This window comes from Somniosus microcephalus, chromosome 11 (assembly GCF_052327205.1).
Source record: "Somniosus microcephalus isolate GS21.2 chromosome 11, FLI_Smic_1.0, whole genome shotgun sequence".
Classification (NCBI taxonomy): Eukaryota; Metazoa; Chordata; class Chondrichthyes; order Squaliformes; family Somniosidae; genus Somniosus; species Somniosus microcephalus.
In genome coordinates this window covers 6115125-6403482 of record NC_140997.1, presented here as the reverse complement: position 1 = coordinate 6403482, position 288358 = coordinate 6115125, and the positions used below count along the sequence as shown (strand labels likewise).

General features: G+C 50.9%; 1 protein-coding gene across 1 annotated transcript; it reads right to left on the bottom strand.

Annotated features, from left to right (window-relative positions):
• Positions 1-57294: 57294 nt before the first annotated feature.
• LOC147110268 (heparan sulfate glucosamine 3-O-sulfotransferase 2-like) lies at positions 57295-225417 on the bottom strand. The gene is made up of 2 exons (XM_086000061.1): positions 224033-225417; positions 57295-58294 (listed from the first exon to the last, which is right to left on the bottom strand). Exons 1-2 carry the CDS (start codon positions 224569-224571, stop codon positions 57676-57678), a joined length of 1158 nt encoding a protein of 385 aa, XP_085856187.1. The 5' UTR covers positions 224572-225417; the 3' UTR covers positions 57295-57675.
• Between the last annotated feature and the right edge of the window lie 62941 nt (positions 225418-288358).

The following is a 288358-nucleotide window of genomic DNA, read 5'->3' as shown; positions in this document are numbered from 1 at the left end:
TACCTGCCCTGGGAGTGTTAGATGGAACAGTGTAGAGGGAGCTTTACTCTGTATCTAACCCATGCTGTATTTGCCCTGGGAGTGTTTGATGGGGCAGTGTAGAAGGAGCTTTACTCTGTATCTAACCCATGCTGTACCTGCCCTGGGAGTGTTTGATGGGACAGTGTAGAGGGAGCTTTACTCTGTATCTAACCCCGTGCTGTACCTGCCCTGGGAGTGTTTGATGGGACAGTGTAGAGGGAGCTTTACTCTGTATCTAACCTGTGCTGTACCTGCCCTGGGAGTGTTTGATGGGACAGTGTAGAGGGAGCTTTTCTCTGTATCTAACCCGTGCTGTACCTGCCCTGGGAGTGTTTGATGGGACAGTGTAGAGGGAGCTTTACTCTGTATCTAACCCATGCTGTACATGCCCTGGGAGTGTTTGATGGGAGAGTGTAGAGGGAGCTTTAATCTGTATCTAACCCGTGCTGTACCTGCCCTGGGAGTGTTTGGTGGGACAGTGTCGAGGGAGCTTTTCTCTATATGTAACCCGCGCTGTACCTGCCCTGGGACTGTTTGATGGGGACAGTGTAGAGCGATCTTCACTCTTCATCTAACCCGTGCTGTCCCTGCCCTGTGAGTATTTGATGGGATAGTGTAGAGGGAGCCTTACTCTGTATCTAACCCATGCTGTACCTGCCCTGGGAGTGTTTGATGGGATAGTGTAGAGGGAGCCTTACTCTGTATCTAACCCATGCTGTACCTGCCCTGGGAGTGTTAGATGGGACAGTGCAGAGGGAGCTTTACTCTGTATCTACCCATGCTGTACCTGCCCCGGGAGTGTTTGATGGGGAAAGTGTAGAGGGAGCTTAACTCTGTATCTAACCCGTGCTGTACCTGCCCTGAGAGTGTTTGATGGGACAGTGTAGAGGGAGCTTTACTCTGTATCTAACCCGTGCTGTACCTGCCCTGGGAGTGTTTGATGGGACAGTGTAGAGGGAGCTTTACTCTGTATCTAACCCCGTGCTGTACCTGCCCTGGGAGTGTTTGATGGGACAGTGTAGAGGGAGCTTTACTCTGTATCTAACCTGTGCTGTACCTGCCCTGGGAGTGTTTGATGGGACAGTGTAGAGGGAGCTTTTCTTTGTATCTAACCCGTGCTGTACCTGCCCTGGGAGTGTTTGATGGGACAGTGTAGAGGGAGCTTTACTCTGTATCTAACCCGTGCAGTACCTGCCCTGGGAGTGTTTGGTGGGACAGTGTAGAGGGAGCTTTACTCTGTATCTACCCGTGCTGTACCTGCCCCGGGAGTGTTTGATGGGGACAGTGTTGAGGGAGCTTAACTCGTTCTCTAACCCGTGCTGTAATTGCCCTGGGAGTGTTTGATGGGACAGTGTAGAGGGAGCTTTACTCTGTATCTAACCCCGTGCTGTACGTGCCCTGGGAGTGTTTGATGGGACAGTGTAGAGGGAGCTTTACTCTGTAGCTGACCCGTGCTGTACCTGCACTGGGAGTGTTTGATGGGACAGTGTAGAGGGAGCTTTACTCTGTATCTAACCCGTGCTGTACCTGCCCTGGGAGTGTTTGATGGGACAGTGTAGAGGGAGCTTTACTCTGTATCTAACCCGTGCTGTACCTGCACTGGGAGTGTTTGATGGGACAGTGTAGAGGGAGCTTTACTCTGTATCTAACCTGTGCTGTACCTGCCCTGGGAGTGTTTGATGAGACAGTGTAGAGGGAGATTGCCTCTGTATTTAACTCGTGCTGTACCTGCCCTGGGAGTGCTTGATGGGGCAGTGTAAACGGAGCCTTACTCTATATCTAACCCATGCTGTACCTGCCCTGGGAGTGTTAGATGGAACAGTGTAGAGGGAGCTTTACTCTGTATCTAACCCATGCTGTATTTGCCCTGGGAGTGTTTGATGGGACAGTGTAGAGGGAGCTTTACTCTGTATCTAACCCATGCTGTACCTGCCCTGGGAGTGTTTGATGGGGCAGAGTAGAGGGAGCTTTACTCTGTATCTAACCCGTGCTGTACCTGCCCTGGCAGTGTTTGATGGGACTGTGTAGAGGGAACTTTACTCTGTATCTAACCCGTGCTGTACCTGCCCTTGGAGTATTTGACGGGACAGTGTAGAGGGAGCCTTTATCTGTATCTAACCCTTGATGTACCTGCCCTGGGAGTGTTTGATTGGACAGTGTAGAGGGAGCTTTACTCTGTATCTAACCAGTGATGTACCTGCCCTGGGAGTGTTTGATGGGACAGTGCTGAGGAAGCTTTACTCTATATCTAACCCATGCTGTACCTGCCCTGGGAGTGTTTGATGGGACAGTGTAGAGTGAGTTTTACTCTGTATCTAACCCGTGCTGTACCTGCCCTGGGAGTGTTTAATGGGACAGTGTAGAAGGAGCTTTACTCTCTTTCTAATCTATGCTGTACCTGCCGTGGGAGTGTTAGATGGGACAGTGTAGAGGGAGCTTTACTTTGTATCTAACCCGTGCTGTACCTGCCCTGGGAGTGTTTGATGGGGCAGTGTAGAGGGAGCTTTACTCTGTATCTAACCCGTGCTATACCTGCCCTGGGAGTGTTTGATGGGGCAGTGTAGAGGGAGCTTTACTCTGTATCTAACCCCGTGCTGTACCTGCCCTGGGAGTGTTTGATGTGACAGTGTAGAGGGAGATTTACTCTGTAACTAACCCGTGCTGTACCTGCCCTGTGTGTGTTTGATGGGACAGTGTAAAGGGAGATTTACTCTGTATCTAACCTATGCTGTACCTGTGCTGGGAGTGTTTGATAGGGACAGTGTAGAGGGAACTTTACTCTGTATCTAACCCGTGCTGTACCTGCACTGGGAGTGTTTGATGGGACAGTGCAGAGGGAGCTTTACTCTGTATCTAACCCGTGCTGTACCTGCACTGGGAGTGTTTGATGGGACAGTGTAGAGGGAGCTTTACTCTGTATCTAACCCATGCTGTACCTGCCGTGGGAGTGTTTGATGGGACAGTGTAGAGGGAACTTTACTCTGTATCTAACCCGTGCTGTACCTGCTGTGGGAGTGTTTGTTGGGACAGTGTAGAGGGAGCTTTACTCTGTATCTAACCCCGTGCTGTACCTGCCCTGGGAGTGTTTGATGGGACAGTGTAGAGGGAGCTTTACTCTGTATCTAACACGTGCTGTACCTGCCCTGGGAGTGTTTGATGGGGCAGTGTAGAGGGAGCTTTACTCTATATCTAACCCATGCTATACCTGCCCTGGGAGTGTTTGATGGGGCAGTGTGGAGGGAGCTTTACCCTGTATCTAACCCGTGCCATACCTGAATAACAACAGAGAATGTTGGAAAAACTCAGCAGGTCAGGCAACATCCGTGGAGAGAAAATTAAGTTGACGTTTCGGGTTGAAACCCTTCTTCAAAACTGGAAAGAAAATAAAAAGATCGAAGGCAAAGCTGCGATCGAACAAAAGAAGAAAAGAGACAATAAAAGTTCTTAGAAGCCAGATGGGCCCATGGAGACAAAAGGCAGCTGAGATTAGGTGTGAAGTGTACTGGCAGGATAAGGACAGCTGCCAGGTGAGAGAGAGAAACAAAAGGACCCAAAACAAAGGGGTGGAAAAAATTAAAAGGAAAAAAGTAATAGGGGCCGAGGTTATGATCTGAAATTGTTGAACTCGATATTGAGTCCGGAAGGCTGCAAAGTGCCTAATCGGAAGATGAGGTGCTGTTCCTCGAGTTTACGTTCAGCTTCCGTGGAACTATACAAGAGGCCAAGGACGGTGAGGTCCGAGTGGGAATGGAGCGGTGAATTAAAATGACAGGCGACCGGAAGCTCGGGGTCACCCTTACGGACTGAACGGAGGTGTTCCGCAAAGCGGTCGCCCAATCTGGGTTTGGTCTCCTCAATGTAGAGGATACCGCATCGTGAACAGCGAATACAGTATACTAGATTGCAAGAAGTACAAGTGAATCGCTGTTTCACCTGGAAGGGGTGTTTGGGGCCCTGGACAGTGGGAAGGGGGGAGGTATAGGGGCAGGTGTTACATCTCCTACGCTTGCACGGGAAGGTGCCAGGCGAAGGGGAAGGGCTGTTTGGGGTGATAGAGGAGTGGACTAGGGTGTCTCGGAGGGAGCGGTCCCTATGGAATGCTGAAAGGGGAGGTGAGGGGAAGATGTGTTTGGTGGTGGGATCACTTTGGAGGTAGCGGAAATGGCGGAGGATGATCCATTGAATGTGGAGGCTGGTGGGGTGAAAGGTGAGGACAAGGGGAACCCTATCGTGGTTCCGGGAGGGAGGGGCAGGGGTGAGGGCAGAAGTGCGGGAGATAGAACGGACACGGTTGAGGGCCGTGTCGACCACGGTATAGGGGAATCCTCGGTTGCGGAAAAAGGACTGTGCTATACCTGTCCTGGGAGTGTTTTATGGGACAGTGTAGAGGGAGATTTACTCTGTATCTAACCCGTGCTGTACCTGCCCTGGGTGTCTTTGACGGGACAGTGTAGAGGGAGCTTTACTCTGTATCTAACCCATGCTGCACCTGCCCTGGGAGTGTTTGCTGGGACAGTGTAGAGGAGCTTTACTCTGTATCTATCCCGCGCTGTACCTGCACCTGCGAGTGTTTGATGGGACATTTTCGAGGGAGCTTTACTCTGTATCTAACCCGTGTTGTACCTGCCCTGGGGGTGTTTGATGGGACAGTTTAGAGTGAGTTTTACTCTGTATCTAACCCGTGCTGTACCTGCCCTGGGAGTGTATGATGGGACAGTGTAGAGGGAGCTTTACTCTGTGTCTAACCCGTGCTGTACCTGCCCTGGGAGTGTTTGATGGGACAGTGTAGAGTGAGTTTTACTCTGTATCTAACCTGTGCTGTACCTTCTCTGGGAGTGTTTGATGGGACAGTGAGAGGGAGCTTTACTCTGTATCTAACCTGAGATGTACAGGTGATATTGGATGCTCTGATTTCGATTGCTTTGACTGGCAGCAACGATTATTAGAAGGAATTGCGAAATGTGGAAACACTGACTGGGAAATGGATGAATGGCCGTGTTCTCGAGCAGGATCGGATCCTGTGAGTGACTCAGTGGAAAGACTAAGTAAGAAGCAGTAGGTTATCAAGTGAATTAAGCGGATGTCAGATTGTGAAGTGAAATGAACGGCATTTGTTAAAATATTGGCACTACGTTTCCAGGAATGGTAAGTAAATGAAATGCTGGGACATCGCCGTGTGTTCCATCTGTCGCAGTCTGAGATCAGACAGGCACTGCCATCACTGGGACGGACCGTGATCCTGATTAGTCACTGAGTGAGCTGCTGGCGGAGGTTGTCCAGAACCGTTACCAGAATTACCTTGTCTAGGGTCGTGACTGGACTTGGTGCAGGTTTGTTGCTGGCTCCAGGCAGCCTCTCCCTCGCTTATTGGCTCCCGTTTGCCGCGGGAGTAAATTGAACAGATCCCCCGTCCCACCAGATTCCCCGCCCCACCTGATCCCGCGCCACACCAGATCCTGCGCCCCACCAGATCCACTGTCCCACCAGATCCCCACCCACTAGATCCCCGCCCCACCAGATCCCCGCCCCACCAGATCCCCTGCCCCACCAGATCACCCACCACACCAGATCCCCCTCCCCACCAGATCACCCACCCCACCAGATCCCCCGTGCCACCAGATCCTCTGTCCCACCAGATCCCCCGCCCCACCAGTTCCCCGCCCCACCAGATCCCTGCCCCACCAGATCCCTGCCCCACCAGATCCCCGCCCCACCAGATCCCCTGCCCCACCAGATCACCTGCCACACCAGATCCCCCACCCCACCAGATCCCCACCCCACCAGATCCCCCACGCCACCAGATCCTCTGTCCCACCAGATCCCCGCCCCACCAGATCCCCCACCCCACCAGATCCCCTGCCCCTGTGTACTGCCACCTTGATCATTTGGGGTGAGTCCTGACAGAGCAAATAGGGAGGGAGAGAGAGAGGGAGGGAGAGGGAGCAAGGTAGGGAGTGGGAGGGAGAGGGAGAGAAGTAGGGAGAGAAAGAGGGAGTGAGGGGGGAGGGAGAGGGAGCGAGCGAGAGAGGTAGCGAGGGAGAGGGAGAGAGAGAGGGAGGGTGAGGGAGAGGGGGATGGAGTGAGGGAGAGAGGGAGCAAGGGAGAGAGAGGGAGGGAGGGAGAGAGGGAGGGAGGGGGAGAGGGAGAGGGTGTGAGAGAGCGAGAGGGAGGGAGAGAGTGAGAGGGAGGGAGTGGGAGGCAGAGAGGGAGAGAGGGGGTGAGGGAGAGGGTGGGAGAGAGAATGAGAGAGGGAGAGGGTGGGAGAGAGAGAGAGGGAGGGAGAGGGAGAGGGTGGGAGAGAGAGAGAGGGAGGGAGAGGGAGGGAGGGAGGGAGGGAGGGGGAGAGGGAGAGGGTGTGAGAGAGAGAGAGGGAGGGAGAGGGAGGGAGAGGGTGGGAGAGAGAGAGAGAGGGAGGGAGGGAGAGGGAGTGGGAGAGGGAGAGGGAGGGAGAGGGAGAGAGAGGGTGGGAGAGAGAGAGAGAGAGGGAGAGGGAGGGAGAGAGAGAGAGGGAGGGAGGGAGAGGGAGAGGGAGAGGGAGAGGGTGGGAGAGAGAGAGGGAGAGAGGGAGCGGGAGAGGGAGGGAGAGAGAGAGAGAGGGAGGGAGGGAGAGGGAGAGGGAGGGAGGGAGAGGGAGAGGGAGAGGGAGAGGGAGGGAGAGGGAGAGGGAGGGAGAGGGTGGGAGAGAGAGAGGGATAGAGGGAGCGGGAGAGGGAGAAGGAGGGAGGGAGAGGGAGCGGGAGAGAGCGAGGGAGGGAGGGAGAGGGAGAGGGAGGGAGGGAGAGGGAGCAGTCGAGCAGCAGCTGGAGTAGCAAGGCCCACTTCCCCAGCAGCAGCACCTCACGTGTGGCAATTCTCTGGCCATGGTAAACATTGTGAGGTGGTGAAGGTGCAGCAGGGAGTGGGGACGTCTCCGAGGATTCTGTTGTCTCTGGGCACTAGGAGGGTTCACTGGTAACCTCCTTCTAAATCCAGCTCTGAAGGAGTTGGCTGGTGGGAGCTGGAAATGCAGGTGTTTCCCTCCCGGCTGTTTTCAGAGATTTGTAACTGGAAACAAGATGTCATCCCCAGATATCTCTCTCCCTTTAGAAAAAGATGCCACAGCAACAGAGAGGGAGAGTAATCCCGGCAGAATGCTACATTGTCACTTGTGTACAGATTACCCGTACTGTGTGATGGGGCGATGGAAGAACAGCTTCCATGCTCTGTTCAGGCTCTCTCCATCAGGGATGCCTGATATTTTTTAATACGTTCTCGGGATGTGGGCATTGCTGACAAAGCTGGTATTTATGGCCAATCCCTAACACAGCCGAAGGGCCATTTCAGAGGGCAATTGAGCCACACTGTCGGAGTGGGGCTGGAATGTGCGATTGGAATGATACATAGCCAGTGCTCCACTAACTCGCTCTATTCTTGGGCTTAGCCCAAGGATTTTGTACAATGGGAGTGAATGGGAAGGGGTTTGATCCATTGGGATTCTGTAGAATGGGAGTGAATGGGAAGGGGTTTGCTCCATTGGGATTCTGTACAATGGGAATTAATGGGAAGGGGTTTGGTCTATTGGGATTCTGTAGAATGGGAAGGGGTTTGGGTCCATTGGGATTCTGTAAAATGGGAGAGAATGGGAAGGGGTTTGTGTCCATGGGATTGTGTACAATGGGAGTGAATGGGAAGGGGTTTGTTTCCATTGGGATTCCGTACGATGGGAGTGAATGGGAAGGGGTTTGTGTCCATTGGGATTCTGTACAATGGGAGTGAATGGGAAGGGGTTTGGGTCCATTGGGATTCTGTACACTGGGAGTGAATGGGGAGGGGTGTGGTCCATTGGGATAGTGTACAATGGGAGGGAATGGGAAGGGGTTTGGGTCCATTGGGATTCTGTACACTGGGAGTGAATGGGAAGGGATTTGGGTCCATTGGGATTGCGTACAATGGGAGTGAATGGGAAGGGGTTTGGTCCATTTGGATTGTGTACAATGGGAGTGAATGGGAAGGGGTTTGGTCCATTGGGATTCTGTACGATGGGAGTGAATCGGAAGGGGTTTTTGTCCATTGGGATTCTGTACAATTGGAGTGAATGGGAAGGGGTTTGGGTCCATTGGGTTTGGTCCATTGGGATTCTGTACAGTGGGAGTGACTGGGAAGGGGTTTGGTCCATTTGGATTGTGTACAATGGGAAGGGGTTTGGTCCATTGGGATTCTGTACGATGGGAGTGAATCGGAAGGGGTTTTTGTCCATTGGGATTCTGTACAATGGGAGTGAATGGGAAGGGGTTTGTGTCCATGGGGTTCTGTACAATGGGAGTGAATGGGAAATGGTTTGTGTCCATTTGGGTTCTGTACAATGGAAGTGAATGGGAAGGGGTTTGTGTCCATTGGGATTCTGTGCAATGGGAGTGAATGGGAAGGGGTTTGCCTCCATTGGGATTCTGTACATTGGGAGTAAATGGGAAGTGGCTTGGCTCCATTGGGATTCTGTAGAATGGAAGTGAATGGGAAAGGGTTTGATTCCATGGGATTGTGTACAATGGGAGTAAATGGGAAGGGGTTTGAGTCATTGGGATTCTGTACAATGGGAGTGAATGGGAAGGGGTTAGTGTTCATGGGGATTCTGTACAATGGGAGTGAATGGGTAGGGATTTGGCTCCATTGGGATTCTGTGCAATGGGAGTGAATGGGAAGGGGTTTGGCTCCATTGGGATTCTGTGCAATGGGAGTAAATGGGAAGGGGTTTATGTCCATGGGGAATCTGTACAATGGGAGTGAATGGCAAGGTGTTTGTGTCCATGGGATTGTGTACAATGGGAGTGAATGGGAAGGGGTTTGGGTCCATTGGGATTCTGTACAATGGGAGTGAATGGGAAGGGGTTTGGTCCATTGGGATTCTGTACAATGGGAGTGAATGGGAAGGGGTTTGGTCCATTGGGATTCTGTACGATGGGAGTGAATCGGAAGGGGTTTGTGTCCATTGGGATTCTGTACAATTGGAGTGAATGGGAAGGGGTTTGGGTCCATGGGGTTGTGTACAATGGGAGTGAATGGGAAGTGGTTTATGTCCATTTGGGTTCTGTACAATGGAAGTGAATGGGAAGGGGTTTGTGTCCATTGGGATTCTGTGCAATGGGAGTGAATGGGAAGGGGTTTGCCTCAATTGGGATTCTGTAGAATGGGAGTGAATGGGAAGTGGCTTGGCTCCATTCGCATTCTGTAGAATGGAAGTGAATGGGAAGGGGTTTGTGTCCATGGGATTGTGTACAATGGGAGTAAATGGGAAGGGATTTGTGTCCATTGGGATTCTGTACGATGGGAGTGAATGGGAAGGGGTTTGTGTCCATTGGGATTCTGTACAATGGGAGTGAATGGGAAGGGGTTTGTGTCAATTCGGATTCTGTACAATGGCAGTGAATGGGAAGGGGTTTGGGTCCATTGGGATTCTGTACAATGGGAGTGAATGGGAAGGGTTTTGTGTCCATGGGATTGTGTACAATGGGAGTGAATGGGAAGCGGTTTGTGTCCATTGGGATTCCGTACGATGGGAGTGAATGGGAAGGGGTTTGTGTCCATTGGGATTCTGTACAATGGGAGTGAATGGGAAGGGGTTTGGGTCCATTGGGATTCTGTACACTGGGAGTGAATGGGGAGGGGTGTGGTCCATTGGGATAGTGTACAATGGGAGGGAATGGGAAGGGGTTTGGGTCCATTGGGATTCTGTACACTGGGAGTGAATGGGAAGGGATTTGGGTCCATTGGGATTGCGTACAATGGGAGTGAATGGGAAGGGGTTTGGTCCATTTGGATTGTGTACAATGGGAGTGAATGGGAAGGGGTTTGGTCCATTGGGATTCTGTACGATGGGAGTGAATCGGAAGGGGTTTTTGTCCATTGGGATTCTGTACAATTGGAGTGAATGGGAAGGGGTTTGGGTCCATTGGGTTTGGTCCATTGGGATTCTGTACAGTGGGAGTGACTGGGAAGGGGTTTGGTCCATTTGGATTGTGTACAATGGGAAGGGGTTTGGTCCATTGGGATTCTGTACGATGGGAGTGAATCGGAAGGGGTTTTTGTCCATTGGGATTCTGTACAATGGGAGTGAATGGGAAGGGGTTTGTGTCCATGGGGTTCTGTACAATGGGAGTGAATGGGAAATGGTTTGTGTCCATTTGGGTTCTGTACAATGGAAGTGAATGGGAAGGGGTTTGTGTCCATTGGGATTCTGTGCAATGGGAGTGAATGGGAAGGGGTTTGCCTCCATTGGGATTCTGTACATTGGGAGTAAATGGGAAGTGGCTTGGCTCCATTGGGATTCTGTAGAATGGAAGTGAATGGGAAAGGGTTTGATTCCATGGGATTGTGTACAATGGGAGTAAATGGGAAGGGGTTTGAGTCATTGGGATTCTGTACAATGGGAGTGAATGGGAAGGGGTTAGTGTTCATGGGGATTCTGTACAATGGGAGTGAATGGGTAGGGATTTGGCTCCATTGGGATTCTGTGCAATGGGAGTGAATGGGAAGGGGTTTGGCTCCATTGGGATTCTGTGCAATGGGAGTAAATGGGAAGGGGTTTATGTCCATGGGGAATCTGTACAATGGGAGTGAATGGCAAGGTGTTTGTGTCCATGGGATTGTGTACAATGGGAGTGAATGGGAAGGGGTTTGGGTCCATTGGGATTCTGTACAATGGGAGTGAATGGGAAGGGGTTTGGTCCATTGGGATTCTGTACAATGGGAGTGAATGGGAAGGGGTTTGGTCCATTGGGATTCTGTACGATGGGAGTGAATCGGAAGGGGTTTGTGTCCATTGGGATTCTGTACAATTGGAGTGAATGGGAAGGGGTTTGGGTCCATGGGGTTGTGTACAATGGGAGTGAATGGGAAGTGGTTTATGTCCATTTGGGTTCTGTACAATGGAAGTGAATGGGAAGGGGTTTGTGTCCATTGGGATTCTGTGCAATGGGAGTGAATGGGAAGGGGTTTGCCTCAATTGGGATTCTGTAGAATGGGAGTGAATGGGAAGTGGCTTGGCTCCATTCGCATTCTGTAGAATGGAAGTGAATGGGAAGGGGTTTGTGTCCATGGGATTGTGTACAATGGGAGTAAATGGGAAGGGATTTGTGTCCATTGGGATTCTGTACGATGGGAGTGAATGGGAAGGGGTTTGTGTCCATTGGGATTCTGTACAATGGGAGTGAATGGGAAGGGGTTTGTGTCAATTCGGATTCTGTACAATGGCAGTGAATGGGAAGGGGTTTGGGTCCATTGGGATTCTGTACAATGGGAGTGAATGGGAAGGGTTTTGTGTCCATGGGATTGTGTACAATGGGAGTGAATGGGAAGCGGTTTGTGTCCATTGGGGTTCTGTACGATGGGAGTGAATGGGAAGGGGTTTTTGTCCATTGGGATTCTGTACAATGGAAGTGAATTGGAAGGGGTTTGCGTCCATTGGGATTCTGTACAATGGGAGTGAATGGGAAGGGATTTGGCTCCATTGGGATTCTGTGCAATGGGAGTGAATGGGAAGGGGTTTGTGTCCATGGGATTGTGTACAATGGGAGTGAATGGGAAGGGGTTTGTGTCCATTGGGGTTCTGTACGATGGGAGTGAATGGGGAGGGGTTTGTGTCCATTGGGATTCTGTACAATGGGAGCGATTGGGAAGCGGTTTGTGTCCATTGGGATTCTGTACAATATGAGTGAATGGGAAGGGGTTAGTGTCCATGGGGATTCTGTACAATGGGAGTGAATGGGAAGTGGTTTGCTCCATTGGGATTCTGTGCAATGGCAGTGAATGGGAATGTGTTGGCACCATTGGGAATCTGTGCAATGGGAGTGAATGGGAAGGGATTTGGCTCCATTGGGATTCTGTGCAATGGGAGTGAATGGGAAGGGGTTTGGCTCCATTGGGATTCTGTGCAATGGGTGTAAATGGGAAGGGGTTTATGTCCATGGGGATTCTGTACAATGGGAGTGAATGGGAAGGGGTTTGTGTCCATGGGATTGTGTACAATGGGAGTGAATGGGAAGGGGTTTGTGTCCATTGGGGTTCTGTACGATGGGAGTGAATGGGAAGGGGTTTGTGTCCATTGGGATTCTGTAAATTTGGAGTGAATGGGAAGGGGTTTGTGTCCATTGGGATTCTGTACAATGGGAGTGAATGGGAAGGGGTTTGTGTCTATGGGAATTCTGTACAATGGGAGTGAGTGGGATGGGGTTTGGTCCATTGGGATTCTGTACAATGGGAGTGAATGGGAAGGGGTTTGTGTCCGTGGGGATTCTGTACAATGGGAGTGAATGGGAAGGGGTATGGTCCATTGGGATTCTGTACAATGGCAGTGAATGGGAATGTGTTTGCACCATTGGGAATCTGTGCAATGGGAGTGAATGGTAAGGGGTTTGGGTCCATTGGGATTCTGTACAATGGGAGTGAATGGGAAGATGTTTGTGTCCTTGGGAATTCTGTACAATGGGAGTGAGTGGGATGGGGTTTGGTCCATTGGGATTCTGTACAATGGGAGTGAATGGGAAGGGGTTTGTGTCCGTGGGGATTCTGTACAATGGGAGTGAATGGGAAGGGGTTTGGTCCATTGGGATTCTGTACAATGGCAGTGAATGGGAATGTGTTTGCACCATTGGGAATCTGTGCAATGGGAGTGAATGGGAAGGGGTTTGGGTCCATTGGGATTCTGTACAATGGGAGTGAATGTGAAGGGGTTTGGCTCCATTGGGATTCTGTGCAATGGGAGTGAATGGGAAGGGGTTAGGCTCTATTGGGGTTCTGTGCAATGGGAGTGAATGGGAAGGGGTTTGTGTCCATGGGGATTCTGTAAAATGGGAGTGAATGGGAAGGGGTTTGGTCCATTGGGATTCTATGCTATGGCAGTGAATGGGAAGGGGTTTGGTCCATTGGGAATCTGTACAATGGGAGTGAATGGGAAGGGGTTTGTGTCCATTGGGATTCTGTACCGTGGGAGTGAATGGGAAGGGGTTTGTGTCCATTGGGATTTTGTACAATGGGAATGAATGGGAAGGGGTTTGGTCCATTGGGATTCTGTACAATGGGAGTGAATGGGAAGGGGTTTGGCTCCATTGGGAATCTGTACAATGGGAGTGAATGGGAAGGCGTTTGTGTCCATGGGGTTGTGTACAATGGGAGTGAATGGGAAGTGGTTTGTGTCCATTTGGGTTCTGTACAATGGAAGTGAATGGGAAGGGGTTTGTGTCCATTGGGATTCTGTACAATGGGAGTGAATGGGAAGGGGTTTGTGTCCATTTGGATTCTGTACAATGGGAGAGAATGGGAAGGGGTTTGGGTCCATTGGGATTCTGTACAATGGGAGTGAATGGGAAGGGTTTTGTGTCCATGGGATTGTGTACAATGGGAGTAAATGGGAAGGGGTTTGTGTCCATTGGGGTTCTGTACGATGGGAGTGAATGGGAAGGGGTTTGTGTCCATTGGGATTCTGTACAATGGGAGTGAATGGGAAGGGGTTTGTGTCCATTGGGATTCTGTACAATGGGAGTGAATGTGAAGGGGTTTGTGTCCATCGGGATTCTGTACAATGGGAGTGAATGTGAAGGGGTTTGGCTTCATTGGGATTCTGTACAATGGGAGTTAATGGGAAGGGATTTGGCTCCATTGGGATTCTGTGCAATGGGAGTGAATGGGAAGGGGTTTGGCTCCATTGGGATTCTGTGCAATGGGAGTAAATGGGAAGGGTTTTATGTCCATGGGGATTCTGCACAATGGGAGTGAATGGGAAGGGTTTTGTGTCCATGGGATTGTGTACAATGAGAGTGAATGGGAAGGGGTTTGGGTCCATTGGGATTCTGTACAATGGGAGTGAATGGGAAGGGATTTATGTCCTTGGGGATTCTGTACAATGGGAGTGAATGGGGAGGGATTTGGGTCCATTGGGATTCTGTACAATGGGAGTGAATGGGAAGGGGTTTGGCTCCATTGGGATTCTGTGCAATGGGAGTAAATGGGAAGGGTTTTATATCCATGGGGATTCTGTACAATGGGAGTGAATGGGAAGGGTTTTGTGTCCATGGGGATTCTGTACAAGGGAGTGAATGGTAAGGGGTTTGTGTCCATGGGATTGTGTACAATGGGAGTGAATGGGAAGGGGTTTGGGTCCATTGGGATTCTGTACAATGGGAGTGAATGGGAAGGGATTTATGTCCTTGGGGATTCTGTACAATGGGAGTGAATGGGGAGGGGTTTGGGTCCATTGGGACTCTGTACAATGGGAGTGAATGGGAAGGGGTTTATGTCCTTGGGGATTCTGTATAATGGGAGTGAATGGGGAGGGGTTTGGGCCATTGGGAGTCTGTACAATGGGAGTGAATGGGAAGGTGTTTGCTCCATTGGGAATCTGTGCAATGGGAGTAAAATGGAAGGGGTTTGGCTCCATTGGGATTCTGTGCAATGGGAGTGAATGGGAAGGGGATTGTGTCCATGGGGATTCTGTACAATGGGAGTGAATGGGAAGGGGTTTGGTCCATTGGGATTCTGTACAATGGGAGTGAATGGGAAGGGTTTGTGTCCATTGGGATTCTGTACCATGGGAGTGAATGGGAAGGGGTTTGGGTCCATTGCGATTCTGTAGAATGGGAGTGAATGGGAAGTGTTTTGGTCCATTGGGATTCTGTACCGTGGGAGTGAATGGGAAGGGGTTTGTGTCCATTGGGATTTGTACAATGGGAATGAATGGGAAGGGCTTTGTGTCCATTGGGATTATGCATCATGGGAGTGAATGGGAAGAGATTTGGGTCCATTGGGAATCTGTACAATGGGAGTGAATGGGAAGGGGTTTGGATCCATTGGGATTCTGTACGATGGGAGTGAATGTGAAGGGGTTTGTGTCCATTGGGATTCTATGGAATGGGAGTGAATGGGAAGGGGTTTGTGTCCATTGGGATTCTGTACAGTGGGAGTAAATGGGAAGGGGTTTGGTCCATTGGGATTCTCTACAATGGGAGTGAATGGGAAGGGATTTGGGTCCATTGGGATCCTGTACAATGGGAGTGAATGGGAAGTGGTTTGTGTCCATGGGATTGTGTACAATGCGTGTGAATGGGAAGGGGTTTGTGTCCATTGGGGTTCTGTACAATGGGAGTGAATGGGAAGGGGTTTGTGTCCATTGGTATTCTGTACAATGGGAGTGAATGGGAAGGGGTTTGGCTCCATTGGGATTCTGTACAATGGGAGTGAATGGGAAGGGATTTGGCTCCATTGGGATTCTGTAGAATGGAAGTGAATGGGAAGAGGTTTGTGTCCATGGGTTTGTGAAAATTGGGAGTAAATGCGAAGGGGTTGTGACCATTGGGGTTCTGTACGATGGGAGTGAATGGGAAGGGGTTTGTGTCCATTGGGATTCTGTCCAATGGGAGTGAATGGGAAGGGGTTTGTTTCCATTGGGATTCTGTACAATGGGAGTGAATGGGAAGGGGTTCGGATCCATTGGGATTCTGTACAATGGGAGTGAATGGGAAGGGGTTTGTGTCCATGGGATTGAGTAAAATGGGAGTGAATGGGAAGTGGCTTGGCTCCATTGGGATTCTGTAGAATGGTAGTGAATGGGAAGGGGTTTGTGTCCATGGGATTGTGTACAATGGGACTAATTGGGAAGGGGTTTGTGTCCATTGGGGTTCTGAACGATGGGAGTGAATGGGAAGGGGTTTGTGTCCATTGGGATTCTGTACAATGGGAGTGAATGGGAAGGGGTTTGTGTCCATTTGGATTCTGTACAATGGGAGTGAATGGGAAGGGGTTTGGGTCCATTGGGATTCTGTACAATGGGAGTGAATGGGAAGGGTTTTGTGTCCATGGGATTGTGTACAATGGGAGTGAATGGGAAGGGGTTTGTGTCCATTGGGGTTCTGTACGATGGGAGTGAATGGGAAGGGATTTGTGTCCATTGGGATTCTGTACAATGGGAGTGAATGGGAAGGGGTTTGTGTCCATTGCGATTCTGTACAATGGGAGTGAATGTGAAGGGGTTAGTGTCCATGGGGATTCTGTACAATGGGAGTGAATGGGAAGTGGTTTGCTCCATTGGGATTCTGTGCAATGGGAGTGAATGTGAAGGGGTTTGGCTCCATTGGGATTCTGTACAATGGGAGTTAATGGGAAGCGATTTGGCTCCATTGGGATTCTGTGCAATGGGAGTGAATGGGAAGGGGTTTGGCTCCATTGGGATTCTGTGCAATGGGAGTAAATGGGAAGGGTTTTATGTCCATGGGGATTCTGTACAATGGGAGTGAATGGGAAGGGTTTTGTGTCCATGGGGATTCTGTACAATGGGAGTGAATGGCAAGGGGTTTGTGTCCATGGGATTGTGTACAATGGGAGTGAATGGGAAGGGGTTTGGGTCCATTGGGATTCTGTACAATGGGAGTGAATCGGAAGGGATTTATGTCCTTGGGGATTCTGTACAATGGGAGTGAATGGGGAGGGGTTTGGGCCATTGGGAGTCTGTACAATGGGAGTGAATGGGAAGGTGTTTGCTCCATTGGGAATCTGTGCAATGGGAGTAAAATGGAAGGGGTTTGGCTCCATTGGGATTCTGTGCAATGAGAGTGAATGGGAAGGGGTTTGTGTCCATGGGGATTCTGTACAGTGGGAGTGAATGGGAAGGGGTTTAGTCCATTGGGATTCTGTACAATGGGAGTGAATGGGAAGTGTTTGTGTCCATTGGGATTCTGTACCATGGGAGTGAATGGGAAGGGGTTTGGGTCCATTGGGATTCTGTAGAATGGGAGTGAATGGGAAATGTTTTGTCCATTGGGATTCTGTACCGTGGGAGTGAATGGGAAGGGGTTTGTGTCCATTGGGATTTGTACAATGGGAATGAATGGGAAGGGCTTTGTGTCCATTGGGATTATGCATCATGGGAGTGAATGGGAAGAGATTTGGGTACATTGGGAATCTGTACAATGGGAGCGAATGGGAAGGGGTTTGGATCCTTTGGGATTCTGTCCGATGGGAGGGAAGGGGTTTGTGTCCATTGGGATTCTATGGAATGGGAGTGAATGGGAAGGGGTTTGTGTCCATTGGGATTCTGTACAGTGGGAGTAAATGGGAAAGGGTTTGGTCCATTTATATTCTCTACAATGGGAGTGAATGGGAAGGGGTTTGTGTCCATTGGGATTCGGTGCAATGGGAGTGAATGGGAAGGGGTTTGGTCCATTTGGATTGTGTACAATGGGAGTGAATGGGAAGGGGTTTGGTCCATTGTGATTCTGTACGATGGGAGTGAATCGGAAGTAGCTTGTGTCCATTGGGATTCCGTACAATTGGAGCGAATGGGAAGGGGTTTGGGTCCATTGGGATTCTGTACAATGGGAGTGAATGGGAAGTGGTTTGTGTCCATGGGATTGTGTACAATGCGTGTGAATGGGAAGGGGTTTGTGTCCATTGGGGTTCTGTACGATGGGAGTGACTGGGAAGGGGTTTGTGTCCATTGGTATTCTGTACAATGGGAGTGAATGGGAAGGGGTTTGGCTCCATTGGGATTCTGTACAATGGGAGTGAATGGGAAGGGGTTTGGCTCCATTGGGATTCTGTAGAATGGAAGTGAATGGGAAGAGGTTTGTGTCCATGGGTTTGTGAAAATTGGGAGTAAATGCGAAGGGGTTGTGACCATTGGGGTTCTGTACGATGGGAGTGAATGGGAAGGGGTTTGTGTCCATTGGGATTCTGTACAATGGGAGTGAATGGGAAGGGGTTTGTTTCCATTGGGATTCTGTACAATGGGAGTGAATGGGAAGGGGTTTGGATCCATTGGGATTCTGTACAATGGGAGTGAATGGGAAGGGATTTGTGTCCATGGGATTGAGTACAATGGGAGTGAATGGGAAGGGGTTTGTGTCCATTGGGGTTCTGTACGATGGGAGTGAATGGGAAGGGGTTTGTGTCCTTTGGGATTCTGTACAATGGGAGTGAATGGGAAGGGGTTTGTGTCCATTGGGATTCTGTACAATGGGAGTGAATGGGAAGGGGTTTGTGTCCATGGGGATTCTGTACAATGGGAGTGAATGGGAAGGGGTTTGTGTCCATGGGATTGTGTACAATGGGAGTGAATGGGAGGGGGTTGTTTCCATTGGGATTCCGTACGATGGGAGTGAATGGGAAGCGGTTTGGTCCATTGGGATTCTGTACAATGGGAGTGAATGGGAAGGGGTTTGGGTCCATTGGGATTCTGTACACTGGGAGTGAATGGGGAGGGGTTTGGGTCCATTGGGTTTCTGTATACTGGGAGTGAATGGGAAGGGGTTTGGGTCCATTGGGATTCTGTACAATGGGAATGAATGGGAAGGGGTTTGGGTCCATTGAGCTTCTGTACAATGGGAGTGAATGGGAAGGGGTTTGGTCCATTGGGATTCTGTAGAATGGGAAGGGGTTTGGGTCCATTGGGATTCTGTACAATGGGAGTGAATGGGAAGGGGTTTGTGTCCATGGGATTGTGCACAATGGGAGTGAAAGGGAAGGGGGTTGTTTCCTTTGGGATTCCGTACGATGGGAGTGAATGGGAAGGGGTTTGGTCCATTGGGATTCTGTACAATGGGAGTGAATGGGAAGGGGTTTGGGTCCATTGGGATTCTGTACACTGGGAGTGAATGGGGAGGGGTGTGGTCCATTGGGCTAGTGTACAATGGGAGTGAATGGGAAGGGGTTTGGTTCCATTGGGATTCTGTATAATGGGAATGAATGGGAAGGGGTTTGGGTCCATTGAGATTCTGTACAATGGGAGTGAATGGGAAGGGGTTTGGTCCATTGCGATTCTGTACAATGGGAATGAATGGGAAGGGGTTTGTGTCCATTGAGATTCTGTACAATGGGAGTGAATGGGAAGGGGTTGGTGTCCATTGGGATTCTGTACAATGGGAGTGAATGGGAAGGGGTTTGGTACCTTGGTATTCTGTATAATGGAGGTGAATGGGAAGGGATTTGTGTCCATGGGAATTCTGTACAATGGGAGTGAGTGGGATGGGGTTTGGTCCATTGGGATTCTGTACAATGGGAGTGAATGGGAAGGGGTTTGGTCCATTGGGATTCTGTACAATGGCAGTGAATGGGAATGTGTTTGCACCATTGGGAATCTGTGCAATGGGAGTGAATGGGAAGGGGTTTGGGTCCATTTGGATTCTGTGCAATGGGAGTGAATGGGAAGGGGTTTGGCTCCATTGGGATTCTGTGCAATGGGAGTGAATGGGAAGGGGTTTGTGTCTTTGGGTTTCTGTAAAATGGGAGTAAATGGGAAGGGGTTTGGTCCATTGGGAATCTGTACAATGTGAGTGAATGGGAAGGGGTTTGTGTCCATTGGGATTCTGTACAATGGGAGTGAATGGGAAGGGGTTTGGTCCATTAGGATTCTGTACAATGGGAGTGAATGGGAAGGGGTTTGTGTCCATTGGGATTCTGTACCATGGGAGTGAATGTGGAAGGGGTTTGTGTCCATTGGGATTCTGTACAATGGTAGTGAATGGGACGGGGTTTGGTCCATTGGGATTCTGTACCGTGGGAGTGAATGGGAAGTGGTTTGTGTCCATTGGGATTTTGTACAATTGGAATGAATGGGAAGGGGTTTGGTCCATTGGGACTCTGTACAATGGGCGTGAATCGGAAGGGGTTTGGGTCCATTGGGAATCTGTACAATGGGAGTGAATGGGAAGGGGTTTGGTCCATTGGGATTCTGTACAATGGGAGTGAATGGGAAGGGGTTTGTGTCCATTGGGATTCTGTACCATGGGAGTGAATGTGGAATGGGTTTGTGTCCATTGGGATTCTGTACAATGGGAGTGAATGGGAAGGGGTTTGGTCCATTGGGATTCTGTACCGTGGGAGTGAATGGGAAGGGGATTGTGTCCATTGGGATTTTGTACAATGGGAATGAATGGGAAGGGGTCTGGTCCATTGGGATTCTGTACAATGGGAGTGAATGGGAAGGGGTTTGGTCCATTGGGATTCTGTACAGTGGGAGTGAATGGGAAGGGGTTTGGTCCATTTGGATTGTGTACAATGGGAGTGAATGGGAAGGGGTTTGGTCCATTGGGATTCTGTACGATGGGAGTGAATCGGAAGGGATTTGTGTCCATTGGGATTCTGTACAATTGGAGTGAATGGGAGGGGGTTTGGGTCCATTGGGATTCTGTACAATGGGAGTGAATGGGAAGGGGTTTGTGTCCATGGGGTTGCGTACAATGGGAGTGAATGGGAAGTGGTTTGTGTCCATTTGGGTTCTGTACAATGGAAGTGAATGGGAAGGGTTTTGTGTCCATTGTGATTCTGTACAATGGGAGTGAATGGGAAGGGGTTTGGGTCCATTGGGATTCTGTACAATGGGAGTGAATGGGAAGGGGTTTGTGTCCATGGGATTGTGTACAATGGGAGTGAATGGGAAGGGGTTTGTGTCCATTGGGGTTCTGTACGTTGGGAGTGAATGGGAAGGGGTTTGTGTCCATTGGGATTCTGTACAATGGGAGTGATTGGGAAGGGGTTTGTGTCCATTGGAATTCTGTACAATGGGAGTGAATGGGAATGTGGTTGCACCATTGGGAATCTGTGCAATGGGAGTGAATGGGAAGGGGTTTGGGTCCATTCGGATTCTGTACAATGGGAGTGAATGGGAAGGGGTTTGGCTCCATTGGGATTCTGTGCAATGGGAGTGAATGGGAAGGGGTTTGGCTCCATTGGGATTCTGTGCAATGGGAGTGAATGGGAAGGGGTTTGGCTCCATTGGGATTCTGTGCAATGGGAGTGAATGGGAAGGGGTTTGGCTCCATTGGGATTCTGTGCAATGGGAGTGAATGGGAAGGGGTTTGTGTCCATGGGAATTCTGTACAATGGGAGTGAGTGGGATGGGGTTTGGTCCATTGGGATTCTGTACAACAGGAGTGAATGGGAAGGGGTTTGTGTCCAGGGGGATTCTGTACAATGGGAATGAATGGGAAGGGGTTTTGTCCATTGGGATTCTGTACAATGGCAGTGAATGGGAATGTGTTTGCACCATTGAGAATCTGTGCAATGGGAGTGAATGGGAAGGGGTTTGGGTCCATTGGGATTCTGTACAATGGGAGTGAATGGGAAGGGGTTTGGCTCCATTGGGATTCTGTGCAATGGGAGTGAATGGGAAGGGGTTTGGCTCCATTGGGATTCTGTGCAATGGGAGTGAATGGGAAGGGGTTTGTGTCCATGGGGATTCTGTAAAATGGGAATGAATGGGAAGGGGTTTGGTCCATTGGGATTCTATTCTATGGGAGTGAATGGGAAGGGGTTTGGTCCATTGGAAATCTGTACAATGGGAGTGAATGGGAAGGGGTTTGTTTCCATTGGGATTCTGTACAATGGGAGTGAATGGGAAGGGGTTTGGTCCATTGGGTTTCTGTACAATGGGAGTGAATGGGAAGGGGTTTGTGTCCATTCGGATTCTGTACCATGGGAGTGAATGTGGAAGGGGTTTGTGTCCATTGGGATTCTGTACAATGGGAGTGAATGGGAAGGGGTTTGGTCCATTGGGATTCTGTACCGTGGGAGTGAATGGGAAGGGTTTGTGTCCATTGGGATTTTGTACAATGGGAATGAATGGGAAGGGGTTTGGTGCATTGGGATTCTGTACAATGGGAGTGAATGGGAAGGGGTTTGGTTCCATTGGGAATCTGTATAATGGGAGTGAATGGGAAGGGGTTTGGTCCATTGGGATTCTGTACAGTGGGAGTGAATGAGAAGGGGTTTGATCCATTTGGATTGTGTACAATGGGAGTGAATGGGAAGGGGTTTGGTCGATTGGGATTCTATAAGATGGGAGTGAATCGGAAGGGGTTTGTGTCCATTGGGATTCTGTACAATTGGAGTGAATGGGAAGGGCTTTGGGTCCATTGGGATTCTGTACAATGGGAGTGAATTGGAAGGGGTTTGTGTCCATGGGGTTGTGTACAATGGGAGTGAATGGGAAGTGGCTTGTGTCCATTTGGGTTCTGTACAATGGAAGTGAATGGGAAGGGGTTTGTGTCCATTGGGATTCTGTGCAATGGGAGTGAATGGGAAGGGGTTTGCCTCCATTGGGATTCTGTACAATGGGAGTGAATGGGAAGTGGCTTGGCTCCATTGGGATTCTGTAGAATGGAAGTAAATGGGAAGGGGTTTGTATCCATGGGATTGTGTACAATGGGAGTAAATGGGAAGGGGTTTGTGTCCATTGGGGTTCTGTACGATGGGAGTGAATGGGAAGGGGTTTGTGTCCATTGGGATTCTGTACAATGGGAGTGAATGGGAAGGGGTTTTTGTCCATTGGGATTCTGTAGAATGGGAGTGAATGGGAAGGGGTTTGGGTCCATTGGGATTCTGTACAATGGGAGTGAATGGGAAGGGGTATTTGTCCATTGGGATTCTGTACAATGGGAGTGAATGGGAAGGGGTTTGGGTCCATTGGGATTCTGTACAATGGGAGTGAATGCGAAGGGGTTTGTGTCCATGGGATTGTGTACAATGGGAATGAATGGGAAGGGGTTTGTGTCCATTGGGATTCTGTACAATGGGAGTGAATGGGAAGGGGTTTGTGTCGATTGGGATTCTGTACAATGGGAGTGAATGGGAAGGGGTTTGGTCCATTGGGATTCTGTACCGTGGGAGTGAATGGGAAGGGGTTTGTGTCGATTGGGGTTCTGTACAATGGGAGTGAATGGGAAGGGGTTAGTGTCCATGGGGATTCTGTACAATGGGAGTGAATGGGAAGGGGTTTGTGTCGATTGGGATTCTGTACAATGGGATTGAATGGGAAAGGGTTAGTGTCCATGGGGATTCTGTACAATGGGAGTGAATGGGAAGTGGTAGCTGCATTGGGATTCTGTGCAATGGGAGTGAATGGGAAGGGGTTTGGCTCCATTGGGATTCTGTACAATGGGAGTGAATGGGAAGGGATGTGCCTCCATTGGGATTCTGTGCAATGGGAGTGAATGGGAAGGGGTTTGGCTCCATTGGGATTCCATGCAATGGGAGTGAATGGGAAGGGGTTTGGCTCCATTGGGATTCTGTACAATGGGAGTGAATGGGAAGGGGTTTGTGTCCATGGGATTGTGTACAATGGGAGTGAATGGGAAGGGGTTTGTGTCCATTGGGGTACTGTACGATGGGAGTGAATGGGAAGGGGTTTGTATCCATTGGGATTCTGTACAATGGGAGTGAATGGGAAGGGGATTGGGTCCATTGGGATTCGGTACAAAGGGAGTGAATGGGAACGGGTTTGTGTCCATGGGATTGTGTACAATGGGAGTGAATGGGAAGGGGTTTGTGTCCATTGGGGTTCTGTACGATGGGAGTGAAAGGGAAGGGGTTTCTGTCCATTGGGATTCTGTGCAATGGGAGTGAATGGGAAGGGGTTTGGCTCCATTGGGATTTTGTGCAATGGGAGTAAATGGGAAGGGGTTTATCTCCATGGGGATTCTGTACAATGGGAGTGAATGGGAAGGGGTTTGTGTCCATGGGATTGTGTACAATGGGAGTGAATGGGAAGGGGAGTGTGTGCATTGGGGTTCTGTACGATGGGAGTGAATGGGAAGGGGTTTGTGTCCATTGGGATTCTGTAGAATGGAAGTGAATGGGAAGGGGTTTGGGTCCATTGGGATTCTGTACAATGGGAGTGAATGGGAAGGGGTTTGTGTCCATGGGATTGTGTACAATGGAAGTGAATGGGAAGGGGTTTGTGTCCATTGGGGTTCTGTACGATGGGAGTGAATGGGAAGGGGTTTGTGTCCATTGGGATTTTGTACAATGGGAGTGAATGGGAAGGTTTTTGTGTCCATTGGGAATCTGTGCAATGGGAGTGAATGGGAAGTGGTTTGTGTCCATTGGGATTCTGTACAATGGGAGTGAATGGGAAGGGGTTTGGCTCCATTGGGATTCTGTGCAATGGGAGTGAATGGGAAGGGGATTGGCTCCATTTGTATTCTGTGCAATGGGAGTGAATGGGAAGGCGTTTGGCTCCATTGGGATTCTGTGCAATGGGAGTGAATGGGAAGGGGTTTGGCTCCATTGGGATTCTGTGCAATGGGAGTGAATGGGAAGGGGTTTTTGTCCATGGGAATTCTGTACAATGGGAGTGAGTGGAATGGGGTTTGGTCCATTGGGATTCTGTACAATGGGAGTGAATGGGAAGGGGTTTGTGTCCATGGGGGTTCTGTACAATGGGAGTGAATGGAAAGGGGTTTGGTCCATTCGGATTCTGCACAATGGCAGTGAATGGGAATGTGTTTGCACCATTGGGAATCTGTGCAATGGGAGTGAATGGGAAGGGGTTTGGGTCCATTGGGATTCTGTACAATGGGAGTGAATGGGAAGGGGTTTGGCTCCATTGGGATTCTGTGCAATGGGAGTGAATGGGAAGGGGTTTGGCTCCATTGGGATTCTGTGCAATGGGAGTGAATGGGAAGGGGTTTGTGTCCATGGGGATTCTGTAAAATTGGGAGTGAATGGGAAGGGATTTGGTCCATTGGGATTCTCTGCTATGGGAGTGAATGGGAAGGGGTTTGGTCCATTGGGAATCTGTACAATGGGAGTGAATGGGAAGGGGTTTGTGTCCATTGGGATTCTGTACAATGGGAGTGAATGGGAATGTGTTTGGTCCATTAGGATTCTGTACAATGGGAGTGAATGGGACGGGGTTTGTGTCCATTGGGATTCTGTACCATGGGAGTGAATGTGGAAGGGGTTTGTGTCCATTGGGATTCTGTACAATGGGAGTGAATGGGAAGGGGTTTGGTCCATTGGGATTCTGTACCGTGGGAGTGAATGGGAAGGGGTTTGTGTCCCTTGGGATTTTGAACAATGGGAGTGAATGGGAAGGGGTTTGGTACATTGGGATTCTGTACAGTGGGAGTGAATGGGAAGGGGATTGGTCCATTTGGATTGTGTACATTGGGAGTGAATGGGAAGGGGTTTGGTCCATTGGGATTCTGTATGATGGGAGTGAATCGGAAGGGATTTGTGTCCATTGGGATTCTGTACAATTGGAGTGAATGGGAAGGGGTTTGGGTCCATTGGGATTCTGTACAATGGGAGTGAATGGGAAGGGGTTTATGTCCATGGGGTTGTGTACAATGGGAGTGAATGGGAAGGGATGTGCCTCCATTGGGATTCTGTGCAATGGGAGTGAATGGGAAGGGGTTTGGCTCCATTGGGATTCCGTGCATTGCGAGTAAATGGGAAGGGGTTTATGTCCATGGGGATTCTGTACAATGGGAGTGAATGGGAAGGGGTTTGTGTCCATGGGATTGTGTACAATGGGAGTGAATGGGAAGGGGTTTGTGTTCATTGGGGTTCTGTACGATGGGAGTGAATGGGAAGGGGTTTGTATCAATTGGGATTCTGTACAATGGGAGTGAATGGGAAGGGGTTTGGGTCCATTGGGATTCGGTACAAAGGGAGTGAATGGGAACGGGTTTGTGTCCATGGGATTGTGTACAATGGGAGTGAATGGGAAGGGATTTGTGTCCATTGGGGTTCTGTACGATGGGAGTGAAAGGGAAGGAGTTTCTGTCCATTGGGATTCTGTGCAATGGGAGTGAATGGGAAGGGGTTTGGCTCCATTGGGATTTTGTGCAATGGGAGTAAATGGGAAGGGGTTTATCTCCATGGGGATTCTGTACAATGGGAGTGAATGGGAAGGGGTTTGTGTCCATGGGATTGTGTACAATGGGAGTGAATGGGAAGGGGTGTGTGTCCATTGGGGTTCTGTACGATGGGAGTGAATGGGAAGGGGTTTGTGTCCATTGGGATTCTGTACAATGGGAGTGAATGGGAAGGTGTTTGGGTCCATTGGGATTCTGTACAATGGGAGTGAATGGGAAGGGGTTTGTGTCCATGGGATTGTGTACAATGGAAGTGAATGGGAAGGGGTTTGTGTCCATTGGGGTTCTGTACGATGGGAGTGAATGGGAAGGGGTTTGTGTCCATTGGGATTCTGTACAATGGGAGTGAATGGGAAGGTGTTTGTTTCCATTGGAAATCTGTGCAATGGGAGTGAATGGGAAGGGGACTGGCTCCATTGGTATTCTGTGCAATGGGAGTGAATGGGAAGGGGTTTGGCACCATTGGGATTCTGTGCAATGGGAGTGAATGGGAAGGGGTTTGGCTCCATTGGGATTCTTTGCAATGGGAGTGAATGGGAAGGGGTTTGTGTCCATGGGAATTCTGTACAATGGGAGTGAGTGGAATGGGGTTTGGTCCATTGGGATTCTGTACAATGGGAGTGAATGGGAAGGGGTTTGTGTCCATGGGGGTTCTGTACAATGGGAGTGAATGGAAAGGGGTTTGGTCCATTGGGATTCTGCACAATGGCAGTGAATGGGAATGTGTTTGCACCATTGGGAATCTGTGCAATGGGAGTGAATGGGAAGGGGTTTGTATCAATTGGGATTCTGTACAATGGGAGTGAATGGGAAGGGGTTTGGGTCCATTGGGATTCGGTACAAAGGGAGTGAAGGGAACGGGTTTGTGTCCATGGGATTGTGTACAATGGGAGTGAATGGGAAGGGATTTGTGTCCATTGGGGTTCTGTACGATGGGAGTGAAAGGGAAGGGTTTTCTGTCCATTGGGATTCTGTGCAATGGGAGTGAATGGGAAGGGGTTTGGCTCCATTGGGATTTTGTGCAATGGGAGTAAATGGGAAGGGGTTTATCTCCATGGGGATTCTGTACAATGGGAGTGAATGGGAAGGGGTTTGTGTCCATGGGATTGTGTACAATGGGAGTGAATGGGAAGGGGTGTGTGTCCATTGGGGTTCTGTACGATGGGAGTGAATGGGAAGGGGTTTGTGTCCATTGGGATTCTGTACAATGGGAGTGAATGGGAAGGGGTTTGGGTCCATTGGGATTCTGTACAATGGGAGTGAATGGGAAGGGGTTTGTGTCCATGGGATTGTGTACAATGGAAGTGAATGGGAAGGGGTTTGTGTCCATTGGGGTTCTGTACGATGGGAGTGAATGGGAAGGGGTTTGTGTCCATTGGGATTCTGTACAATGGGAGTGAATGGGAAGGTGTTTGTGTCCATTGGGAATCTGTGCAATGGGAGTGAATGGGAAGTGGTTTGTGTCCATTGGGATTCTGTACAATGGGAGTGAATGGGAAGGGGTTTGGCTCCATTGGGATTCTGTGCAATGGTAGTGAATGGGAAGGGGATTGGCTCCATTGGTATTCTGTGCAATGGGAGTGAATGGGAAGGGGTTTGGCTCCATTGGGATTCTGTGCAATGGGAGTGAATGGGAAGGGGTTTGGCTCCATTGGGATTCTTTGCAATGGGAGTGAATGGGAAGGGGTTTGTGTCCATGGGAATTCTGTACAATGGGAGTGAGTGGAATGGGGTTTGGTCCATTGGGATTCTGTACAATGGGAGTGAATGGGAAGGGGTTTGTGTCCATGGGGGTTCTGTACAATGGGAGTGAATGGAAAGGGGTTTGGTCCATTGGGATTCTGCACAATGGCAGTGAATTGGAATGTGTTTGCACCATTGGGAATCTGTGCAATGGGAGTGAATGGGAAGGGGTTTGGGTCCATTGGGATTCTGTACAATGGGAGTGAATGGGAAGGGGTTTGGCTCCATTGGGATTCTGTGCAATGGGAGTGAATGGGAAGGGGTTTGGCTCCATTGGGATTCTGTGCAATGGGAGTGAATGGGAAGGGGTTTGTGTCCATGGGGATTCTTTAAAATTGGGAGTGAATGGGAAGGGATTTGGTCCATTGGGAATCTGTACAATGGGAGTGAATGGGAAGGGGTTTGTGTCCATTGGGATTCTGTACAATGGGAGTGAATGGGAATGTGTTTGGTCCATTAGGATTCTGTACAATGGGAGTGAATGGGACGGGGTTTGTGTCCATTGGGATTCTGTACCATGGGAGTGAATGTGGAAGGGGTTTGTGTCCATTGGGATTCTGTACAATGGGAGTGAATGGGAAGGGGTTTGGTCCATTGGGATTCTGTACCGTGGGTGTGAATGGGAAGGGGTTTGTGTCCCTTGGGATTTTGTACAATGGGAGTGAATGGGAAGGGGTTTGGTACATTGGGATTCTGTACAGTGGGAGTGAATGGGAAGGGGATTGGTCCATTTGGATTGTGTACATTGGGAGTATATGGGAAGGGGTTTGGTCCATTGGGATTCTGTTTGATGGGAGTGAATCGGAAGGGATTTGTGTCCATTGGGATTCTGTACAATTGGAGTGAATGGGAAGGGGTTTGGGTCCATTGGGATTCTGTACAATGGGAGTGAATGGGAAGGGGTTTATGTCCATGGGGTTGTGTACAATGGGAGTGAATGGGAAGTGGTTTGCTTCCATTTGGGTTCTGTACAATGGAAGTGAATGGGAAGGGGTTTGTGTCCATTGGGATTCTGTGCAATGGGAGTGAATGGGAAGGGGTTTGCCTCCATTGGGATTCTGTACAATGGGAGTGAATGGGAAGTGGCTTGGCTCCATTGAGATTCTGTAGAATGGAAGTGAATGGGAAGTGGTTTGTGTCCATGGGATTGTGTACAATGGGAGTAAATGGGACCGGTTTGTGTCAATTGGGGTTCTGTACGATGGGAGTGAATGGGAAGGGGTTTGTGCCCATTGGGATTCTGTACAATGGGAGTGAATGGGAAGGGGTTTGTGTCCATTGTGATTCTTTACAATGGGAGTGAATGGGAAGGGGTTTGGCTCCATTGGGATTCTGTAGAATGGGAGTGAATGGGAAGGGGTTTTTGTCCATGGGATTGTGCAATGGGAGTGAATGGGAAGGGGTTTGTTTCCATTGGAGTTCTGTACGATGGGAGTGAATGGGAAGGGGTTTGTGTCATTGGGATTCTTTACAATGTGAGTGAATGGGAAGGGGTTTGTGTCCATTGGGATTCTGTACAATGGGAGTGAATGGGAAGTGGTTAGTGTCCATGGGGATTCTGTACAATGGGAGTGAATGGGAAGTGGTTTGCTCCATTGGGATTCTGTGCAATGGCAGTGAATGGGAATGTGTTTGCACCATTGGGAATCTGTGCAATGGGAGTGAATGGGAAGGGGTTTGGGTCCATTGGGATTCTGTACAATGGGAGTGAATGGGAAGGGGATTGGCTCCATTGGGATTCTGTGCAATGGGAGTGAATGGGAAGGGGTTTGTTTCCATTGTGATTCTTTACAATGGGAGTGAATGGGAAGGGGTTTGGCTCCATTGGGATTCTGTGCAATGGGAGTGAATGGGAAGGGTTTGGCTCCATTGGGATTCTGTGCAATGGGAGTGAATGGGAAGGGGTTTGTGTCCATGGGAATTCTGTACAATGGGAGTGAGTGGGATGGGGTTTGGTCCATTGGGATTCTGTACAATGCGAGTGAATGGGAAGGGGTTTGTGTCCATGGGGATTCTGTACAATGGGAGTGAATGGGAAGGGGTTTAGTCCATTGGGATTCCGTACAATTGCAGTGAATGGGAATGTGTTTGCACCATTGGGAATCTGTGCAATGGGAGTGAATGGGAAGGGGTTTGGTCCATTGGGATTCTGTACCGTGGGAGCGAATGCGAAGGGGTTTGTGTCCATTGGGATTTTGTACAATGGGAATGAATGGGAAGGGGTTTGGTCCATTGGGATTCTGTACAATGGGAGTGAATGGGAAGGGGTTTGGGTCCATTGGGAATCTGTACAATGGGAGTGAATGGGAAGGGGTTTGGTCCATTCGGATTCTGTACAGTGGGAGTGAATGGGAAGGGGTTTGGTGCATTTGGATTGTATACAATGGGAGTGAATGGGAAGGGGTTTGTTCCATTGGGATTCTGTACGATGGAAGTGAGTCAGAAGGGGTTTGTGTCCATTGGGATTCTGTACAATTGGAGTGAATGGGACGGGGTTTGTGTCCATGGGGTTGTGTACAATGGGAGTGAATGGGAAGGGGTTTGTCTCCATTTGGGTTCTGTACAATGGAAGTGAATGGGAAGGGGTTTGTGTCCATTGGGATTCTGTGCAATGGGAGTGAATGGGAAGGGGCTTGCCTCCATTGGGATTCTGTACAATGGGAATGAATGGGAAGTGGCTTGGCTCCATTGGGATTCTGTAGAATGGAAGTGAATGGGAAGGGGTTTGTGTCCATGGGATTGTGTACATAGGGAGTAAATGGGAAGGGGTTTGTGTCCATTGGGGTTCTGTACGATGGGAGTGAATGGGAAGGGGTTTGTGTCCATTGGGATTCTGTACAATGGGAGTGAATGGGAAGGGGTTTGTGTCCATTCGGATTCTGTACAATGGGAGTGAATGGGAAGGGGTTTGTGTCCATTGGGATTCTGTACAATGGGAGTGAATGGGAAGGGGATTGTGTCCATTGGGGTTCTGTACGATGCGAGTGAATGGGAAGGGGTTTGTGTCCATTGGGATTCTGTACAATGGGAGTGAATGGGAAGGGGTTTGTGTCCATTGGGATTCTGTACAATGGGAGTGAATGGGAAAGGGTTAGTGTCCATGGGGATTCTGTACAATGGGAGTGAATGGGAAGTGGTTTGCTCCATTGGGATTCTGTACAATGGGAGTGAATGGGAAGGGATTTGGCTCCATTGGGATTCTGTGCAATGGGAGTGAATGGGAAGGGGTTTGGCTCCATTTGGATTCTGTGCAATGGGAGTAAATGGGAAGGGGTTTATGTCCATTAGGATTCTGTACAATGGGAGTGAATGGGAAGGGGTTTGTGTCCATGGGATTGTGTAGAATGGGAGTGAATGGGAAGGGGTTTGTGTCCATTAGGGTTCTGTACGATGAGAGTGAATGGGAAGGGGATTGTGTCCATTGGGATTCTGTACAATGGGAGTGAATGGGAAGGGGTTTGTGTCCATTGGGATTCTGTACAATGGGAGTGAATGGGAAGGGGTTAGTGTCCATGGGGATTCTGTACAATGGGAGTGAATGGGAAGTGGTTTGCTCCATTGGGATTCTGTGCAATGGCAGTGAACGGGAATGTGTTTGCACCATTGGGAATATGTGCAATGGGAGTGAATGGGAAGGGTTTGGGTCCATTGGGATTCTGTAGAATGGGAGTGAATGGGAAGGGGTTTGGCTCCATTGGAATTCTGTGCAATGGGAGTGAATGGGATGGGGTTTGGCTCCATTGGGATTCTGTGCAATGGGAGTGACTGGGAAGGGGTTTGGCTCCATTGGGATTCTGTGCAATGGGAGTGAATGGGAAGGGGTTTGTGCCCATGGGAATTCGGTACAATGGGAGTGATTGGGATGGGGTTTGGTCCATTGGGATTCTGTACAATGGGAGTGAAAGGGAAGGGGTTTGTGTCCATGGGGATTCTGTACAATGGGAGTGAATGGGAAGGGGTTTGGTCCATTGGGATTCTGTACAATGGGAGTGATTGGGAAGGGGTTTGTGTCCATTGGGAATCTGTACAATGGGAGTGAATGGGAAAGGGTTTGGTCCATTGGGATTCTGTACAGTGGGAGTGAATGGGAAGGGGTTTGGTCCATTTGGATTGTGTACATTGGGAGTGAATGGGAAGGGGTTTGGTCCATTGGGATTCTGTACGATGGGAGTGAATCAGAAGGGGTTTGTGTCCATTGGGATTCTGTACAATTGGAGTGAATGGGAAGGGGTTTGGGCCCATTGGGATTCTGTACAATGGGAGTGAATGGGAAGGAGTTTGTGTCCATGGGGTTGTGTAGAATGGGAGTGAATGGAAAGTGGTTTGTGTCCATTTGGGATCTGTACAATGGGAGTGAATGGGAAGGGGTTTGTGTCCATGGTGATTCTGTACAATGGGAGTGAATGGGAAGGGGTTTGTGTCCATTGGGGTTCTGTACAATGGGAGTGAATGGGAAGGGGTTTGTGTCCATTGGGATTTTGTACAATGGGAGTGAATGGGAAGGGGTTTGTGTCCATTGGGATTCTGTACAATGGGAGTGAATGGGAAGGGGTTTGTGTCCATGGTGATTCTGTACAATGGGAGTGAATGGGAAGTGGTTAGCTCCATTGGGATTCTGTGCAATGGGAGTGAATGGGAAGGGTTTGGCTCCATTGGGATTCTGTGCAATGGGAGTGAGTGGGAAGGGGTTTGTGTCCATGGGAATTCTGTACAATGGGAGTGAGTGGGATGGGGTTTGGTCCATTGGGATTCTGTACAATGGGAATGTATGTGAAGGGGTTTGTGTCCATGGGGATTCTGTACAATGGGAGTGAATGGGAAGGGGTTTAGTCCATTGGGATTCTGTACAATGGCAGTGAATGGGAATGTGTTTGCACCATTGGGAATCTGTGCAATGGGAGTGAATGGGAAGGGGTTTGGTCCATTGGGATTCTGTACAATGGGAGTGAATGGGAAGTGGCTTGGCTCCATTGCGATTCGTAGAATGGAAGTGAATGGGAAAGGGATTGTGTACAATGGGAGTAAATGGGAAGGGGTTTGTATCCATTGGGGTTCTGTACGATGGGAGTGAATGGGAAGGGGTTTGTGTCCATTGGGATTCTGTACAATGGGAGTGAATGGGAAGGGGTTGTGTCCATTCGGATTCTGTACAATGGGAGTGAATGGGAAGGGGTTCGGGTCCATTGGGATTCTGTACAATGGGAGTGAATGGGAAGGGGTTTGTGTCCATGGGATTGTGTACAATGGGAGTGAATGGGAAGGGGTTTGTGTCCATTGGAGTTCTGTGCAATGGGAGTGAATGGGAAGGGGTTTGTGTCCATTGGGATTTTGTACAATGGGAGTGAATGGGAAGGGGTTTATGTCCATTGGGATTCTGTACAATGGGAGTGAATGGGAAGGGGTTTGTGTCCATGGTGATTCTGTACAATGGGAGTGAATGGGAAGTGGTTTGTGTCCTTGGGAATTCTGTACAATGGGAGTGAGTGGGATGGGGTTTGGTCCATTGGGATTCTGTACAATGGGAATGTATGGGAAGGGGTTTGTGTCCATGGGGATTCTGTATAATGGGAGTGAATGGGAAGGGGTTTAGTCCATTGGGATTCTGTACAATGGCAGTGAATGGGAAGGGGTTTGCTCCATTGGGATTCTGTACAATGGGAGTGAATGGGAAGGGATTTGGCTCCATTGGGATTCTGTGCAATGGGAGTGAATGGGAAGGGGTTTGGCTCCATTTGGATTCTGTGCAATGGGAGTAAATGGGAAGGGGTTTATGTCCATTAGGATTCTGTACAATGGGAGTGAATGGGAAGGGGTTTGTGTCCATGGGATTGTGTAGAATGGGAGTGAATGGGAAGGGGTTTGTGTCCATTAGGGTTCTGTACGATGAGAGTGAATGGGAAGGGGATTGTGTCCATTGGGATTCTGTACAATGGGAGTGAATGGGAAGGGGTTTGTGTCCATTGGGATTCTGTACAATGGGAGTGAATGGGAAGGGGTTAGTGTCCATGGGGATTCTGTACAATGGGAGTGAATAGGAAGTGGTTTGCTCCATTGGGATTCTGTGCAATGGCAGTGAACGGGAATGTGTTTGCACCATTGGGAATATGTGCAATGGGAGTGAATGGGAAGGGTTTGGGTCCATTGGGATTCTGTAGAATGGGAGTGAATGGGAAGGGGTTTGGCTCCATTGGAATTCTGTGCAATGGGAGTGAATGGGATGGGGTTTGGCTCCATTGGGATTCTGTGCAATGGGAGTGACTGGGAAGGGGTTTGGCTCCATTGGGATTCTGTGCAATGGGAGTGAATGGGAAGGGGTTTGTGCCCATGGGAATTCGGTACAATGGGAGTGATTGGGATGGGGTTTGGTCCATTGGGATTCTGTACAATGGGAGTGAAAGGGAAGGGGTTTGTGTCCATGGGGATTCTGTACAATGGGAGTGAATGGGAAGGGGTTTGGTCCATTGGGATTCTGTACAATGGGAGTGATTGGGAAGGGGTTTGTGTCCATTGGGAATCTGTACAATGGGAGTGAATGGGAAAGGGTTTGGTCCATTGGGATTCTGTACAGTGGGAGTGAATGGGAAGGGGTTTGGTCCATTTGGATTGTGTACATTGGGAGTGAATGGGAAGGGGTTTGGTCCATTGGGATTCTGTACGATGGGAGTGAATCAGAAGGGGTTTGTGTCCATTGGGATTCTGTACAATTGGAGTGAATGGGAAGGGGTTTGGGCCCATTGGGATTCTGTACAATGGGAGTGAATGGGAAGGAGTTTGTGTCCATGGGGTTGTGTAGAATGGGAGTGAATGGAAAGTGGTTTGTGTCCATTTGGGATCTGTACAATGGGAGTGAATGGGAAGGGGTTTGTGTCCATGGTGATTCTGTACAATGGGAGTGAATGGGAAGGGGTTTGTGTCCATTGGGGTTCTGTACAATGGGAGTGAATGGGAAGGGGTTTGTGTCCATTGGGATTTTGTACAATGGGAGTGAATGGGAAGGGGTTTGTGTCCATTGGGATTCTGTACAATGGGAGTGAATGGGAAGGGGTTTGTGTCCATGGTGATTCTGTACAATGGGAGTGAATGGGAAGTGGTTAGCTCCATTGGGATTCTGTGCAATGGGAGTGAATGGGAAGGGTTTGGCTCCATTGGGATTCTGTGCAATGGGAGTGAGTGGGAAGGGGTTTGTGTCCATGGGAATTCTGTACAATGGGAGTGAGTGGGATGGGGTTTGGTCCATTGGGATTCTGTACAATGGGAATGTATGTGAAGGGGTTTGTGTCCATGGGGATTCTGTACAATGGGAGTGAATGGGAAGGGGTTTAGTCCATTGGGATTCTGTACAATGGCAGTGAATGGGAATGTGTTTGCACCATTGGGAATCTGTGCAATGGGAGTGAATGGGAAGGGGTTTGGTCCATTGGGATTCTGTACAATGGGAGTGAATGGGAAGTGGCTTGGCTCCATTGCGATTCGTAGAATGGAAGTGAATGGGAAAGGGTTTGTGTCCATGGGATTGTGTACAATGGGAGTAAATGGGAAGGGGTTTGTATCCATTGGGGTTCTGTACGATGGGAGTGAATGGGAAGGGGTTTGTGTCCATTGGGATTCTGTACAATGGGAGTGAATGGGAAGGGGTTGTGTCCATTCGGATTCTGTACAATGGGAGTGAATGGGAAGGGGTTCGGGTCCATTGGGATTCTGTACAATGGGAGTGAATGGGAAGGGGTTTGTGTCCATGGGATTGTGTACAATGGGAGTGAATGGGAAGGGGTTTGTGTCCATTGGAGTTCTGTGCAATGGGAGTGAATGGGAAGGGGTTTGTGTCCATTGGGATTTTGTACAATGGGAGTGAATGGGAAGGGGTTTATGTCCATTGGGATTCTGTACAATGGGAGTGAATGGGAAGGGGTTTGTGTCCATGGTGATTCTGTACAATGGGAGTGAATGGGAAGTGGTTTGTGTCCTTGGGAATTCTGTACAATGGGAGTGAGTGGGATGGGGTTTGGTCCATTGGGATTCTGTACAATGGGAATGTATGGGAAGGGGTTTGTGTCCATGGGGATTCTGTATAATGGGAGTGAATGGGAAGGGGTTTAGTCCATTGGGATTCTGTACAATGGCAGTGAATGGGAAGGGGTTTGGTCCATTGGGATTCTGTACCGTGGGAGTGAATGCGAAGAGGTTTGTGTCCATTGGGATGTTGTACAATGGGAATGGGTTTGGGTCCATTGGGATTCTGTGCAATGGGAGTGAATGGGAAGGGTTTGGCTCCATTGGGATTCTGTGCAATGGGAGTGAATGGGAAGGGGTTTGTGTCCATGGGAATTCTGTACAATGGGAGTGAGTGGGATGGTGTTTGGTCCATTGGGATTCTGTACAATGGGAATGTATGGGAAGGGGTTTGTGTCCATGGGGATTCTGTACAATGGGAGTGAATGGGAAGGGGTTTAGTCCATTGGGATTCTGTACAATGGCAGTGAATGGGAATGCGTTTGCACCATTGGGAATCTGTGCAATGGGAGTGAATGCGAAGGGGTTTGTGTCCATTGGGATTTTGTACAATGGGAATGAATGGGAAGGGGTTTGGTCCATTGGGATTCTGTACAATGGGAGTGAATGGGAAGTGGTTTGGGTCCATTGGGAATCTGTACAATGGGAGTGAATGGGAATGGGTTTGGTCCATTCGGATTCTGTACAGTGGGAGTGAATGGGAAGGGGTTTGGTGCATTTGGATTGTACTCAATGGGAGTGAATGGGAAGGGGTTTGTTCCATTGGGATTCTGTACGATGGAAGTGAGTCAGAAGGGGTTTGTGTCCATTGGGATTCTGTACAATTGGAATGAATGGGAAGGGGTTTGTGTCCATGGGGTTGTGTACAATGGGAGTGAATGGGAAGGGGTTTGTCTCCATTTGGGTTCTGTACAATGGAAGTGAATGGGAAGGGGTTTGTGTCCATTGGGATTCTGTGCAATGGGAGTGAATGGGAAGGGGTTTGCCTCCATTGGGATTCTGTACAATGGGAATGAATGGGAAGTGGCTTGGCTCCATTGGGATTCTGTAGAATGGCAGTGAATGGGAAGGGGTTTGTGTCCATGGGATTGTGTACATAGGGAGTAAATGGGAAGGCGTTTGTGTCCATTGGGGTTCTGTACGATGGGAGTGAATGGGAAGGGGTTTGTGTCCATTGGGATTCTGTACAATGGGAGTGAATGGGAAGGGGTTTGTGTCCATTCGGATTCTGTACAATGGGAGTGAATGGGAAGGGGTTTGGGTCCATTGGGATTCTGTACAATGGGAGTGAATGGGAAGGGGTTTGTGTCCATGGGATTGTGTACAATGGGAGTGAATGGGAAGGGGTTTGTGTCCATTGGGGTTCTGTACGATGCGAGTGAATGGGAAGGGGTTTCTGTCCATTGGGATTCTGTACAATGGGAGTGAATGGGAAGGGGTTTGTGTCCATTGGGATTCTGTACAATGGGAGTGAATGGGAAAGGGTTAGTGTCCATGGGGATTCTGTACAATGGGAGTGAATGGGAAGTGGTTTGCTCCATTGGGATTCTGTACAATGGGAGTGAATGGGAAGGGATTTGGCTCCATTGGGATTCTGTGCAATGGGAGTGAATGGGAAGGGGTTTGGCTCCATTTGGATTCTGTGCAATGGGAGTAAATGGGAAGGGGTTTATGTCCATTAGGATTCTGTACAATGGGAGTGAATGGGAAGGGGTTTGTGTCCATGGGATTGTGTAGAATGGGAGTGAATGGGAAGGGGTTTGTGTCCATTAGGGTTCTGTACGATGGGAGTGAATGGGAAGGGGATTGTGTCCATTGGGATTCTGTACAATGGAAGTGAATGGGAAGGGGTTTGTGTCCATTGGGATTCTGTACAATGGGAGTGAATGGGAAGGGGTTAGTGTCCATGGGGATTCTGTACAATGGGAGTGAATGGGAAGTGGCTTGCTCCATTGGGATTCTGTGCAATGGCAGTGAACGGGAATGTGTTTGCACCATTGGGAATCTGTGCAATGGGAGTGAATGCGAAGGGTTTGGGTCCATTGGGATTCTGTACAATGGGAGTGAATGGGAAGGGGTTTGGCTCCATTGGGATTCTGTGCAATGGGAGTGAATGGGAAGGGGTTTGGCTCCATTGGGATTCTGTGCAATGGGAGTGAATGGGAAGGGGTTTGGCTCCATTGGGATTCTGTGCAATGGGAGTGACTGGGAAGGGGTTTGGCTCCATTGGGATTCTGTGCAATGGGAGTGAATGGGAAGGGGTTTGTGTCCATGGGAATTCTGTACAATGGGAGTGATTGGGATGGGGTTTGGTCCATTGGGATTCTGTACAATGGGAGTGAAAGGGAAGGGGTTTGTGTCCATGGGGATTCTGTACAATGGGAGTGAATGGGAAGGGGTTTGGTCCATTGGGATTCTGTACAACGGGAGTGAATGGGAAGGGGTTTGTGTCCATTGGGAATCTGTACAATGGGAGTGAATGGGAAGGGGTTTGGTCCATTGGGATTCTGTACAGTGGGAGTGAGTGGGAAGGGGTTTGGTCCATTTGGATTGTGTACAATGGGAGTGAATGGGAAGGGGTTTGGTCCATTGGGATTCTGTACGATGGGAGTGAATCAGAAGGGGTTTGTGTCCATTGGGATTCTGTACAATTGGAGTGAATGGGAAGGGGTTTGGGCCCATTGGGATTCTGTACAATGGGAGTGAATGGGAAGTGGTTTGTGTCCATTTGGCATCTGTACAATGGAAGTTAATGGGAAGGGGTTTGTGTCCATTGGGATTCTGTGCAATATGAGTGAATGGGAAGGAGTTTGCCTCCATTGGGATTCTGTACAATGGGAGTGAATGGGAAGTGGCTTGGCTCCATTGCGATTCGTAGAATGGAAGTAAATGGGAAGGGGTTTGTGTCAATTGGGGTTCTGTACGATGGGAGTGAATGGGAAGGGGTTTGTGTCCATTGGGATTCTGTACAATGGGAGTGAATGGGAAGGGGTTGTGTCCATTCGGATTCTGTACAATGGGAGTGAATGGGAAGGGGTTCGGGTCCATTGGGATTCTGTACAATGGGAGTGAATGGGAAGGGGTTTGTGTCGATGGGATTGTGTACAATGGGAGTGAATGGGAAGGGGTTTGTGTCCATTGGGGTTCTGTGCAATGGGAGTGAATGGGAAGGGGTTTGTGTCCATGGTGATTCTGTACAATGGGAGTGAATGGGAAGTGGTTTGGCTCCATTGGGATTCTGTGCAATGGGAGTGAATGTGAAGGGGTTTGGCTCCATTGGGATTCTGTACAATGGGAGTGAATGGGAAGGGATTTGGCTCCATTGGGATTCTGTTCAATGGGAGTGAATGGGAAGGGGTTTGGCTCCATTGGGATTCTGTGCAATGGGAGTAAATGGGAAGGGGTTTATGTCCATGGGGATTCTGTACAATGGGAGTGAATGGGAAGGGTTTTGTGTCCATGGGGATTCTGTACAATGGGAGTGAATGGGAAGGTGTTTGCTCCATTGGGAATCTGTGCAATGGGAGTAAAATTGAAGGGGTTTGGCTCCATTGGGATTCCGTGCATTGGGAGTGAATGGGAAGGGGTTTTTGTCCATGGGGATTCTGTACAATGGGAGTGAATGGGAAGGGGTTTGGTCCATTGGGATTCTGTACAATGGGAGTGAATTGGAAGGGGTTTGTGTCCATTGGGATTCTGTACCATGGGAGTGAATGGGAAGGGTTTTGGGCCCATTGGGATTCTGTAGAATGGGAGTGAATGTGAAGTGTTTTGGTCCATTGGGATTCTGTACCGTGGGAGTGAATGGGAAGGGGTTTGTGTACATTGGGATTTGTACAATGGGAATGAATGGGATGGGGTTTGTGTCCATTGGGATTATGCATCATGGGAGTGAATGGGAAGAGATTTGGGTCCATTGGGAATCTGTACAAAGGGATTGAATGAGAAGGGGTTTGGATCCATTGGGATTCTGTACGATGGGAGTGAATGGGAAGGCGTTTGTGTCCATTGGGATTCTATGGAATGGGAGTGAATGGGAAGGGGTTTGTGTCCATTGGGATTCTGTATAGTGCGAGTAAATGGGAAGGGGTTTGGTCCCTTGCGATTCTCTACAATGGGAGTGAATGGGAAGGGGTTTGTATCCATTGGGATTCTGTATAGTGCGAGTAAATGGGAAGGGGTTTGGTCCATTGCGATTCTCTACAATGGGAGTGAATGGGAAGGGGTTTGGATCCATTGGGATTCCGTGCAATGGGAGTGAATGGGAAGGGGTTTGTGTCCATGGGGATTCTGTACAATGGGAGTGAATGGGATCGGGTTTGTGTCCATGGGGTTTCTGTACAATGGGAGTGAATGGGAAGGGGTTTGGTCCATTGGGATTTTGTACAATGGGAGTGAATGGGAAGGGGTTTGGTCCATTGGGATTCTCTACAATGGGAGTGAATGGGAAGGGGTTTGGTCCATTGGGAATCTGTAGAATGGGACTGAATGGGAAGGGGTTTGGTCCATTGGGATTTTGTACAATGGGAGTGAATGGGAAGGAGTTTGTGTCAATGGGGATTGTGTACAATGGGAGTGAATGGGAAGGGGTTTGGTCCATTGGGATTCCCTACAATGGGAGTGAATGGGAAGGGGTTTGGTCCATTGGGATTCTCTACTATGGGAGTGAATGGGAAGGGGTTTGTCTCCATTGGAATCCTGTGCAATGGGAGTGAATGGGAAGGGGTTTGTGTCCCTTGGGATTCTGTACAATGGGAGTGAATGGGAAGGGGTTTGATCCATTGGGATTCTGTACAATGGGAGTGAATGGGAAGGGGTTTGGTCCATTGGGATTCTGTGCAATGGGAGTGAATGGGAAGGTGTTTGGCTCCATTGGGATTCTGTACAATGGGAGTGAATGGGAAGGGGTTTGATCCATTGGGATTCTGTACAATGGGAGTGAATGGGAAGGGGTTTGGTCCATTGGGATTCTGTGCAATGGGAGTGAATGGGAAGGGGTTTGGCTCCATTCGGATTCCGTGCAATGGGAGTGAATTGGAAGGGGTTTGGCTCCATTGGGATTCTGTGCAATGGGAGTGAATGGGAAGGGGTTTGTGTCCATGGGGATTCTGTACAATGGGAGTGAATGGGAAGTGGTTTGGTCCATTGGGATTCTATACAATGGGAGTGAATGGGAAGGGGTTTGGCTCCATTGGGATTCTGTGCAATGGGAGTGAATGGGAAGGGGTTTGTATCCCTGGGGATTCCGGACAATGGGAGTGAATGGGAAGGGGTTTGTGTGCATGGGGATTCTGTACCATGGGAGTGAATGGGAAGGGGTTTGTGTCCATTGGCATTGTGTACAATGGGAGTGAATGGGAAGGGGTTTGTGTCCATTGGGATTGTGTACAATGGGAGTGAATGGGAAGGGGTTGGGTCCATTGGTATTCTGTGCAATGGGAGTGAATGGGAAGGGGTTTGGCTCCATTGGGATTCTATACAATGGGAGTGAATGGGAAGTGGTTTGGCTCCATTGGGATTCTGTACAATGGGAGTGAATGGGAACGGGTTTGGCTCCATTGGGATTCTGTGCAATGGGAGTGAATGGGAAGGGGTTTGGCTCCATTGGGATTCTGTGCAATGGGAGTGAATGGGAAGGGGTTTGGTCCATTGGGATTCTGTGCAATGGGAGTGAATGGGAAGGTGTTTGGCTCCATTGGGATTCTGTACAATGGGAGTGAATGGGAAGGGGTTTGGTCCATTGGGATTCTGTACGATGGGAGTGAATGGGAAGGGGATTGTGTCCATTGGGATTCTGTACAATGGAAGTGAATGGGAAGGGGTTTGTGTCCATTGGGATTCTGTACAATGGGAGTGAATGGGAAGGGGTTAGTGTCCATGGGGATTCTGTACAATGGGAGTGAATGGGAAGTGGCTTGCTCCATTGGGATTCTGTGCAATGGCAGTGAACGGGAATGTGTTTGCACCATTGGGAATCTGTGCAATGGGAGTGAATGGGAAGGGTTTGGGTCCATTGGGATTCTGTACAATGGGAGTGAATGGGAAGGGGTTTGGCTCCATTGGGATTCTGTGCAATGGGAGTGAATGGGAAGGTGTTTGGCTCCATTGGGATTCTGTGCAATGGGAGTGAATGGGAAGGGGTTTGGCTCCATTGGGATTCTATACAATGGGAGTGAATGGGAAGTGGTTTGGCTCCATTGGGATTCTGTACAATGGGAGTGAATGGGAACGGGTTTGGCTCCATTGGGATTCTGTGCAATGGGAGTGAATGGGAAGGGGTTTGGCTCCATTGGGATTCTGTGCAATGGGAGTGAATGGGAAGGGGTTTGGTCCATTGGGATTCTGTGCAATGGGAGTGAATGGGAAGGTGTTTGGCTCCATTGGGATTCTGTACAATGGGAGTGAATGGGAAGGGGTTTGGTCCATTGGGATTCTGTACAATGGAAGTGAATGGGAAGGGGTTTGGTCCATTGGGATTCTGTGCAATGGGAGTAAATGGGAAGGGGTTTATGTCCATTAGGATTCTGTACAATGGGAGTGAATGGGAAGGGGTTTGTGTCCATGGGATTGTGTAGAATGGGAGTGAATGGGAAGGGGTTTGTGTCCATTAGGGTTCTGTACGATGGGAGTGAATGGGAAGGGGATTGTGTCCATTGGGATTCTGTACAATGGAAGTGAATGGGAAGGGGTTTGTGTCCATTGGGATTCTGTACAATGGGAGTGAATGGGAAGGGGTTAGTGTCCATGGGGATTCTGTACAATGGGAGTGAATGGGAAGTGGCTTGCTCCATTGGGATTCTGTGCAATGGCAGTGAACGGGAATGTGTTTGCACCATTGGGAATCTGTGCAATGGGAGTGAATGGGAAGGGTTTGGGTCCATTGGGATTCTGTACAATGGGAGTGAATGGGAAGGGGTTTGGCTCCATTGGGATTCTGTGCAATGGGAGTGAATGGGAAGGGGTTTGGCTCCATTGGGATTCTGTGCAATGGGAGTGAATGGGAAGGGGTTTGGCTCCATTGGGATTCTGTGCAATGGGAGTGACTGGGAAGGGGTTTGGCTCCATTGGGATTCTGTGCAATGGGAGTGAATGGGAAGGGGTTTGTGTCCATGGGAATACTGTACAATGGGAGTGATTGGGATGGGGTTTGGTCCATTGGGATTCTGTACAATGGGAGTGAAAGGGAAGGGGTTTGTGTCCATGGGGATTCTGTACAATGGGAGTGAATGGGAAGGGGTTTGGTCCATTGGGATTCTGTACAACGGGAGTGAATGGGAAGGGGTTTGTGTCCATTGGGAATCTGTACAATGGGAGTGAATGGGAAGGGGTTAGTGTCCATGGGGATTCTGTACAATGGGAGTGAATGGGAAGTGGCTTGCTCCATTGGGATTCTGTGCAATGGCAGTGAACGGGAATGTGTTTGCACCATTGGGAATCTGTGCAATGGGAGTGAATGGGAAGGGTTTGGGTCCATTGGGATTCTGTACAATGGGAGTGAATGGGAAGGGGTTTGGCTCCATTGGGATTCTGTGCAATGGGAGTGAATGGGAAGGGGTTTGGCTCCATTGGGATTCTGTGCAATGGGAGTGAATGGGAAGGGGTTTGGCTCCATTGGGATTCTGTGCAATGGGAGTGACTGGGAAGGGGTTTGGCTCCATTGGGATTCTGTGCAATGGGAGTGAATGGGAAGGGGTTTGTGTCCATGGGAATTCTGTACAATGGGAGTGATTGGGATGGGGTTTGGTCCATTGGGATTCTGTACAATGGGAGTGAAAGGGAAGGGGTTTGTGTCCATGGGGATTCTGTACAATGGGAGTGAATGGGAAGGGGTTTGGTCCATTGGGATTCTGTACAACGGGAGTGAATGGGAAGGGGTTTGTGTCCATTGGGAATCTGTACAATGGGAGTGAATGGGAAGGGGTTTGGTCCATTGGGATTCTGTACAGTGGGAGTGAATGGGAAGGGGTTTGGTCCATTTGGATTGTGTACAATGGGAGTGAATGGGAAGGGGTTTGGTCCATTGGGATTCTGTACGATGGGAGTGAATCAGAAGGGGTTTGTGTCCATTGGGATTCTGTACAATTGGAGTGAATGGGAAGGGGTTTGGGCCCATTGGGATTCTGTACAATGGGAGTGAATGGGAAGTGGTTTGTATCCATTTGGCATCTGTACAATGGAAGTTAATGGGAAGGGGTTTGTGTCCATTGGGATTCTGTGCAATATGAGTGAATGGGAAGGAGTTTGCCTCCATTGGGATTCTGTACAATGGGAGTGAATGGGAAGTGGCTTGGCTCCATTGCGATTCGTAGAATGGAAGTAAATGGGAAGGGGTTTGTGTCAATTGGGGTTCTGTACGATGGGAGTGAATGGGAAGGGGTTTGTGTCCATTGGGATTCTGTACAATGGGAGTGAATGGGAAGGGGTTGTGTCCATTGGGATTCTGTACAATGGGAGTGAATGGGAAGGGGTTCGGGTCCATTGGGATTCTGTACAATGGGAGTGAATGGGAAGGGGTTTGTGTCGATGGGATTGTGTACAATAGGAGTGAATGGGAAGGGGTTTGTGTCCATTGGGGTTCTGTGCAATGGGAGTGAATGGGAAGGGGTTTGTGTCCATTGGGATTTTGTACAATGGGAGTGAATGGGAAGGGGTTTGTGTCCATTGGGATTCTGTACAATGGGAGTGAATGGGAAGGGGTTTGTGTCCATGGTGATTCTGTACAATGGGAGTGAATGTGAAGGGGTTTGGCTCCATTGGGATTCTGTACAATGGGAGTGAATGGGAAGGGATTTGGCTCCATTGGGATTCTGTTCAATGGGAGTGAATGGGAAGGGGTTTGGCTCCATTGGGATTCTGTGCAATGGGAGTAAATGGGAAGGGGTTTATGTCCATGGGGATTCTGTACAATGGGAGTGAATGGGAAGGGTTTTGTGTCCATGGGGATTCTGTACAATGGGAGTGAATGGGAAGGTGTTTGCTCCATTGGGAATCTGTGCAATGGGAGTAAAATTGAAGGGGTTTGGCTCCATTGGGATTCCGTGCATTGGGAGTGAATGGGAAGGGGTTTTTGTCCATGGGGATTCTGTACAATGGGAGTGAATGGGAAGGGGTTTGGTCCATTGGGATTCTGTACAATGGGAGTGAATTGGAAGGGGTTTGTGTCCATTGGGATTCTGTACCATGGGAGTGAATGGGAAGGGTTTTGGGCCCATTGGGATTCTGTAGAATGGGAGTGAATGTGAAGTGTTTTGGTCCATTGGGATTCTGTACCGTGGGAGTGAATGGGAAGGGGTTTGTGTCCATTGGGATTTGTACAATGGGAATGAATGGGATGGGGTTTGTGTCCATTGGGATTATGCATCTTGGGAGTGAATGGGAAGAGATTTGGGTCCATTGGGAATCTGTACAATGGGAGTGAATGGGAAGGGGTTTGGATCCATTGGGATTCTGTACGATGGGAGTGAATGGGAAGGCGTTTGTGTCCATTGGGATTCTATGGAATGGGAGTGAATGGGAAGGGGTTTGTGTCCATTGGGATTCTGTATAGTGCGAGTAAATGGGAAGGGGTTTGGTCCATTGCGATTCTCTACAATGGGAGTGAATGGGAAGGGGTTTGTGTCCATTGGGATTCGGTGCAATTTGAGTGAATGGGAAGGGGTTTGGTCCATTTGGATTGTGTACAATGGGAGTGAATGGGAAGGGGTTTGGTCTATTGTGATTCTGTACGATGGGAGTGAATCGGAAGGGGTTTGTGTCCATTGGGATTCCGTACAATTGGAGTGAATTGGAAGGGGTTTGGGTCTATTGGGATTCTGTACAATGGGAGAGAATGGGAAGTCGTTTGTGTCCATGGGATTGTGTACAATGGGTGTGAATGGGAAGGGGTTTGTGTCCATTGGGGTTCTGTATGATGGGAGTGAATGGGAAAGGGTTTGTGTCCATTGGTATTCTGTATAATGGGAGTGAATGGGAAGGGGTTTGGCTCCATTGGGATCCTGTACAATGGGAGTGAATGGGAAGGGGTTTGGCTCCATTGGGATTCTGTAGAATGGAAGTGAATGGGAAGAGGTTTGTGTCCATGGGTTTGTGTACAATGGGAGTAAATGCAAAGGGGTTGTGTCCATTGGGGTTCTGTACGATGGGAGTGAATGGGAAGTGGTTTGTGTCCATTGGGATTCTGTACAATGGGAGTGAATGTGAAGGGGTTTGGATCCATTGGGATTCTGTACAATGGGAGTGAATGGGAAGGGGTTTGTGTCCATGGGATTGTGTACAATGGGAGTGAATGGGAAGGGGTTTGTGTCCATTGGGGTTCTGTACGATGGGAGTGAATGGGAAGGGGGTTGTGTCCATGGGGTTTCTGTACAATGGGAGTGAATGGGAAGGGGGTTGTGTCCATGGGGATTCTGTAAAATGGGAGTGAATGGGAAGGGGTTTGGTCCATTGGGATTCTGTGCAATGTGAGTGAATGGGAAGGGGTTTGGCTCCCTTGGGATTCTGTACAATGGGAGTGAATGGGAAGGGGTTTGGCTCCATTGGGATTCTGTACAATGGGAGTGAATGGGAACGGGTTTGGCTCCATTGGGATTCTGTGCAATGGGAGTGTATTGGAAGGGGTTTGGCTCCATTGGGATTCTGTGCAATGGGAGTGAATGGGAAGGGGTTTGTGTCCATGAGGATTCTGTACAATGGGAGTGAATGGGAAGGGGTTTGGTCCATTGGGATTCTGTGCAATGGGAGTGAATGGGAAGGGGTTTGGCTCCATTGGGATTCTGTACAATGGGAGTGAATGGGAAGGGGTTTGATCCATAGGGATTCTGTACAATGGGAGTGAATGGGAAGGGGTTTGGTCCATTGGTATTCTGTGCAATGGGAGTGAATGGGAAGGGGTTTGGCTCCATTGGGATTCTATACAATGGGAGTGAATGGGAAGTGGTTTGGCTCCATTGGGATTCTGTACAATGGGAGTGAATGGGAACGGGTTTGTGTCCATGGGGTTTCTGTACAATGGGAGTGAATGGGAAGGGGTTTGGTCCATTGGGATTTTGTACAATGGGAGTGAATGGGAAGGGGTTTGGTCCATTGGGAATCTGTAGAATGGAACTGAATGGGAAGGGGTTTGGTCCATTGGGATTTTGTACAATGGGAGTGAATGGGAAGGAGTTTGTGTCAATGGGGATTGTGTACAATGGGAGTGAATGGGAAGGGGTTTGGTCCATTGGGATTCCCTACAATGGGAGTGAATGGGAAGGGGTTTGGTCCATTGGGATTCTCTACTATGGGAGTGAATGGGAAGGGGTTTGATCCATTGGGATTCTGTACAATGGGAGTGAATGGGAAGGGGTTTGGTCCATTGGGATTCTGTGCAATGGGAGTGAATGGGAAGGTGTTTGGCTCCATTGGGATTCTGTACAATGGGAGTGAATGGGAAGGGGTTTGATCCATTGGGATTCTGTACAATGGGAGTGAATGGGAAGGGGTTTGGTCCATTGGGATTCTGTGCAATGGGAGTGAATGGGAAGGGGTTTGTGTCCATGGGGATTCTGTACAATGGGAGTGAATGGGAAGTGGTTTGGTCCATTGGGATTCTATACAATGGGAGTGAATGGGAAGGGGTTTGGCTCCATTGGGATTCCGTGCAATGGGAGTGAATGGGAAGGGGTTTGTATCCCTGGGGATTCCGGACAATGGGAGTGAATGGGAAGGGGTTTGTGTGCATGGGGATTCTGTACCATGGGAGTGAATGGGAAGGGGTTTGTGTCCATTGGGATTGTGTACAATGGGAGTGAATGGGAAGGGGTTTGTGTCCATTGGGATTGTGTACAATGGGAGTGAATGGGAAGGGGTTTGGTCCATTGGTATTCTGTGCAATGGGAGTGAATGGGAAGGGGTTTGGCTCCATTGGGATTCTATACAATGGGAGTGAATGGGAAGTGGTTTGGCTCCATTGGGATTCTGTACAATGGGAGTGAATGGGAACGGGTTTGGCTCCATTGGGATTCTGTGCAATGGGAGTGAATGGGAAGGGGTTTGGCTCCATTGGGATTCTGTGCAATGGGAGTGAATGGGAAGGGGTTTGGTCCATTGGGATTCTGTGCAATGGGAGTGAATGGGAAGGTGTTTGGCTCCATTGGGATTCTGTACAATGGGAGTGAATGGGAAGGGGTTTGGTCCATTGGGATTCTGTGCAATGGGAGTGAATGGGAAGGGGTTTGTGTCCATGGGGATTCTGTACAATGGGAGTGAATGGGATCGGGTTTGTGTCCATGGGGTTTCTGTACAATGGGAGTGAATGGGAAGGGGTTTGGTCCATTGGGATTTTGTACAATGGGAGTGAATGGGAAGGGGTTTGGTCCATTGGGATTCTCTACAATGGGAGTGAATGGGAAGGGGTTTGGTCCATTGGGAATCTGTAGAATGGGACTGAATGGGAAGGGGTTTGGTCCATTGGGATTTTGTACAATGGGAGTGAATGGGAAGGAGTTTGTGTCAATGGGGATTGTGTACAATGGGAGTGAATGGGAAGGGGTTTGGTCCATTGGGATTCCCTACAATGGGAGTGAATGGGAAGGGGTTTGGTCCATTGGGATTCTCTACAATGGGAGTGAATGGGAAGGGGTTTGGCTCCATTGGGATCCTGTGCAATGGGAGTGAATGGGAAGGGGTTTGTGTCCCTTGGGATTCTGTACAATGGGAGTGAATGGGAAGGGGTTTGATCCATTGGGATTCTGTACAATGGGAGTGAATGGGAAGGGGTTTGGTCCATTGGGATTCTGTGCAATGGGAGTGAATGGGAAGGTGTTTGGCTCCATTGGGATTCTGTACAATGGGAGTGAATGGGAAGGGGTTTGATCCATTGGGATTCTGTACAATGGGAGTGAATGGGAAGGGGTTTGGTCCATTGGGATTCTGTGCAATGGGAGTGAATGGGAAGGGGTTTGGCTCCATTCGGATTCTGTGCAATGGGAGTGAATTGGAAGGGGTTTGGCTCCATTGGGATTCTGTGCAATGGGAGTGAATGGGAAGGGGTTTGTGTCCATGGGGATTCTGTACAATGGGAGTGAATGGGAAGTGGTTTGGTCCATTGGGATTCTATACAATGGGAGTGAATGGGAAGGGGTTTGGCTCCATTGGGATTCTGTGCAATGGGAGTGAATGGGAAGGGGTTTGTATCCCTGGGGATTCCGGACAATGGGAGTGAATGGGAAGGGGTTTGTGTGCATGGGGATTCTGTACCATGGGAGTGAATGGGAAGGGGTTTGTGTCCATTGGGATTGTGTACAATGGGAGTGAATGGGAAGGGGTTTGTGTCCATTGGGATTGTGTACAATGGGAGTGAATGGGAAGGGGTTTGTGTCTAGGTGGTTTGGTATCTTCAATGCTGTGTGAATGAGTCCCTGACTCTGACCTATTTTCTAAAGTTTCACTCTAACTGCCGCTTTACTAATCCCACCGTGTTGGATGGAAATTTCTGAAAGTGTTTCCACCTCTGGCCATATCATGGATTGTCTCTGTAAAAAATGCAGCGAGTTTTATTCCCATTGGCAACTGTGGCCTTAATCGGCTTCGTACCTGACACACACTCGCTTCAGACTCCCTGCCTTGTGTGCAGTCACCCGGCAGGAGCCTCCCAGCAAATCCACTGACCTTTAGTTGCTGCACGTGGGCAAGAGGCAACCTGTCTCCGGGCTGCAGTTTGTGTTAAGGTGAAGAAAATGAAAAAGGAAGAGATTAATCCTGGCTGAGTTCCATTGTTAATAAATCATTGCTCCGAGGCCGAGTGTGTCGCTGGAGATAGTGTGAGGCAGCCTGAAACTAATAGGATCAGCAGCGAAAGGAAGCAACAACAAGCTGGGTCTTGTGGGGCCTGTATCAGCTCCACTCGATCTGCCTTCCTTTTATTTCCGTATGACTGCATGTCCCTGGTCTCACTTCTCTACATCTGTGATCCCACTTAGACATCTCTGCTGCGAAACTTTCACAAACAGACTTACTTTCCCTTATATAGATTATTCCCTAGATCGAGTGGACAGGAAGGACCTGTTTCCCTTAGCAGAGGGGTCAATAACCAGGGGGCACAGATTTACAGTAATTGGGGGAAGGTTTAGAGGGGAGTTGAGGGGAAATGTTTTCACCCAGAGGGTGGTGGGGGTCTGGAACTCACTGCCTGAAAGGATGGTAGAGGCAGAGACCCTCATCACATTTAAAAAGTACTTGGATATGCACTTGAAGTGCCGAAACCTACAGGGCTACGGACCAAGAGCTGGACAGTGGGATTAGGCTGGAGAGCTCTTTGTCGGCCGGCATGGACACGATGGGCCGAATGGCCTCCTTCCGTACTGTAACTTTCTATGATTCTATGATACACAGTCAGCGAGACCGAAATGGCGCAGGAAACCCACTCGCCAAAGTCCTTCAACAATATTGTCAAAGAGAGGCACAAAGTTTATAAAGAATTATAAAGACTGGGTGCGGGTAGGCTGTGAAATCTCTGACCCTGGGACTGTCGAATCGTGGTTGCGTTTATTTTTCAATGTTTATTCAATGATGGAAACTCTCTGGAAGATCCGCAGGTGAGTTAATGTTCTCTTATCAGGGGATGAAGAAGAAAACAGGAACAACAATATGAAGAGTAAAAAAAAATAAACCAATTAAGTTATGGGGCCAGGGAGCTGCTCAGACATAAACTCCTGCTCTCTCCATAAAACGTGATCAATCGCCACTCTCGGGCGACCTTCTTGGCGTGTCGGTGTCTCGGTAAAGAGGCACAGGTTTTGGGAGATGACTTTACATCAGGAATGAGCAGGCTGCGCCTGTACTCATTGGAGTTTAGAAGAATGAGAGGGGATCTTATTGAAACATGTAATATTCTGAGGGGGCTTGACAAGGTAGATGCAGAGAGGATGTTTCCCCTCGTGGGGGTATCTAGAACTAGGGGGCATAGTTTCAGGATAAGGGGTCGCCCAGTTAAGACGGAGATGAGGAGGAATTTCTTCTCTCAGAGGGTCGTGAATCTTTGGAATTCTCTACCCCGGAGAGCTGTGGAGGCGGAGTCAGTGAATATATTCAAGGCGGAGATTGACAGATTTTTGAACTACAGGGGAGTCAAGGGGTATGGGGAGAGAGCGGGAAAGTGTAATTGAGGTCGATGATCAGCCATGATCTTATTGAATGGCGGAGCAGGCTCGAGGGGCCGTATGGCCGACTCCTGCTCCTATTTCTTATGTTCTTATTCTGCTGATTTTCTTTGATGGATTTTGGGGCCCTTTCCTCACTCCTGTTGTGTTAATCTGACTATATTGGCGACAGTGGAATATAAATGTCCTTTTCTCAGAGTCTACCATTTTCTGTACCATCTGGAACCTTGTAGGAAGAAAGAAATAACTTCTCCATATTCTCTTGGCGATCTTCCGTCCTCTATGAACCTTTTCTCCTTCCGTTCGGAACACATTGAGCAACCTCAGTGTTTTGCAGTTGATTGATCTAAGATCCCCTAAAAAAAAATCACCATATTACCATCCTTTCCATACCTCTTTTCCTTCCAGGACCTAAACTGTGGAACTCCTCCCCATCTCGCCTCCTACAATCTACAATTTTTTAAATATTCAAGCTTAACATCGCTTAATCACAAGAAAGAAAGAAAGACTTGCATTTATATAGCGCCTTTCACAACCTCAGGATGTCCCAAAGTGCTTCACAGCCAACCTAATACTTTTCAAGTGTAGTCACTGTTGTAATGGGGCAGTAATTCTTCCCCAAACGCGTGAGTACGGGCGGGGTACTCACGCGTCTGGCCGGAGGAAATGCCGGTTTTCAGCATGCACAGTGCATGCGCTGAAAACCGGCATTTCCTCTCCTCTAACCCAAGAGTTGAAGAGGCTAGCGCGTGCGCTGTAGGGGGCAGCGCGTGCGTCTTGGATTTCCTCTGTTTTGGGGGATTTGCGCATGTCGAAAGGCCTCCGGTCTTTACGCTTGTAAAAAGCACACGTATTTATTTTTACAGGTAAGTGGTGTTTTAGTGTAATTTAGAATTTTTTTCCCCACAGGTTTATTATTTTAAAGAATCTACAATAAGGTAAGTTTAGTTTTAGACCCTTTTTATTAAAAATTTATTTTTTCAAAAAAAAAAATTATTGTTTAAATTATTTTTTTTAACTTATTTATACTTAATTTAATGATTGGGATGTTTTTTAAATTTTTATTTAAAGTTTAAATAGTGTTTTGGGCCCCCGTAGTTTTCATGAGTTTGACAGTTCTTACTCTCAAACTCATGAATGAACCTTCCCCTCCCCTGATTGGTTGTACAGTGCTCACCTGATCCCAGCCGGCACATCGCACTAACTACGCCGCTGGATCAGGTAAGCACAGCGCGCTGACATCTGAACCGGGCCTGTGACAGGAAATGCAAGCAGGCCCGGGCTTCAGATGTCAGCGCGCAGGGTGAGTGCAGATCGGGGGCTTGCACGCGCGGCAAGCCCCCGACACCAAGTTCTGGGCCATTGTAGGAAACACGGCAACCAATTTGTGCACAGCAAGCTCCCACAAAAATATTGTCCAAGTACACCGGGGAGAACTCCCCTGCTCTTCTTTGAATAGTGCAATAGGATCTTTTGAGAGGGCAGATGGGGCCTCGGTTTAACGTCTCATCTGAAAGTACTCATCCCTCCGTACTACACTGGGAGTGTCAGCCTGGCTTACGGGCTCAAGTTTCTGGAGTGGGACTTGAACCCTCAACCTTCTGACAACTTGATTATCCCCATCTTCCCTTCTACTTTTTTTTCAACCTTAGTTGAGTCTTGCTCCGATAAGCTTTGGCCCTTCATCCAACTTTCTCAATAGAAACAAAAATATTGTGTGAATCCTTTCCATTTCTGACAACTTAATGCTATCTAGAAATGAGTGTGGATAATGCTCAGATGGATGATATGAAGTAGATTTCATTATACTGTTACAATACTCTCTCTCATCAATCAATAAGCTTAAGTAAATCTGTTCCAAGGGTAATAAAATGTCACTATTGACACAGCACTACCAAGAATATAAGGTTACTGACTGCAAGACCTTGTTACGTCAAGTGCCGAGGCTCTTGACCTTCGAAAGTTGGAGACAAACCCATGGCTCAATGTAATTTGAGAGAGTAGCTGTTCTAATTAAATCTCATTGTCTGCATTCATCTCTAGCTAATGCTTCTTGACATTATACAACCCAGACTGTTGGGGGGGGCGGGGGCTGTGGGCAGGGAGGGTGGTGAGTGTATGTCTGCTGTGGCCACACACAATTTTGCTGTTGTCCCATTAGCTTGATGGAGCCAGGGCTGAGTGAAGAAACTACTGTAGTAGGAATCTAGTAGAAAATCAGTGACTGTTTTGGATGGGGATTCAGTCAGTACAGGGCAGCAGTGATACCCGCCCTGCTGTATGCCTCAGAGACATGGACCATGTACAGCAGGCACCTCAAAGCACTGGAGAGGTACTACCAATGCTGCCTCCACAAGATCCTGCAAATCCATTGGCAGGATAGGTGCACCAACGTCAGTGTTCTTGCTCAGGCCAACATCCCCAGCATCGAAGCTCTGACCACGCTCAATCAGCTCCGATGGACGGGCCACATTGTCCGCACGCCCGATATGAGACTCCCAAAACAAGCGCTCTACTCGGAGCTCCGACATGGCAAGAGAGCCCCAGGTGGACAGAGGAAACACTTCAAGGACACCCTCAAAGCCTCCTTGAAAAAGTGTAACATCCCCACCGACACCTGGGAATCCCTGGCCCAAGACCGCACAGAGTGGAGGAGAAGCATCCGGGAAGGCGCCGAACACCTCGAGTCTCTTCGCTGTGAGCAAGCGGAAGCCAAGCGCAGGCAGCGCAAGGAGCGCACGTCAACCCAAGCACCCCACCCACCCGCCCCTTCAACCACCGTCTGCCCCACCTGTGACAGAGACTGTAAGTCCCGCATTGGACTCATCAGTCACCTGCGAGCTCATTTTTAATGTGGAAGCAAGTCATCCTCGGTTCCGAGGGACTGCCTAAGAAGAAGAAGAAGTTGTCTGCTAGCTCAACTAATAATTTTAAATCAGAGATTGATAAGATTTCTGTTAGCCAAGGGTGTTAAGGGATATGGAGCCAAAACGGGCGGGTGGAGTTGAGATACAGATCAGCCATGATCTCATTGAATGGCAGAGCAGGCTCGAGGGGCTAATGGCCTCCACCTGTGCTATGTTCCTATGCTTTTGGTTCACTGTGCCACCTGTGCTGTCTCCTTGGGGCATTAATACTGGTCTTTACATATAAACCCGTGAAAGAGACAATTTATGACAGCTTCCCATAATCCAATTGTTTGGCTCAATCCTACGGCCTGAGTATCTTTCACTCTCTATTTGGGCAACTTACTATGACACTCAGTCATGCTGCTAATTCCTTTGATAAGCAACACAGCTGCTCCTTCTAGAGCATGAAGGCATTATTACTTAGCTATTTTTTCTTGGTATCAAATTGACTGCTGCGTTTCCCGGCATTACCACGGTGGCGAGTTCCTGAAAGCTGTTAAAACAGAAAACAGGGTCACGTTGAGAACACGGCCAAACAGAGGGATTGACATAAATAACCTCTCAGACAAGTTTGAGGCAACTTGTTGGCCTGGCAGGGCCTGTCCGAGGTGAAATAAAATAAAATTCTGACAGGACTGGACAGACTAGATGCAGAAAGGATGTTCCTGATGGCGGGGGAGTCCAGAACCAGGGGTCACAGTCTAAGGATAAGGGGTAAGCCATTTAGGACAGAGATGAGGAGGAATTTCTTCACCCAGAGAGTGGTGAACCTGTGGAATTCTCTACCACAGAAGGCAGTGGAGGCCAATTCATTAAATATATTCAAGAAAGAGTTGGATATATTTCTTAAGGCTAAAGGGATCAAGGGACATGGGGAGAAGGCAGGGACAGGGTACTGAATTTGGATGATCAGCGATGATCTCATTGAATGGTGGAGCAGGCTCGAGGGGCCGAATGGCCTACTCCTGCTCCTATCTTCTATGTTTCGATGTTTCTATGAAACGGAGGGGGAGGTGGAGAGGTTCCATACCTCGCAGAAAGAGTGCACATACACGGGGCAGGTACGGTCGTGTCGTGGTTATGTTGCTGAACTAGTAATCCAGAGAATGTGGGGCTCATTTTGACCTTGTGTAGCAGTTAAAAACAGGCATGGCAGTTTGAGAATTTGAATTGAGTTCAGAAAATCTGGACATAAAAAGCTGGAAGTCAGTAAAAGTGACCCTGAAACCGTCGGATTGTCGTAAAAACCCGACCGGTTCACTGATGCCCTTTAGGGAAGGAAACCTGCCGTCCTTCCCCGGTCTGGGCCTACACGTGACTCCAGACCCACACCCAACGTGGTCGACTTTTAACTGCCCTCTGCAGTGGCCCAGCGAGACACTCAGTTGCATCAAACCCGCTCCCAGCGGTTCAAGAAGGCATAGAAACATAGATAGAAACATAGAAGATAGGAGCAGGAGTCGGCCATTCAGCCCCTCGAGCCTGCTCCGCCATTCAATGAGATCATGGCTGATCATCCAAATTCAGTACCCTGTCCCTGCCTTCTCCCCATATCCCTTGATCCCTTTAGCCTTAAGAAATATATCCAACTCCTTCTTGAATATATTTAATGAACTGGCCTCCACCGCCCTCTGTGGCAGAGAATTCCACAGGTTCACCACTCTCTGGGTGAAGAAATTCCTCCTCATCTCAGTCTTAAATGGCTTACCCCTTATCCTTAGACTATGACTCCTGGTTCTGGACTCCCCGGCCATCGGGAACATCCTTCCTGCATCTAGTCTGTCCAGGCCTGACAGAATTTTATAGGTTTCGATGAGATCCCCTCTCAATCTTCTAAACTCCAGTGAGTATAAGCCCAATCGACACAATCTCTCCTCATACGTCATTCCTGCTATCCCAGGTATCAGCTTGGTGAATCTTCGCTGCACGCCTTCCATGGCAAGAACATCCTTCCTCAGATAAGGCGACCAAAACTGCACACAATACTCAAGGTGCGGTCTCGCCAAGGCCCTGTACAACTGCAGCAAGACATCCTTGTTCCTGTACTCGAACCCTCTTGCTACGAAGGCCAACATACCATTTGCCTTCTTAACTGCCTGCTGCACCTGCATGCTTACCTTCAGCGACTGGTGCACAAGAACACCCAGGTCTCTTTGCACTTCCCCTTCTCCCAATCTATTGCCATTCAAATAATAATCTGCCTTCCTGTTTTTGCCACCAAAGTGGATAACCTCACATTTATCCACATTATAGTGCATTTGCCCTGTTTCTGCCCAATCACCCAACCTGTCCAAATCACACTGGAGTTTCACGACATCCTCCTCACAGCTTACCCTCCCACCCAGCTTTGTGTCATCTGCAAATTTGGAGATATTACATCCAATTCCCTTGTCCAGATCATTAATATATATTGTGAACAACTGGGGTCCTAGGACTGATCCTTGCGGTACCCCACTAGTCACTGCCTGCCACTTGGAAAACGACCCGTTTATTCCAACTCTTTGCTTTCTATCTGCCAACCAGTTCTCTATCCAAGTCAATACATTGCCCCCAATCCCATGTGCCTTAATTTCGCACGCTAATCTCTTATGCGGGACCTTATCGAAAGCCTTCTGAAAGTCCAAATACACCACATCCATTGGTTCTCCCTTATCTATTTTACCAGTTACATCCTCAAAAAATTCCAGTAGATTAGTCAAGCACGATTTACCTTTTGTAAATCCATGTTGACTTTGTCCGATCCTGTCACTGTTTTCCAAGTGCTCTGCTATTACATCTTTTATAATGGACTCTAGCATTTTCCCCACTACCGATGTCAGGCTTACCGGTCTATAATTCCCCGCTTTTTCTCTACCACCTTTTTTGAATAGTGGGGTAACATTAGCTACCCGCCAATCCATGGGTACTGTTCCAGAGTCTATTGAGTTCTGGAAGATGACCAGCAATGCATCTACTATCTCCAGGGCCACTTCCTTAAGTACCCTAGGATGTAGATTGTCAGGCCCTGGGGATTTATCGGCCTTCAATCCCGTCAACTTCCCCAACACCATTTCCCTACAAATACTGATTTCTTTTAGTTCCTCCCTCTCATTAGTCCCTATGCTTCCCGACATCTCTGGGAGGTTATTTGTGTCCTCCTTTGTGAAGGCAGAACCAAAATATGTATTTAATTGGTCTGCCATTTCTTTTTCCTCCATTATAAATTCCCCTGATTCTGACTGTAAGGGACCTACGCTTGACTTCACCAATCTTTTTCTCTTCACATATCTATAAAAGCTTTTACAGTCAGTTTTTATGTTCCCTGCAAGCTCACTTTCATACTCTATTTTCCCCCTCTTAATTAATCCCTTTGTCCTCCTTTGTTGAATCCTAAACTGCTCCCAATCCTCAGATTTGCTGCTTTTTTTGGCCAATTTATATGTCCTCTCTTTGGATCTTATGTTATCCCTAATTTCCCTTGTTAGCCACGGTTGAGTCACCTTTTTTGATTTATTTTTATGCCAAACTGGGATAAACAAATTCTGTAGTTCATCCATGCGATCTTTGAATGTTTGCCATTGCCTATCCACCGTCAACTTACCGCCAAGGCAGGGACAGCAACTGCTGGCCGACATACCAAGAATGAATAAAAAATAATATGCTGAGTGATATCATACAGCAATAGATCCTAACTATGAGTTGGGGCAGTTGCTGATAAACCCAAGCTAAATAAGTGACAACGGAAAGACTCACAGGGATTGGAAAAGAGAGATTAACGGTTGCAGTAAAATAAACCATGAAGGTGAAAATCAATAATGGGAGAGAAGGATTGGCCTCCACACTCAATCACTCCTTCAACGGCGGTACATGCTTCAGAAGGTTTTTTATTGGAATCTTTGTCTTATGTTGTGATGGGACGTGTGTCGATAGGCCTCTGAGAATTCCCATTTGTTTAGACTGCAACATTGGAGGCCAACAATATTGGTACAATACAATATATTTCACTTAAAAAAACCCCACATTGCTTGGGTAGATGTCAATATGTTGCCCCAGTGGGTGGCCTAAACCCTGCTGAATAAAGGAGGGAGATCCTTAATCTCACAGTCTAGCCTGAGGGCCTCATGGTCCGAGCCCTGGCACAGTCTGCCTGGTGTGTGTCATAACTAGGCTAGCCGGTTCAATATGGTAAGTCACCTATTATGGAAGACGGATATATGCTTTTTCCTTTATTTTCTCAACATATAGTTCGGTTAGTGATTAGTCCCACCGAAAGTCCTGTCCCACCATTTGATAAAACTTTACATTATACGGTCTGTAAAATTCCTTTAGTTGCTCGATAACATCTAGGTCTATCTGGACGTGAGTCCTTCCTTTCGATTTGCCCAGACAACGAGGCAAACTGCTGCTCTCCGGTTTCTTCAGGCAAGGAAATCCCTTGGTTTTGTTGAAATAAAAATGTTTGTCCGTGACGATCCTCTTGAGGCCTAAGAAGTCCTGCACTTTGCCCATTTCTCCGGCCGGGTCAATGATGAGCCTCTCCCCGCTGACAAAATGTATCTGGGAGAGGGGAAAGAACTGGAGCCAGTTCTCCAGGTGCAGGGCGTAGATCCCAATGCGGATCGCACTCCAAGAGGCATCGATCAGGCCCAGGGTCCTGTTCTTGAAGGCCAGAATCTCAAAGGTTGGAATCTCCGGTTTCTTGGACAGTGTCTGGGTGTAGTCTGAAATGGCCCTGGTCACAGGGTTCCTGACCACCACAATCAGCTTGGTGTCCTTTGCCATCGAGAAGATTCGCTTTGGTGCCTCTCTGGTAACGAAGTAACTGGGTGTTTTCTCCATGGTGATCTGACCATCCAACGTCTTGGGCATCAAGCTCCTAAAGACAAAAGAAACAAGTATTAATATTCTCGGCGGTAGAAAGACTTGCATTTCTATGGCGCCTTTCATGACGTCCCAAAGTGTTTTACAGCCAATGAAGCACTGTTTGAAATCGAATCAACTTTATTGTCATTGTTAGTGCACAAGTGCAGTACAACGAAATGTAGGCTTGCGGCTCCTGAGAGTGTACATTTAGATTCAGACATTTAAACATTCAACATACATTTGGCTTGTAATACATTAACATAAACATAACCTTAATAAAGTGCATTGGCAGATGTGCAGGCTTTAGAGTTTATTTGTGGAGTTCAGTAGAATGACAGCCCTGGGAAAGAAGCTGTTCCTAAATCTGGTCGTACGGGTGCGAATACATCTGTAGCATCTCCCAGATGGCAGGAGGGCGAACAGACTGTGGCTGGGGTGGGTAGGGTCTTTGATGATGGACCGTGACCTCCGTAAACAACGTTTCACAGAATCACAGAAACCCCACAGTGCAGATAGAGGCCATTTCGGCCCATCGAGCCTGCACCGACACATATTCCACCCGATCCCCGTAACCCCACGTATTTAATCCCCCTAACACTAAGGGTCAATTTATCATAGCCAATCAACCTAACCCGCACATCTTTGGACTGTGGGAGGAAACCGGAGCACCCGGAGGAAACCCACGCAAACACGGGGAGAATGTGCAAACTCCACACAGATAGTCACCCGAGGCCGGATTCGAACCTGGGTCCCTGGCGCTGTGAGGCAACAGTGCTAACCACTATGCCACCGTGCTGGTATATGTGCTCTATGGTCGGTAGCCGGGTGCCGGTAATGCGTTGGGCAGTTTTGACTACCCGCTGCAGGGCTTTCCGGTCATAGTAGCTACAGCTGCCATACCATACTGTGATACAATTCGTCAGGATGCTCTCTATTGTGCAGCGGTAAAAGTTAGAGAGGATCAGGGGTGACAGGTTACATCCCTTCAGCCTCCTTAGGAAATATAGGCGCTGCTGGGCCTTCTTCACCAGAGAGGAGGTATTGAGAGACCAGGAGAGGTCTTCCGTGATGTGGAGTCCAAGGAACTGTTGTAATGTAGGAAACGCAGCAGCCAATTTGCGCACAGCAAGCTCCCACAAACAGCAATGTGATAATGACCAAATAATCTGCTTTAGTGATGTTGGTTGGGTGGTAAGTATTGGCCGGGACACCAGGGATAACTCCCCTGCTCTTCTACAAATAGTGCCATGGGATCTTTTACGTCCACCTGAGAGAGCGGACTAGAGAGGTTAGGTTTAACGTTTCATCCAAAAGGCACCTCCGACAGTGCAGCACTCCCTCTGTACTGCCCTGGAGTGTCAGCCTAGACTTTTGTGCTCAAGTCTCTGGGGTGGGACTTGAACCCACAACTTTCTGACTCAGAGGCGAGGGTGCTACCCACTGAGCCACTGGCTGACACTTAAAAAATAAAGTCTATCAAATTATCTTCCAGTCTGCTTAGAATGCACAAGGATGGGAGGAACATGGCGGCCAGAGGCCGGACCGGAAGCGGGAGAAGCAGGCCCCGGGCCATTGGACCGTGGAGCCGGCGATGGTGAGGTGGAGGCCGCGGCGACCGGAAGATGTGTTCGGCGAGTCGGGCGGAGGCAGCGCATCGAGCAGCAGCAGCAGCCACGACGACTCGCAGTCCGACTGGGAGGAGGTGAGCCGGGAATGGTGGCCAGCGGGTGAGCGGGAGAAGCAGGCCACCACACGTGGAGCCGAGCCGGCAACAGTGAGGAGGAGGCCGCGGTGACGAGGAGGACGGAGCGGCTGAGGGACATCGTGCTCCCACTGCCACTGGATGCCATTGAATTGACTTTCTGAACATGGCGCTGTAAGAATAGCTGACGTGTCCCTATGGGGAGTAAGCATTCCATTGTACTAGTACATATGGCAAATAAAATTCAATTAAATTGAATTGAATTGAACATGGTTAAAAAAAATGCAAGAAGAATTTAAACAAAATTTCTTGTACAATGGGTGGGTAGAGTCCATGATAGGGGAGATTGTACATGGGCTGTGGGAGGAGATTCAATGGGTGGGTAGAGTCCATGATAGGGGAGAGTGTACATGGGGTGTGGGAGGAGATTCAATGGGTGGGTAGAGTCCATGATAGGGGAGAGTGTACATGGGCTGTGGGAGGAGATTCAATGGGTGGGTAGAGTCCATGATAGGGGAGAGTGTACATGGGGTGTGGGAGGAGATTCAATGGGTGGGTAGAGTCCATGATAGGGGAGATTGTACATGGGGTGTGGGAGGAGAGTCAATGGGTGGGTCAAGTCCGTGATAGGGGAGAGTGTACATGGGGTGTGGAGGAGATTCAATGGGTGGGTAGAGTCTGTGATAGGGGAGAGTGTACATGGGGTGTGGAGGAGATTCAATGGGTGGGTAGAGTCTGTGATAGGGGAGAGTGTACATGGGTTGTGGGGGGAGATTCAATGAGTGGGTAGAGTCCATGATAGAGGAGATTGTACATGGGGTGTGGGAGGAGATTCAATGGGTGGGTAGAGTCCGTGATAGGGGAGAGTGTACATGGGGTGTGGGAGGAGATTCAATGGGTGGGTAGAGTCCGTGATAGGGGAGATTGTACATGGGGTGTGGGAGGAGATTCAATGGGAGGGTAGAGTCCGTGATAGGGGAGAGTGTACATGGGGTGTGGGAGGAGATTCAATCGTTTTGACATCCAGAAGGACAAAAGCATGTTTGAGGTTTAAATGATTTATTACACTTCAAATTCAACTTGTCTCTGCAGAACTCTTAAATGTGATATTAACTTCCTCCATAGCTGAGCCGCTGAAGGTATTGAGTTACTGCAAGCTTTCCTTGTTTGTATATTCCAAATCCCAACCACATAGTTAATGGCCCAGAACTTGGTGTCGGGGGCTTGCCGCGCGTGCAAGCCCCCGATGTGCACTTACCCTGCGCGCCGACATCTGAAACCTGGCCCGCAGTGGATTTCCTGTCAGTGGCCCGGTTCTGATGGCGCGCTGCGCTAATCTGACCCAGCGGCGTAGTTAGTGCGATGTGCCGGCTGGGATCAGGTGAGCACTGTTCAGCCAATCAGGGGAGGAGAAACTTCATTCATAAGTTTGAGAGTAAGAACTGTCAAACTCATGAGAAGTACTGCACCCCAAAACACTACTTAAACTTTAAATAAAATTTAAAAAAACATCCCAATCATTAAATTAAGTATAAATAAGTTAAAAAAATAATTTAAACAATAATTTTTTTTTTGAAAAGAATAAATTTTTAATAAAAAGGGTCTAAAACTAAACTTACCTTATTGTAGATTCTTTAAAATAATAAACCTGTGGAAAAAAAATTCTAAATTGCACTAAAACACCACTTACCTGTAAAAATAAATACTTACGTGTGCTTTTTACAAGCATAAAGACCGGAGGCCTTTACACATGCGCAAATCCCCCAAAACAGAGGAAATCCAAGACGCACGCGCTAGCCTCTTCACCTCTTGGGTTAGAGGAGAGGAAATGCTGGTTTTCAGCGCATGCGCTGTGCATGCTGAAAACCGGCATTTCCTCCGGCCAGACGCGTGAGTACCCCTTCCATACTCACGCGTTTGGGGAGGAATTACTGCCCCAATGTCCTTAAACCAAGCACTAGTTGCCTAGTGTGACTAACAGATCACAAAATCTTTTCTCAGCAAACTACTTTCCCCTCATCAACATTTATGGCTCTGGGGAAACTCCTGGGACAAGTTTTCTCTCATCTCTCTGGTGTCAGCCGTGGCTCAGTGGGCGGCACTCTCTAGGTGGGAGGGGCTAGGAGTGAGCAGGTGCTGCTGGGTGCTTGATTGCTGCAGGGAGTTGGAGTGAGTTTTTAAAAAGTTGGTGGTAGTTTTTTTTTCCAGGTTTTCAGGCCTCTTTGGTCCTTAAACAGCAGCCAGAGAGCTGGGCCCCTCAGAGGACTGTGTTCCCAAGATGAATTTAATCAGGGGAGAAAATGTGGGGGGAAGGGAGAAAAAAAGGCCCAAAGATTTGGGCCGGGACCCCAGGTGGTTTGGAAAAGTAAACACGGTGGTGGTTCAGTGCGAGGATAAGGAGGTACGAGCTTGGGATATTATCCAAGTGGTACATGAGGACTGTGGTGAGGGAAGCTGCTTTACCTGCCGACCAAAGCCCAATGTTGGGCTCAAGGTGACGGTCAGTGGCCGAGAGGAGGTGGAAAGACCTTTAATGAGTTTGAAGGTTGGAGATAAGTTCTTGGAGGTAACTCTGCTATATTCGGAAGAGGTGGTGGTCTCATTCTTAAACCTGCCGGTTTATATTGAGAACGATGTGCTAATCAAAAGGTTGGAGTCGTGGGATGTTAAAATTTGCTCCGCAATAAAGAGGAGATACTATCCAGGAACACGGGTAGCAGATGGAACCCGTTATGTAAAGGTGCGGTTCCCAGAGGGGGTGAAGTCATTGCCATATAGCATGAAATTCGAGACAATGGAAGGAGTGCAGTACTTCCTGCACGATAACCAGGTGAAGGTTTGTTATTATTGTCTTGGACACGACCATCTTGTAAGAAACTGCCCAGACTTGTACTGTAATAACTGAGGCGAGTCTGGACACATCGCTCGGAGCTGCAAGGCGGAGAGCTGTGGGCTGTGTCACAAAGGCCCCACTCTCTGTGAGTGTGTGGCAGAAGGAAGCCCCTTGAGTGAGAGGAGATGGGAGAAGGAGAAGGAGCAGGAGGTGTGAGTGGAACGGCTGGAGGAGCGGAGCAGGTGGAGAACGTAGCTAGTGAATGGAAGGAGAAAAGAGCACAGGAAGAGGCAGAAAATTGTGGAGCAGAGAACAGGATGGAAATGGTGGAAAACACACCAAGTACGATGGAAAAGGACAAAGACAGCAGCGGGCAGCACGGATCGAGGGCAGAGTCGAGCCATAATACAGCTCGGCTCTCCCTAAAGAATCTGGTGTCCGCGGAGGGAGAGGAGGCGGGAGCGGGGTGCGGGGTAAGTGTAAATATTCCAAAGAAAGACAGGGAGTTGGACATCTCGGGGAGCAGGAGGGGGCAAGACAAGGAGAGGGTGCAAGAGGCAGGAGCCTTAAAGGGGCAGCAAGACTGGAGCGGCGAGATAAAGACGCCGGACGGGAGTAAAATAGGTGCAGATGCGCCATTGTCCCAGGGAGAGAAGGATCAGGGAGCAAGGGTCAGCGGTGGAGATGAGGCCAAAGGGCGCGGCACTGTTGGAGAAACCATGGTAGCAGGAAGACTCTCTAAGGGAGCTTATCTGACGGGGAGCAGGGACAGGATGTTACAGAAGAGCTCGAGAGTGAGGAGTCAGAGGGGGACGGAGACATGGAAGTGGGGGGTGGGGTGGCATCGTGTGGAAAGGGAAAGGTTAGTGAGGGGCAGAAGGAGGGAGAAGGGGCAGCTCCTCGGCCCAAACCTAATGTAAGGAAGAGGCTGAAACTGCAGGGAAGGTTCAAACAGGAGGTGAAAAAGAGCTGGAGGCTGCAGGAGAAAGCAACAGCTGCCCGAAATGTTGGGAAGGAACACGAGAGGAGGGAAGGGCCGGAGATTAAATGATGGGGAGATTATCAGGCACACTTCCCTTATTCAGAGCCATCATTACTGATCAATTTTTAAAGTACAATAGATTAGTGTATGTTACAGGAGACAAATTAAACTTCAGGTTTTGATGTTAATATGTGGTGGAGGAATGATTTGCATGATACATGGAATGATCACGATGTTGTAAATGTTTTTAATGTTTAATAAATAATAAAAAAGTGGGAGCACTCTTGCCTCGGAGTCAGAAGGTTGTAGGTTCAAGTCCTACTCCAGAGACTTGAGCACAAAATCTAGGCCGACACTCCAGTGCAGTGCTGAGGGAGTGCTGCACTGTCGGAGGTGCCGTCTTTTGTATGAGATGTTAAACCCGAGGCCCCGTCTGCTCTCTCAGGTGGATGTAAAAAATCCCATGGTAGTATTTGATGACGAGCTGGGGAGTTCTCCCCTGGTGTACTGGACAATATTTATCCCTCAACCAACATCACTAAAATAGCTAATCTGGTCATTTATTTCATTGCTGTTTGTGGGAGCTTGCTGTGCACAAATTGGCTGCTGCGTTTCCTACATTAGAACAGCAACTGCACTTCAAGAGTCCTGTGAAGCGCTTTTGGGACGGCCTGAGGTTGTGAAAGGTGCTGTAGAAATGTGAGTCTTTTTCTTTTTACCTGTCTCGCATGAACAAGAGCACACCTAACGTGTGAACCCACTCTCACCTCTAGTCTCCAAGCTCTTTCTTTCTCCCAATCTTTCTTGTCGCTATTTTATCCGAACCTCCATGATCATAGCTCCTCACCGGGAACACCGCCCCACACACTCTTCCCTCACCTTCTCTGGCAGCTCACTTTGTTGGAATCAGTGTACAATCTTCAACTTTGACTCATCCGCTTATCTCAAAACTGACCAGCTCCTCACCTCCCTGTCCTCTCTTCCTCCTCCAATCTGGGCTGGGTTTTTCCAACCTCAGCGGGTCCGTGGCGTGTGGGGACCCCACATCTGTCTAGATCCCGGCCTCCAACATGATTTTACGCTGATTGGGCTTGTTAAGCCCCGCCCTGTGAGGTTCCCGGCCAATTAATAGGAAGCGGGTCTGATGACATCATTTGATGAGGCGCCATCAGCTGGTTTCCTTAAAGGGGCCATGTCCAAAGTGATTTTGACAGTTGTGCTGTCAGTGTTCTACAGCATTGAGGGGCTGCAAACACTGACAAGCACTGCACAGAGGTGCACGGCTGCACCCAGACACTTCCATGACTCATTCCATAAGCATATGGAGGGAGCCACAGCACACAGGGAGATTCTCTTCCCTTCTCATGGGCGGAAGAGACCTCCCCAGGAGATCACCGCAGCCTGGTTACACATTGCACAGGAGGGCACAAGCAGGGATGTGGTCAGGAGGACCAGGCTGCAGTGGCGCAAACGTTTCAATGATCTCAGTAGATCATGAAACGTTCCTGCAAAGCCACACTCAATCTCATCCTGCTGTGCCACTCATCACATCCCCATCACCCGGCCTTCCCTACCCGACTCCTGCACATCCTTACTCACACCAACTTACCTTGCACCTCCACCCATCCCTCTCTATCTACATTATCACATCCCCATCTCACTAGCCACCCCTCACACTCACCCTCATCCTTGTCCAATCATACTAACTAACACACAAGGGTAGGCACTTGGGTATTTTAGCCAATGTTCATGTGAAGTTTCTGTTAATATGCTGTCAAAACATTGAAACCTTTATTTTCAACACTTTGCATTCTTGAACAGATTTGTATGCACCTTTGGAAGTGTCTTAGTGAGTTGCAATGAATGGTGAGATATAATGGTACCCCCCGCAATGGTGATGAGTGTGAAAGGAATGGTTTGGGTATTGTTGGGATGCTTTATGGTGATGGTATGGGGTGGTGCCAACCTGGTGCATCACTGGCAGCCAGGGTGTACAGCGTCAAGTGAAGTAAATCTGGTCATGGTGAGGCCATCCCTGGCCTCCCGGGCAGCAATGTTGCCGGGTGCTGATGCTCTGTCCTGTGCAGCATCAGTTGATTGCGGAGAAGGTTGGTGCTGCTGGTGTGCCTGGTGATGCTGGTGTTGGGGCTGATCGTGTTGGGATTCTGAGGACCAAGGTGAGATTTTTTCAAGGGCACCGATGCTGATGGAATAGATGGCAGCTGAAGTTGAGATGACAGAAGTGATCTGTCAATGGTGAGAGAGGTTGCTCCAAGGAGGTGATACTGGATAGAGAGTTTGCTCCAAACACTTCAAACCTCCATAAAGCTGAAAAGTGTCTTCCAAATCCTGAAGGCTCCAGCCTCTAAGATTGGAAATTGAACAGCTCTGAAATGGTAGCTTTTATACCACTTTTGCACAGCTGTCAACTATTCACAGCAATGCAGTCACTGAGAACCCGACAAAATGCCTGACGTGATCCCCGAGCACCGGGAACCTTGTAAAAGGCATGGAAAAATTGTTAGGACCTGGTAAAATTGGGTTAAATACCTTTTAGCAGTTTCTTAAGTATCTCAATTGCCTGACCCACAAACCACAGGCAGACCCCGCACTTGGGAAACTGACACGGAGGCAGGTTCGGAGCGGGATCCCGACCCGCTGTCAATCTTTCCAAACCCGCCCTCTGAGCGCCGGCAAAATTCAGCCCGCTGAGTGCATTTTACACCCAAGATTGGCCTCGCCTGCCAACCACGTCCTGACTTACTTCACCTTCTCCGCGACTCTTTCCAACTTCTCCTGGAGGCAGTGGGGAAATCTCTAAACCAGGAGCGAGGGTGTGGTGGGGTTGGGGGGGGGGGGGGGAAGGGGAAGGGTGTAGGGAGAATCATGGCCATTGGGGAATGAACCTGCACGGGTTGGTGGGGTCTAAATCCAAGATCATTGCGTTTGTTCTCCAGGAGTGGATCGGGCGGAACGATACCCGATTGAGCTGGCAGAGGCCCATGCCCGATACGCTACACTGGCCACCTGTAATGGGCGTGGAAAACTTATTTTAATATTGAACTGAGGCCCCCACACACATTTCAGTCCTGCACACCTACATTTGTTTGCCCAAGTTACAGCTTTTAATTAAATCAAAAATTCCAGAGCAGGAAAAGGCTATTCAGCCCATCAATCCTGTCCCATCCAGAGCCTATGTATAATTATCCTATCATAAACCCTCAGTACACACACACACAGCTCCTTGCCTGACAGTGCCACTAATAGCTGTGAAATCCTCTCAATAAATCTCGACCCAGCTCCTTCTAAAGATGCCAGTTGACCCTGAATCAAACTCCCTTTCTCTGGGAGGCTGTTCCATGGGTCCACAATCCTGTGTGGGGGCGGGGGGAAAAATAATGTTCAAATCTCCAACTCACAAGGCTGGTCAATCTTGTACATGTGTCTTTAGGTCCAGCACGCACTGTGCAAATTAAATAATTCGCTTACTGCTTCCAGATCTTTATTGTGATAAAAACCTTCAGCTATAAAAAGGAATTTGTAAAGCTGTACAACACTGTATCCTGCGTACATAACACGAAGCGAGGAGCAATACAGCAGGGACAATACATCTGAAAGACTCGCATTTCTCCAGCGCCTCTCACCACCTCAGCATGTCCCAAAGCGCATTACAGCCAATGAAGTACTTTTTGAAGTGGAGTCACTGTTGTGATGTAGGAGACGTGGCAGACAATTTACACACAGCAAGATCCCACAAACAGCAATGTTATAATGACTGGATAATCTGTTGGTTGAGGGATAAATATTGGCCAGGACACCGGGGATAACTCCCCTGCTCTTCTTCAAAATAGAGCCGTGGGATCTTTTATATCCACCTGAGAGAGCAGACGGGGCCTTGGTTTAACGTCTCATCCGAAAGACGGCACCTCCGACAGTGCAGCACTCCCTCAGCACTGCACTGCAGTGTCAGCCTGCTTTAAGTGCTCAAGTCAAGGAGTGGGACTTCGAACCCATAACCTTCTGACTTAAACGTGAGAGTGCCACCCACTGAGCCATAGCTGACACACAATACAGCGGGGTGAGGTACATGTACAGGAGACACTGAGACACACACGGGCCGTACAGTACCAGACGGGAGTGAATCGTTCCCTTTTACCCGCTGTATACTGTACATGTACAGGAGCTGACACTGAGACACACACGGGCCGTACAGTACCAGACAGGAGTGAATCGGTCCATTTTACCCGCTGTGTACTGTACATGTACAGGAGCTGACACGGAGACACACACGGGCCGTACAGTACCAGACGGGAGTGAATCATTCCCTTATACCCGCTGTGTACTGTACATGTACAGGAGACACTGAGACACACACGGGCCGTACAGTACCAGACAGGAGTGAATCGGTCCCTTTTACCCGCTGTATACTGTACATGTACAGGAGCTGACACTGAGACACACACAGGCCGTACAGTACCAGACAGGAGTGATTTGTTCCCTTTTACCCGCTGTGTACTGTACATGTACAGGAGCTGACACAGAGACACACACGGGCCGTACAGTACCAGACGGGAGTGAATCATTCCATTTTACCCGCTGTGTACTGTACATGTACAAGAGACACTGAGACACACACGGGCCGTAAAGTACCAGACGGGAGTGAATCGTTCCCTTTTTCCCGCTGTGTACTGTACATGTACAGGAGACACTGAGACACACACGGGCCGTACAGTACCAGACAGGAGTGAATCGTTCCCTTTTACCCGCTGTGTACTGTACATGTACAGGAGACACTGAGACACACACGGGCCGTACAGTACCAGACGGGAGTGAATCGTTCCCTTTTACCCGCTGTGTGCTGTACATGTACAGGAGACACTGAGACACACACGGGCCGTACAGTACCAGACAGGAGTGAATCGTTCCCTTTTACCCGCTGTGTACTGTACATGTACAGGAGCTGACACTGATATACACACGGGCCGTACAGTACCAGACGGGAGTGAATCATTCCCTTTTACCCACTGTGTACTGTACATGTACAGGAGACACTGAGACACACACGGGCCGTACAGTACCAGACGGGAGTGAATCGTTCCCTTTTACCCGCTGTGTACTGTACATGTACAGGAGACACTGAGACACACACGGGCCGTACAGTACCAGACGGGAGTGAATCGTTCCCTTTTACCCGCTGTGTACTGTACATGTACAGGAGACACTGAGACACACACAAGCTGTACAGTACCAGACGGGGGTGAATCGTTCCCTTTTACCCGCTGTGTGCTGTACATGTACAAGAGACACTGAGACACACACGGGCCGTACAGTACCAGACAGGAGTGAATCGTTCCCTTTTACCCGCTGTGTACTGTACATGTACAGGAGCTGACACTGAGACACACACGGGCAGTACAGTACCAGACGGGAGTGAATCGTTCCCTTTTACCCGCTGTGTGCTGTACATGTACAGGAGACACTGAGACACACACAGGCTGTACAGTACCAGACGGGAGTGAATCGTTCCCTTTTACCCGCTGTGTGCTGTACATGTACAGGAGCTGACACTGAGACACACACGGGCCGTACAGTACCAGATGGGAGTGAATCGTTCCCTTTTACCCGCTGTGTACTGTACATGTACAGGAGACACTGAGACACACACGGGCCGTACAGTACCAGACAGGAGTGAATCGTTCCCTTTTACCCGCTGTGTGTGCTGTACATGTACAGGAGACACTGAGACACACACGCGCCGTACAGTACCAGACGGGAGTGAATCATTCCCTTTTACCCGCTGTGTACTGTACATGTACAGGAGACACTGAGACACACACGCGCCGTACAGTACCAGACGGGAGTGAATCGTTCCCTTTTTCCCGCTGTGTGCTGTACATGTACAGGAGACACTGAGACACACACGGGCCGTACAGTACCAGACAGGAGTGAATCATTCCCTTTTACCCGCTGTGTACTGTACATGTACAGGAGCTGACACTGAGACACACACGGGCCGTACAGTACCAGACGGGAGTGAATTGTTCCCTTTTACCCGCTGTGTGCTGTACATGTACAGGAGCTGACACTGAGACACACACGGGCCGTACAGTACCAGACAGGAGTGAATCCTTCCCTTTTACCCGCTGTGTACTGTACATGTACAGGAGACACTGAGACACACACGGGCCGTACCATACCAGACGGGAGTGAATTGTTCCCTTTTACCCGCTGTGTGCTGTACATGTACAGGAGCTGACACTGAGACACACACGGGCCGTACAGTACCAGACAGGAGTGAATCCTTCCCTTTTACCCGCTGTGTACTGTACATGTACAGGAGCTGACACTGAGACACACACGGGCCGTACCATACCAGACAGGAGTGAATCGTTCCCTTTTTCCCGCTGTGTACTGTACATGTACAGGAGACACTGAGACACACACGGGCCGTACCATACCAGACAGGAGTGAATCGTTCCCTTTTACCCGCTGTGTGCTGTACATGTACAGGAGCTGACACTGAGACACACACGGGCCGTACAGTACCAGACAGGAGTGAATCATTCCCTTTTACCCGCTGTGTGCTGTACATGTACAGGAGCTGACACTGAGACAGACACGGGCCGTACAGTACCAGACGGGAGTGAATCGTTCCCTTTTACCCGCTGTGTACTGTACATGTACAGGAGACACTGAGACACACACGGGCCGTACAGTACCAGACGGGAGTGAATCGTTCCCTTTTACCCGCTGTGTGCTGTACATGTACAGGAGCTGACACTGAGACACACACGGGCCGTACAGTACTAGACGGGAGTGAATCATTCCCTTTTACCCGCTGTGTGCTGTACATGTACAGGAGCTGACACTGAGACACACACGGGCCGTACCATACCAGACAGGAGTGAATCGTTCCCTTTTACCCGCTGTGTGTGCTGTACATGTACAGGAGGCACAGAGACACACACGCGCCGTACAGTACCAGACAGGAGTGAATCGTTCCCTTTTACCCGCTGTGTGCTGTACATGTACAGGAGACACTGAGACACACACGGGCCGTACAGTACCAGACAGGAGTGAATCGTTCCCTTTTACCCGCTGTGTGCTGTACATGTACAGGAGCTGACACTGAGACACACACGGGCCGTACAGTACCAGACGGGAGTGAATCGTTCCCTTTTACCCGCTGTGTTCTGTACATGTACAGGAGCTGACACTGAGATACACACGGGCCGTACAGTACCAGACGGGAGTGAATCATTCCCTTTTACCCGCTGTGTGCTGTACATGTACAGGGGCCGACACTGAGACACACACGGGCCGTACAGTACCAGACGGGAGTGAATCGTTCCCTTTTACCCGCTGTGTACTGTACATGTACAGGAGCTGACACTGAGACACACACGGGCCGTACAGTACCAGACGGGAGTGAATCGTTCCCTTTTACCCGCTGTGTACTGTACATGTACAGGAGCTGACACTGAGACACACACGGGCCGTACAGTACCAGACGGGAGTGAATCATTCCCTTTTACCCGCTGTGTACTTTACATGTACAGGAGACACTGAGACACACACGGGCCGTACAGTACCAGACGGGAGTGAATCGTTCCCTTTTACCCGCTGTGTGCTGTACATGTACAGGAGACACTGAGACACACACGGGCCGTACAGTACCAGACGGGAGTGAATCGTTCCCTTTTACCCGCTGTGTTCTGTACATGTACAGGAGCTGACACTGAGACACACACGGGCTGTACAGTACCAGATGGGAGTGAATCATTCCCTTTTACCCGCTGTATACTGTACATGTACAGGAGACACTGAGACACACACGGGCCGTACAGTAGCAGACGGGAGTGAATCGTTCCCTTTTACCCGCTGTGTGCTGTACATGTACAGGAGCTGACACTAAGACACACACGGGCCGTACAGTACCAGACGGGAGTGAATCGTTTCCTTTTACCCGCTGTGTACTGTACATGTACAGGAGACACTGAGACACACACGGGCCGTACAGTACCAGACGGGAGTGAATCGTTCCCTTTTACCCGCTGTGTACTGTACATGTACAGGAGACACTGAGACACACACGGGCCGTACAGTACCAGACGGGAGTGAATCGTTCCCTTTTACCCGCTGTGTACTGTACATGTACAGGAGACACTGAGACACACACGGGCCGTACAGTACCAGACGGGAGTGAATCGTTCCCTTTTACCCGCTGTGTGCTGTACATGTACAGGAGCTGACACTGAGACACACACGGGCCGTACAGTACCAGACGGGAGTGAATCATTCCCTTTTACCCGCTGTGTACTGTACATGTACCGGAGCTGACACTGAGACACACACGGGCCGTACAGTACCAGACGGGAGTGAATCATTCCCTTTTACCCGCTGTGTGCTGTACATGTACAGAAGCTGACACTGAGACACACAGGCCATACAGTACCAGACGGGAATGAATCATTCCCTTTTACCCGCTGTGTACTGTACATGTACAGGAGACACTGAGACACACACGGGCCGTACAGTACCAGACGGGAGTGAATCGTTCCCTTTTACCCGCTGTGTGCTGTACATGTACAGGAGCTGACACTGAGACACACACGGGCCGTACAGTACCAGACGGGAGTGAATCATTCCCTTTTACCCGCTGTGTACTGTACATGTACCGGAGCTGACACTGAGACACACACGGGCCGTACAGTACCAGACGGGAGTGAATCATTCCCTTTTACCCGCTGTGTGCTGTACATGTACAGAAGCTGACACTGAGACACACAGGCCATACAGTACCAGACGGGAATGAATCATTCCCTTTTACCCGCTGTGTACTGTACATGTACAGGAGACACTGAGACACACACGGGCCGTACAGTACCAGACAGGAGTGAATCATTCCATTTTACCCGCTGTGTGCTGTACATGTACAGGAGCTGACACTGAGAGACACACGGGCCGTACAGTACCAGACGGGAGTGAATCGTTCCCCTTTACCTGCTGTGTTCTGTACATGTACAGGAGACACTGAGAGACACACGGGCCGTACAGTACCAGACGGGAGTGAATCGTTCCCCTTTACCTGCTGTGTGCTGTACATGTACAGGAGACACTGAGACATGCACGGGCCGTACAGTACCAGACAGGAGTGAATCGTTTCATTTTACCCGCTGTGTACTGTACATGTACAGGAGCTGACACTGAGACACACACAGGCTGTACAGTACCAGACGGGAGTGAATCATTCCCTTTTACCCGCTGTGTACTTTGCATGTACAGGAGCTGACACTGAGACACGCACGGGCTGTACAGTACCAGACGGGAGTGAATCGTTCCCTTTTACCCACTGTGTACTGTACATGTACAGGAGACACTGAGACACACACGGGCCGTACAGTACCAGACGGGAGTGAATCGTTCCCTTTTACCCACTGTGTACTGTACATGTACAGGAGCTGACACTGAGACACACACGGGCCGTACAGTACCAGACTGGAGTGAATCGTTCCCTTTTACCCGCTGTGTGCTGCACATGTACAGGAGCTGACACTGAGACACACACGGGCCATACAGTCCCAGACGGGAGTGAATCGTTCCCTTTTACCCGCTGTGTGTACTGTACATGTAGAGGAGCTGACACTGAGACACACACGGGCCGTACAGTACCAGACGGAAGTGAATTGTTCCCTTTTACCCGCTGTGTGCTGTACATGTACAGGAGACACTGAGACACACACGGGCCGTACAGTACCAGACGGGAGTGAATCATTCCCTTTTACCCGCTGTGTACTGTACATGTACAGGAGACACTGAGACACACACGGGCCGTACAGTACCAGACGGGAGTGAATCATTCCCTTTTACCCGCTGTGTGTACTGTACATGTACAGGAGCTGACACTGAGACACATACGGGCCGTACCATACCAGACAGGAGTGAATCGTTCCCTTTTACCCGCTGTGTACTGTACATGTACAGGAGACACTGAGACACACACGGGCCGTACAGTACCAGACGGGAGTGAATCATTCCCTTTTACCCGCTGTGTGCTGTACATGTACAGAAGCTGACACTGAGACACACAGGCCATACAGTACCAGACGGGAATGAATCATTCCCTTTTACCCGCTGTGTACTGTACATGTACAGGAGACACTGAGACACACACGGGCCGTACAGTACCAGACAGGAGTGAATCATTCCATTTTACCCGCTGTGTGCTGTACATGTACAGGAGCTGACACTGAGAGACACACGGGCCGTACAGTACCAGACGGGAGTGAATCGTTCCCCTTTACCTGCTGTGTTCTGTACATGTACAGGAGACACTGAGAGACACACGGGCCGTACAGTACCAGACGGGAGTGAATCGTTCCCCTTTACCTGCTGTGTGCTGTACATGTACAGGAGACACTGAGACATGCACGGGCCGTACAGTCCCAGATGGGAGTGAATCGTTCCCTTTTACCCGCTGTGTACTGTACATGTACAGGAGACACTGAGACACACACGGGCCGTACAGTACCAGACGGGAGTGAATCATTCCCTTTTACCCGCTGTGTGCTGTACATGTACAGGAGACACTGAGACACACACGGGCCGTACAGTACCAGACGGGAGTGAATCATTCCCTTTTACCCGCTGTATACTGTACATGTACAGGAGACACTGAGACACACACGGGCCGTACAGTACCAGACGGGAGTGAATCGTTCCCTTTTACCCGCTGTGTGTACTGTACATGTACAGGAGACACTGAGACACACACAGGCCGTACAGTACCAGACGGGAGTGAATCGTTCCCTTTTACCCACTGTGTACTGTACATGTACAGGAGACACTGAGACACACACGGGCCGTACAGTACCAGACGGGAGTGAATCATTCCCTTTTACCCGCTGTGTACTGTACATGTACAGGAGACACTGAGACACACACGGGACGTACAGTACCAGACGGGAGTGAATCATTCCCTTTTACCCGCTGTGTGCTGTACATGTACAGGTGCTGACACTGAGACACACACGGGCCGTACAGTACCAGACGGGAGTGAATCGTTCCCTTTTACCCGCTGTGTACTGTACATGTACAGGAGACACTGAGACACACACGGGCCGTACAGTACCAGACGGGAGTGAATCGTTCCCTTTTACCCGCTGTGTACTGTACATGTACAGGAGACACTGAGACACACACAGACCGTACAGTACCAGACGGGAGTGAATCCTTCCCTTTTACCCGCTGTGTACTGTACATGTACAGGAGCTGACACTGAGACACACACGGGCCGTACAGTACCAGACGGGAGCGAATCGTTCTCTTTTACCCGCTGTGTACTGTACATGTACAGGAGACACTGAGACACACACAGGCCGTACAGTATCAGACGGGAGTGAATCGTTCCCTTTTACCCGCTGTGTACTGTACATGTACAGGAGACACTGAGACACACACGGGCCGTACAGTACCAGACGGGAGTGAATCGTTCCCTTTTACCCGCTGTGTACTGTACATGTACAGGTGCTGACACTAAGACACACACGGGCCGTACAGTACCAGACGGGAGTGAATCGATCCATTTTACCCGCTGTGTACTGTACATGTACAGGAGACACTGAGACACACACGGGCCGTACAGTACCAGACGGGAGTGAATCGTTCCCTTTTACCCGCTGTGTACTGTACATGTACAGGAGCTGACACTGAGACACACACGGGCCGTACAGTACCAGACGGGAGTGAATCGTTCCCTTTTACCCGCTGTGTACTGTACATGTACAGGAGACACTGAGACACACACAGACCGTACAGTACCAGACGGGAGTGAATCGTTCCCTTTTACCCGCTGTGTACTGTACATGTACAGGAGACACTGAGACACACACGGGCCGTACAGTACCAGACGGGAGTGAATCGTTCCCTTTTACCCGCTGTGTACTGTACATGTACAGGAGACACTGAGACACACACGGGCCGTACAGTACCAGACGGGAGTGAATCGTTCCCTTTTACCCGCTGTGTGCTGTACATGTACAGGAGACACTGAGACACACACGGGCCGTACAGTACCAGACGGGAGTGAATCATTCCCTTTTACCCGCTGTGTGCTGTACAAGTACAGGAGCTGACACTGAGGCACACACGGGCCGTACAGTACCAGACGGGAGTGAATCGTTCCCTTTTACCCGCTGTGTACTGTACATGTACAGGAGCTGACACTGAGACACACACGGGCCGTACAGTACCAGACGGGAGTGAATCATTCCCTTTTACCCGCTGTATACTGTACATGTACAGGAGACACTGAGACACACACAGGCAGTACAGTAGCAGACGGGGGGTGAATCGTTCCCTTTTACCCGCTGTGTACTGTACATGTACAGGAGACACTGAGACACACACAGGCCGTACAGTAGCAGACGGGGGGTGAATCGTTCCCTTTTACCCGCTGTGTACTGTACATGTACAGGAGACACTGAGACACACACGGGCTGTACAGTACCAGACGGGAGTGAATCGTTCCCTTTTACCCGCTGTGTGCTGTACATGTACAGGAGACACTGAGACACACACGAGCCGTACAGTACCAGACGGGAGTGAATCGTTCCCTTTTACCCGCTGTGTACTGTACATGTACAGGAGACACTGAGACACACACAGGCCGTACAGTACCAGACGGGAGTGAATCATTCCCTTTTACCCGCTGTGTGCTGTACAAGTACAGGAGCTGACACTGAGGCACACACGGGCCGTACAGTACCAGACGGGAGTGAATCGTTCCCTTTTACCCGCTGTGTACTGTACATGTACAGGAGCTGACACTGAGACACACACGGGCCGTACAGTACCAGACGGGAGTGAATCATTCCCTTTTACCCGCTGTATACTGTACATGTACAGGAGACACTGAGACACACACAGGCCGTACAGTAGCAGACGGGGGGTGAATCGTTCCCTTTTACCCGCTGTGTACTGTACATGTACAGGAGACACTGAGACACACACAGGCCGTACAGTAGCAGACGGGGGGTGAATCGTTCCCTTTTACCCGCTGTGTACTGTACATGTACAGGAGACACTGAGACACACACGGGCTGTACAGTACCAGACGGGAGTGAATCGTTCCCTTTTACCCGCTGTGTGCTGTACATGTACAGGAGACACTGAGACACACACGAGCCGTACAGTACCAGACGGGAGTGAATCGTTCCCTTTTACCCGCTGTGTACTGTACATGTACAGGAGACACTGAGACACACACGAGCCGTACAGTACCAGACAGCAGTGAATCGTTCCCTTTTACCCGCTGTGTGCTGTACATGTACAGGAGACACTGAGACACACACGGGCCGTACAGTACCAGACGGGAGTGAATCGTTCCCTTTTACCCGCTGTATACTGTACATGTACAGGAGACACTGAGACACACACAGGCCGTACAGTAGCAGACGGGAGTGAATCGTTCCCTTTTACCCGCTGTGTGCTGTACATGTACAGGAGCTGACACTGAGAGACACACGGGCCGTACAGTACCAGACGGGAGTGAATCGTTCCCCTTTACCTGCTGTGTTCTGTACATGTACAGGAGACACTGAGAGACACACGGGCCGTACAGTACCAGACGGGAGTGAATCGTTCCCCTTTACCTGCTGTGTGCTGTACATGTACAGGAGACACTGAGACATGCACGGGCCGTACAGTACCAGAGAGGAGTGAATCGTTTCATTTTACCCGCTGTGTACTGTACATGTACAGGAGCTGACACTGAGACACACACAGGCTGTACAGTACCAGACGGGAGTGAATCATTCCCTTTTACCCGCTGTGTACTTTGCATGTACAGGAGCTGACACTGAGACACGCACGGGCTGTACAGTACCAGACGGGAGTGAATCGTTCCCTTTTACCCACTGTGTACTGTACATGTACAGGAGACACTGAGACACACACGGGCCGTACAGTACCAGACGGGAGTGAATCGTTCCCTTTTACCCACTGTGTACTGTACATGTACAGGAGCTGACACTGAGACACACACGGGCCGTACAGTACCAGACTGGAGTGAATCGTTCCCTTTTACCCGCTGTGTGCTGCACATGTACAGGAGCTGACACTGAGACACACACGGGCCATACAGTCCCAGACGGGAGTGAATCGTTCCCTTTTACCCGCTGTGTGTACTGTACATGTAGAGGAGCTGACACTGAGACACACACGGGCCGTACAGTACCAGACGGAAGTGAATTGTTCCCTTTTACCCGCTGTGTGCTGTACATGTACAGGAGACACTGAGACATACACGGGCCGTACAGTACCAGACGGGAGTGAATCATTCCCTTTTACCCGCTGTGTACTGTACATGTACAGGAGACACTGAGACACACACGGGCCGTACAGTACCAGACGGGAGTGAATCATTCCCTTTTACCCGCTGTGTGTACTGTACATGTACAGGAGCTGACACTGAGACACATACGGGCCGTACCATACCAGACAGGAGTGAATCGTTCCCTTTTACCCGCTGTGTACTGTACATGTACAGGAGACACTGAGACACACACGGGCCGTACAGTCCCAGATGGGAGTGAATCGTTCCCTTTTACCCGCTGTGTACTGTACATGTACAGGAGCTGACACTGAGGCACACACGGGCCGTACAGTACCAGACGGGAGTGAATCGTTCCCTTTTACCCGCTGTGTACTGTACATGTACAGGAGCTGACACTGAGACACACACGGGCCGTACAGTACCAGACGGGAGTGAATCATTCCCTTTTACCCGCTGTATACTGTACATGTACAGGAGACACTGAGACACACACAGGCCGTACAGTAGCAGACGGGGGGTGAATCGTTCCCTTTTACCCGCTGTGTACTGTACATGTACAGGAGACACTGAGACACACACAGGCCGTACAGTAGCAGACGGGGGGTGAATCGTTCCCTTTTACCCGCTGTGTACTGTACATGTACAGGAGACACTGAGACACACACGGGCTGTACAGTACCAGACGGGAGTGAATCGTTCCCTTTTACCCGCTGTGTGCTGTACATGTACAGGAGACACTGAGACACACACGAGCCGTACAGTACCAGACGGGAGTGAATCGTTCCCTTTTACCCGCTGTGTGCTGTACATGTACAGGAGACACTGAGACACACACGGGCCGTACAGTACCAGACGGGAGTGAATCATTCCCTTTTACCCGCTGTGTGCTGTACAAGTACAGGAGCTGACACTGAGGCACACACGGGCCGTACAGTACCAGACGGGAGTGAATCGTTCCCTTTTACCCGCTGTGTACTGTACATGTACAGGAGCTGACACTGAGACACACACGGGCCGTACAGTACCAGACGGGAGTGAATCATTCCCTTTTACCCGCTGTATACTGTACATGTACAGGAGACACTGAGACACACACAGGCCGTACAGTAGCAGACGGGGGGTGAATCGTTCCCTTTTACCCGCTGTGTACTGTACATGTACAGGAGACACTGAGACACACACAGGCCGTACAGTAGCAGACGGGGGGTGAATCGTTCCCTTTTACCCGCTGTGTACTGTACATGTACAGGAGACACTGAGACACACACGGGCTGTACAGTACCAGACGGGAGTGAATCGTTCCCTTTTACCCGCTGTGTACTGTACATGTACAGGAGACACTGAGACACACACGGGCCGTACAGTACCAGACGGGAGTGAATCGTTCCCTTTTACCCGCTGTGTACTGTACATGTACAGGAGACACTGAGACACACACAGACCGTACAGTACCAGACGGGAGTGAATCCTTCCCTTTTACCCGCTGTGTACTGTACATGTACAGGAGCTGACACTGAGACACACACGGGCCGTACAGTACCAGACGGGAGCGAATCGTTCTCTTTTACCCGCTGTGTACTGTACATGTACAGGAGACACTGAGACACACACAGGCCGTACAGTATCAGACGGGAGTGAATCGTTCCCTTTTACCCGCTGTGTACTGTACATGTACAGGAGACACTGAGACACACACGGGCCGTACAGTACCAGACGGGAGTGAATCGTTCCCTTTTACCCGCTGTGTACTGTACATGTACAGGTGCTGACACTAAGACACACACGGGCCGTACAGTACCAGACGGGAGTGAATCGATCCATTTTACCCGCTGTGTACTGTACATGTACAGGAGACACTGAGACACACACGGGCCGTACAGTACCAGACGGGAGTGAATCGTTCCCTTTTACCCGCTGTGTACTGTACATGTACAGGAGCTGACACTGAGACACACACGGGCCGTACAGTACCAGACGGGAGTGAATCGTTCCCTTTTACCCGCTGTGTACTGTACATGTACAGGAGACACTGAGACACACACAGACCGTACAGTACCAGACGGGAGTGAATCGTTCCCTTTTACCCGCTGTGTACTGTACATGTACAGGAGACACTGAGACACACACGGGCCGTACAGTACCAGACGGGAGTGAATCGTTCCCTTTTACCCGCTGTGTACTGTACATGTACAGGAGACACTGAGACACACACGGGCCGTACAGTACCAGACGGGAGTGAATCGTTCCCTTTTACCCGCTGTGTGCTGTACATGTACAGGAGACACTGAGACACACACGGGCCGTACAGTACCAGACGGGAGTGAATCATTCCCTTTTACCCGCTGTGTGCTGTACAAGTACAGGAGCTGACACTGAGGCACACACGGGCCGTACAGTACCAGACGGGAGTGAATCGTTCCCTTTTACCCGCTGTGTACTGTACATGTACAGGAGCTGACACTGAGACACACACGGGCCGTACAGTACCAGACGGGAGTGAATCATTCCCTTTTACCCGCTGTATACTGTACATGTACAGGAGACACTGAGACACACACAGGCCGTACAGTAGCAGACGGGGGGTGAATCGTTCCCTTTTACCCGCTGTGTACTGTACATGTACAGGAGACACTGAGACACACACAGGCCGTACAGTAGCAGACGGGGGGTGAATCGTTCCCTTTTACCCGCTGTGTACTGTACATGTACAGGAGACACTGAGACACACACGGGCTGTACAGTACCAGACGGGAGTGAATCGTTCCCTTTTACCCGCTGTGTGCTGTACATGTACAGGAGACACTGAGACACACACGAGCCGTACAGTACCAGACGGGAGTGAATCGTTCCCTTTTACCCGCTGTGTACTGTACATGTACAGGAGACACTGAGACACACACAGGCCGTACAGTACCAGACGGGAGTGAATCATTCCCTTTTACCCGCTGTGTGCTGTACAAGTACAGGAGCTGACACTGAGGCACACACGGGCCGTACAGTACCAGACGGGAGTGAATCGTTCCCTTTTACCCGCTGTGTACTGTACATGTACAGGAGCTGACACTGAGACACACACGGGCCGTACAGTACCAGACGGGAGTGAATCATTCCCTTTTACCCGCTGTATACTGTACATGTACAGGAGACACTGAGACACACACAGGCCGTACAGTAGCAGACGGGGGGTGAATCGTTCCCTTTTACCCGCTGTGTACTGTACATGTACAGGAGACACTGAGACACACACAGGCCGTACAGTAGCAGACGGGGGGTGAATCGTTCCCTTTTACCCGCTGTGTGCTGTACATGTACAGGAGACACTGAGACACACACAGGCCGTACAGTAGCAGACGGGAGTGAATCGTTCCCTTTTACCCGCTGTGTGCTGTACATGTACAGGAGCTGACACTGAGACACACACGGGACGTACAGTACTGGACTGGAGTGAATCGTGCCTTTTTACCCGACTATATACCAAGTTGCTGTCTTATTTAACCCTTTATGAAGCAGCGCAGCAATTTGACAAACCTGCTTTGTGTCGGAGTGGTGTGCTGAAACTGGAATGGCCCTGAAGCTGAATAGAGACACTGCACAAACCTGTAAATAGAGATAAGTCTGAGGGAGCTGAAAGACAAATTGCCTTCACCTTGTATCTGTTGAATCCAGCAACATGTTCTGTATGCAAACTGCCACCTGTGCAGGACACCAACAGGAACGCAAAGAGTTCAGTCATACAACAGCCTTTCGTTCTACACGGGGCTCCTGCACATCCATTAAAAAGCATTTTCTGCAGCATCTAATTATCCCTTTACCGGCCAGTTACATATTGATTTGGTTAATAGACATTCATTGTTTTTTTTTGCGGACCATTTCACCCAGACACTCATCGTCCAAACCCAGCTCATGAGGCGGGATTCGGCTCATCTCTTCCGCAAAGCAGTGGGAGGCTGAGAAGTTTGGATAGATGTGATGATGCGGGTAGATAAGGAGGGGAAGCTGAATGGTACTGAATCGGGGCATCTTTCTGTTCGGACACCTTTATACAGACTGTCGGTCTGTCAGACACAAGAGAGGTGTTGGACGCTGGAGACAGTGTAGAGGAGGGTGAAGATGAATCTGATTACATAAGAACATAAGAACATAAGAATTAGGAGCAGGAGTCGGCCAATCGGCCCCTCGAGCCTGCTCCACCATTCAATAAGATCATGGCTGATCTGATCCTAACCTCAAATCTACTATCACTCTACATCCACCCGAACCCATGTGATCTCCCGGGAGAGGCGAAAAACCAGATAAAAAACCCAATGGCCAATTTGGGAGAAAAAATCTGGGAAATTCCTCTCCGACCCATCTAGGCGATTGAAACTCGTCCAGGAGATCACTCTGTCCCTATATTTTCTACAGTACTTACCTTCTGTAAAGGCGATCTCCACCCCAGCCAGGAACAGGAATAAAACCATCTCCTGAAATCTAACACAGAATTAGAACACAGTAGGAGCAGAACCAGGCTACATGGCCCCTGGGCCCGCTCCGCTACCCACAGGGCCATGACCGTTCCGAACCTAGACTCATGTCCAATTTCCTGCCCGCTCCCCGTAACCCCTAATTCCCTTTACTTCTCGGAAACTGTCTATTTCTGTTTTAAATTTATTTAATGATGTGGCTTCCACAGCTTTCTGGGGCAGCAAATTCCACAGACCTACCACCCTCTGAGTGAAGAAGTTTCTCCCCATCTCAGTTTTGAAAGAGCAACCCCTTATTCTAAGATTATGCCCCCTAGTTCTAGTTTCACCCATCATTGGGAACATCCTCACCGCATCCACCCGATCAAGCCCCTTCACAATCTTATATGTTTCAATAAGATCGCCTCTCATTCTTCTGAACTCCAATGAGTAGAGTCCCAATCTACTCAACCTCTCATCATATGTCCACCCCCTCATCCCCGGAATTAACCGAGTGAACCTTCTTTGTACTGACTCGAGCGCAAGTATGTCTTTTCTTAAGTATGGACACCAAAACTGTATGCAGTATTCCAGGTGCGGTCTCACCAATACCTTGTACAACTGCAGCAATACCTCCCTGTTTTTATATTCTATCCCCCTAGCAATAAAAGCCAACATTCCATTGGCCTTTTTGATCACTTGCTGCACCTGCATACTAACTTTTTGAGTTTCGTGCACCAGGACCCCCAGATCCCTTTGTACTACAGTACTTTCCAGTTTCTTGCCATTAAGATAATAACTTGCTCTACGATTTTTCCTGGCAAAGTGCATAACCTCACACTTTCCAGTATTGTATTCCATCTGCCAAATCTCTGCCCACTTACTTAGCCTGTCTATATCCCCTTGCAGGTTTTTTATGTCCTCCTCACTCACTACTTTCCCTCCCATCTTAGTATGTTTTGTATCATCTGCAAACTTTGCCAATGTCAGAGTCAGCGCTACGAGGAGACTGGAGAAACTTGGGTTTTTAAGTCTGGAAAGAAGGTGCCTGGGAAGTGATATTTTTCTTTATTCATTCTCGGGATGTGGGCGTTGCTGGCAAGGCCGGCATTTATTGCTCATTCTTAGTTGCCCTGAGGTGGTGGTGGTGGGCCTTCTTCTTGAACTGCTGCAGTCCATGCGGTGAAGGTGCTCCCACAGTGCTAAGAAGGAGTTTCACCCAGCGACGATGAAGGATCGGCGATATATTCCCAAGTCAGGATGGTGTGTGACTTGGAGGGGAACTTGGAGGTGGTGGTGTTCCCATGCGCCTGCTGCCCTTGTCCTTCTAGGTGGAAGAGGTCGCGGGTTTGGGAGGTGCTGCCGAAGAAGCCTTGGCGAGTTGCTGCAGTGCATCTTGTAGATGGTACACACTGCAGCCACGGTGTGCCGGTGGTGGAGGGAGTGAATGTTTAAACCTTATGGATGTAAGATGGTTAAGGGTATGGTACAGGTAAACCTGGAAAGCTCTTTGAATTAAATTGAGAGAGTAAGATACAGGTTCAAACTCGTAAAAGGTAATCAGGAAGTTCTTCACACAAAGAGTGACCAACAAATAGACTGGACTCCCAAAAAGGAAGCAGCAGCAAAAACAGCTGGGTAACATTTAAGAAACAATTGAATCCAAGAAAGAGGGGATTTTAGGTCTTCCTGGCTGGATGAATTAAGATGAGCCGAAAGGCCTTCCCAACTCTTAATTGCCTTCCGTTCAGCATTGCTCCCAAAGCCCATGTACAATCTCCCCTATCATAGACTCTACCCACCCATTGAATCTCCTCCCACAGCCCATGTACACTCTCCCCTATCATAGACTCTACCCACCCATTGAATCTCCTCCCACACCCCATGTACAATCTCCCCTATCATGGACTCCACCCACCCATTGAATCTCCTCCCACACCCCATGTACAATCTCCCCTATCATGGACTCTACCCACCCATTTAATCTCCTCCCACACCCCATGTACAATCTCCCCTATCACGGACTCTACCCACCCATTGAATCTCCTCCCACACCCCATGTACAATCTCCCCTATCACAGACTCTACCCACCCATTGAATCTCCTCCCACAGCCCATGTACACTCTCCCCTATCATGGACTCCACCCACCCATTGAATCTCCTCCCACACCCCATGTACAATCTCCCCTATCATAGACTCTACCTACCCATTGAATCTCCTCCCACACCCCATGTACACTCTCCCCTATCATGGACTCTACCCACCCATTGAATCTCCTCCCACACCCCATGTACAATCTCCCCTATCACAGACTCTACCCACCCATTGAATCTCCTCCCACACCCCATGTACAATATCCCCTATCACAGACTCTACCCACACAATGAATCTCCTCCCACACTCCATGTACACTCTCCCCTATCACAGACTCTACCCACCCATTGAATCTCCTCCCACACCCCATGTACACTCTCCCCTATCATGGACTCTACCCACCCATTGAATCTCCTCCCACACCCCATGTACACTCTCCCCTATCACAGACTCTACCCACCCATTGAATCTCCTCCCACACCCCATGTACACTCTCCCCTATCACAGACTCTACCCACCCATTGAATCTCCTCCCACACCCCATGTACACTCTCCCCTATCATGGACTCTACCCACCCATTGAATCTCCTCCCACACCCCATGTACAATCTCCCCTATCACAGACTCTACCCACCCATTGAATCTCCTCCCACACCCCATGTACAATCTCCCCTATCATGGACTCTACCCACCCATTGAATCTCCTCCCACACCCCATGTACAATCTCCCCTATCATGGACTCTACCCACCCATTGAATCTCCTCCCACACCCCATGTACAATCCCCCCTATCATGGACTCTACCCACCCATTGAATCTCCTCCCACAGCCCATGTACACTCTCCCCTATCACAGACTCTACCCACCCATTGAATCTCCTCCCACACCCCATGTACACTCTCCCCTATCATGGACTCTACTCACCCATTGAATCTCCTCCCACACCCCATGTACAATCTCCCCTATCATGGACTCTACCCACCCATTGAATCTCCTCCCACACCCCATGTACACTCTCCCCTATCATGGACTCTACCCACCCATTGAATCTCCTCCCACACCCCATGTACACTCTCCCCTATCACAGACTCTACCCACCCATTGAATCTCCTCCCACACCCCATGTACAATCTCCCCTATCACAGACTCTACCCACCCATTGAATCTCCTCCCACAGCCCATGTACACTCTCCCCTATCACAGACTCTACCCACCCATTGAATCTCCTCCCACACCCCATGTACACTCTCCCCTATCATGGACTACTCACCCATTGAATCTCCTCCCACACCCCATGTACACTCTCCCCATCACGGACTCTACCCACCCATTGAATCTCCTCCCACACCCCATGTACAATCTCCCCTATCACAGACTCTACCCACCCATTGAATCTCCTCCCACACCCCATGTACAATCTCTCCATCACAGACTCTACCCACCCATTGAATCTCCTCCCACACCCCATGTACACTCTCCCCTATCACAGACTCTACCCACCCATTGAATCTCCTCCCACACCCCATGTACAATCTCTCCATCACAGACTCTACCCACCCATTGAATCTCCTCCCACACCCCATGTACAATCTCCCCTATCATGGACTCTACCCACCCATTGAATCTCCTCCCACACCCCATGTACAATCTCCCCTATCACAGACTCTACCCACCCATTGAATCTCCTCCCACACCCCATGTACAATCTCCCCTATCACAGACTCTACCCACCCATTGAATCTCCTCCCACACCCCATGTACACTCTCCCCTATCACGGACTCTACCCACCCATTGAATCTCCTCCCACACCCCATGTACAATCTCCCCTATCACAGACTCTACCCACCCATTGAATCTCCTCCCACACCCCATGTACAATCTCCCCTATCATGGACTCTACCCACCCATTGAATCTCCTCCCACACCCCATGTACACTCTCCCCTATCACAGACTCTACCCACCCACTGAATCTCCTCCCACACCCCATGTACACTCTCCCCTATCACAGACTCTACCCACCCATTGAATCTCCTCCCACACCCCATGTACAATCTCCCCTATCACAGACTCTACCCACCCATTGAATCTCCTCCCACACCCCATGTACAATCTCCCCTATCACAGACTCTACCCACCCATTGAATCTCCTCCCACACCCCATGTACACTCTCCCCTATCACAGACTCTACCCACCCATTGAATCTCCTCCCACACCCCATGTACAATCTCCCCTATCACGGACTCTACCCACCCATTGAATCTCCTCCCACACCCCATGTACAATCTCCCCTATCATGGACTCTACCCACCCATTGAATCTCCTCCCACACCCCATGTACACTCTCCCCTATCACAGACTCTACCCACCCATTGAATCTCCTCCCACACCCCATGTACACTCTCCCCTATGACTGACTCTACCCACACATTGAATCTCCTCCCACACCCCATGTACAATCTCCCCTATCACGGACTCTACCCACCCATTGAATCTCCTCCCACACCCCATGTACAATCTCCCCTATCACAGACTCTACCCACCCATTGAATCTCCTCCCACACCCCATGTACAATCTCCCCTATCACAGACTCTACCCACCCATTGAATCTCCTCCCACAGCCCATGTACAATCTCCCCTATCACAGACTCTACCCACCCATTGAATGTCCTCCCACAGCCCATGTACACTCTCCCCTATCACAGACTCTACCCACCCATTGAATCTCCTCCCACACCCCATGTACAATCTCTCCATCACAGACTCTACCCACCCATTGAATCTCCTCCCACACCCCATGTACAATCTCCCCTATCATGGACTCTACCCACCCATTGAATCTCCTCCCACACCCCATGTACAATCTCCCCTATCACAGACTCTACCCACCCATTGAATCTCCTCCCACACCCCATGTACAATCTCCCCTATCACAGACTCTACCCACCCATTGAATCTCCTCCCACACCCCATGTACACTCTCCCCTATCACGGACTCTACCCACCCATTGAATCTCCTCCCACACCCCATGTACAATCTCCCCTATCACAGACTCTACCCACCCATTGAATCTCCTCCCACACCCCATGTACAATCTCCCCTATCATGGACTCTACGCACCCATTGAATCTCCTCCCACACCCCATGTACACTCTCCCCTATCACAGACTCTACCCACCCACTGAATCTCCTCCCACACCCCATGTACACTCTCCCCTATCACAGACTCTACCCACCCATTGAATCTCCTCCCACACCCCATGTACAATCTCCCCTATCACAGACTCTACCCACCCATTGAATCTCCTCCCACACCCCATGTACAATCTCCCCTATCACAGACTCTACCCACCCATTGAATCTCCTCCCACACCCCATGTACACTCTCCCCTATCACAGACTCTACCCACCCATTGAATCTCCTCCCACACCCCATGTACAATCTCCCCTATCACGGACTCTACCCACCCATTGAATCTCCTCCCACACCTCATGTACAATCTCCCCTATCATGGACTCTACCCACCCATTGAATCTCCTCCCACACCCCATGTACACTCTCCCCTATCACAGACTCTACCCACCCATTGAATCTCCTCCCACACCCCATGTACACTCTCCCCTATGACTGACTCTACCCACACATTGAATCTCCTCCCACACCCCATGTACAATCTCCCCTATCACGGACTCTACCCACCCATTGAATCTCCTCCCACACCCCATGTACAATCTCCCCTATCACAGACTCTACCCACCCATTGAATCTCCTCCCACACCCCATGTACAATCTCCCCTATCACAGACTCTACCCACCCATTGAATCTCCTCCCACAGCCCATGTACAATCTCCCCTATCACAGACTCTACCCTCCCATTGAATCTCCTCCCACACCCCATGTACAATCTCCCCTATCACAGACTCTACCCACCCATTGAATCTCCTCCCACACCCCATGTACAATCTCCCCTATCACAGACTCTACCCACCCATTGAATCTCCTCCCACACCCCATGTACAATCTCCCCTATCACAGACTCTACCCACCCATTGAATCTCCTCCCACACCCCATGTACAATCTCCCCTATCACAGACTCTACCCACCCATTGAATCTCCTCCCACACCCCATGTACAATCTCCCCTATCATGGACTCTACCCACCCATTGAATCTCCTCCCACACCCCATGTACACTCTCCCCTATCACAGACTCTACCCACCCATTGAATCTCCTCCCACACCCCATGTACACTCTCCCCTATGACTGACTCTACCCACACATTGAATCTCCTCCCACACCCCATGTACAATCTCCCCTATCACGGACTCTACCCACCCATTGAATCTCCTCCCACACCCCATGTACAATCTCCCCTATCACAGACTCTACCCACCCATTGAATCTCCTCCCACACCCCATGTACAATCTCCCCTATCACAGACTCTACCCACCCATTGAATCTCCTCCCACAGCCCATGTACAATCTCCCCTATCACAGACTCTACCCACCCATTGAATCTCCTCCCACACCCCATGTACAATCTCCCCTATCACAGACTCTACCCTCCCATTGAATCTCCTCCCACACCCCATGTACAATCTCCCCTATCACAGACTCTACCCACCCATTGAATCTCCTCCCACACCCCATGTACAATCTCCCCTATCACAGACTCTACCCACCCATTGAATCTCCTCCCACACCCCATGTACAATCTCCCCTATCACAGACTCTACCCTCCCATTGAATCTCCTCCCACACCCCATGTACAATCTCCCCTATCACAGACTCTACCCACCCACTGAATCTCCTCCCACACCCCATGTACAATCTCCCCTATCACAGACTCTACCCACCCACTGAATCTCCTCCCACACCCCATGTACAATCTCCCCTATCACAGACTCTACCCACTCATTGAATCTCCTCCCACACCCCATGTACAATCTCCCCTATCACAGACTCTACCCACCCATTGAATCTCCTCCCACACCCCATGTACAATCTCCCCTATCACAGACTCTACCCACTCATTGAATCTCCTCCCACACCCCATGTACAATCTCCCCTATCACAGACTCTACCCTCCCATTGAATCTCCTCCCACACCTCATGTACAATCTCCCCTATCATGGACTCTACCCACCCATTGAATCTCCTCCCACACCCCATGTACACTCTCCCCTATCACAGACTCTACCCACCCATTGAATCTCCTCCCACACCCCATGTACAATCTCCCCTATCACAGACTCTACCCACCCATTGAATCTCCTCCCACACCCCATGTACAATCTCCCCTATCACAGACTCTACCCACCCATTGAATCTCCTCCCACACCCCATGTACAATCTCCCCTATCACAGACTCTACCCTCCCATTGAATCTCCTCCCACACCCCATGTACAATCTCCCCTATCACAGACTCTACCCACCCACTGAATCTCCTCCCACACCCCATGTACAATCTCCCCTATCACAGACTCTACCCACCCACTGAATCTCCTCCCACACCCCATGTACAATCTCCCCTATCACAGACTCTACCCACTCATTGAATCTCCTCCCACACCCCATGTACAATCTCCCCTATCACAGACTCTACCCACCCATTGAATCTCCTCCCACACCCCATGTACAATCTCCCCTATCACAGACTCTACCCACTCATTGAATCTCCTCCCACACCCCATGTACAATCTCCCCTATCACAGACTCTACCCACCCACTGAATCTCCTCCCACACCCCATGTACAATCTCCCCTATCACGGACTCTACCCACCCATTGAATCTCCTCCCACACCCCATGTACAATCTCCCCTATCACAGACTCTACCCACCCATTGAATCTCCTCCCACACCCCATGTACAATCTCCCCTATCACAGACTCTACCCACCCATTGAATCTCCTCCCACAGCCCATGTACAATCTCCCCTATCACAGACTCTACCCACCCATTGAATCTCCTCCCACAGCCCATGTACAATCTCCCCTATCACAGACTCTACCCACCCATTGAATCTCTGGAGAGAAACCTCAGTATAGATACTCCCTGATTCCCAAAAATGATCAATATCCATCCATCCTCACATCATATTACTCAATGTGCAGATGATATTTTCTTGACCCGGTCACCATGGAGCTCCACGGAGTATTTTCTCATCTCATTCTGCACCTATCCATAAAACCTCCAATCCCATTCAGATCTTTCCTTCAGGTAACACGTTTAATCACTCGCCTCTCTGCTTGTCCAGCCGGGCGAACTTGACTGGCATTAAATGAGTCATGTAATATGAATTAGTGTTCTTGCTTCACCTTGAAAACCCTCCTACTCTTCGTACTCCCCAACTGCAATGTGACTAATCCTGAAGAACTTCCAAACCAGCATCCAGCTTTCCTTTTCCCCATCATAAAACTCAAGACTCAGCTCTCTGGACTCCTCCCCGCCCCACCCTCCTCCCCGCCCCACCCTCCTCTCCGCCCCACCCTCCTCTCCGCCCCACCCTCCTCCCCGCCCCACCCTCCTCCCCGCCCCAACCTCCTCCCCGCCCCACCCTCCTCTCCCGTAACCCAAAGTCCACCAGCTATGACACAACTACTTCCGTACTGGGGAAATCTACAGCTTACAAACACTCGGAAGCAGAGGTGAGCTAAGAGGAGCTGATGGAACATCTGCCCAGCGCATTGCCCAGACTGACCTCTCGTGTTAGGGAACATCTGCCCAGTGCATTGCCCAGACCGACCTCCCGCGTTAGGGAACATCTGCCCGGCGCATTGCCCAGACCGACCTCCCGCGTTAGGGAACATCTGCCCGGCGCATTGCCCAGACCGACCTCCCGCGTTAGGGAACATCTGCCCGGCGCATTGTCCAGACCGACCTCCCGCGTTAGGGAACATCTGCCCAGCGCATTGCCCAGACCAACCTCCCGCGTTAGGGAACATCTGCCCAGCGCATTGCCCAGACCGACCTCCCACGTTAGGGAACATCTGCCCGGCGCATTGCCCAGACCGACCTCCCGCGTTAGGGAACATCTGCCCGGCGCATTGCCCAGACCGACCTCCCGCGTTAGGGAACATCTGCCCGGCGCATTGCCCAGACCGACCTCCCGCGTTAGGGAACATCTGCCCAGCGCATTGCCCAGACCGACCTCCCGCGTTAGGGAACATCTGCCCGGCGCATTGCCCAGACTGACCTCCCGTGCTAGGGAACATCTGCCCGGTGCATTGCCCAGACTGACCTCCCGCGTTAGGGAACATCTGCCCAGCGCATTGCCCAGACCGACCTCCCGTGTTAGGGAACATCTGCCCAGTGCATTGCCCAGACCGACCTCCCGCATTAGGGAACATCTGCCCAGCGCATTGCCCAGACCGACCTCCCACGTTAGGGAACACCTGCCCAGCGCATTGCCCAGACCGACCTCCTGCGTTAGGGAACATCTGCCCAGCGCATTGCCCAGACCGACCTCCCGCGTTAGGGGACATCTGCCCAGCGCATTGCCCAGACTGACCTCCCACATTAGGAAGTATCTGCCCTTCAGGATCTACAACACAAATAGGGACATTTACAAATCACCAGGCAACTCTTCAAATGGGGAACAGCTTATAGCGTGGAAGAAAAAGAGGGTGTCACAGGGCAGTCTAACCTCCGCCTGCCTCTCCCTGTTATTTCTCTCTCTGTAGATTGATTGCCGTACTTGCTCTTCATTTCCCAGCAGGCGAGATGGGTCAAGCAGGTCAGTGCAGAGCCAGTTAACGTCCTGTCAGCTGGTGCCTGATTCTCATCTTCTCCCATTTTGTGATTGGAGAATATTTACACCCACTGCGCCCGTGAACCACAAGGGCAGGGAATAGTCTTCATCTGAATTGTGTTACTAAATAAATCCAATCAAATCCAAGTACAGATAGTAAAGCATCAGATTCGCTTCCTTCTGTGTTCATTGCATCTAAAATGGACCAAACCCCTTCCCATTCACTCCCATTGTATAGAATCCCCACGAATCAAGCCTCTTCCCATTCACTGGAATCCCAATGGACCCAAACCCCTTCCCATTCACTGGAATCCCAATGGACCAAACCCCTTCCCATTCATTCCTATTGTACAGAATCCCAATGGACCCAAGCCCCTTCCCATTCACTGGAATCCCAATGGACACAAACCCCTTCCCATTCACTGGAATCCCAATGGACCAAATCCTTTCCCATTCAAGATTCAAGATTCAAGATCATTTTATTGCCATATGTAACTAGTACAATGGAATGCTTACTCCCCACTCATTCCCACAATAAAAGCATATAATAAAAAAGCAAAAAATAAAAACAAGTATAAATAAGAACAATAAGCAAATAAGCAGAAAGTATAGCAATAACAGTCCAAGTTGCAGGATATGATGAATAGTGCAAAAAAGCCTCAATTACCACTGGAAATAATAGTAATATAATATGATAAATATATGGTAATATAAGTATAATATATATATTTACATAAACATATAACTATAATATATGGGGCAGTGCGATTAGCAGTTCAGCAGGCGCACTGCGTGTGGATAGAAACTGTTCTTAAACCTACTGGTCCTGGTTCGGATGCTGCAGTACCGACGTCCGGACCGCAGGAGGGAGAACAGTTTGTGCCCAGGGTGATTGGGGTCCTGGATGATGGAGCGGGCCTTGTTCCGGCACCTGGTCAGGAAGATCTCCTCGATGGACGGAAGTGCACACCCGATGATCTTTTCTGCCGTATTCACAACTCTCTGGATGGGTTTCCTGTCCTGTGCAGTGGTGTTACCATACCACACATTGACACCACTCGTCAGGACACTCTCTATGGTGCTGTGGTAAAAGTTCACAAGCCACTGTGTGCTTATGCCGCATTTCCTCAGGCACCGTAGAGGGTAGAGGTGCTGGTGTGCCTTCTTCAGCATAGCCTCAGTATTATGGTTCACTCCCACTGTACAGAATCCCAATGGGCCAAATCCCTTCCCATTCACTCCCATTGTACGGAATCCCAATGGATCCAACCTCTTCCTATTCACTCCCATTGTACACAATCCCAATGGACCAAACCCCTTCCCATTCACTCTCATTGTACAGAATCCCAATGGACCAAACCCCTTCCCATTCATTCCCATTGTACACAATCCCAATGGACCCAAACCCCTTCCCATTCACTCCCATTGTACAGATTTCCAATGGACCAAACCCCTTCCATTCACTCCTGTTGTACAGAATCCCAATGGATCAAACCCCTTCCCATTCACTCCCATTGTACACAATCCAAATGGACCAAACCCCTTCCCATTCACTCCCATTGTACAGATTTCCAATGGACCAAACCCCTTCCATTCACTCCTGTTGTACAGAATCCCAATGGATCAAACCCCTTCCCATTCACTCCCATTGTACACAATCCAAATGGACCAAACCCCTTCCCATTGACTCCCATTGTACAGAATCCCAATGGACCAAACCCCTTCCCATTCACTCCCATTGTACAGAATCCCAATGGACCAAAATCCTTCCCATTCACTCCCATTGTACACAATCCCAATGGACCAAACCCATTCCCATTCACTCCCACGTTACAGAATCCCAATGGACCAAACCCCTTCCCATTCACTCCCATTGTGCAGAATCCCAATGGACCAAACCCCTTCCCATTCAGTCCCATTGTACAGAATCCCAATGGAACCAAACCTCTTCCCATTCATTCCAATTGTACAGAATCCCAATGGACCAAACCCCTTCCCATTCACTGCCATTGTACAGAATCCCAATGGAGCCAAACCCCTTCCCATTCACTCCCATTGTACAGAATCCCAATGGAGCCAAACCCCTTCCCATTCACTCCCATTGTACAGAATCCCAATGGACTAAACCCCTTCCCATTCACTCCCATTGTACAGAATCCCAATGGACCAAAACCCTTCCCATTCACTCCCATTGTACAGAATCCCAATGGACCAAACCCCTTCCGTCCCATTACAGAGGATCCCAATGGACCAAACCCATTCCCATTCACTCTCTGTACAGAATCCCAATGAATCCACCCTCTTCCTATTTACTCCCATTGTACAGGATCCCAATGGACCCAAACCTCTTCCCATTCACTCCTATTGTACTGAATCCCAATGGACCAAACACCTTCCCATTCACTCCCATTGTACAGAATCCCAATGAACCCAAACCCCTTCCCATTCACTCCCATTGTACAGAATCACAATAGACCCAAACCCTTTCCCATTCACTCCCATTGTACAGAATCCCAATGGACCAAACCCCTTCCCATTCATTCCCATTGTACAGAATTTCAAAAGGACCAATCCTCTTCCCATTCAATCCCATTGTATAGAATCCCAATGGACCAAACCCCTTCCCATTCACTGGCTTTGTACAGAATCCCAATGGACCAAACACCTTCCCACTCACTCCCATTGTACAGAATCCCAATGGACCAAACCCCTTCCCATTCACTCCCATTGTACAGAATCCCAATGGACCAAACCCCTTCCCATTCACTCCCATTGTATAGAATCCCAATGGACCAAACCCCTTCCCATTCACTCCCAGTGTACAGAATCCCAATGGGCCAAACCCCTTCCCATTTACTCCCATTGTACACAATCCCAATGGATCAAACCCCTTCCCATTCACTCCCATTGTACAGAATCCCAATGGACCAAACCCCTTCCCATTCACTCCCATTGTACAGAATCCCAATGGGCCAAACCCCTTCCCATTCACTCCCACTGTACACAATCCCAATGGACCAAACCCCTTCCCATTCACACCCATTGTACAGAATCCCAATGGGCCAAACCCCTTCCCATTCACTCTCATTGTACAGAATCCCAATGGACCAAACCCCTTCCCATTCATTCCCATTGTACACAATCCCAATGGACCCAAACCCCTTCCCATTCACTCCCATTGTACAGAATCCCAATGGACCCAAACCCCTTCCCATTCACTCCCATTGTACAGAATCCCAATGGACCAAACCCCTTCCCACTCACTCCCATTGTACAGAATCCCAATGGACCAAACCCCTTCCCATTCACTCCCATTGTACACAATCCAAATGGACCAAACCCCTTCCCATTGACTCCCATTGCACAGAATCCCAATGGACCAAACCCCTTCCCATTCACTCCCATTGTACAGAATCCCAATGGACCAAAATCCTTCCCATTCACTCCCATTGTACACAATCCCAATGGACCAAACCCATTCCCATTCACTCCCATTGTACAGAATCCCAATGGACCAAACCCCTTCCCGTTCACTCCCATTGTACAGAATCCCAATGGACCTAACCCCTTCCCATTCACTCCCATTGTACAGAATCCCAATGGACCAAACCCATTCCCATTCACTCCCACGTTACAGAATCCCAATGGACCTAACCCCTTCCCATTCACTCCCATTGTACAGAATCCCAATGGACCAAACCCCTTCCCATTCACTCCCATTGTACAGAATCCCAATGGACCAAACCCATTCCCATTCACTCCCACGTTACAGAATCCCAATGGACCTAACCCCTTCCCATTCACTCCCATTGTACACAATCCCAATGGACCAAACCCCTTCCCATTCACTCCCATTGTACAGAGTCCCAATGGACCAAACCCCTTCCCATTCACTCCCATTGTACAGAATCCCAATGAACCAAACTCCTTCCCATTCACTCCCATTGTACAGAATTCCAATGGACCAAACCCCTTCCCATTCACTCCCATTGTACAGAATCACAATGGGCCAAACCCCTTCCCATTCACTCCCATTGTACACAATCCCAATGGACCCAAACCCCTTCCCATTCACTCCCATTGTACAGAATCCCAATGAACCAAACCCCTTCCCATTCACTCCCATTGTACAGAATCCCAATGGACCAAACCCCTTCCCATTCACTCCCATTGTACAGAATCCCAATGGACCAAACCCCTTCCCATTCACTCCCATTGTACAGAATTCCAATGGACCCAAACCCCTTCCCATTCACTCCCATTGTACAGAATCACAATGGACCAAACCCCTTCCCATTCACTCCCATTGTACAGAATCCCAATGAACCAAACCCCTTCCCATTCACTCCCATTGTACAGAATCCCAATGAACCAAACCCCTGCCCGTTCACTCCCATTGTACAGAATCCCAATGGACCAAACCCCTTCCCATTCACTCCCATTGTACAGAATCCCAATGGACCAAACCCCTTCCCATTCACTCCCATTGTACACAATCCCAATGGACCAAACCCCTTCCCATTCACTCCCATTGTACAGAATTCCAATGGACCCAAACCCTTTCCCATTCACTCCCATTGTACAGAATCCCAATGGACCAAACCCCTTCCCATTCACTCCCATTGTACAGAATCCCAATGGACCAAACTCCTTCCCATTCACTCCCATTGTACAGAATTCCAATGGACCCAAACCCCTTCCCATTCACTCCCATTGTACAGAATCACAATGGACCAAACCCCTTCCCATTCACTCCCATTGTACAGAATCCCAATGAACCAAACCCCTGCCCGTTCACTCCCATTGTACAGAATCCCAATGGACCAAACCCCTTCCCATTCACTCCCATTGTACAGAATCCCAATGGACCAAACCCCTTCCCACTCACTCCCATAGCATAGAATCCCAATGGAGCCAAACCCCTTCCCATTCACTCCCATTGTACAGAATCCCAATGGACCAAAATCCTTCCCATTCACTCCCATTGTACACAATCCCAATGGACCAAACCCATTCCCATTCACTCCCATTGTACAGAATCCCAATGGACCAAACCCCTTCCCGTTCACTCCCATTGTACAGAATCCCAATGGACCTAACCCCTTCCCATTCACTCCCATTGTACAGAATCCCAATGGACCAAACCCATTCCCATTCACTCCCACGTTACAGAATCCCAATGGACCTAACCCCTTCCCATTCACTCCCATTGTACAGAATCCCAATGGACCAAACCCCTTCCCATTCACTCCCATTGTACAGAATCCCAATGGACCAAACCCATTCCCATTCACTCCCACGTTACAGAATCCCAATGGACCTAACCCCTTCCCATTCACTCCCATTGTACACAATCCCAATGGACCAAACCCCTTCCCATTCACTCCCATTGTACAGAGTCCCAATGGACCAAACCCCTTCCCATTCACTCCCATTGTACAGAATCCCAATGAACCAAACTCCTTCCCATTCACTCCCATTGTACAGAATTCCAATGGACCCAAACCCCTTCCCATTCACTCCCATTGTACAGAATCCCAATGAACCAAACCCCTGCCCGTTCACTCCCATTGTACAGAATCCCAATGGACCAAACTCCTTCCCATTCACTCCCATTGTACAGAATCCCAATGAACCAAACTCCTTCCCATTCACTCCCATTGTACAGAATTCCAATGGACCCAAACCCCTTCCCATTCACTCCCATTGTACAGAATCCCAATGAACCAAACTCCTTCCCATTCACTCCCATTGTACAGAATTCCAATGGACCCAAACCCCTTCCCATTCACTCCCATTGTACAGAATCCCAATGGACCAAACCCCTTCCCACTCACTCCCATTGTACAGAATCACAATGGGCCAAACCCCTTCCCATTCACTCCCATTGTACAGAATCCCAATGGACCAAACCCCTTCCCACTCACTCCCATTGTACAGAATCCCAATGGACCAAACCCCTTCCCATTCACTCCCATTGTACAGAATCACAATGGGCCAAACCCCTTCCCATTCACTCCCATTGTACACAATCCCAATGGACCCAAACCCCTTCCCATTCACTCCCATTGTACAGAATCCCAATGAACCAAACCCCTTCCCATTCACTCCCATTGTACAGAATCCCAATGGACCAAACCCCTTCCCATTCACTCCCATTGTACAGAATCCCAATGGACCAAACCCCTTCCCATTCACTCCCATTGTACAGAATTCCAATGGACCCAAACCCCTTCCCATTCACTCCCATTGTACAGAATCACAATGGACCAAACCCCTTCCCATTCACTCCCATTGTACAGAATCCCAATGAACCAAACCCCTTCCCATTCACTCCCATTGTACAGAATCCCAATGAACCAAACCCCTGCCCGTTCACTCCCATTGTACAGAATCCCAATGGACCAAACCGCTTCCCATTCACTCCCATTGTACAGAATCCCAATGGACCAAACCCCTTCCCATTCACTCCCATTGTACACAATCCCAATGGACCAAACCCCTTCCCATTCACTCCCATTGTACAGAATTCCAATGGACCCAAACCCTTTCCCATTCACTCCCATTGTACAGAATCCCAATGGACCAAACCCCTTCCCATTCACTCCCATTGTACAGAATCCCAATGGACCAAACTCCTTCCCATTCACTCCCATTGTACAGAATTCCAATGGACCCAAACCCCTTCCCATTCACTCCCATTGTACAGAATCACAATGGACCAAACCCCTTCCCATTCACTCCCATTGTACAGAATCCCAATGAACCAAACCCCTGCCCGTTCACTCCCATTGTACAGAATCCCAATGGACCAAACCCCTTCCCATTCACTCCCATTGTACAGAATCCCAATGGACCAAACCCCTTCCCATTCACTCCCATTGTACAGAATCCCAATGGACCAAACTCCTTCCCATTCACTCCCATTGTACAGAATCCCAATGAACCAAACCCCTTCCCATTCACTCCCATATTACTGCTCATTGTTTTATTTATTCTTCTCTTACCTGGGCTACCCTTCCCCTGTGGCTGAGCAGGTGACAATGCCACCCCCCCCACGCTGCGTCGATACTACCTCTGCTGTATGTAGTGCTGGAACCTGTGTGGGCAGGAGCCAGTAATCTGATTCAAGCTCTCTGCCACATGAAGGAGTCAGCCTTATCCACAGGTGACACCAGCACCTCAGGGCCTTGGGCGATCAAACCCATCCACCCACGCTTACTGCACTGTCTAATTAACAGTTCCTTTTATTTGGGAAAAAAACTATTTATTCAGCAAAAGCAGGGAATTTTCAAACATCAAATTGCTCAGTATTTCAGAGATGGTTTCAACATAGAAAGGAAGAAAGACCTTCCATTTCTACAGCGCCTTTCATCACTTCAGGGCACCTCAAAGCGCTTTACAGCCAATGAAGTACTTTTGTAATGTAGAAAACACGGCAGCCAATTCATTCATAACAAGCTCCCGCAAACTGCAATGTGATAATGACCAGATATTCCTTTAACTCCACTCACTTCCTCCAAATCAAAGGTGTTGCTATGGGAACCCGCATGGGTCCTAGCTATGCTTGCCTTTTCGTGGGATATGTGGAACACTCTTTGTTCCAGTCCTACTCAGGTCCCCTCCCTCACCTCTTTTTCCGGTACATTGATGACTGTATCAGTGCCGTTTCCTGCTCTCGCCCTGAACTAGACAATTTCATTCACTTTGCTACCAATTTCCACCCTTCCTTCACCTTCACATGGTCCATCTCCGACTCTTCCCTTCCCTTCACGACTTCCCCGTCTCCATCTCTGGGGATAGGTTATTGACAAACATTCACTACAAACCCACTGACTCCCACAGCTACCTGGACTACACTTCCTTCCACCCCGCCTCCTGTAAGGACTCTATTCCATTCTCCCAGTTTCTCCGTCTCCGCCGCATCTGCTCTGACGATGCCACCTTCCATACCAGTGCTTCCGACATGTCTTCCTTTTTCCTCAACTGAGGATTCCCCTCTACAGTGGTTGACACGGCCCTTGACCGTGTCCGTCCTATCTCCCGCACTTCAGCCCTCACCCCTGCCCCTCCCTCCCAGAAACACGATAGGGTTCCCCTTGTCCTCACCTTTCACCCTACCAGCCTCCACATTCAACGGATCATCCTCCGCCATTTCCACCACCTCCAACGTGATCCCATCACCAAACACATCTTCCCCTCACCTCCCCTTTCAGCATTCCGTAGGGACCGCTCCCTCCGCGACACCCTGGTCCACTCCACTATCACCCCCAACACCCCTTCCCCTTCGCCCGGCACCTTCCCGTGCAAGCGCAGGAGATGCAACATATGCCGTTATACCTCCCCCCTTCCCACTGTCCAGGGCCCCAAACACCCCTTCCAGGTGAAACAGCGATTTACTTGTACTTCTTGAAATGTAGTATACTGTATTCGCTGCTCACAATGTGGTCTCCTCTACACTGGGGAGACCAAATGCAGATTGGGTGACCGCTTTGCAGAACACCTCCGTTCAGTCAGTAAGGGGGACCCCGAGCTTCCGGTCGCCTGTCACTTTAATTCTCCGCTCCACTCCCACTCTGACCTCTCCGTCCTCGGGCTATTGCATTGTTCCAATGAAGCTCAACGTAAGCTCGAGGAACAGCACCTCATCTTTCGATTGGGCACTTTACAGCCTTCTGGACTCAACATCGAGTTCAACAATTTCAGATCGTAACCTCGGCCCCTATCCTATATATATTTTTTATCCACACCTTTTGTTTGTGCCTTTTCTTCTCTCCCACAGGGTAGCTGTCTTCCATTCTGCCAGCGCAATTCACACTTCATCTAGAGCCATCCTTTGTTCCTTAACCTGTCCCATTACCACCTCCTCTCGCCTTGAATATCTCTCAATCTCTCTTACCCTCACCTGCCTTCTATCCTATCACAGACCTTCCCTTTTGTTCTTTCATCCCCTCCCCCATTTCCCAGCCCCTACACTTGCTTAAAAATCTGTTCCATTTCCTGCTTTTTTCCAGTTCTGACGAAAGGTCATCGACCTGAAACGTTAACTCGGTTTCTCTCTTCACAGATGCTGCCTGACCTGCTGAGTGTCTCCAGCATTGTCTGTTTTTATTTCAGATTTCCAGCATCTGCAGTATTTTCTTTCTGTTTTAGTGATGTTGGTTGAGGGATAATTATTGGCCAGAACACCAATTAGAAATAGTGCTGTGGGATCTTTTACATCCACCTGAGAGAGCAGATGGGGCCTTGGTTTAACGTCTCATCTGAAAGACGGCACCTCTGACAGTGCAGCACTCCCTCAGCACTGCACTGGGAGTGTTAGTCTGGATTATGGGCTCAAGTCTCTGGAGTAGAGATTGAACCCACGACTTTCTAACTCAAAGGCCAAAGCAACACCAACTGAGTCACGGCTGCCACTGTCATGGAGAGCAGTTGTTACACAAATCATTGGTGTTATGTTAGTGGCAAGTGACTACAGCTTGTTTCCTGTTTAGAGAAACGGAGCCCCTATGTTGGTGAGAGCAATTAAATATTTCCCTCCAATGTTAACACCTCCCTCCCACCTTAAGGTTTGCAGAGCAACAGAAATGATGACGTATCTGATACAAAGGACATCTCCGAACACAAGATGGCCTTGTCTACAGGGCTATAATAATTAGAGATGGACTCGTTCATGTCTGAGGCGCGAGTGTCCAAGGTTACATTGGTAAACACGACTCATCTCACGGCAGTCCATTCCGAGTAATCAACACCCATCACAGGGCATCTCGTGTCAGGTGGGCAGGCGAGGTTCCAAATGGGGAAACAATAGCTCCTTTTCTTTATTGAAAAACAGAAAACGATATTCCCAGTCACAATATTTTGGAATAAAATACACGTCATCTTGGTTTGGTATTAAAAACTTGAATAAAGCAAGAAACCCATCTGAAAAATAACGATGGCATTAATGAATTGATCGATAATCAATTAAACCCCCATTATTAATCTATCGGGAACACCGGCGCCCATGGCCTCACGCACCAGCGGAGAGAAACAGACTATCGGGTCATTTATCTCATTGCTGTTTGTGGGAGCTTGCTGTGTGCAAATTGGCTGCCGCGTTTCCCACATTACAACAGTGGCTACACTTCAAAATGTACTTCATTGGCTGTAAAGCGCTTTGAGACGTCCGGTGGTTGTGAAAGACACTATATAAATGAAAGTCTTTCTTTCTTGTTCTGGTGTGAAGGTCCAGGAAATTATGGTGCAAGTGATTTACGCCACACCATAATTTCCTGAGAGATTGGTGCTCTTACCCCTGGCCAAAACAGGGAGTTTATGGACTGGACTGGGCTGGTGGATTTGATATTTATCCCTCAACTAATCACTAAAACAGATGATCTGGTCATTTATCACATCGCTGTTTGTGGGAGCTTGCTGTGCGCAAATTGGCCGCTGCGTTTCTTACATTACAACAGTGACCACACTTCAAAAATACTTGATTGGCTGTAAAGCACTTCAGGACGTCCTGAGATGGTGAAAAATGCTCTGGACACCCAGGTCTTTCTTTCCTTAAGAAACAGCAGCAGGAATAAAAACGGGATGGCGGTGGATGGTAATGCGGAGGAGCTCGAATCCGTGCGAGCAGTCCGTGTGATGTCTTGGAATAATTATACCCCACGGGGGAATGGGGCTGACTGGATCGCTCTACAGAGAGCCGGCACGGACTCAATGGGCCGAACGGCCTCCTCCTGTGCCGTTATGACTCTATGACCCAGCTTTCGCGAGACTGAGTCCGCCCCGGGGGAAAATCTATCCCCGCGACACGTGGAGCCCAATCAAATCAAATCAAATCAAATCAACTTTTATTGTCATTGTTAGTGCACAAGTGCAGTACAACGAAATGTAGGCTTGCGGCTCCCGAGAGTGTACATTTAGTTTAAGACATTTAAACATTCAACATACATTCGGCTTGTAATACATTAACATAACCATAATAAAGTGCATTGGCAGATGTGCAGGCTTTAGAGTTTATTTGTGGAGTTCAGTAGGATGACAGCCCTGGGAAAGAAGCTGTTTCTAAATCTGGTCGTTCGGGTGCGAATGCATCTGTAGCGTCTCCCAGATGGCAGGAGGGTGAACAGACTGTGGCTGGGGTGGGTAGGGTCTTTGATGATGGACCGTGACCTCCGTAAACAGCGTTTCTGGTATATGTGCTCTATGGTCGGTAGCCGGGTGCCGGTAATGCGTTGGGCAGTTTTGACTACCCGCTGCAGGGCTTTCCGGTCATAGTAGCTACAGCTGCCATACCATACTGTGATACAGTTCGTCAGGATGCTCTCTATTGTGCAGCGGTAAAAGTTAGAGAGGATCAGGGGTGACAGGTTACATCCCTTCAGCCTCCTTAGGAAATATAGGCGCTGCTGGGCCTTCTTCACCAGAGAGGAGGTATTGAGGGACCAGGAGAGGACTTCCGTGATGTGGACTCCGAGGAACTTAAAGCTGTCCACCCTTTCCACCACAGCCCCATTGATGTGGATGGGGGTGTGACTTCCGCCTTTAGACTTCCTGAAGTCTACCATTAATGAACAACTTTACACTAACCACCCCACACCTATCCCACGGCAGGGCTCATGGCGCCAATCGGCGAGACCAGGGGTGAGGAGGGTGCGCATCATTCAAAGATGAAGATCAGGGAAGCAAAGTAACCTATTTTAAATTCTTTACTCTGCATCCTTGGCCTCAGGTTCACTAATACAGGAGGAGGAAGGAGTGATGCAGCTGTTTGGATCCATTTGTTCAGTAAATTAGACGGCGATTGATGTAAGAAAACTACCAGGCACTTGGTCTAAGCGTTAAACAAAGCTTTAATCAACTGATTTACAACATGGAGGTCTAGTTGTGTCCTTCACTAGTTCCTGTTAAGAATGTCCTGCGCAAGCTGGGCCCGTGCCCGAGTATTTATACTCTCCCTGGACAGTGCCACCCGCAGGCTGCTCAGTATTATTTCATAACTATTTCTTTCATGAATGGCTGATTCATGTCAGCGATATTTAGCCGTTGTTGTTCTCATATCTTCACACTTCTCCCACGGAGAAGAGCGAAGAAGAACGGGGGAGTTCTCCCGGTGTCCTGGGCCATCATTCCTCCCTCAACCAACACCGCCAAACACAGACTAACTGGTCATTCCTCTCGCTGATCCAAATGGCTGCCTCCGTAACAACAGCTAATGCATTTCAGACATGTGAAGCATGATGAGATGCGCCGCCACCTCGACAACACACCAGGGAAGTACAAGGCGTTCTTTAAGCGTCTAATCTCCGCGGGAGGCGCGAACGCCGTCACAGCAGCACTGGGTTACGGGGGATCCCGCTCCAGGCCGCCACCCAGTGGCTCCGGGTAGGTGGTTTATGGGACGGGGGTGACGGATCGAGCTTGGCCACTCTGCCCTTCCCCCCCATGGTCGAATAGCCTGCAGGTAGTGTGGCCAACTAAGCCTTCGAGAACTAGGGGCGGAGCAGGGGTGTGTGTGTGTGTGTGTGTGTGTGTGTGTGTGTGGTGAATTTCTCCAGGGTTCTCTGGCCCTTGTTGGGACTGAAATCTATCGCCGTCCCGTCGCACATCCATTGCCTTCGCACCCCCCATCCCAGTGACAAGTCCCCTGTAACCGATGCTGACTTAACTCAGCATTGCTGAACTTGCACATCATTGCCCCGCATTTGCAATTTAATTCGAAGAATCTCTTTGCTCCCACTCTATCCGCTGCCCTCATTATGTTAAAACCTGCCTCCTTACACTGCTCATTTTTACTAAGAATCTAATCTCAGTGCTGGCAATCTTGGCTTCCTGTAACTGGCCATTTGCTGAGCAAGGGCTCCTCTCTCGTGCATCACTGTTGCTCCGCTGCTATGTTGACCTGAAGTGAACACAATATTCTAAGTGCTGTCTCACTAATGGATCACGCACACCTAATGTGACCATCCTCCTGTCCTTGATACTGTACTGCTGCCAATGCAGCCCCCACCCTGCCAGCAGCCTGGGGCAATCAGGCTCGTGAGCTGGTGCAGCCAATTAGCCGGGGCACTGCTGGTCTATCAGTGGATGGGGTGCAGTGGTGTTCCTGGACCAGCAATCCAGAGATCGTGAGCTCAAATCCCACCGTGGCTGCTTGGGAATTTTAATTCAGCTTTAAAATAAGTCACCATGAAACTATCGGATTATCGTAAAAACCCAACTGGTTCACTGATGTCCCTTTAAGGAAGGAAATCTGCCGTCCTTACCCGGTCTGGCCTATATGTGACTCCAGTCCCACAACCACCGTGGTTGACTCTTAACTGCCCTCTGACGTGGCCGAGCGAGGCACTCAGTCGTATCAGACCCAGGGTAACTAGGGTTTTAAAAAAAATACAAACAGGAAATGCTGGAGATACTCAGCAGGTCCGGCAGCATCTGTGAAGCGAGAAACAGAGTTAACATTTCAGGTCGATGACCCTTCGTCAGAACTGGAATTCAGTTGACCTGAAACATTGACTCTGTTTCTCTCTCCACAGATGCTGCCTGACCTGCTGAGTGTCTCCAGCATCTTCTGTTTGTATTTCAGATTTCCAGCATCCGCAGTATTTTCTTTTTGTATTAGGGTTTTTTAAAATTCGTTCTTGGGATCTGGGCGTCGCTGGCGAGGCCAGCATTTATTGCCCATCCCCAATTGCCCTGGAGAAGGTGGTGGTGAGCCACCTTCTTGAACCGCTGCAGTCCGTGTGGTGAAGGTGCTCCCACAGTGCTGTTAGGGAGGGAGTTCCAGGATTTTGACCCAGCGACGATGAAGGATCAGCGATATATTTCCAACTCAGGATGGTGTGTGACTTGGAGGGGAACTTGGAGGTGGTGGTGTTCCCATGCGCCTGCTGCCCTTGTCCTTCTAGGTGGAAGAGGTCACGGGTTTGGGAGGATGGGCACTAAATGCCAGCCTTGCCATTGACACCCACATCACGAGAATAAATAATAAAGAAAAGTTACTGAACACCATCTCTCGGCCCTCACAGGCTCCTCATCCCAGGAAGCAAAACTTACTTGTCTGAATCAGACTCATTAAGCCAGCAAAATCACTATCCCTGTTTCACACAATTGCACCAAGTTTCCACCGCACTGAGACCCCGATCGCTGCTCTTTCCATTGCGGAGGAATATTCGGAGCAGCGTGTGGGTGGGAGAGTGTTTGTTCCTCTGGTGTAGTTGGAGAGCTGCGGGGTTCTTACTCCGCCGTGAGCCGGGATTCGACTCTTGTACAGGTGCTCAGAAGATTCATTAACCGCCGAGCACAAACCGAGGAAATTGACAAGCTGATGGATATTTCCCGTGCTGAGACCTGACACAGTGTGGGTACTAACCAGCTCATTAGGCTCACAGGCCTAGCTTGAAACTCACATGTCGCAAACGCTTAGTTGAATGTGACAACCGCCTGCTCATCCCACCGTGTGCGGGAGACATTTGAGCGGCAGCCACTGACTGAGTGCCGCACTATCAGAGGTGCCATCTCTCAGGTGAGCCGCCCGCCCGTTGTGGGTGGATGGTAACGAACCCGTGGCTGTATCGGAGGAAGGGCAGGAGGTTCTTGGGTGTCCTGGAGGAGCCGACGTTCCTCCTTCAGCCAGCAGATTGACTAGCCGTCCACCTTATTGAGATTTGTGTTCGAAAAGGCTACATTGTTTGCCTTTGTCACCTCTAGACTCGACTATTCCAACGCACTCCTGGCCGGCCTCCCACATTCCACCCTCCATAAACTTGAGGTCACTCAAAACTCTGCTGCCCGTGTCCTAATTCGCACCAAGTCCCGTTCACCCATCACCCCTGTGCTCGCTGACCTACACTGGCTCCCGGTTAAGCAACACCTCGATTTTAAAATTCTCATCCTTGTTTTCAAATCCCTCCTTGGCCCTCGCCCCTCCCTATCTCTGTAATCTCCTTCAGCCCCACAACCCCACTCCCCGCCCCCGAGATATCTGCGCTCCTCCAATTCTGCCCTCTTGCGCATCCCCGATTTTAATCGCTCCACCAATGGTGGCCGTGCCTTCAGCTGCCTGGGCCCTAAGCTCTGGAATTCCCTCCCTAAACCTCTCCGCCTCTCTACCTGTATTTCCTCCTTTAAGACATTACTTAAAACCTATCGGACCTAATATCTCCTTATGTGGCTCGGTGTGAAATTTTGTTTGATAATCGCTCCTGTGAAGCGCCCTTGGGACATTTTACTACGTTAAAGGCGCTATATAAATACAAGTTGTTGTTGTTATTGGAGCCAGAGCAGAGAAGGTCCACTGAGCTGATCCATATTGTCAGAGGGACTGGGCTCAGAGGAAAGGTTAGAGGATGGGCAAACGCGAAGTCCAAGCCGGGCTCAGGTTCTCTCTCTGGGCTGGAGGTAAAGGATCCCATGTTGGTGAGCAGGAGCGGCCCATTGCGTTATTGTTGGTAGCACCAGTGAGGACCATGTGAGGGTCCTTGGACAGGAGATGGCCAATGGTAGGCTGAGCTATAAGGGGCCTAATGTTTTTTAATCAGCGTTAATTGAAGAAGGTGCTACTTGGCCGAGAGAGGAGGCAGAACCGCTGTTTATAGCCCTGGGATGGGCTGACACTCCGCAGTTACTGGGAACCAATCCCTGCGACTGAAGACATTTATCTTATTCTATGAGCCCTCTTCTCGGCATCAAATTACTGTCAAGGAGTCTCACAGGTTTCTTAATCCTCGAATCAGACCAGTCCGAACTCCCCAATCAGGACACCTCGCTTACCACGTTCCTGCTGAGGACAATGGGTCCGTGATGGAAGTCCCTCTCAGCTCCCGCCTCCCACTCTCCCTGTCTTCCAATCTCTTTGCTCTCCCCCTATTTTACCAATCCGGCCGCTTTAGTCATTGGTTCCCCTGAACTCTCCCGGGGGCCCACGAGGAATCCCCAGGCTTCCCTCCCTCTCCCCGAACCGATGCCCTCCCGACCCCGACTCTGAGCCCCAACCCCGACTCTGACCCCCGACCCCCCACTGGGTGCCGGGGGCCGGACCTTCAGGTCCCCCGCGACGGATTCCGGCCGAAACACCCTGAGCAGCAAAAAGGGCTCAACACCTGGGCATTATTCAGGCAGTGCAGCACCTAAATAAATACAGGCCGGCTTTGGCAATTAATTTAAAAGAAAAGAAAACTTATCTTATGTGGAAACATTTTTTTACACAGCGAGTGGTTAGGATCTGGAATGCGCTGCCTGATAGGGCGGTGGAGGCAGATTCAATAGTAGCTTCAAAAGGGAATTGGATACATACTGGAAGGAGAGAATATGGCAGGGATCTGGGGAGAGAGCGGGGGAGTGGGATTAATTGGATCGCTCTTCGAAAGAGCCGGCGCAGACTCGATGGGCCGAATAGCCTCCTTCACTGCTGAACTATTCTATGATTCTACACAGCACCTTTCACGACCTCAAAGCGCTTTACAGCCAATGAAGTATTTTTGAAGTGTAGTCACTGTTGTAATGTAGGAAATGCGGCAGCCAATTTGCGCACAGCAAGCTCCCACAAACAGCAATGTGATAATGACCAGATCATCTGTTTTAGGTATTGGTTGAGAACCAAATATTGGCCAGGACACCTCTGCTCTTCTAAATAGCGCCATAGGATCTTTTAAACCTGAGAGAGCACACGTGGCCTCGGTTTAACGTCTCATCTGAAACATGGCACCTCCGACAGTGCGGCGCTCCCTCAGTACAGCCCCTCCGACAGTGCGGTGCTCCCTCAGTACAGCCCCTCCGACAGTGCAGCGCTCTCTCAGTACTGGCCCTCCGACTGTGCAGCGCTCCTTCAGTACTGACCCTCTGACAGTGCAGCTTTCCCTCGGTACTGCCCCTCCGCCAGTGCGGCACTTCCTCAGTACTGCCCCTCCGACAGTGCGGCGCTCCCTCAGTACTGCCCCCCCGACAGTGCAGCTCCCTCAGTACTATCCCTCCGACAGTGCAGCTCCCTCAGTACTGCCCCTCCGACAGTGCAGCACTCCCTCAGTACTGCCCCTCCGACAGTTCAGCACTCCCTCAGTACTGCCCCTCCGACTGTGCAGTGCTCCCTCAGTACTGACCCTCCGACAGTGCAGCACTACCTCAGTACTGACCCTCCGACAGTGCAGCACTCCCTCAGTGTAGTGATCAATAACATGTCATTCTGTGGTGGACACTAGGTGGAGCAGTAGAGCTGTGTAGAGCTGTATGTATAAGACTACACTACCCAGCTGTATATATATTAAGACTACATTACCCATGAGGCTAGGCTACCCACAAGGCAGCAGTCAAGATGGAAGCCTCTACAAGATGCTGTACAAATCCACATGTGCTCCATAAAAGTAACTAGCAAAAGCTAGCTGTGTTCATAATAAGAATGTCTATTTATTAATGAACATAACATGGTACCAGGGTGGTGAAGATCTGCTGAAAATTGTGAAAAGCGACATGGAGAATTTGAAGCCACCAGAGCGTTTGAATCTCAAGGGAAATGTCGACTACAACTGGCGGATTTTTAAACAACAATTCGAACTCTACATTGCAGACATCGGATTCGGTACAAAGCCAGACACAAGGAAGATAGCGTTGCTGCTTACGGTTGCAGGCCCACAGGCGATAGAGGTATTTAATACATTTGTATTTAATCCAGCGGAGAACAGAGAAAAATTAGAAGATGTGCTAAAAAAATTTGATGCACATTGCTCTCCCAAAAAGAATGAGATGTATGAAAGATACATCTTCCGTTCTCGGACACAGCAACAAAATGAGACTTTTGATAGCTTTATAACTGATCTGAAACTGAAAGCACAGACATGTAATTTCTCTGAGCTCAAAGCATCCATGATTCGTGACCAGATTGTGTTTGGTATTCATGATAAAAAAGACAGGGAACGTCTGTTGAGAGAAACTGAACTAACATTGGAAAATGCTGTGACAATATGCAAAGCCAGCGAGCTAGCTCAAAAGCATGCGAAGACTTTCAGTGAAATCAATAATGATGCGATTGTAGTAAGTGCTGCTGTCGGTGCTGTGTCTTACAAGGGGAAGAAACGTGGGCAGAACAGAAATGAAAAGCAATCGGAGGATGAAATTTTTAATTGTAAACACTGTGGTTACAAACACCAGTTAAGACAATGCCCAGCGTTTGGAAAAATGTGCACAAAGTGTAATGGAAAGAATCACTTTGCCAAACAATGCTTTTCAAAAGTACAAACTAAGAAAGGGCAACGAGTTAATGTAATTGAGGACACTGATTTAAGTAAGACATTTTTTGTAGGAATGGTGTCATGTGACGATGTCAAAAAAGATACAGAAAATGTGCAGCCCTCAGAAATAGACAATGCTGAACATAAAGTTAATGCAGTAAAAGAGGACAAATGGATGATCCCACTGCAGATAAATGGAGCATTAGTTACATTGAAACTGGACACTGGGGCAAAAGCAAACTTAATCAGTATGAGTGACATTAACAATATGAAAGAAAAGCCCAAAATACAGAAAAAGTCAGTACTACTGAAGGACTATAATGGACAGAAAATAGATAGCTTAGGTGTATGCAGACTCAAAGTGACAGTCAAAGACAAAGTGCATCATCTCATGTTTTCTGTTGTGGCTGAAAGACTTGATTCGATACTAGGTGACAAAGCTTGTGAAGACTTAGAACTGGTCAAGAGAGTCTACCGTATAAACTGTGCCATAAGCAGACCAGATGACTCAGGTGGTGAAGCAGAGAGCCCATCAAGGATGAAAAGGCCAAAGGGTATCCGTGTCTTCAAAAAGCCTAGTTTCTCCAAGAAGAAAGAAAAAGACTTTAAGGTCAAAGAAAAGCACAAAGAGGAAAAACACAAGGAGAAAAAGTCCAAAGATATAACCGCAGCAGATGTTGTTAAGCAGTGGAAAGAGAAAAAGAAAAAGAAGAAGCCTGCACCAGAGCAGGAAGCAGTTCTGGTGGATACTCCTTCTTCCCTCAGGCCAATCTTTGGTGTTCCATTAGCCGAGGCTGCTGAGAGGACTGTGCTGTATGATGGGATCCAGCTGCCAGCAGTTTTTCGAGAGTGCATTGACTACATTGAGAGTTATGGCATGAAGAGTGAAGGAAACACTGAAACCCTCTCCAAGCAAAGATCGCAAGGAGACCTCGATCTATACAAGAGCAGATTGATGACAATGCGCAACTGCATCTTGTCATTCACCGCTGATGCGCTATCAATTACTCATAAAAGACTGAGAGTTAAGAGAGTAACTAAAGGCTTTTATTAACAAAAGAATGAAGGTCTGCCTCGAGTGGTCGACCGGTCCAGAATACAAAGGGGGCTGGGGAGCAGTCACCTTTATACTAGGACTTGTGGGAGGAGTCAGCCGAGGCATGTCCAGGCATGTACACAGTGGAATACAAACAGTGGTTTACCACATTCACCCCTTGTTTAAAATTGAGTCCGGCGGGGTGAAGTGTATTAAAAGTTAGTGTATTGGAGTCTCTCCGGAGGTCTTGTCTGCCGCTGTGATCGGCGTGGCGACGGCAGGGGTAGTGGAGCTTCCGGCGTCGAGTCCCGCGTAGGCTGTGGCACAGGCGTGTCGCCCTTGTAGGTGTCGAGCGGGTCGCGGGGCCCAGGCCTGCCGTCTGCTGGGGCTGGATATCGGATCGTGGGGGGGGGTGGTAGTGAGTAGTGGGTTACTGCGGCCCCCGAGGGTGCAAGGTCTCTTATGGAGACTGTGTCCTCCCGCCCGTCCGGGTATGCAATGTAAGCATACTGGGGGTTGGCGTGGAGGAGGTCGACCCTCTCGACCAGGGGGTCCGTTTTATGGGTCCTCACGTGCCTTCTCAGTAGGACCGGCCCTGGGGACGTCAGCCATGGCGGTAGCGATGTCCCCGATGTGGACTTCCTTGGGAAGACAAACATTTTCTCATGAGGGGTGGCGTTAGTGGCAGTGCAGAGCAGTGACCGAATAGAGTGGAGCGCATCGGGGAGCACATCCTGCCAGCGGGAGGTTGGAAGGCCCCTAGACTTTAAGGCTAGCAGGGCGGCCTTCCAAACTGTCGCATTTTCTCTTTCCACCTGTCCGTTCCCCTGGGGGTTGTAACTGGTGGTCCTGCTTGTGGCAATACCCCTAGTTAGCAGGTACTGACGGAGTTCGTCGCTCATAAACGATGAGCCCCGGTCGCTATGGATATAGCTGGGGAAACCGAACAGGGTGAAGAGGTCGTTCAGACATTTAATGACCGTGGCACTGGTCATGTCCGGGCAGGGGATGGCGAACGGGAAACGGGAGTACTCATCAATAATATTGAGGAAGTACACATTGCGGTTGGAGGAGCGGAGAGGCCCTTTAAAATCAACGCTCAGGCGCTCGAAGGGGCGAGTGGCTTTTATCAGGTGGGCCCTGTCTGGTCTATAAAAGTGCGGTTTGCACTCAGCGCAGACTTGGCAGTTCCTGGTCATGGTCCTGACCTCCTCAATAGAGTAAGGCAGGTTGCGGGCCTTGATGAAGTGGAAGAACCTGGTGACCCCCGGGTGGCAGAGGTCATTGTGGAGGGCCCGCAGTCTATCGATCTGCGCGCTGGCGCAGGTGCCACGCGATAGCGCATCCGGGGGTTCATTGAGCTTCCCGGGCCGGTACAAGATCTCGTAATTGTAGGTGGAAAGTTCGATTCTCCACCTCAAGATCTTGTCATTTTTGATTTTGCCCCTCTGCTTGTTGTTAAACATGAAAGCAACTGAACGTTGGTCAGTGAGCAGGGTAAATCGTTTTCCGGCCAGGTAGTGCCTCCAATGACGCACAGCCTCCACAATCGCCTGGGCCTCCTTCTCAACAGCGGAGTGTCTGGTCTCCAGGCCTTGGAGGGTTCGTGAAAAGAAGGCCACGGGTCTCCCCGCTTGATTGAGGGTAGCGGCCAGGGCAAAGTCGGACGCGTCGCTTTCCACCTGGAAGGGGATGGATTCGTCCACTGCGTGCATGGTGGCTTTGGCAATGTCTTCCTTGATACGGTGGATGGCTAAGCGGGCCTCTGCCGTCAAGGGAAAAGAGGTGAACTTGATCAGCGGATGGGCCTTGTCCGCATAGTAGGGGACCCACTGGGCATAATAGGAGAAAAACCCTAGGCACCTCTTCAGGGCCTTGAGGCAGTGGGGCAGTGGGAGTTCCATAAGGGGACGCATCCGGTCGGGGTCGGGGCCGATGACTCCATGTTCCACAACACAGCCAAGGATGGCGAGGCGGTTTGTGTGGAATATGCACTTCTCCTTGTTATATGTCAGGTTCAGGAGTTGGGCGGTGCGGAGGAATTTTTCGAGGTTTGCGTCATGGTCCTGCAAGTCACGGCCGCAGATGGTCACATTGTCCAGATATGGGAAGGTGGCCTGCAACGCATTTTGATCTACCATCCGGTCCATCTCCCTTTGGAAGACGGAGATCCCGTTGGTGACGCCAAAGGGAACCCTAAGGAAGTGATAGAGGCGGCCGTTTGCCTCAAAGGCAGTATACTGGCGGTCCTCAGGGCGGATAGGGAGCTGGTGGTACGCTGATTTCAGGTCAATGGTCGAGAAGACGCGGTACTGCGCGATCTGGTTGACCATATCAGCTATGCGGGGGAGTGGGTAGGCATCCAGCAGGGTGTAGCGATTTATTGTCTGGCTGTAGTCGATGACCAGGCGCTGCTTCTCGCCGGTCTTAACGACCACAACCTGGGCTCGCCAGGGGCTGGTGCTGCCCTCAATAATCCCTTCCTTCAGGAGCCGCTCCACTTCGGTTTTAATGAAAACCCTGTCCCCGGCACTGTATCGCCTGCTCTTTGTGGCGATGGGCTTACAGTCGGGGGTGAGGTTAGCAAACAGTGGGGGGGGGGTGACTCTGAATGTGGAGAGGTTGCACCTGGTGCGCGGCGGGCAATTTGGGAGCTGCTGGCTGCGGACTGTGAGTGGGGGTAGGGGTCCACCGTACGCCATCGTAACACTTTTAAGGTGGCACTGAAAATCTAACCCCAGCAGGACGGCAGCGCAGAGGTTGGGCAGGACCAGAAGTTTAAAATGATCGTACACGGTCCCGTCTACTACGAGTGTCACTACGCAGTAGCCGCCGATGTCCGCCGACTGGGACTCGGAGGCCATAGAAATCCGCTGGTGCGCAGGCAGGACTGGGAGAGAGCAACGCCGCACCGTGTCGGGGTGGATGAAGCTCTCCGTGCTCCCAGAGTCAAAAAGGCAGATTGTATCGTGGCCATTTACCTTAATGTCCATTGTGGAGCTGGCCAGCTGGTGCGGTCTCGCTTGGTCCAGTGTAACGGATGCCAGCGTAGGGGTCGGTGTGTCGCTGCGGGTATCAGATGAGGCGGTGTTGGGGGCCTGCTGCGTTCCGGCTGTCGTCCAAGATGGCGGCGTCCATGATCCCCATGTGGCTGGAGGCGTCCAAAATGGCTGCTGTACCGGTGGTTCGCACATGGCCGGGGAGGCCCAAGATGGCGGCCCGCATGGCCCACACGCGGCGCTGCTGGGGTTCGGGGTGGCTTTGGCCCTGCAGACGTTAGCGTAGTGTCTCTTCTTCCCACAGCCCGAGCAGATCGCGTTTTTCGCCGGGCAGCGCGCTCTGGGGTGTTTTGCCTGGCCACAGAAGTAGCATTTCTGGCCTTGGGGCACTGCTGTCTGACCTTGGGACACTGCTGCGGTAGTTGGGCCATTGCTGGGGTGTGGCTGGGGTGGCACGGCGCTATGAGGCGGTCCTACCGTGTCCCAGGCTGTCATTCCCCGCGGCGTCCACGGTGCAGAGGAGTAGGCATCCATGCCCCGGTAGGCTGCATCCAGTGATAGTGCGAGTTCAGAGGCCTTGTTGAGGTCGAGGTCACTCTGCTCCAACAGTCGCTGTCGGGTGTAATTGGATCTGTGGCCCGCTACAAAAGCGTCCCGGATAAGTTCCTCTGTGTACACGGCGGCCTTTACATCCTTACAACCACAGGCCCGGCCAAGCACAGACAGTGCCTGAAGGTATTCCACGGTCGATTCCCCAGGTTGTTGTTTACGACTCCCCAGAAGGTGCCTGGCGTACACTTCGTTCACTGGGCGCGTGTACTGGTCCTTGAGGAGCTTGATAGCGTCCGCGTACGAGGTCGCGTCTTGGATGACCGAGTACACTCGGTGGTTCACTTTGGAGGTCAGGACATCCAGTTTGTCCTCGTCCGATTTGATTGCTGCGGAGGCGGTCAGGAATTTTTCGAAACACTTAAGCCAGTGAGTAAACTTGGTGGATGAGTCCGCCTCCTGATGATCTAAGTCCAGGCATGCTGGTGTGAGGATCTTCTCCATTATAAAAATTTGTTAATAAAATTGATGCGCTATCAATTACTCATAAAAGACTGAGAGTTAAGAGAGTAACTAAAGGCTTTTATTAACAAAAGAATGAAGGTCTGCCTCGAGTGGTCGACCGGTCCAGAATACAAAGGGGGCTGGGGAGTAGTCACCTTTATACTAGGACTTGTGGGAGGAGTCAGCCGAGGCATGTCCAGGCATGTACACAGTGGAATACAAACAGTGGTTTACCACAACCGCCAGAACAATCTCATGAAGACACATCAGACTTACCCATGTTGAGAAGATCCACACGTGAAGTAAAAGAGCCTGATAGACTTAATCTTTGAGTACAATGTAAAGCTTTGAAAATGTGTTGACTGTTTTGAAAATGTTTATGTTTATAGAGCACTAACAAAAGTGTTACTGATATTATCTTTATTGTTTTCTTGAAAGTTGATTGATATTGATTTTGTTAAACCTCAAAGAAAGGAGGATGTAGTGATCAATAACATGTCATTCTGTGGTGGACACTAGGTGGAGCAGTAGAGCTGTGTAGAGCTGTATGTATAAGACTACACTACCCAGCTGTATATATATTAAGACTACATTACCCATGAGGCTAGGCTACCCACAAGGCAGCAGTCAAGATGGAAGCCTCTACAAGATGCTGTACAAATCCACATGTGCTCAATAAATGTAACTAGCAAAAGCTAGCTGTGTTCATAATAAGAATGTCTATTTATTAATGAACATAACACTCAGTACTGCCCCTCCGACAGTGCAGCTCCCTCACTACTGCCCCTCCGACAGTGCAGCTCCCTCAGTACTGCACTGGGAGCGCCTGTCCTAGATTATGCTCTCAGGTCTCTGGAGTGAGACTCGAACCCACAAACCTCTGAGCCATGGCTGACAGCTTAATTGGGATTTGTCTAAATGATCTGAATTGCGTTTAAATCTGAGATGAGATATGATGTGAGGCTGGTTCGTGGAGTGACATGGATTTGGTTAATTATCCCTGGGCTGTTCTGAATGTGTTACAGGAGGGAGGAGGTGTTAGTTGGGGCAGATTTACACACAGGCCAAGCATGGCCCTCCCGCCAGTGCAAGTACGTTTAATTTAAGTGTCGGAACACAGGAGCAGGAGTCGACCATTCAGCCCCTCGAGCCTGTTCCGCCATTCTATGAGATCATGGCTGGTCCTTGTTGTGTATGTACCTTTAAGAGAATAACTGGTCTCAGACTGCAGTACCGGCAGTGACCACCCCTGTATAAAAGGCGCTAGTGAGCCTCTGTTGTTTTCAGTTTCACTATTGACTTCCATCAGTAAAGACGTGTTTTGTTCAACTCCTGCTGTCCGTGTCTCAATCATTCACGGACGTAATACTGGCGACGAGCAGATACGAACCTACCTACAGTCTGCACCACCTCCTGGGATCCATTCCTACAGTGAAGTGAGCAGAGGTCGAGGCCAGAAAGAAAAGAAAGTAAGAGGCAGTAGAAACGGGCATCGACCGTGGGCATCCGCCCCTGTGTTAGCGGAGTTGAAGATTGCTGGAGAAGCAGTAAAAATAATGAGGAGGAGGAATTCCTTGAGTGTTTAAGGGATGGTTATCTGGATCAATATGTCGAGGAACCAACTCGGGAACAGGCTATATTGGACTGGGTACTGTGCAATGAGAAGGGACTAATCAGTAATCTTGTTGTACGGGGACCCTTGGGTCAGAGCGATCATAACATGATCGATTTCTCACTCGAAATGGAGAGCGAAGAAATTGACTCAGAGACTAAGGTCCTGAATTTAAACAAGGGGAATTATGATGCCATGAGACGGGAACTGAGTAGGTCTGATTGGACAACGTTCCTGAGAGGACTGGAGGTAGATAAACAATGGCAAACATTTAAAGATAGAATGACAAAATTGCAAAAATTGTTTATACCAATCTGGCATAAAAGGAAATCTAAAAAGGTGACTCAACCGTGGATAACAGGGGAAATTAGAGACAGCATAAAATCCAAAGATAGGGCGTATAAAATAGCCAAAAAAAGCGCCAGAGCGGAAGATTGGGAACAGTTTAAGATAGAGCAAAGGAGGGCAAAGGGCATGATCAAGAGGGGCAAAATAGCTTACGAAAACAAGCTGGCGGAAAATATAAAAACTAACTCCAAAAGCTTTTATAAATATATCAAAAGGAAAAGACTGGTGAAAACCAAAGTTGGTCCATTGCAGTCAGATACGGGGGAATATATAATGGGAAATAAGGAAATGGCAGATCAACTAAATGCATACTTTGGGTCAGTCTTTACGAAGGAAGACACAAAAAACCTCCCTGGGATATCGGGAAAAATAGGGACATTGGCAAAGGAGGAACTGACGCAAATCAATATCTCTAAGGATATGGTGTTAAGGAAGCTAAAGGGATTGAAGGTGGACAAATCCCCAGGGCCTGATAACATGCATCCTAGGGTACTGAAGGAGGTGGCCCTAGAGATAGCGGATGCACTAAGGATGATTTTTCAGAATTCATTAGACTCGGGAACAGTGCCGATGGATTGGAGGGTAGCTAACGTTACCCCACTATTCAAAAAGGGGGGTAGGGAAAAAACAGGTAATTACAGACCTGTAAGCCTTACATCAGTTGTGGGCAAAATGCTGGAGTCCATCATTAAGGATGAAATAGCGGAGCACTTAGCAAATGGGGACAGGATAGGACAGAGTCAACATGGATTTACAAAGGGTAAATCGTGCTTGACTAATCTATTGGAATTTTTTGAGGGAGTAACTGGTAGAATAGATGGGGGAGAGCCAGTAGATGTGGTGTACCTGGACTTCCAAAAGGCCTTCGATAAGGTCCCACATAAAAGATTAGCATGGAAAATTGAGGCTCATGGGATAAAGGGGAAAGTTTTGGCGTGGATAGGGAACTGGCTGTCAGATAGAAAACAGAGAGTTGGAATAAACGGCTCATTTTCTGAATGGCAGGCAGTAACAAGTGGGGTACCACAGGGATCTGTCCTGGGCCCCCAGCTGTTCACAATTTACATTAATGACCTGGATCAGGGAGTCGGATGCAGCATTTCCAAATTTGCAGACGACACTAAACTAGGAGGTGGGGTGGGCTCAGAGGAAGAGACCAGGAAGCTCCAGAGCGATTTGGACAGACTGGGCGATTGGGCGGATAAATGGCAGATGCACTATAATGTGGACAAGTGCGAAGTTATCCACCTTGGGTGCAGGAACGGGAGGGCAAATTATTATTTAAATGGCAATAGATTGGGAGAGGGGGAAGTACAGAGAGACCTGGGTGTTCTTGTACACCAGTCACTGAAGGCGAGCATGCAGGTGCAACAGGCGGTCAAGAAGGCAAACGGTATGCTGGCCTTCATAGCAAAAGGGTTAGAATACAGGAACAGGGATACCTTGCTGCAGCTGTACAGGGCACTGGTGAGACCACACCTCGAGTACTGTGTACAGTTTTGGTCGCCTCATCTGAGGAAGGATGTTCTTGCCATGGAGGGGGTGCAGCGGCGATTCACCAGGCTGATACCAGGAATGGCGGGAATGACCTATGAGGAGAGACTATGTAGTTTAGGGATGTACACACTGGAGTTTAGAAGATTGAGAGGGGACCTCATAGAAGTGTATAAAATTCTGACAGGTCTAGACAGACTGGATGCAGAAGGAATGTTTCCCTTGGCGGGTGAGAACAGAACTAGAGGACATAATTTAAGGATAAGGGCTAAACCATTTAGGACAGAGATGAGGGGGAATTTCTTCACTCAGAGAGTGGTGAACCTGTGGAACTCATTGCCACAGAGGGCAGTGTACGCCAGCTCATTAAATATATTTAAGAGGGAATTAGATATATTTCTACGGGCAAAAGGGGTTAAGGGTTACGGAGAGAAGGCGGGGACGGGATACTGAATTAAAGGATCAGCCATGATCTCATTAAATGGCGGAGCAGGCACGAAGGGCCGAATGGCCTACTCCTGCTCCTATCTTCTATGTATCTATGTATCTATGGAAGCGGGGCCTGGTTCCTGTCGACGGTGCTTCAGCTAATCGGGCTGGTGGCAGGTAGTGCACTGATCCTTCCTGGGCTGCGGCGGTCGCGAACTCGAGCGGGTGGCTTGCAACGGGGCCGAGCAGCGTTGTCGGGAAGAGGAGAGAGAGAGGGTGGAGCACACAGGGCGCGGCCGGTGCTACGAAGCCGGGCTGCGTACAGACCCGAGAAGAGGGAGGCAAGAGTCCCACAGGGTTGTTCCACGATGGGAAAATAATTTAAAAAAAAAGAAATATTAAACGCGCAAGAAACCGCGAGGAGCTGCAGGTTGCAACGGGAACCACGGAAAGCAGCGCTAGCAACAGCGGGGAAGAAGGCAAAGCGCGGGAGGCGCCATCTTAATCAGCGGGGAAGAAGGCAAAGCGCGGGAGGCGCCATTTTGTTAAATCGGGGAAGAAGGCAAATCGCGGGAGGCGCCATTTTAGATTTGCAAGATGCCGAAGACTGGCTGTATCACTGCTTTTGATAATACAATAGAGGACTGGACCACATATGTGGAAAGAGTCGAGGTATATTTCGAGGCAAACGAAATAGCTGAGGAGAAAAAGGCATCGATATTGCTAAACTTAATGGGCGCTAGAACGTACGGCCTATTGCGGGACCTGATTACTCCAGCAAACCGAAGGCGAAGAGTTTTAACGAAATTGTTGCTGTCCTACAGGAACACCTAAACTCTGCACCGCTGTTGATAGCAGAAAGATTTAAATTCCACAGGAGAACTCAGCATAAAGATGAGAGCAATGCTGAGTACCTTACGGAACTACGCAAGCTATCAAAGCACTGCCAGTTCGGAGCAGGACTGGCAGATACGCTACGGGACAAATTTGTCTGTGGACTCCTGAGTGAAGGAACACAGAAGAAGTTACTCTCAGAGAAAGAGCTGACGCTAGATAAGGCTTTCAGCGTGGCAGTATCGTATGAAGCAGCAGCCAGGGGAGCTGCAGAAATTCAACAAAAGCCACAGGAATACGGCACCCACTAAATGACACGGGGATTTGTAAAATGTTATCGCTGTGGCAGAACTAACCATGACCAGAAGGACTGCTGGTCCAAAGACAAAATATGCAGGCAATGCGGAAAGATGGGACACATTGCACGAGTTTGCAGGTCTGGGAAGAAGACCAGCGACAACAAAAAGGCTACTAAGGAACAGTACAAGAAAGTACAAAAGATGACGGACAGTAGTTCCGAAGACCAGATGAGCAATAGTGAATCCGGGAACAGGAGACTAAGCTGTCTCAAACTTCACAATGTAATCGCAAAAGAGGATCACCGAACCATTTGGGTCACCCTCACGATAGCAGGGTCCCAAGTTAAAATGGAATTGGATACAGGATCAGCGCTAACCATCATGAATCGACGAGACTATGAGCGGCTATTCTCACACATACCCTTGAGAGAGACATCCATCGTGAAGATGACAGTGAACACCTTAACAACCTAGAACAGGTGCTCACTAGACTACGGGAACATGGGCTGCGAGCCAACCGCCCCAAATGCGAGTTTTTTAAGAAACAGATATCGTATTGTGGCTACGTGATTGATGAAGAGGGGTTACATAAGTCCCCTGACAAAATTGAAGCGGTTGTTAAGGCCCCAGCGCCTGAAAATGTGTCACAACTGAGGTCATTCCTCGGATTGGTGAATTACTACCATAAGTTTTTGCCGAATTTGTCGACAATTCTGCACCCACTGAACGCCCTGCTACGAACCGGAGTAGCATGGGAATGGAGCAATGATTGTAAGCGGGCCTTTCAGAAGAGTAAGGACTTAATCACTTCAAGGGAAGTATTGGCTCACTACAACCCAGCACTGCCGATCAGACTGGCGTGTGATGCGTCTCCCTACGGCATTGGGGCGGCACTGTCACATAAATTCCTTGATGGTTTAGAGAGGCCGATAGCTTTTGCGTCACGCTCGTTAACTTCTGCCGAGCGTAACTACGCCCAGATTGACAGAGAGGCCCTCAGCCTAGTGTGGGGGGTGAAGAAGTTCAATCACTACCTGCACGGTCAAAAATTTACTCTACTAACCAATCATCAACCTCTTGTCTCCATTTTTAACCCTCAGAAGGGCGTACCGATAATGACAGCACAACGGCTGCAGAGGTGGTCCCTTTTCCTAGGGGCACACCAATATGACATTGAGTACAAAGGAACTAAACAGCATGGGAATGCTGATGGATTGTCACGCCTACCGTTGCCGACGGTGGAAGAAGAAGTCCTTGCAGTGGATCCAATGGAGTTATTCCACTCGACCATAGTCGAATGTCTCCCTGTGACGAATGCAAACATAGAAAAGGAAACACGGAATGACCCGACACTATCACGGGTCTATGATTTAACGGTGAAGGGATGGCCAGCACATGGCGAACCACTGCTGCCAGCATTCTCGCCGAGAAGAGAACAGCTGTCAGTGTGCAGAGGAACCTTGATGTGTGGGTCCAGAGTAGTAATTCCACCTAAGTTGACGGATAGAGTGCTCAATGAGCTTCATGAGGGTCATCTGGGTGGGGTAAAAATGAAGAACTTAGCCAGAGCGTTTGTGTGGTGGCCGGGAATCGATAGAGAAATCGAAGAGATGACCAAGAGCTGTGCAGGATGCCAGAAGGTTCAAAACGCCCCACCACAAGCTCCTCTGCATCCATGGGAGTGGCCCTCATCTCCATGGCAAAGGGTGCACATTGATTTTGCTGGTCCCTTCATGGACTCGATGTTTTTAATTGCGGTGGATGCACATTCAAAGTGGCCAGAGGTAATAAAAATGTCCTCAACCACCATGGAAAAAACTATCACAGTTTTACGAACCATATTCGCCAGGAATGGGCTGCCTGAACAGATTTGCCCTGGCAATGGACCACAGTTTGTGTCTGAAGAGTTCCGGAGGTTCTTAAAGAACAATGGTGTTAAGCATTACACATCTGCCCCATATCATCCAGCCACTAATGGATCGGCCGAGAGGTTTGTCCAAACATTCAAGAAGGCTATCAAGGCAATGTGTAATGAAGATATACCCCTACAACACAAGGTGGACAACTTCTTGTTTGCCTACCGGAATGCGACACATGCGGTTACCAACCAAACTCCAGCCATGATGTTCTTCAATCGAAGACTACGATGCCGCTTGGATTTGGTTAAGCCAAACGTCCGAAGAGATGTGGAGAACAGGTAGTTTCAGAATATGAATGAAAGGCCGACCAGGAGTTTTAAGATAGGTCAACCAGTTTTGGCCTGGGACTACCGCACTGAGAAATGGCAGCCAGGAACGATTTGTACACGGCAAGGACCTCTCATGTATACTGTGGACATTGGAGAGAGCATTGTAAGACGCCATGCTAACCAGATTCTAGAGTCACTGGAAAACATCAACTCCACACCACGATCTGATACACCTGGTAATGAAATCGACGTAACAATTGCAGCTACCGCAGAACCGGTGATATTGGAAGCAGATGAACCAAACAACGACATTGATCCCGACTCAACATTGCCAGAAGAACCTGATACCCCAAAGAGGCGTTATCCAGACAGAATCAGGAAGCCTCCTCAAAGACTGAACTTATAATTGCTTAAACTTAACCAATGTATCTAGCAACCGTAATTGTGATTGTAATTATTTATCATTTAGTTGTTAAATGAATGTTATGTACTGTTTATCTAAAAGGGGAGGAATTGTTGTGTATGTACCTTTAAGAGAATAACTGGTCTCAGACTGCAGTACCGGCAGTGACCACCCCTGTATAAAAGGCGCTAGTGAGCCTCTGTTGTTTTCAGTTTCACTATTGACTCCCATCAGTAAAGACTTGTTTTGTTCAACTCCTGCTGTCCGTGTCTCAATCATTCACGGACGTAATAGTCCTTACCTCAACTCCATTCACCGGCCTTTGCTCCGTATCCCTCGCTACCCTTAACCAACAAAAACCTACCCACCTCAGTCTTGATTTCTCCAATATATTGTAGTATATTGTGATATGATTATTAATGCTGTGTGGAACATTTCTTCCAGCCCGTTTCTTCAAACATTTCACCAGACCGAGACCGGGAGGGGGGTCTTGTGTGCGGGATGGAGAGTGACCCCGAAAGTTCCTGTTGCCTCACCAGTTCTCAATCCCGATCTGGAGGTGAAGGCCAGGGACTTTAAATGGATTCTCTCTGTAGCGATTAAATCCTCCCCATAAGCCCACGTGTCCTTTATATCCACCGTGAGCTACACTGGGAGAATTGGGATGGTGCGCTGATCTCGTCACTAACACCGCCATGCAGAGGAGCTGAGCGGTTAGCGGTTTATTTCGGGATAAAGGAACTGCGTTTTAAACAATGCACAATATAAAATATTGATTTGCTTGCTGACATCTTTCATATTTGTTATCAGCCTGGCTTCTCAGCAGCAATATCGTGACATAATGGGATTGAATGAGGAATAGCAGCTCCTTCCACACACACAGACGCCACGCTGAATTGGCTGTTAATTTTCATTCAATAGGACTCCAGAGACTCCGTGCTCGATGATAGATGAGCTGCTAATGGCGGGCTTTAGAGGGCATACACTAGTCCGCCACCAACTGCAGTGGGAGGGGCTCGGTGTTTCATTCTGTACTCTGCCCTTTAAATTAAACATCCTCCTGCCGATTCACTAACTCGGGGAGACAGGGCCCTGCTCCCGACTCAGCACGGGGTTCTCTACATCCTCTATATCCCACTGTTCCCAGTGTGTTCCCTCGCTATCCCACTGTTCCCAGTGTGTTCCCTCTCTATCCCACTGTTCCCAGTGTGTTCCCTCCATATCCCACTGTTCCCAGTGTGTTCCCTCCTTATCCCACTGTTCCCAGTGTGTTCCCTCCATATCCCACTGTTCCCAGTGTGTCCCCTCCATATCCCACTGTTCCCAGTGTGTCCCCTCTATATCCCACTGTTCCCAGTGTATTCCCTCTGTATCCCACTGTTCCCAGTGCGTTCGCTCCATATCCCACTGTTCCCAATGTATTCCCTCCATATCCCACTGTTCCCAGTGTGTCCCCCTCTATATCCCAGTGTTAATCCTTGCTCTTTCATAAGAACTTAAGAAATAGGAGCAGGAGTCAGCCATTCGGCCCCTCGAGCCTGCTCCACCATTCAATAAGATGATCTTCTACCTCATCTCCACTTTCCTGCACTATCCCCATATCCCTTGATTCCCTTAATATCCAAAAATCTATCGATCTCTGTCTTGAATATACTCAACGACTGAGCCTCCACAGCCCTCTGGGGTAGAGAATTCCAAAGATTCACCACCTCGAGTGAAGAAATTTCTTCTCATCTCAGTCCTAAATGGCCGACCCCTTTATTCTGAGACTGTGACCCCTGGTTCTAGACTCCTCCAGCCAGGGGGAAACATCCTCCCTGCATCTACCCTGTCGAGCCCTGTAAGAATGTTGTATGTTTCAATGAGATCACCTCTCATTCTTCTAAACTCTGGAGAATATAGGCCGAGTCTACTCAATCTCTCCTCATAGGACAATCCCCCCATCCCAGGAACCAGTCTGGTGAACATTCGTTGCACTCCCTCTATGGCAAGTATATCCTTCCTTAGGTAAGGAGACCAAAACTGTACACAATACTCCAGGTGTGGTCTCACCAGGGCCCTATATAATTGCAGTAAGATGTCTTTACTCTTATATTCAAATCCTCTTGTAATAAAGGCCAACATACCATTTGCTTTCCTAATTGCTTGCTGTACCTGCATGTTAACTTTCAGTGATTCGTGTACAAGGACACCCAGGTCCCTCTGAACACCAACATTTCCCAATCTCTCACCATTTAAAAAATACTCTGCTTTTCTGTTTTTCCTACCAAAGTGGATAACTTCACATTTCTCCACATTATATTCCATTTGCCATGTTCTTGCCCACTCACTTAGCCTGTCTATATCCCCTTGAAGCCTCCTTGCATCCTCCTCACAACTTACATTCCCACCCAGCTTTCCTCAAAATGCAGTGAGGTCAATAACCAAGGGGCACAGATTTACAGTAATTGGGGGAAGGTTTAGAGGGGATTTGAGGAGAAATTTCTTCACCCAGAGGGTGGTGGGGGTCTGGAGCTCACTGCCTGAAAGGGTGGCAGAGGCAGAAACCCTCATCACATTTAAAAAGTACTTGGATGTGCACTTGAAGAGCCGTAACCTACAGAGCTACGGACCCAGAGCTGGACAGTGGGATTGGGCTGGAGAGCGCTTTTGCGACCGGCACAGACACGATGGGCTGAATGGTCTCCTTCTGTGCCATGAATTTCTATGATTCTATGATTGAGGCGGTAATGCACATTTAATGTTGGAAATAAAAAGCGGGTCTTGGTAAAAGTGACCATGAGGCTGTCGGGTTATCATAAAAACCCAACTGGTTCACTGATGTCCTTTAGGGAAGGAAACCTGCCGTCCTTCCCCGGTCTGGGCCTACACGTGAGTCCAGTCCCCACACCGACAGCCCTCTGAAGTGGCCGAGCAAGACACTCAGTTATACCACCACCTTCTCGGGGCAGTAAATGCCAGCGACGCCCACATTGTGACAATGAATTGAAAAGGAAGTCAATCCTTCGGATCTATCAGCAGTTCTTCTGGCACCCGAAGCAAGCTCCCGAAATATTCGGATTCTTCATCCAATGTGGCCAATGATAAAGTTGACAATGAGCTGTCTGCACACACACGGTGGAGTTTTATGACAGGCTAAAACAGGGCACAATCCACTAATTGGGAGACAGAGAGTGAATACACTTATCTCCGTATCAGTTACAAGTGCTTGAGATCAATCTTGGGGCGACAGTTTTATAAGCATCTAGTTATTACCATTAGCAGGGAGCCTCGGCGAAAATTGCTGTTAAATTAATGAAACATTCTCTCCCTTGTCATGCTTTCAATACCAGAAGTCCACTAAATCAATGCATCTTCTCACAGCCTGGTGCAGGATTGATAGATATCAGGTGAAGGGGCCTCTGTCAATCAATTACACAAATGAAGGAGGAAATGGGATCGAGACTTTGGCTGATTAGAGCACAATGCAATACTCGAGACAATAACAACAATCTCTATCTAATGATTGCAGCCATTAATCAGCTGATAATTCAGAAGATGCTGTCCAGCTCATTAGCATGCGCAGATTGTCACGTCGCCAGTGTGGGCGTGCCACTGAAAACTACATTAACTACACAAATGTGGGATTTCATTTCAGAACTTTACCGAGGTGTTGATGAAATTAATAATATTTATGATCATTTTTATTGCTTTTCAGATCAACTTTCCAATTAGCAAAAGCTCTTGAGAAGCACTTTCTATCCCCGTATTTCACAGACTAATGATTTCCTTCCCTGTGTTTTAGTTCCAATGAGATTTCCATTTAGGACGAACTGTGTGACGCTCGATAAGATTCACGTTTGTCCGGACAGTTTTGGAAGGAACATTAGGAACAGGAGGAGGCCATTCAGCCCCTCGAGCCTGTCAATCAGATCTGCGACCTCAACTCCATTTGCCCACCTTTGACCCATATTCCTTGATACCCTTACCCAACGAAAATCTATCGCTGTCAGTCTTGAACATTTCAATTGACCCCCCAGCCTCACAGTTGGAGTACTGTGGCCAGTTTTGGGCACTCCATTGAAAGGACATTAAAGCCACAGAGAGGGGACGGTGTAGGTTGACCAGGCTGATGCCAGGGATGGGAAAGTCTAGTGATGAGCAGAGACTTGAGATACTGGGGCTGTTCCCACTGGAGCGGAGAGGGCTCGGGGGGGGAGGTTTAATCAAGGGGGGGGGAAATTCGGTACAGCCCCGTTTGGGGCGCTAGTATTGGCGGTGTGCAACATTTAGCGCCAGGCGCAATTTATCGCCACCTCGAGCGATATTGGGTTGCAGCACCCCTGAAGGTGATTGCGGCGCTAAATCAGGCGCTGCACGACAGTCTTAAGGCGCTAACCCGGCGCAGCGAGGCGCTACCTCACTGTGCTGGCGAAGCTCATGTGATTTCAGTCAGCAATGGAACACAGACACACTGGTACCATTCAATTCTTAAAGGGGAGTTCTGACGAATGGTCATCGACCTGAAACGTTAAACCTGTTTCTCTCTTCACAGATGCTGCTTGACCTGCTGAGCTTCTCCTGCATTTTCTGATTTTTTCTTAAAGGGGAGGGTTGATCTTGCTCTCCATTCACATCCTGCTCATTGCAGCCTTGAATCTCGGCCTGAATCTCAGCCTGGAGAGACCTGTACATCTAATCTGGTGTAAAGAACAATGGAGAGACCCAGGGAAGAGCTCAGAGTGCAGACCCCACAGTCTCTTCTAATTTGATACAAGGAAGGGCAAATCAAAACCAACCTGCAAAACTCCTTCACACAGCGTGGAGTCGCTCCAGAAGTCTGTCTCTCTCTCTCACAATGTGTGGTGCAAAAATGTCACCTTCAAAAAAGGCAGGAGGTGTTCCCCTTTAAATAGCGCTCCCCTAGTCCCTTTCAGACAGCATAACGGTCCCCTCAACCTGTCCTTGTTAGCGCCAGGCGGAACGGAGGGGGGCGCCACTGAATTTCCGGTCCGGGGCGCCAAAAAGGCGTTGCACACTGAAATGCCGTCATGATCTGCCTGCGCCCGTGAGCGGGCGCTAAGATTTAGAGCGGGCGCTAAGATTTAGCACCGGCGCTAAATGTCCACTCAATATGGGAAGAGGCGCAGGGTTCACTGCGCCCGGGCGCTAGTGGGTTAGCGCCCCACTTCTCGGCCTCTTTAGGCACTAATCGCTGGCGCAACCAACCGAATTTCACCCCCAAGGTGTTTAAAATCATGATGTGTTTACATAGAAACATAGAAAAATAGGAGCAGGAGGAGGCCATTCGGCCTTCGAGCCTGCTCCGCCATTCAATATGATCATGGCTGATCCTCTATCTCAAAACCATATTCCCGCTCTCTCCCCATACCCCTTGATGCCTTTTGTGTCTAGAAATCTATCTATCTCCTTCTTAAATATATTCAGTGACTTGGCATCCACAGCCTTCTGTGATAGAGAATTCCACAGGTTCACCACCCTCTGAGTGAAGAAATTTCTCCTCATCTCAGTCCTAAATGTCCTACCCTGTATCCTGAGACTGTGACCCCTTGTTCTAGACCCCCCAGCCAGGGGAAACATCCTCCCTGCATCCAGTCTGTCTAGCCCGGTCAGACTTTTATACGTTTCAATGAGATCCCCTCTCATTCTTCTAAACTCTAGTGAATACAGGCCTAGTCGACCCAATCTCTCCTCATACGACAGTCCTGCCATCCCAGCAATCAGTCTGGTGAACCTTCGCTGCACTCCCTCTATGGCAAGTATATCCTTTCTTAGGTAAGGAGACCAAAACTGCACACAGTACTCTAGGTGTGGTCTCACCAAGGCCCTGTACAACTGTAGTAAGACATCCTTGCTCCTGTACTCAAATCCTCTTGCAATGAAGACCAACATACCATCTGCCTTCCTAACTGCTTGCTGCACCTGCATGTTTGCTTTCAGTGACTGGTGCACAAGGACACCCAGGTCCCTTTGTACATCAACATTTCCCAATGTTGTTTCCATAGAGTGAATCAGGAAAGAACATTCCCTGTGGTTGGGAAGTGAGTGAGGAATCACTCAGAGTAAGGAGAGAGATTAGGAAAAATTTCCTGACACAGATTGTTACAGCGGGAGATGTTTAACACAGGGAGAGAGTAAAGTAAGTTTATAGGGAACGTTGGATAAATATTTCAAACAAAGATTGATACAGGGCTATGGAGAGAGAACAGGGCAATAGGATTAGTTTGGGATTGATACAGGGCTATGGGGAGAAAGCGGGGCAGTGGGATTAGTTTGGGATTGATGCAGGGCTATGGGGAGAAAGCGGGGCAGTGGGATTAGTTTGGGATTGATGCAGGGCTATGGGGAGAAAGCGGGGCAGTGGGATTAGTTTGAGTTTGATACAGGGCTATGGGGAGAGAGCAGGGCAGTGGGATTAGTGTGGGATTGATATAGATCTGTGGGGACAGAGCGGGGCAGCAGGATTAGTTTGGGATTGATACTGGGCTATATGGTGAGCGTGGGGTCGTAGGATTAGTTTGGGATTGATACAGGGTTATGGGGAGAGAGTGGGGCAGTGGGATTAGTTTGAGATTGATACAGGGCTATGGGGAGAGGTGGGGCAGTGGGATTAGTTTGGGATTGATACAGGGCTATGGGGAGAGTGGGGCAGTGGGATTAGTTTGGGATTGATATAGATCTATGGGGAGAGAGCGGAGCAGTGGGATTAGTTTGAGATTGATACAGGGCTATGGGGAGAGGTGGGGCAGTGGGATTAGTTTGGGATTGATACAGGGCTATGGGGAGAGAGCGGGGCAGTGGGATTAGTTTGGGATTGATATAGATCTATGGGGACAGAGCAGGGCAGTGGGATTAGTTTGGGATTGATACAGGGCTATGGGGAGCGTCGGGCTGTGGGATTATTTTGGGATTGATACAGGGCTATGTGGAGAGCGGGGCAGTGGGATTAGTTTGGGATTGATACAGGGCTATCGGGAGAGAGTGGGGCAGTGGGATTAGTTTGGGGATTGATACAGGGCTATGGGAAGAGAGCGGGGCAGTGGGATTAGTTTGGGATTGATACAGGGCTATGGGGAGAGAGCGGGGTAGTGGGATTAGTTTGGGATTGATACACGGCTATGGGGAGAGAGCGGGGCAGTGGGATTACTTTGGGATTGATACAGGGCTATGGGGTGAGAGCGGGGCAGTGGGATTACTTTGGGATTGATACAGGGCTATGGGGAGAGAGCGGGGCAGTGGGATTAGTTTGGGATTGATACAGGGCTATGGGGAGAGAGCGGGGCAGTGGGATTACTTTGGGATTGATACAGGGCTATGGGGAGAGAGTGGGGCAGTGGGATTAGTTTGGGATTGATACAGGGCTATGGGGAGAGAGCGGGGCAGTGGGATTACTTTGGGATTGATACAGGGCTATGGGGCGAGAGCGGGGCAGTGGGATTACTTTGGGATTGATACAGGGCTATGGGGAGAGAGCGGGGCAGTGGGATTAGTTTGGGATTGATACAGGGCTATGGGGAGAGAGCGGGGCAGTGGGATTAGTTTGGGATTGATACAGGGCTATGGGGAGAGAGCGGGGCAGTGGGATTAGTTTGGGATTGATACAGGGCTATGGGGAGAGAGCGGGGCAGTGGGATTAGTTTGGGATTTCTCCAGCAAAGAGCCAGCAGAAACACGATGAGCTGAGTCCCTGCTTCTGTGCGGTGAATCTACGGCTCAGTCTGATTGACGTGGTACTGTAGTTGGAGCTGCCTCAGTGCTCGCTATATTTCCTGTATCGGAGCCTGCCTTTGATAATTGCATGTGTTGTCTGTACTGAACGTGAGCAATCCTGTCCTGAGGGAATTCCTGAAAGCAGCCAGATTCTCTCAATTCAAAGTGGAAATATGCAGCTTGTGGGGCTGAGTCCCACAGGCTGTTACATCAGCCTCACAGATACTGAAACTAAACAAAAATAACTCACTAACAGATTCTTCCCGTGAACGTGAGCAGATTTGTAAGATATGGCTCTCTCTGTCAGCGTGAGTACGAACATAGGAATTGCAAAACCAAAGCAGACTGAGGTCCAATTATTCCTTCGACCACCCTGGCCGTCGCACGATCCAATGGTCATGGAGTTGTTGACCAATCACAGCGATCAATCTCTGTCATTGAGTCTACAACAGACCCAGACATGAGGAGAGGAAACTCCCAGTGGGGGAGAGCTTTGGGAACCAGAGGAAAGTCACCTGTTCCTCCTGAGCTCGCTGCACTCACCACACCTCACATCTCAAATTACTCAGATACTGTGTCCCAAAATATTATTTTCTGATTTGAATGAATCAGCACTAACCGCTCCCACCCTCTCCCCAGGGAATATGTTCCGTAGTTTGACCTCTTGCTCACTGATATAATGGCCTCGATTTTAACCCGGGCTGGGATCATTCTGTGCAGGGCCGAGCGACAAGCTTGCAGGTCAAGGCCCGGAGAGATTTTAACTAACCGGCCTCGTTACGATATCCAGGCTTCATCTCCTGCCTAGACCCGGCAGGAATCAGAGGCTGGCCGGCAGGAGGGAGCGGGAGGGAGCGGGGGGAGGGGTGAGGGAGCAGGGGGAGGGAGCGGGGCAGGGAGCGGGGGGAGGGGGGAGGGAGCAGGGGTGAGGGGGGGAGGGAGCGGGGGGAGGGGGGAGGGAGCGGGGGGAGGGAGCAGGGGGAGGGAGCGGGGGGAGGGGCAGGGGGGGAGCGGGGGGAGGGAGCAGGGGGAGGGAGCGGGGGGAGGGGGAGGGAGCAGGGGGAGGGAGCAGGGGGAGGGTGTAGGTAGCAGGGGGGGGGGAGGGAGCAGGGGGAGGGGGTGGGAGCAGGGGGAGGGGGGAGGGAGCGGGGGGAGGGGGGAGGGAGCAGGGGGAGGGGGGAGGGAGCAGGGGTGAGGGGGGGAGGGAGCGGGGGGAGGGGGGAGGGAGCAGGGGGAGGGGGGAGGGAGCAGGGGGAGGGGGGAGGTAGCAGGGGTGAGGGGGGGAGGGAGCGGGGGGAGGGGGGAGGGAGCAGGGGGAGGGAGGAGGGAGCAGGGGGAGGGGGGAGGGAGCAGGGGGAGGGAGCGGGAGGAGGGGGGAGGAAGCAGGGGGAGGGAGCGGGGGGAGGGGGAGGGAGCAGGGGGGAGGGGGGAGGGGGGAGGGAGCAGGGGGAGGGGGGAGGGAGCGGGGGGAGGGGGGAGAGAGCAGGGGGAGGGAGCGGGAGGAGGGGGGAGCAGGGGGAGGGAGCGGGAGGAGGGGGGAGCAGGGGGAGGGAGCGGGGGGAGGGGGAGGAAGCAGGGGGAGGGAGCAGGGGGAGGGGGGAGGGAGCAGGGGGAGGGGGGAGGGAGCAGGGGTGTGGGGGGGAGGGAGCGGGGGGGAGGGGGGAGGGAGCAGGGGGAGGGAGCAGGGGGAGGGAGCGGGGGGAGGGGGGGAGGGAGCGGGGGGAGGGGGGAGGGAGCAGGGGGAGGGAGCGGGGGGAGGGGGGGAGGGAGCAGGGGGGAGGGGGAGGGAGCAGGGGGGAGGGAGCAGGGGGAGGGGGGAGGGAGCGGGGGGAGGGGGGAGGGAGCAGGGGAGGGGGGAGGGAGCGGGGAGGGTGGAGGGGGGCAGGGAGCAGGGGGGAGGGGGGAGGCAGCAGGGGGAGGGGGGAGGAAGCGGGGGGAGGGAGCAGGGGGGAGGGGGAGGGAGCGGGGGGAGGGGGGAGGGAGCAGGGGGAGGGGGGAGGGAGCGGGGAGAGGGGGGAGGGAGCAGGGGGAGGAGGGAGGGAGCGGGGGGAGGGGGGAGGGAGCGGGGGGAGTGGGGAGGGAGCAGGGGGGAGGGGGGGAGGGAGCAGGGGGAGGGGGGAGGGAGCGGGGGGAGGGGGGAGGGAGCGGGGGGAGGGGGGAGGGAGCAGGGGGAGGGGGGAGGGAGCAGGGGGAGGGGGGAGGGAGCGGGGGGAGGGGGGAGGGAGCAGGGGGGAGTGGGAGTCAAGAATTTAGGGAGCTAGGTAACAGATTAAAGTGCAGGACCTCGAAGGTTTTAATCTCTGGATTACTCCCAGTGCCACGTGCTAGTAAATATAGGAATGGGAGGATAGAGCAGATGAATGCGTGGCTAAAGAGTTGGTGTAGGGGGGAGGGTTTTACTTTCCTGGATCACTGGGCCTGCTTCTGGGAAAGGTGGGACTTGTACAAGTCGGACGGGTTGCACCTGAACCAGAGCGGGACAAATATCCTTGCGGGGAGGTTTGCTAGCACTGTTGGGGGGGGTTTAAACTAACTTGGCAGGGGGATGGGATACAGAGGGGAGCTGAAATAGGGGGTGATGTGCTGCCAATTACAGAGAAAAAAACAAGTCAGCTTGGTAGACAGGGCAAATATATAAGGGCAAGGCTGGATGGCATCTATTTTAATGCAAGGAGTCTTGCAAATAAGGTGGATGAACTGAAGGTGCTGATAAACACATGGGAGTATGATATTGTTGCTATCACCGAGACATGGTTGAGGGAGGGGCAAGACTGGCAGCTCAATATTCCGGGGTACAGAATCTTCAGGCGAGACAGAGGGGGAGGTATAAGAGGAGGGGGTGTCGCAATATTAATTAAGGAGTCAATTACTGCAGTAAGGAGGGATGATATATTAGCAGGGTCCTCTAATGAGGCCATATGGGTGGAGCTTAAAAACAAAAAGGGGGCAAACACTTTGCTGGGTGTGTACTATAGGCCTCCAAACAGTCAGGGGGAGATAGAGGAACAGATATGTAGGCAAATCTCAGAGAAATGTGCAAATAATAGGGTAATAATAATGGGGGATTTCAACTTCCCCAATATTAACTGGGATAGGCAGAGTGTGAAAGGCACAGAGGGTGTAGAATTCTTAAAGTGCATCCAGGAGAGCTTTTTGAGCCAGCATGTAGAAAGTCCTACAAGAGAGGGGGCGGTACTGGACCTAATTCTAGGGAATGTGGCCGGCCAAGTGGAAAAAGTGCTAGTAGGTGAGCACTTTGGTGATAGTGACCATAATATGGTAAGATTTAAGGTGGTCATGGAAAAGGACAGGGATGGGCCGGAAATAAAGGTTCTAAATTGGGGGAAGGCCGATTTTAATAGGATAAGGCAGGATCTGGCCAAAATGGACTGGGATCAGCTACTTGTAGGAAAATCCGCATCGGAGCAATGGGAGGCTTTCAGAAGGGAGATTGAGATCATACAATGGCAACATGTTCCCGTAAAGGTCAAGAGTGGTTCCAAAAACCACAGGGAACCTTGGATGTCAGGGGATATACGTGAATGGATTAGGAAAAAAGGAGGGCTTTTGGTAGATACAAAAGGCTAAAGACGGAGGAAGCCCTAGAGGAGTACAAAAAGTGCAGGGGGATACTTAAAAAAGAAATTAGGAGATCAAGGAGGGGCCATGAAATAACACTAGCGAGCAAAATAAAGGAAAATCCTAAGATGTTTTATAAGTATATTAAGGGTAAGAGGATAACTAGGGAAAAAATAGGGCCCATTAGGGACAAAAGTGGCAATCTGTGTGTGGAGCCGGAAGATGTAGGAGGGGTTCTAAATGAATTTTTTGCATCTGTTTTCACTATGGAGAAGGACGATGTAGACATAGAAATAGGGCGGGGGGACTGTGATATGCTCGAACATATTAACATCGAGAGGGAGGAGGTATTGGCGGTTTTAGCTGGCCTAAAAATGGATAAATCCCCAAGCCCGGATGAAATGTATCCCAGGCTGCTGTGTGAGGCAAAGGATGAGATTGCGGGGGCTCTAACACATATATTCAGGACCTCTCTGGCCACAGGGGATGTGCCAGAGGACTGGAGAACCGCTAATGTAGTACCATTATTCAAGAAGGGTAGTAGGGAAAAACCGGGGAACTACAGGCCAGTGAGCCTAACATCAGTGGTAGGAAAATTATTGGAAAAAATTCTGAGGGACAAAATTTGTCTCCACTTGGAGAGGCAAGGATTAATCAGGGAAGATCATGTCTGACTAATTTGATTGAATTTTTTGAGGGGGTGACTAGGTGTGTGGATGAGGGTAACGCAGTGGATGTGGTATACATGGATTTCAGTAAGGCCTTCGATAAAGTCCCGCACAGGAGACTGGTCAAGAAGGTAAGAGCCCATGGAATCCAGGGTGCCTTGGCACATTGGATACAAAACTGGCTTAGTGGCAGAAGGCAGAGGGTGATGGTCGAAGGTTGTTTTTGTGACTGGAAGCCTGTGGCCAGTGGGGTACCACAGGGATCGGTGCTGGGTCCCTTGCTGTTTGTGGTCTACATTAATGACTTGGATATGAATGTAAAAGGTATGATCAGTAAGTTCGCGGATGATACAAAAATTGGTAGGGTGGTAAATAGCGAGGAGGGTAGCCTCAGTCTGCAGGACGATATAGATGGGTTGGTCAGATGGGCGGAACAGTGGCAAATGGAATTTAACCCGGAAAAGTGCGAGGTGATGCACTTTGGGGGGACTAACAAGGCAAGGGAATACACAATGAATGGAAAGACCCTAGGCAAGACGGAGGGTCAGAGGGCTCTGGGTGTGCAAGTACACAGATCCCTGAAGGCGGCGGAACAGGTGAATAAGGTGGTAAAAAAGGCATATGGGATACTTGCCTTCATTAGCCGAGGCATTGAATATAAGAGCAAGGGGGTTATGATGGAGCTGTATAAAACACTGGTTAGGCCACAGCTGGAATACTGTGTGCAGTTCTGGTCGCCACACTACAGGAAGGATGTGATCGCGTTAGAGAGGGTGCAGAGGAGGTTCACCAGGATGTTACCTGGGCTGGAGCACATCAGCTATGAAGAGAGACTGGGCAGATTGGGTTTGTTTTCCTTGGAGCAGAGGAGGCTGAGGGGGGACATGATTGAGGTGTACAAAATTATGAGGGGCATAGATAGGATGGATGCTGAGGAGCTTTTTCCCTTAGTAGAGGGGTCAATAACTAGGGGGCATAGATTCAAGGTAAAGGGCGGGAGGTTTAGAGGGGATTTGAGAAAGAACTTTTTCACCCAGAGGGTGGTTGGAGTCTGGAACTCACTGCCTGAAAGGGTTGTGGAGGCAGAAACCCTCACAACATTTAAGAAGCATTTGGATGAGCACTTGAAATGCCATAGCATACAAGGCTACGGACCAAATGCTGGAAAATGGGATTAGATTAGACAGGGCGTGATGGCCGGCGGGGACACGATGGGCCGAAGGGCCTCTATCTGTGCTGTATTACTCTATGACTCTATGGGGGAGGGAGCGGGGGGAGGGGGGAGGGAGCAGGGGGAGGGGGGAGGTAGCGGGGGGAGGGGGGAGGTAGCGGGGGGAGGGGGGAGGGAGCAGGGGGAGGGGGAGGGAGCAGGGGGAGGGGGGAGGGAGTAGGGGGAGGGGGGAGGGAGCGGGGGGAGGGGGAGGAGCAGGGGGAGGGGGGGAGCGGGTGGAGGGGGGAGGGAGCGGGGGGAGGGGGGAGGAGCAGGGGGAGGGGGGAGGGAGCAGGGGGAGGGGGGAGGGAGCAGGGGAAGGGGGGAGGGAGCGGGGGGAGGGGGGAGGGAGTGGGGGGAGGGTGAAGGGAGCAGGGGAAGGGGGGAGGGAGCAAGGGGAGGGGGGAGGGAGCGGGGGGAGGGGGGAGGGAGCAGGGGGAGGGGGAGGGAGTGGGGGGAGGGGGGAGGCAGCAAGGGGAGGGGGGAGGGAGTGGGGGGAGGGGGAGGGAGCAGGGGGAGGGGGGAGGGAGCGGGGGGAGGGGGGAGGGAGCAAGGGGAGGGTGAGGGAGCAGGGGGAGGGGGGAGGGAGCAAGGGGAGGGGGAGGGAGCAGGGGGAGGGGGAGGGAGCAGGGGGAGGGAGCAGGGGGAGGGGGAGGGAGCAGGGGGAGGGGGGAGGGATCTGGTGGAGGGGGGAGGGAGTGGGGGGAGGGGGGAGGGAGCAGGGTGAGGGAGCAGGGGGAGGGGGCTGGGGGAGGGAGCAGGGGGAGGGAGCAGGGGGAGGGGGCTGGGGGAGGGGAGGGAGCAGGAGGAGGGGGGAGGGAGCAGGGGGAGGGAGCAGGGGGAGGGGGAGGGGGCAGGGGGAGGGAGCAGGGGGAGGGGGAGGGGGCAGGGGGAGGGAGCAGGGGGAGGGGGGAGGGAGCTGGGGAGGGTGCGGGGGGGGAGGGGGAGGGGGGAGGGAGTGGGGTTATTTGGGGGGGTGGGGTTTTTCGGGGGATGGGGTTTTTCGGGGGGAGGGTTTTTTGGGGGGATGGGGTTTTTTGGGGATGGGTCTTTCGGGTGGTGGGGTTTTTCGGGGGTGGGGTTTTTTGGGGGGTGGGGTTTTTCAGGGGGTGGGGTTTTTCGGGGGTGGGGTTTTTTGGGGGTTGGGGGTTTTCGGGGGGGTGGGTTTTTTCGGGGGGTGGGGTTTTTTCGGGGTGTGGGGTTTTTGGGGGGGAGGTTTTTTTGGGGGGATGGGGTTTTTTGGGGATGGGGTTTTTCGGGGGGGTGGGGTTTTTTGGGGATGGGGTTTTTTGGGGGTGGGGTTTTTCGGGGGTGGGGTTTTTCGGGGGTGGGGTTTTTTGGGGGGTGGGGTTTTTCGGGGGGTGGGGTTTTTCGGGGGGGTTTTGGGGGGTGGGGTTTTTCGGGGGTGGGGTTTTTCGGGGGGTGGGGTTTTTCGAGGGGGTGGGGTTTTTCGGGGGGTGGGGTTTTTCGGGGGGTGGGGTTTTTCGGGGGTGTGGTTTTTCGGGGGGTGTGGTTTTTCGGGGGTGTGGTTTTTCGGGGGGTGGGATTTTTCGGGGGTGGGGTTTTTCGGGGGTGGGGTTTTTCGGGGGTGGGGTTTTTTGGGGGGTGGGGTTTTTCGGGGGTGGGGTTTTTCGGGGGGGGTTTTGGGGGGTGGGGTTTTTCAGGGGGTGGGGTTTTTCGGGGGGTGGGGTTTTTCGGGGGGGTGGGGTTTTTTGGGGGTGGGGTTTTTCGGGGTGGGGTTTTTCGGGGGTGGGGTTTTTCGGGGGGTGGGGTTTTTCAGGGGGTGGGGTTTTTCGGGGGGTGGGGTTTTTCGGGGGTGGGGTTTTTCGGGGGGGTGGGGTTTTTTGGGGGTGGGGTTTTTCGGGGTGGGGTTTTTCGGGGGTGGGGTTTTTCGGGGGTGGGGTTTTTCGGGGGGTGGGGTTTTTTGGGGTGGGGTTTTTCGGGGGGATGGGGTTTTTTGGGGGTGGGGTTTTTCGGGGGTGGGGTTTTTCGGGGGGTGTGGTTTTTCGGGGGGTGGGGTTTTTCGGGGGGTGTGGTTTTTCGGGGGGGTGGGGTTTTTCGGGGGGTGGGGTTTTTCGGGGGGTGGGGTTTTTTGGGGGGTGGGGTTTTTCGGGAGGGTGGGGTTTTTCGGGGGGGTGGGGTTTTTCGGGGGGATGGGGTTTTTCGGGGGTGGGGTTTTTCGGGGGGTGGGGTTTTTCGGGGGGATGGGGTTTTTCGGGGGTGGGGTTTTTCGGGGGGTGGGGTTTTTCGGGGGGATGGGGTTTTTTGGGGGTGGCGTTTTTCGGGGGTGGGGTTTTTCGGGGGGTGGGGTATACGGAGCGAGTTACAGTTTCCGTCCTTGGGTTAAAATGGCAGGTAGGGCCCCAATTATGTAATTGGAGCCTGATCTGCATATTTAAAGGGGTACCCCGCCAGCTTGGTGCGGGTGCCTTCGCTGCCTGAATTTTAAGATTGCAGTTGGTCAGATCGGAGCGAGTAAGGAGTGGGTTAATCCCCCGCTCCATTTTAACTAACCCCCCGGCCAGGTTCCCGCTCAGCATCAGAGTTACAATCGCGGCCAATGTCTCTGCGGATTAGTTTTGATTTCCCCTCCCCTCAAGTGCAGGCTGTGTCTTCTCGTTCTACTGTTCCGGAGAAAATGAAAGAGCTTGTCATGGTTGACATTATCTCGTCCCTTTGGAATCCCAGCACCTCTCAACCTTCTCTTTCACAGTGAGAAGATCCCCATTTTACATAATCATTCCCCAGTGCGCAGATGATGCATCTCAGCACCGTACAAGAATTGTATAATGAAGGAACATGTAACCAGACTCAACAAACTATTGCCTGCTGATTGATCGGAGCCCACGCTCACCATCCAATGTGCACGACCAGTGCGGACCATTACCCATCAACATACATTTTAGTAATTTGGGTGCACCCCCTATGATTTGCCCCCTGTTCATGCCCCTGATATATGTTGCTGTCAGGCGAGTCTTTGCACAATTGCCCCTCGCACCTCACTGATTTTGTCAGCTTTGCTCAGGGGTAGCCCTTCCACCCCTGTGTCTGAAGGTTGTGGGTTCAAGTCCCACTTCAGAGACTTAACAACAACAACAACAACCTGTATTTATATAGCGCCTTTAGCGTAGTAGAATGTCCCAAGGCGCTGCACAGGAGTATTATAAGACAAAAATGTTGGCACCGAGCCTCATAAGGAGAAATTAGAGAAGGTGACCAAAAGCTTGGTCAAAGAGGTAGGTTTTAAGGAGAGTCTTAAAGGAGGAAAGAGAGGTAGCGAGACAGAGAGGTTTAGGGAGGGAATTCGAGAGTTTAGGGCCCAGGCAGCAGAAGGCACGACCACCAATGGTTGAGCGATTATAATCAGCGATCCTCAAGTGGGCAGAATTAGAGGAGCGCAGATATCTCGGGGGGATTGTGGGGCTGGAGGAGATTAAGAGATAGGGAGGGGCGAAGCCATGAAGGGATTTGAAAACAAGGATGAGAATTTTGAAATCGAGGCGTTGCTTAACAGGGAGCCAATATAGGTCAGCGAGCATGGGGGTGATGGGTGAACGGGACTTGGTACGAGTTAGGACACGGGCAGCCGAGTTTTGGATCACCTCAAGTTTACATAGGGTAGAATGTGGGAGGCCAGCCAGGAGTGCGTTGGAATAGTCAAGTCTAGAGGTAACAAAGGCATGGATGAGGGTTTCAGCAGCGGATGAGCTGAGGCAGGGGCGGAGACGGGCGATGTTACGGAGGTGGAAACAAGCAGTCTTTGTTAAGCACAGAATCTAGGCTGACACTCCAGTGCTGCACTGTCGGAGGCGCTGGATGAAATGTTAAACCGAGGCCCCATCTGCTCTCCCAGGTGGATGTAAAAGATCCCACGGCCACTATTGGAAGAAGTTCTCCCCGGTGTCCTGGGCCAATAATTATCCCTCAACCAACATCACTAAAACAGATTATCTGGTCATTATCACATTGCTGTTTGTGGGAGCTTGCTGTGCGCAAATTGGCTGCCGTCTTTCCTACATTACAACAGCGACTGCACTTCAAAAAGTACTTCACTGGCTGTGAAGCACTTTGGGATGTCCTGAGGATGTAAAAGGTGCTACAGAAATACAAGTCTTTCTTCAAGTCTTTTACTGAACTTCCTCATACTCATTATACTGCATCTGCCGTCAGTCTGCCCACTGGCTTAATTAATATTGTTTTGGAATTTGGGGCTCAGTTTACTGTTTCCAAGCTTAGCATCATCTGCAAACTTGGATATTTCCCCCACACCACTTGTCAGTGCTAAAATGTTCTGTTTATCCCCACTATCTTCTACCTCCAAATCCGTTTCCTATCCAAGTCACCAAGTTCCTTGCGCCTCAACTTTAGCTAACAATCTCTTGCGTGGAACTTTATCAAATGCCTTCTGACAATCAGCTGACCTCCATTGATCCTCCTCTAGCCACACACCATAGTGACCTGGTTAGGTTAGTTAGAAACAAGTTATCTTTCACAAAACCATGTTAACTCTCCCAAATTAGCGTATAGAAACATAGAAACATAGAAGATAGGAGCAGGAGTAGGCCATTCGGCCCCTCGAGCCTGCTCCGCCATTCAATGAGATCATGGCTGATCATCCAAACTCAGTACCCGGTCCCTGCCTTCTCCCCATAACCCTTGATCCCTTTAGCCTTAAGAAATATATCCAACTCCTTCTTGAATATATTTAATGAATTGGCCTCCACTGCCTTCTGTGGTAGAGAATTCCACAGGTTCACCACTCTCTGGGTGAAGAAATTCCTCCTCATCTCTGTCTTAAATGGCTTACCCCTTATCCTTAGACTGTGACCCCTGGTTCTGGACTCCCCGGCCATCAGGAACATCCTTCCTGCATCCAGTCTGTCCAGTCCTATCAGAATTTTATAAGTTTCAATGAGATCCCCTCTCATTCTTCTAAACTCCAGCAAGTACAAGCCCAATCGACCCAATCTCTCCTCATACGTCATTCCTGCCATCCCAGGTATCAGTCTGGTGAATCTTCGCTGCACTCCCTCCATGGCAAGAACATCCTTCCTCAGATAAGGTGACCAAAACTGCACACAATACAGGAAACTTTGGTTTATCTGGAGGTTGTATGTCCGGAAACCTCAATCTACCGACAGAAATCAGGAGCCGTTTTGTTAGGTTTCTTTTCTTCTTGTGGCTTTTTATTCCAACAGCCAGGCTCTGGAAAGTCTCTCTGAAGCTGTTGCTAAGCTACAGAGATGCTTCCAAGGTATGGGCCGACTGTTTAGAAGCTGTTGCTAAGCAACAGTGTTTATTGTCAGATACGGAGGTGAAAACCTCCATATGCTTCAACATTAACGCTGGTATGTCCGGCAGTTTTGATAGATCGGCAACAGCTCGGTCCCATCGGTGCCGGATATAACAAAGTCTCCTGTACTGAAGGTGTGGTCTCACCAAGTCCCTGCACAACTGCAGCAAGGCATCCTTGTTCTTGTACTCGAACCTTCTCGCTACAAAGGCCAACATACCATTTTCCTTCTTAACCGCCTGCTGCACCTGCATGCTTACCTTCAGCGACTGGTGCACAAGGACACCCAGGTCTTGTTGCACTTCCCCTTCTCCCAATCTATTGCTGTTCAGATAATAATCTGCCTTCCTGTTTTTGCCACCAAAGTGGATAACCTCGCATTTATCCACATTATACTGCATCTGCCATGCTTCTGCCCAATCACCCAACCTGTCCAAATCATACTGGAGTTTCTCGGCATCCTCCTCACAGCACACACGCCCACCCAGCTTTGTGTTGTCTGCAAAAACGTGGAGATATTACATCTAGTTCCCTCGTCTAGATCATTTATATATATTGTGAATAGCTGGGGTCCTAGGACCGATCCCTGCGGTACCCCACTAGTCACTGCCTGCCACTCGGAAAAAGAGTCGTTTATTCCAACTCTTTGCTTCCTGTCTGCCAACCAGTTCTCTATCCAAGTCAATACCTTGCCCCCAATCCCATGTGCCTTAACTTTACACACTAATCTCTTATGCGGGACCTTATCGAAAGCCTTTTGAAAGTCCAAATACACCACATCCACTGGTTCTCCCTTATCTATTCTACCAGTTACATCCTCAAAAAATTCCAGTAGATTAGTCAAGCATGATTTACCTTTTGTAAATCCATGTTGACTTTGTCCGATCCTGTCACTGTTTTCCAAGTGCTCTGCTATTACATCTTTTATAATGGACTCTAGCATTTTCACTCATAACTCACCGAGTGCTCATTGCTCTGTCCCCAATGATGGATTCGAGCAAGTTGGCCACTATTAAACTCATTGGCCTGTAGTTCATCTCGTCCTTCTTTCCTGAGTAAATATGAACATACGAGTTAGGAGCAGGAGTAGGTACCTCCTTGTTACCTCCCAATCCTCTGGTGCCATCCCTGCAGGCAGCTTTACAAGATTAGAATTAATGCAACATGAGATCTTAAAGACTTAAAGTGCCACATTCATGACCTTCATTCACGTAATGATCTGATAATGTCATTTGTGGAGTTCTGGGAGGTGCACACACTAGCCTTGACTCTCAAACTGGGTTTCCAACCTGGGCCTCATCTTACTTACCAAGCTTTTGGCCATCTATCCTAACTCTCACACCATGGCTTTTGTCTGTTTGTTTCTTTTGTATATCTCACTTTGTAAAGCATCATAGGATGTTTTATTACATTAAAGGTGTCACACAAATATATGTTATTGTTGTGGTAGAGCCCACGAGAGGTCACCTATAGAAATATTAACATGAGGAAGAGGCTATTGTACAGTCTAGTCCTACAAACTCTACACTGGTATTTGCTACTTGTCCTGAACTTCCCCCACCTCCTTCTCCTCCTCTCCCTCTCCTCTACTCCTTCTCACCTTCCTCTTCTCCTCCCCCACCTTCCCATTCCTCCTCTCCTTTCTCTCCCCTCTCCCACCCCTCCTGCTCCCTCTGCCCCCCCTCCTTTCATCTCCCTCACCTCCCCAATCCCCTCCCACTCCTGTCCCTCCCTCCCCTCTTTTACGTCTACCTGAGAGGGCAGACGGAGCCGCGGTTTAACGTCTCATCCGAAAGATGACACCTCCAACAGTGCAGCACTCCCTCAGCACTGCACGGGGCAGGGTGGGAGGGGGAGTGTCAGCCTAGAGTTATGGTTGATTCTCTCTTCAAACAATCATGGATCTAGGCAGCTAATGAATTGAAGTTTGGGTCAATAACTGAAGAGTTAATGGACAATGTGTTGACAAAGCGGATTTGCTTGGCCTAACACTGCCTGCGGGAGTAGGCCACAAGTTTTACACCTGAACGTGAAACCCCCAAACCCGGTCATTGTCATCAGTGGTAGGCCCTGAGTGAAGGAACATGACTCGAGAAGAGGTTGGAGGTTGAGTCATCCTGGGCCAGTCCCGGGCAACTCAAGGCAGTGAGAACCGGCGGAAACCTGAGGAGAAGTCACCAGCACGATAGCAAAATACTGCGGATGCTGGAAATCTGAAATAACAACAGAAAACGCTGGAAAAACTCAGCAGGTCAGGCAACATCCGTGGAGAGAGAAACAGAGTTAACGTTTCAGGTCAAACCCCTTCATCAGGACTGAACAGTTCTGTAGAAGGGTTTAGACCCGAAACGTTGACTCTATTTCTCTCTCCACGATGTTGCCTGGCCTGCTGAGTTTTTCCAGCATTTTCTGTTGTTATATTGAGAAGTCACCAGCTCCTTCCATTGGGGAACAAAGATAATGAATGAGAAGGGGACCTGAAGCAGGAGAAAGGTTTTCATTTTGAAACCTATTATAGAGAGTCTCTGAGGCGGGAGCATCCCTGCAGATCTGGATGGTCTGTTTCCTGAAGTTGCGTTATCCTTTGATCCCTTTCCCTCCCCCTCTCTGCCTCTTCCTCCAACACTACACTGACCAGTACTGCAAGACATTCGGAGATGAGACATCCAGCTGCTTTTCATGAATTCTTCAGTGACTCTTCCAACGCTGTGAATTATTAACCTCACTGAAACCTGCCTTCAGGCAACCTGACGCATGTTGGACTCTTGCAGATTAACGGGGAATGTGCAGCTCATTGCCAATCCCGCCTCTGATGTATGGGAGCAATGATGGTGCAGCTGGGCTCTGGCTCATACTGGGAGCAAGTTGTCAGGAGTTCATTAAGTGAAGCTCCAATATCTCAATAACGCTCCCTACAACCGTCTGTTGAAAGCACAATGCTCAATGTGCAGGCACTGGACAACACTGCCTATTCACATAGAGATTGGAATGTAAAGCGCGATCCCACACTCCAAGCAGGGCTCCGGGTTCAGAACTAGGGGTGCAGACATGGCGCTCCCACTGAACCCCGGCACTTTGAACACACAGGGGGAAAAATTCCGTTGTGTGCGCCTCCCGTTAGCGCCTTAAGAGGGCGCTAATGGGGCGCAAAGTAACTAGCGCCCGGGCACGGCGATGTTTGCGCCGCTCGCTAAATTAACTAGACACTTTGCGGCGGCGCTAAACACTACCGCCACGATCTCCTGCGCCGGCAGATTGTGACGTCAGTCGAGTGCGCAAACCCCTGTTAGCGCCCGGACCGGATATTGAGTGGCGCCCCCTGCCTTACCGCCTGCCGCTAGCAACGACAGGTTGAGGGGAGCGTTATGCTGTCAGGAAGGGACTGGGGGAGCGCTATTTAAAGGCGACCGCTTCCTGCCTTTGTTTGTCAGTGACATTTTTGCACCATGCATCCTGAGAGAGAGGGAGAGACTTCTGGAGAGATTCAGCGCTGTGTGAAGGAGTTTTGAGTACTGAGCAGCACTTTGCAGGTTCAATTTGATTTGCCCTTCCTTGCTTCGCCAGTGCTCTGAGGTAGCGCCTCGCTCCTCGGCCTTTGCGCCTTAAGACAGGTGTGAAGCGCCTGATTTAGCGCTCCAATCACCTCCAGGGGTGATAGAAGCCAAGTTTGCTGTCGGAGGCGATAATTAGCGCCAGGCGCTGAACTTTACGCTCGGCCGATAATGGTGCCCCAAACGGGGCGATACCGAATTTTTCCCCCACACAGCCCACGATTTTGCTGCTCATAACATTCAGGAGTGTAATGTATGTACCTTTAAGGGGGAGAACTACTTTTTACAGCTCCTGTATCCTGTAGTACCGGCAGTGACCACACCTGTATATAAACCCTGAGTAGTGATCTGTACAGTCACTTGCAGTTTGAACCCTCATTCAGTAAACACCTGTTGATCGTTCCCTGCAGTCTTTGTCTGATTATTGAAGGACACAACATTAAGATACACGAATCTAACATTGGCGACGACGCAGATTCGAACCTACCTGCAACTCTGCATCACCTCCCAGGGATTCGCTCCTGGAGAACAGTGAGTCCAGAAGCACGGGCGTCGACCACGGGCAACCGCCCAGTCATCCAGCGGCGATTTGAGCATCGCAGGGGAGGCTGTCGAGAGCCAGGCTTGGCTTTCCAGTCACGGTGGTCCAGCGAAACGGGCTGGCAACAGGTACCGCGCAGACCCTTCCCGGACAGCGGCGGCTAGAGCCGACCGAGTGGCACAGAAAAAGGCCGAGCAGCGTCGACGGGGGAGAGAGAGAGGGCAGAGCGCACAGGGCGCAGCCGGTGTTCAGGACCGAGCGGCGTCAACGGGGAGAGAGACGAGAGAGAGCAGAGCGCAGCCGGTGTTCAAGGACCGAGCAGCGTCAATGGGGGAGAGAGGCGCGCAGGAAAATGCGAGGTGCTGCCATTGCCACGAGGACCGCAGAGAGCGGCATTGGCAGCAGCGCAGGAGAAGCGCACGAAACCCACAGGGCGTCGCCATTTGCCACGAGGACCGCCGAGAGCGGCGTTGGCAGCAGCGCGGGAGACGCCATTTTAAGCCGCAGCGGGGAAGAAAGGAAAGCGCAGGAGACGCCATTTTAAGCCGCAGCAGGAAAGAATGGAAAGCGCGGGAGACGCCATTTTAAGTCAGTCTAACCACACCCAAAAATGCCGAAGAGTGGCAGTATCACAGCGTTCGACAATGAAGTCGAAGATTGGACGACATATGTCGAACGCATAGAAGTATACTGCAAGGCGAATGAAGTGCCAGATGACAAGAAAGCGCTGGTATTGTTGAATTCAATGGGTGCAAAATATATGGCTTACTACGAAACCTAGTAACCCCAGAGAAGCCAGTAGAAAAGGATTTTGAAAACATAGTGTCAATCCTACAGGACCACTTAAACCCCACACCGCTGCTGATAGCAGAAAGATTTAAGTTTCACAAAAGGAACCAGCATAAAGATGAAAGTAATGCTGAGTATTTAACGGAACTGCGCAAGCTATCGAAACACTGCCAGTTTGGAACGGGACTAGCAGATGCTTTAAGGGACAAGTTTGTGTGTGGGCTTCAAAGTGAAGGAACCCAGAAATGGCTTCTATCAGAAAAGGATCTTACGCTGGACAAGGCTTTCAGCATTGCAGTATCACACGAAGCAGCAGCAGGGGGCGCTGCAGAGATACAACGGAGACCGCAAGAATATGGCACAAATGAAATGTCATACGGAACAGTGAAGTGCTATCGCTGCGGCAGAACAACACACAACCATAATGATTGCTGGTTCAAGGACCAAGTGTGCAGACAGTGTGGAAAAGTAGGACACATAGCAAGAGTCTGCAGGTCGGGAAAGAAAACCAGCAGCAAGAAATCTCCACAGGAGAAGTACAAGAAGGTACATAAGGTGACGGAGAGTAGTTCAGACGAACAGAAGAGTGATACAGACTCCGGAAGCAAGGAGCTGGGTTGTCTGAAACTACATAATGTGATCAAAACGGAGGATCACCAAACTATCTGGTCACGCTCAAGATAGCAGGAGTCCAAGTGAAAATGGAATTGGACACAGGATCAGCCCTAACAGTCATAAACCGAAGGGACTACAAGCGGCTATTCTCACATATACACTTGAGAGATACAAAGATTGTCTTGAAGACGTACACGGGGCAAAAAGTCTACCCCAAAGGAAAAATAAGGGTGAACGTTATATATAACGGCAAGGAAACACAAAAAATGGACCTCTATGTATTGCCAGATGGAGGACCACCACTATTAGGACGTGAATGGATCCGGAAGATACAGCTAGATTGGCATTCCATACAAGCACTGACTGTAGATGCCAAAAAGGATGACGACGTCACACCTGGACGACTGTCAAAAATTCTAACTGACACACAAGAAGTGTTCCAGCAGGGACTCGGAACACTAAAAGGCATAACAGCGACGATCAAAATAGAGGAAAATGCAAGGCCAAAGTTTTTTAAGGCCAGCCGTCGAAGCAGAGCTGGAAGGTTTGGAACGTTGAGGAGTACTGTCCAAAGTGGACTGGAGCGAATGGGCTACACCCATCATTCCTGTAATGAAGAGGTCGTTGAGTAATACGTCTGGGGAACCAAAGAAGGTTCGCATCTGTGGGGGCTTTAAGGTGACAGTGAACCCAGCCCTTCACACTGTACAATATCCGCTTCCGCGGATTGAAGATATTTTCGCCTCGCTATCTGGAGGGAAACGCTTCACTAAGATTGATCTGGCCCAGGCGTACCTGCAAAGGGAGGTAGAAGAAGCCTCGAAACAGTACCTCACGATCAACACTCATAAAGGTCTCTACCAATACAACCGGCTGGTGTTCGGGGTAGCATCAGCTCCGGCTATTTGGCAAAGGGCAATGGAACAAGTCCTGCAAGGGATTCCAGGGACCCAGTGTTATTTGGACGACATCCTGGTCACGGGCGAAAATGACAGTGATCACCTCACCAGCCTGGAGCAGGTGCTCACTAGATTGAAGGAATATGGGCTCCGAGCTAATCGCCACAAATGCGAGTTTTTCCAGAAGCAGATCTCGTATTGTGGCCACGTTATTGATAAAGAGGGGTTACATAAGTCCCCTGAAAAGATTGAGGCAGTAGTCAAGGCTCCAGCACTGGAAAATGTGTCACAACTGAGGTCGTTCCTCGGGCTGGTGAACTACTACCATAAGTTCTTGCCGAATTTGTCTACCATACTGTGGTAAACCACTGTTATTGTATATTGTTACCTCTGGGTGGCGCTGTGTACCAAGGCATGCCTCAGCTGACTCCGCCCACATGACCAGGTATAAAGGTGGGGGTTTCGCCGACTCACTTCCTTCTTGGAACCAGCCACCCACGAGAGGCATGCTCTGTTCTCTAGTTAATAAAAGCCTTTTCATCACCTTCCTGATTCATCGTCTTTTATGGAGTAATTGATAAGCGTATCAATTTTATTAACTAGAAGTAAAATGGCGACACCTGAACAGCAACAACAGCAGGCGTTGCTGCGAGCCCTCAGACCGGCATGCCTGGACCTCGACCCTCAAGCAGCGGGTTCATCAACCAATTTCGAACACTGGCTGAGCTGCTTTGAATCCTTCCTAGGAGCCTCCGCCGTGACATCGGAGGAGAACAAACTAAAAGTTTTGACCGCCCAGGTGAGCCCTCAAGTATATACGCTCATCCGGGATGCTACTACGTACACGGCGGCCCTCGAACTACTAAAAGGGCAATACACGCGCCGAGTGAATACGATTTACGCCAGACACCTCTTGGGATCACGCAGGCAGCAACCGGGGGAATCGGTAGAGGCATTTTTACGGGCGTTACAGACACTCTGCAGAGACTGCGACTGTAAGGAGGTAACGGCTGCGGGGCACGCGGAGGGACTTACTTGTGATGCCTTCGTCAGGGGCCTCCAGTCCGACTACTCCCGGCAGAGACTGCTCGAAAGCAAGGAGCTCGACCTGAAGATGGCCGTAGCCCTTGCGCTCTCGCTAGATGCGGCCCACCGAAACCTCGAAGCATACTCACGTAACGGCGCCGCGCCATGGCCATCACGACCGTGGGACATGGGACCGCTGCCCCCGGCACCAACTGCTGCAGCGATGTCCCGAAATCAACTGGGACAGCCGCCCCCGGTAAGAACCGCAGCGATGCCCCGTAACCAGGCCCAAAAATGCTATTTCTGTGGCCAGTTAAAACACCCTAGAGCGCACTGCCCGGCTAAGACCGCTACCTGCTCGGGCTGCGGGAAGAAAGGCCATTACGCCAATGCCTGCAGGGGGAAACCAGCGAACGCCAGCAGCGCCGCGTGCGAACCATGGGGGCAGCCATCTTATCCGCCATTTTGTGCACCTCCGGCCGCATGGCCGCCGCCATTTTATTCGCCGCACTCAACCGCCACTTCGTCTCCGGACTTGACCACCGTCTCGTCGGACGACCATACCGACTCACTAAGCCATACACTGGCCTCCGTTACGCTGGATCAAGCCCTCCCTCATCATCTATCCAGCTCCATGATGGATATCACGGTAAACGGCCGCGCCACCACTTGCCTAATCGACAGCGGGAGCACAGAGAGTTTTATTCACCCAGACACGGTACGTAGCCACTCCCTCACGGTCCTGCCGACGCGCCATCGGATTTCTATGGCGTCCAAGTCCCATTCAATGGACGTCGGCGGCTACTGTGTGGTGACCCTTTCGGTTGGGGGCACAGAATATAAAAATTTTAAACTTCTAGTCCTGCCCCGTCTCTGCGCTGCCGTGCTGCTAGGGTTGGATTTTCAGTGCCACCTTAAAAGTGTCACATTAGCATACGGTGGACCCCTCCCCCCACTCACAGTCTGCAACCAACACCTTTTAAATCACCCGCCGCAAACCACCTGCAGCCTTTCCACACTAAAAGTCCCCCCCCCTCCCTTGTTCGCTAACCTCACCCACGACTGTAAACCCATCGCTACCAAGAGCAGGCGGTACAGCGCCGGGGACAGAGCTTTCATTAGCTCTGAGGTGGAGCGGCTCTTGAAGGAGGGCATTATCGAAGGGAGCACTAGCCCCTGGCGAGCCCAGGTTGTAGTCGTTAAAACCACTGATAAACGCCGCCTGGTCATTGACTACAGCCAAACCATAAACCGGTACACTCAGCTGGACGCATACCCCCTTCCTCGCATATCTGATATGGTCAACCAGATTGCGCAATACAAAGTATTCTCCACCATTGACCTTAAGTCAGCATACCACCAGCTCCCCATCCGCCATGAGGACCGCCAGTATACTGCCTTCGAGGCGAACGGCCGCCTCTACCACTTCCTTAGGGTTCCCTTCGGCGTCACCAACGGGGTTTCGGTCTTCCAAAGGGAGATGGACCGGATGGTTGACGAGAACGCGCTGCAGGCCACCTTTCCCTATCTGGATAACGTCACCATCTGTGGCCACGACCAGCAGGACCATGACGTTAATCTAGAAAAATTCCTCCGTACGGCCCAACGGCTGAACCTAACGTACAATAAAGAGAAATGTATGTTTCGCACCAAACGCCTCGCCATTCTCGGCTGCGTGGTGGAGAACGGAGTCATCGGGCCCGACCCCGACAGAATGCGCCCCCTAATGGAGCTACCCCTCCCCCACTGCCAAAAAGCACTGAAGAGATGCCTGGGGTTTTTCTCCTACTATGCCCAGTGGGTTCCCCACTATGCAGACAAAGCTAGACCCCTCATCAAATCCACCTCCTTCCCCCTGACACCAGAGGCGATATCGCGAAGGCCACAATGCACGCAGTGGATGAGTCGATCCCCTTCCAAGTGGAGAGCGATGCATCCGACTTCGCCCTAGCTGCGACCCTTGACCAGGCGGGCAGACCCGTGGCCTTTTTCTCAAGGACCCTCCAGGGCCCCGAGACCCGACACTCCTCTGTCGAAAAGGAGGCCCAGGCTATTGTGGAAGCGGTGCGTCACTGGAGGCATTACCTGGCCGGAAAACGGTTTACCCTGCTCACTGACCGGCGTTCAGTAGCTTTTATGTTTAATAATAAGCAGAGGGGCAAAATCAAGAACGACAAGATCTTGAGGTGGAGAATCGAACTCTCCACCTACAATTATGATATCTTGTACCGGCCCGGGAAACTAAATGAGCCCCCAGACGCCCTATCACGTGGTACATGCGCCAACGTGCAGGTTGATAGACTGCAGACCCTCCACAATGACCTCTGCCACCCGGGGGTCACCAGGTTCTTCCATTTCATCAAATCCCGTAACCTGCCCTACTCCATCGAGGAGGTCAGGACCATGACCAGGAACTGCCAAATCTGTGCCGAGTGCAAACCGCACTTTTATAGGCCGGACAGAGCAAGCCTGATCAAGGCCACTCGCCCCTTCGAGCGCCTGAGCGTCGATTTTAAAGGGCCCCTCCCCTCCTCTGACCGCAATGTGTACTTCCTCAACATAATTGATGAGTACTCCCGTTTCCCGTTTGCCATCCCTTGCCCAGACATGACCAGTACCACGGTCATCAAATGCCTGAATGACCTCTTCGCCTTGTTCGGGTTCCCTAGCTATATACATAGCGACAGGGGCTCATCTTTCATGAGCGACGAACTTCGGCAGTACCTGCTAGCGAGAGGTATTGCTACGAGCAGAACCACCAGCTACAACCCCCGGGGGAACGGCCAGGTGGAAAGAGAGAACGCGACGGTTTGGAAGGCCGTCCTCTTAGCCTTAAAATCTAAGGGCCTTCCGACCTCTCGCTGGCAGGAGGTCCTCCCTGCGGCGCTCCACTCCATCCGGTCACTGCTTTGTACTGCCGCTAATGCCACCCCTCATGAGCAAATGTTCGTTTTCCCCAGGAAGTCCACATCGGGAACCTCGCTACCGGCATGGCTGACTTCTCCTGGGCCTGTCCTACTGCGGAGGCACGTAAGGACCCATAAAACGGACCCCCTGGTCGAGAGGGTGCACCTCCTACACGCCAACCCCCAGTATGCCTGGGTGACATACCCAGACGGGCGGGAGGACACGGTCTCCATACGAGATCTCGCACCCTCGGGTACCCCTGAACTACCACCGTTATCCCCCACCACCCCTCCCAATCCAACCCCTGTAGACGACATGCCGGAGCCCCAGGACCCTTCGTTGACCACCCAGACACCAGATCCGACGTTGGATGCTGCAACACCGCCGCCGCCACCACGACGATCAGGACGTCAGACAAGGCCTCCTGATAGACTTAACTACACGAACTTGTAGTACCCTTCACCCCGCCGGACTTAATTTTAAACAAGGGGTGAATGTGGTAAACCACTGTTATTGTATATTGTTACCTCTGGGTGGCGCTGTGTACCAAGGCATGCCTCAGCTGACTCCGCCCACATGACCAGGTATAAAGGTGGGGGTTTCGCCGACTCACTTCCTTCTTGGAACCAGCCACCCACGAGAGGCATGCTCTGTTCTCTAGTTAATAAAAGCCTTTTCATCACCTTCCTGATTCATCATCTTTTATGGAGTAATTGATAAGCGTATCACATACTACACCCACTGAACACCCTACTGCAAACGGGGGTACCATGGAAGTGGAGTGACGAATGTAAACGAGCTTTCCAGAAGAGCAAAGCATTGATCACATCAAAAGAGGTGTTGGCTCATTTCAACCCAGCACTACCAATTCTGTTGGCGTGTGATGCATCACCCTATGGCATTGGAGCGGTGCTGTCGCACCAATTCCCGGACGGCTCGGAGAGGCCAGTAGCCTTTGCGTCTCGGTCACTAACCTCAGCCGAGCGTAACTACGCCCAGATTGACAGGGAGGCCCTCAGCCTAGTGTGGGGAGTGAAAAAGTTCAATCACTATCTGCACGGGCAGAAGTTCACCTTGCTGACTGACCACCAACCACTTGTCTCCATCTTTAATCCAAAGAAGGGCGTTCCGGTGATGACTGCGCAACGGCTACAAAGATGGTCCCTTTTTCTAGGGGCGCACCAATATGAAATCGAGTATAAGGGCACGAAACAGCATGGAAACGCTGATGGGCTATCACGCCTGCCACTGCCTACTGCGGAGGAAGCACCAGCAGTGGATCCTGTCGAAATATTTCATTCGACTATAATTGAATGCTTGCCAGTAACTAACGCTGGTATAGAGAAGGAGACCCGAAATGACCCGACACTGTCTCAGGTATATGATTTGACGGTGAAGGGATGGCCAGCACATGGCGACTCACTGTTGCTAGCATTCTCATCCAGAAGAGAACAGCTGTCAGTATGCCAGGGGACCTTGATGTGTGGCTCCCGAGTGGTAATTCCACCCAAGTTAAGGGAGAGAGTGCTCAATGAGCTTCACGAAGGTCACCTGGGAGGGGTGAAAATGAAAAGCCTTGCTAGGGCTTATGTGTGGTGGCCGGGGATCGATCAGCAAATCGAGGACCTGACAAAGAGCTGCTCAGGGTGCCAGAAGGTCCAAAATGCACCACCACATGTCCCTCTACACCCATGGGAGTGGCCCTCATCTCCATGGCAATGGGTGCATATTGATTTTGCTGGTCCATTCATGGACTCAATGTTTTTAATAGCTGTGGATGCGCACTCGAAATGGCCTGAGGTGATCAAAATGTCCTCCACCACCACGGAGAAAACTATTGCAGTCCTACGGACCATATTTGCCAGGAATGGCTTGCCAGAGCAGATTTGCTCCAATAACGGACCACAGTTTGTGTCCGAAGCGTTTCGAAGATTTATGAAAAGGAATGGGGTAAGGAATTACACATCCGCCCCGTATCATCCAGCCGCAAATGGTTTGGCTGAGAGGTTCGTACAAACCTTTAAGAAAGCAGTAAAGGCCATGTGCGATGACGACATTCCACTGCAGCATAAAGTGGACAATTTCTGTTAGCCTACAGAAATGCGACACATACAGTCACCAACCAGGCCCCGGCCATGATGTTCTTTAACCGAAGGTTGAGATCTCGTCTGGATTTGCTCAGACCAAATGTACGAAGAGATGTTGAGAGTAAGCAATTCCAGCACATCAATGAGAAGCCAACAAGGAGCTCCAATGTAGGGCAACCAGTCTTGGCCCGTGACTACCGAACAGAGAAATGGCAACCAGGAACGATATGCACAAGGCAGGGGCCACTAATGTACACAGTGGATGTTGGGGAGAACATTGTGAGACGCCATGCTGACCAGATCCTAGAGTCACAGGAATGAGTCAACCCCATGTCTTGTCCATACGTACCTGGTGAGGAACCCGACGTACAGGTCGCATCTACCTCAGAAACAATAGCATTGGAAGCTGATGAATCAACTGACGACAGGGTGTTAGAATCGCCTCCGCACCAAGAGCGAGACACTCGGGAAAGGCGTTATCCAGAAAGAATCAGGAAGCCTCCCCAAAGACTGAACTTATAAATAGACTATTTTCAGTTAATGTTGCATGTTAAAAGTGTTAATTGTAATTAGTTGATATTTAATTGTTAAATGAGTGTTATGGTACTGTTAATCTAAAAGGGGAGGAATTGTAATGTATGTACCTTTAAGGGGGAGAACTACTTTTTACAGCTCCTGTATCCTGTAGTACCAGCAGTGACCACACCTGTATATAAACCCTGAGTAGTGATCTGTACAGTCAGTTGCAGTTTGAACCCTCATTCAGTAAACACCTGTTGATCGTTCCCTGCAGTCTTTGTCTGATTATTGAAGGACACAACATTAAGATACACGGATATAACAAGGAGAGCAGGGGGAAAAACTCAGAACAGCAACACAGCAAACCAGCGTCACCATCAACGACTTGCAGCTGTACAGTACCTTTAACATGGGGGGACAACGGAATCAGACAACAAATCGACACCGAGTCAGAGAAAGAGAAATGATAATGGGGTGACCAGAAACCTGGCCAAAGAGGGAGGTTTTCAGGGGGAGCTTACAGGAGGAGAGAGAGGTTTAGGGAAATCAATTAAAAAAAATTCCTTCTCAGGATGTGGGTGTGGTCGGCAAGGCCGGCATTTATTGCCGAGGTTTCGGTATAACTGAAACAACAACAGGAAATACTGGAAAAACTCAGCAGGCCAGGCAACAGCCGTGGAGAGAAAAATAGAGTCAACGTTTCGGGTCTAACCCTTGGTCAAGACTGGAAAAGCACAGGAAATGAAACAAATTAAAAGGCCAGGCTGGGAGGGAACAAGGTTGAAGAGCCAAACGGAGATCCCGTCGAAGAGAAGAGCAGAACTTCTTCAAGGTAGGCATTCCTAGAAGAGATGTGGCAGTGAACATAGAAACATAGAAGATAGGAGCAGGAGTAGGCCATTCGGCCCCTGGAGCCTGCTCCGCCATTCAATGAGATCATGGCTGATCATCCAATTTCAGTACCCTGTCCCTGCCTTCTCCCCATATCCCTTGATCCCTTTAGCCTCAAGAAATATATCCAACTCTTTCTTGAATATATTTAATGAACTGGCCTCCACCGCCCTCTGTGGCAGAGAATTTCACAGGTTCACCACTCTCTGGATGAAGAAATTCCTCCTCATTTCAGTCCTAAATGGCTTACCCCTTATCCTTAGATGGTGACCCCTGGTTCTGGACTCCCCAGCCATCAGAAACATCCTTCCTGCATCTAGTCTGTCCAGACCTGACAGGATTTTATAGGTTTCGATGAGATCCCTTCTCAATCATCTAAACTCCAGTGAGTATAAGCCCAATCGACACAATCTCTCCTCATACGTCATTCCTGCCATCCCAGGTATCAGCCTGGTGAATCTTCGCTGCACTCCCTCCATGGCAAGAACATCCTTCCTCAGGTAAGGTGACCAAAACTGCACACAATACTCAAGGTGCGGTCTCACCAAACACTAGTACGATAGCAAAATACTGCGGATGCTGGAAATCTGAAATAACAACAGAAAATGTTTGGTATAACTGAATGGCTGGCTCGGCTACTTCAGAATCAACCAGACTGGGTGTGGGACTGGAGTCACACACAGGCCCAGACCGGGGAAGGGCGGCAGGCTTCCTTCCCTAAAGGACATCAGTGAACCAGATGGTTTTTTTTTTCTAGGACAATCCGACAGCTTCATGGTCACTTTTAACAAGACCAGCTTTTTTATTTCAACTGAATTCCAGATTCTCGAACTGCCCGTGGTGGGATTTGAACACACGGCCCCCGGATTATTCCTCCAGCAACAGAATCATTCGGCCGTGGAAACTTCTTCACAGGGAATCCCAGCTGAATATAAACACATAAACAAACGCGACAAACTCTCTTTTGTACACTCGGTGTGTAAAACTAAGGCTTTTAGTAAATTACAAGCAGGACCGACTCAGAATACAATTTGAGGATAAAAATAATGGAGCCAGCTGATGGAACAGGAGTGGAGATCGCAGAACAGTTCACTGAACCCTAACTGCAGCTACCAGACGATTTGTCATTTCAATTTATAATGGTTAATTAATTTTTCAATTAGTTGGAAATATGAACCATAATTACCAGGAGCTGCGACAAACGTTGCATTATTTATTCGGTGCTAATGAGGAAGCAGCTCATAGAGCCAGGACCGAGCTCAGCACGGGCCAAGAACACACTCGGGTTATACACGGATCACAAGTTAGCCAAATACAGAGTTTGCACAGAAAAAACCTCAGATAAGGACATCAGAAAGGAAGAGATGAAAAAGGACCATTCAGCCATTCCAACCCGCTACTTCCCCCATATAATTCACTCCATGATGGACTCTACCCACCGACTGAATTACCTCCCACACCCCATGTACAATCTCCCCTATCACAGACTCTACCCACCCATTGAATCTCCTCCCACACCCCATGTACACTCTCCCCTATCACAGACTCTACCCACCCATTGAATTTCCTCCCACACCCCATGTACAATCTCCCCTATCACAGACTCTACCCACCCATTGAATCTCCTCCCACAGCCCATGTACAATCTCCCCTATCATGGGCTCTACCCACCCATTGAATCTCCTCCCACAGCCCATGTACAATCTCCCCTATCATGGACTCTACCCACCCATTGAATCTCCTCCCACAGCCCATGTACAATCTCCCCTATCACAGAATCTACCCACCCATTGAATCTCCTCCCACACCCCATGTACAATCTCCCCTATCACAGACTCTACCCACCCATTGAATCTCCTCCCACAGCCCATGTACAATCTCCCCTATCATGGACTCTACCCACCCATTGAATCTCCTCCCACAGCCCATGTACAATCTCCCCTATCATGGACTCTACCCACCCATTGAATCTCCTCCCACAGCCCATGTACAATCTCCCCTATCACAGAATCTACCCACCCATTGAATCTCCTCCCACACCCCATGTACAATCTCCCCTATCACAGACTCTACCCACCCATTGAATCTCCTCCCACACCCCATGTACAATCTCCCCTATCATGGACTCTACCCACCCATTGAATCTCCTCCCACACCCCATGTACAATCTCCCCTATCACAGACTCTACCCACCCATTGAATCTCCTCCCACACCCCATGTACAATCTCCCCTATCACAGACTCTACCCACCCATTGAATCTCCTCCCACACCCCATGTACAATCTACCCTATCACAGACTCTACCCACCCATTGAATCTCCTCCCACACCCCATGTACAATCTCCCCTATCACAGACTGTACCCACCCATTGAACCTCCTCCCACACCCCATGTACAATCTCCCCTATCACAGACTCTACCCACCCATTGAATCTCCTCCCACAGCTCATGTACAATCTCCCCTATCACAGACTCTACCCACCCATTGAATCTCCTCCCACAGCCCATGTACAATCTCCCCTATCATGGACTCTCCCCACCCATTGAATCTCCTCCCACACCCCATGTACAATCTCCCCCTATCATGGACTTTATCCACCCAAGGGCTTGAATGGCTTATGTTTGGAATAATGGATACTTGGGGGTTAGTTATAGACTGGAATCTAATCAAAGGGGTTGTAGAAATGGAAACAGAAAAATGTTTGAAAACATGGGTGGGACACAGTGATGAAAGAGTCTTGTTAAACCTCAACCTCCTTTGGGATGTGCGGAATTGAAGAATTCTGATGTAGATAATTGACATTAAAAATCAACAGCAGGAACACCATGGGGATAAAGTCAGGAAGAAGTTTCTGATTGAATGCATCAACAGGGTTCCTGCTCCTGGTTACTGTCTAGTGAAAGCTAACCAAGTGCAGAATCAGGATTGTTCACGAAGCTCCCCGTACCGGATTACCCCGTCAACATTTGCTGTCTGGTCTCACCATGAACAGTGGGCACCCGGCTGATGCTTTGAGGACTGTCTCTATTTCCGAGGAGTGGGTGACGGAATAAATAAGCAATGAATGAGGATATTCCGCGTGCTGATCGCAATGAAGTATCACAAACCATCCCCTCAAATCGTTACTTCATGTCATCCTGATTTCCGAAATACAATTTAAAAAAAGTTTCAAATCAATAACCATTTGGCAAGTCTTAATTGGAAGACAATTGAACAAATGTGATGGTGATTGAGAATCCATTCTGGGCTCTAACAGATACAGGAAGCCCTTTCGCTGAATGAGTGAGAGGCTGATAAATTAGTCGACAAAATTAGCACGGACACAGGTTGAGTGTTAACTCCTGCTCAGTGTCGCATTATCCTCTCCAATCTAATACTGTAGTTTCCCCTCTTTTAGATCAACCTTACTTCACACAGCAGGGAAGAGAGCAGAGGGGAAACTTGCAATGAGTGTAAAACCGACCTTGCGAATAAACCGCTCCTTATAGAAACCGCACAGCTTTCATTTCCACCAACAACAACCTGCATTTACACAGCGCCTTTAACATAGTGAAATGTCCCAAGGTGCTTCACAGGAGCGATCATCAAACAAAATTTGACACCGAGCCACATAAGGAGATAGCAGGACAGGTGGCCAAAAGGCCTGGTCAAAGAAGTAGGTTTTAAAGAGTGTTTTAAAGGAGGAGAGAGAGGCGGAGAGGTTTAGGGAGGGAATTCCAGAGCTTAGGGGCCCAGGCAACAGAAGGCACGGCCATCAATGGCGGAGCGATTATAATTGGGGATGCGCAAGACGGCAGAATTATTATCAATGATAATAAGGAAATTGCGGACATGTTGTGTCAGTATTTACAGTAGAGGAAGAGGATAGCATGCCAGCAATCCCAAGGAAACTAAATCGGGGACAGGGCCTCAATAAAATTAATGCAAGTAAATTAACAGTAATGAAGAAAACAATGGCACTAAAGAGTGACAAATCCCCAGGACCAGATGGTTTCCATCCCAGGGGTTTAAAGGAAGTGGGTGAGCACATTGCAGATGCCAGAACTATAATCTTCCATTGTCCTCTCGATTCAGGAACCGTTCCTTTAGATTGGAAGATTGTGCATGTCACTCCGCTATTTAAGAATGGCGAGAGAGGGAACCAAGGGAATTATAGACCAGTTACACTAACATCTGTTGTTGGGAAATTGCTAGAGTCTATAATTAAGGATAGGGTGACTGAACACCTCAAAAATTTTCAGCTGATCAGAGAGAGCCAGCATGGATTGTGAAAGGCAGGTCATGCCTGACAAACCTGATTGAATTTTTTGAAGAGGTGACTAAAGTAATGGACAGGGGAATGTCCATGGATGTTATTTATATGGACTTCCAGAAGGCATTTGATAAAATCCCACATAAGAGACTGTTATCTAAGGTAGAAGCCCACGGAATTGAGGGCAAATTATTGACCTGGTTAGGAAATTGGCTGAGCGGCAGGAGGCAGAGAGTCGGGATAATGGGCAGGTATTCCATTGGCAGGAGGTGACTAGTGGTGTCCCGCAGGGATCTGTGTTGGAGCCTCAACTATTCATTGTATTTATTAACGACTTAGATGAGGGCATAGAAAGTCATATATCCAAATTTGCCGATGACACAAAATGGCATTATAGGCAGTGTAGATGGAAGCATAAAATTACAGAGGGATATTGACAGATTAAGTGAATTAATGGGCAAAACTGTGGCAAATGTGAGGTCATCCACTTTGGACCTAAAAAGGATAGAACAGGGTACTTTCTAATGGTGAAAAGCTAGAAACAGTGGAGGCCCAAAGAGACCTGGGGGCTCCGGTACATAGATCATTAAAATATCATGAACAGGTAGAGAAAGGTAAAGGTCAAGGGTGGGACCAACAAGTCCAGGGAACCCTGGATGTCAAGGGATATACAAGAATAGATTAGGAAAAAAAGGGAGGCTTTTGGCAGATACAAAAGACTAAAAACAGTGGAAGCCCTAGAGGAGTATAGAAAGTGCAGGGGGGTACTTAAAAAAGAAATTAGGAGAGCGAAGAGGGGGCATGAAAAAACACTGGCGGGCAAAATAAAGGAAAATCATAAGGTGTTTTATAAGTATATTAAGGGTAAGAGGATAACCAGGTAAAGAGTAGGGCCCATTATGGGCCAAAGTGGCAATCTGTGTGTAGAGCCGGAAGATGTGGGTGAGGTTTTAAATGAATATTTAGCATCTGTGTTTACTATGGAGAAGGACGATGTAGGCATAGAAATCAGGCAGGGGGATTGTGATATATTTGAACAAATTAGCATTGAGAGGGAGGAGGCACTAGCGGTTTTAGTGGGCTTAAAAGTGGATAAATTCCCAGGCCCAGACAGGATGTATCCTAGGCTGCTGTGTGAGGCAAGGGAGGAGATTGCAGGGGCTCTGACACAAATTTTCAGAAGCTCTCTGGCCACAGGGGAGGTGCCAGAGGACAGCCAACATAGTACCATTATTCAAGAAGGGTAGTAGGGATAAACCAGGGAATTACAGGCCAGTGAGCTTAACATCAGTGGTAGGGAAATTATTGGAAAAAATTCTGAGGGACAGAATTAGTCTCCACTTGGAGAGGCAAGGATTAATCAAGGATAGTCAGCATGGTTTTGTCAGGGGGAGATCATGTCTAAGCAATTTGATTGAATTTTTCGAGGGGGTGACTAGGTGTGTGGATGAGGGTAGTGTAGTTGATGTAGTCTACATAGACTTCAGTAAGGCTTTTGACAAAGTCCCGCATGGGAGACTGGTCAAGAAGGTAGGAGCCCATGGGATCCAGGGCAATTTGGCACATTGGATTCAAAATTGGCTTAGTGGCAGGAGGCAGAGGGTGATGGTCGAAGGTTGTTTTTATGACTGGAAGCCTGTGTCCAGTGGTGTACTGCAGGGATCGGTTCTGGGTCCCTTGCTGTTTGTAGTGTACATTAATGATTTGGATATGAATGTAGGAGATATGATCAGTAAGTTCGCAGATGACACGAAAATTGGTGGAGTGGTAAATTGCGAGGAGGGAAGCCTCAGGCTACAGGACAATATAGACGGGTTGGTCAGATGGGCAGAACAGTGGCAAATGGAATTTAACCCTGAAAAGTGTGAGGTGATGCATTTTGGGAGGACTAACAAGGCAAGGGAATACACAATGAATGGTAGGACCCTAGAAAGGACAGAGGATCAGAGGGACCTTGGTGTGCATGTACATAGATCCCTGAAGGCAGCAGGACAGATAGATAAGGTGGTTAAGAAGGCATATGGGATACTTGCCTTCATTAGCCGAGGCATAGAATACAAGAGCAGGGAGGTTATGATGGAGCCGTACAAAACGCTAGTTAGGCCACAGCTGGAATACTGTGTGTAGTTCTGGTCGCCACACTATAGGAGGGATGTGATTGCATTAGAGAGGGTGCAGAGGAGATTCACCAGGATGTTGCCTGGGCTGGAGCGTTTCAGCTATGAAGAGAGACTGGACAGGCTGGGGTTGTTTTCTTTATAGCAGAGAAGGCTGAGGGGGGACCTGATTGAGGTGCACAAAATTATGAGGGGCATAGATAAGGTAGATAGAAAGGAACTTTTCCCCTTAGTAGAGGGATCAATAACCAGGGGGCATAGTTTCAAGGTAAAGGGCAGAATTTTAGAGGGGATTTGAGGAAAAACTTTTTCACCCAGAGGGTGGTTGGAATCTGGAAATCACTGCCTGAAAGGGTGGTAGAGGCAGGAACCCTCACAACATTCAAGAAGCATTTAGATGAGCACTTGAAACGCCATTGCATACAAGGCTACGGACCAAGTGCTGGAAAATGGGATGAGAATAGACAGGGCTTGATGGCCGGTGCAGACACGATGGGCCGAAGGGCCTCTTTCTGTGCTGTATAACTCTATGGGGGAGAAATTGGGTAAGTAGCGCCACTTGTTAGCGCCTAAAGAGGCAGGCAGTGGCTGTAGCGCCACTGGCTGCGCCTCCCGCGATATTGAGTTGGGGCGATAATGGCGGTGTTAGTCTTTTGCGCTGCGCCGCCACCGATGACATCATCGGTGTGCGCAGCGCCCCATTCGCGCCCTGTTCGCGATATTTGGTAGCGAACGGCACAGTTGCGCCGTTCGCTACCCGCGCCCGGTTCACGGGGCCTTGCTGTGCTGGTAGCGGCGCAAGTTAAGGTGGAGGTGCGGGGCGGCCGCCTGCCAGCACCTCCGTCCCCGGCCTCCTAACCCCCCCCCTCACGGCATTGCCGGCTGTTTCCCGAGAGCCCGGCACTTCTCCTTGGTGCCGGACTCGTTTGCCGGCACTTGCGATCGGGGTTCGCGCTGTTGCAGGCCCCTCCCCCTTAACAGTGGGAGGAAGGCCTGCAGTACCGCAGCCTGCCGTGCCGCAGCATGTGGCGCTGCAGCACGTTGCGCTGCGATACTCAGTTTCAGCGCCCTAAGAGGGACGCAGAGCGCCTCGAGCCTCGCCCCGTGTCCCTCGAGGGGCAATGAAACTGAATATCTGACAATCGCTAAAGCCTCGAACGCTGTGCTAAATCCTGCGCTCAGGCGACTTTTGCGCCACTTTGGCGCCCCAACCCAATTAAGGCTAATGAAATGCTGGCCTTCATATCTAGAGGACTAGAATACAAGGGGGTAGAACTTACAAGGCCCTGGTCAAGCCACACCTGGAGCACTGGGAGCAGTTCTGGGCACCGCACCTTAGGGAGGCTATATTGGCCTTGGAGGGAGTGCAGCGTAGGTTTACCAGAATGATACCTGGACTCCAAGGGTTAGGTTACGAGGAGAAATTACATAAATTAGGGTTGTATTCCCTCGAATTTAGAATGTTAAGGGGTAATCTGGTCAAAGTTTTCAAGATGTTAAGTGGAACAGATAGGGTAGAGAGAGAGAAACTATTTCCGCTAGTTGGGGATTCTAGGACTGGGGGTAAAGACAAAAATTAGGAGTGAAATTAGGAAACACTCTACACACATAGGGTGGTAGAAGTTTAGAATTATCTTCCGCGAACGGCAATTGATGCTAGATCAATTGTTAATTTAAAATTGGAAATTGATAGCTTTTTGTTAACCAAAGGTATTAAGGGATATGAACCAAAGGCGGGGGTATGGAGTTAGGTCGCAGATCAGCCATGATCTCGTTGAATGGCGGAACAGGCTCAAGGGGCTGAATGGCCTCCTCCTGGTCCTATGTTCCGATATTCCTATTGGAGGAGCGCAGAGATCTCGATGAGGGTGCAGAGATCTCGATGAGGGCGCAGTACTCCTTTTTATTAATTTTCTCCACTCACCGGGTTAATATGTTGAGGTCAGCCATTTTAATATTGATGGGGCTCCCTCGGGATGATGCACATGTCTGGGAACCACCGTGGTTCCAAGGGGCAGACTCCCTGGACAGCAGCTCATGCTCAGATTCCACCAGTATCGGGGGAGGGGAACGATGGCAGCAACGTCAATGTCGAAGTGAGAAGGCGATTCAATGGGTGGGTAGAGCCCATGATAGGGGAGATTGTACATGGGGTGTGGGAGGAGATTCAATGGGTGGGGAGAGTCCATGATAGGAGAGATTGTACATGGGGTGTGGGAGGAGATTCAATGGGTGGGGAGAGTCCATGATAGGGGGGATTGTACATGGGGTGTGGGAGGAGATTCAATGGGTGGGGAGAGTCCATGATAGGAGAGATTGTACATGGGGTGTGGGAGGAGATTCAATGAGTGGGTAGAGTCTGTGATAGGGGAGTGCACATGGGGTGTGGGAGGAGATTCAATGGGTGGGTAGAGTCCATGATAGGGGAGATTGTACATGGGGTGTGGGAGGAGATTCAATGGGTGGGTAGAACCCATGATAGGGGAGAGTGTACATGGGCTGTGGGAGGAGATTCATTGGGTGGGTAGAGTCCATGATAGGGGAGATTGTACATGGGCTGTGGGAGGAGATTCAATGGGTGGGTAGAGTCCATGATAGGGGAGATTGTACATGGGGTGTGGGAGGAGATTCAATGGGTGGGTAGAGTCTGTGATAGGGGAGAGTGTACATGGGGTGTGGGAGGATATTCAATGGGTGGGTAGAGTCTGTGATAGGGGAGATTGTACATGGGGTGTGGGAGGAGATTCAATGGGTGGGTAGAGCCTGTGATAGGGGAGATTGTACATGGGGTGTGGGAGGAGATTCAATGGGTGGGTAGAGTCTGTGATAGGGGAGAGTGTACATGGGGTGTGGGAGGATATTCAATGGGTGGGTAGAGTCTGTGATAGGGGAGATTGTACATGGGGTGTGGGAGGAGATTCAATGGGTGGGTAGAGTCTGTGATAGGGGAGATTGTACATGGGGTGTGGGAGGAGATTCAATGGGTGGGTAGAGACCATGATAGGGGAGATGTTTTAAGTCCTGCACTTAGGGATCCTGCTCCAGGATCGCTGTTAATAATGCTCCCAGCTCACATTAGGAGCGTGACTGCATGAAAACTGTTCTGTCCCTTGCCCGGTTTTTAGGTGCCTGCTCTCGTCTCAATAAGTTGCCGAGAGGAATGGATGGCGGGAACAAACTGACATCTCATTGCTCACTGGTGCTTGGGTATACAGTAGCAGAGTGACACTCCTCGCCTCTGTAGCCCCCAGCTCCTCCCCTTCTGCTCCCCCACCCCTCTCTCTCTGTAGCCCCCAGCTCCTCCCCTTCTGCTCCCCCACCCCTCTCTCTCTGTAGCCCCCAGCTCCTCCTCCTCCTCCTCTCTCTGCACGGTGAGTTTAGGACCAAATTGCATGCACGAACCTGGCACTCGGCAGTGTGTCGCCCCCCAGCCCCCGCTATACGCCCGTGTCTCGATTGAGAAAGCATGAAGAGAAATGGGAAGAAGGCAATCACTGTACTTGTTTGTAAAATTGTTTTGAGACACCCAAGCAGCTCATTTCTTCACTTCTCATTATTTCCATCACCAATATCTGCATAAATCTGTGCTTCATAAATTCCGCAGATCCAGTCATAAATTCTAATTACACCAGTCGCGACGGGTTGACAGATCATTTGGAGGAATCCATCTCTAAGCATTGGCTCTACTCGCCTCTCTACTGTCCACTTTCTCCGAGATGCTCGTTAATGAGTTGACGGGCCACTGAGTGTTGATGAGAAAATCATCGAATCCTAGAATAGCACAACACAGAAGGAGGCCGTTCGGCCCACCAAGTCTGTGCCGGCTCTTTCGAAGAGCAATCCTGTCAGTCCCACTCCCCCGCTCTCTCCCCATATCACTGCAATGTTTTCTCTCCCTCAAGTATTTCTCCAATTCCCTTTTGAAAGTTATTATTGAATCTGTATCCACCGCCCTATCAGGCAGCGAGTTCCAGATCCTAACCACTCGCTGCGTAAAAAAGTTTTTCCTCATGTTGCCGCTGGCTCTTTTGCCAATCACCTTAAATCTGTGCCCTCTGGTTATCGACCATTCAGCCAACGGAAACAGTTTCTCTCTATTTACTTTATTTGAGCCCCTCATGATTTTAAACACCTCCATCAAATCAAATTAGCCTTCTTTGCTCTAAGGAGAACAACCTCAGCTGGAGAACAACCTCAGCTTCTCCAGTCTATCCAAGCAACTGTAATCCCACATCCCTGGAACCATTCTAGTAAATCTCCTCTGCACCCTCTCCAAAGCCTTCACATCCTTCCTAAAGTGCGGTGCCCAGAATTGGACACAATACTCCAGCTGGGGCTGAACGACTGTTTTATAAAGGTTTTGTCGCCTGGGGCTAGAAATTCGTCTCCTTTGCACCTGCCGTTAGCACCTCCGGGGGCGCTAATGCGGCGCAAAGTGCTTATTGGCTGAGGAAGGCATAGAATAAAGCGCCTCCTGAGAGATTTGGCGGGGTGTTGCTAAGACGCTACCTGATAGCGCCGCCCCCCCGCCGGTAGCGCCCTGAGCCGCTGCACCGCTGGCGAGGACATCATCCCAGTGTGCCACAGCCCCTTACCACCCCGCGGCAGAAATTCGGCTTCCGCCCCGCAATGTCAGCGTCAGCTGCGCCACCATTTTCTTTTTTTGGCCGACATCTTCCGTGGTGGGCCGTGGCGTAGTCCTGGCCGCCATCGCGCAGCCCGGCACCGCGTCTCGGCGCCAGGCTGCTGCCGCGGCACCACCATGCCGCCCTGGTGGCCTAGTGTGGGGCCATCGGAGGCCCTGCAGAGTTTAACTGAAGGGGGGAGGGGCGTTGAAATGCGGCAGCATTCCGCGGAGCCTCCGCTGATCGCGCCCCGACATTGCCTCGGTTACCGCCCCACCAGGATGTGGAGCGCCCGAGATTGCGATCCACTTCCTGTGCGGGGCGGTAAACCGAATTTAGCAGCCGGGGCAGCACTTCCCTAAACGGGGCGTAACCGAATTTCGCACCCTATGCCTCTATTTATAAAACCCAGGATCCCATTTGCTTTATTAACTGCTTTGTTAACCTGTCCTGTGAAGAAATATACTATAATAACCTTTTCAGAAAAATATACTATCTTATGAAAGAATTCTGACCTTGTTGAGATAAGACAGTGGTTAACCCTGAAGGGTACCTTATAAGGAACTCTACCTTATAAATTCTTTAAAACATGACAAACTGGGTTTGGAAATTTAGAAACCTAATTATGAAATAGCTATGAAAGAATTGTGGCTATTGAAACAGGACAAGTTATTGACCCTGAATAAATAACCTTATTAAAACAGAAGAATGGGTGGCTCCGAGTGGCTGACCTTTTGGGAACAGAACAATGGTCAACCCTGGATAGGAGATCTAAATTAAACCTCGTAAAGATGACACATGAAATAAGGGACATCTGCCTTCACACCTATATGGTAAAAACTCCCAACCACTATTGCCGATGTAGCAGTAAGAATTGCAATGGTCAGCAGAAAGATGCATAGTGATAATTAACTTGGATTAGCAGAAACCTTATGGGATACAACTGAAAAAGGGTATAAATATTGAAGTCTCAGGAATATCAGACTCGCTTTAATCGGGCAAAGCGATTCTCGACAGCAGAGGCGGCTCTGTAGTCTCCAACTCTTTGTACCTCGGGGATCGAAGGTAATTTGATATTGATGGATATCCTGTATAGAAAATTTTAAGAACTGTAATACTGTAGCGAAGTTAAGATTTAAAAGTAAGATTCTCTATTAAAAATAAGATCGTATTTTTCTCTTTTAGAACTGTTAACGCTGCGATTGACTGACTCACCAACTATAAATTGCACGTCGGTTCTTTTAATAAATCTCTATATATTTTTAGAATTGTCTCACATGAGCCTTCTGTATCAATAACTCGCGAACCCAATCTCTGTACACTCTTTGGTGGAGAGGTACATTTCTGAAGGACATCTCCGGACCCTCATAATATCCGGGATGTTACAGTCTGGCTAAACTTATTAAAAGTGCTATCTGGAGGACGGTATCATTCTCGGGTTGTTCCTTTCCTTCAGGGAGAGATAGCTCTGACCTTTAGACCCAGTTAAGCGTCTTTAGGATTCGGCTACCTCAAACTTTAGTTGAAAGTGAACATCTGAGAAATACGCCTGATCCTGGATAGCCCCAAAGGGGCTCGGACTAGTAAATATCCTTTCAGTCCTGCCACCTTCAGAGATTTGTGCACAAGCACCCCCAGGTCTCTCTCTTCTTGCACCCCCTTTAAAATTGTACCATTTAGCGTGTAAGAGGAGAGAGACAGTCACCCGTGGCACCTGTACCCCAATCAAGGGGTCAGCACCCTCAGGAGAAGCGAGGGAACATGGAATAGAGGTATAAGTTGGGGGTGGGAGGGGGATGGGAAGGCAGCTGAGGATCCATGGTGCTTGGGCCATTTCCTGACTTCTGGTTGGATGCGGGACAGTTGGAGGCCTGGGATTATTAAATGACACAGGAGCCAATCGCCAGCAAGGGAGAGGTTAAGATGGAAGGAGAAGAGGAGACATCCCACACTCCTGCTCCTTCATTGGTTGCCTCTTCCCTGGTCCCAAATTCCAGGGTCTTCCACCTTCCACAGATCATGCATTTATATAGCACCTTTAACGTAGTAAAATATAATCAGACAAAAATGGAGAGAGAGAGAAAAGTTGATGTTTTATTGGTGCAAATGCACCTTTGGTGACAGAGCAAGCTGGGGGGTGGGGGGTGATGGGGGGCGGGTGGCGGGGGCGGGGGTTTATGTCTGTTACTAAATGTCACACAGAGATTCAACCAGCCAACACTGCAGAGAGAGCGAGACCAGAGACAAGAGTGAAACACAAAATATCGCAAACAAAACCCAGCACAGGACACAGCAGCAAACTAACAGAGAATCATAGAATGGTTACAGCACGGAAGGAGGCCATTCGGCCCGTCGAGCCCGTGCCAGCTCTCTGCAAGAGCACTTCAGCTAGTCCCACTCCCCCGCCCTTTCCCCGTAGCCCTGCAAATTTCTTCCCTTCAGATACTTATCCAACTCTCTTTTGAAAGCCTCGATTGAGTCTGCCTCCACCACCCTTTCAGGCAGTGCATTCCAGATCCTAACCACTCGCTGCGTAAAAAAGTTTTTCCTCATGTCACCTTTGGTTCTTCTGCCAATCACCTTAAATCTGTGTCCTCTGGTTCTCGACCCTTCTGCCAATGGGAACAGTTTCTCTCTATCTACTCTGTCCAGACCCCTCATGATTTTGAACACCTCTATCAAATCTCCTCTCAATCTTCTCTGCTCCAAGGAGAACAACCCCAGCTTCTCCTTGGAGCAGAGTCCCACGTAACTGAAGTCCCTCATCCCTGGAATCATTCTCGTAAATCTTTTCTGCATCCTCTCTAAGGCCTTCACATCCTTCCTAAAGTGCAGCGCCCAGAATTGGACACAATACTCCAGTTGAGGTCAGACCAGTGTTTTATAAAGGCTCATCATAACTTCCTTGCTTTGTACTCTATTCCTCTATTTATGAAGCCCAGGATCCCGTATGCTTTTTAACCGCTTTCTCAACCTGCCCTGCCACCTTCAACGATTTGTGCACGTATACCCCCTGGTCTCTCTCTTCATGCACCCCCTTTAGGATTGTACCCTTTAGTTTATATTCCCTCTCCTCATTCTTCCTACCAAAATGTATCACTTCACACTTTTCTGCATTAAATTTCATCTGCCACATGTCCGCCCATCCCACCAGCCTGTCTCTGTCCTCTTGATGGTTTGTTGCCTCCCTGGTGCCAGGGTCAAGGATGTCACTGAGCAGCTGCAGGGCATTCTGGAGGGGGAGGGTGAACAGGCAATGGTCGTGGTCCACATTGGTACCAACGACATAGGTAAAAAGAGGGATGAGGTCCTGCATCAAGAATTTAGGGAGCTAGGTAACAGATTAAAGAGCAGGACCTCAAAGGTTGTAATCTCTGGATTACTCCCAGTGCCACGTGCTAGTAAGTATAGGAATGGGAGGATAGAGCAGATGAATGCGTGGCTAAAGAGTTGGTGTAGGGGGGAGGGTTTTACTTTCCTGGATCACTGGGCCTGCTTCTGGGAAAGGTGGGACTTGTACAAGTCGGACGGGTTGCACCTGAACCAGAGCGGGACAAATATCCTTGCGGGGAGGTTTGCTAGCACTGTTGGGGGGGGTTTAAACTAACTTGGCAGGGGGATGGGATACAGAGGGGAGCTGAAATAGGGGGTGATGTGCTGCCAATTATAGAGAAAAAAACAAGTCAGCTTGGTAGACAGGGCAAATATATAAGGGCAAGGCTGGATGGCATCTATTTTAATGCAAGGAGTCTTGCGAATAAGGTGGATGAGCTGAAGGTGTTGATAAACACATGGGAGTATGATATTGTTGCTATCACGGAGACATGGTTGAGGGAAGGGCAAGACTGGCAGCTCAATATTCCGGGGTACAGAATCTTCAGGCGAGACAGAGGGGGAGGTATAAGAGGAGGGGGTGTCGCAATATTAATTAAGGAGTCAATTACTGCAGTAAGGAGGGATGATATATTAGCAGGGTCCTCTAATGAGGCCATATGGGTGGAGCTTAAAAACAAAAAGGGGGCAAGCACTTTGCTGGGAGTGTACTATAGGCCTCCAAACAGTCAGGGGGAGATAGAGGAACAGATATGTAGGCAAATCTCAGAGAAATGTGCAAATAATAGGGTAATAATAATGGGGGATTTCAACTTCCCCAATATTAACTGGGATAGTCAGAGTGTGAAAGGCTCAGAGGGTGTAGAATTCTTAAAGTGCATCCAGGAGAGCTTTTTGAGCCAGCATGTAGAAAGTCCTACAAGAGAGGGGGCGGTACTGGACCTAATTCTCGGGAATGTGGCCGGCCAAGTGGAAAAAGTGCTAGTAGGTGAGCACTTTGGTGATAGTGACCATAATATGGTAAGATTTAAGGTGGCCATGGAAAAGGACAGGGATGGGCCGGAAATAAAGGTTCTAAATTGGGGGAAGGCCGATTTTAATAGGATAAGGCAGGATCTGGCCAAAATGGACTGGGATCAGCTACTTGTAGGAAAATCCGCATCGGAGCAATGGGAGGCTTTCAGAAGGGAGATTGAGAACATACAATGGCAACATGTTCCCGTAAAGGTCAAGGGTGGTTCCAAAAACCACAGGGAACCTTGGATGTCAGGGGATATACGGGAATGGATTAGGAAAAAAAGGAGGGCTTTTGGTAGATACAAAAGGCTAAAGACGGAGGAAGCCCTAGAGGAGTACAAAAAGTGCAGGGGGATACTTAAAAAAGAAATTAGGAGATCAAGGAGGGGCCATGAAATAACACTGGCAAGCAAAATAAAGGAAAATCCGAAGATGTTTTATAAGTATATTAAGGGTAAGAGGATAACTAGGGAAAAAATAGGGCCCATTAGGGACAAAAGTGGCAATCTGTGTGTGGAGCCGGAAGATGTAGGAGGGGTTCTGAATGAATTTTTTGCGTCTGTTTTCACTATGGAGAAGGACGATGTAGACATAGAAATAGGGCGGGGGGACTGTGATATGCTCGAACATATTAACATCGAGCGGGGGGAGGTATTGGCGGTTTTAGCTGGCCTAAAAATGGATAAATCCCCAGGCCCGGATGAAATGTATCCCAGGCTGCTGTGTGAGGCAAAGGAGGAGATTGCGGGGGCTCTAACACATATATTCAGGACCTCTCTGGCCACAGGGGATGTGCCAGAGGACTGGAGAACCGCTAATGTAGTACCATTATTCAAGAAGGGTAGTAGGGAAAAACCGGGGAACTACAGGCCAGTGAGCCTAACATCAGTGGTAGGAAAATTATTGGAAAAAATCCTGAGGGACAAAATGTGTCTCCACTTGGAGAGGCAAGGATTAATCAGGGATAGTCAACATGGCTTTGTCAAGGGAAGATCATGTCTGACTAATTTGATTGAATTTTTTGAGGGGGTGACTAGGTGTGTGGATGAGGGTAACGCAGTGGATGTGGTATACATGGATTTCAGTAAGGCCTTCGATAAAGTCCCGCACAGGAGACTGGTCAAGAAGGTAAGAGCCCATGGAATCCAGGGTGCCTTGGCACATTGGATACAAAACTGGCTTAGTGGCAGAAGGCAGAGGGTGATGGTCGAAGGTTGTTTTTGTGACTGGAAGCCTGTGGCCAGTGGGGTACCACAGGGATCGGTGCTGGGTCCCTTGCTGTTTGTGGTCTACATTAATGACTTGGATATGAATGTAAAGGGTATGATCAGTAAGTTCGCGGATGATACAAAAATTGGTAGGGTGGTAAATAGCGAGGAGGGTAGCCTCAGTCTGCAGGACGATATAGATGGGTTGGTCAGATGGGCGGAACAGTGGCAAATGGAATTTAACCCGGAAAAGTGCGAGGTGATGCACTTTGGGGGGACTAACAAGGCAAAGGAATACACAATGAATGGAAAGACCCTAGGCAAGACGGAGGGTCAGAGGGATCTGGGTGTGCAAGTACACAGATCCCTGAAGGCGGCGGAACAGGTGGATAAGGTGGTAAAAAAGGCATATGGGATACTTGCCTTCATTAGCCGAGGCATTGAATATAAGAGCAAGGAGGTAATGATGGAGCTGTATAAAACACTGGTTAGGCCACAGCTGGAATATTGTGTGCAGTTCTGGTCGCCACACTACAGGAAGGATGTGATCGCGTTAGAGAGGGTGCAGAGGAGGTTCACCAGGATGTTACCAGGGCTGGAGCGCTTCAGCTATGAAGAGAGACTGGGCAGGTTGGGTTTGTTTTCCTTGGAGCTGAGGAGGCTGAGGGGGGACATGATTGAGGTGTACAAAATTATGAGGGGCATAGATAGGATGGATGCTGAGGAGCTTTTTCCCTTAGTAGAGGGGTCGATAACTAGGGGGCATAGATTCAAGGTAAAGGGCGGGAGGTTTAGAGGGGATTTGAGAAAGAACTTTTTCACCCAGAGGGTGGTTGGAGTCTGGAACTCACTGCCTGAAAGGGTTGTGGAGGCAGAAACCCTCACAACATTTAAGAAGCGTTTGGATGTGCACTTGAAATGCCATAGCATACAAGGCTACGGGCCAAATGCTGGAATATGGGATTAGATTAGACAGGGCTTGATGGCCGGCGCGGACACGATGGGCCGAAGGGCCTCTATCCGTGCTGTATTACTCTATGACTCTATGACTCTATGACTCTCCTCCTCACTGTTCACTATACTTCCAAGTTTTGTGTCATCTGCAAATTTTGAAATTGTGCCCTGTACACCCAAGTCCAAGTCATTAATATATATTAAGAAAAGCAGTGGTCCTAGAACCGACCCCTGGGGAACACCACTGTGTACCTTCCTCCAGTCCGAAAAACAACCGTTCACCACTACTCTCTGTTTCCTGTCACTTAGCCAATTTCGTATCCATGCTGCCACTGTCACTTTTATTCCATGGGCTTCAACTTTGCTGGCAAGCCTATTATGTGGCATTTTATCAAACGCCTTTTGGAAATCCATGTACACCACATCAACCGCATTGCCCTCATTAACCCTCTCTGTTACCCCATCAAAAAACTTGATCAATTTAATTAAACACGATTTGCCTTTAACAAATCCGTGCTGGCTTTCCTTAATTAATCCACACTTGTCCAAGTGACTGTAAATTTTGTCCCAGATAATCGTTTCTAAAAGCTTCCCCACTATCGAGGTTAAACTGACTGGCCTGTAGTTGCTGGGTTTATCCTTAAGAAAGGAAAATCTACACAGTAAACATGGAAGAGTAACACACAGGGGAAACCATCTGTCCTGTATGTGTGTAGGTATGTGTGAGTGTGTGTGTGTGTGTGTGTATAATTGTGTGTGTTTCTGTGTAACTGTGTAACTACAAACCCAGTGGAACATTGTGCGGACAGCCGACACTGCCTCTGTACGAGGGCAGGAAGAGTCTGTACCTGATGTGCGGTGCCTGACGCTGCGATATGTTCCTGTCCACCTGCGCCCTCTCTTTCCGCGCTGTCGAGCTCTTCATAGCCCAATGTTTTGTTTTGCAATGATTAAGAACTATCTGCTGTGTGAATGGTGACACGGGCCGGTGTGTGTGGGGCTGAGAGTGGATCCAGGTGACAGCCTGGCAGACACTGTGACAGAGCTAATGAGACGTCAGCATTCCATCTGTCCCTCTCACAGACAGCTGGAAACAAGACATCAGCCAGAGTGAGAAGGAAGAAATGAAACACTGAGGAAAGCCTGCTCCTTGAAGTTGGACGAGACAAGGCTCCAGTCAAAGACACGACGTTCACACAAAACTCACTCATTAGTCAGAAGAATGAACGACATCAAATATTCCATCCAATGGGCTGTTGTCACAAAGTCAGCCGTGGTTCAGTGTGGCAGCATTCTCGTCTCTGAGCCAGAAGGTCGTGGGTTCAAGTCCCGCTCCAGAGACTTGAGCATAAAATCCAGACTGACACTGCAGTGCAGTACTGAGGGAGTGCTGCACTGTCGGAGGGTCAGTACTGAGGGAGTGCTGCACTGTCAGAGGGTCAGTACTGAGGGAGAGCTGCATTGTCGGAGGGGCGGTACTGAGGGAGTGCCGCACTGTCGGAGGGGCGGTACTGAGGGAGTGCCGCACTGTCGGAGGGGCAGTACTGAGGGAGCGCCGCACTGTCGGAGGGGTAGTACTGAGGGAGCGCTGCACTGTCGGAGGGGCAGCACTGAGGGAGCGCCGCACAGTCGGAGGGGCAGTCCTGAGGGAGCGCCGCACTGTCAGAGGGGCAGTACTGAGGGAGCGCCGCACTGTCGGAGGGGCAGTACTGAGGGAGTGCCGCACTGTCGGAGGGGCAGTACTGAGGGAGCGCCGCACTGTCGGAGGGGCAGTACTGAGGGAGCGCTGCACTGTCGGAGGGGCAGCACTGAGGGAGCGCCGCACAGTCGGAGGGGCAGTACTGAGGGAGCGCCGCACTGTCAGAGGGGCAGTACTGAGGGAGCGCCGCACTGTCGGAGGGGCAGTACTGAGGGAGTGCCGCACTGTCGGAGGGGCAGTACTGAGGGAGTGCCGCATTGTCGGAGGGGCGGTACTGAGGGAGCGCCGCACTGTCGGAGGGGCGGTACTGAGGGAGTGCCGCACTGTCGGAGGGGCAGTACTGAGGGAGTGCTGCACTGTCGGAGGGGCAGTACTGAGGGAATGCCGCACTGTCGAAGGGGCAGTACTGAGGGAGCACCGCACTGTCGGAGGGGCAGTACTGAGGGAGTGCCGCACTGTCGGAGGGGCAGTACTGAGGGAATGCCGCACTGTCGGAGAGGCAGTACTGAGGGAACGCCGCACTGTCGAAGGGACAGTACTGAGGGAGCGCCGCACTGTCGGAGGGGCAGTACTGAGGGAGCGCCGCACTGTCGGAGGGGCAGTACTGAGGGAGCGCCGCACTGTCGGAGGGGCAGTACTGAGGGAGCGCCGCACTGTCGGAGGGGCAGTACTGAGGGAGCGCCGCACTGTCGGAGGGGCAGTACTGAGGGAGCGCCGCACTGTCGGAGGGGTAGTACTGAGGGAGCGCCGCACTGTCGGAGGGGCAGTACTGAGGGAGTGCTGCACTGCCGGAGGGTCAGTTCTGAGGGAGCACTGCACTGTCGGAGGGGCAGTACTGAGGGAGCGCTGCACTGTCGGAGGGGCAGTACTGAGGGAGTGCTGATCTTTAACAAATCAGCAGGCTGGCAAGACTTTGGTTTAATGCCTCTCCTACAGCACATCACCTTGATCATTGCAGCTCTCTGCACTGGCGTGTCAGAATAAATTCTCTGCTCAACTCCAGAATTATGGTTTGATGCTGTTAACTTCTGACACAGATATAAGAACCCAACCCAGGACTATCCAATGGTACAGTAAAGGCAGGTAGATATTCTGGGGTTTCACTAGACTGCCTTTGAGAATCGAGGTGGCTAGAATCAATGATAGGGTAGGGAGTGAATCGTTCCCTTTTACCCGCTGTGTACTGTACATGTACAGGAGCTGACACTGAGACACACATGGGCCGTACAGTACCTGATGGGAGTGAATCGTTCCCTTTTACCCGCTGTGTACTGTACATGTACAGGAGCCACAGAGACAATCATGGGCCGTACAGTGACAGACGGGAGTGAATCGTTCCCTTTTACCCGCTGTGTACTGTACATGTACAGGAGCTGACACTGAGACACACACGGGCCATACAGTACCAGACGGGAGTGAATCGTTCCCTTTTACCCATTGTGTACTGTACATGTACAGGAGCCGACACTGAGACACACACGGGCTGTACAGTACCAGACGGGAGTGAATCGTTCCCTTTTACCCGCTGTGTACTGTACATGTACAGGAGTCACTGAGACACACACGGGCTGTACAGTACCAGACGTGAGTGAATCGTTCCCTTTTACCTGCTGTGTACTGTACATGTACAGGAGCTGACACTGAGACACACATGGGCCATACAATACCAGACGGGAGTGAATCATTCCCTTTTACCCACTGTGTACTCTACATGTACAGGAGCTGACACTGAGACTCACATGGGCCGTACAGTACCAGACGGAAGTGAATCATTCCCTTTCACCCGCTGTGTACTGTACATGTACAGGAGCTGACACTGAGACACACACGGGCCATACAGTACCAGACGGGAGTGAATCATTCCCTTTTACCTGCTGTGTACTGTAAATGTACAGGAGCTGACACTGAGACCCACACGGGCCGTACAGTACCAGACGGGAGTGAATCGTTCCCTTTTACCCGCTGTGTACTGTACATGTACAGGAGCTGACACTGAGACACACATGAAATATGTCACATAGGAGTGAATCACAGCTCTCAAAACCAGCCACTTGTAATATAATCTGTTGCATTCTCTGAGTCTCATCACCTAACCCGTGTACTTAGCTGAATTGTTCACCCAATTACAGTTGCTGTGCGACATAATTATGGATGGGAACTAATTGATGGCTTTGTTACTTCTGGTCTCTCTCAATCTCTGTCCAATTAACGCTGTGTCTGGTGATTGTGACCCAGCTGCATCCTGAGCCTTGATGTTTCTGCCTTGTTTCGCCAGGTCCCTCTGGGCAACATCTGTCGTCGCTCCTGAACAACAGGAAGGACAAGGAGACAGGGATTGTGGGTGGCACAACCTGGCTCCCAGCATCTACTTCCACAATAAATGGCGCGAGACTGAAGAAAGAGATCAAGACGTGAGTGACTTCAGCACGTGTCTTCGGCTGAGTCCAGACTGGAAGGGAACGGGGCACTGTGTAGGAGGAGTGGCTCTCAGCAGGAGGCGGGGCTATCGACTGGAGGCGAGGCTGGGCAGGTGTTGAGGATCTGGGCAGGTGTTGGGGATCTCGACAGGTGTGGGGGACCTGGGCAGGTGTTGGGGATCTCGACAGGTGTTGGGGATCTGGGCAGTTGTTAGGGATCTGGGCAGGTGTTGAGGATCTGGGCAGGTGTTGAGGATCTGGGCAGGTGTTGAGGATCTGGGCAGGTGTTGGGGATCTGGGCAGGTGTTGAGGATCTGGGCAGGTGTTAGGGATCTGGGCAGGTGTTGAGGATCTGGGCAGGTGTTGAGGATCTGGGCAGGTGTTGAGGATCTGGGCAGGTGTTGGGGATCTGGGCAGGTGTTGAGGATCTGGGCAGGTGTTGGGAATCTGGGCAGGTGTTGGGGATCTTGACAGGTGTTGGGGATCTGGGCAGGTGTTGGGGATCTGGGCAGGTGTTGGGGATCTGGGCAGGTGTTGGGGATCTGGGCAGGTGTTGGGGATCTCGACAGGTGTTGGGGATCTGGGCAGGTGTTGGAGATCTGGGCAGGTGTTGGGGATTTGGGAAGGTGTTGGGGATCTGGGCAGGTGTTGGGGATTTGGGAAGGTGTTGGGGATCTGGGCAGGTGTTGGGGATCTGGGCAGGTGTTGGGGATCTCGACAGGTCATAGAGTCATAGAGTCATAGAATTTTACAGCCCATCGTGTCTGCGCCGCCCATCCATCCCTGTCCAGTCTAATCCCATTTTCCAGCATTTGGTCCATAGCCTTGTATGCAATGGCATTTCAAGTGCTCATCCAAATGCTTCTTGAATGTTGTGAGGGTTCCTGCCTCTACCACCCTTTTAGGCATTGAGTTCCACATTCCAACCACCCTCTGGGTGAAAAGGTTCCTCCTCAAATCCCCTCTAAATCTCCTGCCCCTTACCCTGAATCTATGCCCCCTTGTTATTGACCCCCCTACTAAGGGGAAAAGTTCCTCTTTGTCTACCCTATCTACGCCCCTCATCATTTTGTGCACCTCAATCAGGTCCCCCCTCAGCCTTCTTTGCTCCAAGGAAAACAACCCCAGCCTGCTTAGTCTTTCTTCATAGCTGAGGCGCTCCATCCCAGGTAACATCCTGGTGAATCTTCTCTGCACCCTCTCCAAAGCAATCACATCCTTCCTATAGTGAAGTGACCAGAACTGCACACAGTACTCCAGCTGTGGCCTCACCAGCGTTTTGTACAGCTCCATCATAACCTCCCTGCTCTTATATTCTATGCCTCGGCTAATGAAGGCAAGTATCCCATATGCCTTTTTAACCACCTTATCTACCTGTTCCGCTGCCTTCAGGGATCTATGTACATGTACACCAAGGTCCCTCTGACCCTCTGTACTTCCTAGGGTCCTACCACTCATTGTGTATTCCCTTGCCTTATTTGTCCATCCAAAATGCATCACCTCGCACTTTTCAGGGTTAAATTCCATTTGCCACTTTTCCGCCCATCTGACCAACCCGTTTATATCGTCCTGTAGCCTGAGGCTTTCCTCCTCGCAATTTACCACCCCACCAATTTTCGTGTCATCTGCGAACTTACTGATCATACCTTTTACATTCTCATCCAAATCATTTATGTAGATCACAAACAACAAGGGACCCAGCACCGATCCCTGAGGTACCCCACTGGACACAGGCTTCCAGTCACAAAAGCAACCTTCGACCATCACCCTCTGCCTCCTGCCACTCAGCCAGTTTAGGATCCAACACGCCAAGGCACCCTGGATCCCATGGGCTCTTACCTTCTTGACCAGTCTCCTATGCGGGACTTTGTCAAAAGCTTTACTGAAGTCCATGTAAACCACATCCACAGCATTTCCCTCATCCACCCCCCTAGTCACCCCCTCGAAAAATTCAATCAGATTTGTCAGACATGATTTACCCTTGACAAAGCCATGCTGACTATCCCTGATTAATCCTTGCCTCTCCAAGTGGAGACTAATTTTGTCCCTCAGAATTTTTTCCAATAATTTCCCTACCACAGATGTTAGGCTCACTGGCTTGTAATTCCCTGGTTTATCCCTGCTACCCTTCTTGTATAATGGTACTACATTAGCTGTTCTCCAGTCCTCTGGTACATCCCCTGTGGCCAGAGAGGTTCTGAAAATTTGTGTCAGAGCCCCTGCAATCTCCTCCTTTGCCTCCCACAGCAGCCTGGGATACATCTCATCCGGGCCTGGGGATTTATCCACTTTTTGGCCTGCTAAAACCGCTAGCACCTCCTCCCTCTCGATGCTAATATGTTCAAGTATGTCACAGTCCCCTTGCCCGATTTCTATGTCCGCATCGTCTTTCTCCATAGTGAACACAGATGCAAAAAATTCATTTAAAACCCCGCCTACATCATCTGGCTCTACACACAGATTGCCACTTTGGTCCCTAATGGGCCCTACCCTTTCCCTGGTTATCCTCTTGCCCGTAATATACTTATAAAACATCTTAGGATTTTCCTTTATTTTGCTCGCCAGTGTTATTTCATGGCCCCTCCTCGCCCTCCTAATTTCTTTTTTAAGTATGCCCCTGCACTTTTTATACTCCTCTCGGGCTTCTTCCGTCTTTAGTCTTTTGTAACTGCCAAAAGCCCCCCTTTTATTTCTAATGCATTTTTGTATATCCCTTGTCATCCAAGGTTCCCTTTGCTTGTTGGTCCCACCCTTGACCTTTACAGGAACATGTTGGCGTTGTACTCTCTCTATTTCCCTTCTGAAAGTCTCCCACTGTTTTGATGTGGATTTTCCTATAAGTAGCTGCTCCTAGTCCACTTTGGCCAGATCCTGCCTTATCATATTAAAATCGGCCTTCCCCCAATTTAGAACCCTTATTTCCGGGCCGTCTTTGTCTTTTTCCATGACCACCTTAAATCTCACCGAATTATGGTCACTGTCGCCAAAATGCTCTCCTACTGATACTTCCACCACTTGCCCGGCTACATTCCCCAGAATTAGGTCCAGTACCGCCCCCTCTCTTGTAGGACTTTCTACATGTTGGCTCAAAAAGCTCTCCTGGATGCACTTTAAGAATTCTGCACCCTCTAAGCCTTTCACACTCTGACTATCCCAATTTATATTGGGGAAGTTGAAATCCCCCACTATTATTACCCTATTATTTTCACACTTCTCTGAGATTTGCCTACATATCTGTTCCTCTATCTCCCCCTGACTGTTTGGGGGCCTATAGTACACTCCCAGCAAAGTGCTTGCCCCCTTTTTGTTTTTAAGTTCTACCCATAAGGCCTCATTAGAGGAACCCGCTAATATATCATCCCTCCTTACAGCAGTAATTGACTCCTTAATTAATATTGCAACACCCCCTCCCCTTTTACACCCCCCTCTGTCTCGCCTGAAGATTCTATACCCCGGAATATTGAGCTGCCAGTCCTGACCCTCCCTCAACCATGTCTCCGTGATAGCAACAATATCGTACTCCCATGTGCTCAACAACAACTTCAGTTCATCCACCTTATTTGCAAGACTCCTTGCATTAAAATAAATGCCTTCCAGCCCTGCCATATTCCCTTTTGCCTTCACATATTTGCTCTGCCTTCCCAGCTGACTTGTTTTTTCCTCTGTATTTGGCTGTAAATCACCCCCTACTATAGCTCCACTCTGTACCCCATCCCCCTGCCAAGTTAGTTTAAACCCCCCCCAGCAGTGCTAGCAAACCTCCCCGCAAGGATATTGGTTCCCCTCTGGTTCAGGTGTAAACCGTCCGACTTGTACAAGTCCCACCTTTCCCAGAAGCAGACCCAGTGATCCAGGAAACTAAAGCCCTCCCCCCTGCACCATCCCTTTAGCCACGCATTCATCTGTTCTACCTTCCTATTCCTATACCCACTAGCACGTGGCACCGGGAGTAATCCAGAGATTACAACCTTTGAGGTCCTGCTCTTTAATCCTTCACCTAGCTCCCTAAATTCTTGCTGCAGGACCTCATCCCTCTTTTTACCTATGTCGTTGGTACCAATGTGGACCACGACCTCTGGCTGTTCACCCTCCCCCTCCAGAATGCCCTGCAGCCGCTCAGTGATATCCTTGACCCTGGCACCAGGGAGGCAACAAACCATCCTGGATTCACGTCTACGGCCACAGAAACGCCTATCTGTTCCCCTTACTATAGAATCCCCTACCACTATTGCCCTCCCACTCTTTTCCCCCCTTCCTGGGCAGCAGGAGCGCCCCCAGTGCCAGGAAGTTGGCTGCTGCTGCCTTCCCCTGGTGAGTCATCCCCCTCAACAGTATCCAAAGCGGTATACTTGTTGGAGAGGGGAATGGTCACAGGGGTCTCCTGCACTACCTGCCTGCTTCTATTGCTCCGCCTGGTGGTCACCCATTTCCTGTCTTCCTGTGCAGCCCTTCCCTGCGGTGTGACCAACTCACTAAACGTGCTATCCACGAACCTCTCAGCATCGTGAATGCTCAACAACCCATCCACCCGCAGCTCCAGCGCCTCAATGCGGTCTGCTAGTAGCTGCAGATGGATGCATCTCTGGCACACGTGGTCATCAGGGGCACCGGGGTCCCTGAATTCCCACATAGAGCAAGAGGAGCATATCACGGGGCTGGGCTCACCTGGCATGACCTTCCCTTTACTTAATTTAAATTAATTTACTATCACCAATTAAAAATATCTCTAAGGCGCTTGTATAGTCTACCAACAGTCCCTGCTACACCAGAAAGACCCTGGTAACTATAAACTACAGAGTTAAAGTTTAAAAAAGAGAAATACTCACCAACCAATCACTTACCTGCTCCCTGGTGACGTCACACTCTGATTACTTTTTACCTCTCTCCCCGCTGCTGAGTTGGTCGGGCCTCGCCTCTCTCCGGTTTTTATACCGGGCTCCGACTCACTGCTCCCGCTGGTCCCGACTGGTCTCGGGCCTCGCCTCTCTCCGGTTTTTATACCGGGCTCCGACTCACTGCTCCCGGTGTTGGGGATCTGGGCAGTTGTGGGGGATCTGGGCAGGTGTTGGGGATCTCAACAGGTGTTGGGGATCTGGGCAGGTGTTGGGGATTTGGGAAGGTGTTGGGGATTTGGGCAGGTGTTGGGATCTGGGCAGGTGTTGGGGATTTGGGAAGGTGTTGGGGATCTGGGCAGGTGTTGAGGATCTGGGCAGGTGTTGGGGATCTGGGCAGGTGTTGGGGATCTGGGCAGGTGTTGGGGATTTGGGAAGGTGTTGGGGATTGGGAAGGTGTTGGGGATTGGGAAGGTGTTGGGGATTGGGAAGGTGTTGGGCATTTGGGAAGGTGTTGGGCATTTGGGAAGGTGTTGAGCATTTGGGAAGGTGTTGGGGATTTGGGAAAGTGTTGGGGATTTGGGAAAGTGTTGGGGATTTGGGAAGGTGTTGGGGATTTGGGAAGGTGTTGGGCATTTGGGAAGGTGTTGGGGATTTGGGAAAGTGTTGGGGATTTGGGAAAGTGTTGGGGATTTGGGAAGGTGTTGGGGATTTGGGAAGGTGTTGGGCATTTGGGAAAGTGTTGGGATTTGGGAAGGTGTTGGGGATTTGGGAAGGTGTTGGGCATTTGGGAAAGTGTTGGGGCGCTGGGCAGGGTGAGCTGGACTTTGTCACACCCTGATCACAGGCTAAGACCCACAGAGGGCTCAGTGAGGTCACAATCCTGTCTCAGGAGTGTCTCCGGGTCAATCCTCTGTCTGTGCTGACTGTGCCGGTCTCAGCCAGCGCTCATTGCCCAGCGTGCTGCTGGAGGAGAGCGAGGGGTGACCCCTGGTTAGGGGTGCCACTCCTGATTGCCCTCCAGTAACTCCATCAAAGAATGGCCATTGAGTGAAGTACCAATTGGCATTGATGGGACGGCGCGTCAAAAGGAAGGAAAAGAAAGACTCTCATTTCTATAGCGCCTGTCACAACCTCGGGATGTCCCAATGCGCTTTACAGCCAATGAAGTACTTTTTGAAGTGTAGTCACTGTTGTAATGTGGGAAACGCAACTACCAACTTGCGCACAGCAAGCTCCTACAAACAGCAATATGATAATGACCAGATAATCTGTTTTTAGCGATGTTGATTGAGGGATAAATATTGGCTCCAGGACACCAGGGATAACTCCCCTGCTCTTTTTCAAATAGTGGCCGTGGGATCTTTTACGTCCACCTGAGAGAGCAGATGGGGCCTCGGTTTAACACCTCATCCGAAGACGGCACCTCCGACAGTGCAGCTCTCTCTCAGTACTGCACGAAAGTGTCTGGATTTTGTGCTCAAGTCTCTGGAGTGGGACTTCAACTCATCCTTCTGACTCGAGAGTGCTACCCAGTGAGCCACGGCTGCCACCCGTCAGCGAGGAGTCAAAGCCTCCGGAGAGGAGGGGAGGAACTTCGGAAAATGAAAAAAATCATGAGGGACGTGAATTATTTTTAATTGGTGAAGCGAAGCACAGAGCGATCCCATGTCAGGACAGTGTGGCGCCCGAGATTATCAAATCCTGTCAAAACATATTTTAAGCTCAGCTTCCGAGCTCTTGCTATCGCCCAGTGTGTATTTATTTGAAGACTATCGAAGCACTTGTAAAAAAAAAACTCCTGACATGACAACACTTAGTAAAGATTATAAGACAAGGTAAAAAGTTCCACCTGCACTTTCAGTATAAATATTATCAGGGATCAGGGGAGGGAATTAGTCACAAACAGGCTGCGCACAATCCATTGGACCCTTCTTACAGTGTACGAGGTTGAAACCGGGCATTATATAACCTGTATGCTGCAGGTCGCCCAGGAATTACTGCTAGTGAGATTAGCCGATGAACAATTAACACTTGGGTAGGACCGTCCTCAGTGGAGTTTACTTCCCAGCTTCAGGTTAATGCTCACTGCTCGGAATACTGCCCCCGTTCCCATTACCACTCCCGGTCAGGTTAACGCTCCCGTTCAGTTAATACTCTCATTCTATTAATGCTCCCATTCTGTTATTAACAACAACAACAACTTGTATTTATATAGCACCTTGAACGTAGTAAAACATCCCAAGGTGCTTCACAGGAGCGATTATCAAACAAGATTTGCCACCGAGCCACATAAGGAGATATTAGGGCAGGTGACCAAAAGCTTGGTCAAAGAGGTCGGTTTTAAGGAGCGTCTTAAAGGAGCAGAGAGAGGTAGAGAGGTTTAGGGAGGGAATTCCAGAGCTCAGCGTCTTGGCAGCTGAAGGCACGGCCGCCAAAGGTTGCTCGATTATAATTGGAGATATGCAAGAGGCCAGAATTGGAGGAGCGCAGATATCTGGAGGGGGGGGGGCGGTGGTTGGGTTGTGGAGATTACAGAGATAGGGAGGGGCGAGGGCCTTGGAGGGATTTGAAAACAAGGATGAGAGTTTTAAAGTAGAGGCGTTGCCAAACCGGGAGCCAATGTAGAGAAGCCACACCTACTCTCATTAATACTCTCATTCGGTTAATGCCCCCGTTCAGTTAGTCCCCACGTTAAGACAGTGGAGGGAATCATGTTGTACCAACATGCCTGTCTTGCTGAGGTCGGTCACCAGCGGTAATGTCTCAGCCGGTGTTATTTACACTGCTGGTTTAGGCTGGTGTTTGTAGCTCTCACTGAGCCACTGACGGTTTCCTGGGATGGCAGGAATGACGTATGAGGAGAGATTGGGTCGATTGGGCTTATACTCGCTGGAGTTTAGAAGAATGAGAGGGGATCTCATTGAAACTTATAAAATTCTAACAGGACTAGACAGACTAGATGCAGGAAGGATGTTCCCGATGGTCGGGGAGTCCAGAACCAGGGGTCACAGTCTAAGGATAAGGGGTAAGCCATTTAGGACAGAGATGAGGAGGAATTTCTTCACCCAGAGAGTGGTGAACCTGTGGAATTCTCTACCACACAAGGCAGTTGAGGCCAATTCATTAACTATATTCAAGAAGGAGTTAGATATATTTCTTAAGGCTAAAGGGATCAAGGGATATGGGGAGAAGGCAGGGACAGGGTGTGGTAAACCACTGTTATAGTTATCACTGTATATTGTTCTCACTGTTCTCACTGTCACATCACTACACGAGGTCGCCTCTTGTCGCACTGTTATACCTGGGCTGACCACCTCCGACTCCGCCCATTACCTGCCCAAGTATAAAGGTAGCTGACTGGCTAGTATTCCTCCCTGTTGGATCGGATCACCCACGAGGGTGGGCTCTGTTATTTAGCCAATAAAAACCTTCAGTTACGTTCTTAACTCGTCGCCTCTTATTGGACTAATTGATAGGCATATCAATTTTATTGGCTAAATTTTAAAGATGTCTGATAATGAACAGCAACAGCAAGGAGCTCACCCAGCAGCACAGCAACAGCAGCCTCCAGACAACGGGCCACACCAGCCGGCTTGGCTGCAAGCCTTGAAACCACCATACCTGGATCTAAACCCACAGGCACCAAACTCAGCCAACGACTTCAAACACTGGCTGGACTGCTTCGAATCGTACCTGGAGGAAGCCGTCGTCCCTCAGAGATCCAAACTAAGAGTCCTGAAAGCCCAAGCGAGCCCGAGAGTATATACACTCATCCAGGACATGACTACGTACGACGACGCCATCAACCTACTGAAACAGCAGTACCGGAGCCCGGTAAACTACATGTACACTAGGCATCTCTTAAGATCTCGCCAGCAACAGCCAGGAGAATCGATAGCTGAATTTTCACGAGCGCTGAGACAACTCGGCAGGAACTGTGACTTTAAAGCGGTGACGGCTACTGCGAACATGGAAGACAATGTCCGCGACGCCTTGGTGAGAGGCCTACGTTCCGACTACACACGGCAAAGACTGCTTGAAGCTAAGGACATAGACCTGGACAAGGCCGAAGCCCTCGCCCTCACCCTAGAGGCCACCCAGCAAGACCAGGAAGCGTTTGCCAGGTACTATTCGCGACCCTGGGACTCGGGCCCGACCCCCACCCCACCACCCTTCACAGCGCTGCCCCCGGGACCTACCTCAGCGTCTGCATCACGGATCCGACCGGGCCCGCTAGCCCCGGTACCGGCCCCGACATCAGGCAACCCCGATCGGGCCGCTGGCTGCTTCTTTTGCGGCCAGGAGAAGCATCCGAGGTCGCGCTGCCCAGCCAAAAACTCGACCTGCAAAACCTGCCTCAAGAAAGGCCACTTCTCCAAGGCCTGCAGAAGCAAATCCTCAGAAGCCAGCAGTGCCTCATGCGAACCCTGGGGGCGGCCATCTTTGTGCGGGGCAGCCGAAGCCTGCAGAGCCTCATGGGAAAACCAGGGGCGGCCATCTTTGTGCGGGGCAGCCGAAGCCTGCAGAGCCTCATGGGAAAACCAGGGGCGGCCATCTTTGTGCGGGGCAGCCGAAGCCTGCAGAGCCTCATGGGAACAGCAGGGGCGGCCATCTTTGTGCGGGGCAAACGATTTAAACAGAGCCTCATGTGAACTACGGGGGCCGCCATCTTCGCCGCCATCTTGTCATGACAACGACGCGCTCATCTACACCCTAGCTTCCGTGACCCTGGATCAAGCCCGCCCGCACCACCTGGCCAGCTCAATGATGGACATCAAAGTCAACGGCCACGCCACGACCTGCCTGTTCGACAGCGGAAGCACGGAGAGCTTCATCCACCCAGACACGGTGAGCCACTACTCCCTCCCCGTCCTGCCAACGCGCAGCCGCATCTCGATGGCATCGAGGTCGCACGCCACAGACATCAGCGGCTACTGTGTCGTGACATTGTCGGTTAAAGGGACAGAGTATAAAAATGTTAAACTCCTCGTACTCCCCCAGCTGTGCGCTGCCGTCATACTAGGGCTGGACTTCCAATCCCACCTCCAAAGTGTAACCCTAGCATACGGTGGACCCCTCCCCCCACTCACAGTCGACAACCAGCGAAAGTTAAACCGCCCACCGCGTAACACCTGCAGCCTATCCACCCTCAAGGTACCGCCACCTTCCCTGTTCGCTAACCTCACCCCCGACTGCAAACCTGTCGCTACTAAGAGCAGGCGGTACAGCGCTGGGGACAGAGCCTTCATTAGCTCTGAGGTGCAGCGACTCCTGAAAGAGGGCATTATTGAGGGGAGCAGCAGCCCCTGGCGTGCCCAGGTGGTGGTAGTCAAGACCGGCGACAAAAATCGCCTGGTTATCGACTACAGCCAGACCATAAACAGATACACCCAGCTGGACGCATACCCCCTCCCCCGCATATCGGACATGGTCAATGAGATTGCACAATACCGCGTATTCTCGACCATCGACCTCAAGTCGGCCTACCACCAACTCCCCATCAGCCCGGAGGACAGCCAGTACACCGCCTTCGAGGCGAATGGCCGCCTCTACCAATTCCTTAGGGTTCCCTTTGGTGTCACCAACGGGGTCTCGGTTTTCCAACGGGAGATGGACCGGATGGTTGACCAGAACGGACTACAGGCCACTTTCCCCTATCTCGATAACGTCACCATCTGCGGCCGCAACCGGCAGGACCATGACGTGAATCTGGAGAAATTCCTCCGTACGGCCCAACGGCTGAACCTCACCTACAATAAGGAGAAATGTGTGTTTAACACAGCGCGCCTTGCCATCCTGGGCTGTGTAGTAGAGAACGGAGTCATCGGCCCCGACCCCGAAAGAATGCGCCCCCTCATGGAGCTACCCCTCCCCCACTGTCCAAAAGCACTTAGGAGAACCCTGGGGCTTTTCGCCTACTATGCCCAATGGGTACCCAATTATGCGGACAAAGCCAGACCCCTCCTGAAAACCACATCCTTCCCCCTCACGGAAGAGGCGTGCGCGGCCTTCTCCCTCATTAAGGGAGACATAGCCAAGGCCACAATGCACGCAGTGGATGAGTCAATCCCCTTCCAAGTGGAGAGCGATGCATCCGACTTCGCCCTAGCCGCTACCCTTAACCAGGAGGGTAGGCCGGTAGCCTTCTTCTCAAGGACCCTACAGGGCCCCGAGACCCGACACTCGTCGGTCGAGAAGGAAGCCCAGGCAATTGTGGAGGCAGTACGGCGCTGGAGGCACTACTTGGCAGGCAAACGATTTACCCTCCTCACCGACCAACGCTCGGTTGCCTTCATGTTTAATAACAAGCTGAGGGGCAAGATCAAGAACGACAAAATCTTGAGGTGGAGAATCGAGCTTTCCACCTATGATTATGAGATCTTGTACCGGCCCGGTAAACTGAACGACCCCCCTGATGCTCTTTCACGCATTACATGCGCCAGCGCGCAAAGTGATAGACTTCAGACCCTCCACAATGACCTCTGCCACCCCGGAGTCACCAGACTCTACCATTTCATTAAGGCCCGCAACCTGCCATACTCCATCGAGGAGGTCAGGACCATGACCAGGAACTGCCAGATCTGTGCTGAGTGCAAACCGCACTTCTATAAGCCGGACAGAGCAAGCCTGATCAAGGCCACCCGCCCCTTCGAGCGTCTGAGCATCGACTTCAAGGGGCCCCTACCGTCATCCGACCGTAATGTGTACTTCCTCAACATCGTTGATGAGTACTCCCGTTTCCCCTTTGCCTTCCCCTGCCCAGACATGACCAGTAACACGGTCATTAAATGCCTGAACAAACTCTTCGCCTTGTTCGGGTTCCCGAACTATATACATAGTGACCGGGGCGCCTCCTTCATGAGCGAGGAACTCCGTCAGTTCCTATTGGAGAGGGGTATTGCAGCAAGCAGGACCACCAGCTACAACCCCCGAGGGAACGGCCAGGTGGAAAGAGAGAACGCGACGGTATGGAAGGCCACCCTCTTAGCCTTAAAGTCTAAGGGCCTCCCAACCTCCCGCTGGCAAGAGGTCCTCCCGATTGCGCTGCACTCCATCCGGTCACTACTTTGCACTGCCATTAACACCACCCCCCATGCTCGAATGTTTGTCTTCCCCAGGAAGTCGACTACGGGAACCACCCTACCAACCTGGCTGACCTCTCCGGGACCCGTCTTGCTGCGAAAGCACGTGAGGGCCCATAAAACGGACCCCCTGGTCGAGAAGGTGAACCTCCTGCACGCCAACCCCCAGTATGCCTATGTGGCTTACCCAGACGGACGGGAGGACACTGTCTCCTTACGAGACCTCGCACCCTCACCCCCCCCTCCCAACCCCCCGAGTCCAGCCGAGGTAGACGGCATGCCGGAACCCCACGAGCCTTTGCCGACTACGCAGACACCAGCTTTAACACCGGATAATGTAACACCGCCGCTGCGACGATCGGAGAGGCTAACGAAGCCTCCGGACAGACTGACATACCAGAGCTGGTAATACACTTCACCCCGCCGGACTCTAATCTAAACAAGGGGTGAATGTGGTAAACCACTGTTATAGTTATCACTGTATATTGTTCTCACTGTTCTCACTGTCACATCACTACACGAGGTCGCCTCTTGTCGCACTGTTATACCTGGGCTGACCACCTCCGACTCCGCCCATTACCTGCCCAAGTATAAAGGTAGCTGACTGGCTAGTATTCCTCCCTGTTGGATCGGATCACCCACGAGGGTGGGCTCTGTTATTTAGCCAATAAAAACCTTCAGTTACGTTCTTAACTCGTCGCCTCTTATTGGACTAATTGATAGGCATATCACAGGGTACTGAATTTGGATGATCAGCCATGATCTCATTGAATGGCGGAGCAGGCTCGAGGGGCCGAATGGCCTCCTCCTGCTCCTATCTTCTATGTTTCTATGTTTCTCAAATTGTCCCAACTGCTGATTCACCCTTTAATATCGCGCGTACACAGATCCAGGCAGAGTGAGAGATGCATAGACACCTCACACAGCACCATATACGGTGCACTGCCCCACAGATTCCAGACCTTACACATGACATGCATGTTATCGATTCCATACCTCATACAGCTTCATACACGGTGTGAGCACTGTGCTGTTGAATCACACACTGTGTGGAGAGCTGCCCAGTGCCGAGCTGGGGGACCGAGGTAACACTAAGGCCATCTGCTGTGGGCCTGTCACTGTAGCTCTCAACCTCAAAATGAGAGATTCCGGAGACGCTGCGACAGCCGGAGTTTGTACAGAGAGAATGTCCTCTCTCCCGCGCCACGGTCAAACCTTCACAGAGACCGTCTCACCTGAGGCGACCAGCGTTCACTTGGATTTACCCCAGCTGAATTCAGATAAAGCACAGCACGGGGTTTCTGGGAAACATTGAGATAGGACCAGGATGAGAATCAGCACCAAAGGTTTCCAAATTACAGATACAGCAAGCCAATTTGCCAATCGGTGTCCCGCACTGTCCAGCTAATGTTAATTCACTGATTAGATTAATGTATAAAACAGAAACAGTGCAAAGCTTTTAGATTTTGCACAAAGGCCTGTGAATCTATTGGCACTAGCTGCAATCTGGCAGTGCACTCGATATATTCAGTGCACACAGCTCACAATCCTGATAAGAAAGAATATTTAATCAGCAATTTTTGATATAACTGAGCATTGTGCAGAGTGTGTGGACCATATAGTGCCCAGTCACAGTGTCTGTTAGGGCATACGTCTTGTGAATACTATGCCTGCCTGTTGGAACATACACTCACATACAAATATCTGCAAACAAACATACACAGGCAACTAACATGTGTGTCAGATTGCAAACCAGTGTGAGCTCCGGTGTACAAGTTAGAATTGGCTACACTTCACGACTTGGGATTCAATAATATTGGAGTGAACGGGAAAGGGTTTGGGTCCATTGGGATTCTGTACAATGGGAGTGATTGGGAAGCAGCTTGGGTCCATTGGGATTCTGTAGAATGGGAGTGAATGGGAAGGGGCTTGGGTCCATTGGGATTCTGTACAATGGGAGTGAATGGGAAGGGGCTTGGGTCCATTGGGATTCTGTACAATGGGAATGAATGGGAAGGGGTTTGGGTCCATTGAGATTCTGTACAATGGGAATGAATGGGAAGGGTTTGGTCCATTGTGATTCTGTACAATGGGAGTGAATGGGAAAGGGTTTGGTCCATTGGGATTCTGTACAATGGGAGTGAATGGGAAGGGGTTTGGGTCCATTGGGATTCTGTACAATGGGAGTGAATGGGAAGGGATTTGGTCCATTGGGATGCTGTACAATGGGAGTGAATGGGAAGGGGTTTGGTCCATTGGGATTCTGTACAATGGGAGTGAATGAGAAGGGGTTTGGTCCATTGGGATTCTGTACAATGGGAGTGAATGGGAAGGGGTTTGGGTCCATTGGGATTCTGTACAATGGGAATGAATGGGAAAGGGTTTGGTCCATTGGGATTCTGTACAATGGGAGTGAATGGGAAGGGGTTTGGGTCCATTGGGATTTTGGACAATGGGAGTGAATGGGAATGGGTTTGGTCCATTGGGATTCTGTACAATGGGAATGAATGGGAAGGGGTTTGGGTCCATTGGGATTCTGTACAATGGGAGTGAATGGGAAGGGGTTTGGTCCATTGGGATTCTGTACAATGGGAATGAATGGGAAGGGGTTTGGTCGATTGGGATTCTGTACAATGGGAATGAATGGGAAGTGTACGTTAGTCTTGTGGTTATGGTGCTGGACTAACAGATTTTCTGGGACTTCTACCTGTGGCAATGTCTTAGTGTGACCGGTATTGAATGTTACATGGAAACATCATAGAATCATAGAAAGTTACAGCACGGAAGGAGGCCATTCGGCCCATCGTGTCTGCGCTGGCCAACAAAGAGCTCTCCAGCCTAATCCCACTTCCCAGCTCTTGGTCCGTAGCCCTGCAGGTTACAGCATCCCAGGTGCACATCCAAGTACTTTTTAAATGTGGTTAGGGTTCCTGCCTCTACCACCCTTTCAGGCAGTGAGTTCCCTCTGGGTGAAGAAATTTCCCCTCAAATTCCCTCTTATCTGAGGAAGGATGTTCTTGCCATGGAGGGAGTGCAGCGAAGATTCATCAGACTGATACCTGGGATGACAGGAATGACGTATGAGGAGAGATTGGGTCGATTAGGCTTATATTCGCTAGAGTTTAGAAGAATGAGAGGTGATCTCATTGAAACTTATAAAATTCTAACAGGACTGGACAGACTAGATGCAGGAAGGATGTTCCCGATGGCGGGGGAGTCCAGAACCAGGGGTCACAGTCTAAGGATAAGGGGTAAGCCATTTAGGACAGAGATGAGGAGGAATTTCTTCACCCAGAGAGTGGTGAACCTGTTGAGTTCTCTGCCACACAGGGCAGTTGAGGCCAATTTATTAAATATATTCAAGAAGGAGTTGGATATATTTCTTGAGGCTAAATGGATCAAGGGATATGGGGAGAAAGCAGGGACAGGGTACTGAAATTGGATGATCAGCCATGATCTCATTAAATGGCAGAGCAGGCTCGAGGGGCCGAATGGCCTACTCCTGCTCCTATCTTCTATGTTTCTATGTTTCTAAACCTTCCCCCAATTATTTTAAATCTGTGCCCCCTGGTTTTTGACCCCTCTGCTAAGGGAAATAGGTCCTTCCTATCCACTTTATCTCGGCCCCTCATAATTTTATATACCTCAATAAGGTCTCCCCTCAGCCTCCTCTGTTCCAAGGAAAACAGACCCAGCCTATCCAGTCTTTCCTCATAGCTAAGATTCTCTACTCCCGGCAACATCCTTGTAAATCTCCTCTGTACCCTCTCTAGTGCAATCACATCCTTCCTGTAATGTGGTGCCCAGAACTGCACGCAGTACTCTAGCTGAGGCCTAACTAGTGTTTATACAGTTGAAGCATAACCCCCCTGCTCTTGTATTCTATGCCATGGCTAATAAAGGCAAGCATTCCGTATGCCTTCTTAACCACCTTATCTACTTGGCCTGCTACCATCAGGGATCTGTGGACATGCACTCCAAGGTCCGTTTGTTCCTCTACACTACTCAGTGTCCTACCATTTAATGTGTATTCCCTTTCCTTGTTAGCCCTCCCCAAATGCATTGCCTCACACTTCTCCGGATTGAATTCCATTTGCCACTGTTCTGCCCACCTGACCAATTTATTGATATCTTCCTGCAGTCTAGAGCTTCCTTCTTCAGTATCAACCACACAGCGGATTTTAGTATCATCTGCAAACTTCTTAATCATACCCCTGTTGAGATACCGCGGCAAACGTGGGAGTCGAGACCAGAGCTATTGAAAACACAACTGCTTTATTCCATCCACATGTCAAACAGGAACTAGAAAAGCCCACGCATCCACTTAAATACTTCCCAGACAGGAAGTGCTCCCGGCAGCCTGTCCCTGCGGGAAACAAGTTGCTGGAGGAAAGGGCCCCCGGCTGGGGGCTTCTGCTTAGACTGTCTGTGCCGCCGTGAGCGGATTATGTCCAGTGGTGGCGTGTCGCCACAGAGCTCCCCCCAGAATCCGCTTAGGAGGAGTGGACGAGTCGTGACGGTGGTCGAATGGTTCTGCCGCAGCGGCTCTGAGTGGTCGCCGGTCTGGTTGGTTGGGTCGGGCGGTTCGCCGCCGGCTGTGCTGTCTTGCCGGGGGGACGGCCTCTAGTTGGAGGCTGGGCCACGGGGACCTGTTCCCCTGGTTCTGTGTGTGCTGGTTTGAGCCGGTCGATGGAGACTGTGTCGACCCTGTCGCCGAGTCGCAGCTTGAAGACCTTGTCCCCGGTTTGTAGTACCTCGTACGGTCCGTCGTACGGGGGTCGCAGGGGCCCGCGGTGCGCGTCGTGTCGCACGAAGACGAAGCGTGCCTGCTGTAAATTTGGCGGGACGTGAGGTGCGAGTTCGCCGTGTCGGTTGACCGGAAGTGGGGCGAACTGCTGAGCGGAAGAGAAAGAGTCGAGCCGCTGCTGTTCGGCCGACCAAGGCTTGGTAGGCTCCGGAAGGAATTCGCCTGGGATGCGCAGCAGTTGTCCGTAGACTAACTCCGCTGCCGAGGACTGGAGGTCTTCCTTGACCGCGGTGCGTAGGCCGAGTAGCACCCACGGCAGGCGGTCAGTCCAGGTACTGTCCTGCAGGCCGGCGCGGAGTGAGGCCTTGAGTGACCTGTGGAAGCATTCACAAAGTCCGTTGGCCTGCGGGTGGTACGCTGTGGTGCGGTGGAGCGTCACCCCGAGGTTGCGTGCTGTGGCCGTCCAGAGTTCGGAGGTGAACTGGGCGCCTCTGTCGGAGGTAATGTCGGCCGGTACGCCGAACCTCGCAACCCAGGTGTTAACGAACGCCCTGGCGATGTCGGCTGTGGTGGTGGAGGACAGCGGCACTGCCTCAGGCCAGCGTGTGTAGCGGTCGACCATCGTGAGGAGATAAGTTTGGCCTTGCGATGGCGGCAGGGGACCGACGATGTCGACGTGTACGTGGTCGAAGCGGCGGCTGGGTACCTCGAAGTCTCCCAGGGGTGCTTTGGTGTGCAGCTGTACCTTAGCCCGTTGGCAGGCGAGGCAGGAGGTGGCCCAAGTCCGAACATCTCTGCTGAGGCCGCGCCAGACGAAGCGCTTGGAGAGGAGTTTGACGGATGCGCGGGAACCCGGGTGAGAGAGCCCGTGGAGCGCGTCGAAGACGCGGCGGCGCCAGGTCTCAGGGACGACCGGCCTGGGGTGGCCGAGTGAGACGTCGCAAGTGACTGCCATGGCTTCGGGCCCGTGCGCGACCTTGGCTAGGCGTAGCCCTGGCAGGCTGGTAGCCGCCGAGAGGAGGTCTGGGTCCGTGAGCTGGGCCGCTGCTAGTTGTGCGTAGTCGACCGCGAGGTGATTCGCACAGACGGCGGGACGGGAAAGGCAGTCGGCGACCACGTTGTCTCTACCGGAGACGTGCTGAATGTCCGTAGTAAACTCGGACACGGCCGCGAGCTGGCGTTGCTGCCTAGCGGACCAGGGTTCGGTGTGCTTGGCCATCGCGTATGTGAGTGGCTTGTGGTCCACATACGCGGTGAAGGGGCGGCCTTCCAGGAGGAACCTGAAATGGCGGACCGACAGGTGGAGCGCGAGAAGCTCGCGGTCGAAAGCGGAGTATTTGACCTCCGGGGGGCGCAGTTGGCGGCTGTAGAAGGCAAGTGGCTGCCACGCGCCATTGACCCACTGCTCGAACACGGCCCCGACCGCGTGGTCGGAGGCGTCGGTGGTGAGCGCGACCCGGGCATCGGCCCTCGGGTGCGCGAGCAGAGTGGCGTCGGCGAGCGTGTTTTTGGTGGCGTCGAAGGCGGCTGCCGTGTCCGTGGTCCAGGCTACGTCCATCTTGCCGGATTTTCCTCGGAGGGAGTCGTATAGGGGCTTCATGAGGGCTGCAGCTCTGGGGATGAACCTGTTGTAGAAGTTCACCATCCCGAGGAACTCCTGGAGGCCCTTGATGGTTGTGGGGCGGGGAAATTGCTGGACGGCCTGCACCTTGTTGGGCAGGGGGACGGCCCCAGCAGGGGTGATGTGGTGCCCGAGAAAATCGATCTCGGTTAGGCCGAATTGGCACTTCGCCGGGCTGAGGATGAGCCCGTGTTGGGCTAGGCGCCCGAACAGGACGCGAAGGTGTTCGAGGTGTTCCTGTTTGGAGGAGCTGGCCACGAGAATGTCGTCTAGATAGACGAATAGGAAGTTCAGGTCCCGGAGGACTGAGTCCATAAGGCGCTGGAAAGCCTGTGCTGCATTCTTGAGGCCGAAGGGCATCCTCAGGAACTCGAACAGGCCGAATGGGGTGATAACGGCCGTTTTGGGGATGTCCGCGGGGTGTACGGGGACTTGGTGGTAACCGCGCACCAGGTCGACTTTGGAAAAGACGGTTCGTCCGGCCAGTCGGGCCGAGAAGTCCTGGATGTGTGGCACCGGGTATCGATCGGGGGTGGTGGCGTCGTTGAGGCGGCGGTAGTCTCCGCAAGGGCGCCAGCCTCCGCCGGGCTTGGGGGCGATGTGGAGGGGCGAGGCCCAAGGGCTGCTGGAGCGGCGGATGATGCCGAGTTGTTCCATGGTGGTGAACTCAGCCCGCGCGATTTCCAGCTTGGCCGGGTTGAGTCTGCGGGCGTGGGCTGAAACTGGGGGGCCGGTGGTGGGGATATAGTGTTCCACACCGTGCTTGGCGGCTTTGGCCGAAAAGGTCGGGTTAGTGAGGGCGGGAAACTCAGCTAGGAGTGCCGAGTAGTCGTCCGTGGCTCTGGCGAGGCAGTAGGTCGTCAGGCCGGCCGAACGGGCCGGGGTAAAGGCGCCGGGGATGGGGGCCATAGTGTTGATGTCGACGAGGCGGTGCCTCGGAATGTCGACAAGGAGGCCGTGGGCGCATAGGAAGTCGGCGCCGATGAGTGGGCAGAGGACCTTGGCTGTGAGGAACTCCCAGCGGTAGCGGCGGCCCGCGAGGTCGAGCGTGACCATGCGGGTGCCATATGTGCGGATGTCAGAGCCGTTGGCTGCAGCCAGTGTGATACCCCGTGTGCCGCGTTGGATCTCGAGGGCGGAGGCGGGGGTGATGCTGTGCTGGGCCCCTGTGTCGTACAGAAATCGGCGGTTGGTTCTGTCGTCAGTGACGTACAGTAGGGGCTCCTTCTGCCCCGCGGCCATCGCGGGGGCCGGTGCGGGGGGGGGTTTGAAGGTACACGGTGGCGTGCAGCGTTGAGCCCTAGCGCCAAAACGGGTGTGGTAGTAGCAGTGACCCGGAGTGTTAGGGCGGTCGGGCCTAGCGGCCCGGGAAGACCGCGTGGTCGTTGCCGTGAGGTCGGGCGCGACGTCGCGAGCGGCCTGTGCAGAGAGCAGCCGGTCGGCCTTTTTGGCTATATCATTCAGGTCCGTGGAGTCAGACTCCACAATGAGCGGGCGGATGCTGGCGGGGAGCTGCCGAATGAAAAGCGTGCGAAAAAGGGCGCCGGGATTTTTGTCGTCTGAGAGGGACAGCATGTGGGAAAGCAGGTCTGATGGTGAAGCGTCACCAAGGCCGGGGAGGTCCAGGAGTTGGCAGTGGCGCTGGTAAGAGGACGTTTGAAATTTTTTAAGCAGCGCAGCCTTCAGATGTTCGTACTTGCCATCCGTTGGTGGATTCTGCAGCGCTGCCCAAACCTTGGGGACTGTAGCGTAGGTGAGCGAGGCGACGAGGTAGCCGTACTTCGTGGCGTCGACTGTAATGCCTTTCAGCCGGAATCTGGACTCAGCTTGAACGAACCAGGCTGCGGCGAGGTTCTCCCAAAAGTCTGGTAATTTAACCGTGACTGCGTTTGTATCCGCCATGCTAGCTTAGGATTCGTCCTGAGCGTCGGGGTCACCAGTGTTGAGATACCGCGGCAAACGTGGGAGTCGAGACCAGAGCTATTGAAAACACAACTGCTTTATTCCATCCACATGTCAAACAGGAACTAGAAAAGCCCGCGCATCCATTTAAATACTTCCCAGACAGGAAGTGCTCCCGGCAGCCTGTCCCTGCGGGAAACAAGTTGCTGGAGGAAAGGGCCCCCGGCTGGGGGCTTCTGCTTAGACTGTCTGTGCCGCCGTGAGCGGATTATGTCCAGTGGTGGCGTGTCGCCACACCCCTATATTCAAATCAAGATCGTTGATATATACCACAAAAAGCAAAGGACACAGCCCTGCGGAACCCCACTGGAAACAGCCTTCCAGTCACAAAAACACCATCAACCATTACCCTCTGCTTCCTGTCTCCGAGCCAGTTTTGAATCCAACTTGACACTTTGCCCTGGATCCCATGGGCTTTTAACTTCATGACCAGTCTGCCATGTGGAACCTTATCAAAAGCCTTGCTAAAGTCCATATACACTACATCAAACGCACTACCCTCATCTACCCTTCTTGTTACCTCCTCAAAAAATTCAATCAAGTTTGTCAGACACAACCTTCCCTTAACAAATCTGTGCTGACTATCCTTGATTAATCCGTGTCTTTCTAAATGAAGGTTAATCCTGTCCTTCAGAATTCTTTCCAATAATTTTCCCACCACCGAGGTTAGGCTGACTGGCCTGTAATTACTCGGTCTATCCTTTTTTCCCTTTTTAAACAAGGGTACCACATTAGCAGTCCTCCAGTCCTCCGGCACCACACCTGAAGCCAGAGAGGATTGGAAAATGATGGTCAGGGCCTCTGCTATTTCCTCTTTTGCTTCGCTTAACAGCCTGGGATACATTTCATCCGGGCCTGGGGATTTATCCACTTTTAAAGCTGCTAAACCCCTTAATACTTCCTCTCTCATTATGTTTATTTCATCTAATATTTCACACACCTCCCCCCCGATAGCAATGTCTGCTTCACCCCTCTCCTTTGTGAAAACAGACGCAAAGTATTCATTAAGAACCCTACCGCCGTCTCCCGCCTCCACACACAGATTACCCCCATGATCTCTAATAGGCCCTACCCTTTCTTTAGTTATCCCCTTACTCTTCATATATTTATAAAACACCTTTGGGTTTTCCTTGATTTTACTTGCCAAGAATTTTTCATGCTCTCCCTTTGCTTTCCTAATATCCTTTTTAATTGCACCCCTGCACTTTCTATACTGCTCTAAAGGTTCTGGAGTATTTACCCCTCGGTATCTGTCATACGCCACCCTTTTTTTCTTTCTCCTACGCTGCATGGTTCTAGACATGGTCACAGTCCGCTCCGCATGGAAAGAGAGGGGAACCAATCCAAACAGAGCCAGTCCTGGAGCAGTTATGCCTCTCGCTACATCCGTCTACAGGTCATTATTCCAGGCTTGTTCTGGAGACTCCTGGCAACCCGATAATAGAAATGGTGCTTCTCTGGGACCAGATCTAACTGAAGCACAAAATGATTATGGACTGAACAATTAGAAAGCTATTTTGAATAAGGTTTAATTTTTTCTTCATCTTTCAAAATAACAAAGGTTCAGGCACTGAGGGCAATTTCCAACCACAGCCCATTGCACAACCTCGCTTCTGTTCCTATATTTAACATATGGGAAATATTTTACATTGTGTTTTACATCTAATCTATACAGACTTCACAGGGATAAAAAGCAGGATGTGAAAGATTTATGCTGAGACCAAGAGATTAAATACTCCTTTTTCTTACCTCATCCTCCAAGTGCAACCTGACATGTGCTTGCAATAAGAGAACATGTGGACTCACTGAAAGTAAAATCATTTTTAAGCTAATGAACAGGTATATGTCGGACTTGGCTCCCCTTTTCCCCAAGTTTACCAAATTCCAAGAACTATCTACTGCTTATTAACTAGCATCAGGAAATCATTACAAACCCCGTTCCCAGTCAGTTGTTGTTGCTTTATACCAGGGCATTCGAGTGTCAGCCGTGGCTCAGTGGGCAGCACTCTCTCTCTTGCCTCTGGCTCAGAAGGTTGTGGGTTCAAGTCCCACTCCAGGGACTTGGCCACATAAAGCTAGGCTGACACTCCAGAGACTTGAGCCTATAATCTAAGGCTGACACTCCCAGTGCAGTGCTGAGGGAGTGCCGCACTGTCGGAGGTGTCATCTTTCAGATGAAACGTTAAACCGAGGCCCCGTCTGCTCCCTCAGGTGGACATAAAAGATCCCAGGGCACTACTTCGAAGAAGAGCAGGAAAGTTATCCCCGGTGTCCTGGGGCCAATATTTATCCCTCAACCAACATAACAAAAACAGATTATCTGGTCATTAACACATTGCTGGTTCTGGGAGCTTGCTGTGCACAATTGGCTGCCATGTTTCCTACATTACAACAGTGACTACACTTCAAAAGTACTTCATTGACTGTAAAGCGCTTTGAGACGGCTGGTAGTCGTGATAGGCGCTATAGAAATGCAAGTCTCTCTTTCTATTCGGACAGGTATTGGGTCAATGCTGTGTATGAGCGGCTATTACTGGGCATCACCTTCACTGCACAAGAAACAGCCCTGTAATTATCACTGTTTTACCCTATAACTAATTAATGTTAAAAGTGTGATAAAAATATATAATTACGTGAGAAGTATTCCTCCAGGAATTGGAGACCGAAATGTTCATCCATAACAGTCGCTGGAGGGGGAATAGTTTGACTCACTGAATTAACACAAACCCTTCAAACGATTCATCTCTTGATCTGGCACAGGACTGCCTGGGGTGAGTTTCACTCCCTTTACCTGGGGTTAACGGGGTTGGGGGGGAGATTACAGGGGTGAACGGGGGGTTATGGACTCAAATTGGGGTCAACAGCCTTAAACCCCCATTCACATTGGTGCCATTTTTAAAGGGTCCTTCCCTCGGGTGTCCAAAGCGCCCGCCTGTTTCCGGCGACAGGCCCTTTTTAATGTGGAAATCGGGTTCCTGTGACGTGTAATTTCATGTTCCAATTCTCTGTGCCCTCCCAGCAGAAAGAATTCTTGGTTTGAAAGGCAGAATTAAGGAGACAGCAACGTGCTGGAAAATACACAAAATTCTAACTCTTGGGGGTAGGGAAATGCCCCAGAGTCCTCGGGAAAATGGATCCCACTCCTTCAGTCATTCCGAAATCTCCCACACCTGTAACCTGGGGACCGTCCACTCTGGACTCTCCGTGCAGTGACAGTGATGAAATGTTGGGTATCGCAGGCCCGTGTCCCGCTGCACTCTCCGTGTAACTCCGTGCCTTCATGTATCAAAGGCTCTATATTCCTGTTTTGCTTTTAAACTGTCAGCTTTTTGGGGTTGTGTTAGCAATTTTGGAAAGAGTGCAAAGGCCTAGCAGTGGGAGCAGGGCCTGGGAGTGGGAGCAGGGGCCTGGGAGTGGGAGCAGGGGCCTGGGAGTGGGAGCAGGGGCCTGGGAGTGGGAGCAGGGGCCTGGGAGTGGGAGCAGGGGCCTGGGAGTGGGAGCAGGACCTGGGAGTGGGAGCAGGGCCTGGGAGTGGGAGCAGGGCCTGGGAGTGGGAGCAGGGGCCTGGGAGTGGGAGCAGGGCCTGGGAGTGGGAGCAGGGCCTGGGAGTGGGAGCAAGGCCTGGGAGTGGGAGCAGGGCCTGGGAGTGGGATTAGGGCCTGGGAGTGGGAACAGGGGCCTGGGAGTGGGAGCAGAGCCTGGGAGTGGGAACAGGGGCCTGGGAGTGGGAGCAGGGGCCTGGGAGTGGGAACAGGGGCCTGGGAGTGGGAGCAGGGCCTGGGAGTGGGAACAGGGGCCTGGGAGTGGGAACAGGGGCCTGGGAGTGGGAACAGGGGCCTGGGAGTGGGAACAGGGGCCTGGGAGTGGGAACAGGGGCCTGGGAGTGGGAGCAGGGCCTGGGAGTGGGAACAGGGGCCTGGGAGTGGGAACAGGGGCCTGGGAGTGGGAACAGGGGCCTGGGAGTGGGAACAGGGGCCTGGGAGTGGGATTAGGGCCTGGGAGTGGGAACAGGGGCCTGGGAGTGGGAGCAGAGCCTGGGAGTGGGAACAGGGGCCTGGGAGTGGGAACAGGGGCCTGGGAGTGGGAACAGGGGCCTGGGAGTGGGAGCAGGGCCTGGGAGTGGGAACAGGGGCCTGGGAGTGGGAACAGGGGCCTGGGAGTGGGATTAGGGCCTGGGAGTGGGAACAGGGGCCTGGGAGTGGGAACTGGGGCCTGGGAGTGGGAACAGGGCCTGGGAGTGGGAGCAGGGCCTGGGAGTGGGAACAGGGGCCTGGGAGTGGGAGCAGGGCCTGGGAGTGGGAGCAGGGCCTGGGAGTGGGAGCAGGGCCTGGGAGTGGGAGCAGGGGCCTGGGAGTGGGAGCAGGGCCTGGGAGTGGGAGCAGGGCCTGGGAGTGGGAGCAGGGCCTAGCAGTGGGAGCAGGGCCTGGGAGTGGGAGCAGGGCCTGGGAGTGGGAGCAGGGGCCTGGGAGTGGGAGCAGGGGCCTGGGAGTGGGAGCAGGGCCTGGGAGTGGGAGCAGGGCCTGGGAGTGGGAGCAGGGCCTGGGAGTGGGAGCAGGGCCTGGGAGTAGGAGCAGGGCCTGGGAGTGGGATTAGGGGCCTGGGAGTGGGAACAGGGCCTGGGAGTGGGAACAGGGCCTGGGAGTGGGAGCAGGGCCTGGGAGTGGGAGCAGGGCCTGGGAGTGGGAGCAAGGCCTGGGAGTGGGAGCAAGGCCTGGGAGTGGGAGCAGGGCCTGGGAGTGGGAGCAGGGCCTGGGAGTGGGATTAGGGCCTGGGAGTGGGAGTAGGGCCTGGGAGTGGGAACAGGGGCCTGGGAGTGGGAGCAGGGCCTGGGAGTGGGAGTAGGGGCCTGGGAGTGGGAACAGGGGCCTGGGAGTGGGAGCAGGGCCTGGGAGTGGGATTAGGGCCTGGGAGTGGGAGTAGGGCCTGGGAGTGGGAACAGGGGCCTGGGAGTGGGAACAGGGGCCTGGGAGTGGGAACAGGGGCCTGGGAGTGGGAGCAGGGCCTGGGAGTGGGAACAGGGGCCTGGGAGTGGGATTAGGGCCTGGGAGTGGGAACAGGGGCCTGGGAGTGGGAACAGGGCCTGGGAGTGGGAGCAAGGCCTGGGAGTGGGAACAGGGGCCTGGGAGTGGGAGCAGGGCCTGGGAGTGGGAACAGGGGCCTGGGAGTGGGAACAGGGGCCTGGGAGTGGGAGCAAGGCCTGGGAGTGGGAGCAGGGCCTGGGAGTGGGAGCAAGGCCTGGGAGAGGGAGCAAGGCCTGGGAGTGGGAACAGGGCCTGGGAGTGGGAACAGGGGCCTGGGAGTGGGAACAGGGGCCTGGGAGTGGGATTAGGGCCTGGGAGTGGGAACAGGGGCTTGGGAGTGGGAGCAGAGCCTGGGAGTGGGAGCAGGGCCTGGGAGTGGGAACAGGGGCCTGGGAGTGGGAACAGGGGCCTGGGAGTGGGAACAGGGGCCTGGGAGTGGGAGCAGGGCCTGGGAGTGGGAACAGGGGCCTGGGAGTGGGAACAGGGGCCTGGGAGTGGGAACAGGGGCCTGGGAGTGGGATTAGGGCCTGGGAGTGGGAACAGGGGCCTGGGAGTGGGAACTGGGGCCTGGGAGTGGGAACAGGGGCCTGGGAGTGGGAGCAAGGCCTGGGAGTGGGAGCAAGGCCTGGGAGTGGGAGCAGGGCCTGGGAGTGGGAGCAGGGCCTGGGAGTGGGAGCAGGGGCCTGGGAGTGGGAGCAGGGCCTGGGAGTGGGAGCAGGGGCCTGGGAGTGGGAGCAGGGCCTGGGAGTGGGAACAGGGGCCTGGGAGTGGGAGCAGGGCCTGGGAGTGGGAGCAGGGCCTGGGAATGGGAGCAGGGCCTGGGAGTGGGAGCAGGGGCCTGGGAGTGGGAGCAGGGCCTGGGAGTGGGAGCAGGGCCTGGGAGTGGGAGCAAGGCCTGGGAGTGGGAGCAGGGCCTGGGAGTGGTAGCAGGGCCTGGGAGTGGGAGCAAGGCCTGGGAGTGGGAGCAGGGCCTGGGAGTGGGAACAGGGGCCTGGGAGTGGGAGCAAGGCCTGGAAGTGGGAGCAAGGCCTGGGAGTGGGAGCAGGGCCTGGGAGTGGGAGCAGGGCCTGGGAGTGGGAGCAGGGCCTGGGAGTGGGAGCAGGGCCTGGGAGTGGGAGCAGGGCCTGGGAGTGGGAACAGGGGCCTGGGAGTGGGAGCAAGGCCTGGGAGTGGGAGCAAGGCCTGGGAGTGGGAGCAGGGCCTGGGAGTGGGAGCAAGGCCTGGGAGTGGGAGCAAGGCCTGGGAGTGGGATTAGGGCCTGGGAGTGGGAACAGGGGCCTGGGAGTGGGAACAGGGGCCTGGGAGTGGGATTAGGGCCTGGGAGTGGGAACAGGGGCCTGGGAGTGGGAGCAGGGCCTGGGAGTGGGAACAGGGGCCTGGGAGTGGGAACAGGGGCCTGGGAGTGGGATTAGGGCCTGGGAGTGGGAACAGGGGCCTGGGAGTGGGAACAGGGGCCTGGGAGTGGGAGCAGGGCCTGGGAGTGGGAACAGGGGCCTGGGAGTGGGAGCAGGGCCTGGGAGTGGGAACAGGGGCCTGGGAGTGGGAACAGGGCCTGGGAGTGGGAGCAGGGCCTGGGAGTGGGAGCAAGGCCTGGGAGTGGGAGCAGGGCCTGGGAGTGGGAACAGGGCCTGGGAGTGGGAACAGGGGCCTGGGAGTGGGAGCAGGGCCTGGGAGTGGGAACAGGGGCCTGGGAGAGGGAGCAAGGCCTGGGAGAGGGAGCTGGGCCTGGGAGTGGGAACAGGGGCCTGGGAGTGGGAGCAGGGCCTGGGAGTGGGAGCAGGGCCTGGGAGTGGGAGCAGGGCCTGGGAGTGGGAACAGGGGCCTGGGAGTGGGAGCAGGGCCTGGGAGTGGGAGCAAGGCCTGGGAGTGGGAGCTGGGCCTGGGAGTGGGAACAGGGGCCTGGGAGTGGGAACAGGGGCCTGGGAGTGGGAGCAGGGCCTGGGAGTGGGAGCAGGGCCTGGGAGTGGGAGCAGGGCCTGGGAGTGGGAGCAAGGCCTGGGAGAGGGAGCTGGGAGTGGGAGCAGTGCCTGGGAGTGGGAGCAGGGCCTGGGAGTGGGAGTCGGGGCCTGGGAGTGGGAGCAGGGACTGGGAGTGGGAGCTAGGCCTGGGAGTGGGAACAGGGGCCTGGGAGAGGGAGCTGGGAGTGGGAGAGGGAGCTGGGAGTGGGAGCAGTGCCTGGGAGTGGGAGTCGGGGCCTGGGAGTGGGAGCAGGGACTGGGAGTGGGAGTCGGGGCCTGGGAGTGGGAGCAGGGACTGGGAGTGGGAGTCGGGGCCTGGGAGTGGGAGCAGGGACTGGGAGTGGGAGCAGGGACTGGGAGAGGGAGCAGGGCCTGGGAGTGGGAGCAGGGCCTGGGAGAGGGAGCTGGGAGTGGGAGCAGGGGCCTGGGAGTGGGAGCAGGGCCTGGGAACGGGCCCCTCTGTCATTTCAACCAGGGCGTTGCAGGAAAGGTTTAACAGGCAGTTTAAAGGAAAGGCTGAAGGAAAGTAACCAGTACACAGTCTGGAAACTCTGGGGTTCAATGAGCTGGGAAAGTACTTCAGCGATTAAACGGTCCTAATGGTGCAATGAAGTGCCTGCCAATTAGGAGAACAAACAGGAACAAGCGTTGAGAAAGCTGAGGCAAACTGATCACCTTAGGGTGCCAATTATAGGCTCAGGACAGAGAAGATGATTGAAAGCAGAGACGGAACAAGCTGCACACTGAGTGGGAGGCAGTGCAGCATTGTTTAATCCACGGGTTAAAGAAACCCTGTCAACTGTAAGGAACAAATTTGCAAGTCACTCAGAGCTGCTTCAGAAGTGGAATAAATATCCTGGTCTAATCTATTTATATAACTGACATCTCACAGAGCTTTGTTCAAAAATGTGAAGTATTTTTATCTTGAAGCTCCGCCGTTAGGATACACAGGCCGTGCTTGATGCTCGGTCCGTGCTGAGGCAGCTGGCCTCTGCCGGGTCAGTACAAAGGTGGTCAGGACAGTCACCCTTGGGCAGAGAACAGGAAAACCGTCCGGAATCCCAGCTCCCGCTCGCTGTCCAGTGACTGCTGCTGGAAACTGCGCGCGTGGCCAGCTGGTGCGGACTAGACCGGCTGTGAGGCACTCCTGGCCGAATAGACCTGGTGCCAGGTGAGGAACGTTCACGTGGCTGAGGTAGGGGAGAGCGGCCAACACCCATGGAACTGTTCCCCCAGCGGAAAGGACTGTTATGGGCCGGTTTTATCCTGCACAGATAAGAACATAAGAAATAAGAAGTAGGAGTTGGTCATACAGCCCCTCGAGCCTGCTCTGCCATTTAATAAGATCATGGCTGATCACCGACCTCAACTCCACTTTTCTGCCTGATCTCCATATCCCTCGATTCCCCTAGAGTCCAAAAGTCTATCGATCTCAGCCTTGAATATACTCAATGACTGAGGCTCCACAGCCCTCTGGGGCAGAGAATTCCTAAGATCACGAAGTATTATTACAAAAGGATTGGAGTATAAGAGTAAGGAAGTCTTGCTGCAATTATACAGGGCCCTGGTGAGACCACACCTGGAGTATTGTGGACAGTTTTGGTCTCCTTACCTAAGGAAGGATATACTTGCCATAGAGGGAGTGCAACGAAGGTTCACCAGACTGGTTCCTGGGATGGGGGGATTGTCCTATGAGGAGAGATTGAGTAGACTCGGCCTATATTCTCTAGAGTTTAGAAGAATGAGAGATGATCTCATTGAAACAGACAAAATTCTTACAGGGCTTGACAGGGTAGATGCAGGGAGGATGTTTCCCCTGGCTGGGGAGTCTAGAACCAGGGGTCACAGTCTCAGAATAAGGGGTCGGCCATTTAGGACTGAGATGAGGAGAATGTTCTTCACTGAGGGTGGTGAATTTTTGGAATTCTCTACCCCAGAGGGCTGTGGAGGCTCAGTCGTTGAGTATATTCAAGACAGAGATCGATAGATTTTTGGACTCTAGGGGAATCAAAGGATATGGGGATTGGGCGGGAAAGTGGAGATGAGGTAGAAGATCAGCCATGGTCTTATTGAATGGCGGAGCGGGCTCGAGGGGCCAAATGGCCGACTCCTGCTCCTATTTCTTATGTTTTTATGTTCTTATGTGGTTATAAACATGAATTGCCGTGGTGAGTGTCAGTGCTCTGTGCAGTTGCCCATTGTCTGACGCTGGTTTGTGTAGTCTGTGGGTCGGAGATGTGTTGCGATGATCCACTTCTTTATTTTTCAGACGTGGAATAAATTCAAGTGTCTGAGACGTCAAGTCCTGTGTGTGTGTCCACAGGGTGCTGGTGACAGAGTGTCCGGCACAGCATAACCTACTAAACACCGACCATCCCGACATTCAACCCGCACATCCTCAGCACCCCAGCTACCCGCCTCCTCCACCCCTCACCTCGCCCCGTCTCTTCCATCCCTCGCCCCGCCCCGGCTCCTCCAACCCCGCCCCACCCCGTCTCCTCCATCCCCCACCCATCCCACCTCCTCCACCCCCACCTCGCCTCCTCCATCCCCACCCCACCCGGCTCCTCCAACCCCGCCCCACCCCGTCTCCTCCATCCCCCACCCCACCCCGTCTCCTCCATCCCCCACCCCACCCCGCCTCCTCCATCCCCCACCCCACCCCGTCTCCTCCATCCCCCACCCCGCCTCGCCTCCTCCATCCCCACCCCACCCCGCCTCCTCCATCCCCCACCCCACCCCGTCTCCTCCATCCCCATCCCACCCCACCTCCTCCACCCCCCACCCCACCCCGCCTCCTCCATCCCCCATCCCACCCCACCTCCTCCATCCCCCACCCCACCCCGCCTCCTCCATCCCCACCCCACCTCACCTCCTCCATCCCCCACCCCACCCGTCTCCTCCATCCCCCACCCCACCCCGTCTCCTCCACCCCCATCCCACCCCACCTCCTCCACCCCACCTCGCCTCCTCCATCCCCACCCCACCCCACCTCTCCACCCCCCACCCCACCCCGCCTCCTCCATCCCCCACCCCACCCCGCCTCCTCCATCCCCACCCCACCCCGCCTCCTCCATCCCCCACCCCACCCCGCCTCCTCCATCCCCACCCCGCCTCCTCCATCCCCACCCCACCCCGCCTCCTCCATCCCCACCCCACCCCGCCTCCTCCATCCCCCACCCCACCCCGTCTCCTCCACCCCCACCTCGCCTCCTCCATCCCCCACCCCACCCGTCTCCTCCATCCCTCACCCCACCCCGCCTCCTCCATCCCCCACCCCACCCCGCCTCCTCCACCCCCCACCCCACCTCGCCTCCTCCACCCCTCACCCCACCCCGCCTCCTCCATCCCCCACCCCACCCCGCCTCCTCCACCCCCCACCCCACCTCGCCTCCTCCACCCCCCACCCCACCTCGCCTCCTCCATCCCCACCCCACCCCGCCTCCTCCAACCCCCACCCCACCCCGTCTCCTCCACCCCCACCTCGCCTCCTCCACCCCCACCCCACCTCGCCTCCTCCACCCCCACCCCACCTCGCCTCCTCCACCCACCACCTCGCCTTGCCTCCTCCATCCCCAACCTCGCCTCGCCTCCTCCACCCCCACCTCGCCTCCTCCACCCCCACCCCACCTCGCCTCCTCCACCCCCACCCCACCTCGCCTCCTCCACCCACCACCTCGCCTTGCCTCCTCCATCCCCAACCTCGCCTCGCCTCCTCCACCCCCACCTCGCCTCCTCCATCCCCAACCTCGCCTCGCCTCCTCCATCCCTCACTCTGCCTTGCCTCCTCCACCCCCACCTCGCCTCCTCCATCCCTCGCCCCGCCTCGCCTCCTCCACCCCCACCCCACCTCGCCTCCTCCACCCCCCACCTCACCTCGCCTCCTCCACCCCCACCTCGCCTCCTCCATCCCCCACCCCACCTCGCCTCCTCCACCCCACCCCACCTCGCCTCCTCCACCCCCACCTCGCCTCCTCCATCCCCCACCCCACCTCGCCTCCTCCAGCCCACCCCACCTCGCCTCCTCCACCGTCCACCCCAGCTACCTCGCCTCCTCCATCCCTCACCTCACCTCGCCTCCTCCACCCCCCACCCCACCTCGCCTCCTCCATCCCCACCCCACCTCGCCATCTCTTCCATTACAACAACAACTTGTATTTATATGGCGCCTTTAACACAGTAAAATGTCCCAAGGTGCTTCACAGGAACATTATAAAACAAAATTTGACACCGAGGAGAGATTCGGGTCGGAATCAAAAGCTTGGTCAAAGAGGTAGGTTTTAGGGAGCGTCTTAAAGGAGGAGAGAAAGGCAGAGAGGTTTAGGGAGGGAATTCCAGAGCTTGGTGCCCAGGCAGCTGAAGGCACGGCCGCCAATGGTGGAGCGATTTATAATCAGGGATCCTCAAGAGGGCAGAATTAGAGGAGCGCAGATATCTTGGGGGGTTGTGGGGCTGGAGGAGATTACAGAGATAGGGAGGGGCGAGGCCATGGAGGGATTTGAAAACAAGGATGAAAATTTTAAAATCGAGGTGTTGCTTAACTGGGAGCCAATGTAGGTCAGCGAGCACAGGGGAGATGGACGAACGGGACTTGGTGCGAGTTAGGACACCTCAAGTTTGGATAGGGTAAAACCTATCCTCCTTGAAGCATGAAAGAATGATCAGCAGAACTGATGCCAAACCAATGAAGGACTGTGGAGATGACCTTCACTGGGAGTGACATGTGGTGCCTACTCCGAAAACTTTCCAGGGGAAGGGCCCAGTCCCACAGAGCCCTTCCCCCGGTGCCCTGTGGGACTGGGCCCTTCCCCCGGTGCCCTGTGGGACTGAGCCCTTCCCCCGGTGCCCTGTGGGACTGGGCCCTTCCCCCGGTGCCCTGTGGGACTGGGCCCTTCCCCCGGTGTCCTGTGGGACTGGACCCTTCCCCCGGTGCCCTGTGGGACTGGGCCCTTCCCCCGGTGCCCTGCCCTGTGGGACTGGGCCCTCCCCCCGGTGTCCTGCCCTGTGGGACTGGGCCTTTCCCCCGGTGCCCTGTGGGACTGGGCCCTTCCCCCGGTGCCCTGCCCTGTGGGACTGGGCCCTCCCCCCGGTGTCCTGCCCTGTGGGACTGGGCCTTTCCCCCGGTGCCCTGTGGGTCTGGGCCCTTTCCCCGGTGCCCTGTGGGACTGGGCCCTTTCCCCAGTGCCCTGTGGGACTGGGCCCTTCCACCGGAGTCCTGTGGGGCTGGGCCCTTCCCCCGGTGTCCTGTGGGACTGGGCCCTTCCCCCGGTGCCCTGCCCTGTGGGACTGGGCCCTTCCCCTGGTGCCCTGTGGGACTGGGCCCTTGCACCGGTGTCCTGTGGGACTGGGCCCTTCCCCCGGTGTCCTGTGGGACTGGGCCCTTCCCCCAGTGTCCTGCCCTGTGGGACTGGGCCCTTCCCCCGGTGCCCTGTGGGACTGGGCCCTTCCCCCGGTGCCCTGTGGGACTGGGCCCTTCCCCCGGTGCCCTGTGGGACTGGACCCTTCCCCCGGTGTCCTGTGGGACTGGACCCTTCCCCCGGTGCCCTGTGGGACTGGGCCCTTCCCCCGGTGCCCTGCCCTGTGGGACTGGGCCCTTCCCCTGGTGCCCTGTGGGACTGGGCCCTTCCCCTGGTGCCCTGTGGGACTGGGCCCTTCCCCCGGTGCCCTGTGGGACTGGGCCCTTCCCCCGGTGCCCTGCCCTGTGGGACTGGGCCCTTCCCCTGGTGCCCTGTGGGACTGGGCCCTTCCCCTGGTGCCCTGTGGGACTGGGCCCTTCCCCCGGAGCCCTGTGGGACTGGGCCCTTCCCCCGGTGTCCTGCCCTGTGGGGCTGGGCCCTCCCCCCGGTGTCCTGTGGGACTGGGCCCTTCCCCTGGTGCCCTGTGGGACTGGGCCCTTCCCCCGGTGTCCTGTGGGACTGGGCCCTTCCCCTGGTGCCCTGTGGGACTGGGCCCTTCCCCCGGTGTCCTGTGGGACTGGGCCCTCCCCCCGGTGTCCTGCCCTGTGGGACTGGGCCCTTCCCCCGGTGCCCTGTGGGACTGGGCCCTTCCCCCGGTGCCCTGTGGGACTGGGCCCTTCCCCCGGTGTCCTGTGGGACTGGGCCCTTCCCCTGGTGCCCTGTGGGACTGGGCCCTTCCCCTGGTGCCCTGTGGGACTGGGCCCTTCCCCCGGTGCCCTGTGGGACTGGGCCCTTCCCCCGGTGCCCTGTGGGACTGGGCCCTTCCCCCGGTGCCCTGTGGGACTGGGCCCTTCCCCCGGTGCCCTGTGGGACTGGGCCCTTCCCCCGGTGCCCTGTGGGACTGGGCCCTTCCCCCGGTGCCCTGTGGGACTGGGCCCTTCCCCCGGTGCCCTGTGGGACTGGGCCCTTCCCCCGGTGCCCTGCCCTGTGGGACTGGGCCCTCCCCCCGGTGTCCTGCCCTGTGGGACTGGGCCTTTCCCCCGGTGCCCTGTGGGACTGGGCCCTTCCCCCGGTGCCCTGCCCTGTGGGACTGGGCCCTCCCCCCGGTGTCCTGCCCTGTGGGACTGGGCCTTTCCCCCGGTGCCCTGTGGGTCTGGGCCCTTTCCCCGGTGCCCTGTGGGACTGGGCCCTTTCCCCAGTGCCCTGTGGGACTGGGCCCTTCCACCGGAGTCCTGTGGGGCTGGGCCCTTCCCCCGGTGTCCTGTGGGACTGGGCCCCTCCCCCGGTGCCCTGTGGGACTGGGCCCTTCCCCCGGTGTCCTGTGGGACTGGGCCCTTCCCCCGGTGCCCTGTGGGACTGGACCCTTCCCCCGGTGTCCTGTGGGACTGGACCCTTCCCCCGGTGCCCTGTGGGACTGGGCCCTTCCCCCGGTGCCCTGCCCTGTGGGACTGGGCCCTTCCCCTGGTGCCCTGTGGGACTGGGCCCTTGCACCGGTGTCCTGTGGGACTGGGCCCTTCCCCCGGTGTCCTGTGGGACTGGGCCCTTCCCCCAGCGTCCTGCCCTGTGGGACTGGGCCCTTCCCCCGGTGCCCTGTGGGACTGGGCCCTTCCCCTGGTGCCCTGTGGGACTGGGCCCTTCCCCCGGTGCCCTGTGGGACTGGGCCCTTCCCCCGGTGCCCTGTGGGACTGGACCCTTCCCCCGGTGTCCTGTGGGACTGGACCCTTCCCCCGGTGCCCTGTGGGACTGGGCCCTTCCCCCGGTGCCCTGCCCTGTGGGACTGAGCCCTTCCCCTGGTGCCCTGTGGGACTGGGCCCTTCCCCTGGTGCCCTGTGGGACTGGGCCCTTCCCCCAGTGCCCTGTGGGACTGGGCCCTTCCCCCGGTGCCCTGCCCTGTGGGACTGGGCCCTTCCCCTGGTGCCCTGTGGGACTGGGCCCTTCCCCTGGTGCCCTGTGGGACTGGGCCCTTCCCCCGGAGCCCTGTGGGACTGGGCCCTTCCCCCGGTGTCCTGCCCTGTGGGGCTGGGCCCTCCCCCCGGTGTCCTGTGGGACTGGGCCCTTCCCCTGGTGCCCTGTGGGACTGGGCCCTTCCCCCGGTGTCCTGTGGGACTGGGCCCTTCCCCTGGTGCCCTGTGGGACTGGGCCCTTCCCCCGGTGTCCTGTGGGACTGGGCCCTCCCCCCGGTGTCCTGCCCTGTGGGACTGGGCCCTTCCCCCGGTGCCCTGTGGGACTGGGCCCTTCCCCCGGTGCCCTGTGGGACTGGGCCCTTCCCCCGGTGTCCTGTGGGACTGGGCCCTTCCCCTGGTGCCCTGTGGGACTGGGCCCTTCCCCCGGTGCCCTGTGGGACTGGGCCCTTCCCCCGGTGCCCTGTGGGACTGGGCCCTTCCCCCGGTGCCCTGTGGGACTGGGCCCTTCCCCCGGTGCCCTGTGGGACTGGGCCCTTCCCCCGGTGCCCTGTGGGACTGGGCCCTTCCCCCGGTGCCCTGTGGGACTGGGCCCTTCCCCCGGTGCCCTGTGGGACTGGGCCCTTCCCCCGGTGCCCTGTGGGACTGGGCCCTTCCCCCGGTGCCCTGTGGGACTGGGCCCTTCCCCTGGTGCCCTGTGGGACTGGGCCCTTCCCCTGGTGCCCTGTGGGACTGGGCCCTTCCCCCGGTGTCCTGTGGGACTGGGCCCTTCCCCCGGTGCCCTGTGGGACTGGGCCCTTCCCCCGGTGTCCTGTGGGACTGGGCCCTTCCCCCGGTGCCCTGTGGGACTGGGCCCTTCCCCCGGTGTCCTGTGGGACTGGGCCCTTCCCCCGGTGTCCTGTGGGTCTGGGCCCTTCCCCCGGTGTCCTGTGGGACTGGGCCCTTCCCCCGGAGCCCTGTGGGACTGGGCCCTTCCCCCGGTGTCCTGCCCTGTGGGACTGGGCCCTCCCCCCCGGTGTCCTGCCCTGTGGGACTGGGCCCTTCCCCCGGTGCCCTGTGGGACTTGGCCTTTCCCCTGGTCCCCTGTGAGACCGCGCCCTTCCCCCGGTGTCCTGTGGGACTGGGCCCTTCCCCCGGTGCCCTGTGGGACTGGGCCCTTCCCCCGGTGCCCTGTGGGACTGGACTCTTCCCCTGCAATACACAATAAACAATAAGCACACCACTTGCTTTGAGGAAGTTGTTGCTGATGTATTTCACAGTTGGGTCTCCTTTACCCGCCAACACTTTCTCCTAATCTATATTTAGAGCCAAGGGTGACAATTTGAAATGGCAGTGATTAGGGATTGAATGGAATGGAGATCTTGCCTGAGTATGGAGAGTCTCTCTCTGGTACAGTACAGCTCTCAGCCTCTCCACATGCTCCAGTAATACTGAACACAGCAGTTAGAAGCTACCGTTTTCAGAACTACAGCTCAATGTCAATCGATCCGACTGACTGAATGGACCTATCAATCAAAGCTAATTCACACTGCAAACTAACCCAACATCAGATGCACAGCACCGTTATCAGGAGTAAAGTGGAAAAATCCTCCTTATTCTGGACTGCACACGGGACAGCGTTTGATCCGACAGTGTAGAGGGAGCTTCACTCTGTATCTAACCCGTGCTGCACCTGCCCTGGGAGTGTTTGATGGGACAGTGTAGAGGGAGCTTTACTCTGTATCTAACCCGTGCTGTACCTGCCCTGGGAGTGTTTGATGGGACAGTGTAGAGCGAGCTTTACTCTGTATCTAACCCCGTGCTGTACCTGCCCTGGGAGTGTTTGATGGGACAGTGTAGAGAGAGCTTTACTCTGTATCTAACCCACGCTGTACCTGCCCTGGGAGTGTTTGATGGGACAGTGTAGAGGGAGCTTTACTCTGTATCTAACCCGTGCTGTACCTGCCCTGGGAGTGTTTGATGGGACAGTGTAGAGGGAGCTTTACTCTGTATCTAACCAATGCTGAACCTGCCCTGGGAGTGTTTGATGGGACAGTGTAGACGGAGCTTTACTCTGTATCTAACCCATGCTGTAACTGCCCTGGGAGTGTTTGATGGGACAGTGTAGAGGGGGCTTTACTCTGTATCTAACCCATGCTGTACCTGCCCTGGGAGTGTTTGATGGGACAGTGTAGAGGGAGCTTTACTCTGTATCTAACCCCGTGCTGTACCTGCCCTGGGAGTGTTTGATGGGACAGTGTAGAGGGAGCTTTACTCTGTATCTAACCCGGGCTGTACCTGCCCTGGGAGTGTTTGATGGGACAGTGTAGAGGGAGCTTTACTCTGTATCTAACCCGTGCTGTACCTGCCCTGGGAGTGTTTGATGGGACAGTGTAGAGGGAGCTTTACTCTGTATCTAACCCGTGCTGTACCTGCCCTGGGAGTGTTTGATGGGACAGTGTAGAGGGAGCTTTACTCTGTATCTAACCCGTGCTGTACCTGCCCTGGGAGTGTTTGATGGGACAGTGTAGAGGGAGCTTTACTCTGTATCTAACCCGTGCTGTACCTGCCCTGGGAGTGTTTGAAGGGACAGTGTAGAGGGAGCTTTCATTTTTATCTAACCTGTGCTGTACCTGGCCTGGGAGTGTTCGACGGGAAAGTGTAGAGGGAGCTTTACTCTGTATCTAACCCGTGCTGTACCTGCCCTGGGAGTGTTTGATGAGACAGTGTAGAGCGAGCTTTACTCTGTATCTAACCCGTGCTGTACCTGCCCTGGGAGTGTTTGATGGGACAGTGTAGAGGGAGCTTTACTCTGTATCTAACCCATGCTGTACCTGCCCTGGGAGTGTTTGATGGGACAGTGTAGAGGGAGCTTTACTCTGTATCTAACCCGTGCTGTACCTGGCCTGGGAGTGTTCGACGGGAAAGTGTAGAGGGAGCTTTACTCTGTATCTAACCCGTGCTGTACCTGCCCTGGGAGTGTTTGATGGGACAGTGTAGAGGGAGCTTTACTCTGTATCTAACCCGTGCTGTACCTGCCCTGGGAGTGTTTGATGGGACAGTGTAGAGGGAGCTTTACTCTGTATCTAACCCCATGCTGTACATGCCCTGGGAGTGTTTGATGGGACAGTGTAGAGGGAGCTTTACTCTGTATCTAACCCCGTGCTGTACATGCCCTGGGAGTGTTTGATGGGACAGTGTAGAGGGAGCTTTACTCTGTATCTAACCCGTGCTGTACCTGCCCTGGGAGTGTTTGATGGGACAGTGTAGAGGGAGCTTTACTCTGTATCTAACCCCATGCTGTACATGCCCTGGGAGTGTTTGATGGGACAGTGTAGAGGGAGCTTTACTCTGTATCTAACCCGTGCTGTACATGCCCTGGGAGTGTTTGATGGGACAGTGTAGAGGGAGCTTTACTCTGTATCTAACCCGTGCTGTACCTGCCCTGGGAGTGTTTGACGGGACAGTGTAGAGGGAGCTTTACTCTGTATCTAACCCGTGCTGTACCTGCCCTGGGAGTGTTTGATGGGACAGTGTAGAGGGAGCTTTACTCTGTATCCAACCTGTGCTGTACCTGCCCTGGGAGTGTTTGATGGGACAGTGTAGAGGGAGCTTTACTCTGTATCTAAGCCGTGCTGTACCTGCCCTGGGAGTGTTTGAAGGGACAGTGTAGAGGGAGCTTTACTCTGTATCTAACCCGTGCTGTACCTGCCCTGGGAGTGTTTGATGGGACAGTGTAGAGGGAGCTTTACTCTGTAGCTAAAAATGATGTGTTTTTGCCTGGTGTATGTTCGTGGCTGTCTCTTTAAATGCACTCACAAGCAGTTTAAGTCGGAGCGAGTGCTGCTCAGGTTCCTGCACCTTTCGTACTTTGATACGTTTATCGGGTGCCTGGACTGAGGGACCGAGTAGCCAGGCTGACTTTGAACAAACACAGGTGATGTGATTTGTTTAGTTGAATGAATGACAGCTAATTATTTTCAATCCAACTGTCAATTATGAAAAGGGTTTTAAAGTGGCTTGCTCTGTTCTTTGAGTTAAACTATCAGAAGGTGTCCCAAACAATTGGAAACTTTACAGGAACATATTTGGTGGACTAGCTGACTCCCGTAGTCAGAAATGACTGTAAGAAAGAGAAGGGCTTTGTTGATCGAAGTTATCGCTAAAAGAAAGAGCTTGCATGTCTACAGCGCCTTTTACAATCTCAGGGCATCCCAAAGCGCTTCACAGCCAATGAAGTGGAGTTGCTGTTGTAATGTAGGAAACGCAGCAGCCAATTTGCGCACAGCAAGCTCCCACAAACAATGACCAGATAATCTGTTTTAGTGATGTTGGTTGAGGGATTGTAGATGTTGGACAGGACACTGGTGATAACTTCCCTGGTCTTCACTGAATAGTGCCATGGGATCTTTTACATCCACCTGGGAGAGCAGAGTGGGTCGTGGTTTAAGGACTCATCCAAAAGACGGCACCTATGCCAGTTTAGTACTCCCTCAGTACTGCCCCTCCGACAGTGCGGCGCTCCCTCAGTACTGTCCCTCCGACAGTGCAGCGCTCCCTCAGTACCGCCCCTCCGACAGTGCGGCGCTCCCTCAGTACCACCCCTCCGACAGTGCAGCGCTCCTTCAGTATTGCCCCTCCGACAGTGCAGCACTCCCTCAGTACTGCCCCTCCGACAGTGCGGCACTCCCTCAGTACTGCCCCTCCGACAGTGCGGCGCTCCCTCAGTACTGCCCCTCCGACAGTGCGGCGCTCCCTCAGTACCGCCCCTCCGACAGTGCGGCGCTCCCTCAGTACCGCCCCTCCGACCGTGTGGCGCTGCCTCAGTACTGCCCCTCCGACAGTGCAGCGCTCCCTCAGTACTGCCCCTCCGACAGTGCGGCGATCCCTCAGTACTGCCCCTCCGACAGTGCAGCACTCCTTCAGTACTGTTCCTCCGACAGTGCAGCGCTATTAGTACTGCCCCTCCGACAGTGCAGCGCTCGCTCAGTACTGCCCCTCCGACAGTGCGGTGCTCCCTCAGTACCGCCCCTCCGACAGTGTGGCGCTGCCTCAGCACTGCCCCTCCGACAGTGCAGCGCTACCTCAGTACTGCCCCTGCGACAGTGCGGCGCTCCCTCAGTACTGCCTCTCCGACAGTGCAGCGCTCCCTCAGTACCGCCCCTCCGACAGTGCAGCGCTCCCTCAGTACCGCCCCTCCGACAGTGTGGCGCTGCCTCAGTACTGCCCCTCCGACAGTGCAGCGCTCCCTCAGTACTGCCTCTCCGACAGTGTGGCGATCTCTCAGTACTGCCCCTCCGACAATGCGGCACTCCTTCAGTACTGCCCCTCCGACAGTGCAGCACTCCTTCAGTACTGCCCCTCCGACAGTGCAGCGCTCCCTCAGTACTGCCCCTCCGACAGTGCGGCGCTCCCTCAGTACCGCCCCTCCGACAGTGCGGTGCTCCCTCAGTACCGCCCCTCCGACAGTGTGGCGCTGCCTCAGTACGTCCCTCCGACAGTGAAGCGCTCCCTCAGTACTGCCCCTCTGACAGTGCAGCGCTCCCTCTGTACTGCCCCTCCGACAGTGCGCGCTCCCTCAGTACCGCCCCTCCGACAGTGCGGTTCTCCCTCAGTACTGCCCCTCTGACAGTGCTGCATTCCCTCAGTACTGCCCCTCCGACAGTGCGGCGCTCCCTCAGTACTGCCCCTCCGACAGTGCGGCGCTCCCTCAGTACTGCCCCTCCGACAGTGCAGCACTCCCTCAGTACGGCCCTCCGACAGTGCAGCCCTCCCTCAGTACTGCCCCTCCGACAGTCCAGTGCTCCCTCAGCACTGCCCCTCCCACAGTGCGGCACTCCCTCAGCACTGCCCCTCCGACAGTGCGGCGCTCCCTCAGTACTGCCCCTCCGACAGTGCAGCACTCCCTCAGTACCGCCCCTCCGACAGTGTGGTGCTGCCTCAGTACGTCCCTCTGACAGTGCAGCGCTCCCTCAGTACTGCCCCTCTGACAGTGCGGCGCTCCCTCTGTACTGCCCCTCCGACAGTGCGCGCTCCCTCAGTACCGCCCCTCCGACAGTGTGGTTCTCCCTCAGTACTGCCCCTCCGACAGTGCTGCATTCCCTCAGTACTGCCCCTCCGACAGTGCGGCGCTCCCTCAGCACCGCCCCTCCGACAGTGCGGCGCTCCCTCAGGGCCGCCCCTCCGGCAGTGTGGCGCTCCCTCAGTACTGCCCCTCCGACAGTGCGGCGCTCCCTCAGTACCGCCCCTCCGACAGTGCGGCGCTCCCTCAGGGCCGCCCCTCCGACAGTGTGGCGCTGCCTCAGTACTGCCCCTCCGACAGTGCAGCGCTCCTTCAGTATTGCCCCTCCGACAGTGCAGCACTCCTTCAGTACTGCCCCTCCAACAGTGCAGCGCTCCCTCAGTACTGCCCCTCCGACAGTGCGGCACTCCCTCAGTACTGCCCCTCCGACAGTGCGGCGCTCCCTCAGTACTGCCCCTCCGACAGTGCGGCGCTCCCTCAGTACCGCCCCTCCGACAGTGCGGCGCTCCCTCAGTACCGCCCCTCCGACCGTGTGGCGCTGCCTCAGTACTGCCCCTCCGACAGTGCAGTGCTCCCTCAGTACTGCCCCTCCGACAGTGCGGCGATCCCTCAGTACTGCCCCTCCGACAGTGCAGCACTCCTTCAGTACTGTCCCTCCGACAGTGCAGCGCTATTAGTACTGCCCCTCCGACAGTGCAGCGCTCCCTCAGTACTGCCCCTCCGACAGTGCGGTGCTCCCTCAGTACCGCCCCTCCGACAGTGTGGCGCTGCCTCAGCACTGCCCCTCCGACAGTGCAGCGCTGCCTCAGTACTGCCCCTGCGACAGTGCGGCGCTCCCTCAGTACTGCCTCTCCGACAGTGCAGCGCTCCCTCAGTACCGCCCCTCCGACAGTGCGGCGCTCCCTCAGTACCGCCCCTCCGACAGTGTGGCGCTGCCTCAGTACTGCCCCTCCGACAGTGCAGCGCTCCCTCAGTACTGCCTCTCCGACAGTGTGGCGATCTCTCAGTACTGCCCCTCCGACAATGCGGCACTCCTTCAGTACTGCCCCTCCGACAGTGCAGCACTCCTTCAGTACTGCCCCTCCGACAGTGCAGCGCTCCCTCAGTACTGCCCCTCCGACAGTGCGGCGCTCCCTCAGTACCGCCCCTCCGACAGTGTGGCGCTGCCTCAGTACGTCCCTCCGACAGTGAAGCGCTCCCTCAGTACTGCCCCTCTGACAGTGCGGCGCTCCCTCTGTACTGCCCCTCCGACAGTGCGCGCTCCCTCAGTACCGCCCCTCCGACAGTGCGGTTCTCCCTCAGTACTGCCCCTCTGACAGTGCTGCATTCCCTCAGTACTGCCCCTCCGACAGTGCGGCGCTCCCTCAGTACTGCCCCTCCGACAGTGCGGCGCTCCCTCAGTACTGCCCCTCCGACAGTGCAGCACTCCCTCAGTACGGCCCTCCGACAGTGCAGCCCTCCCTCAGTACTGCCCCTCCGACAGTCCAGTGCTCCCTCAGCACTGCCCCTCCCACAGTGCGGCACTCCCTCAGTACTGCCCCTCCGACAGTGCGGCGCTCCCTCAGTACTGCCCCTCCGACAGTGCAGCACTCCCTCAGTACCGCCCCTCCGACAGTGTGGTGCTGCCTCAGTACGTCCCTCTGACAGTGCAGCGCTCCCTCAGTACTGCCCCTCTGACAGTGCGGCGCTCCCTCTGTACTGCCCCTCCGACAGTGCGCGCTCCCTCAGTACCGCCCCTCCGACAGTGTGGTTCTCCCTCAGTACTGCCCCTCCGACAGTGCTGCATTCCCTCAGTACTGCCCCTCCGACAGTGCGGCGCTCCCTCAGTACTGCCCCTCCGACAATGCGACGATCCCTCAGCACTGCACTGGGAGTGTCGGACTGGATTATGTGCTCGAGTCTCTGGAGTGGGGCGTTCTGAGTCCAAGACAAGAATGCTACTCATTGAAGTACGGCTGGCAATCACGGTAACCTTAGCAATTGTTACGAATTGACGAGTGCTTGGTCTTTACACTAACGCTAAGAGTTCCAGTTCCTTAGGCTGATGAGGGACAAATTCAGTAAAAACAAACTGGTTCATCAAAGTCGCATCTAACTCCGTCCTTACTCAAGGCCCACACACGCAGACTTTGCAAGAGCGTGTGATGGAAAATTAGAACAAGTCCGTGTGATCTTGCACTTTGAAACTTTTATTCTGGGCAATATTTGGTGTTAAAAATAATGGCCTATTATTTTGTACCGTTGTCGAGCTGGGTTAGCCTGACTCTCAGCTTGTATCTCTCCTGATTAACAGGCGAGAATTAGATTGAATTAATTTCCTTTAATTGGGAGGGGGGTTGGGGACATTGGGGTGATGAATCAAAGCCGAAAATCTATCACTGAACGAGTCAGTGGGGGCCAAGGATCTCCCGCCCGATAACTCACACAAGTCCTGAAATTGGAAAGGAGTTCTAAGCATTATCAAACCGCACTGCTGACTGGGAGAGATCCTTTATTTATAATGATCACACACTTAAAATAGAATCTTTTCTCTTGTCGCGACGAGTTTACATTATTTTAGGAGTGGAGATGGCTTGAATAAAACCTCAGCATTAAATCGCAGGCACAGGGCAACACACCAAGCACATGAACTGATCGGGGCTTTACATTTTGACTTGGTCTGCTCTGCCTGGCCTCTGTTTTATTTAATATTGTTGTTTTAATATGTATAAAAAGTGCTCTCTAGCTGGATTAGGTGTACACTGGGGGAGGATGACCTATTTCATAGAGTGTGAGCGGAGGCTAATATAGAAAGTTGCAGTGTTTCCGAACGGGGCTTTTCGCTTTGTCTCCCTACACTTTCCGCCGTTTTCCTGAGGGGTACAGTTCCCACCGAGCCCTGGTTGCTCCTCAGTACCTCGCCCGAATGGCCATTTTTCACGTGTGGGCCTAGACAGTGAGTGTCGGCCGGCCATTCCACCATGGGGGCATCAGAGAGCAGCTCGATCCTGTCCTCATCTGACATGTATGCACTTTCCCTGTGGGGGCTGCGGGCTGATTTCCCCTCTCAAGGCCTCAGACAATGTGGCTTATAATGGCTGAGACCAGAGAGGGGCATTGCCATGGCTTCTGGGATCATCCTGCTCTACATTGCTCGTTGCTCTGCTGGGGGGCCATTTCCCCAATCAGCCATTGCGGCAACTGGAGTTCATCTTTCAATAAACTTATACCATTTTTTTCCGAAATAGGCACCACGAGACAAGCCTTTGTCTGTCGAGAGGGAAAGAGGAAGGGAGAGAGAGAGCACGGGAGGGAGAGAGCGCGGAAAGGAGGGAGGAAGAAAGGGAGGGTGGGAGATGGGAGGGGAGAGATGGAGGGAGGGAGGAAGGGAGAGAGAGAGCACGGGAGGGAGACAGAGCGGAAAGGAGGGAGGAAGAGAGAGAGGGTGGGAGGGAGGGAGGGGAGAGAGGGAGGGAGGGCAGGAGGGAGAGAGGAAGGGAGAGAGAGAGCACGGGAGGGAGAGAGCGCGGAAAGGAGGGAGGAAGAGAGAGAGGGTGGGAGGGAGGGAGGGGAGAGAGGGAGGGAGGGCAGGAGGGAGAGAGGAAGGGAGAGAGAGAGCACGGGAGGGAGAGAGCACGGAAAGGAGGGAGGAAGCGAGAGAGGGTGGGAGGGAGGGAGGGGAGAGAGGGAGGGAGGGCAGGAGGGAGAGAGGAAGGGAGGGAGAGAGGGTGGGAGGGAGGGAATGGAGAGATGGAGGAAGGGAGGGAGCTGGAGGGAGGGAAGGATGGAGAGAGAGCTGGAGGGAGGAAGGGACAAACTCGAGTCACATCTCACTTAAATCACAACGCCGGCACATAGTGACATAATGGTGTCTTTCAAATTGATAACATCATGGATTTGTGTATCTACAAATAAAAACAATAGGTGTCTTTAAGACATTGCCCGTTAAGAGTAATATGTCAGGTCATTGACAACAGGGTTAAGGATATTAAAAGCTTCTCTGCCCCGAGTTACAGCAGTATAAAATATCAAGATGATATAAATCACAAATTGAAAGTACGTTCTGATTTCCAACCCCAACTACCCGGGCGAATTAAGGACCACCTCAGTCCCATTCCTTATCATTCCTGGCAGTAATTGATCAGCCTTAAAGGGACCGAACCATTACGAACAAGCTCCATACTCTCCGATCGAAACAGAGCCTACATCTCAATGCAGAAGGTACTGAGATAAGCACGTTAACCCTTTGATGCACCGATTCAACTGTTTAAAAAGTAAGGCACCAAAAAATACAGCGGGCGCTGGAAGAAATACCGTCACTTTAAAATAATTTAACACAGGCCTGGCTCACATCTGGAGACAGGGGTACACCTCACATCTGGAGACAGGGGTACACCTCACATCTGGAGACAGGGGTACACCTCACATCTGGAGACAGGGGTACACCTCACATCTGGAGACAGGGGTACACCTCACATCTGGAGACAGGGGTACACCTCACATCTGGAGACAGGGGTACACCTCACATCTGGAGACAGGGGTACACCTTACATCTGGCATCAGGGGTACACCTCACATCTGGAGACAGGGGTGCACCTCACATCTGGCATCAGGGGTACACCTCACATCTGGAGACAGGGGTACACCTTACATCTGGCATCAGGGGTACACCTCACATCTGGCATCAGGGGTACACCTCACATCTGGAGACAGGGGTACACCTTACATCTGGAGACAGGGGTACACCTCACATCTGGCGTCAGGGGTACACCTCACATCTGGAGACAGGGGTACACCTTACATCTGGCATCAGGGGTACACCTCACATCTGGAGACAGGGGTACACCTCACATCTGGGATCAGGGGTACACCTCACATCTGGAGACAGGGGTACACCTTACATCTGGAGACAGGGGTACACCTTACATCTGGAGACAGGGGTACACCTTACATTTGGCATCAGGGGTACACCTCACATCTGGCGTCAGGGGTACACCTTACATCTGGAGACAGGGGTACACCTCACATCTGGCGTCAGGGGTACACCTCACATCTGGAGACAGGGGTACACCTCACATCTGGCGTCAGGGGTACACCTCACATCTGGAGACAGGGGTACACCTTACATCTGGCATCAGGGGTACACCTCACATCTGGTGTCAGGGGTACACCTTACATCTGGAGACAGGGGTACACCTCACATCTGGAGACAGGGGTACACCTTACATCTGGCATCAGGGGTACACCTCACATCTGGCGTCAGGTGTGCACCTCACATCTGGAGACAGGGGTACACCTCACATCTGGCGTCAGGGGTACACATCACATCTGGAGACAGGGGTACACCTCACACACCTGGTACAGTTCCACACGACAGTCTCATTTAAACCTTGAACTAATATAGAATTTCTCAATTACTTTCAAAATAGTTAATAGATAGATAGATAGATAGATAGACAGACAGACAGATAGATAGATAGATAGATAATTGGCTGGATAGAGACTGGTATATATACACAGACCATACCCTACTATGCCATTATTCTGCCCATAAAGTGGCATACCATACTCATATCATACCCATACTCTGTCCATGCCCATATTATGCCCATATTATGGCCATTCTGTGTCTATGCTGTGCCCATATTATGGCCATTCTGTGCCTATACTGTGCCCATATTATGGCCATTCTGTACCTATACTGTGCCCATATTATGGCCATACTGTGCCTATACTGTGCCCATATTATGGCCATACTGTGCCTATACTGTGCCCATATTATGGCCATACTGTGCCTATACTGTGCCCATATTATGGCCATTCTGTACCCATACTATGACCATATTATGGCCATACTGTGCCTATACTGTGCCCATATTATGGCCATACTGTGCCTATACTGTGCCCATATTATGGCCATACTGTACCCATACTATGACCATATTATGGCCATACTGTGCCTATACTGTGCCCATATTATGGCCATTCTGTACCCATACTATGACCATATTATGGCCATACTGTGCCTATACTGTGCCCATATTATGGCCATTCTGTACCCATACTATGACCATATTATGGCCATACTGTGCCTATACTGTGCCCATATTATGGCCATTCTATGCCCATACTATGACCATATTATGGCCATACTGTGCCTATACTGTGCCCATATTATGGCCATTCTGTGCCCATACTGTGCCCATATTATGGCCATTCTGTACCCATACTATGACCATATTATGGCCACACTGTGCCCATGCCATGCCCCACAACCTTACCTGTACCATTCCAGCCCCTTGTCATAGTGCCTGTCGAAGAAGTGAGGCTCGGTGCCCAGCGCCCTGACCTCGGGATGGACGCGGATAAATTCCAGCACCGCCCGGGTTCCCCCCTTCTTCACCCCGACGATGATGGCCCGGGGCAGGCGCTTGCTGCCGACCCTGGCGGTGGCGGTGGCGCTCCTGTCCCGCTCCTGGGGAGACGATGGCGGAGACCGGGGGCTGAGGGTCCTGTTGGTGGGAGGAGACAGCCGGAGCCGGTTGTCCTGCTCTTGGCCCCGCTTGCCTGCTCCCTCCCCTGGCTCGGCGTTGGCACAGGACTGGGACCTGTGGAGCAGTTTTTTGCCTGCCCCAGGCTGCAGCAAGTAACAGGCTCGGTCTTCGGGAAAGCCCAAGGGTTTCTGCATGATGGAGTCGCCGCAGAAGATCAGGCTGTAGCACAGGTAGGTGAAGGAGAGCGAGAGGGTGAAGATGAAGAAGAACCTGCGCGTTACCCTGGATGAAGGTGGCACCAGTCTTACTCCCAATCTATATGCCATGTCTCAGGGCAGCTTCTGAGAGGGGCGACAGCATGATCTTGGTCCAGGATCTCGGGGAGATATCTTCGGACATCTGTATTGGAGAGGCTGAGGATGGAGGAGAGGAAATCCTTGGAGTTCTTCACAGCAAAAAGGAGAGGAGGTTAACGGAGGAAAGCTCAGTGTGAGACGGAGGCAAGGTCAGTCCTGGGATCCCAGCTCCCCATCCCAACTCCCAGCTTCCAGGTGCTTCACTCTCGACAGGTTTGTTGGTTCTCTGCTCTTCGAAAAAAGAATCTGACATTGCAGGAGGAACAAACCTCCCTCCACACACAATCTGGAAGCTGGCAGGCTCCCCAGAACCAGGGAAGCTGGCTGTGTGGCTGGTGAGCTGGTCGGACCGCGGGCAGCAATGGGTGCAAGGACTGGGATGGGTTGTCCCACCACACTCACCTCTCCAGGTGTCCGAGCCCAGCTCTGCTCTCGGGCTCAAGCCTTGGCTCCCTCTCCCTTCTCCTGGATTTGGCTGCTAAAGTTGCCCAGGGAATGCCGATGCAGGATCCGAGGGTCTGACACATGAATATTTTAAACGCGCCAGTTCTGCATTTCTGACGCTCGCCGCTCGCATGATTTCCCTCTCCAGCCCGACGCTTCTCCCGATCCGGCAGAAATAAATGAAACGCTGCCGAGCGTGGGGGGGGGGGGGGGGGGGAGCAGGAGGGAAGCGGCAGTCCGGGACCCGTCGCCTCACCCAGGCACTGCCACCTCCCACCATCCAACCAGGGCAGGGAGAGAGGGAGAGACACCGGGGACAGAGACTCAGAGAGAGAGAGAGGAGCCCGGAGACACTGGGCTCGTCACAGAGAGATTCCGGGAGCTGCAGAGAAAAACTGTCTGAGCAGCGAGAGACTTGACATGGGAGGTTTGAGGGGTAAGAGGGGAAAGGGAGGTGAGGGGGATTGTCAAATGTGAGGGGACACTGGAGTTTAGAAGAATGAGAGGGGAGCTCATTGAAACTTATACAATTCTAACAGGACTGGACAGACTAGATGCAGGAAGGATGTTCCCAATGGTCAGGGAGTCCAGAACAAGGGGTCACAGTCTAAGGATAAGAGGAAAGCCATTTAGGACTGAGATGAGGAGGAATTTCTTCACCCAGAGAGTGGTGAACCTGTGGAATTCTCTACCACACAAGGCAGTTGAGGCCAATTCATTAAATATATTCAAGAAGGAGTTAGATATATTTATTAAGGCTAAAGGGATCAAGGGATATGGGGAGAAAGTAGGGACAGGGTACTGAGTTTGGATGATCAGCCATGATCTCGGTGAATGGTGGAGCAGGCTCGAGGGGCCGAATGGCCTACTCCTGCTCCTATCTTCTATGTTTCGATGTTTTGGGAGTTTGGGAGAGAAGATTTGGAGAGTGTGAGTGAGTTTTAGGAAGGAGCATAGGAACAGGACATTCAGCCCCTCGAGCCTGTTCCACCATTCAATTAGATCTTTATCCCCCCCCCCCGTCTCTGCACCTATTTAATATCTGTTACATCTCCCGCTTTTTCCAGTTCTGATGAAGGGTCCCAGACCTGAAACGTTAACTCTGTTTCTCTCTCCACGGATGTTGCCTGACCTGCTGAGTTTTTTCAGCATTTTCTGTTGTTATTTCAGATTTCCAGCATCCGCAGTATTTTGCAATTAGACCTTTATCTTAACTCCATTTACCCATCTTTGCTCTGGAACCTTTAATCCCCTGACCCAACAAAAATCTATCAATCGCAGTTTTGAAATTTTCAATTAACCCATCCCCCTAGTCTCAACATTTTTTGGGGGGAGAGAGTTCCAGATTCCCACCACCCTTTGTGTGAAGAAGTGCTTCCTGACATCACCCCTGAACGGCCTGGCTCTAATTTGAAGGTTCTGCCCCCTTGTTCTGGACTTCCCCCCACCAGAGGAAATAGTTTCTCTCTCTCGACCCGATCGAATCCTTTAATCATCTTAAACACCTCGATCAGATCACCCCTTAATCTACTAAACTCGAGGGAATACAAGCCCAGTCTGTGCAACCTGTCCTCGTAATTTAACCCTTTTATCCCCGGGTATCATTCGGGTGAATCTGGGCTGATCCCCCTCCAAGGCCAGTACCTACTTCCTGAGGTGTGGGGCCCAGGACTGAACGCCGTGTCCAGAGCGGGTCTGACCAGAGCTCTGTACAGCTGTAACTTCACTTTCAGCCCTTTGGATTCCAGCCCTCGCGAGATAAAGCCCAACATTCCATTCGCCTTTTGAATTATTTTTTGTCGCTGTCCACTAGCTTTCAGTGATTTCTGTATTGGAGCCCACAATCTCTCGGCTCCCCCACAGTTCCCTGCTTCTCACCATTTAGAAAATACTCTGATCGATCTTTCTTGGGTCCACTTCCCCACATTGAGCAGCTTTGTCCACTCACTAAATCTATCAATGTCCCTTTGCAGCTTTCTGCTCCCAGCTGCACTATTTACCGTGCCGCCTAACTTGGTGTCATCAGCAATCTTGAATATACGGCTCTCTATTCCTTCATCCAAGTCAGTTATCAATATAGTGAGAAGCTGTGGCCCCAGTACAGATCCCCGGGGGAGGGGACACCACAAGTCACATCCTGCCAATTGAGTACCGACGCATTATCCCCACTCTCTCCCCTGCCTCCTCACCAATTCCCTACCCAAGCCAATAGGTTGCCTCCAGGTCCATGTGCTCTCATTGTTGTTAACAGTCTCTTGTGTGGACCCTTGTTGGATGCCTTCTGGAAGTCAATATAAATAACATCCATCGACACTCCCTTATCTACCACGTTAGTGACCACCCCAAAAAATTCAACTAGGTTCATTAGACCTGACTCACCCTTTACAGATCAGTGCTGGCTATCTCTGAACAGCTCATGTTTGTCCCAATGCTCAGTCACTCTGTCCCTAAAAAACGATTCTAGTCATTTCCGCACAACAGGTGTTAGACTAGTAGGCCTATAATTGCCTGTATTTTCTCTCCTACCCTTAGACAATGGCATGACATTAGCAATTCCTGAATCGAGAGTTTTGTAAGATCATGACGAGAACATCGACAATTTCCTCACCTTCTTCTTTTAAAACTCTGGGGTGGAATCCACCTGGTCCTGGGGACTTGTCCATCTTTAATAACAATAGCTTCTCCACCACCATTTCTCACCTTGTATTGAATCTAGTTAGTTCCTCTCCTTGATTTATTTTTATTTTTCCTAGTTAAGGGAGAGAGGGAGATAAGTTTTAGGGAATGAGATTGAGGGAAAGGAAGTTTGGGGATAGGAGAGGGAGCTTTGTGGACTGAGTTTGGGAGCATGAAGGTGATTGGGGAGGATGTAGAGGAGTGGGATTGGGGAGAGAGACTGGGAAAGTGACGGGGGAGAGAGATTCGTGATTGTGGTTGGCAGTTTTCATTTTCATATTTATTTGTATTCTGCTTTGGTGAATCTCAGTTCAGTCAAATTAAAAACCAAATCTGAGAGGGGAAAATTGGAAAATTTCAAATAGAAATATTCCATTTTGTTCAAAACCAGGTCTGGCTCCACATAATTTCTAGTAAATATTAACCTTTATATGAAAAAACTAAATGATAGTTTGTAGAATCTGATATATGTAAAATCAGAGGGCAACCAACCACGCTGGGTGTGGGACTGGAGTCACATATCTTCTTCGTAGGCAGTCCCTTGGAACCGAGGATGACTTGCTTCCACATTAAAAATGAGTTCTTAGGTGACTGATGAGTCCAATGCGGGACCTACAGTCTCTGTCACAGGTGGGGCAGACGGTGGTTGAAGGGGCGGGTGGGTGGGGTGCTTGGGTTGACGTGCGTTCCTTGCGCTGCCTGTGCTTGGCTTCCGCTTGCTCCCGGCGAAGAGACTCGAGGTGTTCGGCGCCTTCCCGGATGCTTCTCCTATAGGCCCAGACTGGGTAAGGACGGCAGGCTTCCTTCCCTAAAGGACATTAGTGAACTGGTTGGGGTTGTCGGACAATCCATCCTCTTTCATCGTCATTTTTCCGGGGGCCATGGTGGGATGTGAACTCTCGGCTGTTGGGATGGTGATTCAGTGCCAATAATCACTACAAAATCATACCCTCGCCACCTTGTGATATTGCAAGGGCAGTAACTGCTGCACAGCTGGAGCCCGGAGCCTTTCCACATCTGTTGACAGTGCTTTCTCCGCTCCTCTCCTCGCCGCCACAGTCACTTGTAAATCTGATAAATGCAGGAGTATTAGATTCAGACACTACCTTTGTACATGCAGAGCTTTACAAATCAAAGCATTTCTTCTGGAAGCAAGCCTTTGTTAGGCTTCAGGCACTCGGGATGTTTACTCGGTAAAGTCATTGTCAACAGCCACAAACAGAAATACAGCAAGTATGAAGTCATTCAACATTTCATGGGTTTTTTTTGAAAGGAAACTCCTTGGCTTTGAGTGTTGGTTCTGTCAGAAACATCTTGATTAACTCTGTCGTTATTAACTCTTAATGATGCTCCCTCTGGTGACAGAATGGAATCACTGCAACAATAACTCAACATAGGAAGATAGGAGGAGGCCATTCAGTCCCTCGAGCTTGTTCCGCCATTTATTTACATTATGGCTGATCGGCACCTCAACCCCATTAACCCGCCTTTGCTCCCTATCCCTCGATACCCTTACCCAGCAAAAATCTATCATCTCAGTCTTGAAAGCTCCAATGGACCCCCAGCATCCACAGGCTTTAAGGGAGAGAGTTCCAGATTTCCACTACCCTTTGTGTGAAAAAGTGCTTGGTGACATCACCCCTGAACGACCTGGCTCTAATATTAAAATTGTGCCTTGTCCTGGATTCCCCCACCAGAGGAAACAGTTTCTCTGTAGCTTCTCCATGGGATTCTTTTAAAATTTTCAAGAACTCGATTAGATCCCCCTCAACATTCTGAACTCCAGAGAAAACAAAGCCGAGTCTGTGCAACCTGTCCTCAATTTAACCCTGTCAGCCCCGGTATTATTCTGGTGAAATTTGTAAATACATTCCCCGACCACAACCTCCATTTCTCTGACTCTGCTTTAGTGCCTGTCCACCTCCATCAGATACAGCATGGGTCTGATACAGCATGGGTCAGATACAGCACGAGTTAGATACAGCACGGGTCAGATACAGCACGAGTCAGATACAGCACGGGTCAGATACAGCACGAGTCAGATACAGCACGGGTCAGATACAGCACGAGTCAGATACAGCACGGGTCAGATACAGCATGGGTCAGATACAACACGAGTTAGATACAGCATGGGTCAGATACAGCACGAGTCAGATACAGCACGGGTCAGATACAGCACGAGTCAGACACAGCACGGGTCAGATACAGCACGAGTTAGATACAGCACGGGTCAGATACAGCATGAGTCAGATACAGCACGGGTCAGATACAGCACGAGTCAGATACAGGACGGGTAAGATACAGCACGGGTCAGATACAGCACGGGTCAGATACAGCATGAGTCAGATACAGCACGGGTCAGATACAGCACGAGTCAGATACAGCACGGGTCAGATACAGCGTGGGTCAGATACAGCACGAGTCAGATACAGCATGGGTCAGATACAGCATGGGTCAGATACAGCCTGAGTCAGATACAGCACGGGTCAGATACAGCACGAGTCAGATACAGGATGGGTAAGATACAGCACGGGTCAGATACAGCACGGGTCAGATACAGCACGGGTCAGATACAGCACAGGACAGATAGAGCACGGGTCAGATACAGCACGGGTCAGATACAGCATGAGTCAGATACAGCACGAGTAAGATAGAGCACGGGTCAGATACAGCACGGGTCAGATACAGCATGAGTCAGATACATGACTAGTCAGATACAGCATAGGTCAGATACAGCATGGGTCAGATACAGCACGAGTCAGATACAGCATGAGTCAGATACAGCACGGGTCAGATACAGCACGAGTCAGATACAGGATGGGTAAGATACAGCACGGGTCAGATACAGCACGGGTCAGATACAGCACGGGTCAGATACAGCACAGGACAGATAGAGCACGGGTCAGATACAGCGTGGGTCAGATACAGCACGAGTCAGATACAGCATGGGTCAGATACAGCATGGGTCAGATACAGCCTGAGTCAGATACAGCACGGGTCAGATACAGCACGAGTCAGATACAGGATGGGTAAGATACAGCACGGGTCAGATACAGCACGGGTCAGATACAGCACGGGTCAGATACAGCACAGGACAGATAGAGCACGGGTCAGATACAGCACGGGTCAGATACAGCATGAGTCAGATACAGCACGAGTAAGATAGAGCACGGGTCAGATACAGCACGGGTCAGATACAGCATGAGTCAGATACATGACTAGTCAGATACAGCATAGGTCAGATACAGCATGGGTCAGATACAGCAAGGGTCAGATACAGCACGGGGCAGATACAGCACAGGTCAGATACAGCACGGGTCAGATACAGCACGAGTCAGATACAGCATGAGTCAGATACAGCACGAGTCAGATACAGCACGGGTCAGATACAGCACCGGCCAGATACAGCAAGAGTCAGATACAGCACGAGTCAGATTGAGCACGGGTCAGATACAGCACGGGTCAGATACAGCACGGGTCAGATACAGCACGGGTCAGATACAGCACGGGTCAGATACAGCACGAGTCATATACAGCATGAATCAAATACAGCACGGGTCAGATACAGCACAGGTCAGATACAGCACGGGTCAGATACAGCACGGGTCAGATACAGCACAGGTCAGATACAGCACCAGTCAGATACAGCACTGGTCAGATACAGCACGGGTCAGATACAGCATGGGTCAGATACAGCACGAGTCAGATACAGCATGAGTCAGATACAGCATGGGTCAGATACAACATGGGTCAGATACAACACAGGTCAGATACAGCATGGGTCAGATACAACATGAGTCAGATACAGCATGGGTCAAATACAGCACGAGTCAGATAGAGCATGGGTCAGATACAGCACGAGTGAGATACAGCATGGGTCAGATACAGCACGGGTCAGATACAGCAAGGGTCAGATACAGCACGGGTTAGATACAGCACGGGTCAGATAGAGCACGGGTCAGATACAGCACGGGTCAGATACAGCACGAGTCATATACAGCATGAATCAAATACAGCACGGGTCAGATACAGCACAGGTCAGATACAGCACGGGTCAGATACAGCACGGGTCAGATACAGCACAGGTCAGATACAGCACCAGTCAGATACAGCACTGGTCAGATACAGCACGGGTCAGATACAGCATGGGTCAGATACAGCATGGGTCAGATACAGCACGAGTCAGATACAGCACGAGTCAGATACAGCACGAGTCAGATACTGCATGAGTCAGATACAGCACGAGTCAGATACAGCACGGGTCAGATACAGCACCGGTCAGATACAGCACGAGTCAGATACAGCACGAGTCAGATTGAGCATGGGTCAGATACAGCACGGGTCAGATACAGCACGGGTCAGATACAGCACGGGTCGGATACAGCATGAGTCAGATACAGCACGAGTCAGATGCAGCATGAGTCACATACAGCACGGGTCAGATACAACGTGGGTCAGATACAACACAGGTCAGATACAGCATGGGTCAGATACAACATGAGTCAGATACAGCATGGGTCAGATACAGCATGGGTAAGATACAGCACAGGTCAGATACAGCACGAGTCGGACACAGCACGGGTCAGATACAGCAGGAGTCAGATATAGCACGGGTCAGATACAACACGGGTCAGATACAACATGGGTCAGATAGAGCATGGGTCAGATGCAACATGGGTCAGATACAACATGGGTCAGTTACAGCACGGGTGAGATACAACACGGGTCAGATACAACATGGGTCAGATACAACACAGGTCAGATACAGCACGGGTCAGATACAGCACGAGTCAGGTACAGCATGAGTCAGATACAGCATGAGTCAGATACAGCACGGGTCAGATACAGCACCGGTCAGATACAGCACGAGTCAGATACAGCACAAGTCAGATTGAGCACGGGTCAGATACAGCACGGGTCAGATACAGCACGGGTCAGATACAGCACGGGTCAGATACAGCATGAGTCAGATACAGCACGAGTCAGATACAGCATGAGTCAGATACAGCACGGGTCAGACACAACGTGGGTCAGATACAACACAGGTCAGATACAGCATGAGTCAGATACAACATGAGTCAGATACAGCATGGGTCAGATACAGCACGAGTCAGATACAACATGGGTCAGATACAGCATGAGTCAGATACAGCACGGGTCAGATACAGCACGGGTCAGATACAGCAAGGGTCAGATACAGCATGGGTCAGATACAGCACGGGTCAGATAGAGCACGGGTCAGAGACAGCATGGGTCAGATACAGCACGAGTCATATACAGCACGAGTCAAATACAGCACGGGTCAGATACAGCACGGGTCAGATACAGCACGAGTCAGATACCGCACTGGTCAGATACAGCATGAGTCAGGTACAGCACGGGTCAGATACAGCACGGGTCAGATACAGCACGGGTCAGATACAGCACGGGTCAGATACAGCACGAGTCAGATACAGCACGAGTCAGATACAGCACGAGTCAGATACAGCATGGGTCAGATACAGCACGGGTCAGATACAGCATGGGCCAGATACAGCACGGGTCAGATACAGCATGGGGCAGATTCACCACGGGTCAGATACAGCACGGGTCAGATACAGCACGGGTCAGATACAGCATGTGTCAGATACAGCACGGGTCAGATACTGCAGGAGTCAGATAGAGCACGAGTCAGATACAACACGGGTCAGATACAGCATTGGTCAGATACAACACGGGTCAGATACAGCATGGGTCAGATACAACACGGGTGAGATACAGCATGGGTCAGATACAACACAGGCCAGATACAACACTGGTCAGATAAAGCACGGGTCAGATACAACATGTGTCAGATACAACATGGTTCAGATAAAGCATGTGTCAGATACAGCATGGGTCAGATACAGCACGGATCAGGTACAGCATGGGTCGGATACAGCACAGGTCAGATACAACACCCGTCAGATACAGCACGGGTCAGATACAGCATGGGACAGATACAGCATTGGTTAAATACAGCGCGGGTCAGATACAGCATGGGTCAGATACCGCACGGATCAGATAACATAGAAACATAGAAGATAGGAGCAGGAGTAGGCCATTCGGCCCCTCGAACCCGCTCCGCCATTTAATGAGATCATGGCTGAACATCCAATTTCAGTACCCTGTCCCTGCTTTCTCCCCATATCCCTTGATCCCTTTAGCCTCAAGAAATATATCTAGCTCCTTCTTGAATATATTTAATGAACTGGCCTCGACTGCCCTGTGTGGCAGAGAATTCCACAGGTTCACCACTCTCTGGGTGAAGAAATTCCTCCTCATCTCTGTCCTAAATGGCTTACCCCTTATCCTTAGACTGTGACCCCTGGTTCTGGACTCCCCCGCCATTGGGAACATCCTTCCTCCATTTAGTCTGTCTAGTCCTGTTAAAATTTTATAAGTTTCAATGAGATCACCTCTCATTCTTCTAAACTCTTGCGAATATAAGCCCAATCGACCCAATCTCTCTTCATACGTCATTCCTGCCATCCCAGGTATCAGTCTGGTGAATCTTCGCTGTACTCTCTCCATGGCAAGAACATCCTTCCTCAGATAAGGCAACCAAAACTGCACACAATACTCAAGGTGTGGTCTCACCAAGGCCCTGTGCAACTGCAGCAAGACATCCTTGCTCCTGTACTCGAATCCTCTCGCTATGAAAGCCAACATACCATTTGCCTTCTTAACCACCTGCTGCACCTGCATGCTTACCTTCAGCGACTGGTGCATAAGGACACCCAGGTCTCGTTGCACTTCCCCTTCTCCCAATCTATTGCCATTCAGATAATAATCTGTCTTTCTGTTTTTGCCACTGAAGTGGATAACCTCGCATTTATCTACATTATACTGCATTTGCCATGTATCTGCCCAATCACCCAACCTGTCCAAATCGTACTGGAGTTTCTCTGCATCCCCCTCACAGCACACATGCCCACCCAGCTTTGTGTCATCTGCAAACTTGCAGATATTACATCTAGTTCCCTCATCTAGATCATTTATATATATTTTGAATAGCTGGGGTCCTAGCACTGATCCCTGCGGTACCCCACTAGTCACTGCCTGCCACTTGGAAAGAGATCCGTTTATTCCAACTCTTTGCTTCCTGTCTGCCAACCAGTCCTCTATCCAAGTCAGTACCTTACCCCCAATCCCATGTGCTTTAACCTTGCATGCTAATCTCTTATGCGGGACCTTATCGAAAGCCTTCTGAAAGTCCAAATACACCACATCCACTGGTTCTCCCTTATCTATTTTACCAGTTACATACTCAAAAAATTCCAGTAGATTAGTCAAGCATGATTTACCTTTTGTAAATCCATGTTGACTTTGTCTGATCCTGTCACTGTTTTCCAAGTGCTCTGCTATTACATCTTTTATAATGGACTATCATTTTCCCCACTACCGATGTCAGGCTTGCCGGTCTGTAATTCCCCGTTTTCTCTCTACCACCCTTTTTAAATAGTGAGGTTACATTAGCTACCCTCCAATCCATGGGTACAGTTCCAGAATCTATAGAATTTTGGAAGATGACCAGCAATGCATTTACTATTTCTAGGGGCACTTCCTTAAGTACCCTAGGATGTAGATTATCAGGCCCTGGGGATTTATCGGCCTTCAATCCCATCAATTTCCCTAATACCATTTCCCTACAAACACTGATTTCATTCAATTCCTCCCTCTTATTAGATCTTATGTTCTCCGACATCTCTGGGAGGTTATTTGTGTCCTCCTTTATGAAGACAGAACCAAAGTAGGCATTTAATTGGTCTGCCATTTCTTTGTTCCCCATTATAAATTCCCTTGATTCTGACTGCAAGGGACCTATGCTTGACTTCACCAATCTTTTTCTCTTCACATATCTATAGAAGCTTTTACATTCAGTTTTTATGTTACCTGCAAGCTTACTCTCGTAATCTATTTTCCCCCTCTTAATTAATCCCTTTGTCCTCCTTTGCTGAATCCTAAACTGCTCCCAATCCTCAGATTTACTGCTTTTTCTGGCCAATTTATATGCCCTCTTCTTGGATCTTATGCTATCCCTAATTTCCCTCGCTAGCCACGGTTGAGTCACCTTTTTTGTTTTATTTTTATGCCAAACAGGGATGAACAAATTCTATAGTTCATCCATGCGATCTTTAAATGTTTGCCATTGCCTATCCACCGTTAACCCTTTTAGTGTCATTCTCCAATCCATCCTAGCCAACTCGTGCCTCATACCATCGTAGTTTCCTTCATTTAAATTCAAGACCCTAGTCTCTGAGTCAACTACTTCACTCTCCATTTTAATTAAGCCAACATTCGATAGAATCTGGAACAGTACCCATAGATTGGAGGGTAGCTAATATTACCCCACTATTCAAAAAAGGTGGTAGAGAGAAAACGGGGTATTACAGACCGGTAAGCCTGACATCGGTAGTGGGGAAAATGCTAGAGTCCATTATAAAAGATGTAATAGCAGAGCACTTGGAAAACAGTGACCGGATCTGATAACTTTAACAGTTTCCAGTTTCCTGGCCCCAACCGCTTCCTTTTCACCATGGACGTCCAATCCCTCTACACCTCCATCCCCCACCAGGATGGCCTGAGGGCGCTCCGCTTCTTCCTTGAACAGAGGCCCGACCAGTCCCCATCCACCACCACCCTCCTCCGCCTGGCTGAGCTTGTTCTCACATTGAACAGCTTCTCCTTTAACTCCACTCATTTCCTCCAAATTAAAGGTGTTGCTATGGGTACCCGCATGGGTCCTAGCTATGCCTGCCTTTTCGTGGGCTATGTGGAACAATCTTTGTTCCAGTCCTACTCGGGTCCCCTCCCTCACCTCTTTTTCCGATACATTGATGACTGTATCGGTGCCGTTTCCTGCTCTCGCCCCAAACTTGACAATTTCATTCACTTTGCCTCCAGTTTCCACCCTTCCCTCACCTTCACATGGTCCATCTCTGACTCCTCCCTTCCCTTCCTCGACTTCTCCGTCTCCATCTCTGGGGATAGGTTATCGACCAATATTCATTACAAGCCCACTGACTCCCACAGCTACCTGGACTACACTTCCTCCCACCCCGCCTCCTGTAAGGACTCTATTCCATTCTCCCAGTTTCTCCGCCTCCACCGTATCTGCTCCGACGATGCCACCTTCCACACCAGTGCTTCCGACATGTCTTCCTTTTTCCGCAACCGAGGATTCCCCTCTACCGTGGTTGACACAGCCCTCGACCGTGTCCGTTCTATCTCATGCACTTCTGCCCTCACCCCTGCCCCTCCCTCCCGGAACCATGATAGGGTTCCCCTTGTCCTCACCTTTCACCCCACCAGCCTCCACATTCAACGGATCATCCTCCGCCATTTCCGCTACCTCCAAAGTGATCCCACCACCAAACACATCTTCCCCTCCCCTCCCCTTTCAGCATTCCGTAGGGACCGCTCCCTCCGAGACACCCTAGTCCACTCCTCTATCACCCCCAACAGCCCTTCCCCTTTGCCCGGCACCTTCCCGTGCAAGCGCAGGAGATGTAACACCTGCCCCTATACCTCCCCCCTTCCCACTGTCCAGGGCCCCAAACACCCCTTCCAGGTGAAACAGCGATTTACTTGTACTTCTTGCAATCTAGTATACTGTATTCGCTGCTCACGATGCGGTCTCCTCTACATTGGGGAGACCAAACGCAGATTGGGTGACCGCTTTGTGGAACACCTCCGTTCAGTCCGTAAGGGTGACCCCGAGCTTCCGGTCGCCTGTCATTTTAATTCACCGCTCCATTCGCACTCGGACCTCACCGTCCTTGGCCTCTTGTATTGTTCCACAGAAGCTCAATGTAAACTCGAGGAACAGCAACTCATCTTCCGATTAGGCACTTTGCAGCCTTCTGGACTCAATATCGAGTTCAACAATTTCAGATCATAACCTTAGCCTCTCTTTTTTCCTTTTAATTTTTTCCACCCCTTTGTTTTGGGTCCCCCTTTCCCCCCCCCCTCCTTTTGTTTCTCTCTCTCACCTGGCAGCTGTCCTTATCCTGCCAGTACACTTCACACCTAATCTCAGCTGCCTTTTGTCTCCACGGGCCCATTACCATCTCATCTGGCTTCTAATACCTTTTATTGTCTCCTTTTCTTCTTTTGTTCGATCGCAGCTTTGCCTTCGATCTTTTTATTTTCTTTCCAGTTTTGAAGAAGGGTTTCAACCCAAAACGTCAACTCAAATTTCTCTCCACGGATGTTGCCTGACCTGCTGAGTTTTTCCAGCATTCTCTGTTGTTATTTCGGATAAAATCAACATGGATTCACAAAAGGTAAATCATGCTTGACTAATCTACTGGAATTTTTTGAGGATGTAACTGGTAAAATAGATAAGGGAGAACCAGTGGATGTGGTGTATCTGGACTTTCAGAAGGCCTTCGATAACGTCCCGCATAAGAGATTAGCGTGTAAAGTTAAGGCACATGGGATTGGGGGCAAGGTATTGACTTGGATAGAGAACTGGTTGGTGGACAGAAAGCAAAGAGTTGGAATAAACGGGTCTTTTTCCGAATGGCAGGCAGTGACTGGTGGGGTACCGCAGGGATTGGTCCTTGGACCCCAGCTATTCACAATATATATAAATGATCTGGACAAGGGAACTAGATGTAATATCTCCAAATTTGCAGACGACACAAAGCTAGGTGGGCGTGTGTGCTGTGAGGAGGATGTTGAGAAACTCCAGGATGATTTGGATATGTTGGGTGATTGGGCAGAAACATGGCAGATGCAATATAACGTGGATAAATGTGAGGTTATCCACTTTGGTGGGAAAAACAGGAAAGCAGATTATTATTTGAATGGTAATAGATTGGGAGAAGGGGAAGTGCAAAGAGACCTGGGTGTTCTTGTGCACCAGTCGCTGAAGGTAAGCATGCAGGTGCAGCAGGCAGTTAAGAAGGCAAATGGTATGTTGGCCTTCGTAGTGAGAGGGTTTGAGTTCAGGAACAAGGATGTCTTGCTGCAGTTGTACAGGGCCTTGGTGAGACCACACCTTGAGTATTGTGTGCAGTTTTGGTCACCTTATCTGAGGAAGGATGTTCTTGCCATGGAAGGAGTTCAGCGAAGATTCACCAGGCTGATACCTGGGATGGCAGGAATGACTTATGAGGAGAGATTGGGTCGATTGGGCTTGTACTCGCTGGAGTTTAGAAGAATGAGAGGTGATCTCATTGAAACTTATAAAATTCTAACAGGCCTGGACAGACTAGATGCAGGAAGGATATTCCCGATGGCGGGGGAGTCCAGAACCAGGGGACACAGTCTAAGGATAAAGGGTAAGCCATTTATGACAGAAATGAGGAGGAATTTCTTCACCCAGAGAGTGGTGAGCCTGTGGAACTCTCTACCACAGAAGGCGGTGGAGGCCAGTTCATTAAATATGTTCAAAAAGGAGTTGGATATATTTCTTAAGGCTAAAGGGATCAAGGGGTATGGGGAGAAAGCAGGGACCGGGTACTGAATTTGGATGATCAGCCATGATCGCATTGAATGGCGGAGCAGGCTCGCAGGGCCGAATGGCCTACTCCTGCTCCTATCTTCTATGTTTCTATGTTTCTATGAATTCTATCATATTATGATCACTCCTCCCCAAGTGGCCTCGCACAAGAAGATTGCTAATTAATCCTTTCTCATTACATAATACCCAGTCTAAGATGGCCTGATCTCTAGTTGGTTCCTCGACATATTGGTCCAGGAAACCATCCCGTATACACTCTAGGAATTCCTCCTCCACAGTATTGTTACTAATTTGGTTAGCCCAATCTATATGTAGATTAAAGTCACCCATGATAACTGCTGTGCCCTTATTGCACGGGTCTCTAATTTCCAGTTTAACGCCATCCCCAACCTCAGCATTACTGTTTGGGGGTCTGTATACAACTCCCATTAACGTTTTCTGCCCCTTGGTATTTCTCAGCCCTGCCCATACAGATTCCACATCATCAGAGCTAATATCCTTCCTTACTATTTGTTATGAATCTTATGATCCATGTAGAAAGACTCATGAAGTAACACTGGATGGCCAGATGGTGGCGCCATCCAAGGTGTATAAATACTCAGGCGTGGGCCCAGCTTGCCCAGGACATTTTGTAAACAGGAACTAATGAAAGATATCTAGACCTCCATATTTTGAAACAAGTTGATTAAAGCCTTGCTTTATACTCAAACCAAGTGTGTAGTGAGTTTTATTACGTCACTATTGTGTTAATCTCCTCTTTAACCAGCAATGCTACCCCACCTCCTTTTCCTTTTTTCCTGTCCTTCCTGAATATTGAGTACCCCTGGATGTTGACTTCCCAGTCTTGGTCACCCTGGAGCCATGTCTCCGTAATCCCAATTATATCATATCCGTTTACATCTATTTGCGCAGCTAATTCATCCACCTTATTACGAATGCTCCTCGCATTAAGACACTTCAGGCTTGATATTTTAACACTCTTAGTCCTTTTAGAATTCTTATTTACTGTAGCCCTGTTTGATTTTCACCCTTGATTTCTCTGCCTTCCACTTTTGCTTTTCTCCTTCCTGTCTTTTGTTTCTATCCTTGCTTCCCTTTCTTCTGTCTCCTTGCACAGGTTCCCAAGCCTCTGCCATTTTAGTTTAAACCCTCCCCAACAGTAACTAGCAAACACTCCCCCTAGGACATCGGTTCCGGTCCCGCCCAGGTGCAAACCTCCCCCAGGACCGGTTCCAATGTCCCAGGAATTTGAATCCCTCCCCCTTGCACCATTCCTCTAGCCACGTATTCATTTGAAATATCCTTCTATTTCTACTCTGACTAGCACGTGGCACTGGTAGCAATCCTGAGATTATGACCTTTGAGGTCCTATTTTTAAATTTATCTCCTAACCTCCTATATTCAGCTTTTAGGACCTCATCCCGTTTTTTACCTATATCGTTGGTATCTATATGCACCACGACAACTGGCTGTTCACCCTCCCCTCCAGAATGCCCTGCAGCCGCATCGAGACATCCTTGACCCTTGCACCAGGGAGGCAACACACCATCCTGGAGTCTCGTTTGCAGCCGCAGAAACACCTATCTATTCCCCTTACAATAGAATCCCCTATCACTATAGCTCTCCCACTCTTTTTCCCCCCGTCCTGTGCAGCAGAGCCACCCCTGGTGCCAGGAAGTTGGCTGCTGCTGCCTTCCCCTGATAAGCCATCTCCCTCAACAATACCCAAAGCTGTATATCTGTTTGAAAGGGGGATGGCCACAGGGGACCCCTGCACTACCTGCCTGTGCCTACTACTCTGCCTGGCGGTCACCCATTCCATTCCTGCCTGTGCAGCCTTTACCTGCGGTCCACGATGTCCTCAGCATCGCGAATGCTCCAGTATGTATCCATTCGCAGCTCCACCACTGCAATGCAGTCTGTCAGTAGCTGCAGCTGGATACACTTCCCGCACACATGGTCGTCAGGGACACAGGAAGTGTCCCTGAGTTCCCACATAGTGCAGGAAGAGCATGCCATGGGACCGAGCTGTGCTGCCATGACTTACCATTTAATAAATTCAAATTAAATTAAAACAAATCAATACCACTAATTACACTATAATTAAATGATATACTCAAGGGACCTTGTTTACTACCACTCCCTGCTACACAACAGAGACCCATGAAACTTAAAACCACAAAAATTAAGTTTGGAAAAAAGCGAGAAAGAGAGAAATACTCACCAACCAATCACTTACCTGCTTTCTGGTGATATGACACTTCGATTACTTTTTACTTCTCGCTTCTGCCACCGGTGTGTCTGGGCCGCTCTCGCTCCCTGCTCTTTAACTCCTCGGCCTCCATGCTCAGTCTCCACCCAGATACAGCATGGGTCAAATACAACATGGGTCAGATGCAGCACAGGTCAGATACAGCATGGGTCAGATAAAAGATGGGTCAGATACAACGTGGGTCAGATACAGCACGGGTCAGATGCAGCACGGGTCAGATAAAACATGGGTCAGATACAACATGCATCAGATACAGCACGGGTCAGATACAGGGTGGGTCAGATACAGCATGGGTCAGATACAGCATGGGTCAGATACAGCACGGGTCAGATACAGCACGGGTCAGATACAACACGGGTCAGATAAAGCACGGGTCAGATACAGCATGGGTCAGATACAGCATGGGTCAGATACAACATGGGTCAGATAGAGCACAGGTCGGGTACAGCACGGGTCAGATACAGCACGGCTCAGGTACAGCACGGGTCAGATACAGCACGGGCCAGATACAGCACGGGTCAGATACAACATGAGTCAGATACAGCACAGCTCAGATACAGCACGGGTCAGATACAGCACGGCTCAGGTACAGCACGGGTCAGATACAGCACGGGTCAGATACAGCACAGGTCAGATACAGCACCGGCCAGATACAGCACGGCTCAGATACAACATGGGTCAGATACAACATGGGTCAGATACAGCACAGGTCGGATACAGCATGGGTCAGATACAACATGGGTCAGATACAGCACAGCTCAGATACAACATGGGTCAGATACAACACGGGTCAGATACAGCACCGGCCAGATACAGCACGGCTCAGATACAACATGGGTCAGATACAACATGGGTCAGATACAGCACAGCTCGGATACAGCATGGGTCAGATACAGCATGGGTCAGATACAACATGGGTCAGATAGAGCACAGGTCGGGTACACCATGGGTCAGATACAGCATGGGTCAGATACAGCACGGGTCAGATACAGCACGGGTCAGATACAGCATGGGTCAGATGCAGCACTAGTCAGATACAGCACGGCTCAGATACAGCACGGGTCAGATACAGTGCCGGTCGGATACAGGGAGGGGGAGTGGGGAGGGGAGGGGGGAGGGGAGCGGGAGGGACTGAGCAGGAGCGCGGAGCCTGACTTCCCCCATGTTGTGGTAGGGTGTAGCAGTTTGATTGGCCCCCACATGCGGCTAATGCCAGGACAGGCCCTACATGGGCCTCCTCGGCCTCCACACTGGTCACCGGCACTGGTCCTCAGTGGGAGCTATGCTGAACACTCTGAGGCTCTCCTGCCCCTATAATCTGGCTCATCCCTCCTGCATTTCTGAGTCCCTAATCCAGTAATATTCCACCCAAAGTTGCTGCACAGTGATTGCGAGTTTCAGTGAGGGCAGGCTCATTTCTGCCCTGAACTTTTGTTTATTTTGAGAGTCCCTCAGACAGGGGCCTCTCTCTCACTGACAATGTGCGATACACAGCCGAGATTGCGTGTGTTTGAAGATAGCATGCGGAGCAGGGGCTGCTTAACGTAGAACTGAAAATATCTTCGTACGAAACAACCATAGTTTCTCTTGTGTTAAATTCTTTCAATCTCCAGTCCGTGCTCCACTTTATTTTCTTCACAGCTCCAATTTCTAGAGTCGAGATAATGAAGAAAAAGAAATGAATTAAAAAAAGGTTTGCAATATATAATTTACTGCAGATTGTTCAGAGTGTATGTGCTCAGCGTACGACATGAGGAGTGTTGGAGAGACCATAACCACCACCGAAAGCCCTCTATACAACACACCCTCACTGTAAAACTCTGTGGCCTAGAAATTGGGTTTTGGCGCAGCAACGGCTTTAGCGCCGGAAGTTAGTGCCGGAGCTAAGTCGCGCTGGTCGGGCCAAAAATTCACTACTTCTGCGCCCAAACGGCTGCCGGCACTGCTGAAAGCTGTTAGCGCCTGAAAACTGGCGCTATGCGCTGAATTTCGGCGCTATTCTGGCGCTGCGGCGCCCGCTGCGGTGCGGCAGGTTCGGGAAGTGCAGGCCTCCTCCTTCCCTTAAGGAGGACCTGCCTGCACCCGGCCGCGGCCCGCGATAATCTTATTAAAAATGAGCCCGGCACCTCGGACAAGTGCCGGGCTTGCTTCTGTTCCGGGGGGGGGGGGGGGGGGAAGTCCGGGGAGGGAGCTGCGGCCAGGCGGGCGGCGGGAAAGCGGCCGGCCGCCGCGGGGCCTTTAAAGCGCCGGCGCAAACTTGTGCAAGGCACCTCTGCCAGAACGTTGCTTGCGGCTGCCACGGGCGAGGCGGCCGCAAGTCAATTTCCCAGTTCGGGCGGGTTACCATGGCAACCGGGATGCTGCGCACACCGATGACGTCATCGGTGCCGGCGCAGCGCTACCGGTCTACCGCGGCGGAAGGGCCCCAGGCAATTTAGGCGCCGGCGCCAATTGCAGCGCTAGGCCCTCTAGCGCCGCAAAATCGGCGCTAAGGGCACTGAATTTCTAGGCCTGTGTATAATACAACCTCACTGTAACACTATGTTTAATACAACCTCACTGCAACACTGTGTATAACACACCCTCACTGTAACACTATGTTTAATACAACCTCACTGTAACACTGTGTATAACACACCCTCACTGTAACACTATGTTTAACACACCCTCACTGTAACACTGTGTATAACACACCCTCACTGTAACACTCTGTGTATAACACACCCTCACTGTAACACTCTGTGTATAACACACCCTCACTGTAACACTGTGTATAACACACCCTTACTGTAACAACGTGTATAACACACCCTCACTGTAACACTGTGTATAACACACCCTCACTGTAACACTGTGTATAACACACCCTCACTGTAACACACTGTGTATAACACACCCTCACTGTAACACTGTGTAAATCACACCCTCACTGTAACACTGTGTATAACACACCCTCAATGTAACACTCTGTGTATAATACAACCTCACTGTAACACTGTGTATAACACACCCTCACTGTAACACTGTGTATAACACACCCTCACTGTAACACTGTGTATAACACACCCTCACTGTAACACTCTGTGTATAATACAACCTCACTGTAACACTCTCTATAACACACCCTCACTGTAACACTGTGTATAACACACCCTCACTGTAACATTGTGTATAACACACCCTCACTGTAACACAGTGTATAACACACCCTCACTGTAACACTGTGTATAATACACCCTCACTGTAACTCTGTGTATAACACACCCTCACTGTAACACATTGTGTATAACACACCCTCACTGTAACACTGTGTATAACACACCCTCACTGTAACACTGTGTATAACACAGCCTCGCTGTAACACTGTGTGTATAACAGAGCCTCATTGTAACACTGTGTGTATAACACACCCTCACTGTAACACTGTGTATAACACACCCTCACTGTAACACTGTGTATAACACACCCTCACTGTAACACACTGTGTATAACACACCCTCACTGTAACACTCTGTGTATAACACACCCTCACTGTAACACTGTATATAACACACCCTCACTGTAACACTCTGTGTATAACACACCCTCACTGTAACACTGTGTATAACACACCCTCACTGTAACACTATGTATAATACAACCTCACTGTAACACTGTGTGTATAACACACTCTCACTGTAACACTCTGTGCATAACACACCCTCACTGTAACATTCTGTGTATAACACACCCTCACTGTAACACTGTGTATAACACACCCTCACTGTAACACTGTGTATAATACAACCTCACTGTAACACTGTGTATAACACACCCTCACTGTAACACTATGTTTATCACACCCTCACTGTAACACTGTGTATAACACACCCTCACTGTAACACTGTGTATAACACACCCTCACTGTAACGCTATGTATAACACAGCCTCACTGTAACACTCTGTGTATAACACAGCCTCACTGTAACACTCTGTGAAACACACCCTCACTGTAACACTGTGTATAACACACCCTCACTGTAACACTCTGTGTATAACACACCCTCACTGTAACACACTGTGTATAACACACCCTCACTGTAACACTGTGTATAACACACCCTCACTGTAACACTGTGTATAACACACCCTCACTGTAACACTATGTATAATACAACCTCACTGTAACACTGTGTGTATAACACACCCTCACTGTAACACTCTGTGCATAACACACCCTCACTGTAACACTGTGTATAATACAACCTCACTGTAACACTGTGTTTAACACACCCTCACTGTAACACTGTGTATAACACACCCTCACTGTAACACTGTGTATAACACAGCCTCACTGTAACACTCTGTTTATACCACACCCTTACTGTAACACTGTGTATAACACACCCTCACTGTAACACTGTGTATAACACACCCTCACTGTAACACTGTGTATAATATAACCTCAGTGTAACACTGTATAACACACCCTCACTGTAACACTCTGTGTATAACACACCCTCACTGTAACACTGTGTATAACACACCCTCACTGTAACACTATGTATAATACAACCTCACTGTAACACTGTGTGTATAACACACCCTCACTGTAACACTCTGTGCATAACACACCCTCACTGTAACACTGTGTATAATACAACCTCACTGTAACACTCTGTGTATAATACAACCTCACTGTAACACTGTGTATAACACACCCTGACTGTAACACTATGTTCAATACAATCTCACTGTAACACTGTGTATAACACACCCTCACTGTAACACTATGTTTAACACACCCTCACTGTAACACTGTGTTTAACACACCCTCACTGTAACACTGTGTATAACACACCCTCACTGCAACACTGTGTATAACACACCCTCACTGTAACACTCTGTATAACACACCCTCACTGTAACACTGTGTATAACACACCCTGACTGTAACACTGTGTATAACACACCCTCACTGTAACACTGTGTATAACACACCCTCACTGTAACACTGTGTATAACACACCCTGACTGTAACACTGTGTATAACACACCCTCACTGTAACACTGTGTATAATACAACCTCAGTGTAACACTGTGTATAACACACCCTCACTGTAACACTATGTTTAGCACACGCTCACTGTAACACTGTGTAAAAAACACCCTCACTGTAACACTCTGTCATAACACACCCTCACTATAACACTGTGTATAATACAACCTCACTGTAACACTGTGTGTGTAAAACACCCTCACTGTAACACTCTGTGCATAACACACCCTCACTGTAACACTGTGTATAATACAACCTCACTGTAACACTCTGTGTATAATACCACCTCACTGTAACACTGTGCATAACACACCCTCACTGTAACACTCTGTGTATAACACACCCTCACTGTAGCACTGTGTATAACACACCCTCACTGTAGCACTGTGTATAACACACCCTCACTGTAACACTATGTATAATACAACCTCACTGTAACACTGTGTATAACACACCCTCACTGTAACACTCTGTGCATAACACACCCTCACTGTAACACCATGTATAATACAACCTCACTGTAACACTGTGTATAATACAACCTCACTGTAACACTGTGTATAACACACCCTCACTGTAACACTCTGTGTATAACACACCCTCACTATAGCACTGTGTATAACACACTCTCACTGTAACACTGTGTATAATACAACCTCACTGTAACACTGTGTATAACACACCCTCACTGTAACACTGTGTATAACACACCCTCACTGTAACACTCTGTGTATAACACACCCTCACTATAGCACTGTGTATAACACACCCTCACTGTAACACTCTGTGTATAACACACCCTCACTGTAACACTGTGTATAACACACCCTCACTGTAACACTATGTATAATACAACCTCACTGTAACACTGTGTGTATAACACACCCTCACTGTAACACTCTGTGCATAACACACCCTCACTGTAACACTGTGTATAATACAACCTCACTGTAACACTCTGTGTATAATACAACCTCACTGTAACACTGTGTATAACACACCCTGACTGTAACACTATGTTCAATACAATCTCACTGTAACACTGTGTATAACACACCCTCACTGTAACACTATGTTTAACACACCCTCACTGTAACACTGTGTTTAACACACCCTCACTGTAACACTGTGTATAACACACCCTCACTGCAACACTGTGTATAACACACCCTCACTGTAACACTCTGTATAACACACCCTCACTGTAACACTGTGTATAACACACCCTGACTGTAACACTGTGTATAACACACCCTCACTGTAACACTGTGTATAACACACCCTCACTGTAACACTGTGTATAACACACCCTGACTGTAACACTGTGTATAACACACCCTCACTGTAACACTGTGTATAATACAACCTCAGTGTAACACTGTGTATAACACACCCTCACTGTAACACTATGTTTAGCACACGCTCACTGTAACACTGTGTAAAAAACACCCTCACTGTAACACTCTGTCATAACACACCCTCACTATAACACTGTGTATAATACAACCTCACTGTAACACTGTGTGTGTAAAACACCCTCACTGTAACACTCTGTGCATAACACACCCTCACTGTAACACTGTGTATAATACAACCTCACTGTAACACTCTGTGTATAATACCACCTCACTGTAACACTGTGCATAACACACCCTCACTGTAACACTCTGTGTATAACACACCCTCACTGTAGCACTGTGTATAACACACCCTCACTGTAGCACTGTGTATAACACACCCTCACTGTAACACTATGTATAATACAACCTCACTGTAACACTGTGTATAACACACCCTCACTGTAACACTCTGTGCATAACACACCCTCACTGTAACACCATGTATAATACAACCTCACTGTAACACTGTGTATAATACAACCTCACTGTAACACTGTGTATAACACACCCTCACTGTAACACTCTGTGTATAACACAGCCTCACTATAGCACTGTGTATAACACACTCTCACTGTAACACTGTGTATAATACAACCTCACTGTAACACTGTGTATAACACACCCTCACTGTAACACTGTGTATAACACACCCTCACTGTAACACTCTGTGTATAACACACCCTCACTATAGCACTGTGTATAACACACCCTCACTGTAACACTGTGTATAATACAACCTCACTGTAACACTGTGTATAACACACCCTCACTGTAACACTATGTATAATACAACCTCACTGTAACACTGTGTATAACACACCCTCACTGTAACACTCTGTGTATAACACACCCTCACTGTAACACTGTGTATAACACACCCTCACTGTAACACTCTGTGTATAACACACCCTCACTGTAACACTGTGTATAACACACCCTCACTGTAACACTCTGTGTATAACACACCCTCACTGTAACACTGTGTATAACACACCCTCACTGTAACACTCTGTGTATAACACACCCTCACTGTAACACTGTGTATAACACACCCTCACTGTAACACTATGTATAATACAACCTCACTGTAACACTGTGTATAACACACCCTCACTGTAACACTCTGTGTATAACACACCCTCACTGTAACACTGTGCATAACACACCCTCACTGTAACACTCTGTGTATAACACACCCTCACTGTAACACTGTGTATAACACACCCTCACTGTAACACTCTGTGTATAACACACCCTCACTGTAACACTGTGTATAACACACCCTCACTGTAACACTGTGTATAACACACCCTCACTGTAACACTGTGTATAACACACCCTCACTGCAACACTCTGTGTATAACACAACCTCACTATAGCACTGTGTATAACACACCCTCACTGTAACACTGTGTATAACACACCCTCACTGTAACACTCTGTGTATAACACACCCTCACTGTAACACTGTGTATAACACACCCTCACTGTAACACTATGTATAATACAACCTCACTGTAACACTGTGTATAACACACCCTCACTGTAACACTCTGTGTATAACACACCCTCACTGTAACACTGTGTATAACACACCCTCACTGTAACACTCTGTGTATAACACACCCTCACTGTAACACTGTGTATAACACACCCTCACTGTAACACTCTGTGTATAACACACCCTCACTGTAACACTGTGTATAACACACCCTCACTGTAACACTGTGTATAACACACCCTCACTATAGCACTGTGTGTAACACACTCTCACTGTAACACTCTGTGTATAACACACCCTCACTGTAACACTGTGTATAACACACCCTCACTGCAACACTCTGTGTATAACACACCCTCACTATAGCACTGTGTATAACACACCCTCACTGTAACACTGTGGCCTAGAAATTGGGTTGGGGCGCCAAAGTGGCGCCAAAGTCGCCTGAGCGCAGGGTTTAGTGCAGCTTTCGAGGCTTTAGCGATCGTCAGATATTCAGTTTCATTGCCCCTCGAGGGAGACGGGGCGAGGCTCGAGGCGCTCCGCGTCCCTCTTAGGGCGCTGAAACTGAATATCGCAGCGCAACGTGCCATAGCGCCACACGCTGCGGCACGGCACGCTGCTGTACTGCAGGCCTTCCTCCCATTGTTAAGGGGGAGGGGCCTGCAATACCGCGGGGTGGGGGGGGTGGGTGTGAGGAGGCCGGGGACGGAGGTGCTGGCAGGCGGCCGCCGAAAAAGGTGGCCGCCCCGCACCTCCACCTTAACTTGCGCTGCTGCCGGCACAGCAAGGCCCCGTTCCAAATATCGCAAACGGGGCGCGAATGGGGCGCTGCGCACACCGATGATGTCACCGGTGGTGGCGCAGCGCAAATGGCTAATGCCATCATTAGCGCCCCTGCTGAATATCGCGGGAGGCGCAGCCAGTGACGCTACAGCCACTGACTGCCTCTTTAGGCGCTAACAGGTGGCGCTACTCACCCAATTTTTCCCCTGTCCCTCATTGTAACACACTGGGCCAGAAATTAGGATCGGGGGCTTGCCGCGCGTGCAAGCCCCCGATGTGCACTCACCCTGCGCGCCGACATCTGAAGCCCGGGCCTGCTTGGAATTCCTGTCACTGGCCCGGTTCAGATGTCAGCGCGCTGTGCTTACCTGATCCAGCGGCGTAGTTAGTGCGATGTGCCGGCTGGGATCAGGTGAGAACTGTGCAGCCAATCAGGGGAGGGGAAACTCATTCATAAGTTTGACAGTAAGAACTGTCAAACTCATGAAAAGTACGGGCGCCCAAAATAGTAGTTTAACTTTAAATAAAATTTAAAAAAACATCCCAATAATTAAATAAACTATAAATAACTTTAAAAAACTATTTTAAACAATTAATAAAATTTTTGAAAAAAATAATTTTTTAAGAAATCGGGTCTAAAAATAAACTTACTTTACTGTAAAGTCCTTAAAAACAATGAAGCTGTGGAAAAAATGTAATAATTTTAAATAATAGACCACTTACCTTCAAGAATCCAGTCCTTACGCCTCCTTTTAATATGTGTAAAAAGTTCAGGCCCTTGCACACGGGCAAACCTGTCAAAAAGAAGGAAGTTCAACGCGTGCGCGCAGAGTCCTGCGCGCACGCGTTGGACCTCTGAACCCCTTGGAGGAAATGCCGGTTTCCCGCGCATGCGCTGTGCATGTTGAAATCCGGCACTTCCAACGGGCCCACGCGTGAGTACCCCGTCCGTACTCACACGTTGGGACCGGAATTACTGGCCCATTGTGCCCTCACTGTAACTCTGTGTATAACACACGCTCACTGTATAACTCTGTGTATAACACACCCTCACTGTAACACTGTGTATAACACACCCTCACTGTAACACTCTGTGTATAACACACCCTCACTGTAACACTGTGTATAACACACGCTCACTGTAACATTGTGTACAGCACAACCTCACTCTAACACTGTGCATAACACACCCTCACTGTAACACTCTGTGTATAACACACCCTCACTGTAACACTGTGTATAACACACGCTCACTGTATAACACACCCTCACTGTAACTCTGTTTATAACACACCCTCACTGTAACACTGTGTATAACACACGCTCACTGTATAACACACCCTCACTGTAACTCTGTTTATAACACACCCTCACTGTAACACACTCGGGGAGAAATTTGGTATAGCTGCGTTTGGGGCGCTAGTTCTGGCGAAGCGCAAAGCCTAGCGCCAGTCGCGATTTAGCGCCACCTGGCGTGATATTGGGTCGTTGTGCCCCTGAGGGTGATTGCGGCACTAAATCAGGCGCTGCACGAGGCTCTTAAGGCGCTAACCCGGCGGCGCAACCCAATTTAGCGGCGGCGGGGCGCAGCGCAGATGCTGTCAATAATCACTTTCCCTGAGACACAGTGATGCTGGCCAGCTCTTAAAGGGGCAGGTCAATTGGCATCACCAGACACACTCACTGCCTTGTAGGCCTTCAAAGCAGTGGGAGCCTACCTGTGGCGCACCAGCCTAGCAAGACATGGAAAGGGTGAGGCAGAGGGCGGAACGCCTCACTGATGGGGCATTGGATGCTTTGGTTGGTGCAGTGGAATCAAGGCCAAGGAAGATGGTCGGAATGTGATTTATGTTTTGGACAGTCTCCCGGGTGTGAGAGGCAGTTATGTGTCAGTGTATTAGTTTTGCTTTCTGTTGCCATAGCTTTCTCATGTTTGAAGGAATCACATTTTGTGTAATGAAACACTTTCTTCATTTACAATGGCCATGCCTGCTATTTACATGCATCTTGCCCTTCACAGGCTTGGGGGTATCAGACCGGTTCCATTCCTGTTCTTGGAATGGCAGCAAGCATTCCGTGAGAGGGGCCTAGAAGCTACTTCTGATCAGCCTCTGACGCGCAGCCTGAGAAGAGCCGCTCGCGTAGAAGTTCAGGCCAGCAGGCATCTTCTCAGCCGCCGACAGAGATGTCCTGCACCTTATCTGAGGCTGCAGATCTGGCTGAAGCAGCTGGCACAGCGCAGTCACCACCTCCTTTCTAAATCGCAGCCTTCTGACACACTGCTCCTCCGACATGTTTATGTAGGAAAACTGCTGTTGGAAAACCCTGCCAGCGTAAGGTCTGCTGTGGCGACGTCTGATGGCCCTCCTCCGTCTGGCCATGCCCGCCCCCCTCTTCCAGCGTCTCAGTGCCCTTTCCAGATAATTCAGCAGCAGGACGTTCCCCTCCAATGCAGTCCCCATAATAAGTGCCCACAGGAAGGTTCCCCATTGTCAAGGCTCACCAACAGCAAGGTGATGGTCAGAAGGCGGAAGATCGTCTGCCTGCGCTGGCTCAGTGGTCAAATGGCTCTCAGTGTGCAGCTCAGCAACTCTTTGTAGCTCTCGAGGAAGTTGTGCTCCAGAAATGGCTGCCGTTTTTAAACCACACCAGTCCCCTTTAAATAACGCCCCCCCAGGCCGAGAGCGATTGGGTAAGGCCCAGGTAAGCTGTCACTATTAGTGCCAAGCGCTACGGAGGGGGGCGCCACTGCATTTCCAGTCCGGGGCGCCCAAAAGGCGTTGCACACTCAAATGACATCATAATCAGCCTGCGCCCATGAGCGGGCGCTAAGATTTAGCGCCGGTGCTAAATGCATGCCCAATATGGGGCGAGGCGCTAAGCGCCTTGCGCCCGCCCGGAAATTGGCTAACGCCCCACTTCTCAGCCTCTTTAGGCGTTAATCGGTGGTGCAACCAACCGAATTTCTCCCCCACTGTTTCTAATCGCTGTGGACGCCCATTCGACATGGCCAGAGGTCATTAAAATGTCCTCCACCACCATGGAAAAAACTATTGCAGTCCTAAGGACCATCTTCGCCAGGAATGGGTTGCCAGAACAGATCTGTTCCGACAATGGCCCACAGTTTGTGTCTGAGGATTTCCGGAGGTTCCTGAAGAATAATGGGGTGAAACATTACACATCTGCCCCATATCATCCAGCCACAAATGGATTGGCTGAGAGGTTTGTTCAGACCTTTAAAAAGGCCATAAAGGCAATGTATAATGACGACATACCACTGCAACACAAGGTGGATAACTTCCTGTTTGCTTACCGGAATGCGACACATGCAGTAACCAACCAAACTCCAGCCGTACTGTTTTTCAACCGGAGATTAAGATGTCGCTTGGATTTGCTCAAACCAAACATAAGACGAGATGTTGAGGATAAGCAGTTCCAGCACATAAATGAGAAGCCAACCAGGAACTTCAAGATAGGGCAACCAGTCTTGGCCCGCGACTACCGAACAGAAAAATGGCAGCCAGGCACGATATGCACACAGCAGGGACCACTAATGTACACAGTGGACGTTGGAGAGAGCATCGTGAGACGCCCTGCTGACCAGATTCTAGAGTCACAGGAACAAGCCAAACCTGTACCACAAGCATGTGCACCTGGTAATGAGCCCGAAGTACAGATTGCGTCTACCTCAGAAGCAGGGGTATTGGCAGCTGACGAACCAACCAATGACAATGAGCCAGAATTGACTCCACCGCCAGAACAGGATATTCGAGAAAGGCGCTATCCAGTCCGGATCAGGAAGCCTCCTCAAAGACTGATCTTATAAATGACTATTTCAGTTGATGCATATATTATTCACAAGCAACCCGACTCCAAGAAGACTCGATCCTGACGAGCCGGGGGCTGCTACCGGCCTCACACCATCCACAGGCTAAGCCTCGATCAGAAGGACTTGGGCCCCGGAGCGTCGTCAGAGAAAGAGGTCTTCTATACGCCACATTTCCCACGCCCGCCCCGCCCCAGTCAAACTCCCCACCTGCCACTGTCCACGGAGCGGGTCGCGCCCGGCCGCCCGGGCGCTTCCGACCAGAAGCGAAAGCCCCTCGGGGCTCGCCTCCCCGCCTCACCGGGTAAGTGAAAAAACGATAAGTTGGTTGATTGGCTATGATAAATTGACCCTTAGTGTTAGGGGGATTAAATACGGGGATAGAGTGGGATATGTGTTGGTGTAGGGGTTACGGGGATCGGGTGGGATATGTGTCGGTGCAGGCTCGATGGGCCGAAATGGCCTCTATCTGCACTGTGGGGTTTCTGTGATTCTGTGATTATTGAGAAAAGTGTAATTGTAATTAGTTATTATTTAGTTGTTAAATGAATGTTATGTACTGTTTATCTAAAAGGGGTGAATTGTTGTGTATGTACCTTTAAGGAAATAACTGGTCTTAGACTGCAGTACCGGCAGTGACCACCCCTGTCTAAAAGGCCCTAGCAGGCTTCTGTAGTTTCAGTTTCAAGCTGCCTCTTGTTCAGTAAAGTACCTGTTAACTGTTCTCCCGAAGTCCGTGTATTATTGAGGCACGGGCTTTACAAAAGGCGCTATCAATCTTCTTTCTGATCAGGAGTGGGGACCCTGGTTGATTTCGCCCCCCGTTTTGCGGAGGGCAGTCTGGCCAGCTCCAGACACCCACTGATGGGAAATAGGACTGTGCGGTGGGGTGGGGTGTTGAAGCTAGAGCCATTGCCTGTCCGCATGTATGAGTATCTCTCCGAGAGAGGCGCTGAGACAGTAGAGGAGCTCAGACCCAAGTCCTAAAAAATCTCTTGGCTTAAGCCATCTCGGAACCATCTCGCCCAGTTGTGCCCAGTCCACAGTGTCAAGGTCACTGAATAAAAGCAATTTCTCGGAGACAGAATGAAACTACGCAGCCCACAGTGTGAACGTCTCACTGTAAATGATCCAGCAGTCAATGGGCAAACGGGTAATAAACATAAAGCTATTATCGTGCGGTTCAGAGAAAGATATCTGCAAGGAAACAGGCAACTATAGATTGGAGGCCGCAGACAAAAACAATCCATTCTACATTACTGCCCTACAGAATTAATTTGGTTGGGCTCCATTATCCAAATGATGCAGATCAGGCTCCCATTTTGTCATAAATTAGAAACTGACATCTATTTATTATCGCAAATAATTAATGATTTGCTTTGGAAGAATGAAGTGCTGCTGTTAATGAGGCAGCACTCCACAAAAGCCTTTCTGGAAGGCCGTAATTTCCTACAATAAAGAATCACACAATGAGCGTTGAGCTTTTAATGTCGATATAGTGGCAAAATTGTTGATTCGAACGAAAGAAATGTTTTTATGTGGCATCTGATCACATTCCTCAGGAACATCGCAAAGTGCCAACGAGATGAGCTGCTTTGATGTTCAGTGACTACTACATACAACTCATTCTGTATCTAACCCGTGCTGTACCTGTCCTGGGAGTGTTTGATGGGACAGTGTAGACGGAGCTTTACTCTGTATCTAACGCGTGCTGTACCTGCCCTGGGAGTGTTTGAAGGGACAGTGTAGAGGGAGCTTTACTCTGTAACTAACCCATGCTGTACCTGCCCTGGGAGTGTTTGAAGGGACAGTGTAGAGGGAGCTTTACTCTGTAACTAACCCATGCTGTACCTGCCCTGGGAGTGTTTGAAGGGACAGTGTAGAGGGAGCTTTACTCTGTATCTAACCCGTGCTGTACCTGCCCTGGGAGTGTTTGATGGGACAGCGTAGAGGGAGCTTTACTCTGTATCTAACCCGTGCTGTACCTGCCCTGGGAGTGTTTGATGGGACAGTGTAGAGGGAGCTTTACTCTGTATCTAACCCGTGCTGTACCTGCCCTGGGAGTGTTTGATGGGACAGTGTAGAGGGAGCTTTACTCTGTAACTAACCCATGCTGTACCTGCCCTGGGAGTGTTTGAAGGGACAGTGTAGAGGGAGCTTTACTCTGTATCTAACCCGTGCTGTACCTGCCCTGGGAGTGTTTGATGGGACAGTGTAGAGGGAGCTTTACTCTGTATCTAACCCGTGCTGTGCCTGCCCTGGGAGTGTTTGATGGGACAGTGTAGAGGGAGCTTTACTCTGTATCTAACCCGTGCTGTACCTGCCCTGGGAGTGTTTGATGGGACAGTGTAGAGGGAGCTTTACTCTGTATCTAACCCGTGCTGTACCTGCCCAGGGGGTGTTTGATGGGACAGTGTAGAGAGAGCTTTACTCTGTATCTAACCCATGCTGTACCTGCCCTGGGAGTGTTTGAAGGGACAGTGTAGAGGGAGCTTTACTCTGTATCTAACCCGTGCTGTACCTGCCCTGGGAGTGTTTGATGGGACAGTGTAGAGGGAGCTTTACTTTGTATCTAACCCGTGCTGTACCTGCCCTGGGAGTGTTTGATGGGACAGTGTAGAGGGAGCTTTACTCTGTATCTAACCCGTGCTGTACCTGCCCTGGGAATGTTTGATGGGACAGTGTAGAGGGAGCTTTACTCTGTATCTAACCCGTGCTGTACCTGCCCTGGGAGTGTTTGATGGGACAGTGTAGAGGGAGCTTTACTCTGTAACTAACCCATGCTGTACCTGCCCTGGGAGTGTTTGAAGGGACAGTGTAGAGGGAGCTTTACTCTGTATCTAACCCGTGCTGTACCTGCCCAGGGGGTGTTTGATGGGACAGTGTAGAGAGAGCTTTACTCTGTATCTAACCCATGCTGTACCTGCCCTGGGAGTGTTTGAAGGGACAGTGTAGAGGGAGCTTTACTCTGTATCTAACCCGTGCTGTACCTGCCCTGGGAGTGTTTGATGGGACAGTGTAGAGGGAGCTTTACTTTGTATCTAACCCGTGCTGTACCTGCCCTGGGAGTGTTTGATGGGACAGTGTAGAGGGAGCTTTACTCTGTATCTAACCCGTGCTGTACCTGCCCTGGGAATGTTTGATGGGACAGTGTAGAGGGAGCTTTACTCTGTATCTAACCCGTGCTGTACCTGCCCTGGGAGTGTTTGATGGGACAGTGTAGAGGGAGCTTTACTCTGTAACTAACCCATGCTGTACCTGCCCTGGGAGTGTTTGAAGGGACAGTGTAGAGGGAGCTTTACTCTGTAACTAACCCATGCTGTACCTGCCCTGGGAGTGTTTGAAGGGACAGTGTAGAGGGAGCTTTACTCTGTATCTAACCCGTGCTGTACCTGCCCTGGGAGTGTTTGATGGGACAGCGTAGAGGGAGCTTTACTCTGTATCTAACCCGTGCTGTACCTGCCCTGGGAGTGTTTGATGGGACAGTGTAGAGGGAGCTTTACTCTGTATCTAACCCGTGCTGTACCTGCCCTGGGAGTGTTTGATGGGACAGTGTAGAGGGAGCTTTACTCTGTAACTAACCCATGCTGTACCTGCCCTGGGAGTGTTTGAAGGGACAGTGTAGAGGGAGCTTTACTCTGTATCTAACCCGTGCTGTACCTGCCCTGGGAGTGTTTGATGGGACAGTGTAGAGGGAGCTTTACTCTGTATCTAACCCGTGCTGTACCTGCCCTGGGAGTGTTTGATGGGACAGTGTAGAGGGAGCTTTACTCTGTAACTAACCCATGCTGTACCTGCCCTGGGAGTGTTTGAAGGGACAGTGTAGAGGGAGCTTTACTCTGTATCTAACCCATGCTGTACCTGCCCTGGGAGTGTTTGATGGGACAGTGTAGAGGGAGCTTTACTCTGTATCTAACCCGTGCTGTACCTGCCCTGGGAGTGTTTGATGGGACAGTGTAGAGGGAGCTTTACTCTGTATCTAACCCGTGCTGTTCCTGCCCTGAGAGTGTTTGATGGGACAGTGTAGAGGGAGCTTTACTCTGTATCTAACCCGTGCTGTACCTGCCCTGGCAGTGTTTCATGGGACAGTGTAGAGGGAGCGTTACTCTGTATCTAACCCGTGCTGTACCTGCCCTGGGAGTGTTTGATGGGACAGTGTAGAGGTAGCTTTACTCTGTATTTAACCCGTGCTGTACCTGCCCTGGGAGTGTTTGATGGGACAGTGTAGAGGGAGCTTTACTCTGTATCTAACCTGTGCTGTACCTGCCATGGGAGTGTTTGATGAGACAGTGTGGAGTGAGATTTACTCTGTATCTAAACCTGTTATGTATGTACCTTTAAGAGAGAACTGCTTTTATACTGTAGTACCGGCAGTGACCACACCTGTATATAAAGCCGTAGCAGGCTTCTGTACTTTCAGTTCCAGCATACCCTCTGTTCAGTAAACACCTGTTACTATCGTTCTCCTGCAGTCCGTGTCATAGAGTCATAGAGTCATAGAGTAATACAGCACGGATAGAGGCCCTTCGGCCCATCGTGTCCGCGCCGGCCATCAAGCCCTGTCTAATCTAATCCCATATTCCAGCATTTGGCCCATAGCCTTGTATGCTATGGCATTTCAAGTGCACATCCAAATGCTTCTTAAATGTTGTGAGGGTTTCTGCCTCCACAACCCTTTCAGGCAGTGAGTTCCAGACTCCAACCATCCTCTGGGTGAAAAAGTTCTTTCTCAAATCCCCTCTAAACCTCCCGCCCTTTACCTTGAATCTATGCCCCCTAGTTATTGACCCCTCTACTAAGGGAAAAAGCTCCTCAGCATCCATCCTATCTATGCCCCTCATAATTTTGTACACCTCAATCATGTCCCCCCTCAGCCTCCTCTGCTCCAAGGAAAACAAACCCAATCTGCCCAGTCTCTCTTCATAGCTGAAGCGCTCCAGCCCTGGTAACATCCTGGTGAACCTCCTCTGCACCCTCTCTAATGCGATCACATCCTTCCTGTAGTGTGGCGACCAGAACTGCACACAGTATTCCAGCTGTGGCCTAACCAGTGTTTTATACAGCTCCATCATAACCTCCTTGCTCTTATATTCAATGCCTCGGCTAATGAAGGCAAGTATCCCATATGCCTTTTTTACCACCTTATCCACCTGTTCCGCCGCCTTCAGGGATCTGTGTACTTGCACACCCAGATCCCTCTGGCCCTCCGTCTTGCCTAGGGTCTTTCCATTCATTGTGTATTCCTTTGCCTTGTTAGTCCCCCCAAAGTGCATCACCTCGCACTTTTCCAGGTTAAATTCCATTTGCCACTGTTCCACCCATCTGACCAACCCATCTATATCGTCCTGCAGACTGAGGCTACCCTCCTCGCTATTTACCACCCTACCAATTTTTGTATCATCCGCGAACTTACTGATCATACCCTTTACATTCATATCCAAGTCATTAATGTAGACCACAAACAGCAAGGGACCCAGCACCGATCCCTGTGGTACCCCACTGGCCACAGGCTTCCAGTCACAAAAACAACCTTCGACCATCACCCTCTGCCTTCTGTCACTAAGCCAGTGTTGTATCCAATGTGCCAAGGCACCCTGGATTCCATGGGCTCTTACCTTCTTGACCAGTCTCCTGTGCGGGACTTTATCGAAGGCCTTACTGAAATCCATGTATACCACATCCACTGCGTTACCCTCATCCACACACCTAGTCACCCCCTCAGAAAATTCAATCAAATTAGTCAGACATGATCTTCCCTTGACAAAGCCATGTTGACTATCCCTGATTAATCCTTGCCTCTCCAAGTGGAGACAAATTTTGTCCCTCAGGATTTTTTCCAATAATTTTCCTACCACTGATGTTAGGCTCACTGGCCTGTAGTTCCCCGGTTTTTCCCTACTACCCCTCTTGAATAATGGTACTACATTAGCGGTTCTCCAGTCCTCTGGCACATCCCCTGTGGCCAGAGAGGTCCTGAATATATGTGTTAGAGCCCCCGCAATCTCCTCCTTTGCCTCACACAGCAGCCTGGGATACATTTCATCCGGGCCTGGGGATTTATCCATTTTTAGGCCAGCTAAAACCGCCAATACCTCCTCCCTCTCGATGTTAATATGTTCGAGCATATCACAGTCCCCCCGCCCTATTTCTATGTCTACATCGTCCTTCTCCATAGTGAAAACAGATGCAAAAAATTCATTTTGAACCCCTCCTACATCTTCCGGCTCCACACACAGATTGCCACTTTTGTCCCTAATGGGCCCTATTTTTTCCCTAGTTATCCTCTTACCCTTAATATACTTATAAAACATCTTAGGATTTTCCTTTATTTTGCTCGCCAGTGTTATTTCATGGCCCCTCCTTGATCTCCTAATTTCTTTTTTAAGTATCCCCCTGCACTTTTTGTACTCCTCTAGGGCTTCCTCCGTCTTTAGCCTTTTGTATCTACCAAAAGCCCTCCTTTTTTTCCTAATCCATTCTCGTATATCCCCTGACATCCAAGGTTCCCTGTGGTTTTTGGAACCACCCTTGACCTTTACGGGAACATGTTGCCATTGTATGATCTCAATCTCCCTTCTGAAAGCCTCCCATTGCTCCGATGCGGATTTTCCTACAAGTAGCTGATCCCAGTCCATTTTGGCCAGATCCTGCCTTATCCTATTAAAATCGGCCTTCCCCCAATTTAGAACCTTTATTTCCGGCCCATCCCTGTCCTTTTCCATGACCACCTTAAATCTTACCATATTATGGTCACTATCACCAAAGTGCTCACCTACTAGCACTTTTTCCACTTGGCCGGCCACATTCCCTAGAATTAGGTCCAGTACCGCCCCCTCTCTTGTAGGACTTTCTACATGCTGGCTCAAAAAGCTCTCCTGGATGCACTTTAAGAATTCTACACCCTCTGAGCCTTTCACACTCTGACTATCCCAGTTAATATTGGGGAAGTTGAAATCCCCCATTATTATTACCCTATTATTTGCACATTTCTCTGAGATTTGCCTACATATCTGTTCCTCTATCTCCCCCTGACTGTTTGGAGGCCTATAGTACACTCCCAGCAAAGTGCTTGCCCCCTTTTTGTTTTTAAGCTCCACCCATATGGCCTCATTAGAGGACCCTGCTAATATATCATCCCTCCTTACTGCAGTAATTGACTCCTTAATTAATATTGCGACACCCCCTCCTCTTATACCTCCCCCTCTGTCTCGCCTGAAGATTCTGTACCCCGGAATATTGAGCTGCCAGTCTTGCCCTTCCCTCAACCATGTCTCTGTGATAGCAACAATATCATACTCCCATGTGTTTATCAACACCTTCAGTTCAGTGTGTTATTGATACGCGGACACTACACTGGCGACGAGCAGGTTCGAACTCACCTGCAGTACTGCATCACCTCATGGGGATCCATCCCTGAAAAGAAACTTCTTGGAGGTCAAAGTCAGAGCAACGGGCATCGACCGCGGGCAACTGCCCAGTGATCCATCGGAGTTCAGAGAATCGCAGGGGAAGCTGTGGAGAACTGGGCTTGGCTCCCCAGTCAAGGTGTCCCAGCAAATCGGGCTGGTAGCAGGTAGTGCGCTGACCCTTCCCGGGCTGCGGCGGGCTAGAGCTCGATCGAGCGGCTCTGCAAAGGGGCCGTGCAGCGTCGTCGGGAAGGAAAAGAGAGAGAGAGTGTGGAGCACACAGGGCGCGGTCGGTGCTCAAGAGCCGGGCAGCGTTAGAGAAAATTAAACAAGGGGAGGGAAAAGAGAGACGCGCAGAAGCCGCGGGGCGCCGCCATTACTCTTTAGAACGCTAGGAGCAGCGTTGGCAGCAAGGGGAAGAAGGAAAAGCGCGGGAGGCGCCATTTTATTCCATTGGGGAAGAAGGAAAAGCGTGGGGGGCGCCATTTTAATCCATTGGGGAAGAAGGAAAAGCGCGGGGGGCGCCATTTTAAACCACCCAAGATGCCGAAGAGTGGCAGTATCACTGCTTTCGACAACGAGGTAGAAGACTGGACCACGTATGTGGAAATAATTGAAATGTACTGCGAGGCAAATGAGGTGGCCGATGGAAAGAAGGCGTCGGTATTATTAAATTTGATGGGCGCGAGAACGTACGGCCCATTGCGGAATTTAATTACCCCAGCTAAACCAATGGAGAAAAGCTTTGAAGAGATTGTCAATATCTTACAGGAACATCTAAACCCTACACCGCTGCTGATAGCAGAAAGATTCAAGTTCCATAAAAGAAACCAGCACAAAGATGAGAGCAATGCTGACTATCTTACGGAACTACGCAAGTTATCGAAGCACTGCCAGTTCAGAGCAGGACTGGCAGATACCTTAAGGGATAAGTTTGTCTGCGGGCTCCAGAGTGAAGGAACCCAGAAACGACTACTTTCGGAAAAGGACCTGACGCTAGAACAGGCTTTCAGCGTGGCAGTATCCTACGAAGCAGCAGCATGGGGAGCTGCAGAAATACAACAGAAACCACAAGAATATAGCACTAACGAAATGGCATATGGAGCAGAAAAGTGCTATCGCTGCGGCAGAACAACCCATGATCAGAAGGACTGCTGGTTTAAGGACAAAGTATGCAGGCAATGTGGGAAAGTGGGACACATAGCAAGAGTCTGTAGGTCGGGAAAGAAAATCAACACTAAAAGAACTACTAAGGAAAAGTAAAAGAAAGTAAAAAAAATGACAGACAGTAGTTCAGAAGATCAGGAGAGTGATAAGGACTCCGGGAGCAGGAGACTAAGTTGTCTAAAGTTACACAACGTGATCGCAAAGGAGGATCACCGAACCATTTGGGTCACCCTCATGATAGCAGGGTCCCAAGTAAAGATGGAATTGGACACAGGATCAGCCCTAACTGTCATGAATCGACGAGACTATGAGCGGCTATTCTCACACATACCCTTGAAGGACACATCCATTGTATTGAAGACATACACGGGGCAAAAAGTCTACCCCAGAGGAACAATAAGTGTGCCCGTTAAATACAACGACAAGGAAACACAGAAACTGTATCTATATATACTACAAGATGGAGGACCACCATTATTGGGACATGAATGGATCCGAAAAATACAATTGGATTGGCATTCCATTCAGGCGCTAACTGTGGCTGACAAAAAGGATGACGACGTCACACCTGGACGACTGTCAAAAATTCTAACTGACGTGAAAGAGGTGTTCCAACAAGGACTTGGGACTCTAAAAGGAATAATGGCAACGATAAAAATTGAAGATAACGCAAACCAAAAAATGTTTTAAGTCCAGACCGGTACCGTATGCGATCCGCCCAGCCGTTGAAGCAGAGCTGGAGAGTCTGGAGCATTCGGGTGTGCTGTCCAAGGTGGACTGGAGCGAGTGGGCCACACCCATCATTCCTGTAATGAAGAAATCATTGAGCAGCACGCCTGGGGAGCCGAAGAAGGTTCGCATCTGTGGGGATTTTAAGGTAACTGTGAACCCAGTCCTGCACACAGTACAATATCCACTTCCACGGATAGAAGATATTTTCACCTCACTATCTGGAGGGAAACGCTTTACGAAGATTGATCTGGCCCAAGCGTATCTACAAATGGAGGTGGAAGAAGCATCTGGAAAATACCTCACGATAAACACTCACAAAGGTCTTTACCAGTAAAACCGACTGGTATTCGGGGTAGCATCAGCCCCGGCTATTTGGCAGAGCACGATGGAACAAGTCCTGCAAGGGATCCCGGGGACCCAGTGTTATTTGGACGACATCCTGGTTACGGGCGAAAATGACAGTGAACACCTTGCCAACCTGGAGCAGGTGCTCACTAGATTACAAGAATATGGGCTACGAGCCAACCGCCCCAAATGCGAGTTTTTCAGGAGACAAATCTCGTATTGTGGCCACATGATTGATGAGGAAGGGTTACATAAGTCCTCAGGCAAGATTGAGGCTGTAGTCAAGGCTCCAGCACCGGAAAATGTGTCGCAACAGAGGTCGTTCCTCGGGTTGGTGAACTACTACCATAAGTTCTTGCCAAATTTATCTACAATTCTGCACCCACTGAACGCCCTACTGCAAACTGGAGTAACATGGAAATGGAGTGATGAGTGTAAGCGTGCCTTTCAGAAATGTAAATGCCTAATCACTTCAAAAGAAGTATTGGCCCACTACAATCCAACACTACCGATTCGGTTGGCATGTGAGGCGTCTACCTACGGCATTGGAGCGGTGCTGTCACACAAATTCCTTGATGGTTCAGAGAGGCCAATAGCCTTTGCGTCGCGCTCGTTAACCTCAGCCGAGCGTAACTATGCCCAGATTGACAGGGAGGCCCTCAGCCTGGTGTGGGGGGTGAAGAAGTTCAATCACTATCTGCATGGGCAGAAATTCACCCTACTGACTGATCATCAGCCACTGGTCTCCATTTTTAACCCAAAGAAGGGCGTTCCGGTGATGACGGCGCAACGGCTGCAAAGATGGTCCCTTTTTCTAGGGGCACATCAATACGACATAGAGTACAAGGGTACGAAACAGCATGGAAACGCTGATGGGCTGTCGCGCCTACCGTTGCCTATGGTGGAGGAAGCACCTGCAGTGGACCCTGTTGAGATATTCCATGCGACCATAGTCGAATGTCTACCTGTTACAAACTCAAGTATAGAGAAGGAAACCCGAAATGACCCGACACTCTCTCGGGTCTATGATTTGATGGTGAAGGGATGGCCAGCACATGGCGACTCACTGTTGCCAGCATTCTCGCTAAGGAGAGAACAGCTGTCAGTGTGCCGGGGGACCTTGATGTGTGGATCCCGAGTGGTAATTCCACCCAAGTTGAGAGATAGAGTGCTCAATGAGCTTCATGAGGGTCATCTGGGAGGGGTAAAAATGAAGAGCCTAGCCAGGGCATTTGTGTGGTGGCTGGGAATCGATAAAGAAATCAAGGGTATGACCAAGAGATGCACAGGATGCCAGAAGGTCCAAAACGCTCCACCACAGGCCCCGCTACACCCATGGGAGTGGCCCTCATCTCCATGGCAACGGGTACACTTTGATTTTGCTGGTCCATTTATTGACTCAATGTTTTTAATCGCCGTGGATGCACATTCGAAATGGCCAGAGGTCATCAAAATGTCCTCCACCACCACGGAGAAAACTATTGCAGTCCTACGGACCATCTTCGCCAGGAATGGCTTGCCAGAACAGATTTGCTCCGACAATGGACCACAGTTTGTGTCCGAGGATTTCCGGAGGTTTTTGAGGAATAATGGGGTAAAACATTACACATCTGCCCCATATCATCCAGCCACAAATGGATTGGCTGAGAGGTTTGTTCAGACCTTTAAAAAAGCAATAAAGGCGATGTATAACGACAACATACAACTACAACACAAGGTGGATAATTTCTTGTTTGCTTTCCAGAATGCGACACATGCAGTCACCAACCAAGCTCCAGCCATAATGTTCTTCAGCCGAAGGTTAAGTTGTCGCCTGGATTTGCTCAAACCAAAGATAAGACGAGATGTTGAGGATAAGCAATTCCAGCATATCAATGAGAAGCCAACCTGGAGCTTCAAGATAGGGCAACCAGTCTTGGCCCGCGACTACTGAACAGAAAAATGGCAGCCAGGAACGATATGCACACAGCAGGGACCACTAATGTACACAGTGGACGTTGGAGAGAGCATCGTGAGATGCCATGCTGACCAGATTCTAGAGTCACAGGAACAAGTCAAACCCATACCACGAGCATGCGCACCTGGTGATGAACCCAAAGTACAGGTTGCGTCTACCTCAGAATCAGTGGTATTGGAAGCTGACGAACCAACCAATGACAATGAGCCAGAATCGACTCCGCCGCAAGAACAGGATACTCGAGAAAGGCGCTATCCAGCCAGGATCAGGAAGCCTCCTCAAAGACTGAATTTATAAATGATTACTTCAGTTGATGTATATAGTACAGAGAAAATTGTAATTGTAATTAGTTATTATTTAATTGTTAAATGAATGTTATGTACTGTTTATCTAAAAGGGGAGGAATTGTTGTGTATGTACCTTTAAGAGAGAACTGCTTTTATACTGTAGTACCGGCAGTGACCACATCTGTATGTAAAGCCGTAGTAGGCTTCTGTACTTTCAGTTCCAGCATACCTTCTGTTCAGTAAACACCTGTTATTATCGTTCTCCTGCAGTCTGTGTTATTGATACGCGGACACTACAAAACCCTGCTGTACCTGCCCTGGGAGTGTTTGATGGGACAGCGTAGAGGGAGATTTACTCTGTATCTTACCCTTGCTGTACCTGCCCTGGGAGTGTTTGATGGGAAAGTGCAGAGGGAGATTTACTCTGTATCAAACCCGTGCTGTACCTGCCCTGGAAGTGTTTGATGGGAAAGTGTAGAGGGAGCTTTACTCTGTATCTAACCCGTGCTGTACCTACCCTGGGAGTGTTTGATGGGACAGTGTAGAGGGAGCGTTACTCTGTATCTAACCCGTGCTGTACCTGCCCTGGCAGTGTTTGATGCGACAGTGTAGAGGGAGCTTTACTCTGTATCTAACCCATACTGTACCTGCCCTGGGAGTGTTTGATGGGACAGTGTAGAGGGAGATTTACTCTGTATCTAACCCGTGCTGTACCTGCCATGGGAGTGTTTGATGGGACAGAGCAGAGTGAGATTTACTCTGTAACTAACCCGTGCTGTTCCTGCCCTGTGAGTGTTTGATGGGACAGTGTAGAGGGAGCTTTGCTCTGTATCTAACCCGTGCTGTACCTGCCCTGGGAGTGTTTGATGGGACAGTGTAGAGGGAGCTTTACTTTGTATCTAACCTGTGCTGTACCTGCCCTGGCAGTGTTTGATGGGACAGTGTAGAGGGAGATTTACTCTGCATCTAACCCGTTCTGTACCTGCCCTGGGAGTGTTTGATGGGACAGTGTAGAGGGAGCTTTACTCTGTATCTAAGCCATGCTGTACCTGCCATGGTAGTGTTTGATGAGACAGTGCAGAGTGAGATTTACTCTGTATCTAACCCGTGCTGTACCTGCCCTGGGAGTGTTTGATGGGACAGCGTAGAGGGAGCTTTACTCTGTATCTAACCCTTGCTGTACCTGCCCTGGGAGTGTTTAATGGGACAGTGTAGAGGGAGCTTTACTCTGTATCTAACCGGTGCTGTACCTGCCCTGGGAGTGTTTGATGGGACAGTGTAGAGGGAGCTTTACTCTGTATCTAACCCATACTGTAACTGCCCTGGGAGTGTTTGATGGGACAGTGTAGAGGGAGCTTTACTTTGTATCTAACCCGTGCTTTACCTGCCCTGGGAGTGTTTGATGGGACAGTGTAGAGGGAGCTTTACTCTGTATCTAACCCGTGCTGTACCTGCAATGGGAGTGTTTGATGGGACAGTGTAGAGTGAGATTTACTCCGCAACTAAACCGTGCTGTACCTGCCCTGGGAGTGTTTGATGGGACAGCGTAGAGGGAGCTTTACTCTGTATCTAACCCGTGCTGTACCTGCCCTGGAATGCTTGATGGGAAAGTGTAGAGGGAGCTTTACTCTGTATCTAACCCGTGTTGTACCTGTCCTGGGAGTGTTTGATAAGACAATGTAGAGGGAGATTTACTCTGTATCTAACCCGTGCTGTACCTGCCCTGGGAGAGTTTCATGGGACAATGTAGAGGGAGCTTTACTCTGTATCTAACCCATGCTGTAGATGCCCTGGGAGTGTTTGATGGGACAGTGTAGAGGGAGCTTTACTCTGATTCTAACCCCATTCTGTACCTGCCCTGGGAGTGTTTAATGGGACAGTGTAGAGGGAGCTTTACTCTGTATCTAACCCATGCTGTACCTGTCCTGGGAGTGTTTGATGTGACAGTGCAGATGGAACTTTACTCTGTATCTAACCCGTGCTGTATCTGCCCTGGGAGTGTTTGATGGGACAGTGTAGCGGGAGCGTTGCTCTGTATCTAACCCGTGCTGTACCTGCCCTGGCAGTGTTTGATGGGACAGTGTAGAGGGAGATTTACTCTGTATCTAACCCATACTGTAACTGCCCTGGGAGTGTTTGATGGGACAGTGTAGGGGGAGCTTTAATCTGTATCTAACCCGTGCTGTACCTGCCATGGGAGTGTTTGATGGGACAGTGTAGAGTGAGATTTACTCTGTATCTAACCCGTGCTGTACCTGCCCTGGGAGAGTTTCATGGGACAATGTAGAGGGAGCTTTACTCTGTATCTAAACCGTGCTGTACCTGCCCTGGGAGTGTTTGATGGGACAGCGTAGAGGGAGCTTTACTCTGTATCTAACCCATGCTGTGCCTTCCCTGGGAGTGTTTGATGGGACAGTGTAGAGGGAGCTTTACTCTGTATCTAACCCGTGCTGTACCTGCCATGGGAGTGTTTGATGGGACAGTGTAGAGTGAGATTTACTCTGTATCTAACCCGTGCTGTACCTGCCCAGGGAGTGTTTGATGGGACAGTGTAGAGGGAGCTTTACTCTGTATCTAACTCGTGCTGTGCCTTCCCTGGGAGTGTTTGATGGGACAGTGTAGAGGGAGCTTTACTCTGTATCTAACCCGTGCTGTACCTGCCCTGGAATGTTTGATGGGAAAGTGTAGAGGGAGCTTTACTCTGTATCTAACCCGTGCTGTACCTACCCTGGGAGTGTTTGATGGGACAGTGTAGAGGGAGATTTACTCTGTATCTAACCTGTGCTGTACCTGCCCTGGGAGTGTTTGATGAGACAGTGTAGAGGGAGCTTTACTCTGTACCTAACCCGTGCTGTACCTGTCCTGGGAGTGTTTGATAGGACAATGTAGAGGTAGATTTACTCTGTATCTAACCCGTGCTGTCCCTGCCCTGGGAGAGTTTCATGGGACAATGTAGAGGAAGCTTTACTCTGTATCTAACCCGTGCTGTATATGCCCTGGGAATGTTTGATGGGACAGTGTAGAGGGAGCTTTACTCTGATTCTAACCCCATTCTGTATCTGCCCTGGGAGTGTTTGATGTGACAGTGTAGATGGAACTTTACTCTGTATCTAACCCGTGCTGTATCTGCCCTGGGAGTGTTTGATGGGACAGTGTAGAGGAAGCTTTACTCTGTATCTAACCCGTGCTGTCCCTGCCCTGGAAGTGTTTGATGGGACAGTGTAGAGGGAGCTTTACTCTGTATCTAACCCGTGCTGTACCTGCCCTGGGAGTGTTTGATGGGACAGTGTGGAGGGAGCTTTACTCTGTGTCTAACCCGTGCTTTACCTGCCCTGGGAGTGTTTGCTGACACTGTGAAATATGGAAACGTTTTATTCCCAGCACTGACATCCTTCACCTTGATGAACTGGATGTCTTGCAGTCAGACCGGCGAGAATGCTTCAAGCGCACGGCGCGGTCTGTGTCTCCGGGCTGTACTGTGATTAACCTCCCTTGTCTTGTTTGATTACAGTGCAATAATGTGTTCATTTACAGTAAATAAACTTAAATTATGATTAAATCGAAGGAAGCAAATTAGCTGAGAACATTAATCTGCAACAAATAGTCTGAGATGAACAGGGCCCATTGTTGCTGTTGTTATCTCGCACTGCAAGCTGTTTGGTTCTGTGATCTCAGAGGCTGCTCTGTCTGCACCAGTGTTTATCTGGGCTGTAAATTTTGAATTTGTGCAGATATCTGTGTGTTAGTGCAGTGTTTGGGAAAGGACCCTGGTCACCCTGGCATGCCTGAGTGAGTTGGAATCCGTGTCCGAGGGCTGCGTCTTTCAACAAAAACAACTTGCATTTATATAGCGCCTTTAACATAATTAAACGTCCCAAGGTGCTTCACAGGAGCGATTATCAAACAAAATTTGACACCGCGCCACATAAGGAGATATTAGGGCAGGTGACCAAAAGCTTGGTCAATGAGGGAGGTTTTAAGGAGGGTCTTGAAGGAGGAAAGAGAGGTAGCGAGGCGGAGAGGTTTAGGGAGGGAATTCCAGAGCTTGGGGCCCAGGCAGCTGAAGGCACGGCCACCAATGGTGGAGCGATTATAATCAGGGATGCTCAAGGGGGCAGAATTAGAGGAGCGCAGATATCTCGGGGGTTGTGGGGCTGGAGGAGATTACAGAGATAGGGAGGGGCGAGGCCATGGAGGGATTTGAAAACAAGGATGAGAAGAGAGGGAGAGAGACAGAGAGGATTCGGGAGGGAATTCCAGAGCTTAGGGTCTCAGCAGCTGAAGGCACGGCCGCCAATGGTAGAGCGATGGAAATCGGGGATGGGCAAGAGGCCAGAATTGGAGGAGCGTGGAGATCTCAGAGAGTTGTAGGGTGGGAGGAGGTGAAAGAAATAGAGGAGTGAGGCCATGGATAGATTTGAAAACAAGGATGAGAATTTTAAAACTCTGTTAACAGGGCTAGAACAGAGGAACAGGATGAGCCCATTCAGCCCCTTGAGCCTTCAATCAGATCATGGCTGATCAGCACATCAGCCCCATTCACCACATCCCTCGATATCCTTACCCAACAAGAATCTATCCATCTCGGTCTTGAAAGCTCCAACTGGCCCCCAGCACCCATGAGCTTTAGGGGAGTGAGTCCGGGTTTCCACTCTCCTTTGTGTGAAGAAGTGCTTCCTGATTTCGTACCTGAACGGCCTGACTCTCATTTGAAATGATGCCCCCTTGTCCTGGATTCCCCACCAGAGGAAATAACGTCTCTGGGCTGGATCTTGCCAGCCCTGGGGAGGCGGGTTTGGAGGCAGAACTGCCGGGAAAATGGCAGAATTTGGGGACGGGTGCCCAACCCGCCCCCAACCCGCCTCCATGCCATCTTGCCAGGAGGCGGGTAGCCGACCCGTGCCGGGTCCCGGGCGGGAAGGGGATTAATGCCAATTAACTGCCTGTTAACAGGTAGTTAACAGGCAGTTGTTTAGCTAATCCCTATTTTGAGCCCTGAAGTGTGGGCTTCCCGACTGCTCCGAACCTCGCCAGGGTCAGCGAGGCGGGCTGTCGGTCTGCGGGGGTCGGAGGGGCCGAGATGTCCGGTGTGCAGGTGAGTGATGGGTGCATGTGTGCAGAGGTAAGTGTGTGAGGTGTGTGTAAAGTGTTTTAATAAGCTTTACTTACCTTTACTTCTTCCTGCAGGCTTCCTTCCTTCAGGTCTCGGGAGTCCCTCAGCCCGTCGGCACAGAAAGCAGAATGGCCGCTGGACTGTCAAAGTCTGCAGCCTTCTGCTTTCTGGTCAGGAAGGCTTTCTAATTGAGCTTCACAGCACCATCAAACGCTGACATTTCATCTGTCAAAAGCTCTTGACAGATGAAACGGCACTCGCTGATGTCACCTGTAACTGGCTTTCCCTTAATTGGCCTGCTGAGCTCGCTGGGCGGGCTTAATAAGGTCATTCAAGGGAAAATAGCGTGGGTTGGCCACAAGTCGATGGAGGCAGGACTAAAACACAACAAGTGGGAGTCCCGCCTCCAAAAGCTCCCCATTGACAAAATCCAGCTCTCTGTATCTACCCTGTCGAATCTTTTTATCATTTTAAGCACCTCCATTAGATCTCCCCTCAACCTTCTATACTCGCGGGAAGACAAGCCCAGCCTGTGCAACCTGTCCCCATGATTTAACCCTTTTAGTTCTGGTAGCATTCTGGTGAATCTGCGCTGCACCTCCTCCAAGGCCAAGATGATCTGGTCATTAGCACATTGCTGATTGTGGGAGCTTGCTGTGCGCAAATTGGCTGCCGCGTTTCCCGCATTACAACAGTGATCACACTTCAAAAGTACTTAATTGACTGTAAGGCACTTTGGGACGTCCTGAGGCCGTGTAAGGTGCTATATAAATGCTAGTCTTTCTTTCTTCTAAATGTTTCCTTCCCGAGGGGCGGGGCCCAGAACTGAACGCCGTGTCCAGCTGGGGTCTGACCAAGGCTCTGCACTGAAGCTTCACTCCCTCCCCGTTATATTCCCGCTCCTTGAGAGAAAGGCCAACATTACATAGCCTTTTGATGGCTTTTTGTAGGTGGGGGCACGTGGGGAGGGGGCCTACAATTACCCTCAGTGCCTTTGGGTTAAGGAGGGGGCAATGGATTCAGCCTCTAAAAACCTGGCTACTGAAGTATCTCAGGCCCGAGTGGGACATGGTCCAATCCGGATAGCAGCACAAAGCCTACAGCCTTAGATGAGGCCATTCAGCCCCTTGGTACGGCAGCATAGTGGTGATGTCACTGGGCTAGTAATCCAGAGATCTGGACTAATGATCCAGGAGACACGAGTTCGAATCCCACCACGGCAGCTGGGGAATTTAAATTCAGTTAATTAAATAAATCTGGAATAAAAAGCTAGTATCAGTGATGGTGACCATGAAACTACTGGATTGTCGTAAAAACCCATCTGGTTCACTAATGTCCTTAAGGGAAGGAAATCTGCCGTCCTTACCTGGTCTCGCCTACATGTGACTTCAGACCCACAGCAATGTGATTGACCCTTCACTGCCCTCTGAAATGGTGGCTCACCACCACCACCTTCTGAAAGGCAACCAGGGATGGGCAATAAATGCCGGCCTTGCCAGCAACGCCCACATCACAGAAACAAATAAAAAAATTACCCAAGAGACTTGCGACACAGGATCTTCCCACTGGCTGTGAGGTCACTGTCTCCTGTAGTGCTGCCATTGCCAACAGTGTGCTGACGGTGTAAGCACCCTGAGGGTCAGCGTCCACTCACTGAGGGTCACTGAGTGTCAGTGTCCACCCGACACACCCAGTGTCAGTGTCCACCCGACACACCCAGTGTCAGTGTCCACCCGACACACCGAGTGTCAGTGTCCACCCGACACACCCAGTGTCAGTGTCCACCCGACACACCCAGTGTCAGTGTCCACCCGACACACCGAGTGTCAGTGTCCACCCGACACACCCAGTGTCAGTGTCCACCCGACACACCCAGTGTCAGTGTCCACCCGACACACCGAGTGTCAGTGTCCACCCGACACACCGAGTGTCAGTGTCCAACACACCGAGCGTCAGTGTCCAACACACCGAGCGTCAGTGTCCACCCGACACACCCAGTGTCAGTGTCCACCCGACACACCGAGCGTCAGTGTCCACCCAACACACCGAGCATCAGTGTCCAACACACCGAGTGTCAGTGTCCACCCGAAACACCAAGTGTCAGTGTCCACCCGACACACCGAGTGTCAGTGTCCACCCGACACACCGAGTGTCAGTGTCCACCCGACACACCGAGTGTCAGTGTCCACCCGACACACCCAGTGTCAGTGTCCACCCGACACACCCAGTGTCAGTGTCCACCCGACACACCGAGCGTCAGTGTCCACCCGACACACCGAGCGTCAGTGTCCACCCGACACACCGAGCGTCAGTGTCCACCCGACACACCCAGTGTCAGTGTCCACCCGACACACCGAGCGTCAGTGTCCACCCGACACACCGAGCGTCAGTGTCCACCCGACACACCCAGTGTCAGTGTCCACCCGACACACCCAGTGTCAGTGTCCACCCGACACACCCAGTGTCAGTGTCCACCCGACACACCCAGTGTCAGTGTCCAACACACCGAGTGTCAGTGTCCACCCGACACACCGAGTGTCAGTGTCCACCCGACACACCGAGTGTCAGTGTCCACCCGACACACCCAGTGTCAGTGTCCAACACACCCAGTGTCAGTGTCCAACACACCGAGTGTCAGTGTCCAACACACCGAGTGTCAGTGTCCAACACACCCAGTGTCAGTGTCCAACACACCGAGTGTCAGTGTCCAACACACCGAGCGTCAGTGTCCACCCAACACACCGACTGTCAGTGTCCAACACACCGAGTGTCAGTGTCCAACACACCGAGTGTCAGTGTCCACCCAACACACCGAGTGTCAGTGTCCACCCGACACACCGAGTATCAGTGTCCAACACACCGAGTGTCAGTGTCCACCCGACACACCGAGTGTCAGTGTCCAACACACCGAGCGTCAGTGTCCACCCGACACACCCAGTGTCAGTGTCCACCCGACACACCGAGTGTCAGTGTCCACCCGACACACCGAGTGTCAGTGTCCACCCGACACACCGAGTGTCAGTGCCCACCCGACACACCGAGTGTCAGTGTCCAACACACCGAGTGTCAGTGTCCACCCGACACACCGAGTGTCAGTGTCCACCCGACACACCGAGTGTCAGTGTCCACCCGACACACCGAGTGTCAGTGTCCAACACACCGAGCGTCAGTGTCCACCCGACACACCGAGTGTCAGTGTCCACCCGACACACCGAGTGTCAGTGTCCACCCGACACACAGAGTGTCAGTGTCCACCCGACACACCGAGTGTCAGTGTCCACCCGACACACCGAGTGTCAGTGTCCAACACACCGAGTGTCAGTGTCCACCCGACACACCGAGTGTCAGTGTCCACCCGACACACTGAGTGTCAGTGTCCACCCGACACACCGAGTGTCAGTGTCCAACACACCGAGTGTCAGTGTCCACCCAACACACCGAGTGTCAGTGTCCACCCAACACACCGAGCGTCAGTGTCCACCTGACACACCGAGCGTCAGTGTCCACCCGACACACCGAGCGTCAGTGTCCACCCGACACACCGAGCGTCAGTGTCCACCCGACACACCGAGCGTCAGTGTCCACCCGACACACCGAGCGTCAGTGTCCACCCGACACACCGAGCGTCAGTGTCCACCCGACACACCGAGTGTCAGTGTCCACCCGACACACCGAGTGTCAGTGTCCACCCGACACACCGAGTGTCAGTGTCCACCCGACACACCCAGTGTCAGTGTCCACCCGACACACCGAGTGTCAGTGTCCAACACACCGAGTGTCAGTGTCCACCCAACACACCGAGCGTCAGTGTCCAACACACTGAGCGTCAGTGTCCACCCGACACACCGAGTGTCAGTGTCCACCCGACACACCGAGTGTCAGTGTCCATCCGACACACCGAGTGTCTGTGTCCACCCGACACACCCAGTGTCAGTGTCCACCCGACACACCGAGTGTCAGTGTCCACCCGACACACCGAGTGTCAGTGTCCACCCGACACACCGAGTGTCAGTGTCCACCCGACACACCGAGTGTCAGTGTTCACCCGACACACCGAGTGTCAGTGTCCACCCGACACACCGAGTGTCAGTGTCCACCCGACACACCGAGTGTCAGTGTCCACCCGACACACCGAGTGTCAGTGTCCACCCGACACACCGAGTGTCAGTGTCCACCCGACACACCCAGTGTCAGTGTCCACCCGACACACCGAGTGTCAGTGTCCACCCGACACACCGAGTGTCAGTGTCCACCCGACACACCGAGTGTCAGTGTCCACCCGACACACCCAGTGTCAGTGTCCAGCCGACACACCGAGTGTCAGTGTCCACCCGACACACCGAGTGTCAGTGTCCACCCGACACACCGAGTGTCAGTGTCCACCCGACACACCCAGTGTCAGTGTGCACCCGACACACCGAGTGTCAGTGTCCACCCGACACACCGAGTGTCAGTGTCCACCCGACACACCGAGTGTCAGTGTCCACCCGACACACCGAGTGTCAGTGTCCACCCGACACACCGAGTGTCAGTGTCCAACACACCGAGTGTCAGTGTCCACCCGACACACCGAGTGTCAGTGTCCAACACACCGAGTGTCAGTGTCCACCCGACACACCGAGTGTCAGTGTCCAACACACCGAGTGTCAGTGTCCACCCGACACACCGAGTGTCAGTGTCCACCCGACACACCCAGTGTCAGTGTCCACCCGACACACCGAGTGTCAGTGTCCACCCGACACACCCAGTGTCAGTGTCCACCCGACACACCCAGTGTCAGTGTCCACCCGACACACCCAGTGTCAGTGTTCACCCGACACACCGAGTGTCAGTGTCCACCCGACACACCGAGTGTCAGTGTCCACCCGACACACCGAGTGTCAGTGTCCACCCGACACACCGAGTGTCAGTGTCCACCCGACACACCCAGTGTCAGTGTCCACCCGACACACCCAGTGTCAGTGTCCACCCGACACACCCAGTGTCAGTGTCCACCCGACACACCCAGTGTCAGTGTCCACCCGACACACCGAGTGTCAGTGTCCAACACACCGAGTGTCAGTGTCCAACACACCGAGTGTCAGTGTCCACCCGACACACCGAGCGTCAGTGTCCACCCGACACACCGAGCGTCAGTGTCCACCCGACACACCGAGCGTCAGTGTCCACCCGACACACCGAGCGTCAGTGTCCACCCGACACACCGAGCGTCAGTGTCCACCCAACACACCGAGCGTCAGTGTCCACCCAACACACCGAGCGTCAGTGTCCACCCAACACACCGAGCGTCAGTGTCCACCCAACACACCCAGTGTCAGTGTCCACCCGACACACCCAGTGTCAGTGTCCACCCGACACACCGAGTGTCAGTGTCCAACACACCGAGTGTCAGTGTCCACCCGACACACCGAGCGTCAGTGTCCACCCGACACACCGAGCGTCAGTGTCCACCCGACACACCGAGCGTCAGTGTCCACCCGACACACCGAGCGTCAGTGTCCACCCGACACACCGAGCGTCAGTGTCCACCCGACACACCGAGCGTCAGTGTCCACCCGACACACCGAGCGTCAGTGTCCACCCAACACACCGAGCGTCAGTGTCCACCCAACACACCCAGTGTCAGTGTCCACCCGACACACCCAGTGTCAGTGTCCACCCGACACACCGAGTGTCAGTGTCCAACACACCGAGTGTCAGTGTCCACCCGACACACCGAGTGTCAGTGTCCACCCAACACACTGAGTGTCAGTGTCCACCCGACACACCCAGTGTCAGTGTCCACCCAACACACCCAGTGTCAGTGTCCACCCAACACACCCAGTGTCAGTGTCCACCCAACACAACGAGCGTCAGTGTCCACCCAACACAACGAGTGTCAGTGTCCACCCGACACACCGAGTGTCAGTGTCCACCCAACACACCGAGCGTCAGTGTCCACCCAACACATCGAGCGTCAGTGTCCACCCAACACACCGAGCGTCAGTGTCCACCCAACACACCCAGTGTCAGTGTCCACCCGACACACCCAGTGTCAGTGTCCACCCGACACACCCAGTGTCAGTGTCCAACACACCCAGTGTCAGTGTCCACCCAACACACCCAGTGTCAGTGTCCACCCAACACACCTAGTGTCAGTGTCCACCCGACACACCCAGTGTCAGTGTCCACCCGACACACCCAGTGTCAGTGTCCACCCGACACACCCAGTGTCAGTGTCCACCCGACACACCGAGTGTCAGTGTCCACCCGGCACACCGAGTGTCAGTGTCCACCCGGCACACCGAGTGTCAGTGTCCACCCGACACACCGAGTGTCAGTGTCCACCCGACACACCGAGTGTCAGTGTCCACCCGGCACACCGAGTGTCAGTGTCCACCCGACACACCCAGTGTCAGTGTCCACCCGACACACCGAGTGTCAGTGTCCACCCGACACACCGAGTGTCAGTGTCCAACACACCGAGTGTCAGTGTCCACCCGACACACCGAGTGTCAGTGTCCACCCAACACACCGAGCGTCAGTGTCCACCCGACACACCCAGTGTCAGTGTCCACCCGACACACCGAGTGTCAGTCTCCACCCAGCACACTGCCGTTCCCGGCCTTCCACAACACCATGCCCCCATTAAACAAACTCTTTCATCCATGTTTAAATTGGGCAATTGTTATTTTTATTCGAATAGAAGATGGCAACTTGCTTTTAACATACAAAATATCCTCAAGGGGTTTCATAAGAACATAAGAAATAGGAGCAGGAGTCGGCCATTTGGCCCCTCGAGCCTGCTCCGCCATTCAATAAGATCATGGCTGATCTTCTACCACATCTCCACTTTCCTGCACTATCCCCATATCCCTTGGTTCCTTTAGTATCCAAAAATCTATCGATCTCTGTCTGGAATATACTCAACGACTGAGCCTCCACAGCCCTCTGGGGTAGAGAATTCCAAAGATTCACCACCCTCTGAGTGAAGACATTTCTCCTCATCTCAGTCCTAAATGGCCGACCCCTTATTCTGAGACTGTGACCCCTGGTTCTAGACTCCCCAGCCAGGGGAAACATCCTCCCTGCATCTACCCTGTCAAGCCCTGTAAGAATTTTGTATGTTTCAATGAGATCACCTCTCATTCTTCTGAACTCTGGAGAATATAGGCCTAGTCTACTCAATCTCTCCTCATAGGACAATCCCCCCATCCCAGGAACCAGTCTGGTGAACCTTCGTTGCACTCCCTCTATGGCAAGTATATCCTTCCTTAGGTAAGGAGACCAAAACTGTACACAATACTCCAGGTGTGGTCTCACCAGGGCCCTATATAATTGCAGTAAGACGTCTTTACTCTTATACTCAAATCCTCTTGTAATAAAGGCCAACATACCATTTGCTTTCCTAATTGCTTGCTGTACCTGTATGTTAACTTTCAGTGATCCGTGTACAAGGACACCCAGGTCCCTCTGAACACCAACATTTCCCAATCTCTCACCATTTTAAAAAATACTCTGCTTTTCTATTTTTCCTACCAAAGTGGATAACTTCACATTTCTCCACATTCTATTCCATTTGCCATGTTCTTGCCCACTCACTTAGCCTATCTATATCCCCTTGAAGCCTCTTTGCATCCTCCTCACAACTTACATTCCCACCCAGCTTTGTATCATCAGCAAACTTGGATATATTACACTCGGTCCCATCATCCAAATCATTGATGTAGATTGTGAATAGCTGAGGCCCAAGCACTGATCCTTGCGGTACCCCACTAGTTACAGTCTGCCAACCTGAAAATGACCCGTTTATTCCTACTCTCTGTTTTCTGTCCATTAACCAATCCTCAATCCATGCTAGTATATTACCCCCAATCCCATGAGCCCTAATTTTGTTTAATAACCTCTTGTGTGGCACCTTATCGAATGCCTTTTGGAAATCCAAATATACTTCATCCACTGGTTCCCCTTTATCTACCCTGCCAGTTACAACCTCAAACTCTAACTGATTTGTCAAACACGATTTCCATTTCATAAATCCGTGTTGACTCGGCCCAATCCTATTAATATTTTCTAAGTGCCCTGTTACCACGTCCTTAATAATAGATTCTAGCATTTTCCCTACTACTGATGTCAGGCTAACTGGTCTGTAGTTCCCTGTTTTCTCTCTCCCTCCTTTTTTGACTAGCGGGGTTACATTTGCTACCTTCCAATCCATTGGGACCATTCTAGAATCTTGGAAATTCTGGAAGATCAAAACCAATGCATCCACTATCTCTGTAACCACTGACATGAATCAACTGAGCGGCCTGCGGGTGGCGCTGTCCAGGGAGAGTATAAATACTCAGGCACGGGACCAGCTTGCGCAGGACATTCTTAACAGGAACTAGTGAAGGACACAACTAGACCTCCATGTTGTAAACAATTGATTAAACTTTGTTTAACGCTTAGACCAAGTGCCCAGTAGTTTTCTTACATCAACCACCTCTTTCAAAACCCTAGGATGTAGGTCCAGGGGATTTATCGGTTTTTAGTCCCAATAATTTCTCCAGTACTATTTCTTTACTAACAATCATTTCTTTAAGTTCCTCATTCTCACTAGACCCTTGGTTACCCAATATTGCTGGAATGTTCTTTGTGTCTCCTTCCATGAAGACAGACACAAGGGGCTGGATTTTGCTACGGGGGCGGGTTGGAGGTGGGAAACCCACATTCGGGCTTGTTGTCCCGCCTCCATGGAGATGTGGCCAACCCACTGGATTTTCCTCTGATTGACCTTGTTGAGCCCGCCCTGTGGGCTCAGCAGGCCAATTAAGGGCCACCCGGCAACAGGTGACGTCAGAGATTGACATTTCATCTGTCAAAAGCTTTTGGCAGATGAAATATCAGTGTTTAACAGCAGTTTAAAGCTGTCAAGCACTGAAAAACTGCTAATTCAGCCTCAGTCCTTTCTCAGGATAACTTTAAAATCATTTTGCTGCAGAAACCAAGATGCTGATTTTTTTTTTTAAATCGGAGCTTCTGTGGTTCTTGCAGCCGACTCCCGACACCGGAATGCAGGACTCCTGTAAAGGTAAGTAAAAGTAAGTTAAACTTATTTAAACACTTTAAACACTTGCAAAACACTTACCTTTGCACTCCTGCACCCCTCACTCACCTGAACACTGAGCATCTCGACCCCTCCAAGACCTCAGACCCACGTCCCGCCTCGAAAACTTTTCGTGGTTTGGAGCTGTCAGGAAGCCCACAAACCTGCAATAAAAATCGCGAATAGGCAAAAAACTACCTGTTAACTACCTGTTAACAGGCAGTTTAATTGCCTTTAATCCCTTCCCGCCTCTGGGAGTCGGGTTCCAGCACTTGTCGGCAACCCGACTCCTATGAAATTGACATGGAGGCGGGTTGGAGGCGGGATGGGGTCGGGACCCCCGGATCTCCGATTTTTATCGCCCGCACGCCTCCAACCCGACTCCAGGGGCTTAGGAAAATCCAGCCCAAAGTATTTGTTTAATAACTTTGCCATTTCCCTATTCCCCATTGTAATTTCTCCTGTCTCTGCCTCTAAGGGACCCACGTTTACTTTCACTAATCTCTTCCTTTTTACATACCTATAGAAGCTTTTACAATCGTTTTATCTCTCTTGCTAGTTTTCTCTCATATTCTATTTTCTCTCCAGCAATTTCTTGGTCATCCTTTGCTGAATTCTAAAATCCTTCCAATCCTCAGGCTTACTGCTCTTTTTGGCAACATTATAAGCCCCTTCCTTTGATCTAATACCATCATTAACTTCACTTGGTAGCCACAGTTGGACCATTTTCCTGTGAGGTTTTTAATTCCTTAAGGGAATGTATATTCGTTGCAAATTATGAATTATTTCTTTAATTGTATCCCATTGCTTATGTACCATCATATCTTTTAATCTAGTTTCCCGCTCTACCTTAGCCAACTCACCCCTCATACCTATGTAGTTTGCCATTTCCGCCACCTCCAGTGTGATCCCACCACCAAACATATCTTCTCCTCCCTTTTCAGCATTCCGAAGGGACCACTCCCTCCGCAACACCTTGGTCCACTCCTCAATCACCCCCAGCACCCCTTCCCTTCGCCTGGCACCTTCCCGTGCAAACACAGGAGATGCAACATCTGCCCTTTTATCTCTTCCCTTCCCACTGTCCAGGGCCCCAAACACCCCTTCCAGGTGAAACAGCAATTTACTTGTACTTCTCGCAATCTAGTATACTGTATTCGCTGCTCACGATGCGGTCTCCTCTACATTGGGGAGACCAAACGCAGATTGGGCGACCGCTTTGCGGAACACCTCCGTTCAGTCTGTAAGGGTGACCCCGAGCTTCCGGTCGCCTGTCACTTTAATTCTCCGCTCCACTCCCACTCTGACCTCTCTGTCCTCGGGCTCTTACATTGTTCCAATGAAGCTCAACGTAAGCTCGAGGAACAGCACCTCATCTTTCGATTAGGCACTTTACAGCCCTTTGGACTCAACATCGAGTTCAACAATTTCAGATCATAACCCCGGCCCCTATTGTTTCACACGGCAGCTGTTGATCATTCTGCTATTCCCATTTACACCTCCTCTAGACCCATCTTTTGTTTCTTAACTTGTCCCATTACCACCTCCTTTTGCCTTGCACCATCATCCCTTTTGTCATTTAATCTCTCCGGCCTGCCAGCCTATCACAGACCTTCGCTTTTGTTCTTTCCTCCCCTCCCCCCTCTCGCTGCCCCTGCACTTGCTTAAATCCTGTTACATCTATAACTTTTTCCAGTTCTGACAAAGGGTCATCGACCTGAAACATTAACTCTGTTTCTCTCTCCACAGACGCTGCCTGGCCTGCCGAGTGTTTCCAACATTTTCTCTTTTTATTTCAGATTTCCAGCATCTGCAGTATTTTGCTTTTGTATTACGGTTTAAGTGGAGCCCATCCCAATGGAACAGCTCCCTCTTTCCTCGGTACTGGTGCCAGTGTCCCATGAATCGAAACCCCTGCCTCCCACACCACTCTTCCAGCTATGCATTTAAACCTCTAATCTGTTTGTTTCTACGTCAATTTGTGCGTGGCTCGGGTAACAGTCCAGAGATTATTACCTCAAACTCTCTCAGCAGAACCTCATTCCTAGTTCTACCTATGTCATTGGTTCCTACGTGGACCATGACAACTGGATCCTCCCCCTCCCACTCCAAGTTCTTCTCCAGCCACGAGGAGCTGTCTTTAACCCTGGCATCGGGCAGGCAACACAACCTTTGGAACTCCTTGTCACAGTATCTATCCCCCTGACTATACTGTCCCCTACCACAACTCCATTCCCTTTCACTCCCCCCACTTGAATGGCCTCCTGCATTATGGTGCCGTGGTCAGCTTGCTCATCCATCCTGCAGGCTTTTCCCTCATCCACACAGGCAGCAAGAACCTCATACCTGTTGGACAAGGACAAAGGCTGAGGCTCCTCCAGCACTGCACCTGGGGTCCCCTTACCTGCCTGAGTTGCAGTCACACCCTCCTGTCCCTGACCACTAACCAGACCTGTACCACTACCTAACCTAAGGGGTGTGACTGCCTCCTGGATCAAAGTGCCCAGGTAACTCTCCCCCTCCCTGATGCCCCGCAATGTCTGCACCTCAGACTCCAGCTCAAACACTCTGAGCTGAAGTTCCTCAAGATGCGGGCACTTACTGCAAATGTGGTTGTCCGGGATCACAATGCTCTCCGCAAACTCCCACATGCTGCAGTTGCGGCACATCGCCTGCACTGCCATCCCTGTATGACCTTGGTTTATTTATTTAATGAATTTAACTTTATGGGGGAAAAATTGGCTCATGCCCCCTTTGGGGCGCTAACTTCGCCAGGACGTTACTTTTAGCGCCCCCAAAAAATTAACACCGCCGCGCCCGAAATTCAATGGTTGTGGCCCAAGCCGGAGGCGGGGCTACTGGAAGCGCTCCCCCTCCCTCTTGGGGCACTCCCATTGAATATCGCGCCGCTATGTGCAGCAGCGCCACATGCACGCATCGGCACGTAGTGCCGCGGTATTGCAGGCCTCGCTCCCGTGATTGAAGGGGAGGGGCCTAGCACAGCACGCACCGGGGCTGTGCTGGCCCACTGGGGAGCGGGCTGCCGGCAAAAGAGCCTGGCACTCAAGAGGAGCGCCAGGCTGCCCGATCACGGCCGGCACCCCGCAGGAGGGAGCTGGCAGGCGGCCCAAAACAAAAATGGCCGCCCAGCACCTGCCCGTCAATTATCGCTGCCCCGGCTGCACGTACGGCCCCCCCTGACCCTGTCGGACATCGCGTCTGGCAGTAGGTCAGGGGTCGCGAGCCAAGTTTGTGCCTGGGGCGCCAGCGGGGCGCTGAACACGGTGATGACATCATCGCCAGAGGCGCAGTGCCACAGGGCGCTATCGGCTACCGCCGCCACTAACCTGTAGAATTTCGCAGGAGGCGTTAGCAGCGCGGCGCCCGGGCATTAGGTGCTTTGCGCCCCGTTAGTGCCCCCTCAGGGTGCTAATGGGAGGCGCAAAGCAACCATATTTTTCCCCCTATGTATTTAAGCAACTTAGCTGATCGTTTTTAGTTTATTACCTAATTACTTGATCTAGTTTAAGTCACAGAGGAGAATCACATGATGAACACTAGTAAAAGAAAGACTTGCATTTCTGCAGCGCGTTTGATGAACTCAGACGCCCCAAAACGCTTCACAGCCAATGAAGTACTTTTTGAAGTGCAGACACTGTTGTAATGCGGGAAACCCGGCAGCCAATTTGCGCACAGCAAGCTCCCACAAACAGTAATGAAATAAATGAGCAGATGGCATTATTTGAGGGATAAATATTGGCCAGGACACTGGGGAGAACTCCTCTGCTCTTATTCAAATTGTGCCTTGGGATCTGTTCCATCCAACTGAGAAGGCAGACGGGGCCTCGGTTTAACATCTTGTCTGAAAAGCAGCACCTCCGACAGTGCTGCACTCCCTCAGCACTGCACTGGGAGTGTCAGCCTAGATTATGTGCTCAAGTCTCTGGAGTGGGGCTTAAACTCATAACCTTCTGATTTCTGACAATGAGCCATGTGGTAAGAAAGTTGGGCGAGGCGGTCGAAGAGATGGGTTTTGTAGAGGATTTTAAAGATGTGGAGAAAAACAGCAAGGGAGGGAGCATTAGCGAATAGAGCCCAGATACCTGCAGGCTGGAACCTGCAGCATAGTGGGACCCCGTATTACCAGCTGACCTTCAATAGGTCAAAAGGAACATCATTGGCAGGTGACAACAGGCAGGAGGGAGGGCTGGCGGACAGAGGGGATCGCACTCCCAAGACCCAAGTGAAAGAGAGATCTGAGTAAACGTCTCCCTCCCAGATCGTACACCCCCCTGTCAGCCACAGCCAGAGAAACATTGAGAGGGACAGGCATGTGGGAGAAAAACAACATTTAAATAGGAGACGAGGATCTGTATTTAATTCCAGTGTAGCAGAGCTAACTCGGTGAATCAGAGTGCCAGAATGACATCAACAGTCAGCTCAGTTCAGGCAGATATTTACCGATTATAAAAACGTAAACTGAGTCATCTACTTGGGTAAACGAAGGCTCTTTCAATGTGCTTCTGATTTCATTCCTGTGGTGATGAGAAGATAACAAGAAAATTACAGAGGAGGAATCCAACCCGTGCTGTGCCTGCCCTGGGAGTACTTGATGCGACAGTGTAGAGGGAGCTTTACTCTGTATCTAACCCGTGCTTTACCTGCCCTGGGAGTGTTTGATGGGACAGTGTAGAGGGAGCTTTACTCTGTATCTAACCCGTGCTTTACCTGCCCTGGGAGTGTTTGATGGGACAGTGTAGAGGGAGCTTTACTCTGTATCTAACCCGTGCTGTATCTGCCCTGGGAGTGTTTGATGGGACAGTGTAGAGGGAGCTTTACTCTGTATCTAACCCGTGCTGTACCTGCCCTGGGAGTGGTTGATGGGACAGTGTAGAGGGAGCATTACTCTGTATCTAACCCGTGCTGTACCTGCCCTGGGAGTGTTTGATAAATCCATGTAGTGAGACAAGGACTTGAAGAGGCGAGGTATTATGATTAATACGAGTACTTTATTAAATGACTGCGAAACAACCAGGGAGGCTTGCATCCAGGCATTGCACCTTTGCTGACCTTGACAGGAAGCAAACCTCCGACCTTAACAGGAAGCCAACCCCTGACCTTAGCAGCAGCATTGGCTACAGCACCACCTGGTGGATAACCTTAATCATAACATCCCAGATTACTATATCCCTCCCCCCTTAAGATTTCAGTATGAATTTCTTAACAAACAACCATTCCTGAGGGTCACATAAGGAGTCTCCATTCATCATGTTCCATACTGGATGAATCTAACAGTTGAGTATCAATCTCTCTGGTGGCTTACGAGCCCTTTGTGAACGTCTAACAGTAAAGTCCCTGCTTGTTTGTGGTGAAGCCACCAGCTGCTCCTGAGCAGTGCTCAGAGTATCTGACTCTGCAACGATGGTTTCCTCTTGACGAATAGGTTCCTGTGGAATTGTCTCTGTCCCTGGTGGTGGCACCACAGATGCACTTGGATAACTGGGGGCAACCCTGTCTTCAGTCATTGCATCTGGAACCTTCATTTCAATTTCCCCTTGTCTGGTAAGTATCTGATCTACATGTCTGCGTACTACCCTACCATCTCCCAACATGACCTTGTATGATACGGGACCTGTCTTTGAGTCGATGAAGCCAGGAATGCACTTTGGTCCATAACTGAAATTCCTGGTAAGGACCGCATCTCCTTCTCCAAAACTTCGGCTCTTTGTTCTTTTGTCATGGTTCTCTTTTTGTTTGTTTTGTCTGTTTTCCATTTTCCTTTTTAGGTCTGGGTGGACAAGGTCAAGAGTGGAGTGTAGTCTACGACCTAATAACATCTCAGCAGGAGAGAGTCCTGTGGTGGATTGAGGTGTTATTCTGTAGCTGAACAGAACCTGTGACACTTTGGCTGCTAAACTCCCTTCTGCACTTTTTTTCATCATCTCCTTAAATGTTTGTACGGCTCTCTCCGCAAGTCCATTCGAGGACGGATGATATGGAGCCGAGGTCACCTGCACTATGCCATTTTTTCTCAAGAACTCTTTTGTCTTTGTACTCACAAAACAAGTGGCATTGTCACTCACCACGATCTCCGGTAGCCCTTGATTACTGAAGCTCCGATGCAAGCAGTCTATAGTAGTAGTGGCGGAAGCAGAATTTACAGGATAAACATCCCTCCATTTGGAATGTGCATCAATGATTATGAGGAACATCTTCCCCATGAATGGACCCGCATAATCTAAGTGCAATCTTCTCCATGGTTTATCCGGCCACTCCCAGGGGTGGAGAGGAGCCGCTGCTGGTGCCTTCTGGTGTTCCTGACAAGTGCTGTATGTCTTGACTAGATTTTCTATCTCCTCATCTAGCTTTGGCCACCACAAGTAACTCCTAGCCAAGGCTTTCATACGTGAGACCCCAGGATGACACTGATGTAGTTACTCTAGGATAGACTGTCGTGCTGGCTGTGGAATAATCACTCGTGCTCCCCACAACACGCAACCACCCTGCACACTCAGCTCTGTTTTCCTGACACTGTAGGGTGTTAAGTCAGCCCCTTCCGGATGCTGTGGCCATCCCCTCACCACATATTCTCAAACTCTAGACAGTACTGGTTCTTTACCTGTCCATGTTCTTACTTGCTCTGCAGTCACAAGTGCCGTGTCAGTGTCCTCCAACATCAAAACTCTGTCCTCTGGAGCTGCACGGATAGGTGTGCCTGGCAGTGGAAGACGCCTCAAGGCATTTGCGTTCCCATGGTACCTGCCTGCCTTGTAGACGATGACATACTCATATGCCCTCAACGTCACTGCCCATCTCTGGATCCGGGGTGACACCATCTGTAGAACTGCTTTCATTTCATTGAAAAGAGAGAGAAGAGGTTTATGATCGGTGCATATGGTGAACTTCCTGCCATATATGTACTTGTGGAACCTCTGTAACCCAAACATTGCTGCTAACCCCTCTTTGTCTAACTGGGAATAGTTTTTTTCCACTGGTGTTAGAGTTCGGGACATAAACCCTATTGATCTTTCAGTTCCATCTTCCATGCAGTGTGAAAGAACTGCCCACACCCCGTAAGGTGAAGCGTCACAAGAGAGAATGATGTCTTTCTCTGCATTGTAGTGAACCAGCACATTCGACGACAGCATCAGTTTCTTGGACTGTTCAAATGAAACCCTCTGTTCCTCTTCCCACAGCCACTGTGTCTCCTTGCGCAGTAGTTTGTGAAGAGGTGCTAACACAGTTGATAAGTTTGGAAAAACCTGTTATAATAGTTCAGCAGTCCCAGGTAAACTTTTAACTCAGCCACATTTGTAGGAGCAGGGGCGTCCTGCAGTGCTTGTACCTTCTCCTTGAGTGGATGGAGCCCGGTGGCGTCCACTCTGTGTCCCAGGAACACTGCCCCATTCCCCAGGAAAGTGCACTTACTCCTCTTGAGCCAGAACCCTGCCCTCGCCAATCTCTGTAGTACCTCTCTCAGAGTGCTCAGATGCTCCTGGTCAGTTCTTCCCGTCACCAGAATGTCATCCAGATAGATGGAAACATGTGGAATCCCTTGCAGTACACCTTCAATTGTCCTCTTGAAGATAGCTGGACTAGATGAGACACCAAACGGTAAGCGGTTATATGTAAACAAGCCCTTGTGTGTATTTATGGTGACATAGTCCTTTGATTCATCATCCAGTGTAATCTGCAAGTAGGCATGACTCATATCCAGCTTTGTGAATTTCTTTCCTCCAGCCAGGTTTGCAAAGAGATCCTCTGTTTTGGGAATCGGCTACTGCTCTAGTTTGGACACCCGATTGACTGTCAATTTATAGTCTCCACAGAGTCTTACCGAATTGTCCAGTTTTAAAACAGGTACTATGGGAGCTGCCCATTCTGAACATTTCACTGGCTCCAGTATGTTCTCTCTCAATAGACGGGCAAGCTCAGCCTCTACCTTTGGCTTCATGGCATAAGGCACAGGTCGTTGTTTAAAAAACCTTGGCGGTGCCTCCTTGCCAACATAAATCTTAGCTGGGGGGCCATTAAATGTGCCAAGTTCCTCCTTGAACACACTCTCATGTTCACTCAACACTTCTTGCAAAGTCAACTGTTTGCCCGCATCTATTTGATGTACTGCTCCCCAGTCTAATTTAAGTTCTTTTATCCAGCCCCGACCTAACAGGTTTGGTCCGGTACCCGATACTATAACTACAGGTAGCTGTTCCACTGTGTCCCTGTGTTGCACAGTTACATTAGCTGTA

Excerpts from the sequence above, each read along its gene's own strand:
- LOC147110268 (XM_086000061.1), bottom strand. The coding sequence starts at position 224,571 with ATGGCATATAGATTGGGAGTAAGACTGGTGCCACCTTCATCCAGGGTA. Across the intron at positions 58,295-224,032 it reads AAGGGGCTGGAATGGTACAG|GAGCTTGATGCCCAAGACGT; the intron begins GTAAGGTTGTGG and ends TTTTGTCTTTAG.